Source organism: Alligator mississippiensis, chromosome 8 (assembly GCF_030867095.1).
Source record: "Alligator mississippiensis isolate rAllMis1 chromosome 8, rAllMis1, whole genome shotgun sequence".
In the NCBI taxonomy this organism is placed as follows: domain Eukaryota; kingdom Metazoa; phylum Chordata; order Crocodylia; family Alligatoridae; genus Alligator; species Alligator mississippiensis.
In genome coordinates, this window is record NC_081831.1 from 7,381,034 (window position 1) to 7,639,871 (window position 258,838).

A 258,838-nucleotide genomic window follows, 5' to 3' on the forward strand; every position below is an offset into this window, starting at 1 on the left:
ACGCAGCAGATCCGTGACGTCAGGGCAGCGGGCCCCTTTGTGACGCAGCAGCCGCCTTCCCGCGCCCACCTGCGCGCCCCGCGCCCGGCCGCCGGTGCTGGGAGCCGAGAACTGGGACTTTGTAGGCCAGTTGAACGCACGAACCTCTCACCTCGCCCGCAAAGACCCAGCCCTCAGCTCGCATGGTGCGGCCGCCCGCGCCCCGCGCCCCGTCCCGGTCCCCGTCCCCGTCCCGGTCCTACCTGCGGCGGGAGCGCCCGCGCCCCGGGGGGACGCACGGGGCCGCCTCCCGCGACGCCTCCACAGTGGCCCCCACGTGCCGTGCGCCGTGCCCGGCCCCGCCGGGGTGCCGCCGCCGCCGCCGCTCGCCGTTTAAGGACGCGCCCAGTCCCCACCCCCGCACCTCGACGGCTCCGGGCTCGGCGCTGCCCCCTGCTCCCCGGCCCGGCCCGGCTCGGCTCGGCACGGCCCGGCACGGCACTGCCCAGCCCCGGGGCGGCGAGGCGCGGCGAGGCGAGGCGAGGCGCTGCCCCCCGAGCCGTCCCGCAGCCCGCTCCCCCCGCTGCCGCCGCCGCCGCCTCCCGGGGCTGCCTCCAGCCGGCCGCCGCGGCTCCCAGCGAGGCGCAGCGGCTCCCTCTAGCGCCCGCAGCCGCCTTCGCCTGCGCCTTCCCCCGGCCGGCGCCGCTCCGCCCGGGCACCTCGCCCGGCGCGGCCGGGGCACGGCACACCAGCGGCACGACTCGCCCGTCGGGCCCGGCAGCCTCCTGCTCCGCTGCTGGCTGGAGGCGGGGGCAAGCTCCGCCCCGGCTTAGCCCCGAGGTGAGCGGGAGGGGACCCCAACCCTGGTGTCCGTGGGACCCCGCGGGGGGGACGCAGTCGGGAGAGGCTGGAGGGTGACAGGCAAACTTCAGAGGCCTGGGACGTGCGCCCCGACGGGGTCATCCGCGCCCCGCTCCTGTGCGGCAGCCCCTGCCCGCGCAACCACCGCCCTGCTCCCTGCACCTCTTTGTGTTCGCGCCTCCCAGCGAGTCCCGGGCCCTCCTGGCCCTTCTAGTGATCCCCCTGGCCAGCAAGGGGCTCTGCCCGCCAGGACCCCAGGGGACTTGTGGGGCCGTGTTCCCGTCTCCGGGCAGAGTCTGCTGGCTCCTTGGACGTGTTCGAGGGCCGGCGGGCGCTGTCTGGTGAGCTCTGCTCAGCGTCCTCTCTCGGTGCACGCATTTTAAATCCCTGACCTTCACTCCTGTCCCTGTTTAGCATTTTATTTGTCCCAAGGAATCGGTGATGCGCCTTTAAGTGACTTATTCCCGGGGCGATTATGGCCCCCTCTGTTCGACCTGCTCCACGCACAAATTAACTATCGCACCATAAAACAATCCGACTGAAAAATCAGAACTGGAAAAGAGGCAATCACTTTATAGCTAGTTTCTATCCAGCCTTAATTTGCTGTGGACCAAGGTCTTCCCCACTGCGGCTGGGAGACCCCTTAGGTGACAGGGCTCCCAGCCGCAGGGGCGCGGCAGCTGATGGGACTCACAGCCGCGAGGGTGCCCCACAGTTGCCGGGATGGAGAATCCTGCAGCTGGCGTGACTCTCGGTCCCAGTAGCTGTGGGGCACTGCTGCGGATGCAAGTCCCGTCAACTATGGGACTCAGCTGCAGGAGCTTTCTACCTGCCAGCGCAGGCATGTGCAGCATGGCAGGAGGTACAATGGTGTGCATCATGCATCAGACCCTATCACACCTTTGCTTGCACATCTAGGACAGTGGTTCTCTTTCTTTGTAGCAGGACCCATTGGTAAACATCAATGGCCAGTCCCAACCTCACTCACGACCCCACAGTGCGTGGGGCTCGAAGGGCCCCAAGCAGCCCCTCTCAGGCTGGACCTCTGCCAGCCTGCAAGGGAAAAGCCACAGTTTCCCACATTTTTCTCCTTTAAAGAGGAATCCATTTTTAAAGTTTGTTCATGGCCCCTTCATATATTCTTTTGGGCTGCAACCCACAGGTTGAGAAACGCTGATCTAGACAGGCCCTAGAAGTCACGGGCAACATTAGACTAGATGCCCTCATGGAAGGGAGAAAAAAAAAAGCTCTTGCCCTCTAACCTCATGTTAAGATGCTAAGATGGATCGGATCGAGCACCTGTAGGAATACATTGGCCAGGCGCACCCTGATGGAAACGTTGGGACCAGCTGCTCAGCTCAGCTGATGAGGGCAACCTAGACTGGCAGGTGTCAACATCCCGCTGAGTGTAGGGGCCTGGTAATGTACTGGCAAGTTCCTACACAGAGTGACCAACTGGCTGATCTGAGAGCAGGGAGGTGAACTGGGAGCAGGCCTGCACCAGCACCTTGGGGTCCCTAGAAGCATGTCCACCTCGCATGGTGCGCCCGGGTGCACGGGTCATTACAAGCCTGATCTGTAGAAGAGATGGAGTTCTAAAAACTCCAGCTGGACCTGCAGGTGCACAATATCTCTGCAAATGTGAGCATATTTTGCTGCAAAAGATAAAAAAGGGAAGTTTCCCAACTACTGAGTTTTACACCTATGTACATGTGCACATGCACACGCTCTGCTCTTCAGGACCTGCATGGCGAGGTGACCACGATTGGGTCCAATGCCATTATTCGCACACTATATCTCTTCTTAGGAGAAAAATATCAAGAGACTTGGGCGTCATTGGAGATGGCTGGTATATGCTGGATTTGAAACTGCGATGCTACATTTGTCATCTTTAATTATCTTTGCATTACAAGGGCCTGCTCCCTCCCTCAGAGAGTATAAATACCTCCCTTTGAGGTTACTGGGGGTTGCTCGTACTCAGCAGGGTCAAGAAGAGGGCCCTGGCAAGCCTGTAAACATATCAGGAAGTGAAGGGAAAGGAGAGAAGTGCCTCTATATTCATCAATTAACAGTCACTTGTAACCTGACTAGCTACTTGGGATACTGCACTGTTCTGTTGGAAAGCCAACGTCTGGCAGGAGCAGGACAGAGGAGCCCGGCACTGTAGTGATCACTGAGAGAGAACAGAGTGAAACAAATTGCTGGAGATGCTGTGATTGTGAAATGCTGGGGTTTGCCCCTCTGGGAATATTTGTTCAACGCAGGGCACGATTTTTTGTTTCTTACTGACTATTAATCTTGAAGGGAACTGCCCAAAGGATTCAAAATTGTAACTGAGCTGAACAATGCAACAAATATATTTAACACTTTGCCAGGCTCTAGGACCTCAGAGGTGGGTACCACAGTGATGGGGAAAGCCAGGAGCCTTCTCCAACTTGCCCAAGGTCATACAAGTCAATGGAATGAGAAAAAGTGGGCAGGTTTCCCGGGGGTCAAACCTGTGCCTGTCGCTGCCCCCCTGCCACAGGTGGTACTTTACACTGAAGAGATGGGCTCCTTAGTTAGAAGATGGTTGAATGGGTTAGAGCAGTGGCTTTCAACCTTTTTTTCATTTGCAGACCCCTAAAGAAGTTCGAATGGAGGTGAAGACCCCCTTGAATTGTAAGTGTGGGTATTCACAGACTTTTGATTGATCACAGTCATCTTCCGTGGATCCATTAGACATAACCTGCAGGCCCCCAGGGGTCCACAGACCACAGGCTTAGTCAGGGACTCTCTCACTTAAAATGGACGAAAGAACCCCAACATGAAAAAACCAGGGATCATGGGCTAAAAGGCTAGATTGTCGAGGGTAACTGGTATGCAAAGAATCAAGATAACACAGACAGAAGGGAAGTATTAAAAATGCTGCACTTATTGGCCATGTGTGCTACCAACAGACAGAGATCATCACTACGGAATAATGCAATGTCATGTGTGTGTGTATATATATAAATAAATACATATATACACACACACACACACACAATGTCATACGTATATGAATTTTGTATACACATATATATATAAATGATATAAATATCATACATGTATATCTCAAATTGTTATATATAAATCTTTATACAAGATTTATGTTGATTATAAATCTTGTATAAAGATTTGAGATCTATATGATTTGCCCTATTCAGGAGACTAGAGAGCTGTCCCTGGGTGAGGAGGTGGTGATGACATAGCAGTTGTTTGGCAGGAATGAGCAAAGTCTGCACCATTTGATTTAAAATGATAAGGCCATGACTAAGCTCAGAGATCACAGGGCAGCCTCTCCGGATCATTCACTATCTTGCCAGGGTGAGCTTTTTTACTGTGTGTTCTCATTCCTTTTCACCTAGCTCCTTTGCTGCATTGAATAGCTGTTTGCAGTGATGCACACCACAAAGGCTGTTGCATTTCTTGTCAAGTGCCCATAATCCAGCACTAACAATAAGTACACAAGTCAAAGAAAGCGGGGTGGGGAAGAGGGACAGATAAAGGTAAAGATAAAGGTAGTTGCTGCCTCGCATATAGATACAAGGGAAGGAAGATTTCTGCGCCCTCCCCCCCCCCAATTTAAGATGGGGGCACATCGTTTAGCTGGAGCATCCTTGGAACAATTGTTGAATTTGCTATTTTCAGCTGCCCCAGGCAGGCTGGTTCTTGTCCTGCTCTTGCTCACATTGGCCTTCACGTCAAACTTCTTTTAATTTCAATGGGGTAAAGGGAAAACGCACAGCACAGCACAAGTTCTTACATTAGGGCCCAAGCCTTTCCCCTGCCCTACAGTCTGATCCAGCTGCCATTGCAGGCGATGATAAGACATCAGTAGGAGCAGGATGAGGCCCATGGAAGCCAAAGTCCTGTAAAGCGTGGAATAAAGAACTGGACCTTTGGATTTCCCTTCCCCTTCACAAGTCCCCACTGGATGCAATCCAAGGAGCATGGCATCCGATGTGCTGCCGGGACTGGCTGCCCGGAGTGGGGTTGTAAAGAGGATTAGCGTTCCATTGAGTTCAGATGCCATCACAACCATATCAAGTTGTGACGTGACACAACTTTCACAACTCTAAAAATAAAATGTAACGCGTTTGCTAAAACTAGTTTGGCAAATGTTTTATTGTAATAATGACATGCAAGATCAACAATAGCGCAGAACAAGAGTGGAACAATGGGATTAGCTTGATACTGAAACAAGGCATGATTGGAAAGATAAGTATATTTTTACAAGCTCCAGGAACCAGATGTAGCAGCCCTTTTTAGGTCCTTCCTGAAGCAAATACTTAATACACCCCTCCACATTTAACATAGCCATTCATGAATACTCCAGATCCACCCCCACAAACCATCCCTGGCACATGCACGATTCTCTGTACGGACAAAGGCCGTACAGACCCAGACACGATTGTTTAAGCCTCTACGGTGTTCTCTCTCGCTGCTCACCTGCATCAGTACAACTCAGAAGTACTACCACTATGGTCAAGGCAGGGCATGTTACAGTGATTCAGTCTTTTCACAGCATCTGATGAAGTGAGATGGGGTCACAAAAGCTCATGTTATACATCTCTGATCGAGTTAGTCTATATGGTGCAAATCTATCCTGCCTTCTGCCTGACTCCAAAATAACAAGGCTAACTACTGTTCAGCGACATAAAGGCAGCATGAAGTGAGGCCCAGGATCCCAGACTCCAGACAGGGTTACATTTGGTGCATACAGGACTAAGCCACCCAGTTCCTTTGGCATAATGCTGGTGCTACTCTAGGGTCATCTCTTTGGGCTAGATCCTGCCACGCTTACTCAGATGGAGAGGACCTGACTCTGCTCTACTCCACTGGAATTGCAAGCATGGGACTATGCAGCATCTGTAAATGCGACGAGCAGAATCAAACCCAAATCAAAAATGCCCGGGTTGTTTCATGGGGCCAACAACTGGGATTTGAGCCAACAGATCCCTCTGAAAGTCCTAGGGGGGAAGGATTTATTATTGGAAGAGATTGAGCGCATGCTCCTTTAGGCTCACCTTTCAGGAGACTATGCTCGTGTGAGTATGCTGCGACTTATTCAGGAGGAATAACAGAGCCTAAACTCGGTATATACCCAGAATGACTAGCTACCTATTTATCTCACTCTATCCATTGCACATCCACTGATGTTCTCTACACGGAGAACTAACTCTCCGTTTCACCGACAATGTGCAAGGCGCCCAGAATCAGTCGCACAGTTCCCATTAACCTTAATGGTACAGGATCACACCCCAAGTAAAGCCAGGGACTGTCCATTAAAGCAGACATATATTTTATATTTGGGCCTTGTTTTCCACAAGCTGAATGCTCACTCCAGTTGGTCGGTGGGATCTGAGGATCCTTCCTACTTCTGCAAATAGGGACGCTTCGTTTGTGCAGCCCAAAGCCCTGCCTAGAATCATTTTGTGATAAATGTTCCCATGTAAATGAGCTTGGTGTTTAAAGCAAGCACGTGTGTGGGGGGGATGGGAAAAGGATTCAAAGGACCAGCCAGCAATGATTAAACACAGAAATAATGGCTTCCGGTTCCAAAAAGCTGCCTCTCTTCTTAGTACAACTACCTCATCTGTAACTCTAACTGTGTCTATTAAAAGATAATTACTCGGGGAGACCAATATGTGTAACCAGATGTTAAAACGGTGGAAACAACAATCCTGGGTACAGTAATGCCATGTGCAATTTAAATTATTACTGTCAGGACAAGATGCATATAAAAATAGTGCATATACACATACGGGGCACAAGCATGCAGCTGTCAGTGGGGAAATCTCCTTATCCCCCAGTAATCCTACATTGTCTGCCTGAGCCCAGGGGTCACAGACTCTCACCGATGTCCTTTACCCTGCTGCTTCCTCCCTGGGGCGCTTCAGTCCACGACATTCCTTCCCAGTCCCACTGTTTTAGTCTCAAAGTACGTTGCAAGCTTTCTATGTCTGGTAAGGCGCCAGCAAATGCTGGGGAGGCAAGGAGCGATGAGCGGGCAGGAGCAAGGGGTTGAACTTAACTCGGGTCAAACAAGAAATGGACTCGCAGTTAAAAAGGTGAGAATCTCACTGCAGAGACCTTGCTGTGGTGCCAAGGTATTGCAGTGTCTGCTGCAGCAAAGCAGGGGCTGCCTGTACCCGAACTATTGCTCTCCCGTGCTTAGGTGTCTCCATTACTGTGATAGTCGGGTGTTACTTAACCTTTAACATATTTGTCCTTGCATCACACATAGCATGTCAGACACTACTAGGGTCCTAACCTGGCTCCCAACCACAAGTCATTTCTTGCATGTCCTCTGCTACAGTTCTCCTGTCCCCAAGGAGACCTCAGTCCCATTACCGCTCAATGGGATCTTGATGGCAACTGGTTTGGAGCTGCAGCCCTCACCTATCAAACAAATCCTGAAGGCTGGTCCATAGACTGAGCTCTGCATCCATGTTGGGTGTTGTTGAGGTCTGATATACAAACTTACCTACACAGGGTAACATATAAAATCAGGACCCAGCACACGCACAAATGTCAACTTAGGCAGAGAAAAAAAACGAACGTGGGTGTTAAATATATAATATTTATGGCAACACCGATGTTCATTATATAGATATCAACTTATTATATAGCAATATCTATCTCTCTATATACATCTCCCTAGATATATATCTATATATATATATATATATATATATATAGATATATATCTCACATATATAGATAGGTAGCTATACCTATATAGAGAGGGATAGATATATCTATAGAGCTATATATGTCTAAAAAATGCAGTCTGGATATAGACACTGATACAAGAAATTGTCAGAACCAAACCACATAGGCCAGTTTCTCTGCACATTTTCCAGGTGTGCTAAGGACACAGTTTCTGTATTAGCTTCTTCCAGATTTTTCTGTCCATCAATAAAGTGAAATTAGTCCTACACATGAATTCTGCAGTTTCAAGTATTGCTCCCACAAACCAGGGACCAGGTTGTTAGTCGTGTTGGGCCGAATTCCCTGCTGATTTTGCCCTATGGAAATCATTATCGTTAGTGCAGGAATGAAATTTGGTCAAGGTTTTTATCTTCTGCTAAGTTTTTCTTTTTACTTTCAAATACTTTGAAGACAAATGAGTCTATAGTTGAGGTTCTTTTTCTACTGGAGACATGGTGTCTTGGGGTTAATTCTGACTCCTGGCTTTATTACCATAGATAGTCCTGTTAGCCTGCAGACAGTCAGAAGGCAGGGTAGAGATGAACCTATATAGATTAACTATATAAGATATACAAATAAGCACATGCTTTGTGGGCTGAAGTTCACTTTGTCAAATGCTTTGTTTTCGTAATCGTCATGTAATTTAGGGTATTATCTTGAACAGGAAACGAAGCTTCTCCATTCAGAGCTGAGCACTAAATGTGCAGAAGCTGAATGGCCAAAGTTCAGAAACAAGGGCAACTGCTCTGACCGTAAATGATTTCATTGGTGTCAGGGGAGCTATCCCTAATTTACACCAAGATTAAAATAAAAGCACCCTCACGTCCCATTTCTTCCTCCTGCCCCCCTCCAAAGGATCCAGGTCTTAAACCTGCTGTGCAGACCTCACCAGACTCATCTTCACTCATCCGTTGGTGCCTGTAGTGTTACTTGCACACTGGATAATCTTAACTCACGTAATGCTTACGGAACCGAGCCCCAAGCCTCTATTTCTTCCATTTGTTCTGTAAATAGAAATGCAAGTAAACGAAGAGGCTGAAGCTGAAGTCCTAACACTGGTGGAGTGGAGAAGAACCACGAGGATATGCAGGCCTGCTGCTGTGGAAGGCAAAGATGTTGGTGGGAGAGGACATTATAAATAGCATCGAGGATGAGGAGCGTTAAAGCACGCTGTAAAACCAAAGCTTTGTTACTCAGACCCAGTGGACTTTAAAATTGCATCTCCCTGCAGCTCACTGCAGCCGCTGCTGCCATTCGGCACAGAAAAAGACCTGAGCTTCTGCCCAAGCCTAGGCAAAGCTGAGGTCGAACTCCAGGAGCTCCCAAGGCCAAAGGATTACTGCCTGAGTCTGTGGCTTATTTTGCCCTTGCCTGCACTTGCCATTGGGGCAACAAGGAAACAATCCTGCTTCGGAGGGGGCAAAGCATTACCTCATTGCTGCTTCCAGTCATGCATGTCACTGGACCAGAGCAGCTCCCTCCTGCAGAGAAGCCTTTTTGGAAAGGAAACCCAGCAAGGTGAAGCTTGCAGCTTCCCTTGTGACATCCCAACATGTGGGAGAAACTCTTGTTGGGCTAAGGATTTGGAGGGACCCTGCCCTGTCCACACAGCGAGCGTGGCCTTCTGTGCTGCGAGCCGCGGTCTAGAAGGGACAGCGCTGGCAGGAACTGAGCTGCCCACAGGCTGACGGCCAGGATTTGGTGCCGTGCTTCAAGGTTTGTCATCGGGGCTGGCTCCATAGTCTATAGGCGCAACAGGCCTTCTTCCTACATTCTTCTCCATCACATCTTCTCCACCTCCCGGCACTGTCTGATTCCAACATCAGTGACCAGGAGCAGAAAATGAATTCCCACTGGGTTGTCCTAGGCCACTAGCTACACCAAAAACACAGAATCCAGGTCTTTATCCACTAGATCATACTGCCCCCCCTCTCCCAAAAGTGACCTGGCTTTTAGAAATATTGCAAGAGCTCCTGCAGCATCAGACCGCCCTAGCACGGCATCAGGCCATCAGCTCCAAGCCTAGATAGCCAGGCTGCTGTCTTGGGTATTTTCTGAAGTGCAGTAAAACCTATAGCTCCCGCAGTAAGAACTGGGCCCTCTGTGGTGGGTCTTGCATCCCTCCCCGTAAGTCAGTCCCCAGTCCCAGAGAGCCAAATTGTGGTCGGGACTTCCTATAGCTCCTCAGGGCCCTCCCTGGACTCAGGCAGTCAATGAACAAAGAGCTACATGCCCCAGGAATACATTATTCACCAGAAGGGTCCCTAACGTGAATTCTGATGTCCTCCATCACCGCCAATTTTTAATTTACTCATCCCTTCCTCCCCCCAGCAAGATCCAAGGCTTATTATTCACAAACACGTACCTGCACCTCCAGCGGAAAAAAATCAAGTCATTTTTTTTCTTCTGCTCAAGCCTTCAGCATGCAGAGAAAAACATTTTTTATTCATCAGTGGTAAGAAGCTCAAGCCATTTGACTTTAAACACAGACATGCTTCTGGGCTCTCTTCCAGGAAGTCTGTGTCACCCAGGTTTTAGATCGATATGTTTGTCTGCAAAGTCACCCTTTTGATCTGTAATTTTTCATTTTGACACAAAGAAATGCCTCTTGGTCAAACTTCAGTTAGTCCATTAAATTCAAAGCATAGTGGAAATGAGAATCACATTGCTGTAACCATGTGAAAATTTCCACAGTTTGGGGTTTATTTACTCTTGGGGTAATTGGCTTGACTGTATATTTAAGAGTCGGATGCTGAAAATGCTGTTTCCTTGCTTCACCTAGATCAGTTCTGCCACCAGCCCAACGCTGCTAGTTGATGGTGACTGCCTCGCACCAGCCACTCTGTTTTATTAAAATAAGAAAAAAAAAACCCCAACCCCATCCAGTGATAAGCATAATTCAACAGGAAATGTGACTGCAACTAAGCACTGCACCAGCCAGGACTGTTCTTTATTATCAAGAGAGGGTGTCCTGGGTCAGACCCTTCCTAAGTGGTCCCCCAGTAAGTCCTTATTGCAGCCCTGCTGTCTTTCAGCAGAACTGGGCAAGGTGGTGCTGGTGGACAGAAGATTTTGGAGGACTGATTCTTCAAGTGACACGCTTCTTAATAGAGACCGGCAGTGCTTAGTCTTTGGTGCTGAGGGCTGGATGAATGGAGCAGGGTTGGTCTGTGGGCCAGACGGGGCCCCGCGTGCCAAGATAGGGCCCCCTGTGCCACCTCCAGCTAGCTTGTGTGCCTGGATCCGGCCTGGCGTGCTCTCTGGCCCATGCCATGGGGCTCCCTGGCAGATCCAGAAATTTGGTAGCGAGGGAGTGGGAATCGCTGTCACTGCTTGCTCCCCCCACCCACCGAATTTTCAGCCCTGAGCGCTGGATGGCATGGCTCCACGGGCCAGGAGCCAGCGGTTGAGTGCCCCTGGTATAAACAGCTGGTGGCATTTTTCTGGAGCAAGCCGGAGGCAAGAGGGTTGGAAAGAAGGCCCAAACTTTCGGTGAGTACATAAACAACAATATGGTCACAAGGCCCCTGCATAAAATCTTGACAAAATGTCCCTACTGCAAAACTGTCAGATTTCCAGGTACTCCCATGCTCCAGCCAGGGCTTTTCACCTGCGAGGGTCTGACCCCCAGGATGGGCAACTGGAGGGGGGTGCTCATAAAACACTAGAAATATTGCTATAGTTTAAGCAGAGGAGAAAATCAAATCTCACCCTCTCATTCGCTGTGCTTTTATTCTTCAATGGCAAGCATTTGCTGTCAACTTTTCAGTGCACACAAACTATTATACAGGATGATGACTGCTGTAACTGCTACATTTTAAATCAACTTTTCCCCTCTTTTTTCTGTTGTGTTTGTTTTTAATGAATCGCAGTGGTTCCTGACTTCAAACAACAGGGTTGCCAACCTCAAGTAGTTGAGAAATGCTGCACTGACAGAAGTCCAAAGTGACTTGTCATTTTGGATACATCAATTTTTGGCTGCCTAACCAAGGCACCTTAAATTGGCAGTTCTGAACCTCTTTAGACTTGAGGCACCCCTCATTAGGCTCAAGTCTCCCTTTGGAAAGTGCCGGCTCTTAATTTTCACTCATTTTTGACAGCAAAAAATACTAGTGCAATTCTTCTGTTTGCAAAAAAATGTGAAAAGATCACAGTAGATCAGAGTATCAATGCTATGAATTCCTAGTTGGTAGCTCTGGTTTTATCTTGTGAATCATGTTTGCACACCTAAGTGGTGACACCTTGAGGCACCCTTGAAAGGATCTCAAGGCACCCCAGGGAGCCACGGCACCCCAGGGAGCCACAGCACCCTGGTTGAGAATCACTCCTTTAAAGGGACCCGACTGGTAGCGGCGAGTCAATGCCAGCAGGCAGTGCTGCAGCACCTCCAGAAAATCAGATCCTCTGAAGACAACTTAAGTTGGACACCCAAAACAGGTGACTCCTCCAAATCTTATAGCCCTCAACTCCAGCTAAGCAGAACAAAGCACGAGTGTCTTCATGAAAACATATGACATTTTAAGGCTTGATTTAGCAATTTACTCTATTTAAAGAGATGGTCAGCCTGCTTTAGATGGAAACGATTCCCCAGAGTTTAACTCAGTGAAGGTTTTGGAGAGCGGGAAGGAGGCTGGAAGGGTTGTGAAGCTGGAAAAGGACCGAGAAGCAGACAAGTCCCTGCAGCTCTAGGAGAAGACACATCGCAGCCAGGCACCAACACTAAAAAAGGAAACTGGCTAGAAACAAAAGTGAAAGCCACCAGTGCAGGGCCAGCGTGCGGACGTGAGCAACAGGGAACAGGACAGGAAACCGCGCGCTCGAGGACAAGGAAACGTGCCTCAGCAGCTCTTCCAATGCCATTAATCTTAGTGCACCAAGAAAGACTCTCTGTAGCGGTGGGCCCAGACTCTCAGCTGGTGCCACATGACACCTCTACTGACTTCAAGGAGACCATCTATTCATGCTAGTTGAGGATCTGGGCCCTGATTTAACTTTGTTGTGGACTTCCATTATCATGGACACGAATGTTGCCTTTTGGCAGGTACCGACAAGGGTACCGCTGTGTGAGCAAGTGCCAGCTGCTTGCAACTTTCATCCCCGGGAACGTTCAAGTCTCTTAAGCCGCCATTTCCCCAGCACGTCGTTATACTGCATTTCCTGGAGGCTCAGCCCAGAAGCGTGCTCCTGAGTGAGTCCTGGGCAGGACCCCTGGATTAGTCGTTAGGCAACGCTCTGCTCCTCGTAAGCAGCTTAAGCATCAAATCCATTCAGATGCAATAGATTTTTTAGTCTGAAACCTCAACTGCTCAAACCTGCCTCTGAAGTGTTTAAAGCAGAGCCCCTGGGCAATCAATCCATGGATAGGTCAAGACACTTTTGTTCAGAAGCTGCTTCGGGTTTTATTTTGTCCAGCACACGTCACAAAGTTCTGGATTTTACCGTGCCCTCCCCTCGCCCGTGGCTGTTTCCACACACTGTGAGCGGCACAGAAATAAAGGCATGTTGCCCACCTTACTGACAGGCTTGCAACGGCGCTTGATAAGAGCGGGCTGCAGGGCTCCCCACACGCCACCACCCAGGAGGCCCCTTGCCTTCACAGAGCACTGCTGCACTACAGCACGCCTGGAAATCACATGCTGGAAATAAAGCGGGGAGGCAAGCACTTCCCATCACGCAAGGTAGCAGGGCTTCTTTGCAGAGACTGATTTCCAAGGAGCAAGGTGTGGAGTGCCATGGCTTGGGCCAAGCATGGCACCAGGGCTCTCTCCATGAAGAGTGCAAGCATTTTGTCTTCCAGCCTGCTGCCCTCAGAGGTCAACAGAAAACAGCAAGCATCTACCTGTATACCCATCTAACCGCTTACAGCACTAGCAGCAGGAAAATGCCAGCGCCAAAAGCTCTGAGGTCTGTCTTAAATCACCCAGTTTGGAAGGGAAGGGGGGAATCAGATTCTCCATCAAGCACTTCTAACTGTCTTGGTTCAAAATAATAATAATAAAAATCTTGTGTTACACTACAAGACCCGATCTTGTCTTTATTAGCACAAAGTAGCACCTGCTCAGACATAACCCTGCTGAGTGCAACACGTAGGAGTGGCTCAGTCATATTCAGCAGGGCACAATCAGATTCCCAAACAAGCCTATACTGTGGGGAGAGGCTCACAAAAACCTGAAATTGGTAAAGGACTTTGAGATCTGTGGTTGCAAGACAGTACTACAGATGCTAGTAATTTGCTCCATAAATGCTAAACTAGTTTGTACTTCCCAAAGAGGCTTAACATCAATATGGTCCTGTCACAGCACCTTAAAACAGAGCGCTCCTCTGAAGGAATCCCGCTTCAGTATAACCCCTTGGGGTGGGAGAAACAGACTGAAATGTTTCTCAAGCCTCCTCTCCTGAAATTTTAAACTATATAATTTCAGGGGCTCAGCCTCTTTATGCCCATTCCTCATTAGTGCCAGGACTGGACGGAGGGCATCACCACAGCTCTGACCGCAGGCCGGGGGCTCAACACCGGTAGCCACAATGCCCGCTACAAAGGAGCCAGCAGATGCCAGGGAGCGTTTGGCCAGCAGCGTCATAATGAACACTAATAAAACTGGACCTGATTTTGCACTAATCATCCTATTCAATACTTACATAGCTCTTTGTGTCTTCAAAGTGCCAGCCAAGCCGTCCACTTCATCCCTCCTGGAAAACATCTGTGAGTTAGCGAAAAAGCAACATCCTGAAATTCATGAGAAAGTAAAAGAATCGCTTTAAAAAATCATAAAAGAAGCCAAAAAGGTTTCATTGCAAAAGCCCAAACTAGGCGCTTTGCTTCAAACAGGAGTTTTCAGCAAATCTAACAGTTTTATGAAGCATTTACATTTTGACAGAGCTGTACTTTCTGATAGAAAATGCTTCTGTGCATATTTTCTGACTGGTTCCAAAATGCTTCTCCAGGTTTTGGCAGCGTGGAGAATTAAATGGCCCTTTTTATGGCTTGGTAACAATACTCTGTATTTATAAGACATCTTTTATTCAAGATCCCACATAGCAACTCTCCAAGACCAGACGTAGGTGAGCTAGAGGCGCAGCACAATTTAACGTGCTTTGCATTTACTTATAAAACGCAGGTACGGACACATTTTCCAAGCGCCAAGCTCCTCTGAAATATCAGATCGTTAGTGACCTAGCAATCAAGATTGTGGCAAAGGCTTGAACAGCCAAATTCGGCCCCACGGCTACGGTGCAGCTCAGCAGTTGCTCCTCCGGGTTAGACCTGAATTCGGCCACCCGCTGCCACAGACAGATGTTACACCACACTGCACCGGGGTCACAGCAAGAGAAATTTGCGGTCTTCAGGCTGCCAGAGCAATCGCCCCCACCAAATGCTGCACAAGCCTTTAGCCCCACTGAACAGAACGAGGAACTGATGCAAAACCACACTCTCTCCTGCCTCCTCTTACGTGATTTTTTGGCACGCTCTTTTTTCGCAGGGCTGAAGTAGATACAGAGCGGCAGCTGTAACGTTACATTTCGAGGGGCGAGCAGGAGCAGGGCGCAGAGCTCTGCGATGCCTCCTTCGTATTTGCACATCAGTCGTGATCTGTCCCAGGGTCTGCTCCGAGTGACCGCGGCCCCACGCGGCAGAGCTGTTTATTCACTTTCCACTGGTGCATCCCACGGCTTGTGCGGATACAGTCAGGGGCCTCCTGCGTTGGATCTAGCGCAAGATGTGTATCTGGGACTTGAACCTCGGCTGTTACTATTGCTCCGGGGCTCCCGCCAGCAGGGCCGGCTGGTGGGTGACTGGGACCCGCCTGGCTCTGGGAGAGGGGCTGCACTGGGACCGGCCGGGGGGAGCAGCTTTCGGCAGGGCAGGTCTCTGCTCCGCGGGGGCTGCCACCGGCACAGGGCTCCGGAGGCCGCGCTGCTCCCCCGCCCCTGGGCCTGCCGGGGAGGGAGCAGCCTCTGCCCAGGGCCACGTGCAGCCGCAGCAGGTCCGGGCTCGGGCGGGCGGAGCTGGAGCGGGAGCTCCCAGCCGGCTCCGGGGGCCTGCGCTAAGCGCCTCCCCGGGGAGGAGCAGGAGGCCGCTGTCTACACAGCCCGGGCCCGGGCCCGCTTCGCGCAAGGCCGGATCGACGCGGCGGAGGCTTTATGAAAAGGACAAAAAGCGGCTGGTGAGGAGGAGCCGGTCCCCCGCGGCAGCCCGGTGCGGCCCGGCCGCGCCACTTCCTCTCGCAGGCACGGACGGGGTTCGAACCCGCGATCTTCGGTTTACGAGACCGACGCCTTACCACTTGGCCACCGCGCCTGACGGGCTAGCGGCAGGCGGAGGCAGCCACTGGAAGGCAGCGGCGGCCCCGGCCCGGCTTCCGCGCCCGCGTTCCATCCCCGCGGACCAGCGCTCCATCCCCCGCGCCCGCGTTCCATCCCCGCGGGCCAACGTTCCATCCCCCCGCGCCCGCGTTCCATCCCCGCGGGCCAACGTTCCATCCCCCCGCGCCCGCGTTCCATCCGCCGGCCAACGTTCCATCCCCCCGCGCCCGCGTTCCATCCCCGCGGGCCAACGTTCCATCCCCCCGCGCCCGCGTTCCATCCCCGCGGACCAGCGCTCCATCCCCCGCGCCCGCGTTCCATCCCCGCGGACCAGCGCTCCATCCGCCGGCCAACGTTCCATCCCCCCGCACCCGGGTTCCGCTCCCCGCGGGCCAGCGTTCCATCCCCGCGGGCCAGCGTTCCATCCCCGCGGGCCAACGTTGCACCCTCCGGGCGGTGCGGCCGGCGCCTGCCCCGCGCACCCGCGATCCCGGCGGGCGGCATCGCATGCACCCGCGCAGACCCGCAGGCCGCGGCGGGCGGGCTCCGGAGATGCAGAGCCGGGGAGACGCTGCGCGCCGGAGGGGTTGCGGGGAGCGCGGCGGGATGCTGCGGCGCAGCGAGCCCCTTCCTGTCCCCGCGCGGCTCCTCCCCCGGTCGCCGGTTCCCGCGGCCGCGCAGTGCCGGCGGCGGGGCGAGCAGCGAGGGGCGGGCGCCGCGCAGCCCGTTGCCCGGCGTGCGGGGCACGCACAGCGCCCGTCTCCCCGTCTCTGTCTCCTCCGCGGGAGACCCCGCAATTTAGGCCTCATTCATGCCAGGCTCGATCCTTTCCAGGGCCCGTTCCCAGGCCCAGGGGCTAGAGACTGCCTGGTTTGGAAGTGACTCAAGCTGCGATTCTCCCCCCATCGCAGCGCTCCAGGACCGGGAAGCTGAACCCCAAGATAAAATGCCCAATTGGCAGCACCGCATTTAAACCAGGCTCTACCAGGCAGGTGCTTAATACCCAACGCTCCCCATAACCACATTCATCTCTGTACCCACAAACTGCCACCCCCGGCCCTGAGTAGCCCAGCTCCCCTTGCCCCCATGGCCAGGTCGCAGCTGGGGAGAGAGTAACCAGCCTTCTCAACAGTGCACCTCGGCCTCCAGCCCCGTTTTCTCTCCTCCCAAGCACAAGGTTTTCATTTCTGCCCTGCCAGAGCGAAGGGCAGAAGAATTCCTCTGGCTGCGGGGCTCATTTCTGGTGTCAAGGGCCTTGTCTGGAGCGAGGAATTTGTCCAACTGCACTATGAGCAGCTGGACGTCTGCCTCTGCCCCTCCTGGTTAACAGCCAGAGCATTTCTAGGGGCTGCAAAAGCTGGCCCTGCTCTCCAGGCAGAACAAGCTGCAGGAAGGGCCTCAAGTGCTCGGTGACGATGACCGTCTCTGTGGGCCCTGGCCAGCAACATTGAGTGCAGCCCTGGCTGCAGGCAGCAGTGTCCTTCGCGCTCCCTCCCAACCTGGCGTTCCACTGGTGGCAGCAAGCAGCGTGCTGCCATCGGAGCACCAGGGCTGCCACCCGAGCTGGTCTGTCTCTAGACTCACGTCCCACCCAGGTCAGAAACAGTTGGAACCAATTGTTGAACTCCCAGGGTGTTCGGTGCCCTGGCAAGAGGAGTTAGTTGGAGAGCAGGAACAGCCCGCACCCCAGAGCCAGGTTGGATGTGCAAAGGGGCTGAACGCTGAAGATCCTGGCCCTGCGGCTGGGGCTTCCACGGGAGGGCTTTGCTGCCTATTCTGTTATCTGCCTCAATCGTAAGGTTGTTTCCAGAGCTGCTGCTCTGGCGTCTTTCACAAGTGCCACTAGGCCAAAGCAGCCGAGGAGCTGGGTCAGCCGAGCCGCCACTCCCCCAGCGCAGCCCTGCCCTGCAGAGCGGCGGCCAGTCCAGGCGCCAGGGCTCCAAGCAGCGAGGCTTTCCCTCCCCGCTGAGATTATCCTGCACTTCCACATCATTCTGATATCCCCCTTGAACGGTCAAGCTTGACCCGAATCCTACTACCTTTGGGCACTTAACAACAACAATTCAAACATTATACAGTGATAACATCAATCATAGAAATATTCCAGTCCCAAATGTTTCCTCCCTAGGCTTGAAAGCCACCAAATCAGAGAACCAGAGCAAGTGTGGGTGGAGGGACCTCAGGAGTTCACATCTCGCCCAGCCCCTGCCCCAAGCAGAGCCAGCCCCAAATACATCCCAGCCAAGGCTTCCTCTACTGGGGGCTTAATATTTAAGTCTTCTGTGGAGCAGTTGGTTGGTGCAGGACATGACAACCCAAAAATGAACGGGTTGTAAATTCAGCCCTGGCTCTAGTTTTTGGAGTGAGAAAGGAATTTATTGTATTAATATTATTATTATTAATTTCTGACTGCAACAGGGCACAGTTTTGCAGGCACGCCGCGCGGTCTGTAAGTGCTTGTAGCTGGAATACCCAAATCAGCCCATAATAATAAAAAACAATCTTCCTTTTGAAAATGATATATCTATCACTAAATCCGGGGGTTTTTATTCAGTGTCTTTCTGGCACCTTGCACTGGGCGGCTGTGGGGGGAGCCGCAGAGGCCTGAGGGGACCCAGCCCCATCCAGGAATGGGCATCCCTGCCATGGCCACCCTAGCCTGGGCAGCCTCACCCTGCAATAAGGCTTTCCTGTTTGCAGTCGGGTGTGGCCGCTGATGCATGGGGGCTATGTTTAGCCAGCGGCAGGTGGTGGCCTCAGTCTTTCCCACCTGTAAAATGGAGCTGCGAGGTGCAGTGGGAGGACAGAATGACTCCATGCTGCGCCAGCGAGCTGAGCCTGGCTCGGGGGGTCTTGAACCCGGCCAAGGAAGCCCAAAGAGGCCGGAGCTGCTGCAGGGGTGGAGGCAGCTGGGGGCAGCCTCAAACCTGCAGGCTCCAGGCAGCTGCCTCTGCCAAGCCTCCTGCGTGGGCTGAAGCTGCGTGGTGCGCATTGGGCTGAACCGCTTTACAGTGCAAAGAGGCCCCTGGGGAGAGGCGCCTTGCAGTGCCTCTCTTGCAGCGCCTCTTGCAGGCGCCTTGCAGTGCCTCTCTTGCAGCGCCTCTCCCCAGGGGCCGCAGGGCCTAGGAAGGGGACAGGGAGGTGCCAGGGAAAGAGACTCAGGCTTATCCCTGCCTGGCTGCTGCCCCCTTGCTGCCCAGGCCCTCTGCACGGAGGCGGTGCTGCCCTGTCCACACTGGGGCTTGAAATGGGGGGCACTCAATTCGCAGAAGTGAGGAGGATGCCTCCAGTCCGACCAGGGTGAGAACCACTGGTCCAGCACAGAGGCAGCTTACCACCCCGGTCTGAACACATGGCACATTTACACATTCATTAATGCGTTGTAGATACTGTACATTCAGTTTAGTACTTGCTTAATAAAGTACTAGCTACATGTGCAGTACCTAGAGCTCCTGCGTAGTACTGCTGGTGCGCGGTTATTTAGTGATGCTTACTGCACGTTAGCCTAATAACTGCGCAGGAGGCTATTAGCACGGTTTGTGGTGTGACATGCTACTGCACAGTGTTATTATTAGGCTAACGCACGGTAAGTGTCTTGTGTACAAAGCTTCAGACACGTGGTGGCCGCTATGGGGGAATTTTGCAGTCCTACCCATACATTAAGGAATCAAACCAGGTGCTCGTTACTTGCATGGGTCAATCAGAAATTATATTGGATTCGGATCAATGTGCTGGCTCTTGTTCCTGCCCCCAGCCCACAGCTGGAGTCCCCACTTTTTTTAAAAGAGGAGCTCTGTGTTTAATGGGATTAAAAAAGATCCCTCTCTTGAGACACTAATATTCAGTATCCTACAAGCTCCCGGAATCGCAACATAATTCATCCTTTGAGGATCCTAAAGTTAGGGCTGGTTCCAGGGCAAGAGAGCCGAATTTTGTCCTCTTGCTTTTAGTGAAGCAGTAGCAGCCTTAGGGGAGGGTAAACTGGGCAACTGTCCAGGGCCCCATGCTTTAGGGGACCCCAAAATTTTGCAACAACACTGAATATTTGTATTATCATGATCAATATTGTGTTAAGATACTTTCATTGCAGTTTCATGGATAGGGCAAAGTGAAATTGGAATAAAAAATGTCCAACTTGCCTATAGGTCATTGAAATTCAGCCTCTAAGAGGCCACAAATGGACTCTTGCCCAGGGCCCCAACAACCCTAAGGCCACCACTGAGCGAAGTATAAAGATCAGGAGCGATCAACTACGTAGGTAACAGGGATGTGTGACCACAGCAAAGAGAAAAGTGAGGTTAGTTACCCGGCTAAAGACAAGATTTTAGTCATGCAGGAGAAGCAAATCATTTATTTACACATTTGTTTGTACAACATTACAGCTACTTGTAAGGATCCACGTTAGCAATAACCTCCCCACCCCCCATAAAATATGTCACAAGAAAATACAGGGGAAGGGATCTGGTGACACACTGCAACAATATTTATATCACTTAATTGTGTCATAATTAACAGGATGATACCAAAAAAAACAGTCAGACGCAGCATTAATTGGCTGCCCGTTTGAGGCATTTCAGTAGTGAGTGGATGGGTTTCATTAGTTTTTTTTCCCACCAAGCAATCTTTCAAATTGGAAAATAAATAACATTGCCGCCCCCCTGTTTTTAAAGTATTTTTACTCTCATTCGTCAGCAAAGCAGGTGACAGGTTCATTCAAAGATTTCTGCTCGTTGGGAACTGGAAGAGTCGTGCTTTGTAAATCTTACGGTTTTGGAGCACGCTGCCGTTTGTTTGCCGCCTGTTTGTAGGAGCTGCTGATGTCCATCAGACGCAGACAAGCCACTGAAACACAGGACGCAGCGGATGGTCTGGGGCCACGGCCTTCAGACGGACATGCATCCTCCCTGCGTCTCCACACCTGAAAGGTGCAGTTCAATGATATTCATTCGCCTCCGTGAAGTGCTCAGAAAACCTTGACCTATTACTGTCATGCTCTGGTGCATTCAGTAGTTATCCCCCACCAGTGAGAGTTTGTCCATTGGCTTCTACAGGGTTTTGGATTAGGCCCTTAACCCTGCACCAGTAAAGTTAATGGGAAGGGCCGACGTGAATGAGTGTCAGACTGAGCTCTGAGAGCACGTGGCTGCCTGGGGGGTGGGCTGGGCGCAGAGGATGTCATTGTTCTCAATTGAAGGAGGCAGCAATAATTTGTGAGAGCAATGAATGGGCTGCGGGTGGCAAGTTCTTTACAGCTCTGCACAATTTCTGCACCAGTTTAAATTGTATCTCTGTAGAAATATATAGGCAAATCAATGTGACCCTGCTGGGTGGATGTAAGTTATAGCAGCATAGCTCAGTTCCACAAGCCTCCTGAAATAAGCCCCTGATATGCTCTATCCCCACCAGGAAATGGCACTGATTTCACTATATAAACAGGCAGTTACATTGGTACAAAAATCATGCCTAGGTCTTTCCTAAGGGAAGCAAACGGCTTATTCCATTCCCATGTCACAGCATCGCATTTGCTTTCCAGTTATCTCCATTCCTTTGCAGAAAGGCACATCCTAAAATCCTCTCTTAGGAAAAACTCCCGCTGAAGCGAACAAGAGTAAAGCCAAGAACACAAGATGAGCCTTTAAGCATTTTAATTTTTGTGAAGCACTATGACTTCATTTTTTATTTCAACGGATATGAGATTTCAACCGAAACCAACCCCAAATGGGCACCTTGGTTTAAGGAGATTTTGTCTGATGTTCATTTGAAGCAAAAAAGCAACTGCTTGCCTGTAAAGTGAGTAAGAACTGTAACCGTCAACTCTAGACTTAACTAAATTTAGTCAGCAGTTTAAATATTTTGAACTCACTAAAACTGACAACAAGATACAACTGGTTTTTAATGACACGACAGCAGTAGATTTGTGTGTTCGTGTGACAGTGCTTTACAAAAGAGACCATTGGACACAATGCTCCTAAAGTAAGACAGAGAACTGCTAATTATTTTAACTTTGATTTGCTAAGTATTTTAGGACATGACCTAGTGTTTCTAAAAAAACCTGTACAAAATGAGTCATTTCTTTTTTTCTTTTTTTTTTTTTACATCCAGTTGAGGCACATGAAATACAAATCTGATCTATTTTATATATACACATTTACAGTACATGAAAAAACGGATGAAGCTCAAATGAAAAAAAAAGGTACATATAAAAAGTGCCCAAAATAGCAGATAAAATGTAGGGAAAAAAAAATCTGGTACACTCACAACAGGTGAGTAAAAGGCACAAGTACTACATTGTAACCATGCAAAAACCATGAGTATAATCTGTGCAACAAAGCAAAACTAATGGCTCCCACAACAGAGTTTACAATAATTCTCAAAATATACCAGTATTTAAACATACTGTAAGTGCAACATTTACTGCCCTATAGCATACTAAAGGGTTCATATGGGGTGAAATCCCCCTGCACCGAGCTGATGGCAGGGTGTTAGACAAGGTGGTGGCTGGTGCTGGGGGTTGCCGTGCAGTCAAGTCTCTGGGTTGGAAGAGTGGTTGCAGCCCCAATACGTGGGTTGGCTTTGGTGCATTGGATCCACTGAAGTGCCAGCCTGCTCCAGCATGGCCTGGGCACAGAGGGGCGTCTGCTCACCCTGCTCTCCCTCGGTTTGCCACGTGGCATAAATGTCAGGACTTTGCCCTGCTCAGCCAGCCGGGGTGAATTTTACTCCACCGAGAATGGCGACGTGAAAACTGACAGCTCAACTGTTACATCAAGGTTGAAACGAAACGAAACATTTGTGCGCAAGTTCAAAGTACGTGTATGACACAGACCTACCAAATCCAGGTTTCTGAATACAGATTTCTACTATGCTTCAAGTTTTGCAAAAAAGTAACCTCGCTCTAATTACACAGCTAAGTAGCTATTCTTTTCGCAGTTCAAAAGCTGCAGGCTTTAGTTTACTGGCCTCGATGAAGAAAAGAAAACAGGATGTTTAGGGAACGAAATGTTACATTTTCAGCCAGCTCTGCACCATAATAAATCCCACCGCAGAAGGCTCCTAGCTACAGCAACCCATTCATATATTTGATGATCTGCATCTATCTGTGAGGTACAATATGCCTCTAAGCTTCGTAGCAAGGTTAGGCCTTGCAAACTGAGGTACTAATCAGTGACTAGGTATTAATCAGTGACTAGGACTTGTAACTAGGTTAACTGTGCGGAAATAAAGCTTACAGGAATGTCTCAGTGCAACCTCACTCCAGACTGGCTCAGGGCTCATCTACGCTGCAGATTCAAATGTCACGGGATTCAGCTGCAACATGCTTTTCATGGCATGTACATGGGACCCGACTTGTCTTTAGTAACCAGAGTAAAGCTGTGGATAGGATTAGCTCGTGAAAACACAGTTAAAATCCCAGGAATGTTTTAGTATCTAAAAAACTCAACTGACGCCAAGCAGACAAGGTTTGTTCTCTCCCACTGGTTTAACATGGTCGCACTAAGGCACGCAGGTACTATGGAGATGGATGCACACCCTCCTCTGCAGCAGTGAAGGAGGTAAGTGAAAAGCAAGTCGGCCTATAATATATATGGGTGTCTGGAAAATATGTACTATGGTGAGATTCACTTAAAAAAAAGTGACCTGCTTCTTGGAGTAACTGCCAGTGAATTCAGCGCAATGGATTTCACTAAGTCTAAGCTCCGGATTAATGGCACATTAGTTGTGGAAGACCCGACAGGGCATACACAGGCTTTAAAGGTACGTTGTCAGAACAGTCACTAACTCGTGGTCTTTTGTGTTGACCAAGCTTTACACGACAAGGTGAATATTTGTAATCTGAGCACTGCTGAACAATGCAGTCTGTGTTTAAAAGTATCAACTGCGTTGTCTGTGCAGGTCTTTTAGAACAGAGTGGTTGGCAACCCCTTAGCACCGGACCTGTACAGCCTCGACAGAGCATAGATATTGCCAGACCTCTAAAAACCCAGTCAAACACTTCAAAGACGTGTTTGCTGGTTTTTGCAAGCCAAGACATAGCAGGTATAAATTGGTGCTTGGAAGCATAACATTTCCTGGGTGCCATCTGTTTTTTTTACTCTAAGCTACAGGCCAGATACAAAGATAATAGGCGAGTGTTACATAGCTTTCTTGTGGCTGCCAGAAGTAGCTTTAATATAATTCTCAACAATGTGCTAATGCCTTATGCAATATATGTATATTCAAAAAATCATGCAATAAAAGCAACTACCGTCCGGCTCTATTAGTATGAGCATTTGATAACTAGGACAGCTATTAATGGTTGTTTCTATTAGCTCCCATAAGAGTCACCAGCTGCAGTTCTTACCCATGCAAAGCTTAAAGCACGACTCAGCTTCGCCTGAGAATGGACTCAAGAATTGCACTCTGCATAGATTTAACTCTACTTGCACATACAGACTACAGGTTTCTACCTCTTGCAACAAAAGATTTAGACCTAAGAAGCATAAAAGACAGTTCTCTCTAGGGAGTACTGGCATCATCACAAGTAATGGGGGCTAAAGTGATGATCCCTGCTATGACCTTGCTATCTTTTACGCGAGAGCATGTGCGATGGTTTGCAAGCCTATTTCATGGCAGGTGGCAATGGGTGAAATTCTCAAGCTTATGTGGCAGTTCTTGCCATCTGCAGCAGCAGATGCAACTGCTTCAGATTATATTTCTCATTACAAATACTAAACTAAATAGATAATCACCAGTTATGGAGGTCAACAGTTCTAGACCGATGCCTGTGTTAACCCAAAGTTCATTAGAAGGCTACTATCCAGAGCTGGTTGACTTCTTTTTAAATTGTCAAAACTCTACAATTTGGAAAAAATTGTGTAGAAACATTAGCAAGACCTTGGGATGTCCCTTCCCTGATCCATTTTTGGACCAGCTTATGCTAATGCTCTGTCCTTGGTCAGTGTAAATAGGGCCACTCAGCCCTTCCCTCTACTAGATTAAAATCTCCACTTGCTGATGCTCATTCTGGTTCTGCTCCACCTGCTATCACAGGAGGGGACGCAAAATAGTGGGGGTAGCTGGAGTTTCAAGCACCATATCATCTGAACTTGCCATGAGCGGGATGAGTCAAGATAGTGGTCCAAAGCCAAACATCCAGTCTCCCCAGCTGTCCCCACGTTTGCCATCACGTGCCGAGCTAAACAGTGCGGGAACTCTACAGGGGAAGCCCATCAAAAACTCCCGAAGATATAGGACCAATTGCAAAAAAAAAAAGTGCCAAATTTACAGATCTGAATGTGTGCAGAGATCAAACCACCTTCTCAGTCCCAGAGATGGTTGCTCCACATCATGGTTGAGAAACATTGGGCAGGTAGCCAAGTATTTTGAAGCACCGCTCCCCTCAAGGTTAGGGGCCAACTCTGCATTCCTTGGATATCCAGGGCTCAAAAGAATGAGATTCAAGCCATTCTAGTACTTTCCTAGAACTATAAATCCGTGCCAAAAACCTCCCCAAACAAACCACTAATAACATGCACAAACCATCACAAATTCAGCAACTCTGGGCTAAGGGCCCTTGTGCTCTCTCAACCATCTGCAAACTTCAATTTGTTCCCAGATACGTTTTGAATCAGATATGCCAGTATTTGATTTAGAAAACTGAGTGACCACAAATTATCACTTTTGTTCTTCTTTTCTGGTGGTAAAGTGGAAATAGGAGTAGGGTTGGGAGTGCAAGAAGGAGATTTTTTTTTTTTTTTAAAGTTTCTAAAGTTAAAAGGCCATTTTCCTTTAAAATATTCTGAAGGATTTTTTTTTTAACCAGCTCTAATAGGTGCAAACTAAAAATATAAACCCAACTAAATTGTGAGCCCACAAGAAAATTCAGCCACCTTCCTTGCTGGGCGCACACAGTCTTTAGTTATCTCACCAAACTGTTACATTTATAGGTGGTCCATTGAAATTACATGGTCTTATTATAAAGCAAACAAATATTTTTTAAAAATGCTCCAAAGAGCACAGATAGAACAGGAATAGTCTAGGTAAGGAATCTAGAATTCAAACCAAATGCATGCAGTAATCCATCTCAATCTCTACACATGCATGTCTTGTTTCATTAAAAAGAGAAAGAGAAAAGCAGCAGGCTTGCTGTGTGGTTCAAAAAGTGAACTGTTGTTGGGATCAAGATTTTTGTACTAAAACAAGTCTTGAAAAAGCATGCAGGACCAAAGGAGTGAAATTCTAACAACCTTCACATCCCGCTGTTTCTCCTGTGCCCTTTTGATGACTTTCCTTGAGCAAGTACAGTGATGACGATTGATACACAGATGACCGATATTACTTACACTAGAAGCTATCAAGTAACTGCTCATAGAAAGCCTGACCCGGTCCCACTGAAATCAACCCAAGTATCACCATTGACTTAACAGGAGTTTGATCACATCACCCGACTCCAACTTCCTTGACAGAACCTCTAACGTAGTAAGTTTTCCCTGCCCTTGTTCAAAAAGATAAAAAATAACCCCTAATATTCTCTGGCACTTAAAACTGAAACATCAATGTGTTCATTCATTTTAAAATTCAAATATGCCTTAATTTTACAACTGACTACTACAACTATGACTTGGAGATCATTTAACAGTGACTTGTCTTACCAATACAGTTGCCCAACTGCATCACTGTCATTACAGGGCGTAATCACTATATGTACATTAGCCTTGGTGTCCTAAATTACTAACAGGTTTACAAAACCTAAACATGATGGGCCAGTTTTTTTGCTAGCCTACATTAACACAGCTCCCATGACTTGGAAATGGAGCTACAGCATGTCAAACCGGCAGAAGATTTAGCCTTACATCTTTCATTAGCATCCTAGGTAAATTAATGAAGCTATATCGATTCTTCCATACAGATGACAGAAAAACATCAGAATTTTCCCCCCAGCTGCAGAAGAAAAGAAAAAGTGGAAAATGTGGTGGTCAAAGAACATAGGTCATTTGGTTGGAATTCATTTGACCGGTACAGATTAGGTTAGGAAAAAAACCCTGAGGGGATAAATAATAGTTTGTCAATAAATGTCAGCTCTTCTCTAAATGAGTTTCCAAACAGCGCTGGTCTTCAGCTTCATAAGTAAAAGGCAACTGAAGTGATTCCAAATGCATGAAAAGCATGCTCTTTTCACATGTCAGTACAAGACCACGAGCCAGAAATTTAGAAATCAGAGCTACGCATCAGCTGAGGACTGGCATTCCCAGCGCACGTACTGACATCAGGAAGGGCTTTGAGGATTGGCTTCAACTACTTGGAAACAAGAGGAATTTTTTCTTCTCCCGCAGTAGTCTGCTTAATATTATACTGACAATGCAACTTCTGAAAAGAAGTAGGCTGTCCTTCCCCACCCTCCTAACTATGCAAACAGGAAAAAAAACCAACCAACTTTGTAGTCAATTTAATTACGAATCACTATATTACTTCAGAGTTTCAGAACCTGAAATTAAATAACTTGCTCCTTTTAAGGAGCAAATGAATACAGATATAATATGTTGAACTGAATTTAGGTTATCAGAGTCAAGCAAAAAGCTTGTTTCCAGTGTAGGAACAGTCACTGCATTTGGGTGTTGTTAGAACATCGAGATAACATTAAAACACTGGATAAATTATTTCAAACTCCAACTGAAGTAATTAACCCAGGCAGGTAAAGCCAGATACCACTGGTAACTCTTCCATGCAGAACTCATTCCCAGACTCGCAGCAGCACCTTCACTCCGGTGACCACTCCCATTGGACTCAAATGGGAACACTCGTGCAAGTAGTTACATGTACTCAAGTGTGTAAAAGCTAAAACTGTTTGTAAAATTCAGGCCAGATCCACACACTCAGCACGAAGTCAAGCAGCAAAAAAAGGGAGCAGAAACTGCCTGCGTTTCCCTGGCTGGGACTTCTCCTGACCTGTATTCTGGTCTAGAGAGGGCAAAGCGTGCAGCAAGTCAGAGCAACAGAACTGAAACCAGTCTCCCTTCCCCCTACCTGGTCTTTCACTGTAGCTTTTGGACATAGCAGAGAATCTGCCCCTGTAATTCAAAAATCAACCTCAGATTTTCCCCATTAGGCATCATCCAAGATAACAATATAACTTTGCACCAGATACACAAAAGACTCTTTTTGTCCCCTGGCTTGCATAGCAAGACAACTTGGTTTCTTAAGGGCTACTAGCGACCGTAGATCTAATATTAGACTCAAGTCTAAAAACCCGAATCTCAGCTACAATATGTTTTTTTTGTAATCATGCTGCCTTAGAGAAGATTGCCTTTGCTTCCTTCCCAGATGAAGGCATTTAACATATTGCTCATTTTTCAACCCACATAAGGAATATGCAAACTACAAATACAAGGTGATTCCATGCCAAGGGCCTAGCGTTAGCCTCCTCGGGCAGCAGTAATATAAACTGTGTCTGAGAACAGAAATCCTGTGGGCTGAGGGACAGATTCTTTAAGTGTTCAGCAACCAACTGCTTTGATCTAAACTGCTGGAAGCTTTTGAAAAAAAAACAACTGCCCTTAAGCATGAAATTCACCCCTTCCATACTCAGCCTAAGTGCAATTTTAAGACTAAAATGAAACTTGCAGCCTACTCATCACCGATGGGGGATGTCTGCACAAAGGTGGATTTGACCCAAATTATGTAGGGCTTGATCCTGCATCCACTGAAGTCCATAGGAGCTTTGTTACTGGCTTCACTGAAAACAGGGTCAGAGCCTGAAGTGCCCCACTCAGCCCTTTTTTCCTGCACCAATCCCCCCCCAAAATCTCACATGCTTTCTACTCCCAAGAAACTATCCAGTGCCTTCAGCATCATGCTGCCCTCATAACGAGTTTTAGCATTATACTAAAAACAACTCCCTCCGTGATGAAGACAGCTTCTAGAGCTGGCTCAGGGGAACACCCACGTCTTTTCTGGACAAAGAACATAACCATTGCTCATCTGAGTCAGCAACAGGCTCATCCGCACCAACAGATTTCACAGCGTGAGAACGGGCTGGAAACAACTCGGCATTCCCTGCAGGCAAGTATGATCACGTCTCATCTTGTATCTAGGGGTTGGGGCTAATCTAAACTATAGCTCCGTGTAGGTAGACCAAGAGCAAGTGGTGGCCAGGTGGCAGGATTTGAAACAACAGTCCAGGCCTATGACAAGGGCCAAAGCCTTGGCATGGACTCAGAGGCAGCTGGGCTCTCCAACATGAACAGGCAGAGCTGCAGGTTCTCAGAGGGGAAATGTGTAGATAGCGTATAGCTAGCATAGCTATCTAGATCTTCTCTCCCCAATACCACATCTACCCTCCATGTAGGGTACATGGGGGTGCACTGTGCACTACCTGTTCCCCTCCAAATACAGACCTGGAGGAGATGATACAATTTAGCATAGCCCATAGGGTGTTTTATATTACTCCAGACTCCAGTTTGGCCTCTTGTGGGTACACAGGCAGAGGGACAGCTCCAAGTTCTTTTCTCCCCACTCTTGACTACTCACAATCTGGCCCTACAAGTTAAATGCCACAATGACATCTGTCCAGTGCAGATGGGCCCAGTAGGTGCATCCAGGGTTGCAAAAATGATTTTGTTTTCCGTGGTTACCCTTCTAGAGCACTACACCTGGCTGATAAAAGCAGTTTCCTGATGCAAAGTTGCCTTCAAGAAAGCCCATTTTCAGTGCTCCCCCCCAGCCTCCCGTTATTCCAACAAGACGTCATTGAAGGCAAGAGTACAGGGACTGCTGAAAAATATATATATATATTTACATCCATAATCCGAACACGGAAATCACGTATTCAGTTAAGGAAAAATGTATCACATACACACGCAAAAATACATACAAAGCATGGTGGGTGTGAGACATTGCCAAGAGCAAGCAATACACAGAATAGCACAATCATATCTATAGAAACATTCTTCTGAGAAGTATATTAAAATAGTTATCATGGAACCATCTCATACTTAGAGAAACCCAGATATTTGGGACTATTTCTCCATAATCAAGTTCCCTTGCTTTTGCCTGTTGCTGTGGATCAAAATAGTGTGCAATTATTTCTTTTTAAAAAAAAATACTTTTAGTGCTTGGAATAAAACTGTAACATGTAAATAAAGTACTACCAATTCCCCACCTTGATTTTGATTTTTTGATGATTTAATTTAAAAAAAGTCCAATTTCTACAGTACATGGACCCAGTTCAGGAGACCACATAAACATATGTCTAAGCCCATCTTTATTCAAGGCAAAACTCAAGCATGTGCTTAACTTTAGCTATATGTTTAGGTCCCACTGAATTCAGTGGGTGTTAAGCCCACACAAAGTTCCGCACCTGCATAAATGCTCACCTTGATCAGGATGTCTTTCAGATCTAGAGCATATGGATATGTGCATGTACATGGACAGGATGTCATCCTAGGGTGGATGACTGTGGAGTGTGAAACAGCAGTGGTGGGGGAGGGAAAGATACCCATCATAGTTAATGAAGAAGTTTTATAAACGCACCTGTTACTCTTAACCGGCCCAAGGTGATTCTATTTTATATCAAGGCTTAACTGGTCTGCATAAGATAGTGGTAGGGTGCCAGTCTCTCCCACCACAGACCACCCACAAATGCCTCATCTGATGGGTGCCACACCATATATCTGGGGAGTGGGGAAAAAACCTTAGCTAATTGCTTAGGTTAACATGTTTTTGGAAACATTAAGTGGATTGTTATAGTCACTAAAATATACATTTTCCTCTTATTTTTTAAATAAGAAACAGAATGTGCCCATAATTGAAACTTTAAAATGCAAAAGAGCAGGATCCCAGAATAAAGTTTGAAGGGCCCAGTGAACCCCCCCCCCCCCCCCCCCTGAAAATAGGGGTATATACTTCAGACAGCTTCTCAGCCTTAGCACTTCAGGGACCCTGGCATAACAAACACACATGCATGCACTCACTCTACACAACAGGCTGGCAATCATCCCAAAGGATATCCTAAAATCCAATGCATGAACTATTTTAAAAGCACTTTGTACAGACAGTGGCAAACACGTGGACAGTGAGCCTACATGGGTACTAACATTTCTGCAGTGGGCTTTTACCCTTTTCACATCATATATGTACATTCATTACTTAAAAATAAAAGGGACAGATTTTGCCAAAGGCCTGTTTCGACCTCTTGTGGTCTCAAAAGGAAGGCTCCAGCAAAATTAAATTCAACAGAGAATGGCAGAGTCAGCACCAGTCAGATATTGAACCTGGATATGTTGCATTTTTGGGGGTACCCAACTTTCTGGAAGAACGAGAGAGCAATTCTTTGTTCTTACAGGGACATCCATATGTTTCCATTGTCTTTTACCTTTACAACTAGAGGTAGAATCATTTTGTCCAGTATCTAAAACAACGTGATCCAGTCATATTGTTATTACATTAATATACAGTATCAATCTCATCACAGGTATTGAAAGTGCATGGAAATACTAATTGAGCCAATTTTGACACAGATAACAGTGTACCAAACATCATATAAACACACCCACGCACCCACACACTCACATATATATATATATATTTATAGATTAATTTACAGTATCAGAGTGATGCTTAGATCCAGTGGCATGTGCAGAAATATCAGGCAGTTGCTGCTCTTTCCTTTAATTTTTTATTTCCAAGATAGAGGGGTTGTGGTCAAGGATGGCCAGGATGATCTTGTCCATATACTGTCGCAATCTGTAGTTTATCTCCTCCTGTTCTTTAAGAGCTTCCATGAGCTGAAATACAAATTTCAAAAGCTAAGCATCTACTGCAGAAAGTCACACATATCTACAGCATTATGTAAACTACCATTCAGAGGTGGTTTAGTCCGTCTCAGACCACCTTCATGTTTAAAATTACTTGGATTCCTTTTAGTGGTAACATGTACTTTGCTTTTATCCTCCCCCAGCCTTAAAGCAATGGCACAAAAAGAGATAAACTGCTGTCTTATGGAAGGATAGGTAAATACAAAAAAAGTCTCACTGGCACTTTGCTCGAGTCAGCAGCATAGCCAGAAACAGCATTCAAGATTCCCAAACCAGAGTCCCGTGTTTTGTGCACCAAGCTATACTGGTTCCTCAAGGACTGTGTAATCCCCTTTTCCACATTTTAGACATTAAATTCATAATATTTTTTTTTAAAGCACTTGGAAATCTATTTGAAGAGGATGCTGTAATTAATTACAGGATATGGAGAGAATTCTAATGGCATGCTGTGGCCATAATTTCCCTTCCAATAAAAGACTTTTCTTTAATCAACAGTACTCTGCATTTACTCTAGATTAATCTACAGGGAATATTTAGTTCTTGTACTTTCAGCGAACCCTTTCAAATTCTTAAAATGTCTCTCTCTAGTCAAAGACAAATTGGTCTTCATACCCTATACATTTAGGTTGAGATTATGAAAGCTACCTAAGGAGATTTAGACTCTCAGTTCCCATTAAAATTAACGGGACTAGAGCACTGAGATCCCATAGGTGGTCTTTAAGCAACATTATAATTTGAGGCCGAGATTTTTATCTTTCATAGGAACTTGCCAATCGTTTGGCATCACAGGCTTTTTGTTGAAAAGGTCTGTGACATTCAATAAGTGTGGGCCAGAGAAAACCATAATGTGAAGCAGAAACAAGATGCAGCTTATTCTCTGAAAGGAACGCCAGACACAAGCCTGACAGCATCTTAGTTTGGTAGCAGCAGAAACTTTGCTTCGTTCTGAGAAAGTTTCACAGTGTGCAACCAATCTTCACACCAGATGCCCCTTAAGCCCTGGAGTGCTCCTTGGAAGTCAACAGGGCTACTCAAGTCAGGCATAGTACCTGTATTAGGATTTCCTTCTGTAAAAGTATAAAACAAAATTGCTCTGTTTAACACTTAAACCAGTTGCCTGCACTTTACCTGTAAATGCCCTGGAAGTCCACAGGCCTTGGGATTTGAAAGTACCTCTGGACTCATCTCAGCTGGTCCCCTGCCCAAGTGCAAGTGTTCCTATACAGTATCTCCCAAAGTGTTAAATCAGATTCCTGTTTGAATGCTGCTTACTTCACTGAATCTCGACAGAATGGATTTGGGTAGAGAAGCTTTAAAATAGCAGAATTAGGGAAAGCCTCAGCAGAGGGCCAGGTACTGTAAATCCACCAACTTTAATGGAGCTATACTGGTTCATACTGGGGCAGCTCAAAACCAAATCTGAGATCATGTTTTTTTTTTAAAGACCTGTAATAGGGCCAGTCACTTACTGGAAACAAAAGGGAGCCTATATCAGAAGGCAATGCACCAAGGAAACAGCATTATATAAAAGGTTAGATAGCATGATATAAATTCTTGTAAAAACTGTATTCAGATACCAAAAACTCAGTTTTATTTACAAGAAAGTGAGCTGGTTTATTCTAAATATCTAAAAAAAAAAAAAAAATGTGATTCCATGTAGCTCGTGTTACAGTGATATTCCACAGCTCCCTGAAGAGTGGAATTGTATGTTGCCAATTGGTTATCTTAAGACTGGATACCTTAGCAGCATCCCCCTCAGAGCACCTCATTACAGCTGGCATCGTTCTACCATCATTTGCATTACCTCATCTCTTGATGCAGAGTCTATTTCAGCAGCCAAGGACTGGGCTTTTGTCTGTGTTGCAAACAGATTCTTAGCTTCGTAAAGACTAAGACTTAGGATCTGTCCGTTAAGGTCATCATTCTGGTCACGAAGTTTCTGATTTTCCTATTAAAAGAAAAAAGATATTGCAACCTGTTATAAGTTTTAAAAAAAATCCTCAGGAGAAATAAGCAGCAGTTCAGGTGATGTGGGCATGCCTTATGCCTGCTGGGTGCATCACTATTCATCTTCATGAACTGTTCTTTCCAACAGTACAGCTAGTACCTGTATCCACTCTGAGAATGATCAAAACACTGAGCTGGGGACAGACATTCAAAAAGCTTGAGCCTGAATTGATTCAATCTTTGCAGGTTAGTCTGACCTTGCTAGACTGAACCGATCTGTAACTGGACAAACATTCTCTCTGGACTGATGAAATGCAGGCACATGCCTGTAGTGACTTAGGCTAGAAGCTGGGGAGAGGGGTGCTAGAGCAGTCCTCCCTCCTTCCAGTGCTGAGCTGAGGGGGTACGGCCTCCGTGCAGGACTCTAATTAGGGATGTCTGCCTGCACCATCCCAGGCTTTTCCCCACTGGCTGCTCAAGGGCTGGGAGTGTTACCAGATCCCAGCCTCCTGCTAGCACTGAGGCAAGAAGGGGGGGGGGGGGGGGTACAGTGCACCTGTTGACGATACTGAGCTTTTCAGTCTCCCTCCCTGCTTCTTTATACTCTTCCCCTTTATACTGCAGCAACTGACAGCCAAGCAAGCCAGCAGGGAGCTGATAACAGTATTCATCACTCCATTAGAAAAACAATAGCCTCTCCCCATTACTTCAAACTCTTAAGAAAACAGCTGACCTGTTGATTAGCTCCAAAAAGCCCTAACTGGTCACTGCTGTCTGCCTGTCCCAGTGAAATTGGATACACGCACACCTTTCAGCATTAGCTATCATACCACATGCCTAAGGTCTGTGGGGCTGGGGTCTGTGCTGTGCAAGAAGGGAGGATCCCTGCTTCAGCAGCAAGCAGTGGGGGGTGGAGGGAAACCAGGCAGACCCTGCTGTGCTTGCCATCTCCACCAGAGCTCCAGACAGGGAGCAGAGGGAAGGGGCCAACCCTGCTGTGGAACAGAGAGCCTGCCCAGCCCAGAGAGCATGCTGGGGGAGTCTGGTTTATCTTAAACCAGCAAGAGGTTTGGGATGGACATTGCATAAACCGGTTTGAGCCAAATCAGTTAAGACTGATGATACAGTCAACCAGGTTTATTTCAGATCGGTTTCAGCTATTTTTAAACTGGTTCATGTGCACTGAACATCTGTTCTGTTACAGGTTTAAACCAGTTTCTGATATCTTAAACCTGTTTGTGTGTAATGTCTGTCCCTAGCCTGGGTGTTCTGAGGAGGGAGGAGGGGAAAGAGGGGGAAAAAAAAAAAAAAAAAAAAAAAAAAATAAATCAGAGGACTTAAACATCTACGAAGCATATTGTAGAATACTGTAGTGTCTTGTAGAAGATGCTTACGGGTGCCAACTGTGGATTAGCTTCCATACTAAATCATTTGAAAATATCTATTTTAGTTAACAATCAAGCAGGCTCTTCACATTGTTCAGCCACTCCATTTCTCCGCTTGCAGGCTTGCCTTCAGGCTCTTCTCTTCTCTTTTTTAATTTGAATGATGCACCAAATTGTGAGCTTACAATTTTTGAGTGACTGGTTGAGAGAAGTCCTATTCTAATGACACCTGTGTTGTCTACGACAAAACCCCAGTGTTATACCTACACAAGAGGACCCCCATCTTAAGCTCTGCTATACCTTCACTATTAGTGAGGCACCATGCATGCACATGTGGCACATTTACTGTGTGCCTTGATCCTCCCTTGAATAGGTAGATCAGAGGATAACAGTCTACTATTGACATCAGTTAGTGGGAGTAATTTGTTTAGCACAAGTGACTGTGACCCGTTCTAATGGATCCAATAGGCTGAATCTTGAATCCCACTATCAGTCCTCGAGTCACTGTGCCCATGTTGACGTGTTGCACTTTATGCTGCAAGTACTGAATTCACGAACCTCTTAAGCAAAGGTAACTTGGGCAAATTACAAGATCATTTTTCCTGGTGCAATGAATGACTCCTGGGAACATGACTGAAAGTACATATAGGGCCTTTTTACAGCACCTGTAGGTGGGTACTCCTGACTCTTGTGCTCAGGGACACAGGGGTTACTAGGAAGCTCCTTGCTACTCACCTGCTTCAGCCGTTTAATTTCATGTTCCATTTCGACTTCCCTTGTCTTCGCATTGAATTCACTCACGCTAGTTGAAGAGCTTCTACCACGGCCGGGACGCTCGCACTCTAGCTTATACAGCTGTAGGTGCTCCAGTTCCTTCCGCAAGTCCTCAATAAGCTGCATGGAGATCAATACAGTTAGGCTGATTGTAGCAGGCTGTTATTAGTGGTCTGCATACCAACTGATCACCTACTTTCTAGCAGTGACCACCCACCCACCCTTGGGTTTACACTGCAACAGAGGCTACACATTATACCTCTGAGCTTGTCTATCACAGCCAACACCTCAGCTCTTATTCCTTGGAAGTGCTGATCAGATGGGTATTTACACTCTTCCCCTATATAGACTAAGAAAACAAAACTAAAAGGACCTCCTGGGTCATGGAGTGCAGTCCCTTAGTAACCCAGGCACGACGTGCAAAAGCAGATAAGTTTATTAACAGGAGTACAAACAGGAACCTTGAAGAGCACATGTGCAGTGCTATGGAGATCAGGGGACATATTTAGAAATATAAACTCTCTGGGTCAGGAGCTGTCATGTACCATGTATTTGCATAGTACCCAACACAATGGGGACCCAGGTCAAGGCCTCTAGACTCCTGCACTATAAAAAGAACGATAGACGTTCCAATGATACGGTCAGAATTACTGTGTTAATGCTACATCCCAGCCCAGCTGCTTGTACTAACCAGCCCGGTTATTTATACCGATAAAAAGATACAGAATCAGCCCCCACAGCCCTGGTGGCACTCACCTCCTGAGTAGCTTCTCTCTCCTTATTAAACTGTAATCTGTTCTGCCGTAGTTTGTCCATCATCCTTTTGTACAAATCCATCTCGTCCTTCAGCCGCAAACTGGTGTCTTCCAACCTGTCCGACATACGTTGCCGCTCCTGAGGTAAGAGAGACATTTTATGGCCACCTTGAATTACACCACGCTAGCGATTCCCCACCATCCTTTTACATCTCGACTCCATTTGTCAGTACAGATGAAGCTGTTCTAGAGCACAGTTTCTCAACCTGTGGTACGTGTACCCCTGGGTGTACACAGATATCCCAACACTCTCTCTCACCCTCTTTTCCTCTCTCTCTCGCCCCTTCCTCCTCTCAAATATAGGGCAAAAAATTTGGTGCACCATGCATTGCATGGCGCTTTAAATTCCCCAGTAATAATTTGGCGAATAATTCAGCCCTCCTAGCTTTGGCCAACATCGCCTCTATCCCAGGTACATACTTGAGTTGTGCACCCCTGGTGTAAAAGGTGGCAACCCTACCCACACTGGATCAGACATCTGTCATATCATGGCCTTATATACCCAGCCCTTCTTCCAACATATGGCACACATTAGTCTGTAAATATAAAATCCCCTGGAAAATTGAATGTTGGGGTACTTATTAAAATTTTCAGACGTTAGGGGGTACTTGCTACTTAAGAAGTTGAGAAACACTGTTCTAGAGCTATGTTGCACCCAGATGCTTAAAAGCCTAGGGTTCTTGTTTCTTCCAGCTGTCCGCATACAGAACCATATTCAGACAAAGGAGTTGAATGAACAAGCACTTCTTAGGAGGACCAAATCCTTAGTCAAATCTTAGTTTCAAAGAGCAACTGAAGTCAGAGAGCTGTCTAGAACGGTCTGAATGAACTTGGCAGAGGGAGTTAGACAAGGGGTATATTTCTGTACACTCTTGGAGGCACTCTCTCAAAAGAAAAAACTTACAAAAAAAAAAAAGTGTGCTTTTTCTTTAAGACTGAGTTAAACTTCCCTCATGCTAGTCATATCCCCTGTAAAACCTCTGGTTTGCAGAGATAATTAAGAGTTCAATTCTTTTCTTCTTTTTTAAGTGGTTAGTCCCTTAAAATCTGATCTCATTCATCATGAACAGAAATATACCCAGCCATTACAATGGTTTTTAATGTGAACTCTGAAAAAAAAACCAAAAATCCCAAAACAGTGGGTTTTGCAGTCTGGCTCTGACTGATGCTCCTTTAGATTTGATAATGATACCCAAAGTTCATCCAGCTCCATTTATTCACTTATTCTGGACGCTGAAGGTTTAAGAAAACAAAGCAAGAAGCCCCCACCCAACACACACGGACAAGCTGCAGTGTTTGGTCCTCACGAGCCCCACAGCTGAGAGACAGTCATTCACAGCACAGATGTGATCAGCGCACAGTTTAGTCACCTCATCAAGTCTCTCCGTCTGTGATTTCAGCCGCGTGACTGCACTTTTAAGTTCACCATTTTCCTCTTCAAGTTGTTGCACCCTGTACAAAGAAAACCAGCAAGTCTTAGGCTGAACAAAGCTACAGGGAGAAACTGGAATGCAGAGAAACAGGCCCCCAGAAAGACCCATTCATGTTCAATAAAATAACCAGAAGGTGTTTTGTTTTTTCACTTTGATCCTTCATGGTTTCCATCATGATCACTAACTCTTGTTTTAAAGCAGCCCCAGCTGCCACACTGGCATTTAGGTACCCAGCTGATAGGAACGAGATCGGAGCCTGAACAGAGTCCAGCAGAAAGAAATGGACCCCTAAAAAAAAAAAAAATACCCAATTCAGTTGCAATCATCTCTCTTTGGAAAGCTGTAAATCTACTTAGTTACACGGCTCAGATGGACATATGCATCATGACATGACGGCAGAGAGGGTGCTAACCCACTCCAGCATTGAAGTCGGCAGCAACATACAATTAATCTGCTACCCAATAGCAGCTTCGGCTGAAAAGCAGCATCTTGCACACACAGAAGTACAACACGTGCAATGCCTGGCTCTGCTGCATTAACAGCATTCTAATAAATTTTCTGCATGTGTTTTGCAGCTGTTGGCAACCGACTTCCCCAGGTCCTGGGCCAACAGCCTTCCAGTTCTGGCTGCAGATGGGAACACAATGGACACACCTGGGATCCATGTACAGGCAAGGTTGGAGTCCAGTTACTCTCTAGGCATTTCTCTAGGCCTACAGAGGCTTTAGCATAGAGTCTGCTCCCTCAGTGTGCGTCAGAGCCACAGCTTGGCACCCTTCACAGCATGGCACAAGGCTCTTGGCTGAATGTCTGGGTGGATGCTTTGGCGGCTCACTGCAGCTGTGGGCCTGCAACACCAGTAGCTGGAGGTTATCTAGCTTCTTCCCTGTTTGATCCTAATGATGCTAGGCACCCAGGCAGTCATTTAGGGACATGCATTCACACCACATGTTCATTATTACACCATATACATGTTCAGTCACAATGCAAGTTGTGTGGGGGACAAGTGGCAATAGAGTTCAGTTTGGAGGACAAGGTAGGTGTATCCATACCCCAAAAGGCTAAGATATATCTGCCAGCAGGGCTCTGCATGGGTATAGGGGTCTGTGCACCGCAGCCAGCTGGAAAGATTAGAGGGCAAGTTCCAGGCATGGATCCTTCCAACACAAACCACCAGGCCTGCTCTTGGGTGTTACATAACTCAGAAGTGAGTCTTCAACTCCAAGTACCTAACCCGCATACCCATCTGCACCAAAGGCGATAACCCACCATCTACGCTTGTGCAGCAAATGCAGAAGAAAACCCAACTACAAGAGTGAGGGACAGAGTCACCGTTTTCTGCGTGAATCCAGACAGCATGTATTGTTGAATGACACTAATGAAGCCAGCGTGTGCATTACCTCGTGTTCAGCAGCTCAATTTCAGTGCCCTTCTCTTTTTCGTATTTGCTATATGCTTCTCTATGCCTCTTCACCTCTTCCTCCAGGGTTTGTTCTGCTGATGTCTCCTGGTCTTTCAACAGCTCTTCTAGTTCGTGAACTCTAGGGAAGCCAACGTTATTTTGGTAACGGTTTCATAAATACTCCGACACCCTGGGATACATCAAAGCACTTTCGCCCCTCTTTTTACTGAACTCGCCACTTCCTTTGTTTCTCTCCTTTCCCAGAGTCATAAAGTTAAGCAGCATCAGTTTCTATTATTATGCTATTTGTCAATGTTGTACGAAAGGGAGTAAATTCCACTTCCAAGATCACTTTTAAGTCCTCCCCTATATCAGTTATAAAAACTCTAAAGAATCCTCTTCAAAACCACATGCCACGGTTTCATCTTTACAGACCTGGAGACAAGTCAGTCAAACCTTGCTTGGCAGCAGCACCCCACTGCATTACTAATTGTGGTCAGGAGTCTTTGCTCACTACATATTCAGCAAGACCCCAGAGTCAGAAGTGCGAGGGCGCTGGCTCAGTGACATGCAGACGATTCAAATCGGAAGTTCGTGCTTTTTTACAGTTCAGCAGCTGAGACACAATATTGGATTTTCCACTTTGCTGCTCGCCTCCTTACAGCTCTGGCCTTGGAGGTATTGCAGTCAGGTGGCACAGGGGAAGCAGGCTGCATGTTCGATTACCTGTGAACTAGCTGTGTGTTCTCCTGCTTCAATTTGCTCTTCAGGTCTCCATTTGTCATGCTGTCGTTCTCCAGTTCTGTCACCTTCTTTTCTAAATACGTTACCTAGAAAGGAAGAAGGGTTTGGGTCAATCACACACTTCCCTGTAATTTTAAGAAGGACATTTTAGCCAGGTACAAAAGGTACTCCTGCCAAGACTTCCCTGAAAGGGTATTCTAGGATTAGCCTGTCAGACAGGGGAAACAACCCAGCGGGCCAGGGCACCAGGCCAGAAGGAAAAACCTCAGCCTCTCCACTCTGCTCTGCAACTGCAAGATGCTGCAGCAAGGCAAAGTCACAGGAGCCAGCAGTGAGTGCTCTCTAGTTTTAGATGTCCAACCTGAGAAACCCGGGCCCAACTTCAGACTTGCAGGCGCTCAGCTACTTGACATTTAGTGTTATGTCAAACACCTCCCAAAATGAGGGAACTTAAATCTGCTTTGAACATTTTGGTCTTAAGCCTCTACATACTGGCTTTATAGTATGTACAATGGAGTAATGAACCCCTTCGACAAAAATGAGTAATGGTAGCTGTAAATAAGAAATTTAAGCCTTAAGAGGTCTTGCTTAATTAATTAATTAATACAAACCTGATTTATATCATTTTCTTGATGACTGAAAGACTGATATATTAATCATGCTAAAATGCACAGCATTCCCATCAGCTCCTTAGCTTCTACATTAGGTTAGGCTCTTCCGATTCTTTTGGGAAAGGAAGTGAGCATTAACTGTGGGATATTCAGAGATCCTGATAGAGATCACCAGCCACTCTAGGTGGCTCATTCAAGCAGACACATGTAACCAACAAAGGCTCTATTAAATCTATTAATCATGATAAAGGCTCCTCACCTTTTCAGTGATATCGTTATCACAAGAGTCTATGCTATCTCTGAATAGGTCTTCTGTGCTGCCGTTGCTGCTGCTGAAGTTACTGTTGTGGAAGAGTTGTCTGGAAGATAAAGGGTGGGGGGAGTATTACGATATTTTGTAGAAGTCCATGATATTTTAGAGCAGCTTAGCATGGGAGGTTCAAGGTGCAAATATCTGGACAATTTACAACTGCTTAAGGATACACACACAATTGATTTCTCAATCCTACACTGACTAACAGGTTCAAATTCTACTACTTCAGACACCACAAAAATACATTTATTCCAGATGTCAGAGTTCGTTGCTAGTAGTAGCCTTAGACGGGGTTCACACCAATATCAGTTAACATGCTTTAAAACACTGTTTATTCTTATGCAAATTAGGTGCTACAGTGTGTTCATGTTTACTATACTAATATTCATACAAGACCTACGAGATGCTTGGTGGCTGAGTTAACCTCGAAGCTTAACAATTTTGCAAGACAAGCAGCACGGTTTTCTTTAGTTGAAGAAGGAAGTGGCTGGGAAACCCACCCAAGAATACCCAGTGGTCAGCTTAGCTGGCTTATTTCTATTAAGCTCTCTTACACCCCTGAATACCCTCAAATCCCAACAACTCTTTAGCAGACAGGCTCTTCCTACCTTTCAGAACTAGACCCCCATTGCTAACAACTACATCCAACTGCAGGGTGCCTAAAAGGACTACTCATGAAGAAGTCCAGAAAGCAGGTCACTGGGTGTGTCTCTATCCAAGGGTAGTTAAATACTGGAACAGATCACCTACAGAGGTTGTGAAACCTCTCTCACTGGCAGTTTAATTGTAGGTTAGACAAACCTTTATCTGGGATGTGTTACACAGGGATGAGCCTATCTTGAGCAGGGAATTGGAATGGATGATGACCTTCAGTCTTTTCCAGCCCTATTTTGCTGTGATGCTATGTGACTGATGTCAGCCAAGTTAACCAAGTATCTCATTAAGCTTTCAGTTTATCTCCTTCCTTACCCCTTCTACTCACAAAAAAACCATAAAAGATTCCTTCCTAATTGCTAAGCAAATTGGAGGAAAAAATGCAATTCTTCTGATGTCACCATTTTCAGTACCAATCACAGAACTACTCCTCACTTCTGTTTACGCATCATATTTAGTTTCCTTAATGCTAGAGAAACACCCTACCTAAATCTGCGTCATCTACATAAACTTTCGTTAGCAGTTGATATTAAAAGGGACTAAAATAAGCCAAAAGGAGGCAGACGCAACTTCTTACCTTCCAAAAGCTGTGCTTGATATTTTTCGATTGGGGCTACATGGAGAAAGAACAAGTGACACAGTAATTATGTATTTTATTTGGTTAACATGAGAATCACTAACAATCCCACAGTTTAGTAGCCAGCTGAGTTCTGTACACCATGTAATAGTCAAATGTTGGCTTTTTATTTCTGAACAATTATTTGGTGAAGCAAACCATACAAGTTAATCACAAGCTACCCCAAGAACTAGCAACATGAAGGTGGGCATAGAGCCAGAAGTCACTGTGATCGTTAATAAAAATTAATCTGGAAATGCTGTATTTGGTACAGACAGTCCTGTTACAATTAAACAGGGTTTTATCAGCTTGTGTCAAAGCAAGAAACTGGAACACTGCAAGTACTGTGTAGTGTTAGTCACATATTTATTCCAAGTTTCCAACTTTCGGATGATTTTTGAATGGAGGCATTTCCCTCCCCAATACGTCCCTCAAAATTACCACAGACTTTAATAGAAAGTATCTCAAGATTTTTTGTTTTGTTTTAATAAATCATCCTTCTTCTTTTTACAAGCAAGGACTTCACCTGCCTCGGGAGTTTCCGAGAAGCAGCACTGTTCAGGGTCCAGATCCTCAAATTGGTATTTAGATGTTTAACACATTCCAAGAGAGGGACCTAGCCATGTAACCAGGTCAGCTGCCTGAAGTCAGATAAAAAGCAGGACAGTGTGGTGCTTTGAAGATGCACTCACTCAGAAAGGCTTATGCTTTCATAGGTGACAGCCTACTTCATCAGATGCTCTGAACGTGTCTGATAAACTAGGCTGTAGCACATGTCAGAATGACTGGCAATGCATACGCCTGTACAAGCACAGAGTTTTCTTTAATTTAAATGATCTCCTTAGAGCAGATTCCCCTTCCCAGGCAAGGCGTCACAGAGGCAGATGGTTCATTTCTTACTGAAACAGAACACCATTCTCTGAATACAGCGGCGGCAGCAGTTGCAACATCTCTTCTCATTACAAAGGTATCAAAAACCCAGCCAGTCATGCTTTGACTTTTATCAAGTTACAGGCTGTCGTAACAGCAGTTAAAACCTTTTCATGAACACACACACCCCATGCTATTGTTTTCTTATCGGGACTAGGTGCCGCACATTGTCTTTTTGTCCCTAAGAACACAGAACGAGGCAGCATTTGTATTTGGTGTCTAGGGGGAGCTACAGGTTCATGGATGAGCTGCTACAATCAGCAAAGGAATTTTGAGACTCTGGGAGCTCAAGGAAGTCTTTGTTTGGAGATGTACAAGTGGGTGGAGCACTGGGGAGTTTCAGGGCAGAGCTAGAATGTGCAGAGGCATCCAAAAAAAGTCACCGTCATGCTGGTTTTTAGCAGTTGCGCTCCTTCACCAAGTTTCCCTCGCTAGAATGCCAGCTTCAGATTCCAGGGCACAGAATCTCACCAGCTATTTTCCTGCCAGGCACGCACGCTGCAGCTGCAAGGTCAAGCCACAGAAGCTAGAGATTACGAGGCAAATCCTCAGCTAGGGCGAGCTGTCCTAGCATTGTTGATGCTCGTGTCGACAACATCAATGAGCCATGACAATACACATGCTAAAGATCTGCCCCAGACATTCATTAGGTCAGTGTGCCTGTTTGATGGATTGCTCCCCAGGCACATACCTAGACTAGTAAATCCACTGTTACTAAGGTTAGGATGCTCACCACACTTCTCTGGGGAGGCTGTTCTAACACCACCCTCAAGCAGCAGTTTGAGACCTCGCTGTTCACATATTTTAAATGAAGAGGGCATCAGTGGTCTAACACCTGAGAAATATTTCCTAGATAGTTGGGAGCAGTTCCTGTTAAGATCAGATGGGATAGCAAGGTTTAAAATTTCCAGTGCTGTTCTAGAAGAACAGCCTGGGCACCTAGTACTAGATATACTGGGTAAACATCCACAGGAAAAATGTTCGGACGTAGATTGGTTTCCCCTCTTTAGTTAGCACCATTTCTCAAAAGGACTTTCAAGAACAGAGTGCCAGCTACTTACCTGTTTGCTTTCAAGTTTTTCAGCCGGGCTTCCAAGTCATTGAGTAGGTTTATTTTTTTGCAGCACTGAGAGCAGTAGACATCCAGTAACTCACTGTTATAAATGTGCCTCATTTTCCTTGGTGTTTGGCCAGCACTGTGTATACAAAAGGTGACAGGGTAGCTGATAACATGATTCCAGTTTCACTTTCCTTACCAGAGCATCACATACACAGTCACAAGTAGCAAACGTGCGGAGAATGCAACACCATTTCTATCATAGCTATATCCATCAGGGCTAGTTGCAGAAGACACTTAAAAGGAAGTGGTCAGACATCCCAGGGCTACAATAGCTGTATTTGTCTGAGCTCCTAGGACAAGCCTACTCATCTTTACAGAGTATGGCTTTCAATAAGCCAATATTAAACATATGCAAAATTGGAGCAAAAAGGAGGTGACCAGTCACCTCTGAGCTCTCTACAAGGATAGCATGGTGCTAATCTGATTCCAGCTTTAAAAATCAGGTAGTTTCTGATAGTGACTCCAGCTACAAAATCCATCAATTAGACTATACAAAGCTACGAAGGCTTTAGTGGAACCCAATGCCATGGATACCAGAAGCAACATCTCTGCTGTGGCTTTTGGTGCGAAGAAGGCAGGGTAGGTATGCAACTTTACTAACTAGATAAGATTTTTTATAATTATGGGTTCATGAAAGCTTGTGTTCTAAGTTCATTTCATCAGATGCTGTCTTCCTTCACTGGGAAAACATCTGGCAATAGGTTTGGAGGCAGAAATGAATTTTTATTTTAAGACAACCAATCATTGCGTAGGGCACACCAAGCAGTTCCAACATGGGCCCCTGCAGAGGAAAATGAAGATATAATAAATAAAAATTAAGCAGCAACCTGGAAGACACAGATGAGCCTAAGTCAGAGTAGGCATTGGTTCTGGTCTCATCATCAGGACACGGGCTGCTGGGAGTGAAGTCCACATCATCTCCCTCCCCATAGTCTTCAAACTGTTCCTCATTGCTGATCAGGGAGGCAGTGGAGTAGGTGGAGAGGTCAGAAGCTGCAGAAGGGTTGTGAGGACTTGACCTGGAACAAGACATCAGAAGAGGTCATCTTTCTCGGTCCTCTAACATGAGGTTTCTCAACCTTTTCAGGAAGTCACAAATTTCCGTTTGCTATCATAGTAAAAAAACACCCCATGAATGAGACAATCATGTACTTGTATGTGTTCGAAAGGATGCTGGAGAACAGTGACAGTGATGCATCATCTTTGCTCTAGCCTATAATATTTTTAATGCCACCTGCCTGCCATGATATTTTTTTTCTGACCACTCTCTCTTGCCTACTGGTTGGCAAGGTCTAAGGGATCAGAAAACACTTAAAGAAAAATCGGGCTAACAAGAAACCAGGTTTGCAAAGAGGAAGAGGAGGAGATCTGACAGCGAGAGGGATTGCACAATTTACCCAAGGTCATAGCAAGTCAGCAACAGTCAGGAATGAAACTGGAGTTTCCCCAACTCCATCTCCCAGGGTTTGTCCACATGGGCATGTCAGCACACACTATGCTCAGGTGTGAATTTACTGCGTATCAGCTGTTCCACGTTGTCCTCTCTGCACAAGCACTCTTAGCACGCACTAGCTTACTCCACAGTGTGTACCAAGAAAAGCCACGTGGAGTTAACAAGGAGTAAGCATAATGCTTCTGGGGGTGGGAGGGGGGGGAGGCAGGGAAATTGTTTCACTTTAAAAGAACGCCTTCTTTTAAATTAGGCTCTGGTTTAACTAGAAAGCCAGCTTTGCTTCCCTGAGAGTGCAAATGCTTAGACACAGCACAAGTTTCCACTAAAGGACAGAAAACATTTTGGTTCAGAAGCTTTAGAATTGAGTTCCTTGAAGGAAAGCTCACAGCAGCTTGCTCCTTTCGGCTGCTCGGGAATCCAGGGGGCTGGAAAGGCATGGCAGAAACCCTGCGTCTGAAGTGGGCAGCTCAAAGGAGCTAGGCTCCCACAGCCCGCTTGGCTGCCATAAGGGAAGCTGCTCCGGATGTGGATTCTCTACAGTCTGTAGAACTGATGGTGGTGGTAGATTCAGCTTAACACGGATGCAGCAGGTGCTGAAGAGAGAAAAAGCGGAAGGAGGTGGTGGTGCACATCTCAAACACACCCTGGCACAGTGTCCCATTCCCTGCATTAGTGCTGGTCCCCCTAGATGACAACCTAGTCTCACGTGGCAGAGGACCTAGAGCTCCAAGACTCCCGGTGCCCCAAGCAGGTGTCAGTGAGATGCCACATGACAGTGTTTGCTTTTAAAAAAGCAAAACAGTAAATCACACATGCAACTACATTAAATAAATATTACAGTGGTAAAACACAAGCACTTCAAGTGAAGAAAGGCCAGAATTACAGCAGCGTGTAAGGAAATACAGAAGACACGGTAGTTAGCAACACAAATCTCTATGCAGCCCAACACCTGCATGTTTTTACCTAGATGAGACAACAGCTTTAAGGCACCCCCTTTGCTTTGTGGTGGATTCATGCTTGAATCGTGATACAAATGGTCAGGAGTAGAAAGGTAGGGCCAGGGAGGAGGAATAAAACCACCCATCTTTAATGGCTAATGCACTGAGATCATTGTAGAGGGCTGTACCAGGACTGTCGCTACAATATGCAACTCAATCCCAGCTGGAGGTGCCAGGCACACGTAGGAACCCTATTAGAGATGGGAGAATAAATCCAGAAAGAGATAAGAGCTGGAATTTTCAAAGCCATTTAAGGGAGATACAGATGGCCAAATGCCATTAATTTTAAATGGGTATTAGGAGCCTAATCTGAGATTGTTCAGACGCCCAAGTGATTTTAGACTGGTCTGAAACAAGAATGATCAGTTGACATGAGATGTGTGCCCTGGGGGGTGGAAAAAAAAGAAGTCTCCGACAGGTGAACTGCCACTCACTTGTCTCCAGGCAGGAACAGGCCTCCGAGCACGCCATCCTTCTCTTCACTTCTGCACACGTCAGATGCTTCCGAGCTCTGGGCGCTCTCAATGGCACTGTCCATGTCAGACTCATGGTGAATCTCCTGCTGTGCCAGCGTCATCGTGTCTTCATCAGGAAAGAGCTCTGCCTCACTGTATGCACTTTCACTGTCCAAATAGGCACAGTCGTGAAGTTCACTATCCTGCCAATGAAGAGGAGAGAGGGAGGGTGTCAGGAGGCATTCACATTAGGTACAGTAAATGGCAAGAGCAGCTATATTGCTACTGCAAGGATGCACTTGGGATTCTGGTTCTTCCAACTTGGGTAAGTGTCAGAACGAAGGGCTTTTCTCTCTTTTTTTTTTTCCAAGGCCAGATCCTGCAACCCCTCGGTGCAGTGTCCCAGGTGGCACAAATATTACAGCTCTCTAACCAGCAAACAGCCAACTTCAGTAATCCTCGTTACCCAACACACCTGTGACAGTGTGAACCATGGCAGAAATTAATGCAGTTCACAACAGAGCTCATTTGTCGCAGTCTCTGCTCTCTTTAATCTAAAGTACTCCTTTTCCCCCAATGTTCCCAAATTAGTTCCTGTAAAGGGCAAGTTCTTAGTGATGTTATGTAGTAAAGTAACCTCTTACACAGAAGTAACCAGGAATACTTGGTGTACTATTTGCTTAATTATTAAAAGAAAAAAGAATTTAGACTGGAAAAAATAAAAGATGGCAGAAGGAATTAAAAAACCTGATAATCTGCAGTGACAAATGCATAAAAGAAGGGGGGGAAAACCCAAAGACATCTGTTCCTGCTTTTGGGAAGCTTACGGCACCATTAAGTATTAGACTAAAATACAACACCCTTTTCTTTACTGCAAAAACATTTTGCTGTTGACACTTGCTTCTTCATGGCTTTTTACAATAGTCACCCTAAGCTGTATTTTTATTCTACTTGTTTTCTTGTCCTTGTGAGACAAAATAATTGAAAAAAAAAAAAAAGTAGCCAGAGATCCTGTTCTTTTGTCCTTTGTTCCAACACGTGGCAACAAACATTTCCAACACTTCACGCTGGCTCAGGAGTACGCAGCCAGTCTCAAACAGCATGGCTAAGGCCCCCACTGCATAGGCATCATACACATACTTAGCTTGAAGCCCCACGAGCTCTCTGTTTTAGGCCTACCCATGGCAGGTAAAATTAAGTGTGTGTTTAAGATTTCATAGTTCAGGACCTTGAAGTTATTCATTGCAGCCAATGACCAAGCAATTCACTGGAATAACTTTGCATTTGAGCCATGTGCCTCTCCTCCCTTCTCTCAGCAATCACGATGAGGCATTAACCATGCTGCACAGCAAACTCGCACCTGTACGCATTCCCCCTCTGCTGGGCTTACTCCAGCCACCCCCAACCAGTGCCTCAGAGGCAACATGCGACCTGCAAAATCTACCAGCATTGCTCACAGCCTGTTACTTGCTCAGTAGGTATTGTTGCCCATGGGCCAATGATAACTGAGGGCTCCAGATCTGAAAGTCATTGCCCGGGTCTTGTCCAGCATGCAGCAGCGTTAGCGCTGGAGTTTGCACACAGACTGCTGCAGATACTCTGTCGTATACTGGAACAAAAGAATCAGCGGAGCCCAGAGGAATATCCTCCACTTTTAAAATGAAAATACATACGCTAAATATCTGCCCCAGACACCCAGACGAAGTTGCAGGGGAGCGGGGATGTTTTATGCTGAACAAGAGCAGTTTTGTGCAACACCCTTGTCAACTTCTCAGCTGATGCAAAAGGGAAGTACCCTTATCAGAGAAAAGTTACAGCTTCTTGAAACAGCCATTAGTAACAAGTGCTGCTAGGAATTTAGGTCTTATCTAGCCTGTTGTTACCGGAAGGCTGACATCTGAGGAACTAGAAGGATTACAGTCACAGACCCCACGCAAATCTGAGTGTATGACACAGGAAACTGGTTTTATTCAGACTTTCAGAACTTGTACGAAAGACCTACTTAGCTCAAATACCCACAAACAGCTGATAGGAAAGCTCTCCATCCCTAATCAAGCCACTCGACGCACGAAGGACTGTATTCCTCCAGGTCCAAGAACAGGGAAATGGGACCAGTTATTTTATATTCTAGACACTTTAAAGAGAAAGTAGATTGCAGGTATGGACAGATGAAACCATACTCATTTAAAATGGATTGTCATATAGGGGACACTTATATGCATCAAATATACTTGTAATAAGTGAAGCTAAACCATTCAGCAACTGCCATGATCAAGGATAAACTGATTTTACCCCAATTCAGCTTCCAATTCCTGTGGGATAGAACGGACATTTGAAATGGTTGCAAGAGATCAGCAGATGTGTGCTCACAACCGATAGAAATTCGCTGTTTCCACCCACGGCTCCACATCAGATACTCTTCTCAAAAGATAAATCCCATATGCAAATCACTGCAGAGCAGCAACATCACAGCACTTTGGACTCATTTGTTGCTAGGAAGTAGCTTTGCTCCTTTAACATATACTCACCATGCACTGATATTAAATAGGAATTACACAGCTACATTAAGGACAAGTATATTTAAAGAGCATTCTAATGCAGATTCCCCTCCACATTACTTATTTTGTTGTTAGTCATATGTAAAATTAAAAGATTTTCATGTCAGCATGATGTTTTTTGAGTGCATAAGAGATTCTGAAAAATGGGATGGGGGAGCTCTTGGGTCTGCACTGGAAACAACAGTGCGGCTTAAAAGACTGAGCACTGGGTTGGGACACAGAGATGGGCTCAACTCCTGGTCCAGCTTGGATCTACCCAGCCAGGGCTCAATTTACCCTGAAAATTCCCTTTGTGCCGCTGGGGTGGGGTAAAGCACCTGGCCCCCCGAGTTCTTGCATCTCAGAAGGGTTTAATGCAATTAAGTACTGGCTGCTGGTACAGAAATATCTAGAGCTGTTAAAATTTTCTAGTCCAAAAGAAAAAGTGGCACAAAATGATTCAGCCAAGCTGTTAAAATGGAAATTAACAGATCAAGGGAGGGAGTGAGGGGGGGACCCCAACTCCCACACATCCAGGCCTCCAATTAGCCTGTCGTTTCTGGAGATCTTGCTGAAAACTTTGCTTAAGCAAGTCTTTATTGCAGACAAATCTCCCTGGGATTAAAACATTAATACGAGAAATTAAAAGGTCAATAAGAGCAAGACAGACACACAGGCCGATCCCTGTAGGTAGCAACCTACATTTGTTTTTATAAAAATAGCAACCCAGGCTCTTTGAAAGGGGTCTATTAATGAGGAAATGTGCATCCACCTCTCCAGAGCCCTAGCTGCTCATTTTCCTTCCTGATGCTCCCCCTTCCCCACTCCCTTTTTTTGGCAAGCTAACATAGCCACATTTTTAATTGGTTTTACAACATCTATTTTTAGCTTGCAGCAAGGCATACACTGTACCTGCCTGTTCTGCTTAGCACCACGTACTATTGTTTTCAGTTGTAATTATTCCTCTCCTCACCCCCTCCGAGCCAGAGCTTTGAGAAACAAACTGCCCCTGGTAGATAATTTACAGCAAAGGTGCCTACAACAACCTTTGAAACCTGCTTTACACGCGGTCAGAGAGAAGTAGCTAGCATCTTAGTCTGGAGACAGGCAGCAAGCGGAGTAGGTGAGCATCTTAACTAACTCGTTCAGAAAGGCATAAGCTTTCACAGCAAACAGCCTACTTAGATGCTATGGATGCTGTTGCCTATGAAAGCTTATGCTTTTTTGACCGAGTTCATTTCTAAAGTGCCCTCCTGCCCTGCCTTCTGCTTTACACCCTGTTGAAAATCTTGATCATAAGGCTCCCATCGACAGCTGCTTCCAGGCCCAGACTGCTGCCTCAAATGATAATTGCTGCTGCCCACAAGGAGCTCAGCACAGGTTGCACTGTTCGGCTGGCCGAATGCAAGATGCACACTAGTGCCAACGCTAACCTCAACGTTGGCTTCTCTCCCTGGTGGGTTCTGCACAACACCAGCTCTCCCAACTCAGAGGAAAGCAGGAGCTGGGAACATCATTCAAGACCATATCCTTTTTACCTGAGATCTTGGGCAAGGGTAATTGAGACAGAAAGAGCTAACACTTGGCAACTGTCACTACGGAAAACTGTTTGGGGGCCAGAAGCAGTCAAGAGAGATGGGTGGAGGGCAGATGAACTCAGTTAGGAGGGATAAACTCACTCCCCACCCCAACCCATCTTTGTGTGTGCGGGTGCAGATGTATGCAGCCATAAACCAGCTTCCTACAGCAGTCTCCCAGGCCCACCTTTCTTAGAAATACAACCCTGGCAGGGGCAACTGGGTCCCCGGCACTTTCAGTCTTGCTTTGTTCATGGCATGTTGGAGATGCGGTTAAAATGCTGAGCCCTGGTAATAGGGTTCGCCACGTTAGAGAGATGCGAGATGCTTGGGATCTAGGCGAAAGCCATGTGTAGCGCTGCAGGCTGTACACTTTCTGTGTGGTAATCATGGGCATCACAGAAAGCAACTTTTGCCTTGAAATGAGACTGGAGACAATGCTCAGAGAGCAACACCAGAATGCAAGCTGTTCCAGTGGCCAAGCGCCAAGTGCCATGGATTGAAGAATCACTGGTAGGGAACGTGTTCTTTTCCACTTATCTTTTCTCTGATATGCACATAGCTAAGGCACACCACTGAGAAACTTGTTTGCACAATGTTACAGATTTTCATGGAGTAAGTCTCAGGAAAATTTCCTTGATACGGCCTGAATAACAAGAGCAAAGAAAAAGCCTTTGAAATAGGCAGGTTAGAAACCACTACTGGGGATTAAAGCAGCAACGTAGCATTACTAAGCAATACCCACCTGTGCAATTGTCCTAACTCATTAAAACTACAGAAATATTGAAATCTTCAAGCAATTTCAGTAATCAGAATTCCTTGCAATGCTGATCCTTCCACACTGACACCTACCACAAGCAGCTTAGAAATGTACTTCTCTATAGACACCAGACTTATTCTCTCTTTTTTTTTTTGGCGAGAGCTTAAATCCCTCACAATTTATTTCAGTATAGCTTAGAAATAAAGCTTTACTTGCACAAAAGCAGGGACCAATTAGAACAGATGCTACTCAGCTTTTCTGTTAAAAGAGAACTTTGAGCCCTGTGTAGGGTTGAAGATGTAAGGAATGTTTCACCCTTGAGCCATTTATTTAAAAAAAATCCATGCTTACACCGACACTAGCAATTGAAGAAGTCAGTCTTCAATCTGAATTGTTAGGTACCCAAAGGCTTACTACACACACACACACACACACACACACACTTTACTTACTATAATCAAAAGGTTGAAACTGGCCAACTAATTATTTTGGACGGTTCTTATGGAAGAAACAGCACACTCACCTGGCAGAGAACGTATGTAAAACACTAATCACCTTGGGGCTAGAGTAAAGAAATAAGCATTTTGTACTCCAGTCAGGCGCTCATGGTATCCCTAAGTGCTTCAACAAGGCAATGGGCCAGATATTTGTGCAGCAAGGCTAAGTACAAACAATCAAAAAGCCCGAGGCTGAAGTAAGTGATTCAGTCTTTGCAGGTTAGTCTATACTGCAGAGTTTGAACCGATAAGCAAATGACCATACATTCACTTTGATTCCTACATTCACTTTAGGATTTAAGCCCCCTGGCCCCAGACCCTAGTCAGGGTTTGCCTGGTGGGGGAGGAGGGGAGCAGTGAGCCAGCCCTTGCTGCTCCAGCTAGGGAACAGAGGGGTAGGGCCAGCCTTGCTCTCTGGAGCAGGCAGCCCAGCCCAGCCCAGGGCTGCAAAGCATGCTGGGATGCTGGGGGACTCTGGTTTAACTTGAACCAGGAAGCGGTCTGGGACAGAAGTTTCATAAACTGGTTTGACCTAAAGCAGTTAAGTCTGATACTATATTCAGCCACGTTTATCTTAAACCAGTTTCAGCCATTTTGAAACTGACTTATGTGCACTGAACTTAGGCTCTGTTACAGGTTGAAACCAGTTTCTGATCACTTAAACTGGCTTATGTGAGGCTTCTGTCCCTAACCTTAAGTGTTGACTATTCAGCAATGGTTTGCTCTGTGCTAAGACCTGCTGTCCAACCATTTCAAGATACTGCACAATAAAGTAATGAATGCTTTTCCTCAAGTAGTAGTTAAAAAGCTGAAGTCATACAAGCATTTAATAGAGAGACAGAAACTAAAAGCAAGACTAGGTACTGACTTTTAGACTGTCAGGAGAACCAGAAGAGAAACCAGATAACCAGCTATTAGACCTCTCTCTTTCACTGAGCCCCAAACAGCAGCAACCATTATGGAGTTTAAGGTTTGGGTGGACACAACCAAAGAGAGCTGCAGAAGGTTACTATACTGAAGTCTCCCACATTAGCAATGGCAAACACAACTACTATTTACTATTACATATTTAGTTATCATCTGATTATTAACATTTACCTGGTAACCAAGAGACATGCCCATGTGAATACTGCATATCTTTAAGTAACACTGCGTGTTGCCTTAACTACTACCCACAAGCTCCCTGGCCTCTAGCCCTTCACCCCAAACATCTCGCTAGCAGTCCAAAGTTTATCCTTGCAAAACCTCCGAGGAGCTAGAGAAGTACAAAACAAGCAGCAGTTCAGGCTGAAATCTGCAACCCTTGGACTAGATCATCAGTTCAAGCCTGGGATTTCCCAGCATGATTGACAACAGTCTTGATCAAGCAGATCCCAGTCGGGATCCTAACAATTTAATTTGTTAAATTGGGCATTTCCCCGATCAAGACTCTGCTCTGGCATCCAGTTCTGCAAGGTGGCTTCTCCTTCAGAACCAAACTCCTGCAAGGTTCAAGTTCCCACTTCCTTCCCAGTCTACAGGCTGGGAAAGCCATCCCAACACAACGGGAGGGGAGGGGAACAGGTGCTACATAGCGATGTGCTGGGTTTGGCAGCCTCAAATCTAAATGCTGCTTAGCATTACAAGCCTCCTAGAAAAACAGGCTCTCTTGTCCCTGTTTAAAAAGGCTATTCAGTGTGAAGGCAAACATTCTCCCAACTACTTAGCATGGGGGAGGGCGCCAATAGGGAACTTCCCGCGGCTGTGTGTTTTGGGAAGTCAGGCACTTCCAGCAGTTCAGGCACTGAAACCACAATCCACATTTTAAAAGAGATATCAAGTCTCTGCTAATTGTCAGGCGGATACAAGGAGCTAGTAATTTACTCTGCAGTTGCCGGAACGAACAGGTCAGAAGGTCTAGGTCTAGAAAGACAAGCACGGGCTGAAAACACTGAGCCGAGAGGTTAATAAATTAAATGGTCCTTTTGCACTATGCTTCGCTGGGAAGTTTTATAACTTCCTCTCAGTAGGCATCTCACCCACGCAGCTGCAGTTGGTGGACAACTGTATGAAATAATAACAGGTAGGGGTGGTGGGATCCTTAGTGGATTGTAATCTCTATTTTAGCAAGGAAAGGGCGGGGGAAGGAAGGGGGAGAGTGGAAGCAAGAAATGCCAGAGCCATCTCTGGCAAAACTAATCTCTGAAAGAAAGTAAAAGAATCAGTACATGTAGGGCTACTATTTTATTAAGCTATTCAAAGCAGCAGCTATTTTAAGGCTGGAAATTACAGTTTGTTCGGTGCATGGGCTGCAAGTGACTTTGTTGCTCAAGTCTAACACGTAAAACTCAATTTTTGAAGAGAGTTTCAGAAAGGCAGCGCACGCTCCAAGCAGGGGTTTCTAGAAGATGTTGGTCCTCAGACTTGTACAGTGCTGCAAAGCATCTGGGAATGCTGGAGAGGAGCTTTCTCACTGCACAGTCAAACCATATGACCATCCTGAGGACAGGACTGAGAGTCCATATGTGCAAGATGCGGTTGCTGCTTCATACAGTGCTGCAATTCAGGGGCCATGTGTTCTGGCTGAAAGAACAAACTTCTCCTGGATCGCTCACACTGAACCACACGAGCACAAGGCAAAGCCAGAGGTTTTGAAAAGCTGCTTTGTGCTCCTTTTAGGAAGTTTAAACTGACCCGCATTTTCCAGTGCTAAAGAAAATGCTCTGCAGACTGGAGCCAGTCCAGGAACGGCAGGAGACAGGGATGTTTGTGCTACACTACCTGTCACTTCAATTGGCAGGAATAGAAGTGCCAGACCTCTTGCTATACCAGATCCTGTCTGAAGCATGCCTTTTCATCATGCGTCGTCTGGCAGTGGAGTTCTTGACAGTAAGGGACTTTCACAGAGGAAAATGGGAACTTCCAAGAGTCATCTTCTCCAAAGGGATTAAAAAGAAAAATCGGCCACTTTATGGTTATGGTACTGGCAGCATTTCCCATGCTCACTGAACTGCTATCATTTGAGTGGGACATAAGCATCAGTGCTCCAAGTCCAAGGCAGGGAGTGTCTCTGCCAGGGCTCTTGCATCTGGTGAAGGCCAGCATGCCAATGTTAGCACTGGTGGGATTCTCCCAGCACCCCATGCTTCCAAAGCACAGACAGCTGCAGAGCCCAGAAGAGAAACCCAACAGCCAATCTCCTCCTCTTCCCGACACCGAACAGTATGCCTTTCTTCTGAATTGCAAGACAATTTCCATTCTCATTTGCATCTTTTTTACTTGTTTAAAAAAGCTAAGCAGATACCGCACTCACAAACTATCAGCATCAGAGATGACACCTTTTATTAAACCAAAGGAACTAGCAGGAAAGGAATGAAAAGAAGCCTAATTAGCAATGGAGATTTTAGATATGCTGTGAAAAATCCTTGATTGAGCAAAATGGGAGTTCAGAAAAGCACAAACTTTCATAGGGGACAGCCTACTTTGTCGGATGCTACTCTGATGAAGACAGCCACCCTGCCCTGCCTTCTGCCTCTCTTCAGGCTTACCAGGACTGACTACTCTCTCCAACTACCTCTCTCCAGCTGATGTGGGTTAAACCTCATTTTTTGCTGAAGTGCTTAAACTGGGAGGCATCCCAGCCTTGTAGCCATTACTCCAAATTTGCTGGCAAGGGACAACAAGGATTCTACTTTGCTAAGAGTCAAACAGACACACCACAACTAAGAATGAGCTGAAGCTAGTTATGATAAATGGTGCCCCATCTGCACAGTGCATGTTGGCGTGACATCCCTTTGTTTATGAAGCTTGGATAAAACTCAAGATATTCAGCATACACATGGTACTTGCCTAAAATAGGATATAAGCATCCCAGAGTAAGCTTGACATAATTAACACTCATGAGAAATCTTTGCCTCAAGTCACAATCATCTCTCTCTCTTTTTAAACAACAGAAGAGCAGCAGTGGGGATGAGGAAGAGAGAGCAGCTGTCAAACTCTTACTGGGGATCACTTTCTATGACTGACTCGGATCTGTCTGTACTAGTAAACTAACCTCTCCAGCAATGCAGGGGGAAGCCATTTGGTACCAATACAACACTAGCATCTTAATAAAAGTCCTGAGCCCATTATTCCCAGGTGAACAGTACACTTATCCCTGGGTCCTGTCTAACATGACAGCTGGCCAAAGACCGCTATGTTGCAATCCCCGATTCCTTTTAGCAAACAGACACGTTCTAAAAAGAAGGTGATTTACCACCGTAGGCCAAACCCAAGACAAAACGTCATCTCTCAGCTAATATTCAAGTCAACCTGAAATTATCTAACTTTTTAAAGTGAAATGTTGCCCCACAATGAAGCACAGGGGTGTATTCTCTTTTATTTTTACCCATGTATTCAAAGAAGTCAAGCACTCAAGGAAATGGCTTCTCAGCCCCGTTTCTTCCTCGACATTAAGAACTTGCCACTTAGGACCCAGCTGAGCTTGTGCACACAAGGACTACAGCACTTTTTCCTCTCCCTTTGTCCTCTCTTCTGCCTCAAGGTCAGCAAACTGAATACATGGTAATTCAGAGAGAAGTTGGCATCGCTCTTGCCCATGGGTACACTGGATTCACTGATAAAGAACTCCTGGAGCAGTCTTATTGCAGGTCCAGGCTGTCACAGGAAAGGAAAACTAAGGCCTGAAGCAGGCACCGCATGCTCCTTTTTAGACTGCAGGAAAGCAGCTGGATCACATCCGGAGTGCATTTGTCACCAGGCGGGAAGACATTCAGTCGCTGGGTTGTCACCACCACCCTTTGACGTCACGGTAGAAAGACGGACACAGAAACTGAGCAGTGCGCACCAAAAATAAAAAGTACCTGATTGTGAAATAAGGGTTGCAAAAGACCTGGGGTGGGAGCAAGTTCACATTTAAGAGCAAGAATGAATGGCTTCAGTGTCTTGGGAAGGGAGCTTTCGCTCATTGTTGCAGCTAACTGAAGGACCAAAGAAGTACTTGAGAACAGCCCTGCATGTGAGAGATGACAGTCAAGATTCACCTCTTCACCATTTTCTCACCCACTTGCTACATTCAGGTACAATTACATCCCAGTGGCATGACTCAACATACCATTTGCTATTTATCCCAGGCTAACGTGACTGGTCTGACAAGCTGCACAAGGAGGGAAGTTCTCCCGAGAGCAGCCCCGGGAGTTTCTGTATGCAAGTACTTTCCGAAAACAAGTCCTAGCTTGGTTAGAGAGCAACTGCTGCCCTTGGGAAAGGCAGGCTCCAGGGACACCAGCTGGAACAGGAGGATGTGAGCTACTCCACAAAGTCCTTACTTACTTTGATTTCCTTCTTGAGGAAGGTGTTAATATGCCATTATTTGCATGGGGGAGTGGTTTTGCATACGAAGGAACACAACTAGAACAGAATTCTTGGGCTCAAAGAAGGATTAAATGCAACAATTATGCTACTAACAAGCCCCTCTGGGCATTTAGTCTATCGCTGATAGTTACATCTCATTTACACGCTTAAGGTTTCTGCTCATAAGAGGCACCTTTCCTGTAACACTGCAGTTTGTGTGAACAGCTGTAGGGGCTGCCTTGCTAAACAGCAGGCCAGGAAAGATTTGTTTCTCTTTTTAAAACCATGAGTAGTATCATTGTTTTATGGGCAGATGATAAAAACAGACAAGAGTCAAAGCCATCACTTCTGTACCACTCGCCTAAGAACAGGAGGGAGAGAGTTTTAAACACCCAAAGCCTAACACCGCAGAACATAACAAGCAGAAACAGGAAGACAAACTTTTACAAATAAGCTTGGCTTCAATATTACAGGCTGTTTGTTCTATGTGGATGGACCATTGCACCTGGCAGAGCCTAAGAGGCATGCAAGGATTTACAGGATTTGCCTGTGCGGATAGGCATACAGGAGTGGGAACAACCCATAGGGCTGTACCTACATTACAGTTTTACCTACCAATGATCACTACAATACAGCAGCTGCGCTACTGCAAATCTCAACAGAGCAATTCTGGTCCAGCGCAGACAACAGACCTACCACCTGCAGATGCTTCGTCAGCCTGATGAAGGGTGTTTGTGTCCGAAATCTTGCCAAGAAGAATTTTTCCAACTATGTGGTCTAATAAAAGATATCGGATTTACCCAAACAAACCTTGTCTGTCTAAGAACAGACCTACATTCAGTTAAGTGTGGGTAGACGCTCTTCAAGATAACAAGGTTTGCAGTTGTGAAACTGCTTCGCTGAACCATCAGGTTTGCCCGATGGTTGACACGCTTATTCTCAACCAGGATACCGCAGCACCCCTGGGTGCTCCGAGAGCCTTTTAAGGGTGCTGTGCAATGTTAGCACAGTTAGGTGTGCAAACATGATTCACAAGACAAACCCAGAGCTTTCAAATAAGAATCCACAGCACTAGAAACATGCTGACCTGCTTGGTCCTTCTGAGCCCTTCGCAACAGAAAAAAACTGCTCTGTTATTTTTCTGTAGTCAAAAAAAAGTGAAAATTAAGGAGCTGACATTTTCTGAGGGGTGCCTCGAGTCTAGAAAGCGTATGAACCACTAGGTTAAATGGAAAAGACTAGAATCCCATCCGCCATGGAAGCATTCTTTTTTTGATAGCGTGTGGCTGCCAACACCTGACGCACTGCAGCCCTCTCTCTCAGATTTAAAATATAATAATAAATGTAAAAACATGAATATGTATGGTACTGAGAAGCCCTGATTAGGTCTCCATATCAGAAGAAAGCCTATGGAGCTTGCAATCTGTACTAGTTGCCTATTCTGGATGGATTAGGAGACACTGCAATCACGGGGGGGGGGGGTGCAGATGGGAACCGAAATTACTTTCTGTCCCATGCAGGGAGAAACCTCCAGTCTCTACTGCACAACAAGGAAGCCTTGCGGTGGCAGCCAGTGTGGCAGGCAGCCCATGTTGGTGAGCTGGCGAGTGGAGGGCTGTGGCTTCCCTTGAGTCTGCGGTTCAGTGTTTCTAATAGCTTGCCTACATAAAGGAGCTGCCTGGCAGAAATTGTGCTGAATAATTATTTGGCTCCAGCTGCGTTTGCCAATTTCTTTGTGTAGACAAGCCCTCCGACTAATTTATCTAATGTCCAAGATCAAGCAGTCCCCAATAGGCTTTGCAGATAACACCACACCAGGGAGGGATCTAGTCTTTCAGCCGCTGGCTGAACAGTGGCAATCCCGGCAGGGCTGGGCTAGGCTCACAAGGGGTTACTAACCATACAGTACAGGATACTATTTGCCACTGGAATAACTGGCTGTGCAACTCTTCAAAGTTTAGAAACAGGTTCTGTCTGCAGCCTGATTCCCCATCCCCCACTCACTCCCTCCTGCCCACACTGGTTCTTCAGTCCCTGTCCCCTCATACTGCTCCCCCAAATACTCTTACTCGCTTGTTCTTTAAAATTACATCATCATGGTGAAAGACTAGATCAGAGATGGGTAAGAAATATTCTATGCAAGGCCTGCCTATAAAGTGTACTATCTTCAGACCATGTTGTAAAGCCCCAGCTGCACGATAAACACATGCTAAACATCAGCTATTATAAGCTCTAGAGCCACCCATGTTGGGTATACTTCTTCACTTGATTCTTTAGTTGTATTTTGATATGTGTTACAGGCACACAGCTGCAAACCTTAACACCGACCAGGAAAAGTTTTAAATTGTAGAAACAATAGTTTCTGTCTTGCCTACCCCATATTTTACAATGGCATAAATTAGATCATCAAGGACTCCAATGAAAGAGAAACACATCCAAAAGACAATACCAAGCTGAGCTAGGACACTGTATATTACAGCACAGTAATGCACCTGTCTTCAAACAGTAAGTTTTGCATAGTCCAGAAGAACTTCTAACATGCCTGTCCCCAATTTAGCACAACTATTAATCTAAATAATTATCACAAGAACCCGAGCAATTAGATTATTCGAAGAGATTTCGCCATTGAAACAGTCCTGAGTGTTTGAAGAGATTAATGTTAAAGACAATACTTTCCTTGGCAGTGATCCACGGCAAATTTTATAACCATTTACACTATTTCACTGGGACTGTACATTCGGTATTCAGAAGTCAAACCCATCAATTCAGCAAACTGCCACGTTATTGAACGGGATGACTGACAATTTAAGTGGAACTCTTGTATTCCATTTGTGATTTTTTACATGGAAGTGCTTTTTGTTTTGAAGTCTTATCATGCAGCACTACAGAGAGGGATCTTTGAACCATCCACGCTACAGGAAAAACTGAGAAACACCTGCAGCTCAAGGGGACCTCATATGTTGTATGTATAGTAATTAGCTTAGTCAACTCTGTCAGGCAGCCATCTCATAAACTTAGATTATAGGAAAAAGTTCCTGAACTGTGTGGCTGGGACCAAGAGTCCAGTACTGAGCACAGTATCTCAAACACCTCCTCCTTTGGACAGAGCTCACAAGACAGCCCTGAGTTTCGTGTCTCCTGCTGTGTTCAGTTTTGAACATTACACTGCATTTTTAAAAATAGTTGTTGATGACATTTTGGTATTTCCACCAGAAATCAGGAAGGCCAGGAACACAAGAGACATTTACACTAATATACCACTTGGTTCCTGTTGCATTTTGAAACAGTTTGCTTGTCCTTACCTAGACCAAGCCTAAACCCAAGTGAAGAGGGTTGGTTCACGTCTCACAGCTAACTAGATTCATTCAGTCAAGTCATTCATAGCATCTGACCAAGTAGGAGCCTATGAAAGCTAATGCTTCTGAATGGAGTTAGTCAATAAGGTACCACACTGCCTTGCCTTCTAGTGAACTAGGTATTACAGATGGACTATACAGATTACAGTTGGACCATGCAGCATTATCTACACAAGAGGTGTGTGTCCTGAGTATAAAGGCAAGATGGTATAACTCACACTGGGTGGAGACTGTTATAGAAGATACACAGCACATACAGAGATTATTCCTATAGACTGAAAGGAATAAGCACATTCTATCCTGCTCTAGTCAATGCTATGCTAGAACTGGAACCAGTTAGCCATTTCAAGAGAAGACTGACACCCTTAATGGAGAAGAATTAAATCAGTACAACCCCCACCCCATGTGGGGACCAGGGTTTTTTTTTTTTTTGTTTGTTTTTTGGGGGGTTTTTTGGTTTTTTTTTTTTTTTTTTTTTTTTTACAGGTGAACAGCTGCTCATGGATACCGGTCTGTTCACGTGAACAGTTTTACTGGAAGGAGTAAAGACAGCAGCTCTGGTTAGGGGAACAGGACAACAGCAGTTATATCTAATTGGAGGAAAGAGACAACAGCTGTGCACTTTTGGGGTCCAAGCCAGAGATCACTCTCTGCCACACAATGGAGGAGCACAACTGCTTTTCTCCATTTGAAGAAACAGATCCAGACTGGGAACCTCCTCAGCTGGCCCAGCCCACACCTTACCACCTTCCTGAAAACCTGCAAAGACTGCAGATCCTTCTACAGTTGTCCTCCACTTTGCTCCGTCCCATCCCATCAGACACACAAGTCAGGGTCCAATCCTTCTCTCTTGTACCAGCAGTGAAGTTTCTCCTGATCAGGACCACCCCACTGACTTCACCAGGGCTGGACACAGCTTTAACACTCTGTAGGACTGAACGTTATGAGCATCATGGCAGCAGCAAACAGGATTACAACAAATTCCTACTTGTGCACAGGATAGGGTTTCTTTAGGTGATATATATACATTTTTTTTTTTATCAGACCCAATTGCAAGGTTGGAATAAAAGTTAAACTGCAAGACAGGTCTGAAGGGGGAAGCAGCCAAGCAGGGCTTGTAAGAGAGAAGTGTGAAGGTGGAAGTGGAAGGGAAATTCCCAGGGCTAGACAAACAATTAGCAGAAAAACAGCTGATTACTTGGGAGATCAAGACCCAGCAAAAGGGTCATTAATACCTGTTGCCTGCAGGAAGAAATCCAGGAATCACTTAGTACATCAAAAACAATCACTATCACTGTTCAGGCCTGAATGTCCAGCCAGCTCATGAATCTTTATTCCTGAGCTTGCTATTTAAAGGTGGTCGGTAGCTTCCCCTTGAGCAGGAAGGCAAAGGAAGAAGAGCCCATCTTCTCCTCACCCCGAGAGCAGCAGGATTTAGGCACTGAGCAGGTGTTAGAAACAAGCAGGGAAGATCCGGACAGACCTGTACAAGCCAAGGTGCTACTAATAACAGCTCACACCAACTGCAGATGCTTCCTCAGTCTGGTGAAGGGTATTTATACCTGAAAGCTTGCCAAGAAGAATTTTTCCAACTATTTGAGTTGGTTTAATAAATATATATATCAGATTTACCCAAAGACCCTCATCTGCCTCTGTCCTTAGACCACCATGGCTACAACCTACACCTTTGTGAGATGCTACTAAACCCTTCCCACAAATGAAGGCAGGGATGCAGGGGGCAGGCAAGAACCGACATGGGGTGGGTTTTTAATACAAAGCTTTAAACCTCCGACTCGCCAACCCCTGGGACCTTTCCAAAACGACATTAGGTGCGGGGCGGAGGGGGCGATTCGTCCTCTAGCAACGACCCCCAGGCGGGCTGGGCTCACTCACCGCCCCCAGCTCCCTGGCACGGCAGCTCGCCCCGGCCCCGCGGGATGGCGTGCGACCTGCGGCGGGGCCCAGCGCCCCCCGGAGCGGGCACGGGCTGCACCTGCGCCGCCTCCCCGGAGCTCCCTGCCCGGCTGCCGGTGCTCGCCCAGCAACGGCCGAGCTGGAGCAGAGATGCCCCCACCCCTCCGCTCCGCTCCGCAAAGCCACTACAACTAAACGCCGCTGCAGAGCCGAGAAGCCCGGGGCGAGCGCGGCCGGGATCGATTCCCAGGCTGCGGCGCTGTCGCCGGGAGGGGCGGGGGCAAGCTTGCCTCTCCAGGCCCCGACACGCGCTGCCCGGCTCCGGGGAGGGGAGCTGCCAGCAGGGGAAGGCGAAGGGGAGCCGGTACCCGGACAGGCACGAGGGGGATCCCGGCAAACTTCCACCCGGGTCTCGCCCTGCGGGAAGGCGCCAGCCAGCCTGCCTGCCTGCCTGCCTCCCTCCTGGCCCCTTCCGCACCTGGTGTAGCAGCGCAAGATCCCGCCCGCAGCTCCTCGCCCGCCGCCGGCAGCTCCCGCCCGCTCGCCCCACCTTGCAACAGTTGGCAGCGCCGGGGCCCCGCCCCTGCCGGCGGTTGCTAGGAGACGCAGGGCTCCATTGTGACATCACAATGCGGGCGGGGGGCAAGATTCCGAAGGGGGCAGCGCCGCCGAGACAGGACGCGGGCCACGGACAGGCGGCCCACGCGGGGCCCGAGGCCACGACACAGGCAGGCTCAGGCTCAGGCTCCGCGCCTGCCCCGGCTGTGTCCCAGCCCGGTGCTGCAGCCCGCCGCGCTGGGGGGAGAAGATTTCTCTTCCCAGGGTTTGAAGGAAGCCGTCAAACCCTCCCATCGCATCTGCAGGAGTCCATCTCCGTCCTGGCCCCCACGCTTCACTGAAAAGAAACTGCCCGCTGTAAAAGCCCCCTGAGAATCTGAACGCGGCTTGAACCAAAAAAAAAAAAAAAGTCCAAACTCTGAACAGGACAGAAAACAAAAGAAAATGTAGCTGTCCCGACAGCATCGCTGAGAGGGGCAAGCACTGAAATCCTGTGTTGTGGTGCCCAGGTGCCTAGCACTAATGCTTGGTGGCTACTGAGATCCCCGCACATCTTCCAGTCGCTCATCAGGCCCCTGGACACACTGCAACATCTAATGGCAACCACGCTTGTTGCCTTCTTGTGGTGGAAGTAGCTGCCTTTGCCAGAAACATGCTTTACTCTTTATTTTGCTTCCTTCCTTTCTTTGCCCAAGAAAATCCTAGAACACGCCAGGGTTCAGCACCACAACACGGCTGCGTCTGGTGAAAATGGAGATCAACCGGTAAAAGGAACAGTTGTGGGTGAGAAGGAGAAAATCGCGGAAGAGCTTTTCTACAAGACAGCGAGGTGGAAGATCAGCCAGCCTTTCTCGGCTGAAGTCATGACATATTTCTAGGTAGTAGAAGGGGATCAACAGCCACTTGTCTGGAAACAATTACCATTTGAAACACTGGAGGAGAGAGGAATGTTTATAGGCAGGTCTCTGGTTTCCAGCACTGCAATCACAAATACCTGGTAAACCGAGCTGGCTGCCCAGGCCCCAGTCCTCCGAATGCACCCATGCTTTACTTCGGTTGTGTGAGTGGCCCCATCGAAGCCAAGCTGGCAGGGTCAGGGTGAGGAGTAGTGGGAATAATTCCCCTGAAATCCACTAGACTCCTTCGCTGCATGAGAAGCTCAGCTAAGAGTTCTTTTTAAAATACATTTAAGCCATAATAGGGTGAAACTAAAACCTCCCATTGCAATCAAAATTCAAAGATATTTTGTATTGTTTTTAAAAAATGCTCTGCACAATCCACAGCAAAGTCAATGCCCTCAGGGCTCTGAGCGTGCTGGGCTTTGGAGTTTCATTCCAAGTAACCCGAGCAGCAAAAGCAGCAAATGCAGAAGGGATCCAACATTAGAGATGCAGTTACCTTCAATTCACTTCAGCTCTCACAATGTTGAGTAACTTCCTTTTTTTACAACATCACCCGTTAACAAATGATGGGCAAGAAGGAAGAAATGGGAACAAAATATTTTCAAAACCACTTAAACCTCTTTCCCTGGGCTTGCATGGGGTGATTCAAGCCCAGGCAGCAGTACCAGGCAATCGTTCCCTATAAAATTACAGTCATAGGCCCAAATTCGGTACTTGGCCATGTACTACCCTCCTACTAAGTGTATTACGCTGCAGAATTTGGGCAATCCGAGGAGGGAAGCGCGACAGCCAAACCAATAACAACCAAGGTGGTGATTCTTAACCAGGTGTTACAAGATCCTTTGAAGGGTGTTGTGAGATGCATGAAGATAAGCCAGGTATGAGGAGACAAGCAGATAAACACAGGCTCCGGCTCCCCTACCTGGTTGTTCCCCCTACCCAGCCCCTCTGCAAGGAAGTAAGCACTGCCGTACAGGTTAGTTTTGGAAATGGGGTGCTGATGAATTCACACAAGTGATGGAGAGATGCCCCTGATGGGCACCTTGAGTCTACAACAGCTGAGAACCTCTGGACTAAGGGCTCGAAGGAGGAAAGACTACTCTGGTCCAACACAGTTATTTCACCAGCATCTCCTCTCTGAAACCTGTTTTTTTTTTAAATCGACTGTTAAACAATTATGAAAGGCTGCTGACATTATTGCTGAAACAGCCACCACCGTGTTTCTTCTTATAGCTGGAGAGCCCCTGACTCAGCAGAATTCTTGAAGTCTTTAGATTTATATCTACAAGTCCCATTAACTTTATTATTTGGCATTTGTACGCTACCAACATCCAGGAAACCCTAGGACCTGGACACCACAGCGCTGGGCTCTGTACACAAAACATGAGACGGCAGTGTCTTTGGAGCACACTCTCTGAATGGACAAGACAAAAGTCAGGGCAGGGAACAGAAGTACAGGGGGGAAGCACACTGGCTCTGTGTCACCCAGTAGGACCAGATCACACATCTTCAGGCCAGTGCCCTGTTCCAGCATTACACTGACCTTCTGGACAAGGAATTCGGAGTGGTTTTCACATGGAGATTCAGAAATTTCTTTCTCCCTTTCTGGCTTTCCCATCCTTCCCTTCCCAGTTATTTCCTCGATTCCTAAACTCATCCATGTTTCGCTCCTTCCACCGCCATGCCCTCCCTTTTCTGTTGTCTGCTTTCAAAGCTTGTTAAGCCCCATTCAGAGAAAAGAATGAATGGAAACCTAAAACTTCTCAGAGCTCTTGACACCCCACACACAGAGCTTACAATGAAGTATATTGCTGAAGCCAGTTTATATTGATGCCTGTTGGCCACACAAATCCATCAACTACCTTAAAGTCCCATACTCCAGATACTGCCAGAGCCTGTCCTCATTTTCATAACAGAGGATGGATGGCTCTATGATGAATAATTAAAAATTACTCTCATTCAACAAAGAAAGAAAGAAAGAAAAGAAACTTATTAGCCTCAATCCTTTTATGCAAAACCTAAACCAATTAAATGAACTAGCAGCTCCCAGGATCCTCTCCCCAGTCTAACAAAAGACTAAGGACAGAGAGTTGCTTTCTGATGAAAGGGGGTGGGGGGATGCCTCTGGTTTAATTTTAATGAAGGACAATAATAATGACAGAAGGCAAAATGCATAGGAAGTCAATATATGCTATTGCTTACCTATGCCCAAGGTCTTTGAGAGGCCTGATCCCATATGGGGAAACACGGACCAATCCCTGCTCTCAGGGAGCCTCTGGCATCATTCTTGGTGCAAGACCGGGGCTGGCATTTATCAGCCCGTGTTTCTATTGTGGAGCTGTTGACGAGTTTCTGGCACAGTATTACATCATTGTATTGTAAGTACACATCTATAAAATCACTCGATTAATCTTACTGTCGGCCACACATCCCTAGCTTACTCCAGAAATAGGTTAGGTCCAGACTGATCCTTCAGAGCTTAGGGCTATTGTGGGGCTTACCACTGATGACAGTGACCTTTGGGTAAGACCCCCACAAAAAAAGTTTAGCATAAAAGGCTCCAGAGGCCCAATTCTGCAAAACGCGTTTATGCGAATAATCACACTGATTTCAATGCACTGGGAACACTTCTGCTAACAGGCTGCCTCCTTTCAATTACAGTGGATACGTGGAACCATAATTTATCACAAGCAGTGTTTGATGTAACCTTTTCAATATGTATCAACCTACTTTTTGGGAAGTCAAATGCCTGGAGTGACAAAGACCTGTTTTTAAACACACGCTGTAGAAATATAAATCTGTGGGATGTAAGCTTTTCTTCCCCCACCCCTCCACAAGTGGCTTTTAAATGCATATGGGCCGTATCTGATCTCACATACACAGGTACAACTCAGCTGAACTGAATGGAGTGACTCCTGATAGAGAGTGGTGTAACTGGGAGCAGAAGCCTGTCCACATACCTTTTTCCATGTGTTGATGTAAAATAATGGTGGGGCACGTTTGTGAGACAGGTCTCTGAGCAGTTGCCACTCTCGTGGCTTATTAAATAGGAAACTTCAAAAAACAACTTTGCCATATAGGGCTCAGTTTAAAGGAGATGATTGTATGTCAGGGCTTCACTGAAGAATAAATAAGAGTCATAAATAAAACAACTTCCTGCACAGTATATTTTTTCAAAGTTACCCACGGATGCAAGTAGGAAATGTCTTTGTTGTTGTTATTGATCATCCAATATTACTGTAAGGTAATATTGCAATGTAAAATGTTTTCTGATATTTATTATCTAATATCGAAATACAAGTATATTCTTTAAGAACCTGCACGGAGTGTAATGTACAATTATGGTTTAACAGCCGATACAATAAAGCCAGTTGAAAAGGATATTACTTTAAGATGTTGATTCACCGGTAAGGTAATATATACCACCGTTTAATATCTGAAGTAAATTTCCTATTAAACATGGTATCCTGGGCTTCATAATTTATTACATCATAATAATTAAGAATTTATAAATGTCTTGTCAATATAAAGTGTTCCTGAACAACGTTCTTGCAACATGTGCAATTCTTAACCAATCACTGCTTGCTATGGGTTGGCCATATAAAAACTTTATTAAGCAATAAATATAATATATGCCCATCTCTCTTGCCTCATTAAAGCCAGCTCTGGTGAAGTGCTGGCTGTTACACCTTGCCTTTCAGTTCTGCTGAAATGAAAACGCCATGAACACTGTCTTCCGGAGGGGCAAGGCATCCCTGTCTAAAAGCTTTGCCAGTTGGGAGAGGTCAGCCTTCCCCTTAAAACATTTTGGAGCCTTTCCTAAATCCAGCCTGCTGTCTGGCTGCTGCGTACAACGATTTGTGTACTCTGAATCCTGTCCAATGTCAGCACTGAGAAGGGCTGTCCCTGTTAAAGAGGTCCTTTAGCTGGATCTAGGTGGGGCTTTTCATGCCATGCTGGGGAGGCATAGGGGGATTAATGCCCGGGCCAGGTAGGGAGTTGCACAAGGCCCTTCAGAAAATGGGGGCCCTGGCAGGGAGAGGCAGGCAGTGAGGGTGGCATGCATATGTGCATATGGGAGAAGGGAAGTTTTATCACCATTAGAGACAGTAAAAGAGGCACCGAGGTCCAGATCCTGTAAGGTGCCCAGCCTCCTTAAATCCTACTGGCTTTAATAAGATGAGGGGTGATCAGCGCCCATAGGAGCCACTCAGAAATTTTCAGGCTGTAGTCTTGAAAAAAACAAGGACAGTCTTTCAATGAGAGTGCCTAAAGCAAGACAGAGAAGTTGCATGTAGGCACCTAAATTGTAACCGGCTTGATCTTCGCTGGCGTGCAGCAACTAGTCCTACTGACTTCAGAACCTCCTGCCAGTAAATATTTAATCGATAAGCTAGTTGCAAAGTTCACCCTGGATGATCTCACACAAAGTTGTGCAACTGCTGTTGAGTCAACACTAGCACATCCTTTCCTACCAACCCTAGAACAGAGGCAGAACCATTTCTCTGAGACTCGCTGACTCATCACTCACAGGCTAGTTATGTTAACGATAAGAAACTGGAGCTGAAACGTGAGGAAAAGAAACTAATTAATAATGAAGATAATGAGATCATTGGGATGTATAGGCCAAAACTGTATTTTAATTATCTCCTGAAGATGGGCAACTCTCTTCATACCTCACAGGCTTTTAATCATACTCTCTCTGTCTGAATACCCATTACTGAGCACAGGCATTATAGAACAATATCTTTTTGTTGTTGTTTCTTCTGATAGATGTTGTTCAGGTCACCACTGCAGATAACAGCCCTGTTTTAAGGCAGCCTGGCATATTCTAGATGATTGGTTACAGCTTGCCCAATTCTGATCTCATGTATACCCACCTAAATCAGGTAATCATTAACTCCTTTAATGCAAACAGTATTTTAATTTATGTCAATTAATATTATTAACAATCATGCTTGTTATTACGCGTGCATGGATAGAGATATTTTCGGCTGATACTGATGGCCAATTTTTAACGAGCCATATCAGCTGATACTGATCCGATTGCAGACATGCAGCCTGGCAGCTTGGAGAGCAGCATCCAGTTGGTAAGTCTGTTGTGGGAAAAGGGGCAAGGAAGGAGGGAAGGGACATGGGGGGGCAGATCGAGGCCCCCACAGTGAGGGAGGGAGTGGGACTGGGGCAGGGGCAGGTACTGTACAGCCGGGGTGGGGTGCGGGAGGAGGGGGGGAGGCTCCCATCACTATGTACACCAAGGAAGAGCATGGGGGGCGTTTGCCCCTGGCTCTGCCCGTAGGGCAAGGGCAGGTTGCCACTGCAGGCTGAGGCCAGGGCAGTGCCAAGCTCTTCTCAGTGCAGGAGGCTGAGTGCCAAGCTCTTCTGGGTGGGAGGCTACGGGGGGCTGCAGCCACCCCAGAATTCACTGTAGTCCCAACCTCCCCTCCCAGCACCATTGCTGCTGCCCACCCAAAGCAATGCGTAGGGAGGACATGGGGGGGATGTGATTGGCCCTCGCCGGTTGGGGGGTGGGGGTGCTGAGAGAAGTACCGGCCAGTGCCTCACCTGAGATTGGTGCCGTCCAGGGAGCGGGGACGCCAAGAGAAGCGCCAGTGGCACATCCAGTTTTGCCACCAGCACTTCCGGGGCTGGCAATCAGCTGCTGGGAAACCATGCCCCCCCCCAGTCAGCAATTGGCTGCTAGTCCACCCCGAGACTCAGGAGGCACCAGTCACTCATGCACGCATGCATGGGGCATTTATTGGCTGCATCAGCCAAAAAAACCTGATTACCGATACAGTCAATTTTCCTTATATCAGTGCTGATCTGATATGGGACCAATGTATCGGTGCACCTCTACCTGTTGTAGTAGAACCAAAGCAGCTATCCAAATCCATGCATTAGAGAGTTTATATTCTAAATGGAGCAGACAGCCGCGGGGTATGGGAAGGAGTGAGACACACCAGCAGAGCGAATGATATGATGGCAGCAAATGGTATATTAGGCCCGTGGTTTTTGGGGGTGGCAATGGGAGGGTTGAGGGGGATAAGCTGAACTGGAAGAAAACTGAAGAAGAGGTATGATGGGGAAAGGTCAGAGGAGAGGAGGACAGGAGGTATGGTGTGAGACTGGGGTGAAAAGACTCATGGAAACAGTGAGGTGGAGCAAATAGCTAATCAGAACGGGGCAGAGAAAATCCGTTCCTATCTGCAGACAGGTGGGAAGGTCCCTACCTTGGTTGCTTTTGCAGCTGCTTGCGCCAGCTGGGGTCTACTGACTAGGGAGATCAGAATCAGGCCCAGGATGTTAAGTCTCCATTAGCTGTGGTTCTTACAATTCCTATGGGATTGGTGTTGCTCAGGTGATAAGGCTATTTGCTCTTCACGAGGGAAGTCAATGATATTGTGAACATCCACTCACACTGAAGGAGCTCTGGTCCAGGACTATTTAACCTCCGGGCAAGGATTATTCTTAGAGACAGGCCACAATCAGAACACTGGCCTCGCTCACTCCTCAGCATTGGGGAAGCTTGGCTCTAGAGCTAAACTTTGCCTCGTCCTTAGTTACTGCAGCTGGGATGGTTACCTGGGGGGGAGATCTGGATGCTTGAAACATGTGGCCCAGTTCATCTTTGCTTCTGATATCTGTTTCTATAGCACTCAGTTTAGGGTCTGAAATGAAGTGGGCATTACCTTTGTATCCCTGTTTTGCTTAACTGTAGCTATGGTGAGAAGTATGGTGACAAGGATGAATTTCGCCTCTGGCAGATCTATTCTGTCCTCATGCTGTGTCTAGAAGCATCACCACGACACATGCCTGTCCTCGATCTCCCGCTCCATACATGCCAAATTGAGGCAGTAAACCAGCCTTGAGCAGGGGCTGAAGGCATGTCCAAAACTGGGCTTAGGATCTCTTTCTTGGGTGTGCTTAGCACTGCTCTCAAGCAACTCCATTGCCTCACGGCATGGAAGCTCTGCAGACAGGTCCAAAGGGCCTAATCCGATGCCTATTGCAGTCAGTGGATATTCTCCTATTGACGAGGGATGGCTGCAGATCTGACCCTCAAGTACACAAAATCCTTCTCAGGGAAGTCTATGAACATGGAGGCCAGAGGCCTGGAAGTAGATTCTGCAAGGACTCGATGTGCAGATGGGAGCCCTAGGATGTTGTGTTTGGTGCCATCTGTGCTGCTAAGCAGGTGTGTTGCAGCGTTTTCTATCATGTGGAGCTTTTTCACAGCTTTCCTACCTGCTGCCTCTCCCAAGCCGAGGTTTGGAGTTCAGCTCTGACATGCGGTGAGCAGTGCTGTCAGACATGGGGACAGCTGCTGTGTAAGGCAGATTCTGCTAGTCTTTTTTTAAACAAAAAACCCCAAGTGTCTGGAGAGAGACTTATTTTAGCAAGTGAAAGAGCAATGCTCATTTCAGTTGTCACATGGTGTGGGTCTCGTCTCCCTTTGGTTTTCATTAACATTAATAAGCACAGAGTGCTTGCTTGCGTGCAGTCCTTGGGAACAGAGGAGGCAGTAGGGCAGATCAAACTGCATCTTCCAAAGACTGGGCTTTCTCTGTACCTACAAGTTCCCTGGAGGTAGGAAGGGGCATTTCCTTCAATGCTTGAGGCCTATAACAATGTTCCTAAAAGTGGATATTACCCTATTATGCCTTAAAAACTTTCCAAGGGATTCATCCCCCAACATCTCTGCAGATGGGATGCTTGCAGCTATGCTGCTGCCTGTAGGTTAAATTTTAGCTGCCTAATGAGACAGCTTTTGGAGTGATTATCTGTGTTCCTATCCAGAAACCTGGGAGTTGGGGGGAAAATCAATACATGTGATTCCGAAGGCCATATAACGGGATGAAGACCTGCAGCGCTTTGTGACAAGTTTATTGTTGTTTTCACTGCACCCACAGAGCTATATCATTATGGCTTTTTATACTGTTGTTTGAAGGAACCTCAGTAACAACTGTCAAACTAACGCACTAAGGCACCTCTTGCAAAATTATCATAAAATCATATCAGTCAGACACAAAATCTATTTTACCCACCCTTATGCCAAGCTAATAAAGACAAAAAGAGATGCCATTTTACTTGCTCATTGTGGAAAAAGAACTTGCCCCATTTGAAGTGGCCAGTAGGATTTTACAGCTTTGCGCTGGCATGAAGTATAGTAGTTGGGTTTAAGGGAAAGGATTGGTTGCTATATGCGGAAATGTAAAAGCCATTTGTGTTTGAACCCAGCTCTTTTACAGGTGTGGGAATTCGAAGTCATTCATGCTGCTTTCTGGGACCCATCCTAAGCTAATTTGATACAGAACAAGTCACACATTGCTTTTCATTAGCCTGGATAACAATATTTTCAATTCTTGCTATCTGTTCCTATTGAGGAAAGTCATTGCAGAAAAACAGGAATACTTCCCAGGTCTACACCAGTATCCCAGGACCTCTACCTCAGTTGTATCTACTGTGTTGCCCTAGCAGAGCTGTCTAGTTGTATCCGGTGAGGCTTGGAGCAGTTTGTGCACCTCCCTTGCCGGCAGAGAAGCTCCGGGGTAATTACAGCTTTGGGTCCCATACTCTAGACCCCAGGCTGGCACTCCCTAAAAATTCCTATTGGCTTCATTGTGAGCTTTCCTGGCCCACACATCCTTTGTAATACCTGTTTTAGTATGTCTTATTGTGGCTACAACACTAACACACTCGAGGAGCACAATGAGCCCTCTGGGGAAAGCTAGATCTGACCCTGAAGCTGGGAATATTTATGAGAGAAAATGCTGCGACTTGCGCATCTCAACGGAGAAGGCAAATCTGCACTGATCGTTCCACAAACCGGTAACACCCACATGCTGCTTTCTGTCGGGCAGCATTTCCCAGCTCTGACAGTTTGTGTTTTCTGGCAACTGACACCGTAGTCGGAGGGAGGAGAGATTTCGCGCCTATCACACAACCTGTTGCATGTCCCGCGTCTAGGCTGTCTCGCTGTCACGCCTCGGTGAGTACAGAGGCAGACAAGGTGCGTGAAGGCCACGGAGATGAGACACAACAGTCAGCATGGAGTGGTGCCATTGTTTCCCAGGGGATCGGGTCATTGTGGAGGCAAGCTATTATAATGGCCTGCTTGGGCTGGGTAATGCTCGTTTGTTTTAAATCAAAGATGACATGGCAGTGAAACCCCCTCCCTGCCCCCCAGTCTTCAGGGACCACTTGAAAGCATCTTCAAAGGTTTCTAGTGACTGTCTCCTAGTTAATGGCTAGGCCAGATTCATCCAGGCTGACACAGAAGTCACAGAAGCCAGCATGTACCCAAGGTAAAGAGCAAGGACCAAATTCTTCTGTGGTGTGATTCAAAGTCCTTGGAGTTGCATTGGGAATTAATTTACCCCGAAGAGATTTAGGCACTATGCTGTATAGTACAGGGGCCTGATCTGTGAGGCGTTAAGTGCCTTCTAATCCCACCCAACACATGCTCAGTGTCTTAATTTTACTCGCTGGGGTGATTAAAGGAACACAATTGATTGCATTTGCTCTAATTGCTGGACTTTATATAGTATCAAGAACATAGTAGTTCTTGTCCTCTACTGGTGATGCTGTTATGAGATTAAGTATTATAAATATGGGACAGGAGCATCATATGGTGAAAGAGATGTGTTGATCACCTTGTTTGGAGATTACAGATATGTTGTTTCCATCTATAATGTCGTTTTGTACATCCATGCTTATATATCCACACTTGGGAGGAAGTTAAATGTTCCTAGAGAGGATGGACTCATTTTCTTTCTTTTTTTTAAATGAAAGAAAGCAAATCAAAGCACTAACAAGAAACGAGAAATGCAACTTCTGTAGGTATTACTTCCATCATCAAGTTTTAAAGTATCTGGAAGGCCATGGTGTAACCCAGGGGTGGGCAAGATGCGGCCCACCAGGCCAGTCTATCTAGCCCATGCGGCCCCTAAAAAATTTTAGAAAATTAATATTTATCTGCCCCTGGCTGCCTGTCATGCGGCCCTCGATGGCTTGCCAAAACTCAGTAAGCGGCCCTCTGCCCAAAATAACTGCCCGCCCCTGGTCTAACCTTAACTCCAACTGATATCAGTGGGATTGAAGAACACTGCACCATGCTGGAAAGACTTGAGGCCTTGCAAGACAGAATCAGAAGCTGAAATAACCTATGTGAATATGAATGTTATAACCCTTGGATGATGCAACAAAATATACCTGGAAAAAAGTCATAAAAATACACATTTCCCACCTATTTTAGAACCTTCCGAGAGGTCCTGACCCTGCTGAGATCAGGGGGAGTTGTGGGTTCTCTGCATTTCTTAAGATCGGGCCCACTAAATGTGACCTATCTAGACAGCTCAGTGTTTACAAGACCACCCTGGGAAGTAAGGCTTTTGTTTTATTAGCGTGCTAAAAGCATCCCTGGATCAAACATGCAAGTGTCTTTTTACACAAGGAAAATGCCACCCAGGGGACTCTCAGGAGTCATTTCTTCAGAGGCTGATATGTCTTTGTCAGCTTTAATAAAAGGCAGCTACACAAACAAAGTGTGCCATGTGGTCTCAATAAAGCAGAGACCGGAGCAATCAATAACAGAAGCAATCTGCACTTATTTGCTTGGACAACTTGCTTTTAGCAGCAGCATCTATAAAACAAGACTTCACTGGAGACCTCCCCTCACCGCTTTATTTTTTGTGGAACAATAAGCCCACTATGCCCAAAGCACATCTGTGCATGTTATGATTTACAAACCCGATGCTTCCCCTGTGTTTAGATTGACACCTTGTCCATACAGCAGCCAAGGACAATGCATCCGTGCCTGTGGGGAGGTAGATCTAGGCTCCGCAGGCTTTGTAACCAGACCAAATACTTTCCTGTCCCAATAGCAAGCTACTTCTGAGAAAAATGTTTTTATCTGTGCATGCCATATAGACACCACCACCTCTCATACTCTTTTGGCTTTCTCCTACATGCATCCAACTGAAAGAAATTGGAAGTACTTATGATGTGCTCTGGTTTGAAAGTAGTATGCCTTGCATAGCACACATAAGTATATTTAGTCCTAAGTGCAAAAAGTATTTCTGTGATATGTACTACAAAAGTCACCATCTCTGTTAATTTTGAGGCCTGGATTTGCATTTTCAGGATCCCTAAACAATTTTTTTAAATGGTGCCCTCATCAAAATAGAAAGGAAAATGCTATGCTATTACTTGGGTCCTGATTACCTACAGTGTATGTGCATTACTGGATGAGTGACACTGGAAACTGAACTGTGGTGGGAGTTTACAGAAGGAACAAAATTAGCGTAATATGCTCATTCACTGTTCCCTCCAGAAAACAGATCCATGGCCAAAACAAATGCATCTCCTCTTTTAGTTAAATTCCCACATATGTCTCGTATAGCTGCATATCATTCAGCTCAGTTACATTACACTGCACCTCCAAGTTTTATTTCTTTGGACACCCGCAGCAGAGATATAATAAAATGTACAATATGTTCTGTAAAAGGAGTGGGTATATAAGATTACAGATCAAATAGAAAATGCATTTTACTTTTGGAGAGTTATAAATCATCTTTATCAATTATGTATATCAAGGTAAGATAAAGGCAAGGTGTCAAGTGTGTTCTGATCAATGAAACTTTTCAGCTACCCACATGACAAATCTTATATATTAAGACAGAAGATATTAATACTATATTTCCATCAGCAGTAGTAGGTCTCTATTATAGCCATAGATGTGACTGTACCTAATGCCCTTTTTGAGTGTCCTTTACTTCCAGCAGGGAGGAAAAATGGTGGCCAAGGCCCTGAACTGGGATGCTAAATGGCCCTGGGGAAGTTTTGTGTTTGTTCTGCACCCCTATTTCCTGTCCAGAGAATGGGGATGATGATGATAATAATCACATTTGCTTAACTCACAGCATTGCTATGAGGATAAATGATTGTTTGAGAGGCACCTGGTACTGGGGAGATGCTGGCCTTATGAATATTGCAGTAGAAACAAGCCCCCCACACCCAGCAGGGAGTTGTTAAAGGAGCAGCTTACCTGTGATAGGGTCCACACTACAACAGTGGTTATCAACTTGTGGTCTGTGGACACTTAGGGATCCACAGACTGTCTAAAGGGTCTGCAAAAGATGACTATGAACAATCAAAAGCATGTGAATACGCACACTTACAATTCAATGGGATTTGAACCTCCATTCAGGGGTCCGCAAATGAGTGAAAAAAGGTTGAAAACCACTGGTGTGCAGTCCTAGCCCACAGCACTTCCAAAAATCACTGTCCCTCCACACAACAACAGCTGCAAATGGCAGGCTTCTTCAGTAGCAAAATGCTACTCATCTTAACTATCATCTTTGGAGATACCTAAACATGGACAAGCTGGTTTCAACATCAGATTTCAGCAAAGATATTTTCACTAAGTTGCCTCAATAAGGGTTCTGTAAGATAAATCCAGTTTTAACCCTGAAGCAATGCGCACAAGTGGTCTGGTCCTAGAAACGCGAAGGCAGGACCGGCGCTCTGCCTGAATGCATTGTGTTGGTGTGCGGCAGGTGCGAAGTTAAGTTAGCGCCTTCTTCAGAGCAAGGCGTGACAATCTGTCTGCACGACCCATTCTGTGCAAAGTTATGAAGTTCCCGTGTGCATCTCCCAGGCTGCCACCTCTATTTTCAATGTGCAGCCTTTCACCTTCTCTGTTGCCTTTTATCTTGGAGCTGTGCTGAAACTGCAAGGGCGGGTGACAGGCAGTGCCTGGATTCCCCGTGGGTTTGGCGGCTGGAACCCCAACAGCAAACTGGTGAGTGGACAGGTCAACAGGATGTTGGGCCACACACAGCTATCTATCACTGCATCTCTTGATAAAGATGAAGCATGGCATCACTTCAATATCTGATACATTGTCTAGCTGAGGAAAATGGACTGGATCCAGCAAGGCACGAACAACCTGTTCACACACTATTCACTCCCAATGGCTTTGGTAGACACTGAGGATGCTTATGACCTTGGATGGCACACAGCACATGCCAGGGTCAGGCCTGGATGCTACACCTGGGACAGACCCAGTCAGTACAGGGCTCCTGCTTGGCTGAAATGCGGATGCACTCTGCACCACGTGACACTGCAGCAGGGACTGGAGGCATCAGACTAGCATCCTAGCCTTCCCTAGGTGTAGGAGGCTCCCCATGCCATGGCAACTGCCGTTTTGGCAGCCTTGTAGAAGCCCCATGTGCTCAGTAAGTTTGTGCGGGTGTAGAGTCAGCCCATCTCCTGTGACTTGGCACTTCTAGCATGTATTAAAGCTCTGCTGTAATCTATATGGCCACTTCTACAGGGATCTCAAGGCCTTAGTTTTTTAGAAAGAGGAACTAGGTGCTCTTGGTTCCTTCTTCCAGCAACGTATTGTTTATGATTGGGTGAGTCAGCCCATCAGTATAGGGCACTTCATTAACTGACACTAATTAAACAGGAGTGAGCTTATACACTATTTTGCTAGGGGTACGTATGCCAGTTTGAGGAATTCTGTTCGATTTAAGGATGCTGGGTCAATATGAAATGGGGCACAGGTCAAGTCCCAAAGTCCCAAATATCAGGATTGTTCTGAACGAGGGTTTTCATTCAGGGATATATCTAAAAAGCACTGGTTCTATTGACTTAAAAGTCAAGTGAAGGGGCAGAGCTCCTATGACTGAACAATACCTTGTAGATATTTCATAAGGTTTTTGTCTATGTATCAGATCAAGTGGTCTGGTACTCAACAAGTCACACAATAGACTGTAATTTAAAATTTATGCAGGTTCACTCATCACTAGGCACAAGAATAGGATTTTAACCTCAGTGATTCAACATAAGCATAAAAACAATCTTATCCATCACACACATTCCTTTACCTCTGTGACTCAGTGGATTCTCTCTCACAATTTGTATTCATATTGAAATCTGGCAAGCCAGCTATGTCCAGCAGCTTTATCCAGTGCAGTAGAAATATACAGGAAGTCAATTTTCTCCAGCTGTAGAGGGGCAGCCACAGAACGACAACTCGATATATTTTCCATGACGTTTTGTTTCGCCCAACTCTAATCTCTTGTTCAGAATTTGTTTTCATAAGCAGAGAGGAATGGCCAACAAACAATCGGATTCTTTGTGGATCAAAGATGCGCAGCAAGAAAAGGAACAGTAAAGAATAAAGAAAAACAGATGACAAATACAAGACTGCAACTCTGCTGCTGCATCAGAAAATCATCAGAAAAGGAAAGAAAAGGAGAAAAAAAGGAGAGGAGAGGAGAGGAAAGGGAAGGGGAAAGCTCTTTTGTCAGATCCTCACTGAATGGACTTCCAGTCGCATCAACCATCGAATGCTTCCTTGTGTATACCATTCTGATATCTACCTGTGTCTAGAATGAGAGCAGTGGGTAGTGAGATATGCATCACTATGTTGTTGTAAGCCAGTTGCATGAAAAGCCATATGCTAAATCAATGGTGTACCCACTGGCATCAAATATGAAAGCCAAGAAATAGAACAAGGACTTGTGGAGGAGACAACTTGGAAAGCATCTACTAAAAACTGGCTGCTATTCCTTACAGGTCCTAGACACTTTCTTAATTTGAATCTCATGCCCCAGACACCTTCACCGCACTTTTGTTAACAATCTTATGTTAAAGTGTTGGCCTGTTGGAGTTCAGATGTTTTTACTTGCTGTACTGGTTGGGCAGGTGTATGGCACAAACAGCAGCCCCAGGGACCACATATCCTCCAGCAAAGCGTCAATGGAACAGCGGTGCTTGAGAACACCATGTTTCGGCACACATGGAGAACTCCCTAGAGCTCCCAGTAGACCTTAATTAATACAAATATCTTTTAAAAAAGCCCTGTAGAGAGCAATTCTTTTCTATCCTCACCTTTCGCCTTAATAACAATGCCTTGGAGTTCTGTTCAAATGGTTACTTGGCAAGGTTTCTCATGTTAGCTTATATCCACTTGCAACAAATCAATTGTAATTTGATTGGTCTGGGATGTTGTCTTCCATGGATGCCAAGTAGAGAACTTAGCACTTGAGTTTTAAATGCTAGCTCTGTTGTGGGGAGAGCTAGCAACAGAATTTTTAAAGCTGTTAGTGCTTCAGCTGGTAGGCAACACTGATTCATCTGACAGATGTGACTGATGTAAAAAGAGGTCACTTCTTAATATATCTCTCCCCAAGACAGAGTGAACGGAGAGAAAAAGAGAAACAGCTTGCACTTGGTCGGTTGTCAGATCATCCACGGTTGTATGATGTCTCAACAGTGTGGAGCTTGCAGCTTAGGAGCTGTCTAAGGTGTAAAGAGGTAAGGGCAGTCCTTGTAAGGAAGAGGTCAATGTGAAGGAGAGATTTAGAAAAGGCAAAACATACTGGGACACTCATCAGGGATGCTAGTTAACTTAAGGTTTACATAAGAAGGCCTCGATTCAGCCCAGCCCATTTAACAGAGGGTGCAAACAGATGTTGCCTTTGTGCCTCCATAACAGTTTTCGTCGGGACACAAAAGGAAAGCAGACTGACATCCATACTATTTGTCGTGCCACAAATGCCCAAATTTGTGGCCCTGACAAAAGATGGTAATAGTTTCTGCCATGTTACTGCGGCAGATGTCTGTTAGCTTTACGGTGGAGAGCACAGGCACCCCGGAGCTGCCTGCGCTCTCCCACCTCCCCGGGCAGGTGTTCTTGGAGTTTGAGAGGCCTCAGGAATTTCTGCACAGGACAGGGCCCCTCAAGGCCTGGGGCTGGCTGCCTGGCTTTCCCCGCTGACAGAGACATGCTCCAGAGATTCCCCAGGGCACACCTCTACAAGTAGGGAATTCTAGCTTTCTCCACGTACAGAAACACGATCCAGGTGAGCCTCTGCTAACAGGGTACATGCTGCCTATTAACACAGGATCATGCAATGGGGTGGATCAGCTGTGTTGGGTCACATCACAACTCAGCTGATCTACTTCCATGTCTGCTTATACCCTATGTCCCATTCATTTTAAAGACAAGCATACTGTAGTCTTAATTGCTTTGCTTGACTGGTGCTTATGTCCCCATTTCTCTGCAGGCCCAATGTAACATTGGTAGTTCATCATGGTCTAGTGCAAAGTGAATGTCTCTGTTAAATCCTTATGTCTGAAGGAAGCACTCCTCTCACCAGGTACTATCTGATTGATAAAGGCACTTTTCAAGCAGAGTCACATGTTAATACACTAGAGACAGAGCCTGCAGGCACAAGACGAGTAGCCTGTGCTCCTAGACTAGAAAAAACAGTAAAAACATTCCCAGGCATTGACTGCTTACTCACAACAGCCTCATTATTACAACTGTCAATCAATAGAACCAGTCACTTCCATGAGCAACTACTGATACGAGATGCCATTTCTAAACTTCATTTGTAGCCTGTGACAATAGAAATGATGGTAGCTTAATATTGCAGCAGATTCTTCCGAGTGGAGTGCTTTTCTGTGAACCACCCTTTCATTATGACGAGTAAAAAGGGGCCAAATGAATTGAGAGGAGAGATATCCAATCAATCTGTGTCATGCTACAGGGGATGTGGTGACCCTGAACTCTGCATTACAAAAACAACCTCTTAAAGAAGTAATTGTTTAACCACCAGATAAATGCACTGTCATTCAGATTTATGCAGCACAATGGTGATATCCTGTGATCAGTTAGAAAAATCCAAGGGCTTTCTTACTTAATAGATTTTCTAAAGCATGCATATTGACTCACCATTCCTATTTATAAGTGCCAATCCAAAAATCGAGCAAGGATTATTAATCACTCACTTTCTATGCAACCTCTCCACAATGCGTGCAAGTTCTTGATTTATTGATAAAGGGTAAGATTCTCCTCTCAGTCACGCTGTCATCAATTTGGAACAGCTCGCTTGATCTGATCCGGATCTCATACTAGCTTTCACATTGGTGGAAATCCGCTGACTTCAGATTCACAGTAGCTAGGGTCAGGAGGGACCTGAACAGATCATCTAGCCTGACCCCCTGCCACAGGCAGGAATGAATGCTGGGTTCACAAGACCCCAGACAGGTGATCATCCAACCTCCTCTTGAATTTGCCCAAGGTAGGGGCGAGGATTCATGGTGGCTTAACAAGAAGACGACTCTGGTCCAGGATTTACTGGGGTGAACAGTTACAACATTTGAAGTCTTAAGCTTCAGAAAAATTCTGCAGTCAAATTTAAAGGACTTGTCTGTAGCATATTTACAGCTAAGGCAGAGATACTCGCAAACCTGCCAAATGCCATGAACATTCAGTACTTAAAAATTTTTATTTAAACAGATGGACCTAGACGGGTTTTTTTGCCTATTAATAAGCTCGGTGTTTTTAACGACAAGGGCAATATATTTTTAGTTTGCACTACGATATTTAGCCTCATCTAGACTATGGCTTTGTCAATTTTCCCTCTTTGATAAAAGAGAACTATAACCCAGTCATATTCATAATATCCTTTTCCATCCCCAGGATAAAACTGACATGTATTCAATCTGATGATGACCTGAAAAACTTGTTAAAAACAACTTTAGTTTGATCCATCCTGTTTTGTTCCTTATCAAGTGTTGAAGATCTTGAATTCGTTTGCCACTTCCCTTTAAAATTTCATTGGAGGAATGAAACAAAAGCTGTTTAGTTGATCTCCTGGGAGCTGTCGGTCCAGCTAATGTTTTGCAAAGAGGTGAATTAAACTGTCTAGGCATTCTGTAGGCTTCATTAAAATGAGCATGGGAGGCTCCTGCAGTGATTTCAGATTCCATATTCCACTTGGAAGGATTTGTCTCATGCGCATTGTTGGATTGTTTCAGCTGGAGAGTTACACTCAAGATTACAGTTTTCTCTGTCATAACTCAGAAGCTTCATTTATAAATAAAATCTTTGAAATCCAGCAACATTCATTATTCATGGAACATGAGAAGAGGTGCCACTAGGGTCTAACTGCTCAGACACTGATTTCAAAGGCACTCTGGGAGGACGTTGAGCATTTTACAGGTTTTTTCATCCCTCCACAAGTACAAGGGTAGATGCATTTGAGAAATAAAATCAAGACTCTTAACATCAGGGTTTGTCCACTGATTTCAGTGGAGTTACACAGGATATAAAAACTAAAATCAGATTCTGGTGTACAGCTCTGACCAGAATCAGTGGAGTTCCCCAAGATTCACCCAAGGGTAAGGGCAGAAATTAAGTCAGTCATATTCAAACAGACAAGAAACTCGGACAACTCAAACAGAATGAACCTCCTCAAGTAAGTTTACTGAGGCTAAAAAAAAATGCACCACAAAACCTAATCTCTGTACTGCAATAGGGGAACAGATTTGAGGTGTATAAGGCTATCCCATCAGGGCTGGGAAAGGGGCACTGACTGCACAGACAAAACCATATAGTTTTCTAATCTAAAAGACTCCCCAAAAAGAGCTCTAATATTAAGGGATGGGAAGGGTGATGTAGTATCCAGACAGACCTCAATTTTTCTACTACTTTTGAAAACTAAGGTTACTTCTGCACTGCAGCTGAACACATGGAGCTGCACATCTGGTTGCTTGTATCCAGCAGTGCAGATGGAGCTGCACAGACTTCAGCTGTTCCCTCTTCCAACTCAAGTAAAGTTAGCCCCAGCACACCTACAGGTGCTAAAACTACACCTACAACTGCACCGAAGACACAGCCCAAAGGCTGAGCTGACCATGCCAAGATTTGAATCTGCAGGTGCTGGGGATTGCAAGCCTGGTGCTCTTGGCCGCTCCACTGTGTACACTTCATGGTCTCCGCTGGAATCATAATCCCCAATAACACTTACTAAAAATCAACAGACTCAAAGCTGGACCTGTTTGTGTTTAATTGGGAGCAGGCAGGGTTTCATGGTCTACTGTGTACAGACCCCTTGGACATAGTAGTTTCTATATCAGGAAGGTTTCTTCTAAGACAATCTTGTTCTTTTATCCAGTACATTGACTTTGGACTCTCCTCAGGAGGAGTAGGAAACAACAGACACACAAACCTGCTAAATATCTAACGGCGCTGGGGGTCAGTTTTAAAACCTATATGCAAAATTTGCCTGGTGAGGGATTTTTTTTCCCCTCAGCTAGGATGCCTGATCAGGGGGTGGATATGTGGCTTTTAAAACAGCACTATCAATTAGACTGACTTTGAGAAGAAACATGCCTTGTAATATCAGTATGAGATGCCTCTATGCCTTTATCTCAGTACAGCTAAAGGCAAGGATTTCTCAGAGACCAACTCTGTAGCTGGGATATAGTTAGATAAGCTTCTGAATGCAAGACATTATTCCTCAGACCACATCACGCTTGCACTACACAGTATAGCAGCTAAAAACAGACACCTGGTTTAATTCTGTGCTCATGGGTTTGGGATGTGACTTGCGTCAAAAGAGACCTGCCACAATCATATTTACACATGAGGCTTACATGGCAATTAACTCAAATAAGCCACAATTGTTGAGGCAAAGTCTTAACTTGGATACTTCACAGGTGCTTAAGGTGGGACAAGAAGACATACAAAAAACTAGAACTCCTGTTTCCAAAATGATGCTTTATATCAGACCAACTGGGAAATTGCAAGAACCTTGTCCTTTTCTGCAAGCTTTTGGGATCAAAGTCCCAAAAGGTGGGACAATGGGCTTGTGCATCTGTAAGGTCTGGGGTTTGCTGGGAGACCAACACTCAGTATCAAGCTGGTTGCCTGTTTTTAGCCTGTGAGACCAACTGACATGTTTTGAAAGGCTAATGTGAGCAAAGTACGCTGACTTGAACATGTGCGGAACTGGCTGATGATGACCAGGAAGTCACTTCATCAAGAAGAGTCAGTCCCCAAGGTGTCGGATCAAAACCAAGGCAGCACTTGTCAAAGAGAGGCATTTTAATAGTACTCGTTATTCACACCTTGGTAGAAACAGCCAGTGAAGCAAACTAATTTGCTTCCCTCCCCTTTGTCTTCAGTCGCACACAACTAGGAATCACTCAGAGCAACATGAAAAGTCCCACGCATCCACTGGAGATTTGAGTTGTATCTTTAACCAGGCACAACTGCAGCACTTGATGAAGTTAGGTTACACTTTGGCTGACATGCCAGGTTTATAGTGCTTCTCTGATCGCATTTACCATTTGACTCAGCAGGCACTAGCATTCAAAGCAACTGGCAAAAGTACTAACGTAGGGCCAAAAAGGGTGGCACAGGGAATAGGGATTAAAGCAAGGTCTGTGCTGTGACCTTGGAAGAAGGCCAGCACTTTGCAGGATCAAGCAACGCACAAGTGCTTAAGGACTTGCTGAAAGGAGATGTCCAAGTGCTTGGCTGAATTATGGCCCGAGAGGCTCCGCTGTGAGAACGTGGAGGGGGCACTGAAGCCCACGAAGTACAGATAACTGTGACAGCCCAACAGGCTTGCAAATATTATTTTAGATGTGTAGAATGCGAGCGTGCCCTGCATGCCAGGCTTCCTGAAGAGCAGCCGTTACAACATCTGAACTAAAAGGCGCTCAGGTCAAAATGAGACAAGCGATTGCCTGAAGCAGTGTTTTCTTAGTGTCATGCCTGCGCAGTGAACCTGGGATTATGTCGGTCTGCAAACATCTTTGAAGAAGGCAGGGCTGCGTTTCTGCCAAGCAGTCGAGAGGACTCTGCCGCTTTCTGCCTCACTATAAAACAGACCTGGGAAGCTTGTGCTTTATATAAACCAACACCTGCCAGCTCACAGAACTGCACTTGAAAGGAGTACTACATACTACAGTCAGTTAACTGTGGGTCTTGGAAAGAGGTGTTCATAGTTGCAGGGAAAATCTGGGAGAACAGGACAGTGATGCTGTTCAGATGCTGCATTTGATACTGCTTTGCCATGAGAAGGCTCTTCTATCCAAGCGCTGCACAAACAGCACCCAGTTTAAGTTCACAACACCCTTGTGACTAAGGTAAGAACTGCTGCTGCCTTTTACAAGAGAGGCCAAGGGCCATATATTTAAAAATACTTAGATGCCTAACCCCCAGCAAAAAATCAGGCCCTAAATGACTTGCTGAAGCATACACAGGGAAGCGGCGTCTGATCTAAACTACAACCAAGATTCCCTGACTCCCACCTGGTCCTGTATTTGAGCTTCAAAGAGTGTCCTTCCCATACTGTTCTTTGCAATTTATTCATGTGACAACTGCCATCCTGAGTGGCGGACTGGGGAACGAACCCGGCACCTTCAGAGCAATAAGCAATCTGAGATACAGCTGCTAGCTACTGAGCCTGCCTAAGTAACAATCCCCTTTGCTCTAGATTGGATACAAAAGAGGTCAACAACAAAGACAGTGTGGTTAAATCCACTGAGCATCTCTCGAGCAAACCCTCCCTTTTTCACACCTTATACTGAGCACAGGTCAGGGATGAGATGGCTAGATGATACCCCCTGTGATTCTCTCCTCTGCACATCTGCGCTTTTGTTCTCAGGTGCTCAGAGCCAACGGGCAGTGATCTGGAGCCGCAGAAGTACGCTGACTCCCAGGCATGCTGCACAGCAGTTATTGCAAGGGTGGTCAACAGAAGTGGGGGGGGCTGGGGAATACCCCAAGGTCAACCGTCTTTTCCTTCCTAAGTGACCTTAGCTTCTTGCAAGTCAATCCGCCCCAGAGCTTGAGAAATGAACATCACAAAGCTGCTCAGCCGAAACCAATTTTCATTTTACCAGATGCTGCTTCCTGAAAAAGCCCCGATGCATTGGGATTCAGACAAACCTCAGAACTAAAGCAACTTGCTCACCACCTAGGTGAACCCTACTGACCAAACTGAAGAGGTTCAGCACTTCTCTCAGTACTTTTGCCTGATCAAAACACCTGCTGAAGTCGAGGAACTTGTTCCTTTGTCCGTAAAAGGCTTTGGAATATGTCCCCAGTCACTCAGTCAACTGCTCAGATTGAGCAGTAGCCTTATTCTTCAAACAGTCCCATTGATTTGACACTCAGATCACTTATCCTTTTTATGCCAATCATTGCTGATGCCCCATCTGGCAACCAGGGCTGACCTTATGAATTGCAGCACATCAGCCCTGCAGGGGTAGAGCGGAATCAGACTCTAAATTTGGTCCTGCTCAGTGAGGCTTGGTGGGTGCTTCCAGGAGGGCCCCCCAGGCTCCTTCTTCCACCCAACGGGAGGCACAGCTGGAATCGTTTCTGTCGGATGGAGCAGGTCCCCTCCCATACACACAGTTCTCTAACTGCTGCTAGCCCTCCTGGGCAGAGATGACTTTTACCAATGCAAGTGCATCTGAAGGGCATTTTCACACACTCCTAAACTGCACATAGCAGCACTTGGAGAGCCTGGTGTGGATGCCTTGGAAATCTGTACAAAAGCAGCAGTTCAGCAAGCAGTGTTTGCACAGTGAGCACAAAGGCAGAATATTGCAACTGAACAGTTTCAGGCAACTTTTTAAACCTTGCCCAAAGGCAACGCTCAGGGCAACTCCCGGTCTTCAGGAGGGTTCAGACACCAGGAAAGCCTCCCTTCATTCCACAGAGAAAGCTTCCCTGGTTTCTTTACAGGACAAGGGGAAATAAAGTTAGGCACCCCAACCCTGACTTCTATGCTGTAGTTCAATACAACCCCACTTATGCCATGGCCAGCTTTTGTGAGCTCCCACACACAATATGTCTTCCACACTTTATCACTTTTCCCACACTTTAATTACTTCTATTTCACAACTGGGTGATCAAAGCTCAAGAGAAACCAGTTAAAAGACTTTGCCAAAACAGCAGTAAAACCACAGGTGGTCACCCTTCCAGCAACCTCACTTCCTACAATTAGACAAAGAGGAAACCAAAGGAAATAATTGCAAAGCCTATGTATAGGGCAATCACTGTCAATTAGCCATGCTGACTGTAGGGTCATGTCCCCTTATGTCTCCCTGCTGCTGGCTCAGTACAGTACTTTGTGCAGATGCAGTTTCAAGTTACTAGGTGAAAAAGGAATACTTTGCTATCAGACACTAGCGTCTCTTGTTCTGGACTTCGACTCTCATCAAACCAGGGTGGGGACAGTTGTTTAATGTTTACACATACAGCTTGCATGGCAATTCACTCAAATTAGCTCCACTTGTCCCAGAAGAAGTGTTATCTAGGTTCTTCACAGACACTTAGACACTGTGGGACAATGGGTTTGTACATCCTTAGGATCCTAGAACAAAAGGCTTGAGAGAGGGAAATCTGGTATCTGTTTTTAGCATATGGATCAGAAGTCTCGCACTAGCCTGATAAACAGGAGTGAATTCCACCTCAAGTCTTTAATCCTCCCAGTGGCCCAAGCAAGGGTCTCATTAAGGCTGATAAAAAACAATGGGTCTCATTAGGGCCAGTTGAGAGGGTTTGCAACAATCGGTTGCCTGTAAAATGGCAGTTTGTCAAAACTGTTTCTGACAAAGGGTCAGTTTCCAGGAACCTCTCAAACTTCTTGGGAAAAAAGTTTCCCGAGTGTCACATTGTCCTGTTGTGAAACTGTCAAACCAGAACACTGGAGTTTGCGTGGAGAGAGAAAAAATGCCATTGATGCTGAGGGAACTCAAAGCACCAGAAAAGCTAAGAGCCTGGCTTGCCATGACTTCGAACATTCCCAGTATAAATCATATTTGCAATGAAAATCAGGTTTTCTTTCTAAATTCCAGTAAATTTATAGTGTAAAGGTTTGTTGTTGTTTTTTTAAAAGAACTAAAAGGTCAAAACTGCACCAAAACATTTTGACCGATTCAAAGTGAGATTTTTCTGCCTTTCTGGTTTCTTAAAATTTTCACTTTTGATCTACTGTCCTTCTTGAGGGCAAGAAAACCTTTAGGCTAGGGACAGACATTCAAAAAAGCTTGAGCCTAAACTGACTCAATCTTTGCAGGTTAGTCTAACCTGGCTAGGCTGAACCAGTTTGTAAGTGCACACACATTCCCCCTGGACTGAAGAAATGCAGGCACTTGCCTGCAGTGAGTCAGGCTAGAATCCATGGGAAGCTAGAGCCCCCCCCCCACCTCCCTCCCCTTCCACAATGCTGAGCTCTGATTAGGGAGGGGTGTAAACCTCCACCCTGCCTGCACCATCTCAGGCTTTTCCCCACTCGCTGCTCAAGGGGTGGGAGTGTTGCCAGGCCCCAACTGCCCAGCTACCACTCTGAGGCAAAGGGGGAGTGTGTACTGCATGCATCTGTTGATGATACTGAGCTTTCAATCTCCCTCTTCATGCTTCTTCATACTGTCTGCAAACCTGACAGACGAGGGAGGCAGCAAGGAGCTGATAACACAGTGTTTATCTGCCCATCAACAAAACAAAACCCCCCTCATTAGTTCAGACTCTTCTTAAACAGCTTTTTCCAAGGAAGAAATGGAGCGACATTACCAAGTGACCTGTTGATTAGCTCCAAAAAACCCATGGAGCTGAAGTCCATGCTGTGGGAGATGGGAGGGAGGGAAGGGGGGGGGGAATCCATGCTTCAGCAGGGAGCAGCGAGGGGAGGGGTGGGGCAGGGGGAAGCCAGGCAGACTCTTCTGTGCCTGCAGTCTCTGTCGGAGCTCCGGCCAGGGAGCAGAGGGGCAGGGCCAGCCCTGTTCTCTGGAGCAGAGAGCATAGCCCAGCTCAGGGCTGCAAAGCATCTGGGGTGCTGGGGGAATCTGGTTTAATTTAAATAAAGAAGAGGTCTGGGACAGACACTGCATAAACCGGTTTGACCCAAATCAGTTAAGTCTGATATTACATTTAACCAGGTTTACCTTAAAGCAGTTTCAGCCATTTTGAAGCTGGTTTATATGCACGGAACTTACGTTCTGTTTCAGGTTTAAACCAGTTTCTGATCACTTAAACCAGTTTATTTGTAATGTCTGACCCTAGCCCTTGTTCTCCAAAAATTGTCCCCAGGGCAAGAAAATGATTCCTGCTGAGATCCAAGGAATGTTACTATTTACCTTGGCTGTACAAGATGACACCACAAGTAAAAGATCCTCACTTTTTAGTTAGTCCTTTCTTGGGCAAACTCCTGCCAGTATAAATGGGAAATTGTGCGTGTCAAGACTTGGTAAATGAGTAATTACCAAGGCATACAGCCACAATGCAAGGCAGTGCAAACCTCAGTCTGAGGAAATCATCCAAGTACTCTTCACAGGTCAGCAAAAAGTCCATTGCTCCCTTAGATGTGAGAGGGTATTGCCGCATTTGTGGTTCTTTTCTCTGTGTTTCTCCATTGGTCTGCCATGATGTATTATCAGTCTACTGCAAAGGCAGTGCAATAAGAAAGAATGCATTATACATGGTTACGCTTCCCAGATTTGAATTTATGAAACATCACCAGGTATTACTTAGACTATAAACCCTTGGGTGCAGGGGCCATCTTTCTGGGCAATGTCTGTGCAACTGCTAGCGCAACATATTATTAATTGTAATCATATTATTATTGATTACAGTCAAAGGACTTTGCTAGATTCATACAAGGAGCCAATCAAATATCCAGTCAGCATCTCAGTCACAACCATCTCCATAAACTTACTCCTGCATCTGACTCCTCTCTTCAAAACAGATGGGCCCACCCCTTCTGGAAAAATAAGCCTTAAGTGTAACGCCAGCAGCCACATACTCTTGCTGAAAATGGGTGAGTGAGCCGAAATCAGGCCTGTTGGCTCTTTTGATTCCTGGATGCAACAGCCTTTTCTTTTGTGGGTTCCTCCTGGCCAGAGACATTGCCATCACATGGGAATACCCTGAGGCAGGCTAACAGCATATTTAAACAGACTCCTCTTAAGACAGTTATTGGATTACAACCTTTGCCTCAGTAGCTTCTTGTTAGTGTCGGGTTTGAAAGAGTCTATTTAATCAGCTGGTAATGTGATGCTTCCTTCTCCAGAGATCTGAAGCCTACTTCTCCAGCAGCACTTAACAGCAGATTGGAACCAGGCTATCTGATAAGCTGAACTGCTGAGGCTGTGCCAACTAAAAGAGTGGTTGTTGCTTCCAGCGGGACTTAACACTATGCAGAGCTGCTTAGAAAGGCAGCAGCTTGATGAGCTGCAGCGAGATGACCCCGTTCCACCCCTACAACAAAGGAGATGCGGATGTGCAGACTGACAGACAACTCCAACAGGAGTTTGGGGTGACTGAGTGAGAGGTAAGTCCCTAGAAGGGGGACAAACAACAATAAGAAATGAGCCATTATGCACCAGCTGGTATCAAACCCATGCACAGGGTGAAATCTCCCCTGGGCTGAGGCTCAGAACAACGCCTATGCACCATTGCCATTTTGAGGCCGCGTGTGGGTATAATGGGTGTGCAGACCTCAGGCCGCCTCTCGGCACAGGCTGCACAACTCCCACCTCTGACGCTGCCTCGCTCTACTTTCTGGGCCTCCTTGCATTTCTCAGGGGTTTTACTTTACTTCCAACCTACTGGCTCAGCAAGCCGCCTTACAAACTAAAATAAAAAAAAGCTAGGTAGCTCTCCAGTTTTCCAGGAGGCTTCTCAGCTTGCAGAGCTCTACAAAGGAGCCCTGGCTGTGCCTGTGATCCCTGCTTACCACACTAAGCACTTATTCCTTTGGGATTAAAGATAGGACCTAACTCATGCCCTACCCAACTTGAATGCTTTGCTACCGGGCCTTCAACTAGGATCAAATGTTATGGGTCCAGTAGAAGGCAGGGTAGAGTCGCATCTTAGACCGCCAGGTAAGAGATGTAAGAGTTTTCACGAGCTGGCTAACTACCTTTCACTCTGTTCTGCAGAATAAATCCAAACTGCTCCTTCTTACTTGTATGTAGCTGATCCAAAAAATCTGAACACCCTTTCAAAGGGAAGCTGTCAGGGACCAGACGGAGCCAGTGTCAAGTAATTCTGGAGCACGAATTTTGTGGTCTCCTGTTGCTTCATAAATCAACCTCTGTATTGATGCATGGAGGAAAATTAATTAATAACCATTGTATCAAATTGATTAATTTGGTTTCAGCGATTATACAAAGGAAAAGATTTTTTTTGATAATTTGTTACAGGCCAGAATTCTGCTGTAATGACAGGTAGGCCTGCGTGAAATTTCAGCAGCCGTTTTGTTTCGGAGGTGTTTCAGCCCGTTTTGGTGCCTGAAAAACCAAATCTGAAACAAAACGGCAAAACCATCCAAAACGTTTCAGAAATGTTTTGGATATTTCCAAATGTTTCAGAGGTGCCCCCCGGGAATAGTCTGGCACAGCCCTGTAGCCCTCCTTTTAAAGTGCCGGGAGGCTGGGGCCGGGTGGGGGATGGGGCCAGGCAGGGCAGCCATGGGGGCTTCTCCCATGGCTCCCCCTGCAAGGGCAGAGGCAGGCACAGCTGGAGGAGCTGTGGGAGAACCTGCATCTGTCTGGCTGTGCCTGCCTCTCCCCAGCTGATCCGAATTTTCGAACTGGCTGAATCAAAATGGAAAAGCGATCTGACACACCGAAATGAATCGCTGTCCTCTGAAACGGCTGAATCTGAAACCAAAACGAAACATAGCCATTTTGCACAGCCCTAATGACAGGGTGTTTATACATGTGCTCCAGGAGCTCCAAGAGCTGCTCTAATTAAAGTGCCCAGAGCGTCATGTGTATCAGCATCCCTGTGCTGAAAAATGGTGGCGGGGATGCTTTAAAGCACGTCAAACCAGATTTAGATAAATCGCCCCTACCGCCATTTTTCAGTGCAGGGACATGGATACATGTGATGGTGAAGTCTGCTGGAGCAAGCACACTCCAGCAGACTCAGTTAATCAAGCCTGCTTCGACGTGTTGTAATTACAACGCATTGGAGCAGCCTCTCTGCATGTGTATAAGGTGCCCACAGTGTCAAACTTTGCAATTAGTTCCAGTGAGAAGCATAACCTTTGATCTCCCTTAAAATTAGGTAGAGTTGGAAACTGGGAATTTCATTTTTAACTCAGACCATTAAGAGGCCAAGAATTTAATGCAATTCAAGAGAATGAGCAGATATTTATATGGAGATCAAGAATATCAGGAGTAGCCCTAATTCTTGACAAGGTTTTGGAAGAGACGTTAAACCTCATGCTCAGAGGGGTTAAGTTAATCAATACGTACTTGAGATCAGTATGACATCCAAACGCGCCTACAAGGCAAACCACCCTACATCAGCCTACTGTGGGCTTCTTACACTTTCCTATGAAGTGTCTGGTATCCGTTCCTGTCAGAGCTACGAGATGGGACTAACAACCTTGGCCTGAACTGGCTTGGTAATCTCTCTGCTCCTATTACAGAAACAGGGTCCAATCCTACCACTTTTACTCCACTAAGAACGCCATGCTCAGAGTATACAGTGGAGTAGGGCCCTACTTAACATAAGCTGAGTTTGGATCCAGATTTGCTGCAAATTAGCCCAATGTCCTGGGGCATCTGGATCCAGGGCCTCAGCATCTGACTTGTCATCTGAAGTTTGGAACATATGAACAATTTATTGCAGGGTAAAAGGGGGCTTTACCTAGCATCCGCTCCTCAGTGGTAATGGCCACATGCATGGTACTACCCTGCAGTAAGTGGCAGTTAACCCATGGAAACTTATCTCTTTTTGGTTGAGGGCCAAGCTCCCAAGATTTAGCTTATCACGGGATAAGAGCATGCATACAACCAATACCAGAGCAGCTGCTACATGACAAATTTCTTGCTCCTTTTGTTTTGTGGTAAACTAAGTCCCTATCTTGCTGCCCCTTTACTCAGACTGTATACCCCCTTATTCTGCAAGTGGCTGTGTGGTCAAAGATATCAGGACCTGGTCCATCACTGCTTGCTCCTTGGTGACGTTAAAGATGCCATGTTCAGCATCTTCCTGTGCGGAAGTGCACCAGAAGTTTAATTACAAAAACTTCCTCTCATGCAGATGCCTCGGAGAAAGCCAGGGAAGGACAGCAGCTGAAGAGCAAAATTGTCTGAGTAATGTGCTTCCCCGGGAGCTGCCTGAGAAGTCAGTAGCAGCTTGTTATGGAGCTAACGTTTCTTTTACAGCCCCGGCCACGTGAATAAGTAATATTTCAGTGTTAGCAGCAGACAGCGGGCATACAGCAGCAAAGCTACAGAAGCAGAATGAGTGGCTTGCAGTCTAGAAAGCAGCAAGTGAAAAAACGTCCTGAAAGGTTTTGAGCCTGAAACAATCCATGACCTAATTAGGTGGCACTCTCACTGCAGAATAGACGGGAAGGGGAAAAAAAAAGGGGAAAAAAAATGAAGAGGCCTAAATATTCAGCAGACCGGTCCGAGCTGGAGCTGACCAAGGGTGATGCTTTATTTAACACACATAAGCATGCTCACTGAGGCATGAGGGTAACAACAGAAAGAAAGAGGATTGCTGTGCGCCTTGTGCTCATTCTTCTCTTGGAGCACAGTTTTAAGGAGCGGGGAGACATAAAGCAAACGCCAATATGGCCCCTAGTGAGCAGAGAACTGAAGCAAATAGAGAAGCAAAAGAGGGTTTTTATTGTCTCATACTCCACGGGATAATAAATGGACTTCTTGTAGGAAACAGAGATTTTGGAGAAGTGGGCCAGGAAGGGATATGGATGGAGTCTTGTCTTCAGGGGGATTTTACATTCATTAACTCTGGGGCAATACAGGAGTGACCAATCTCTGCCAGCTATAAATAACACAGTTCACACCAACTGATCATTTGGATTAAACTTCGCTCCTTCCCAACTAGGACATGGATGAGCTGTCCTGCAGCATTCTAGCTTGGGAACTGCAATGGCTTTGAGATGTGAGGAGGCTAGATTTGATGAAGGAATGCATGGCATGTCTGGCTATTAGAGGGGCTACCCTAAGGCAAGATGACAGTGGAAGAGAGTAAACATCCAACAGGTTTATGGTACTTGAGTCTGGGTGAGAAGTGCCGGCTCTAATCCACCCTTGTGGCAGACGTCCTCTGCCGACAACACTCAGATGGGAACCTTATATTGCTGCAGGTTTTATTTTGGATGCTGATGCCAAGCAACTCAACAGGGTCTTCATGCAGAATTGTTTAGCACCCAAATTCAAAATCTAAATTATTAAAAAATCTGTGCCAGGGCCCAACCCACCAACCAGTGGTGCCAAGTGGACAGATTCCCAGTGACTTCTGTGGACTTTGGAACATGCACAGCTACGTAAGAACAGGCAAACAGTGGAAGTCTGCCCATCAGGAAAGCTACTGGAAGCATGTTAGCACCTATCAGAGACATGCAAATACATGACCAACAAAACTATGGGTAACAGAGCACAGAACTCTGGCTCCTTTCTGACTGAAGACTCGGAAAATCCCATGACTTGCAATCATTTACATTCAAGGAATTCCACCCAACTACAGGCACGTTACATTGTTCTTTCCACAAAAGAACAAAGAAAACCAACTCACACTAAACGAAGTGTCTTTAAAAGACTTCAGACTGTCTTTAAAATCAATGGGTCAGATCCTCAGTCTAGTCCTGAACCAGTCTAGTCTAGCCCAGTTCTACTGACCTCACTAATGCTAAGCTGCCTTACACCAGCTAAGGACCTGGCCCAGTATTTTCACAGCAATGTCAACAGCAGACAAACTTGATCAGTCTGTTCTTGACACCTCTTGACTAGAAAGAGGATAGATTATTCACTACAGCTTACAGCATTAGTGAAACACAGGGTACCATTCTCAAAAGGCGTTGTTAATCACAAGTCTCATTTGGCTGTGTACTAGCTGCTGTCCAGGTACTGTAGAGATCCCTTTAAACCTGGAACCAAAACCTCAAGTCTGGGCCAGTGATGCCTCTCTCCACTGTCATCAAGTAGCATTAAAACCAAAGGCACTTCTCGGGACTTGGGTGCATAAATTTCTTCAACACCCATAGGATGCTGCGCTCCACAAAAGCATGTTAAAGGACAACAGATCAAAGTGCCATCCTGCACTGACGAACCTTCTCTTTGCAATCCTGGCTATGATCTGGGGACCAGATACTCAATCTTCATTCTGTGAGTAACCCTGTTCATTTCAATGCAGTTACTTGGAGAATAAAGGACTACTCAGTTTGACAAAGGGTGGCATGAAATGGTCCCTAACACTGAAGAACTGGAATAGACTTGTCTTTCAGGCAGCTGAGGGAGTCATAATCCCATATGAAAACCACAGTCTCTTTCTGCATTGCTGCACAGCTACCCCAGCAAGGAGACACTTCTAGGCAACTGAGCCATGAAAGAACTGCAGCTCTGTACAACAGGAGCTACTCTTCTGATGCTGCTAACCGAGTCAGTGTTTAAGTAGACAAGTGTGATTAACTCGCTGGTGAAACCCAGAGGGTGCAGATATTCACTCCTTTTATGTTTTAAATCCCCAATTTTACGACAACGTGTGCTTGATAAAAGTATGCTCCTGCACAGACTGTACTATGTGTGGCCTGTGCATACGTCTTGCTAAAAATGTTTTAAGCTCTGCATTAATATATAATACAGCTATTACTAACCCTGTGGGCTTAGCATCTGAAGACATGCAGAAAAGGCTGAAGTGCTCTATGTCTTTTTTGCTTCCATCTTCAGAGGCAGGGGCAGCTCCCAGACTATTGCAGTAGTCAGCACAGTTTGGAGAGGAGGTGAGCAGCCCTCAGTGGTGAAAGAACAGGTTAGGGGCTCTGTAGATGAGGTATACCTTGATTTTAGCAAGGTTTTTCATACAGTCTCCCACAACCTTCTTGCAAGCAAGCTAAAGAAGTACAGGCTGGATGAATGGACTGTATGGTGGACAGAAAACTGGCTGGAGCACCAGGCTCAGAGAGTAGTAATCAATGGCTCAGTGTCTAGTTGGTAGCCAGTATCAAGGGGAGTGGCCCCAGGGGTCAGTCCTGGGACCCGTTTTGTTCAATGTCTTCATCAATGACCTGGAAGATGGTATAGAATGCACCCTCAGCAAGTCTGCAGATGACACCAAGCTGGGGGAGTAGCAGAGACACTGGAGGGTAGGACTAGGAGTCAGAGTGACCTAGACAAATTGGGGGATTGGGCCAAAGGGAATCTCACGAGGTTCAACAAGGACAAGTGCAAAGTCCTGCACTTAGGATGGAACAGTCCCATGCACTGGTACAGGCTGGGGCTGACTGGCTGGGCAGCAGCTCTGCAGAAAAAGGCCTGGGGGTTACAGTGACAATAAGCTGAATATGAGCCAGCAGTGTGCCCTAGTTGCAAAAAAGGTTAACGGCATCCTGGGCTGCATTGGTAGGTGTGTTGCCACAGGTCAAGCAAAGTGATTAATCCCCTCTATTCTGCACTGGTGAGGCCACATCTGGAGTCCTGCGCTCAGTTTTGGGCCCCCCACTACAGAAAGGATGTGGACAAGTTGGACAGAGTCCAGCGGAGGGCAACAAAAATTGTTCAGGGGCTGGGGGCCATGACTTGTGAGGAATGACTGAGGGAACTGAGCTTATTTAGTCTATGGAAGAGGAGACCGAGGAGACTTAATAGCAGTCTTCAACTACCTGAAGGGGAGTTTGAAAGAGGATGGAGCTAGGCTATTCTCAGTGGTGGCAGATGACATAACAAGGAGCAATGGCGTCAAGTTGCAGCAAGGAAAGTTTAGGTTAGCTATTAGGAATAATTTTCTCACTAGGAGGGTATTAAAATCCTGGAACAGGTTACCCAGAGAGGTGGTTGAAGCTCCATCCTTGGAGGTTTTCAAGACCAGCTTGACAAAGCTTTGGCTGGGATGATGTAGTTGGGGCTGGTCCTGGTTTGAGCAGGGGGTTGGACTAGATATGACCTCCTGAGGTCCCTTCCAACCCAAACTTCCTATGACTTCAACAGATCTTGCTGTACTAGGCACTGGACAAGCCCATAATAAGAGAGAGGCTGCCATCCAGTAGATCTTAAAAATCGAGAGAGACAAGACAGAAAAAAAAGTTGAAAGCTGGGAAATATTATTACATACATTTTACAAATAGGGAATGGAGCCATAAAGGGATTATGTGGCAGAGACAAGAAATTAATCTAGACCAGCTATATCCTAAACTCAATACTTGAATTACAACAGCACCTGGCCTTTCTGTTCTCTAAACATTGGCTGCAGCTAACATGAAAGCAATTACTTTTCAGTTTGTTAACAGACGCTGCTAAATCCAAAAACCCCCCATGGAAAATCTTTGAAGTAATAAGAGAACTCCACTTAGTTTTAATTTGTTTACTATCAAAAAATACAAACACATTTGCTACAAAGTAAACCCTACTCCAGCTCAGGATCTCCTACTCCAAACACACAACTTCCTTGCATGTTCCATCTCTGGCGCACGCACCGAGTGGAAACCTCTCGCTGGCTGCCACAACAATGCTAAGCCACCTTGTTGCATCAGAAGTACAAGAAGCAGATTCGCAATGAACAGATGAAGGGAATTCAAAACTTCATGCAGATTGTTCAAGTCCCAATCACACTTGTGCTGAAAGCTTTGATGTAGGTGGCACTGAATGCACAATGCGACTAGCTACATTTTCTTTGAAAAGGAAAGGCTGACAAAAGCAGGTAGGGGAGGAGGCAAGGAGCCAGGCTTTGCATTTTCATTTGTAAAAGCGCTTGTAAAAAGATTCACTTCTCCCAAATTGGATAGGTACTTAAAACACACACACACAGTTGATTTTCTTATCTTTAAATTAAGGCATGCAGCCATAATTGATGTAAACTAGTCCTCAATGACAGTACACACCATATAAACAACTTCTGCGAAGGAAGATACGCCACTTCTCAAGTTAAACCTTAAACTTTATACTTACCTAGTAAAGAATGCATGGGGTTCTTTAATGCACGGCAAATTCTCTGGGAGGTAGGGTCCTTGCACCAGGGAAGGTTTCTCCCTTGGTTTAGCACAGCTAGAATCTGAGACCAGACCCGGGACATGCTCTGCGCGTCTGTGCTGATGAGGGCTCTCAACTGTGTATTGTTGCCAAGAGACCAATGGCCGAATCGAAAGCGTTCAGATTCTTAGCACGGTCAAGGCATTCTTAATCAAATGCCCTTTTTGAACAGGAAGATTTCCAAACAGCGTCACACCGAGTTATCAATTTTCTTAGACTAACGGAAAGCTCCACTTTGGTACGCTGCTTTTGCCAGTTGGAGGCATTTTTTGGTAATGCAGCATATTCTGTCGGGAATTACAACACAAATCACCTTCACATGTGAAATGAAGGGGTTTTATCCAGCCTATTCCTGAGCCACGGTTGCTTAGAGATGGATCACAGAAAGGCTGTTGGGATCTGAACCTGCATTACGGTTAAGGGCTCAAGTTGGAGACCGAATCCCTTCTAGGCTGAGAAACAACATTTCACAAGTTGTTCTTGGGGTGTTTCTGCCATCAGGGATGGTGGAGGTGTTCAAGTCAGCCACTCTCAGAACAAAATGATGATGATAAATAGACACCCCCACAGCAAGCCACGTTGTAGTCACATTATGACAGTCACTACACAAAAACGTGGTAAGAATAGTGTCTGCCTTGAACCGTTTACAATCCAAAAGACAAGATACAGCAAATGAACAAGACCAATTGGCAACCTAGGGAAGAGAAAAACAGGGCAATAAAATAATACAAATATGTGGCAAGAATCAAACTGGACCAAAAAATTGCCACCCCTTCTGTCACAACTCTGGATTACTTTGCAGTACTTTAGGGCTGGGATTTGGATCGGCAGGATGTGAATCTGAAACCTTCTGCAGTGCAAAAGGTCACAAACCCCGGACAAAGGATGGCAACAGTATAAATTCCCTGCTGGTATACACAGCAGTAGACAAACTTCACACATGAGAACAAGAGCAGAGGCAGGACAGTAGAAGAGATTTGGTCACTTTTACCACCACGTTATCTACATCTGCTCCAAACAGGGGTTAAATGACCAATGTCTGAGCCCAGTGTCTAATGTGTCTACTGCTGGCAGAGCTGCAACAGTGGCACAATTAAGATCCATAATTCACAAAATGCTGATGTTATCTAGGAACTGCACAGAGGTCAAATGCATCCCAAAGATTAGTATTTTAAGGAAAGATCTTCATTTGATTTACTCTAGTGCTGGAGTTATTTTGAGGAAAGAGATTTTTTAAAATGAATAGCTACAACGAGGCCTAAATAAAAAGATCCGCTGCATGTCATTTGAAAGAGCAAAACCTTTCTTCCCAGCATGGGCTCTGCTCTAAAGTTTAAATAAAAGTCTGTACTTCACATTTGAAGTAAAAAAAAAAAAAAGAGAGAGAGAGAGATGCTTTCCCAGGAGCATTAGGAAAGGCCACAGGTTCAAGGACATACAGGGGAAAGCGGCAGTTCCCCAAATTTTGCCGCAATGCTCTTCACTATTCCACGTGCCGCCTGTACGATCTTTCAAGGATTAGGAGTATTTCCCCTTTCTCCTTGACTGCAGCGAGTACCTTGCACTTCACTGCACTCACAGCTGAGCCTGTTATTGATTAAACTTTAATCAGCACCATAATTTACACCAAAAATACACGAAGTATTAACGTCTCTCAAGAACATTCTTCTTTCCTTCATACTCTGCTCTCCCTCTGTAATGAAGGCCTTTACGTGGGTGCTTTTTTATTCCAGTGAGGAGCATAATTGCTTTTAGCGGGATGACTGGCAGGAAAGGTAAGCACTTGTACAAGTATGGGCAGGACTGGGCACAAGTGAATAATTAGCAATGAATTATTTGACACATTTTGTCCCTCTCTAGAGAACAACACAGAACAGATGGTGTTTTTTTGTTTTTACAAAGTTCTTCATTAATAATTTTAGACTCAACTGTCAATTATCTGTATCAAGGCTGTACTGAAAGGCTGGAGCTCTAGTGTCCAAACTTATGTACAAAGGAAATACCAAAGCTTTTCCTATTTGGGGTTTGAAAAACACACATTAAATAACTGTGTCGCTTGGTTATGCTTGACCACATCAGTCAGAAGGCATTGCTCCCTTCCCTGAATGAATGAGGAATTCTCTTACAACCCAATTCCTTGTGTGAATTCTCACAGAAACTGCATTTGACAACAGATTATTCAAGGCTGAAATTTAAAAATTTACTTTCTATGAACAACTGGATCTCCAAAGTCAGTAGGAAGAATCTGGACAGAAAGTGAGTAAAGAAAAAATCAGCAAAGTCAATGTGAAATTTAAAAAAATATTAAGAAAATATTTCAATAGATTCATAGACACTAGGGCTGGACAAGACCCCATAAGATCATCGAGTCCAGCCCCTGCCCAAAGGGTAGGAAGTCAGCTAGGATCAAAGGATCCCAGCAAAATAAGCATCCAAATGTTTCTAATTTTGAGCATTTGCCTTGCTTTGTCTCCCAGGTACAAGACCTGCTGGAATTTGTTCAAGTTTTAAAAGCAAAAATACTCCCCACCAAAACCCAGCAATAAAGAATGGGTAAGATTTCAGTAAAACCATTATGAAATTGCTTCCCCTCTTTTATTTTCCAAATAGTTACAGAGCAGCTCAAAACATGGTTGAATTTTAAAATATGAGAAGTTTAAGAATCTAAAAAAGCAATTTAGGAAAAAAAAACTGACCAAAGAGATGAATAATCCCTTCTCCCTTTTCTGATCATTTTTACTAATCGCATCTCAGTAGGAAGACTGGCAGCTTGTCTGCTGTCAGGCCACTTATTTTTGAGTATTAGTTATCCGAACAGTTAACATCATTCCCCCTTCATCCCTGATAAGTGACGCCTAGATTCGTTAAGGGTCAAGGTAAGGTGAAGTTGATTTATTGTCTGGTACCCTTCTGAAGACACCGGTAGACTTGTTGCCCTTGTGTTGATGAAACCACGTCAGCCCTCTGGACCACGTACCGCTGGCCAGTCGTCCCATCAGGACCTGGCAAAGAGCGAGGCGCTGCAGAAAGCAGATTAGCTTCAAAAACAACTTGAAGGGTTTTTTTGTTTTTTAAATAATTTCCCTTAAGCTGATGAAAGACTGTTGGCTCGAAGGATTTTTAGTTTTTCTGGTGAGTCTGGTTCCCTGAAACCTGGGGAGCTCTATGTTCTTCCCCTATGGGAGATGTCCAATAATTTATGGAGAAATGTCTCCTTTCCCTTGTGCAGGCGATTCCACTACCAGGGAACTCAGCCTCTGCAGGGAAGCTGCTAGTGCTGTTGTTCATGCTACCCCTAGCCATTTTATAACGCTGCCCGGCCCTGGCTGAGACACGCTGCTCCAGTCTGCGAGCAGTGGAAGTAAGTCCTACTACTCCACTCAGAAGACTGTGAGCATGACAGTCTCTACAGCTTAGTTTTATAACCTGATCTTGATTAAAAGTATCATTCTTTTGCCATCATTATTACTTTTCAGAAGCTCTAAATTTGAGATGGTAAATTAGCTCATCATCTTTTTTTTCTAAAGCATGCCTGAAACCTAAGAATGTGGAATAATGTCAAAATGCAGCAATCTTTTAGGCTTACGCAGGAAATTCTGCCTAACAGAATACCATGGCTTTATCAAGGTATTTCCTTCTGTTTCCTTGCTGACAAATATTTGGCCGCCACACTCCTATTTGGCCAAGGAAGAGACCTACTTTGAAATCATGTTGCTGCCTGTTGGAAAATCGCACTGTAGCTTTTATCAGGTTTTCAAAATATGCCAGGAAAAACTGAATGCAATTTAGATAACTAGCAGAGAAAGATTATTTGTAGGTGCCCTACATTATTATGCATGCATTTGTCTTTTGAATAGCAGGGCACCTAACATTTTGACTAAATACATTACAAGATATACTTGCTGTTTGCTAAACTGCTGCCCATCCCATCTCAGGGGTATCAACAGACAAGAAACAAATTTTCTATTTCCATGGGAAATTCTTTTATGATTTTTTGTTACCTTTCTGAAAATGTAAAGAAGGAATTTTGAAATGTCCAATGAAGTGAAATGACAAAGAAATTATCTCAATCAAAACTGCTGTACCACCTATAACCTTTTCATTTTTTTCTTATTTTTTTAATGTAATAATAAAAAAGTTTGAAATGAAAAAGGAAAACATTCTTTTCTGAAAATGACAAAGCTTGGCATTTCATTTTTTCCCCCTCTGAAGGAGACTGCTGACAGAGTAAACTGGGTTGAAATATTTTGGTTTTGAGAAAACAGCATTCATTTGTTTTGATGAAAATGTTCTGCCAGGCCTACTCAGGCCCGCTGGGTTTTGTGTTTGATGGAGATGCTGTTGCTTAGTTGTATAACTAAGGTTTGGAAGGTATGAGGAATGGAAATGCGAATCCTGCAACACTGTAAACTAAGCCTTAACAGGACTGCAAAGAGCCTGAAAGGAGGGTTTGGCATACAGGAGCGTTGAAGAAAGACTTTGGCAGACAAGGTTCTTTTGGTAAATGTGATACCTTTTTTTAGACCAACTAAAAGAACCCTGTCTGCCTATGTTCTTGGATCGACACGGCTACAACCTACACCCCTGTAATAAAAAATGACTTTAGTTCCTTTTGGGATAGAGAAAAAATCTGTTTCCTGCCTGCCTGTATTTCCAGGTGTATCCACCTTTGGGCAGACGGATGCATTCTTTAGGAAACCAGGCTAATCACACCCCGGGAAGAGGACACGTAGGGGATGACTCCAGGGATGCATCAAGGTTGATTTACGCCTCTACGATGTTGCTGGTTTTCTTCCAGCTGCTACAGATAGAACCGCAGGGGTACATTTTCAAATCTCACTGGTGACCTGCACCCTGTCTGGCCAGATCCTCAGACGTATGGTGGCTTTGCCAGTGCAAGGGGCCCTAAGCACAGGTGTAAATGTCATTTCATGTTAATATAAAATGAGAATGACCCCCTGTAGCTTTAACTGCTCTAGCACACAGCAGCATAGGTAGGCATTTTGTAGAGAGGGGGCAATAAGATGTTCCCTTCTCCTTTCTGTGGAGGCCTCAGATTGGTATTATGTCTTGTGGGCATGACAAATGGGGGAAGTGTTTGGCAACCCCTAAGGAAATGGTGGCCTTGGGCGCCCTCTCTGTGTGTCCCTGTCTAGCACTGCATTGGGGCTGCAGCATTGGTAATGGATGCAAAGTTGCTAACCGCCGTGCTTTCAAAACCCCAGCACCTGATGGCTTTGAGGAAATGAGAACCCCTGCTTCCATTGCTTTAAAGACAATAAATTCCTAAGCCCTCCTGGTTACAGAGAGCTGTTTAAAAATGTTAAATCTACAGGCTCAAAATCCAGAGGATGAAGAAGAACCCCCAAAACATTATTTTAAGACTTAACTCGTGATCTCTTTCTGGCTTTTTGAATGTTAGAAGTTGGCAGCATTATTGGTAAACTTGAAGAGTTGCTTATCCTTACACCATTCCCTAACATCATTTCTGTACCATACCATAGAATAGATAGATTCAAGCATTGCAACAAATCCCAAGGCACTTTGTTGCATACCACAGGCCTGCAGTGGGTGTATCTGCAATCAGCTGCTTTAGTCTAGTGGGGCTAGCTTAGTGTAATGCTCCTTTTGTCGACTTACATTGTATTGCAAAAAGACTTCAGTCTGGCTACTCAATGGCTGTCAAGAACCACTATAGCTGCATTGGAGTTGTTTCTTCTAGTGTTGCTACAAAGCCGCTGTTATTTAACAGGAGATCTTATTTCCAGGTCTTACTCCTTCCCAATCTGATATAAAAGCACAGTCAAAAAGCAATGAAATGAAACATAACAGATTCTGTTAGCGGCCTGGTAAACAGAAAGCTACCTTGATCTCTTTGCACACCTTAGTTATTCACCATATGACAGTGAGGTCTCAGTTCAGAGAGTTTTCAATTCAGGATTAAGTGTGTTGCATTGCAAATAGCTCGGAAAACCCACCGCAGCGGATTAGAGTTTATGAGTAAGGAAAAATGAAAGGCATAAAGAGGCAGGAGAGATTAAGTGCTTGCAGTGTAAATACCACTGGGACAGGAAATTCAAAGGGAAAAACATTATTTTGCAGAGAGGTTAAAAAAAACCCCCTTCAGTTTAAAAAATATATATGTATATGTATATATGTGTATCTGTGCTACGTGGTAATATGGACTGGAGGCAGGAAGGCCAACATGCCCCCAAGACTGGGTGGTTCAGGAAGGTCTGGTTCAGTTCTCATTAAAGCTCACAGTAAAGCTAGGAGTGGGCCTGCAATATCTGTACTCTGTTCAATCATAGTAGCAATCTCACTCTTCCGGCTGTTGGTAAAATCAGTAAGAGTCTCTCACTGACTTTGAGAGTGGTTGGACTGGGCCCTTAAGGTGACCTGCAGCCCAACCACACGGTTAAAGGATTTGGATAAGGCAGATATGGGCAGGGCAATTTTTTGGGGCACCTACATGAGTGCCGGACATCTGCTCCAGCCTGTGCTAATTAGCATGCGTTGGAGCAGACTAAATTAATTGAGGAGCATATTGGGATTGTCAGAGCACACTTGATTGAGTCTGCTGGAGCGCGCTAATTAGCATGCTACAGAAGCCTTCGTGTCACGTGTATAACGTGTATTCAGTGTCCCCGTGCTTCAAAATGGCGGTGGGGATGCTTTAACTAGAAGCTTGTTTGACGAGCTTTAGTTAAAACACCCCTGCCACCATTTTGAAGCGCAGGATGCTGAATGCACACGATGCTGCAGGCACTTTAATTAGAGTAGCTCTCAGAGTTTTCAGTGATGACCTGCAAACATTTCTGCTGGGGATTTTCCTGCAAATTTGAACGGTTAAAACTCAGATTTTTCTTTCCTATTTTCTTCTTGAGGGTCAATCATTATCTGCACTATGGCCATCTTACTCCTTGTGGCTTCTAGGGGAAGAATCTCATGATGCTCACTGTTGACATAGGAAATTGCAAACTCTTCTTTCTTTTGTGCTTTAAACACAAAGAAACCCCTCAGAGCGCATGCAAAGTCAACAACAGCGCTCTTCATCACTTCCACAATGGATAGAGAAAGATAAGTCAAGGGGAGTCAAATACACTCCAGCTCCTTTTACTCTTGACATGGCTGCCCTAGTCTTGGGTTGGAGTGGAGAGCTAAAGACACATGTTCGGAGACAGAATCCAGTGCGATGGGGCCCATTCTATGCAACCAGCAGCATAACTACATCAAAAGAACTAGTTAGGAATAGGATTTCCATTTAATCTATTGATACCAGCACAATCCCAACGTGTGCCTCAATACACTGCCACAACACTGTCCACATTGTGGGGAAGGGAGCATTGCTTTCACTAGACTGGTATAGGTAAATTAGGCATGGCCTTAGTCGTGCCATCTACCATCTTACTTCATGAGTAGTTCCACTGTCTGTTCAATGTGAGTGTGTGGATACATAGACAGCCTGGCTATAGGAGACTTGTGGGGGCTGTATGGATGGAAGCATGGTAAGCTTCCCAATGCACTGGGGGTTGGGGAAAGCACAAGTAAATTAACCAGAAGGAGGAATGAACGCAGACTCACACAGGGGCCAGCTGCCCTGGTACCAATAGAGAAGTAGTCATCCTTTTTCTTCATTTCTACTATTGCAGATTTCTGAGGCTACTAGCAAATCTCTCTTCTACTAGCAAAGGGAGTCTGTGCGCTCAGATACATAACCTTGACAGTTAAAAGCATCTCATATATTGATCCCAAAAGTGTAACTCAAGCTTATTAGACCTCATAATCTGCTAGGTTAATAGGAGCTCATAAGAAATCAACATATGGATGTGCTTATGAATTGCATTAACTGCTGAAATCAACCTGCTAACCCCTTCGGTTTAGCACAGGGGTGGGCAATTATTTGGGCCCAAGGGCCACATGGGAAGTTTTGATGAGCTGTTGCGGGCCGGCTCACCAGGCAGCTGGGAGCTCTAGCAAGAGCCTCGCACGCTGGGGCAGGAGCTGCCTGGCTGAAGCTGCTTGCCTGGAGAGGCGCGGCATAGCAGGGGAAAGAGGAGGAGCAGGAGCTGCTGCTGGAGGTGGGGGGAGCAGAGCAGCACCTGGGTGCAGCCACACTGCAAACAGACCTGCCGGAAGCTGGGTGTGCTGGCTGGGGCTGGGCCATGGGCACCAGTGGGAGCCCAGCCCAGTCTGCCCCGGCATGAGCGGATGGCCTTGGTCCCATGAGGAGCACTGTGGGGGCAGCCGTGGGCTGGATCCAGTCACCTGGCAGGTCTAATCTGGTCTGTGGGCCGTATTTAGCCCACCCCTGATTTAGCAGAGTTGGTTGTAGCCTTCCCTTGTAGTTGACATAACAGTAAATCAAAGCTGCCACTTGGTTCAAGGGTAATATCATGAAATGACACTAAAAGGGCCCTGGATTTACTTAATCCCAAAAGTAATTCCATGAAAGACAAAGTTAGACCAGGAATTATGGCCCACCGGTTTGTGATACATGGGCCCAAGGCTGGTCTGTAACCCTGGGCTACTAAAAGGTAATTAGGCATCTACATGAAAAATAATTATGAGATCAAGATATGATTAATTAGAATGCTGTCAAGCTAGCATTACCTCAGCATCCAGGGAATACATTGCATGTCTCTTCTGCCACTTACGAGATATCAAAGCCAAGAGCAAGCACTGCAGTCCTCAATTCCTGTATAAAGGAAATGAGCAGTGGCAATCGTTCTTCAGCGCGTCAGTGGTCACTAGTTCTAGGAACACGGGGGGAAAGCAGACAGACCGCAGACCTGCATGATGCAGGACCAGATCTGAATAGAGGAAAACAAGTAATGGAGCAGTTCAAAAAAGCCCAGCAGCCAAAGGCAAGCTGGCCTTCCCCATTCCTTGAAATGCATCTCCTGCCACTTCCAGTAAACGTCGCACTCAGAGTGTAAACACCCTCGTGTGTGAAAGGAACAACTATCTGGCCACATGCACGATGAAGCATGGGGCCAAATACCACGACCTCCAACACTGAGCCATCCCACCAAGCCTCTGCATCTGCCTCTAAGTAGCTCCTTCAGCGTAGCCTCCACTAGCATACACCTCATCCTCTGTCTACATTAGGGTAAAACCTATCCCCGTGCTGAAGATGTAGCGCCAGGAGCTCGGAGCACCCGAGTCCAACAGTGCAGTGCTTGTCTGGAATGATTCAGACTTTGCACCAGGGTTGTCAGCCAGCTGTAATGAAGGCAGAATTCAAAATTTTTGGCATCCAAAAAAAACACACTCAGAAACACTGCTCTATAAATGCTGTGCCTTCCATGAAGGCTGCATCTGTGCATGTGAGATTAGATCTGGCTCAGGATCTGGCTGAACAGTGGAGCTCCCCTGCATATTGATGACTGAATTTTCATGGAAATCCACTTTGCCTTCATCCCCTAAAATCTGATTAAAAATCTGGTTAAAATCCGATCTGAGGGGTGAGCATGGTTAGAAGAGTGACAAGGCTAAAGGCTAAAGTTAGCTAAGGGCTAGCTTAGCAGAAGTCAGTGGCAAAACTTTTGCCGACTGAATAGGAATTCTTCTATGTCCTTGTTTGTTCCATTTTAAATCCTGTTAATTTATCTTCCAAACTATTTTTTTTCTTATTGCTTTCTCTTTCAGATCTGCAGGACCAACATTATTATGGAAGAATAAGCCAGATTCTGGTAGACATATCACCAACAGAATTAACTATATTCTAGGTCCAGGCTCTATTTTCTGTGATGGCCCATGAATCCGATAACTTGCTTTGAGGGTCTGATAGGCCTTGGTTTCAACCTGGTGATTGAAACGCGCAGGTCTGTGAGAGAGCAGAGGAAGCTGGCCTCGTCGGTGATCATTGCTATTGCCATAGAGTAACACTGGGGTTCAACACCTACGTGTACTAAACTTGCACGTAGCTTGCTTGGTTAGCAGCTTTATAGTTGCTTATGGATGAATAGGAAAGAAAGTATCATTCTAAACACGCAGCACCCTTTAAAGATTCCCCTTTGATCGAGATATGCTCAGATCCTTGTTTAACTGTCTTGTGATGGAGGGAATGGCAGGACAGGAGGTATTGAGCACACATGTTATACAGCACTTGAAAAAAATCTCTTTCCAGAGCAAGAGGCAAGTATCATTAGCAGTTCTTACGCTAGATACAGACATGCAAAAAGCCCAAGGTGGAATCGATCTAAGTTATACATTTTTCTTCTGTAAGCAGCATAGGTTAGATCAGTAGCAAACAGAACACACATTCATCCTTTGGTTGCGGGGGGTGGAGGTGTGCAAATCTTAGACTGGGTTCTGCCATTTTAAACTAGTCTGTGTGTGCTGAACTTCTGTTCCGTTATGGGCATAGACCAATTTCCGATCACTTGTACCAGTAAACATGTAATGTCTGTACCTGTACACCCCAACCATCCTTTCAGCACCTGACCCTGTGAAGCACCAAGTGCCCTCCTCTGCAAAGTGCTGGGTGCTTATCATTTCTCAGGGGATTCTTTGCAGAGGCAGTGTCTAATGCACTGTGCTGAACTTTGCCTCCACAGTCACCCACTATCTAGCTGGCTCCCCAATTAGTGACTGCACCTGAAGCCAGTCTCCTGTAAGCGCTGAGAAAAAAATATAATTGGGCCAAAAGGATTATTCAGGGTGACTAATGATTACTGCACACTGGGATGAGATGAGACGTCTGGCTGGGGTTTCAAAGGTGCGTAATAATACGTCCTTATCTGACCCTCGATGCTGTTGACACTCAGCCTTGATGCCTGCTCACAGCTTCCCCATTAGGCAGAACACTTGGATGCCTGCCATTAATGATTTCAATGGAGCGGAAGATCCATCTAAAGTTTTCAGAGTTCATGTTTGGATTTCACTTTGCTCCTTGAAACTCAGGCATGCAGATGGTACTTTCAGTTATTTGGCTACTGAATGCTTCAACTTATTTCAGGGTTGTTTAAGGGGCAGGCGGCGGGGGGGGAGGGAAGTGTTATATTAGTGTTTTCTGCATTGTGGTATCATCCTGGGGCCACCCAAAGAAATCAGGGCTTCAGTATTGCTAAGTGGAGTTCAGGTACATAGCAAGAGAAAATCCCTAGGCTGGAGAACTTGCAAGCTACATAGCCAAGGCAAAGGAAGTAGTGTGGCCCCATTGTACAGATGGGGAATATGGTATGGACTAGGTGACCTGCTCAAAGTCACATGGGAAGGTTGTGATAAGAAGACATTGATTTCCATTCCCCCGATTCCCAGTCCTATGACAGGCTCACACAACCACCTGTCTGCTATGTGCACCTCTAGCTAACGGGAAAGACTATGAAAAAAACCCAGTCTAATAAGTATTCACTTGCAAGCCAGTTGTTTTCAAATTATTTTATGCTGATCTCAGACATACAGTCACATTTACGGATACTGAGCTTGGAAAAATAACTAAATCAGCAAGAGCCAATGCCCATTATAGGAATTTCATTAGCTGAGTGATATAAGCAGGCACAGTTGCAGGAAAGAGGGCTTCACTCATGCTACAACCCTGCATGAATTAGATGCTATAAAAGTATCCTTGACATTTGTAGATGTTTCCAGTAAAATCTATGGTTCAATTTAAAGGTGAATAAGATCTGGAAGAGAAGTTAGGCACTGAATGACTGGGGATCAGCCTGAACATAAGGCGAGATGGCAACTTGTCAAGGTCCAGATGTGCAAACAGAGGAATCCACATCAAGGACCCCAAAAGGAGGATGCAGAAAATAACAGCTGATGAGGACACCTGAACTGATGTGGGATCTACTTCAGCTGGTGCAGCTTTTCCAGATACTTCATTTTTGAGTTCTAGCATCACTGAAGCCACAAATCCAGAGAGCACAGCACAGCATAAAGAGATATATCCCACCAGCTTGGAGCTGGGCTCTATAATAAATAGCACACTTATTGAAGGGGTAGAGATTAGAGACATACAGATTAATAAGAACTATAATTATAAATCCTCCTACCCTTTGGTTTCCTTACAGAGGAAAGTCCTATCCATGCAGAAGGTCAGCAGAAGGCCTACTTAAGTCCTGTGCAGGCTCTTTAACTAGGCATGAATTTTATCCTTAGATATGGTCTCCCACAACATTTTCACAAGCAAGCTAAGGAAAGACGAGCTGGATGAATGGACTGTAAGGTGGATAGAAAACTGTACCACAGGCGTCAGTCCTGGGGCTGCGGCGGGGTGGGGTGGGAAGTGGTAGATATGCTGGAGGGTAGGGATAGGATTCAGAGAAACCTCAACAAATTGGAGGATTGGACAAAAAGAAAATCTCATGAGGTTCAATAAGGACAAATGCAAAGTCCTGCACTTAAGATGGAACAATCTCACACACTGCTACAGGCTGGAGACTGACTGGCTGGGCAGCAGCTCTGCAGAAAAAAATGTGGGGGTTACAGTAGACAATAAGCTGAATATGAGCCAATATATTGTGCCCTTGTTGTGAAGAAGACTATATACTGGGTGTAGGAGGTCACTGGCATGCCGCCTGGAGCTGAGTTGTCCCCCTATAGAAGGTAGTGTTTCATCTTTTGAAAAATCTTCTGCCACACCTTTGATGTTACAGGAGATGGATGTTGAAACACTCTTGGGGAAACAAAAGGGTTAGCTAGGAGCTTATGGCATCGGCCAGTCTTTGCAGGGCCCCACCATCCCCACGCCCTGCTCTAAATACTCCAGATGTTCCCAGCGCGTCGGTACTGGCCTCTGATGTTGGTACTCCAGTCTCGGTCTTAAGAACCACCGATAGGAATCTCTCTCCTCCTTCGGCTGCTTGCCCCGTTCTTCCCTGCACGGGTCCCAAGCCAGCCACCCCTTGCTTATAGTGCCACCCTTACTTTTAGGGTCGGGATGGACTCACTCGCCCTTGGGGAGTAATCTCGTCTGTGTCTTCGCTTTCTTCGAGGTTCCCAGAGTGGTTAAATTCACCCCCTGGGACGGGACTCACCGGCTCAGCAGTTTCTTCCATTCCTGCACTGCCTCTCCCATGCAGAGCAGCCTCTTTGCCGGATCCCTCCAAGTAAGTTGAGGAATAGGGGTTTCCCTTTGAGCTCCGGGATCAGTCCTCTATTTTGGTCTCCCCTGCATTCTCTCTTCGCTTTTCTTCTCTCCTGCCGCACCCAGAATGCCCTCTCAGCATCCCTTAAATTTCCCTGTTGCCCAGCTGGGTCTGCCATGGCAGCCTCCCATTCGCTGCCTGCCTGACCCAGCTGTCTTCTCTCTCTTCCTCTGGCGCAGTTTTTCTTTCCCCTTTTGCCCACACGGTTCTCCTTCTCCCAGGCTCGAGCCCCCAGCAGCTGGGTTTGCTGTGGCAGTCTTTGATCTGCTGCGGCCCCAGCTGGTTCCTTTAATTGCTCAGAGTGCAGTGTTTCTCCCGCCTGGGCTTGCCGCAATTCTCTCTGCCTCTCCAGGTAAGTTTGCATTTCTCTACCATTCCCATGACAGGGTGTTTCAGTCACCCTGTCACACTGGGCTGCACTGGTAGAAGCGTTGCTAGCAGATCGAATGAAGTGATTCTTCCCCTCTATTTGGCACTGGTGAGGCCACACCTGGAGTACTGTGTCCAGTTTTTGCCCCCCTACTACAGAAAGGATGTGGACAGTTGGAGAGAGTCCAGTGGAAGGCAACAGAAATGGTTAGAGGTCTGGGGCACATGACTTATGAGGAGAGGCTGAGAAACTGGCTTACTTAATCTGGAGAAGAGAAGACTGTGGGGGGATTTAATACCAGCCTTCAGCTACCTGAAGCGGGGTTCCAAAGAAGATGGAGCTGGACTGTTCTCAGTGGCAGCAGATGACAAAACAAGGAGCAGCGGTCTCAGGTTTCAGCAAGGGATGCTTAAGTTAGACATTAGGAAAAACTCTCTCACTAGGAAGGTAGTAAAGCACTGGAACAGTTACCCAGAGAGGTGGTAGAATCTCCATTCCTGGAGGTTTTTAAGGCCCAGCTAGACGAAGCCCTGGCTGGGATGATCTAGTTGGGGATGGTCCTGCTTTGAACAGGGGGTTGGAGTAGATGTGACCTCCTGAGGTTCCTTCCAAACCTCATTTTCTATTATTCTATGATTTTAGTGTTGCTGAAAGGAACAAGATTGATGGCCCCAGCAAGCAAAATCCTCTGTGAGTTTGCAATGCAGGTGCAGCCCTGATGAGACAATGCTGAAATGTCTTGCCAACATGCCTAAATGTATAACAGCGGGAAACTGGTTTTAGGTCCATCCCTCATTCCACAAGATGCTGGACAAAATTAAACAAGGAAGATCTACTTGTTCTCTGAAACAGCATGTAGGTAAGATAATTTCTGCACAAACTGCTTGATCTAGGTCAAGCAAAAAGCAACAGGAATATTTCTTCTTTTAAAAAAATGTCTGCTTGAGCCAGCAGATTGATTGCTTTATAAATCAATTTGTTCCCTGCATGCAAAATCTTTGATTGCTCATCCTTTGTCTTTCATTCTAATTAAAACAGTGATAGTGAGTAATCATCTGTATTGTCAGTGGTCCTGTTGCTAGTGAGATGGTTCTGAAAATACATTATTAGAAGAGAATGAAGCCAAAGAAAGATGCCTTTCACTCCCCCCTTCTCTTCCCTGCATCTGCCTCCAGTAACTGCAGAATGATTGGCAGCCACAGGTCTGAAATACTGGTAGGGAGGAGGAGACTGGAAACTACGGTGGCACTGGCTACACCCTCAAATCTTGATTGGATTAGAACTAAGGAGAGACTGGAGAAGTAAAATGGCCTGAAGAGTAACCTGGCCCATAGATCGGGGACAGTAAAGTGGAGAATATTGCTGCATTGTTCTTTTAGGGGTGGCTTCTCGAAGCCACCTAAAGGATGGATGCTCACGTTCTAAAGGGACACAGCATTAATTAAGATCTCTTGACAGCAAGAAGATATACCAGTCAACAGGTGGAAATTCACTGGCCATGAAGCAGAATGCCTATGACAGAATTTCCTTATAATAATTTCCCTTAATCTTATAACTGCTGATGCCAGTATTGCAAAGCCAATGAAAGAAATCTCAAGTGTGATTTGCAAAATACTGTTAAAATAAAACCATGTTGATTTACCTGTCTGTTCATTGACGGCCTCAGAAGCAATGCAACCACGTGAGTTTTAGATAAGCTTTATAAAACTTTTATAAGCATTGCATCATCAAGTGACTGCTATTGATTTACAATTACTTATGTGCTTGAGAGATCAGATGTACACAAATATTTCATGAAAGGCAATATATATCTATTATTCTCAGAAAATCCTGTGCTTTACTCCTCCCGTTAGGAACGATCTCAAAGACACAATGAGACACGGACTTCATTAATTATTTAAGTCTCATTCCTCCACAGACTTAATATTAACTTATGTTTCTCTTTTTGTAAAAATCTGTGAAAGCTCATTTTAAAAGGAGGTGAGAATTTAAAAGGAACAAACATCGATAGTTTGAGCAGGGATTTTCAAAGAACGTTAAGATTTAGGAATCCTAATTCCAATGGGATTTAGTTGAAGCTGAGTACCTAACTCTACTAAGCCTCTCTGGCAATCTCAGCCTTACATGCATATGCTTAAAGAAGCAGAAAGAATACAGATGAGATTCTAAAAAGCTACTTCTTAATAAGATGGCTTTTCACACTCCTAGAGATAAGCAGAAATAATCATTAGTGTATAGGAAAGGAAAGTTTTTATAGGACTAAGTTAAAAAAAAATGGATGCATGCTTCTGCAGTTATACAGCTGTATACAGACACAGGAACAGCACAAAAAATACATTAGACAAACATGTAAATGCACGATTGGAGAGAAACGGCTGAAGACACTTTGAAGGCATGGCCTATAGTTTTTCAAAACAAGGAGGTCAGTGCAGGAAGTCAAAGTTAGTATCCCCAGATTTGCAAGTTTCTACACTGCTGGTGACAACCAATTCACAAAAAGGAAGTGAATGGTCCAGGGTCACTGTGCTTCTTTCTAAATTAAAAACTAAGTCAGAATCTCAGTGTTCACTGGTGTTGAATTGCTCTTGTGAGCAGGCCCTCAACGGTAGAAAACATGCACCTATTTTCCACGTCAGCTTCTAGCCTCATATACCCCAGACCAAACTCTGAAGTTTTTGTTCAGCCTTTACTGATGAGAGATTTATCAGAGTGAAAACCGAGTGAGAATTCAGTACAGGCCCGGGGATTTGGACACAATCTACAAATTGCTTTGGGAGCCTGTGGGATCAATGGTACTGCTAGGCATTAGTATAAAATTAAACATGTGCCTGGCAAATGCGGATGCTCTCTGCAGAACACACACCCTTCTCCGTATACATCAAGGCAGGATGTACCCTAAATCCAAAGCAGATTTCTCTTAACTGCTCTTTATTTTACCTCCCATCCTCTGCTGTATCAATTTTGGTTCTACTTCCCTCCCCACTCTTTAACACTTTAGTGGCCTTAAATTTACTTTTGTTGAGGTTTCCAAGACTGTACCCCAATACTGTCTTTCCACATATGTAGTTATATGAGCTTCCACTGCAGGCTGATTTTCTTAATACTCGGGGTTCAGCTTTGAGCATGTGCTACATACAGGCACAATTACCCACTATTAAAAGACAAAAGGAAAGTAGGTCAGTTCTCAGTTTAGTCTTTGGATGCATACTCGATGTCAGCTCTCTCTGCAAGGAACTGAGACGAAGCTCAGTTAAATACTCTGCCATAATTCCTAGCCAGCAGGTCCAACAGCAGCAGAAACACAGCCCGAAAACCTGATGAAAGCTGTTGACAGTACTTTAAAGACTGTGGAAGAGAGAATCTAGTGAACGTCAGGCTGAAGTGTACAAGTTTATGGTAACAGACCTTTCTTGGAGAGCCAGGTATTGCGTTTTATTTCATTTAAAATTTATTTTCAGAGGAAATGAATTTCATGCAAGACAGGATGCTGGAAGGCTTAAAATGAGATACTGTGGGGAAAAAAACCCTGCTTACGATTCTAGAAATTTATAAGGTGGAAACAAAGTTGAAGCAGAAAAACAGGATCAGTTCCTTAATGACATGAGGCAGGCTTATACCACCTGCAGATTAGACCCATGGTTCTTAACAGCTCCTTAAAGACTTTCATCATCTGGACAGGTTCACCTCTTCCATCCATTAGACTTGTCCAAAATGCACTGGGGTCTCTTTACCATATGGTCCACCCTCCTGAAAGACTGCTCATATGCCTCAGCTACCTTGCTGAATCTTCTAATTGACATCAGCCTTCAAGGACAGAGCGGTGACCTGTGCAGCCCAGTGACAAGCAACAATAGTTTCTGAAGGAGTGCATGCCACTAATAAATAAAACATTATTACTAATAAAACTGCCTGGTAGAGGGGATATAAAAAACAATCCATATGTCCTTTCCATGAATGCTGATGGGAGCTGAAGGTGCATGGTAAATTTGACATGCAACAAGGGAAAAATTCCTCCAGGTTACTTTAAATGAGCTGTAGTCTTATTTGGAGTTAGATGAGCGGCTCCCCTCACCCCACCGAGGAAAGGAAGGCTTAGGCACATAGTACACCCTGATTTTCAACATGCCCTGATGCTCAGTATCAAAAGGTTAAGGTCTTTCTTTAGTCTGTGTTACAATTGCTATTTGAAAGCCCAGGGCTCTATCATGGAAAACCCCTTTATTGCCTCATCTAATTCTCTCCCATCAGCTATATTTGCCCTCAGAAATGAAGAAAGCATTGCTTGCATTAAAACCCCTTTACACTGCCCTGGGTGTGCAAATAGGCCTTAACATGACAGTAGTGTAATTACAATCTATAACTACCCAGCATTACATGCCTTTACACTGCCAAAGCTGCATAAAGGAAAACTGAAGAATTAAACCCCCCCCAAAAACAACACCCTCAAGTGAAAAGCCCTCACCCTGAAACCCACTCCTCCAACATACAAAAGAAACACCAGTAGGACTGTTTGCAAGAATTAGTCATGAGGAAGCTCAGCCCAGAACTGTTACTGCTGGACATTCATTCTGGATCCTCAAAGCAGCACGTCAGATCAGCAAAGCAACGCTGCCCCCAAATAACACCTTTCTAAACCCATATAGGGGCATTATGCTGTGCTAATGGACAGCTCAAACACAGCATTAGCACCCATTCCTGCTCTGCCTGGTTCAGGCGGAAGCAAAAATGCATGTAATGCTACTGGCAAGCAAAGGATTCTTCAGGGTCAGGCCTGCTGCAAGAAAGCAAGGTGCAGTTCTGTAATGAGTATATTAATGTCCAGCAATGCTTTATTGTATCCGCAGCTCGCTTGCTACACACGTACATACCATTTTATGTTTGCTCCAATCTATACCTTTGGAAGCAGAAGTGGGTTATACTAGAAGAAAAAAAAAATGTTAATCTCTTCTTACTAGCTATAATTTTAATACTAGATAATGTTTCATGTTTCGCATCAAAATCTGGCTGTGTGTGGATCAGGAACTAGAAGCAATTCGATAAAACTCGCTGCTTATTTCCTCCAACTGTTGGACCTGGAGCTTTAAAAATAATGGCAGGCATCAGAGCTTGTGCAGATTTTGGTGGTTTCTGGCACACAAGTGAGACAGGCTATAGATGCTGTTTTTGTTATGCAGAAAATATATAATATGAGAACACTTCCTTGGCATATAAAAATCAGAATAAAAGGAAACATCTGACTAGCTGTGTCAAATTAGCAGATTACTACTGGTCATGGAGATTATCAAGGAATTTCCACTTCCAGTGTATAGTTTGTGTACCTCATAACTGCTGAGTTTTTATTGGACATTAAGACAGTTTTCCCCCCATAGTTGCCTATGGGATTTGGGCACCCAGATCATTAAAATTCAGGGAAATTGTGCAGCTTTAAAATCTCAGCCTAAACATTTCTATGGGGTTGTGAGCCACTTGTCAGTGATGTCTTCTTTACAAACACAGGGATACACAGTCCTCTGTTCTTACAGGGCACCCCAGGAGAGTTGGACTCTCCCAAAGGCCTGTGCAAGAACTTAGGACCCACCTGGATCTGGAAGGGTGAGAAAAAAATTAGAGACTACAGGCCTGCTATTCCCTGCAGACAGTGAGCAGGAGCAGACATGGCTTGGACAACCCCATGCGGTAGCTGGAAGGGATCAAGCTAATGCTGTGTCTTGTATGTAAGGGACTGAAATAGCATGCTCCCTACCACAATGGATGGAGGCATTTTCAGAGCTGGGGTGTTTTCAAGGGGTGGATCTGGGACACAAGCCTTTCTTGAGGTTTCTGAGGGCTGAGACCCAAGATTTACTCTATAATGCAGTACAGTAGTTCCCTATGTGGAGGGTAGCACTGAATACAGACACAAATTACTGCTTATACTGTAAATATTACCCTAGTAGAGCCAAGCCTTTCAAAAGCTAATTCACACACACGCATGCTGGAGTCAACATCACAGGACGTTCAGAGAGTAAATGAATGAGTAGAACTGGTCTAATCTGTGCTTAACAGCAGAGAAGCCTGCGGCCAGACTAACATTATTGCGTGCAGTTTCGATAAGCTTTTTTCCAATAGAGCTGGCCAAGATGCAGTAGTTTGTTGTTCTGCTGTGGCTGCTGCTACAGTCTGCTGCAAAGAGTGGGTGGATTGTGTGAGAGGAGTGAAATGGCTCTAACGGACAAGGCGCTGGAGCAGTCAGTACTTGGGAGAAGGTCTGGTGCTTCCCCGATGGGTTGCAGAAACGGTGCATGTCACCTCACCACACTTGCTGCTCTCCTCCTATCTCGGGATTCTGGAAGCTGCCTGCCGCGGGAGCTGTTTCACTTTGAGCGGAGTCGGGGAGGATGCCAGCAGCAGGCACTATCACCATATAAAGAACCTTTTGCTCATCTTGTTTTCCATTCTGCATATCAGACCGGGCTCTGAGAGTGACCCAAGCTAAAAGGAAAAGAAACCGCATGTTCTTCTGCCCACTGAGTTTAAAACCAACTTTTCTAAAGCAGCTTTTCTTTAGCATAAAAATCCTCGAAAGTGGCAACATTTTTTCTAGTGCTTTCCCTCTCCCCACAATTAAAATAATAGCTTGCATCTCTTTTACATTTTTAATTGCAATTTCATACAATTATTTCAGTTGCTGGAAGCAAGTTGCGAAAAATCTCGCCAGATTTTTTCTTGTATCCTGGCCCATTCCTTTTTCTTCCCAGTTAGAAATTGGTCAGTTTACCCCAGATGTGTGATGGAATGGGAAAAGATTTCTCTATCATTCAAATACACCCCCCCCCCCAAAAAACAGAGTGTAAAAACCAAGTTGGATTACTCTCCATTTTACCATCTCCTAAAAGCTTCTAAACATAGAACAGCTAACTAGGGGCTGATTTACAGCTTTGTTGACTCAACTGAATATTATATTTTAATTTAAAACCAATATGTTTACTTTAATATTAGATATTATCTAATGTACAGAGAGGATTTCATCTGCAATTTCAGCATGCTTCACAATGGAAGGTGGTATTATTACCACTATTTTGAAGATGGGGAAATTGAGGCATGGGACAGTGAAATGACACCCTCAAGGAGATGCTGCTAAGTATCAGGGGTAGTGATAGAATGACTTCCAAACCGATATTTTATCCACGGACGCCACCCTCGCCCCTTACAAGGACAAAGGAAGCCTTAAACCAGAACCATCTTGGTTAACTGTATGCATCTGGAGGATCACCAAAAAGGAAATCAAAGCAGATATAGATGTGATGGGGATGGAGTCAAGCAGCTGGAAGAGAAACTATCCAGCTTTGGCTACCATCCTGGTGCTACACAGCACATGTGGGTTACAAAATTCATAATGCAACCACCTGAAGTTTGCTTTGCAGAGAGGAGGAAAAAGCAAGATGTACGTCTCCCTACTGAGAAGTGATGCCAGAACATGGTGCAAAGGGGAGCCGGGCAAATAATAGACTTAAACTCAGTGGCCAAATGAACAAAGAAAATCTCTTTTATTTGCTAAGAAATCATTTTGGTTTTATCAGCGAAAACAGAAGACATGGAAATAGTTCACTCTGGATCAATCTAATAGGTTTCGTTTGATCCATGAAACATGGGTTTCACGTTCAGGTTATTTAGCCCTTTTAAAAAGCTTGTCTTTTCCAAAATTTAGGTGGTTCTTCAACAGAAAATTCAACTTTGAAACATAATCATTGAAAATTTTTGTTCCCCCCACGTCATCTTTGGCTAGAGCCATTATCAATTCACAGTCAAACACACTTTCTCCTCATCCCTCCGCCTCCCAGCTCAAATGCCATTTTTCAATGAATTTAGCATTTCTTGAAAAATATTCATCCAGCTCTACGAAACGGACAGCAATTGGGAATGGGGGCTAGGCTCAGCAGGAGATTTATACTTTAAGGGCCCATTCTAGACTTTGAGTCCTTCTATTAAGTTTAGCAGAAGGCGTAAAAGGCATTTCAGAGATTGGGAATGAGATGTGACAAACTATGAGGGGCAAGACATACGTACAGCGACTCACAGCTGCAATAAAAACTTCTAATCAGGAAGCCAGGAGGAGGACCTGACATTACCATGTGGATAATTCGGGTGGTAACCGGGAGAGGCTCCTGAAACCACGCATGTCAACCCTAAAGCATGTCAGTTAACATTTTTTTCTGGCTGCATGACAAAACTCATCCAAGTCAGATTCTGCCGCATGTTAGAAGGAGTTCTCATGCAAGTGGGAAGTCTCCTGGCAGTATATGCAATCTTCTGTTTCCAGGAATGAGATAAGCTGCCCCAGATAAAATTTATTTCTCTGTTTGATCAGAACGGGAAAAAAAAAGGAGAAGCAGCAGCAAATCTATTTTTTGTGCAATGAGGGATTTAGAAATTTTTTAGTTAGAACATCTTTTCCTAGTTATCTTCTTTCCGTTATTTAATAACCTGAATTCTTGGCGTTATCGATTGGTTTTTGAATAGTCCGTACAAAGCTTTTTCTTCCTTTTGAAAAGATAAGCCTACTTAAACCCAGGCTTTTTTTGCTCCAGAAATACCTGTTCCACTTTTACAGATTTTCCAAAGAACACATTTAAGAAATGATGTTCTGTCATTGATAATCTCCACAAGAGCATATGGATCCCTAGAATGAATAACAAAACATGAAATAAAGAGGACAAAGAGGAAATAAAACCAAGTTTCTGTTCTACAGTCTGCATCACAAAGGAATCCTACGCTAAGGGCCACATGCATGTAAGGAAACGCACAGAAATGTACAGACCTTGCCTCCTCTTTGGCAATTTTACCATTGGTATTCTGATAACCCAGAAAGGTCGAAGTCAAAATCACCTTCAGTTCAGTTTCTCTGACTCTGTCTCATCCTGAACTCAAGATCGTATCACCTGAACTCAAGTTCCTATCATATCAGAGACCATTGTTTCTTAAATTTCTGAGGAATACCTAGAACACTGCAATGACAACACCCACTAACCTTAATATTATTATTAAATCATGTCATTTGCAGGATGCACTGGATTATAATACATCATGCATCAGTGGACACTTTCTCACAGCAAATAGATTTTATGATTAAAAAAAAAAAAAAGTACTCATCGAGGCACAAAGCTGCACTTACCGGAAGGACTACAGAATCAATACGAGGCTGCTTGCTTAATTAAAAGTGATCAGCTTTCTGTTCTCCCACATTTCAGCCTCCTTCCAAAGAGCATCCACACCACTTGGGAATGTTCTCAAGACTGAAGCAATGTTTCCTTATGGCAACACACACTTCCCAAAAAACAACTCCAAAACCAAGCACTAGTCAAAAACTCCACAGACTGACAGCACCAACGGATCTCTTCAGAAAGGAAAAATACAGATGAGTTGGAGAATCACTCTCAGAGAAAGCTTCTGTCCAAGGGAAGGACAACTGGCTTCCTTATGCTAAAGAAAAATGGGGATGTCATTGTGAAAATGTCCAAGATGCTAGCTGGGATGAAGACCAACAAAAAGGATCCAAGAGACAAGAGCCAAAGGACACTGCCGACATTTCTGGTGGTGCTTTTGCAGGATATAACAAGGAAGGTGCTAAGTGTGTACTTCAGGGTACCTACTAAGGGTGGATGAAGAGAACAGGCGGACGTTTGAGCTGGTCAAGACCAATCAGCTGAACTCAACCCCGGTATTAAGAGCTTGGCTCATGCACTTGAGACATTGCTGCTTAGACTCTGCCTTCCAGGAGAAAATTTGCATCGTGATACCAGGAGTACGTGACATCACAACAGTTGCTGGCTGATCCAGAAGCCCGTAGGGTAATCTGGCTCCATGTTTTCCGAACAGAAAGTTTTCATCCAAAAGCACCAGTTCATCAAAAGCAAATCGTCTTGTGGAACGTGGCACGCTCCAGCAAGCTTTCGGCAGCCCGCAGCCCGGCCACCTGCCTTGGAGTCAGCATCCCAAGGCTTCCAGACTTGTGCACCAGCCAGCCCCAGCTGCCTCAGGCTCCCCCACAAAAAATTCAAGCAGCTTGGAGGAACCAGGGACATTGCAGAGTCATGAATTCTGCATTCCCCTCCTTGAGCGGTAAGGGCAAGATTAAACTAGCAGCCAGCCAGGGAGAACACCCTGGTTTTGGAGCCCATGTCCACTACCAAGGAAACAGCAGAGGTCTGGTCACAACCCTGCGGTAAAGTGCTCAAGAGCCTGGCTGTAAGAAGGACTCTGGCTTTGGGATCAGGCTCTCTGGTCAACAGTAAATCCTGAAGGCAGAGTTCTTTTGGTTCCACAGATTTACGCATGTGATTCTTAATGGCAATACGTTAGTCAGAGTACTGTAAAAGCTAGAAAGGGAAAGAAGTCCAAAGCCCTGATACAGAGACCCAATGATTTCTAAGTGACATGCCAAATCCAAACCCCGATCCAGAGATACAATTAGCACTATTGCTGCAATAGATTCTCCCACCAACAGTGGTTCCATTGTACTAGGCAATATAAAAGCACCTCTGCTATGAATTGTTTAGAGGCAAAGGACAGGAGAAAGATACAATTGTTATCCTCATTTTGCAAAGAACTGAGGCTTGCCCAAGGGACTTGCCCAAGGTCAAAAGGGAGCCTATGGCAAAGTCAGCAAATGAAGCTGGATCTCCCATGTCTCAATCTCATCTCAACCACAAGGCCGACCTGCCTGCCCAGCAGGCTCCTACCTTTACACCAGGACAAGCAAGGCAGCCCAGATGGTGGGAAACCTGAATTTTCCAGTTGGTGCCCATCCTCAGATTCATATGAAACTCCTGCCCCATCAGCACAAGTGTCTTGTGTTCAGCTGCTCCAGTAAATTGGTGAAAATCAAAAGAAGTCTAGAAGTGGCATGTGCACTAATTGACTCCAGGCTGTCGGGGGGCTGGGGAGGGGGAAGAGACTTCGCATTTGTGGTTTTGATCTAATGAAAACTCTGGCTCCCATTGATCACAGCCATTCTCTTACATTATACATGGGACACTGATGAGGAAGAAATTAGATTTTTTCATCCTCATAAAATAAAAATCACATAAAAATTCAAAGGCCTCCTGGGAGCTCCTTCCAGCCCGCTCCCTCACGAGCGGGATCGTTAAAGCGAAGCTGACACTAAGTAAATTACTAATCGCTTTGCTATTTTCACAACACCCACTCCCCTAACAGCAGCCTTGCCCACAGTGCTGCTCCACTTCCTGCTAGACGGCATGGAGCTGCGCTGGGCATGGGAGATGGCACATCCCCACCTGGTGCATATATATGCTTTCTGTTCCTCCCCAGGACTCTTCCTGTCCTCTAGGCAGCGTTTCTCAATCTGTGGGTCATGACCCAAGAGCAGGCTGCAAGAATATCTGAAAAGGTGGCGAACAAACTTTAAAAATGGATTCTCCTTTAAAGGAGAAAAATGTGGGAAACCGTGGCTTTTCCCTTGCAGGCTGGCAGAGCTCCAGCCTGAGAGGGGCTGCTTGGGGCCCCCCCATGTCCCACACCCCCTGCCCCACACACTGGGGTGCTGGGGGCAGCGGGTCAGGAGTGAGGGGTACTGGGTCAGGACTGGCCATTGACATTTGTAAATGGGTCCTGGTGCAAAAAAAGGTTGAGACCCACTGCTCCAGTGGTCTGCTGCTTGCTCTGCCAATGAGTGCCCTTCTCTTGCCGGCTTAGTTTAAACCTGTCATCATTTTCTTGCCTTTGGTGGACAGTTTTAGTCTGAGCCAGCTAGTTGCTTGATTTGGGGATGGAACAATACCATTAAAGATCCCAGTCCTAGGTCCATCCTCAGCTTCAAATTTTACCCCCAAGCTCCGTGTCTGTATATTCAGAGCTAACATCTGTGATGGAGAGAAGGGTTGGCTGGAAGTCCGATGCAGATGTAAATTCAAAAGCCTGAGTCTTAGGGGATACCCAGGTTGCAGTGGTACAGTAGCATCACCTAGAAATAAACTCAAGTCTTCCTTTCCTACGCTGCACAGGTCAGCCTGTGGGAAGTAGGGGTGTCCTGGGGACTCTTCCCCATCACTGTGCTCAAGACTTGGGTTTCCAGCATGTTTGGGAGCAATGATCAGAGGATCTCCCAGGACATGCACACGGGATTGTTTTCCCTCAGTGGCCTGATTGAGCACCCTGCCTCCAACATGTAGACATCCTCTTCGTGCAGGTCTACACCGCAGAGGGCACTGTCATATAGCTATGTAGACATCCTCTTTGTGCAGGTCTAAACTGCAGACGGCAGTGTCACGTAGCTATGCCCAAGGAAGCTTTTTCTCTCCTTTTAATTTGTATCCGAGGCCAAATTAGCCAAAACTAATTCCAAATCCAAAAGTCCAGAACCAAAAGTGGCTCTACTACCAGCAAACATCCTCCACCCACACCTGGGGCTTCAGATGTTTCCAAATCCAAATTAGGGGTCTTTAAAAGGAGGCTTTAATAACTACCTAGCTGGAGTCTTATGAGCTTAACTTGGGGTCATATGAGCCCTGTATTCATTCCTGCCCAGGGCAGGGGGTAGGACTTGATGATCCGCTCAGGTCCCCTCCGACCCTACAGCTATGACTCTATGAAATCCTTTGGGGGTCATCCTACCTACTTGCCCAAGGAAGCTTTACACATACTGAGTCACAAACCAGAGGCTGACTAGCTGGCAACACAAAGTGCAGGTATAAAATCCACTGGCCCACCTTGAGCCCCCTGCATCCAGTGAGCTAAGCAGTCTGAGGGCGAATTTTCCCTCCTCTTGTGTATGTGTCCAAAAGGCTCCTCTTTTCCATCATCATCTCTCACACTTCCTTTCCCACACCTCCTCACCTCGGGCTCACCAACTCCCCACCTCCAAGCCGCAGAAAAACAGATAAGCAGAGCAGTCTTTGCTTTGCAAGGCTGGTTTCCTGGAATACCATTATCAGCGATACCAAATGTATTACAAAGTGCATGTCAAACTGCCTATTTATAGCCACTACTGATGTATCCCTTATGCCCTCTTCCTCCAATGCCTGTGCTTCTTCCCCTGAGGTCTCTTGTTGAAGGCAGTGAGCAATGCAGATTGGGAAGACCTGACACAGCAATTTGGCGTGTGACTGTTTTACTTTCACGGTGCAAGCAGCTCTCTCTCATGAACATGAGAACAATATATTTAAGGCATACGGCAACAATGCAGTGGTTAGGGACAAAAACCTTCAACAAAAGCAAATTTGCAGTAGGTGTGAGCAATGAAGGGGGTGGGGGGGGAACGCTAGTCCGAAACCTGCAAGCCCAATGATAAAACCCAACCACAATGTCAGCATTCCCTAATCAATTCTTGTATTCAGCCTGGATTAGAGATGGGTGAAAAGGAAACCTCTGCCCACATCCCTGACATAAGCCTCTTCTGACACAGACTAGACATTCACCTGCATTTGCTGGTGCTAACAAGCTGCAGGTGCAAATGGATAGAGGCAGGTTCTTACTCACTTAACTGGCAAGGCTTGTGCTCACAGTTCATCTGATGTGAGCAGTGCAGCCACAGAAGGGATGTGGCTTAGCTTTCCAAAAGAAAAATCAAGACCTAATATGCAGGGCAGGGGAAGCTTAAACCCCCACCCTCACTTTAGGATTGCTGCTGCTGTTGTGAAAGACAGGCTAGGGCTCAGTCGGATCGGGCTCAGCTCCGTGCTGGACTGTGGATGGGCTGAGTAGGGAAAAGTCTCTCCCTCTCTTTGTAATTTAGATTAAATGAATCTTTTCCCTGTCCCAGATGTGCCACAAGGGCAATATCTCAAACTTCTGCAAGTCAAAAATCCAAACACGTTTCTGATTTGGGTCCAAGTGTTTTGTTTCAAATGTGCTTTTGTGTCTGTTTGTTTTTTTACTTTGCTTTATAAATCAACACACATTTTGGAAAGAAAAGCTGCTTTACCCCCAATAGAAATCCAAAATGTCAAAATATGCTGTTTCAACAATTTCTGTTTTTTGAGAAAGAAGAATTTCCTGAAATTGCCCTCTCTCCCCCCCGCCCCTCCAATGCTTTCAGTTTGGACAAGAAAGCATGTTTTTTTGCTGAAAAATTCCTACCCAGCTTGTGTGAGGCCACAAAAACCTGTATGGAGTAGCTCCTAGTGCAAGCTTGTCTTTGTATTTATTTCAGCTGCCAGAGAGGTTGATTATTTTCCATACAGGTGTTTTATACCAAGGACACTCATTCTTGCATGTATCCACAAACATTAAAAATATAATTCAGAATATTGTCAGGTGAAAGCAGGCAATTTCCATGTAAATTAGCCCCGAATAGAGGCATGCTGAGCTCGTCACTGCTCTGGGTAATTGTTCACCAGAGGTTTCTTGGCAGTTGTACTTAATGCGCTTCTAGAAGCTTGGGAAAAACAGGGAATATGAACAGCTGAAAGAGTTGCGCTTAGCGGGTACGATAAACTTATAGCCAGGGAAGAAAGTGCACCGTCTGCCTGCGGGCACAGCCTCGCAAGATGGACGCTGCTGTAGTACGATTCTGGCTGTGACTTGCAGATAACACTCAGCCTACGAATCCCTGACTGAAGAGTCCAATAACAGCCACATCTGACATGGACCCTAGGAAGCCAGGGGCCCCACAAAACTCCCACCACAGGCAATAGAGTCTTTCTATTGCCTTTAGCAGGTAATACCAAGAGCTGGATCGTGTAAGATGGAGATCCATCCTATTAGGTGCTGAGCAGCTCTCATTAAAGTCATCAGGATGTGATGGCAAACTGCATCTTGCAGGATGAGGCCATGAACGACGCGTGCCCCCGGCGGCTGTGGGGGCACAGTGGTGGCAAGCTGGGAGCTCCCGCAGATCCCACTGGCAGTGTCGGAGCAGTGATTGCTGCCGGCAATGTCAGCGGCACGGGTGGTGAGCAGTGTCCCTCTGCAGGCGCCGCCGACAGTGTCCCCCCCTCCTTTTAATAGGGGGTGCACTGCCACACACAGGGGTTGCATGTGCACCCACATGCACCCCCTACATGCCACCAATGGATGAGGCCCTTGGGTAGATTATAGGGCTGTGCGAAATTTCGGCAGCCATTTCGTTTTGGAGGTGTTTCGGGCCATGTTGGCACCTGAAACATTGAATCTGAATTGAAACGGAAGGCTCTGAAACATTTAAAAAATGTTTAGGAGAATTTTGGAGTTTCGGAGCTGCGCTTGCAGGGAAACAAAAACTAAGGAAGGGAGGGGGAAGAGGGCGGGAAGGACTGCTCTGATATTGACACTGAGCTCCCGGTTCGATTCCCCAGCTCTCTGATCGCTTCCCCAGCTCTTCGTGGGCATGTGGGAGCCCCCGATCTGCGTGCAGGGTTTCAGCAGGCTGGGCAGTAGGGCTGCGTGAAGCTTCCCTTGCAGCCCGTTCAAAAGTGACTCAGAGGAGATTGGGCAGAGCTGAATCTCCACAACAGATTCTGATTAAATGAAACAGGACAGTGATCCAAAACGAATCACTGTCCTCCGAAACAGCTGAATCCGAAACCGAATCAAAACACAGCCATTTTGCACAGCCCTACTAGATTACTAAATTAAAATCAAGGGAATCTCCTGCCTCCCCTTGAAGTACACCATGCTACGTGGACAGGGTCTGAGCCACTGAACTTGCAGCACCTGGATCTGAACATCAGCAATGTCTGGCACATTCAGACCCCAAATTTTAGTTCTATCCGTCAGAAATAAAGTCAATGAAGAACATATCAAGACAAGTGCCTCCCTGGGCGTTTGGACGGAGGTCTGAGTTGGGTTCATCTCCAGCACGAAACGCCCGGCCTTTAAAGTTCCAAACTGACCAAAGTGTAGACGCTAGCTCCCAGGAAGCCCATTGTTCACTTCAGAACTTGCAAAACTGGTACAAAAGAAATGCATCAGCCCAGGTGGAAAAATCTGCTGGCTGGTCCTTGCTCGTGGTATTTCATTAGTCTTCTTCTCAAGGCCAATGGACTCAAATGTCCACAGTCCCGAATCCAAAGGAAGAGATTACTAGCCATTCACGGGTCACCTCAGCATGCCCTTCCTCCCCTGCTCACCCACCTAAGGCCACAGCCCTATCTAGCCTTGTGAGGTCAGCCACGGCTCAAATTCCAGCCTTGATTTCTCTACCCACCACTTGTGTGCCAGTGCAAAAGGGAAAAAGGGGGGGTGAGGTGCCCGTTGTTCCTCTGCCCTGGTGCTCTGGGCAGGTTCTGCAGAGCCCCTGCATCCCCTCCCCGCCCCAGCATATGCATAATAGTCTAATTTCACCAGGATGGTGTGGACGCTGGGACGTGTGTAGGCCTGCTGCAGTTTATTCTTTCCTTAGGAGCAGGGGACACCGGGAGATAGGTTGTCTCTTTCTGAGCTCAGTCTCTTACCTAATGCATTGCCCCAGTTACAAGCTAGATCACAAACTGACCATCGGCTCTTCTAGACTCCAGAGTACTAAGATAGACGGGACCATTGTAGGCTGGTAGGGAAAGCAATTCAGAACATGCCAAACTGCTTGCAGTCTTTGGCTAACACCAGAGGGGCCTCAGGCAAAGGAAGCCTTCAGCTGTGAGGGTTAAAACCCATACATCTGTCTGAAAACATGGTTCAAGTCAAGAATGGCAAAGGAGAGAGTGTGGGTGGTGGAGAAATGGAGGCTGATAAAGAATAGGAAAAAAAATAAGTCTTCATCTTGCTGTCTTTAACATTGCTTCTGGTCCTGTGTGATTTCCTCCCTATTATCAGTTGCCTGGGAAGATATTTCCACTTGATTGTAGAGGCAAAGCAATGAAAATGTCGAGATAGTGCGTCTGTGTCACTATATTCCAGGAAGGCAGGAGAGAACTTCCATTTCACAATAGGAGTTGGGCAACAAGGTTTAGAGCATAAACAGGTACATCGTTTTGCCTAAAAACATTGGCAGCATATTGGCCTAAGCTATGTTAGGCAAAAAGGGAAGGTCATTTCAAAATAGAGAGGAAGGCAAGAGACAGGGCCCGGTCATATGCTCACCAAAAGCACTGACTAAGAGCCTACATTTTCCATTCATCCTTTACTTGAAGTTTACTGAGCTTTGCACCAGGCTTAAAGGAAGCTAGAAAAGGGTCCTTTTGCGAGGAGGAAGGGGTCCAACACAACTTCAATCATTTGCGAGTTCAACTGCAGGGCAGATCAGTCCCAATACTAGATGTACAGCCCTGCTAAGCCAATGGTAAAGACTGGAAGGTAAAAACAGAGTAAAGAGTTAAGTCTGCAAGGTCCAGGGGATTCCATGTGAGCAATCAGTATTCAGAAGCCTGAGTCTTTTGGTCAAGATATCTGGTCAGATTCCTTGTAAAGATGGGAGTCACTGAAAATCTTCAGTACATCCCGGTTTCTGTTCAGTCTAATATTCTACAGACATTACTTTGTGCACTGGGGAACGGCTCCAACCAAAACCAAGAGGGAAAATGTCCATGAAGTAGTAAGAGATCACGGAGATTGTTTTTTTTTCAACATTTGGGTTGAGCTGTAAGTAAGATTCACAGGCTCATGAAAAAATGGGGCTGGAAGGACACAGGAGGTCACTTTGCCCAAACTACTGCTCAACGATCATCCTGTCTAAATCATTCCAGACAAAAGGATGGTATTAAAATGTCTTGGTTTGGCAGACTGTTAGACACATCCATCACTATTTTTTAATGTTTTTCACCCTTCCTGAGTTTTCTCTGAAGTAGCACTATGCTGAGTAGATTTGGATTTGTCCTAAGTTCAGGGTACTGGAATAGGTTTGGACTCATGTAAGTAAGTAGTTTGGGACAATGCCATGAAAAAAGGGAAGAATTTGGATGAAATCCACCTCTGGGCAGAGACTTTGGGTTGACCCTTTGCACTAAGTTCCATTTTCACATTTTTAAGGCATTTAATCCTGAACAGGCCTCTAGGGATGAATTCCACCCTTACTGAGTCAGATCTGCATACCATGTCTTCAAACTGTTGTAAAACACAAGCACTTTGGCTTCTAGAGCAGGTTGTGGATGACACAGGAGACTGAGCCCTCAGCATTTACCCATGAAACCTTGGATTTCAACATCTTGGCCTGCCAACAAACAGACTGGAAACAGCCCTAAGTGCAACAGTGGCTTGACATTAGCCTGTGTCTTGTTCCCTACCCAGAGGAAAGGGGCTAGAAACACCAATAGGAAGGGACACGAGAATATCCTAGCAAGGCAACCAAGATGCCAAAAGGTTGATTTTACTCTCTGTCTTGATGTTACTCTTTTTTTTAATATAAAACTATTAACAAGCTACTGGAACAAAGTGCTAGTGCGATGTGACATCCGCAGATGAAACAAGGAACTTCATTTCAAGAAAGGAAAACTCTAAGAAACTAGAGGACAAAGTGGAAGCCTGTGGACCTAGTTCAAAAGAACATCCCATCCTTTCTCAGCTAGCTTTGTGCCATAGATGGAATGAGACGACACTACCAGAAGACGATGGTGGCAATCCTTCTTGCACTGAGATCCATGCAAATGGACACTCAACCTCTTCTCATTCCAGTGATCTCTCAAATCCGCATTTTTCTACTGCCCAGCAAAAGACTTCATGTCAAGCATAATCTCATTCCAGTACTGAGGGCCCCACTTTATTCTGCGTGGTCATTTCAATTAGAGAAAAAGAAAATCAGCGGGGAACTTCTAATTGCTGCTGGAAACAGTTTCTGAGGAGCAAATCAGCAGGTAGGCTGAACTCCATCCCAGAGGCGAGCACAAGTTGTTTGTCATGTTTCAACAATTTTTCTACTGTTCATACAATATAATCAATCACTTGGCAGGCATGTGACAACACTGTGGACTGAAAAGATGGCTCATTCTTTTGACACACAACAATAAACCTATACCTTGTTAAGAGGCAGACTGATGGCCACATTTGCCAACTGGCGCAGAAAGGAAATGGCCAACAGCAACCAAAATCCAGTATTCAACAACAAAACAGATAGGCCTCCCTACACCGTCTCACTGAACATAGAAACTTTGTATTGCAGTGCCCTGCAATGATGCCCTTCCTTAGCAATGTGCGTGTGGCATTTGGATATTGTGGCTGGGTGAGATGATTGCTCTGATTTTCATATTTCGTCTGTCTCACGAAGATTTTTAGGTGTTTCTACCGATGCCAGTCATGGCATGGTAACTAGTTCCTCCTACTAGGCACTTTGGTTTATCTAGATAAAAATAGAACTTGGTGGATTTTTAATGGTAAAAATACTACCTCATATGGAAACAGACTTTGTCCAGAACTGTATATATCTGACAAAGACATGGCTTAGTTAAAATAAGGACATGAAGACTGGTTAAAAAAAATGAGTAGACCTGAATTCTTTGTTATTCTAATACCCCTTTGAACCTCTGACACCATTTTTGTATCCCTTCACACTTCCATTGCAAACAGAAAGAAATCTCCCTATGCCTGAAGAAGAGTGCCTGTGCCAGAAAGCTTGCAAAGATCAATGTTTTCCAGCTATTCAGCTGGTCTAATAAAAGATATCACATTTACCCAAATAACTTTGTCTGACAACCTTTAATGCATTTATACCGTCAGCAACCTCACAAAGTAGGGAAGTGCTACTTCGCTGCATTAGAGAGACTGGAAACTGAGGCACAGGCAGGTCAGGTATCTTGTCCAAAGTCACACCGAAAAACTATGGGGTAAGTAGGGAATTGAACCCTTGTCTCTGAGTTCCTGGAGCAGGGCCTAATCACTGGACCATCCCCCTCTCTTCCTTGGAGCATCATCATCTGTCAAGGCAATACTAGGAAAGACCTTCACCTACATAAATGTAGGATAGTTTTCTGAGGCCTCATCTTAGGTTAAGTGAAATTAATGAAATTTCCTTGATTTTTAACTCCATTTCACTCAGCTTTGAATCAAACTCTTGATGCTGTGTGCAATATCCAGAGAGAATGTCAAATAGATCCTAGCACCATCCCATGGCAGCAGATACTGGCTGAATTAAGTATGCATAGCCAAGTCCTCATGCTAACATGCCCCATCCCCAAACTCCATGCTTGGACTTGCTGGAATTCAGACTCTTCCCCAAATTTAGTTCTGTCTTTATGACAATCAAGTGCTGCTCTTTGCTAGCGATACCTACATGAGACACCTGAGCCCAGAAGATATTTCTGTTTGCATGGCATGGCACCCAACTGTCTCCCACTAGATCATAACGTGCTCACAGGATCTTTCTGTTAGCAGTTCCATGCCATGGCCCTTGGCATGGGGAACAGATGCTAAATGTAAGACTACATGCACTTCAATGTGCATTGATCTCTCCTCCTCCTCCCTGCAACATTTAAGATGTTCTAAAATTTGTGATGTTTCATTCTTGTTCACAGTCCAAAAAGTGTGTGGAGGGGGTGGGGGGGGAGCATCTATTTTTCCTTGTGCAAATGCTAAATCTTGCTGTGGTTTAGGGAAAACAGAGCATTTTGAAACATGTAAAACAGGTGTGCCCAAAGCCCTTGAGAGCTGGAGATTTTAAATACCAATTCAAACTAATTGTATCTGGTTGGCCAGGAATAAAGCCTGGGGGCATGGCAGTCCCGCGCTGTGCCGCCCCCCACTCCCCTTTTGCGACATACACGTGCACACACAGCTGTTTCATTGCAGCTCCTTGGTGCCTGCCCACACCACTCCACTTCTCCAGCTCCTCCAAGCCCTGCCTTTGCATGGGAGCAGAGCACCTGCGTGTGGAGTGGGGACATGGGAGAAAGAAGGAAAGGCAACCCCTTGGCAGAAGAGGAAACTCAGGAGATGGGGGTATTATTTTCTTTCTGCTTCCACCCACTCCCATCTAGAACACCCCAGTACCAAGAAAAAGGAGCAAGCAGAACAAATGGTAGGGTTTGCATAAGTGCAATCCCTTGAGAGGGAGGGCTAAAGGAGGCACATCCTCTCTCCAGCTTCTTTGTATTTTATTGAAGTCCCCCTCAGTGCAGCTGCAGAGCTGATATATCCTCCCGTGTTCTCCTTCCCCTCACTGCACCCCAAGGTTGGCAGTGAAAAGGGGATGTGTTAAAGCAGGATACAAAGCCATGGGAATTACCCGTAGCTGTTAACATCACCAAGACCTGGCGTTCACTAGGGAGCCTTGGAGGAGTGTCCAAAGCCAGTATCTTTTCAGCGTGTGCTTCCTCAAGGACTGCAGATGAACCTTACTGCTGCTAGTCCCCAGCCCCTGTCACCTTGCAAGTTCTCTCCCATTTCAGAGGATCTGATAACTCAAGCCATGCCTCTGCAGCCAGGCTTACATGAAGCAGTCAAGGTGTTTGCGCACAGGAGCCTTGCTTTGGTCTTAAACTGACATCTAGTGAATATTTTCAAAACTGCACCTATATGCAGTTCCCAGAGCATCAGACCAGCTTCTCATCTCCCCAGCCGGACAGGGATGGCCCAGCCTGGTCTCCTGACAAACCAGAGGCAATGGGTATCACTACATCCCCCCAGCTCCTACTGGGGGGTGGGCATGGGGAAGGGGAGCAGGTGCTTGGTACTGCTGGAAGTGAATGCAGTCCACTGCCTATGCAGAAGTTGCTTGGAACAAATCAGTAGCCAAATAGCCCAGTACTGGCAAGCATGGCTTCTCCCACAGCATTGCTAACAAGGAGCCAGTCACAGCCTCGTCGTCCCCACTTAAGCTAAGATGACTCTTGGCTGCTGTCAGCGTTAAACAGCAAACTGCTTTGATTCCAGGCCTCCTCCAGCTACTGGAGGGCAGGAATAGTATGGATTGCAACTGAGCTTAAGCACCATGATTTCCACCTGCTAGAAGCCCAAGAAACTCCTTGCCAGCGTTATCTGGAGTGAAGTGAATCTGCAGCCCTGGGGCTGATAACGCAATGCTTAAAAAAAGCACTTTGACCACCTTCAAACACAGCCCCGGCAGGCTCAGAACCCTGCTTCCCCTTTTTTAGCTGCCCTTAGAGCATCCCCCATCTTGCCCAGTTCACAAAGTCTTGCTGAAGATACCTGTTCAGGTTGCCAAGCAACAGCGCTGCAGGTATCTACTGCATCGCTTACAAAACCAAAGCTTTAGAGGCAGGAGAGAGAGAGGCAAAGGTGACCCTGCCTCCAGAGCACACAAACCGTCTTGTGATCAAGCGTAAAGAAACACCAGATGCAGACAACAACTCCAGAAACAAGGCCTGAAGGGAGAAATCGTGGCCCCTTGTGCGGGCATGAGGCCCCATGGCAGGTGTACCACGGCTGTTCCACTGCACCATGGGGCGAGGGCAGCCCTCCCTTCTCCCCATGGAGCAGCTGAGCGGTGCCACAGCTGGCCCCAGCCTGCCGAAACCTGGTGTGCTGATCTAGGGACTTGCACCCCATGGGAAGAGCTGGGGAAATGGTCAGAGAGCTGGGGAATCCCTGCTGCTAGACCTGGCTCCGCAGGAAGCAGAGATCCACTCCGCGATCTCCTCCCTGCCTGCCTGCTCCATGCAGCCCCAGATTTCTGCTCCCTGCAGAGCCGGGTCACACAGCAGGGACCAGCAGGCTTGCTCGCCACTGTGCTGCTTCCCTGCCCTGCAACCGGCGTGACAGGGATCAGAGATCCATGTGGGGGTCTTCTTGCCTGCACAGAGGGCAGTGGCCCTCCCCCTTCCCCAGACGAGTCACCCGTGGCCCTGTCCTGGTCCCTGCTGGGGTCCTGCAGCCTCTGTGCTCCAGCTACATGGGTTGGTAATCAAATCCTGCTGAGGCCCAGCAATGACAGGGTTTCCTCTTGCACAGGCAAGGCGCACAAAAGGGGTGCAACGCAGGGTTTGCTTGGCTCTGGGGCCCTACAGCATCTTTGCATTCTCTGGGCAAGGCAGCAGTCTGGGCTATTATTTGAAAGCACCAAGGGAAACCTCGTTGCAGGTCAACTCCTCCTCCCAGGTTATTAAACAGAAGAAACAAGCGCATGCCACCCTGCCTGGGGAGGTTCATTATTGCTTTAGAAAGGAAGAGTGCAGGGAACCTTCTTGGCGGAAGCAATGTGCGTTAACACCTGGGAGAGAAGCACAGAGAGCTCTGGCTTCCTGCAAACATGAGAACCGATTCAAAAACCCTACAAGCAGTGAAGAGACCCCCAGAGCGAGATTCTGAGTTGTGCTCCCAAGAGCCTCCTACTGGTTCTGGCTTTCTCCCTAAACATGGACCCCTTACCAAGCCCCAATCCTGGCAGAGGGCCTGCTGCTGGCTCCAACCTGCCTCTCAGCTGGGCTCACCAACTGGCTCCCACCCTCATGCTAGCCTACTTAAAGGCTGCACCTTTAGTCGGAGTTGGGGGAAGGGGGTGGATGCCAGTACCATCCTGCACACTAACTGCAGGCCAGAGCCACCTCCAGACCAGCCCTGATTTGAACTGCTTAATAGCTCCAGCCCGAGCCTCATCCCAGAGCCTGTTCCAGTCCCAAGCCTACCTAGAGGCAGCCTATCATCCCTACCCCTAATCCTAGTTTGGGATTGTTTAATATCTGCATCTCTTACTTTAGCCAGGGACCTGCTCCAAGCTGAACCTTCACCCAGCACTTCTGATAGCTTGCAGCCCTAACTCTTGCTCCATGCTTCCCACGGGAACAGACTCTAACCCCAACTCAGAGCGACCTACTGGTCTCTACCATGAGTATAACCCAGATTAGCCTTAATCCTAAACCCGCCAGGGGTCATCAACCAGCTGCAGTCTTCACTCTACCAGTCCTGGCCACCCTACTTCAAAAAAGAATATTGTAGAATAAGAGGGGCTTGGAGAAAGACAAGAAGAAGAATAACAGGCCTGGAAGAACTCACAAATGAAGGGCTGGGACTGTACTTGAGAAAGGAGGTAAGTAAGAGAGAATGTGACAAGTCTACATGATAACGGTACACACAAAAGGTATGCCAGGAACTTCTCTTATTCCTGTCTCAAAGCAGAAGAGCAAGGTAATGTATCCAGAAATATTCTTCCTCTGCACAGTGCACAATAAAATGAAAGAACTCATTGCCACAGGATGTTGCTGAAACTGGCCAAGTTCTTGCCTAGCCACAATATCTTCTACATGGTAAATATGGAAAAAAGAAGAGATTTCAGCACAATAAAAAAAAATCTCAGGCTGCAGGGTTTAAGTCAACTTGTATATCAGGGGACAGCATGAATATCTCCATCTGCCTACAAGGACTTACTCCTTCATCCGACATCTGGTGATGGCTGATGACAGACAGGCCTGTTTGCAACTTCAAGGGTTCACAGGTGAAAAGCCCACCAAGTGAAACTATAAGCCCCGCTCAGAAAGGAAGGCTACTGGGAAAGCGGAAACTAATTGCTCAGGACAAATGATAACAAAACAGGGAAGGAGATTGAAGGTTAAAGGTTTAAAACTAGTGTGCCAAGGGGGTAGCAGACAGAGCACACCAGACACTGGGCCTTGAATGAGTTCAAGTAGTCAGTGGACACTGTCCAGTGATACTCTGCCCAGAGATGGGATTGCACCAGGGACAGGAAAGCAGCTCCACAATCCCCAGGGGGCTGGTGACAGACAGGAGACTGAGTTAGAAGGATCTTGGGTTTGACCCTTTCTGGGAATTCAGGGCATTGCTAAATTAGGCCCCAGGGGTCAAAACGCAGAGTACAACCAATCACTTTTGTTTAAATATAACTGAGGCTTTTGCACAGTTGTATTCCAGGGTGCGTGCATGCAAGTACATTTCTGGCTTCTAATTCAGCACTGTTGCGGCTCCCAGAGGCAGAATGACAGCAGAAGCATATTAGGTCTTTGGCTTTTTACCACCTGCTCGGAGCAGGTCCCAAAGATATGGGACTAAAAACTCACTGGCTCCTTTGCACCCACAGTTGGTACCACTGGTGGATCACACTAGGAAGAGACTTCTGCCTCAAATGCAGGCTGAATGAGAACGCTGCAGTCAGAGGAGACGCAGGTAAACCAGCTGAGCCTTCTGTACCAACAGCTTCCAGTATGGCTACCCTGGACAGGCATGCAATCCTCAATGCCATCGTAGATTTGTTGCCATCTAAAATGGAATTGTCCTGTCACATGGATACAATGCAACTGTCGAACCCCAATGCAAATAAAATTTGAGGCTGAAGGTCATTTATCCTGGGGAAAGTTCCAAAATTACTGCCTCATAAAGCAGGATGGTAGGACTGTTATTAAGCTTCAAGACTTTTTATAGGTCTTCAAATCACCATTTAAATGCTGAGCAATTTATCAAGTGGGAAGAAGCCATGAGACAGGAAAGGAATAGGGTGGGGAGGAGGCAGAGGGCTCTGCGAGCGGTAACACATGCTTTTTATTGCTGCTGTGACAGGGACACTTTTGGTGGGCTTCCCAGGCCACTGCCTCAGCTTGCCCCTAAAGGTTAATTACTCTCTCCAGCTCTGACACAAATCTAGTCACTGAGGCAACTTTGCCTTCTAAATTTAATCAAAACCCAAACAGAAGCACAACCCCCCATTTTTTACCTGAACCCTTACCTGGCACAGCCCTTCCTGTAGGGTCTTCCCTACTCCTGGGCTTGGCTTCCATCCCTGTTGGGCTGCACACAGTCCCTTTGTCCCCTGTTCACGGGAGCAGCTGTTCCACCTTGCAAAATAGCAGAATAGGGAAGCCCGCAGCCACTTCTATGCGAGTCTCCAGCCCCTAAACTCTAAAACACTGGCTTCTATGCCCTTGTACCCATGCAGCCCAGTCTTTCCTTCCTGGGGCCTTATCTATGGACCCGGTCTGAGCTTCCTCACTGGTTCTTCCCTTGGCTAGGCTCCTGCTCTGTAAGAGGGCATTCACACCCTGCTTTTCTCTCCCAGAGCCGCCTCTGAAGGACCACAGACTGCCTTTATAATCTCCCATGTTCCCCCGTCGCATGGCTCTTGTGGAGACACCAGATGATATGACTAATTCTGGTAGGAGTAAGGCTGAGGTATCCATTACCGACATCAGAGTGAGGGCACCACCACATAACGACAACCTTGCTTCATCCAAAATGCAGATGCCTCTTGGCAGGACCTCAGCAGACCTTCTGTACCAGCATCGCTGCAGAACAGTTTCTCAGAAGGGAAGTGAGGCAGATGGAGGAATCGGAGAGAAAGGGTGGAACGGACTGGATTGCTTATGAAAATGCAACAGCACAAATTAGACAGTGATGCCAATATCCTGACTCATGCAAAGAGTGCCATCCACGAGTGGCCAGGACTTTACTTATGTATCTTATTTTCAAGACAACACATATTCCCTTTGATGAATTCACCATTTATTTCACGTGGCAAGTAAGAACAGCAACAGCTTTTCTTCCCGTAATGTTTGATTTGCTCACTTTATTTATCCAGAGAAGAAAGAACACCTCAGGTACAAAATATCTGGCCTATTTTTCCCCAATATTCCTAGTACCTGTAGCTTATACAGCCCTGGTGCCTTTTTCTTTGTCTCTTGCATTCAACCATCTAGCAGCACATTACATACTATGAGCAAAATTCACGAGCGCATTATACCCATTCTACATGGACATAACATGACTTCATGGGGGTCTCCAAGAGGAGGTCAGACGAGTATCTAGCTGGGGTCATCTAGACCCAGCACTCTTTCTTACTTATGCAGGGGGTCGGACTTGATGATCTATTGAGGTCCCTTCCGACCCTAACATCTATGAATCTATGACAGATGTTAGGGGAAATAGTTGTGCAAAATGGTGAGTGAGATTGTGGCAAAGCACAGCCAAAATGTGAGAGAGTTCCCAGGATGCTGCAGTTGAAAAGCTTCCTCTGCATTCAAGCATAAACAAATGAACGTGGGCCATGGGATTAAGAATAATAGTCCACGCACAAAAGCTGCAAGGCAAATTCTCATTTGCATGATTGAGGCAGAATAATGAGGGCTCAATGTAGCTCTGAGCATAAAATACCCATACTTTAAGCTATGTCACTGCCAGAGCAGTGCAAGGTAAAGGAATATCAGGCCTAGTGCACTTCAAAGCAAATATTTTCTCAGGGATAAGCAAACACTACTGAGCTGAACTGAAGGTCCCAGTAACTGCTCTCACAAACCCACCAAGGCACAAACCTGGTGACTATCTGTAACTGAAGCAGAACCAGGTATTTTCCAGCCATGAACCCACATGATCTCTACGAACTCAAGTAACTGCATCAGTGGAAGGACTTACTCTGGAAAGGGTTTGCAGAGCCGGCCACAGGACGCAAAAGGATAATAATATCTTCCTCATTGCCTCATCTTTAACACTCACCTGTCACTCTCCTGCTTGGTCCCTGGCAGGAGCTTCAACATCATTTTTTGCACATGCTGGAAATCAGAGGCGGTCCATAGAGCTAAGGATGCTCAGGACCTGTATGGTGTTACACATCCCTTTGCACCTAGGCAGTCTGGCCCTGCCAACAAACACAATGCTCCACCTGGAACACTACAAAAGCAGCCATGTCCCAAGAGCCGATAAGCCCTAGCCCAGCAGCTCCAAGAGCTTGTCTGCACACAATCTGCACTGATTTAACCAAGCGCTTTCCTAAAACTGCATGAATACCTAAGCATGCAAGAGGCTTGTATCCAGTGTCAGCTAACCTTATATACAGCGCTCTCCAGTGGCTAAAGGAGGGCGAGGCTGGAAACCCCTGTTTGACTATAAGAACAATGCTAAATGAGGTTTCAAACACTTTACTCCAAATACAGAGTTACGTTGGACATGGGCCACTAGGTCCCAAGCTTCACAAAAGTCACATGAAAAAGTCACAGCCATGAACTCCCTAAGGAAAAGGGAAGAGGGCAGGTACAGAGCGAAAGAACATGCTGTGGTCTTTCTACAACTCATTTGGTGAGTTTTCAGCCTGCCCGCATGAGATTGAGGCAGCGAATCTCCTACCTGGTAGTAGTAATCCACACACTGTGGCTCATACTGCTCAGGCCCAGGATTGTCAACCGACAGCACATCCTTCAGCAGCTCTTCACAGCCTGGTGAGAAACAAAAGCAGATGCTCAGTGTGTTACCTGTCTATCCTACTACTCCAGAGAGGCACAAACAAGCCTTGGCAGGTGAGGAGAGAGAAGGCCAGTCCACACGAAAGATGCACAGAACTTGGAGGAAGTGGTACAAGCTGCTGGGGCTCGATTTGGTGAGCCAGTCTTGTGTGCACATGGCTTGAAGGCTGCCCGCAGCTGCAGCATCTCTGTAAACCAGCAGTTTTCAAGCTTTTTGAGCTGAGCCCCACTTTGAGTTACAAATTTGTTTGTGCCTGCCCCCCCTTGCCCCAGAGGAGCAGCGCAGCCAGGCACATTATGCCCCTCATCCTAGCAGCCGCTGTGGCTCAGCTCAACTCGGTTCAGCGGGGTGGGCTCCATCTGCCACGGCGCCATCGCCTCCTGCAGCTCTGGGCTGTGCACCCACTGCATCGGGCTCCCAGAGGCGCAGCAGCCTGCTGGGGGAGCTGGCCTGGGGCTCCCCACCCCCACATGGCTGCAGCAGTGCCAGCTCCTTGCAAACTTCTTGCCCGCGCTTCTCTGTGCTGCACCCTCCCCCAGTATTCCTTCACGCCCCCACAGGTATCGTGCCCCACAGTGAAAACCACTATTGTAAATAGTTCTCTTAATAAAGAGCCAGTATCATTTTACCTTCTTGTCCTCTCACATTATTACCCAGCACATGGTACATCAAACAGGTGTTGCTTTGCCAATGTAAACCTTCAGTGTAGATGCACTGCTGCCCAAGGGTGGGTTACCAAACCTAAATATCACTAGGCTGTATGACACTTGTTCTAGATTCACTACGCCTCAGATGAAAATCCCTGGAGTTAAACTGTGGATCCCGGTCAGAAGCCTGGATATAACTGTCTGCCTATTACAGTGTAACCCCTTAATGTCAGCAGTCACCCTGAACTATACTGATGCAAAAGAAAGGGCAATGATTCAATGGTCAATACAAGGAAGTAAATTCACCTGCTTTCAGTTCAACTACTTTGCCTGTGCTGGTCCTGACACTGTTTTGTTTTTTTCTTTTCTTCCAACACTTCCCTTAAAAGATCTCTCACACTAGGGAGTAGGTGGCTTTACATGAGCAAATGCCAAGGCACTGGGCTCAGGACTCTCAACTGCTGTTGTATTTGCTCGTTTGTGGTTAGAAAAAAAAAAAATCAATGTCTGTTTCTTTCCATCCCTCTCATCTGAGAGCCTGAGACAAATGTAGAAACTTAGTAGGTGCTGCCAAATTCCTCACTTCCCATTAAATACCAATGACTGCTCTCTGTGTATTGAGCTGTGGTGGAAAAGGTAATAACAGGCCACATTATTTTAGAGCAACCAGCATGTTACAGCCTGGCTGCCTAAAACGTGTGAACCCCCCTTGGCACATGTTATACAACACAGCATTTTACTGGGAGGCTGCAATTATCCAATGGTATTTCTCTTTCAGCTGTGTCACTAATGCGATCCGGATGGCAATGACAACACACTGCTATTCACCCACAAGGCAGGTGAGCCAGAGGAAGCAAAATAATGTCACGAAGAAGTGAATCACATGGAATTATGTTGCCAGCTGATTACTCACGTGTGTTGTCAGAAAGAAAGAATTACAGGAAGAGAGACTGTCTGGTGTTGGAGGGAAAATCTCTTTACAAAAGAAACGGGTGCCCAGCCCGACACCGCCATACACAGGAGGTCTAATAGGTCATTCCCTCCACATACACATAGCCATACGATGGGATGACACAAGGCAAATAGAGCAGCTGCCAAGTGAATTTGGACTCAAAGAGCATCACAAGGACTATGGGTCCCATGACTTTGCTGCAGGAAGAGAGAACAGGAGGACAATAGGTTTTTTTTCCAAATGAAAAGTGAAATTCTCTCTTGATTGTTACACAGGATAAATCAAAGATGATTAAGAAAGAGCAAGTGCTGTTTGTGGGTCATGACTGGCAGTTCATTTTTGAAGAACAGCAAGGTCCTCACTTGCGCTAGGCACTAAAGCCTTGCATAAACTAAGTTGGCTCGCTGGAGGAAAGTCTGACAGCTGTCAGCAGCCCACACCCCAAGCTGCCGGAGCATGCAGACCTGTGCGCTTCTGCTGACGGAACATTGCAGGGTGCATTAAATGGTGTGAATTAATACATGTGCTCAACACACCTCATCGTCTGAGTGAAAGCACCACTGCTTCAGTCACTTCCAGAGCAGAACCATGCTGCACAGTACAGATTGTTTTATGCGAAACATAAGATCTGGACCAACTTCATCAGCTCCACCTGATTTCAGTCTTACCATTTATTTTTCTCTCTCATTTTAGCCTTTTGAATTGCATTAAAAGCAGCCTTCTGGAGGCTGTCTCTAAGGCAAGGCTTTTGTGGGGGAGCCTGTGTGTGCATGTGTGCACTGTTGTGTTACTCTGCAACATTTACAGTTTATTAAAAATCTTCATCAACACAAAGGAATATGGCTGTGCAAAGTCAGACCCATGACTACCTCACAGATTCAAGTTGCCTGGCACTAGCTCTCCAAAAGATGCTCTGTTTTCCAAGGCATGCAGTGTACGCGCTTTGCTTGCCTATCGAGAATACCCCCTAGTGCAGGTCGGCCTCTCTTGGATCACACCCCACCAATGTCCTTTTGTTTCTGATGACTGCAACCACAGTGTGGGCTGGTCTGTGTTTCAAGGAGGTTCTCCAAAGTCCTGTTACAGGTAATAATTTAAATTTTCCATTTGTATCTTTTGACATTAATAACAAAAGCTTATTGCTCATCAAGCTGTCTAGCGCCAATGTGCATCACGAGAGTCTTTAAAGCACAAATGAATGGCTTGCTCTGCCAAGCATTTCATGCGAGAGACTGGCCACATATTCATTACAGTGAGTTATGTGCAAAAGCGAAGTACCCTCCCCCCAGCAATGGATGCAGATTGGTGTAGGTGTGGAGATCTGCTAACGCAGCTGTAAAACTGCCCCACAGCAATATCTCCTGCCATTATTTCAACCTACCTTGTACACACGTATTAACAATTACAACCCTGAGATTGTGCTAATCATGCAGCTCCTTCACTGAAAGCTCTATAAATGTTCTGAAACATTGTTTAAGCCTAGGAGACAAGGACTGTATTTTTACTGCCCCTTCTCTTCTCCAAGGGGGAAACCAAGGCAAAAAGGCTGACATTTCCAAAGGTACATAAGTAAATTGGATGCCCAACTCAATGGTGGTGGGGAACCAGACTCTTATACCTCTTTGAAAATCCCAGCCAGAGCAGTTAACCTGTGGCAGAGCAGTAAACAGATCCCAGATCTCCTGGGTGCCAATCTAGAGCAAAACATCCTTTTTCTCTTTGCCTTTAATTTTTTGTCTGGGAACATACAGCCTTCCTCAGGCTCCTGCTTTCTGATCTGGCTCTGTACTTGACTCCCTGGCACCCAACTCCTGTTCACAATCCAAATGACAGTGCCTTAGCAGCACAAAAATATGGGAACCAGAACTCCCCCTCCCAGCATCTGCCACTGTCATGCACACAGCAGAAGAGATTCCCTAAGAGGGGGCCTCTGTCCTCCGTGTTGTACCTGCCCAACCCAGCACCCACTAAAACCCCTGGCCCCACCTGTCACTGTTTTCAACAGGAGCAAAACCAGGCACTTAATCCAATTTTCCTACCAAGCTCTGTGTATCTTTAAAAAGGAGAAGGAGCCAAATCCCAATTTATTGAGGCCAACAGCAAAACACCCATTGGTTTTCTCCATATGAGAGTTTGACCAGATTTGCAATCCAGCCTCCTCTGGTAAAGGCATTGCAATGTCTCCCCAAGTGCCAGTGGATAATGGGAGCCCTCACATCCAGCAGCCAGCACTTCCTACGGAAGGGCAGCTCTGTGATCACTGAGAGGACATAAGAATTCCTTGGCATCTTCCGAGGAAGATTTTGCATCTTATTCAAGTGACACGAATAAGGGGAGAGGATGAGGAAGTGCTGTGAGAACACTTCCCCTCTGGGGTCACTTACACACATCACTGCCATGCTGCAATCTCCCGAGCCCGAAGCCAAACTCCATCAAATGAATGGAAAGATTCCTTCGATCCAAGAGACTTTGGGGTTTGATTCCTCTGAAGAAGAGTGTTTCAGTGACAAAAGCCCCGTTGGTGACCCACCCCACTTGCCACCTTTACACATGGTCAGTTTGGCAGAGGTTGCTGTTGCTGGACCCTTTGTGAATGTAATTCCAAGCCACGTGTTTACAAGCTGAGAACTGTTTTTCTCCCCACAGGCCAGATCCCAAATCTACTAAAGCTGATAGGCATCAGTTCACTTCATTGGGCTTCAGATCAGGGTCTTTGGGACCCACGGCCAATTGCACAGAGAAAAGGCCCTGACATGTGAGCATGGAAATACACCAGGAGTTTTACTCAACATCCTTCTTCTTATCATGGGTGTTTGTACATGGACATCACGTCTTTTGCTTCTTTTATTTTAGCCTCATTTGAATTTTACAAGTGCTCTGGGAGGCCTACAAGGAGGACATGATCCAAGTGGATGAGCGTATTAACCCTTTGTGCTACAGACACGTAGACAACACATTTGTCTTCTAACTGCAGACGTACATTTTGGCTGGCAGCCCGGAAAATGCCAGCGGGCCATGTTCAAGTGCTGCAATCGAGACATAATGAAAAATCAAGGTTTATTCTGACACATCCCATTAGAGTTGGGGGGAAAACATTACTGATTTCATACAGCAGCATAGTCTGATCTGTTATGCATGGTGCAAATTGCAAGCAGAATTTACCTTGAAAAAGGGAAGAAAAAACCCCTCACTCTTGCCCATGCTTACAAAAGTGCTGCTATAGATTTTTGAAGCTGTAAGGTAATATATACCCCAGGCAAGACTCTCTCCTCAAAAAAACAGGGCAAGAGAATTAAGAAACATTTACTAGCTACTTTAAAATGCTCTTCCATTAAGATGTCTCATTACTGCTATAACTTCATTTTCCAGAAAGTAACTAAACTGAAAGTCATTTATATGGCTGACTGGAGCCATTTCATGTGGATATCTAACCATATGACAAGGCCTTGCTGTGCTAGATGTATGGAAATGGAGGTTAACTTTGATTACAATTTGTTTTTCCAAGCACGGGTAATATAACATTTCCTACTAGCTGCAAGCATCCCTCTGGTTATTGCAGTGGTTAGAAATCTGTCTACATGTTCATTATTGAACATCACTTGGCAAGCAAGACTTCTGGCATCAGAGCTGGTGGTGAAGCAGAACAGAAGAAAAGTTTTCGGCCACTGATTGTTGCAAGCACGGGGGTATCTGTATACATCCTACAACAGGCTCTTTGGCTAATGGGTTGCACATGACAAATCACTGCATCTGGATAGTCACATTAGGAACTGTGGCCAGTAGTTGAAGGAGATGCTCTTCTTTGCTCCGTCTCACAACAGATGTATATGAAACGTTTAGAAGCTCCCGAGTTTTTATTCTTGGCTTTACCACTGACTCACTAACTTACCCTGGACAAAACACTTAACTTCTCCTGTTCACGCTTAGAACCCACTTTATTCTTATCCCCATGTAAATTCACAACTCCAGTTTCCAAGCTGGTTTTGCTTTACAGCTTCAGATAGCTAAAAAAGAAAAAAAAGCAAGGGGCATGGGCTAAGCATTCCTGGTAAAGCTTTAAGACCTGTTGGATGAAGACCAACATGGAATGATCTAGTTGGGGATGGTCCTGTGTCGAGCAGGGGGTTGGACTAGATGTGACCTCCTGAGGTCCCTTCCGACCCTCATTTTCTATGATTCTGTGATTAACTGGAATCTACAAACCTAGTTGTATGCATCTTTACTCGGTCAATATGGCCATCCAGATATCAGGTCTGATCCTCTGCTGGTGTGAACTGGCAAAACTCTATTGACTTCAGCGGTGAAGCAAAGATAATATGCCGATTCACACCACCTGAGAACAGGGCCCCTCATGTGGAAGAGATTGTGCATTAGATCACTATCTTAGCTTATATTGTATTCACAAATATCACAGAAGCTTAAAATTTTGGGCTCTGACTGCATACAATTTCACACTGGTGTAAATCCACTGACTTTGGTAGATTTACTCCCAATAAACCAGTGGGAGGGGCCTGAACCTTTTTTTTTTTTTTTTTTTTTTAGCGTGAAGGCTAACACTAACTCTCAATACTGGATAGTTTTACACTACATTTGTAGAATCAAGTTGGGGGCCTTTTCAAACTTTAATGAACAAGTCCATTGCAAACCGAGGAAAACAAACACAATCAGAGCAAAGCAATTCCCTGCAAATGCTCTAAAAAGGCAATTTAACCCATACTGAGTCATGTCATTTTCATGGGCAATTAAACAAATTTAATACCACAGGAAATCTAATCTGGTTACCTAATTGGATGGAGCTGTTTCCTGGCACCATTCCTAAGAGCAGCCAGTTTGCACTCTATCTACCATGGATCTTTAATGGTGGATTCCAGCCTTTTATGGCTTAAGGCTATGTTTAGCAAAAACTTAGTTGAACTTTAAAAATACTAAAGTCATTTTAAGAACAACCAAGTTCAGTTCATTAAACAGGTGGAGAGTTGCTTCCTAGCTGAGGGTTCAACCCTTCTAAGGCTTAGTCATAAAAGTAGTCCTTACTTCAGTGCCACTGAAGTAAAAAAGACTACTCATGTGAGTAAGAGAGACTGGCAGGAGTAAGGACTTGCCAATTGCTGTAGGGTTTTGGGGGTTGTTCCATACTTTAAAATATACTCTTAGAAGCCCAAATCCATTCACCCTAAACACGTGTTCTACTTCAGTATGACTTTGTATTCCTAGATTTGAATTGCAGGACCAAGGAGGACCAGTGATCTGGAATCATGTTTCTAGTTCATTGTGATGAGAAGGACAGCAGGGGGAGCTCACTCTTTGCTTTTTCATAGATCGGGTTTTTCATTCAAGCAAAGGGGAGAAAATTTATTCTTTGAACAACTGAAATAATGATTTTGGGTTATTTAATTAGAGCTGGCTAAACAGCTTAAGGGCCTGATCACCTCTTTGAAGTCAAGACGGCCAATCACCTCTGGAAGTGCTACGGCCATTCGCAAACACCTTCAGGATAAGTTCTTGGATTTGTGCAATAAAAATCATCAGTCCTTGACCTCAGGGATCCAGCGTAAGGGGTAAAACCTAACCCCACTAAAGCCAATGGGAATTCTGTTATTGGGTGAAATCCTGGCCCCAATTCTAATAAGGTGCCTGTGAACCAAGACAATATCTGTTGGCAACTGCTCTCTTGACTGGAAAGATGGAAGAGTTGGCGTGAAGCAAACAGCTGGAGAGTACAGACGCAGAAGGAGCTAAACTTTGGTACCTTGATGTTCCTGGAAGCCTTTACCTTGGAAATTTAACCTTGGTGAGGAACCAGTCCCTACCTGCAGCAGTGTCTACCTGTGCCAGGAACAGCCCAAGCAGCAGCATCTCAGCTCCTGTGCTGAAGTAAGGTACTTTATACCATCACCCTGACTAACAAAAGGCAAGAGAAGGAACACAGGGTCCCTTACAGACAAAGCATCCCTGCCAATCCTGAATGTCAGCTGGAAGACGCAGTTTCCATTCCCTATCACTCCTATGGCAACTTGTCTGAATCTTACATCCCCAGGGCATCAGATGCATGCTGTTAATTAGGGCACTTAGCATTTCCCTCCCCGCCAGGACCTCCTGACACAAGATTGCGAGCAGCTGGAGAAGATTATGCCACAGTTCCCCCTTGCAGCAATCCAGCAGAGAGGCATAACTCATAGGTCAAGTGACGCATGGAGTTTGTCCAGCTCAGCAGTGCTGGGATGAGGGAAAGCCTTGGCCAACAGCACGATTTTCTTTCATAAAAAGCCATGGATTTTTCACATTTGGCTGTGCCTTGGGTTAAACAGATGGGAGATCAAACTGCAGCCTCCAAACCCCAAGGTTTAAAGGTGTCTGGATCTAGGGTTTTGGTGCCATATTTTATAGAATGTGGATATTTGCAAATTATGGATTTGGACTGATGGAAGCCTGGATGCAGATATCAGTCGTTAGGAGGGCTCAGGGACAGCTTTTTTTTTTTTTTTTTTAATTGTTTTTTAAATACACATCTGGTTTTGAGGGCCTCAGGTGACAGGTCCAAATGTCTAATCTCAGGGATGAGACTGCTGTAGGGATTTGGCCCAGGGCAACAGTCAGTGACCTTTTTTGGGCTGCAGGCTGGAGTGACCCAGTTCATGGCAGAGGAAGGCAGGCACTAGGACTCAGCCTTCTGCACTATTTTTCCCCGGGGCAGCACAGAGCCAGCACCCACAACTGGTACTTCTAGGACCAGTATGGGAAAGTGGTTGGTGGTAAAGTCCTCCTTCCCGCCCCCCTCTGCCAAATGCTGCCGAAGTCCCATGTCTGTGGCCTGGATCAAATGGCTCCACAGGCCACAGGTTTCAAGCTCCTTCCAAACAACATAAAAATGCAAATTCAAGACCCAGACAACTTACAAAACAGCAACTCAAATGTATCTTGCTTTTGTTAGCCTGAAAGGCATTCTTCATCACACACTATCCAGGGAAACCTCCATGAGAACTCAGCTCTGTGATGAAACCATTTAAATTGAAGTCTCATAAATAAGACATATGGCAAGGCATTACGGCAGTAAATTTTGAATGTAAGCGTGGAACTTCAAGTGATAAGCATAATGTAGATTCAGGCCCAATTATGGCAAAACCTCTGGATTTATGGTAGGATCTCATTGCAGTGTATTTATCTGATTGCTCCATACAACTGGACTAGGTATATGTGTCAAAGGGCCGTATTTATAATCTGTTGCCACCTAGATGGGTTGCTTTTGTTTGATAATGAGACTGCTGAGATTTATTCTCTCTCATTTTTCAGTGGTGTAATACCATGGCAGAGCCGTTCCGTTTTGGAAAGTGGGTATACATTTTCTCAACTTTAATAAGAGCAATTCATTTTAACAAAAAATGTCTCTGCTAGCTAAAGACCAATAAAACCTTCCTAGGGTGAGGCAAAAGATTAATCTAGTTTTTTTTATTAAGTACTGCAGTAAAAATAAAATAAAACAAAAAAACATGTATATATGTATGACACCCCATGATACTGTACATATATATACCTAATGGGGTGTCTTTAAAAAATTGCATCTAGTTCAACATTTTAAAAAGCTCTTACATTTCTACATCCTTAATACAAATCTCACAGCATAGATTCATAGAACTTAAGTTATTACTAACTGGATCTGAGGTACTGCTGGAATTCTTTGGTTTTATATATAAAATGTGTGTGTGGATATGTAGAGAGATATCGGTATGATATATAATTAGGTTCTTGCTGTGGGCCTAAGAACAGGTCTGCAGAAGAATTTGGGACTAGAAATCAAATGTCCTAACACCTCATCCTGCACATGAATCATTAAGAGGTATTTGTTTCCAATGATTTTTTTTTTAAATCCACTGCTTTTTTTGCCATGAATTAATACTGATACAAGCAAAAACTGTTGTGAATGCAGAAGCAGCATCACTTCTCACCACTGCCAAGGTGTGCGCGAAACAAAATGTTAACCCACTGGTCTTATTGTCAGAATTATGCTGATATTAGTGAACATAAACAGCAGCCATAATATAAAAGGAAGTAAACATAATGCAGTCACATCCCATAAACACACACAGATAGACTAAGATCAAATGACGTAAGGCTGATTTTTGCAGAACAGCATTTCCTACGACCGATCTCTATTTGTACAGAGAGGTAGCTGGCCAAACACAGCTCTAACAAGGCTATTTTTTATAAGACTTCAATCCTGCCAAGATTTATTCTCAAACTTAACTGCAGGGACAGTAACAGTCCTGCTGATTTCAGTTTCTACCACCTGTAAAATCAAGTGGAAATCTTTCTAAGATAAGGTCTTGTGTTTTTACTACAGCCACAGTGTCAGACTCCCACACACTCACTAAGTTTGGATCCTACCCTTCTCCACAGTCTGCCCTTCTGAAATCCATGGCATGACCTGCAGAGGAAACCTGTTCATTGCGAGGCAGCGTCTCTTCCTGGGTACAGTGCTAAACTGGAACTAAGGGGACTCGAGCTCTATTGCCAACTCTGCCATTGCCCTGCTAAAAGATCTTGAGCAAGCTGTGCTTCAGTTGCCCTATCTGTAAAATGGGGACCATGATACTGACCTCCGCTGGAGAGTGCTTTTAGATCCACCGATAGAAAATGAATAAGGGTTCAATAATAAAAGGTACTATTAAAAAGAATACAGAGGAAGTGAAGGGAGTTCATATGATACGATAAATTAATCTATCAAAGGATTAGATTCCAGTTTTTATTTCAGAGTTATTTAGATGGCTGAGTAATCGTCACCGTTACTGGAAACAGGGGTGATACTTCTGCAGTACTCAGGTTACCCAGCCCTTGATCGACTACACGGACTCACTATTGAAATGACTTTGGAATCAATGTTACACTTGTGTTATGCACAGAGGACTTGCCCCTGACTGTCAAGGGAACACATCGCACTTTATGCAAGAATATTTTGAATGGTATGCTAGGAAATGACCTCTCTCGTCAACTCCACACAGAATGACTGTGCTTAGCACAACCACTCTGCTGTCAGTGGAGTTTCCTTATTATTCAGATGAAAGGCAGCAGCTACAGCGGCGAGTGCAAGGTACCATATGTCTTCAGAGAAGAACCGACGAGATAAAACAAAAGCAATGTTTAACAGTGACATTTTGTACTGCTGGCCCTTAATGAAGGTGTGATCCTCACTGCAAACCTGGCTGGAAAATTTTTATTGCTCAAATACCTCATAGGAATAATAAAAAGGCCCAGCCAGACAACAAAACAAAGACTTGTGGTGATCCCCGACACCTATATGTGAAAGGGAATAGTTCAGGAAGACGGACTTTTCCTCTCTGCCAACTGGCTCCCCATTTGCATGCTAAAATTCATCAGCATTTTAGGCTGCTCTACTTGGCTCAGCACTGATCCACCAAACTGCAAGCAGCCCAGCACAGCAGCAGCCATCCCACAATGCTGGGACACCCACAGGAACGGAGGGTTTCAACACCAATTCACGTCGCTCTTTGTTTATATTCAAGAGAAATGCAACACTGATGCAAACCAGGGCTTCTCCCTTCTTGCATGTTTTTTGAACTCCCAGACAAGCCAAATTTTGTCAAAAAGATTTTTGTTTAAAAAATCCTTCTTTTCTTCTTTGCTCAGAAAAAACAGCTGGCTTGTAGTAATGGGCTTACTCTGAGCACTGGATTACTCACTTTTACTCATGATGAATGACAGTTCTCATACAAATACTCCAGTATGAAACTGGCATCCAAAGTTCAGCCCCCCTTCCATCTACCTGCTCAATATAGTGCTAGGAAAGTGCCATTGCCCGTTTATCTTCTCTCTGAGCCACACATGGTTTCCCATGCAGCAAATCACTGGGGAGGCAGTTTAAAATGTCCAGAGCCATATGAAAGGGTTGAATAGTTGTCCATGAAATTTTATATCAGTCTGGGTGGTGTTCAGACCAATCCACAGAGTTTCTGCAAATTCAAGATGTGTGGCATGAATATGTGCTGATATTAAACATTTCTAATGTGAAACCTTGGACTTCAGAGCCAGGGTGCAGTTAGCCTATGTCAACGATTCCCCAACCAGGGTGCCACGGGAACTGTGGGGAGATAAGCAGGTAAGGGCAGGCTCAGGCTCTCCCTACCTGGATGCTCCCCTGCCCCCAATGCAAGGAGGTAAGCACTGTAGTAAGTTAAGCGTTTTTGAAATGGGGTGCCACTCAATTCACAAAAGTTATTGAAGGGTGCCTTAAGTTGGACCAGGGGCATCTTAAGAGTAATAAAAGTTGAGAACCACTGGCCTACCTGCCTATATGGAAAATTCCTCATGACCTTAACCCAAGTCTTCTCAGGTATACTCCAAGGTTGGTATTTCTGAATGCATCCATGCTCATACCAGGATCTCTTCGCCTGTCACCACGTCCTGTCATGGTTTAAAGAATTAAGGCCCAGAACTTCCCAAATACTATTCATGTACTTAAGAAGTATGTAAGCAGTCCCACTGACTTCATTGCAACTGCTCCTGGATTTCAAGTTAAACATATGCGTAAGACCTTGCAGGGTGGGACCCTGATTCTCTGGGCTACATTAGTCAGAAGAACATGCTACAGCTTACCAGCATGTTCACTGTTCAGTAGCCTATCTACTGATGCCTCACAGGCATGCTAGAGTTAAAAGTGATTATCTTACTACAGACACACTTACCTTTAATAGCAAACACACCATGGCAGAAATCCTTAAAGTTGATTCTCCCCAGGTCATTTGGGTCCAAGTATTTAGCCAGTTTTTCCACCTAAAACAGAATAATAAATGTTTATTGTAGGATTCAGATTTTTATGTCAGTCAGTGTCAGAAATAACCAGTTTGAAACATATCTGCAGCATATATTTGAAATATAAATATTGGGTAAAAATACATATACACGTAGCCAGAACTGTGTAATTTCCTATGGCATCAAATGTAGGAGAGACTAATCTGAAAGGCACGAGAACATTAAAGAAGCAAGAAGCTTAACATGACATGAGCTTAATTTTGCTTGGTACTGTATCATTTTCTATAATCTTGGTTTCATGGTTTAACAAGTCTGATATAAGTTATTACACTCCATAAATGAGATCACAGTAGGTATAGCAAAGTGCATGTGCATTTAAAATGAGGGAGGTATTTCACATCAGGGAAAACTTGAAAGATTTTTCAGGGGGATTTGAGGAAAAAGAGGGAGGGAACTTGCTAAATGGGAAATGGCTCTGTGTCAAGGAGCTGGCATGAAAGAAGGCACAAAACTAAGAGTAGGAAAAGGACATCAAAGAAGCAAGCTGATGATGAGAGAAGCTGAAGATGGAAGCAGGAGAGTTCAGTGAGGCAGGAACTGGGGAGACCTGGGCTTTATTTCTACCCCTGCAACTACCCTGCTGAGTGAACTTGGGGAAGTCGCATCACTCCTCTGTGGCTATTTTCCCTTCTCCCCCTATCTTGATCTATATAACAGGCATGGACTGTCTCCTACTGTTTGTATGTACAGTGCCAGCAGAGTGGAGCCTTGCTCTGAATTAGGGGCTCGAGGCACTGCTGTAATAAAGCCTGTGGAAGGCATGAGGGCAGGAATATAGGGTGGTACAAAATCCCAGGAGATACAAACGTAAGCTCAAATGTGTCCGTTTGAACAGCAACAAAAACCCAGCCAGAAATATGTGCAGCAAATGAATGCTAGTGACCCAGTTTTTCAATTTTCTGGTTTCTTAACATGCTAGAAAAGGCCATCCAGCTGCATTAATGTCTGGAACTTCCTTCTCTGCAGTTATTTTTCCATCTACGTGTCATGTAACAATGCTACGTGTCCCTCCGACGCTACCTCATTTAGAACAATGAAATCTGGGCCTAATGAAGACGATGAGGAAAGCAGGAGGCAACAATGCCATGGGTTGTTCCCCTGGGTTCGGTCTTCCATCTTCCCATGGAACGTGCATCTCTGAATAGCCTGAAGACTCAATGATGCCGCACAGAGCAGCACCTCAGTGCTATCTAGCAAAACAATTAAGCGCCCACAGCTGTGTATTAAGCAGGTATTTAAGGGCTTTGCTGAATCAGGACACTGGGTAGTACCTTGAGTGGTGTTAAATATGCTGGATAGATAGACTGCACTAAACAGCAGGCAGATGAATGGGTTGGTGTTGTTTTAGACAGATTTCATTAAGAACAATGTATTAATGACAACGCATTAATGACAGCTGCGTGAAAGCTGTTCAGCCTATCATCTCTATACAAGGCAGGCATCCCCAGTTAATTGAATTTAAAAAAACAGTTCATGTTATTAAGTATATAAACATGTCTTTTGTCTGCCATTACACATCTGACAACACACACAACTATTTATAACTGCTGTGCGTTCTCTATCAAATGTTGATCCACTTCCCAATTTCACAGTGCTTAAGAAAACATTCTCTTTATTCTGCACATGGGAAAAGGAAGCACAGGGGTATCAAGTGACTTGTCTCCAGTAATACTGTAAATTAGTAGCTGGACAATGAATAGAACCCAGGAAAGGGGAAAGAGGCCCATCTAAAATGCTACAGTGATGCACACCCTGTCTATCACTGCATAACAGTATCTATCCTGTGCACCCAATAGGTAACATGGGTAAGGTAACTACTAGGCAAGTGGACCAACCATGACTGAATTTGGAAGATTGATTGCTTGCCCATTAGCATCTCTCTGCAGTGCAAAAAATGCAGGGTGCAGAATGGCAGGGGGAGAATGGAAAATTCTGAATTTTAGTGAAACTCTCTCTCTCCCTACCATCTGTTTTATTTTTAACAAAATCACCTGCCACTCCCCTTGTGCATCTGAGAAAGAGTTGTAAGATGCATTTTCATCAGGAACAAGTAAAAGTAGAAATCTTACAAAACTCTCTTATCATGAAAACCTTCAGAGATATGCCAGCAAGTACTGTCAATTTGACAGCAGAATACAGCAGCCAGCCAGAACCATGGACAGCACACAACAGGTTTCACCCAGAGCGAGTTTCTTACAGCAGCATTTCTCAACCCATGGGTTACAACCCAAAAGTCAGTTGCAAGAATATATGAAAGGGTCACAAGCAAACTTTAAAAATGGATTATCCTTTAAAGGAGAAAAATGTAGGAAACTGGCTTTTCCCTCGCAGGCTGGCAGAGGTCCAGCCTGCAAGGGACTATTTGGGGGCACCCCCCCACCAGGCTCCACACACCTGGGGGCTGGGGCTGGCCATTAATGTTTACAAATGGGTCCTGGTGCAAAAGGTTGAGAACCACTGTGTTAGAGGAATTTAATACACACGCCTATTTGACATCATGGGAAGCAGAATAGTTTTCGTGGTTATAGCAGGCGTTGAGTGTCTAGGAGTCACAGACTGTGACCTTTGTGTGTGATTCACTGTGTAACCTTTTTATGCTTCAATTTTCCCATTGTAAAATGGAACAATAATTATCTCCTCTCTCAAAGGCACAGTGTGAGTATTAACATACTGATGTACATGCGGTGCTCCGAATCTTCAAATAAAAGGTTTTATGGAAGAGCAACAGCAATGTTATTTAGAAGATAGAGCAGCAACAGGGTATATGGACATAAGTTAGATAATGCAATAGCAATACAACTGTTATGTCTGCTCACTCTTATACCAGCATAAATGGACTCACACCTATTTTGTTTAAGTCGAAAGTTACCCAGGTGTAGCACACATATCAGGACAGACAAAAAATAGATCAGAACACCTGATGCACGCTCCCCACCCTTTTAAAATGATTTAAGGGTGCATCTATTCTGTAGGACTCCAGAGACTTGGGTTCTACCCCCAGCTCTGTGGCCGATTTATTTATAAGACCTTGTACAGCTCACTTAACCTCTCTGCACTTCAGTCACTATAGCTGTAAGGAGATAATATATACACCTCAAATTCTAGAGAAGAACAACACTACAATATACCTACACAAGTGTCATTATTCAGAAAGAAAAACAACACAAATACATGAAATGCAGATCAATAAGACCGTGATGTAGTCAAATGACTGTTCATTTGAAACAAAGCCCAATAAGAAGCTTCAGGAAAACCTAAAGTAACTAGAGGTAAAACTTTCCTGGTGACCTAATTTCTCTGTGTTCCCATCGCTCATTCTAGCAAGTGATGAGGCTTGGTACCACTGCTGATAAAACAGCAAATCATCAGTTCTGTGTGGGATGGCAGGAGAGCGAGGTGAAAAACTACTTTTCCTCCAAATCTCAGCTTGACTGATTTAATTTTAGCCCAGAGGGGAGCCACAGGAAGCCCCCGATGTGCCTCTTTGATCTCTGCTTAGATACAGATTTTGGGCAGCATCAGTTCCCACCTGGAATCTCCAGGCACATGTTTTATTCGGGATCATCAGAAGACATGATTCACATTTTGCATTCAAAGGGCGGTGGGACCGTCTTTCCTTCCCCCCTCCCACCGAACATAAGCTGCCTACTCAGATTACACATTCACGCAAATCATAACCACATCTTGTGCTGCTGGTCCACACTGTACTTGTTATGGAGGGGGGAGTAGGAGGGGCAAAACGTATGAATTTGTGCATTCAGCTCACATACCAAACCTGCGTGAAATACAGCTCTCAGCATACACGAATTCACCCAGAGATCAAGCAGAATCTGTGAACAACACCATAAAAGAGAAGCCATATTTTGTTCAGACTCCTATGGCTACAGAACGTCAGGCTGGAGACGCATCTGTCTGGTGTAGCACCGTGTGCACATCCCTCTTCTAACAGGCTTCTCACAGATGAGGCAGTCGAAAGAAGCCATGTGCATTGGGCTAATGTAAATCAGATCAGGTTTATTGCCAAATGGCATGAAGCTCCCTGATGCGCAGGAATGTTATGTCCCCTGCCCAACATATTTTACAGTGTCAAAATGCCTCCTCCTTTTGAGGCATGATAAATACAGTAATATTGTTACATGTGAAAGCAGGAGTGGGGGGCCACAAGAAGGAGGCTGCATGCTTGCTGCTTGCCTTTTTACCAGGTACTTTTAGATCAATTTTACTGTCCTGAATACAGCCTGGTACAGGCATGAACACAATCACCATGCATCTAAATGCATAGGAAATAAGATATTGGGTCACAACATACCTGAGCAGCACATCCCATATGGTTCCAATTATAAGTTGATCCTGCATATAAGTTGACCCAACAATGTCAGGTTCAACTTTAGGAAATGAAACAGCCACTTCCCCTTACTGTAGTTATTCAAGACCTCCAAATGTTATTGTCCTTACAATACCACCCAGGAGAATCAAATAACCACGGACACGAATGCACTAAAATAGGACTTAAATAAGAAACTGCACTGAAAACATTTCTGACTTGGTGTTTTTACTGCAAGCATAAAAACACTGCAGGCACACAAGTCAAGACTGTAGGGGGCCTGATTTTAGTTTGACTCCATATGTAAATCAAGTGTCTTTTTATGGTCCTATTGAAGGACAAGCAGGTGAATATACAGTCAGAACAACACAATAACCAATCTAGAATTCACCGTACAATTCTCTGTGACAAAAAGACAGAGTTGCAGGTAAGCTTTTCAAGAGTACCTAAAGCCTAGTTCCTTAAAGTTATTTAGATACTGAACTGCCTTTGATTTCAGTGGGAGTGAGGTGTGTAAATATCTTTGAGCGTTTGGGACTGAATTACTTTAAAACATAAAATCTCATTTTCAAAAGAGATTTGGATGCTTTTAAATTTTCACTCTTTTCCCTCCACCTATGATGGTAAGAAGCATCTTGGACTTCCTTACCATGCTGCTCATATCAGGTCTACCAAAGCACGTGCCACTTCTCAGATCCATTTATATATAGCCTAGGCCAGACTATCACAAGTGGTAGAAATCCAGAGCACCGTGGAAGTCTGATTTTCCAACACAGTGTTCTCCAGCAAGGAATCAGATCCTCCACCCCAAATCATGAGACTAGCTTTAAAATAAATAAATAAATAAATAAATCAATCAATCAATCAAGAGATTTCATGATAATACATTCTAGAGTCTTTTCATTTGGTTCTGGGCTTTGTGCATATAGAGATCATGCCTTTGTGTTTTTATTTCCAAACATAAGGGAATACATAAATGTACATTTTTTTTTTTAAATGAAAGCTGAATTTTTCACAAAACATGACTCCAGAAGCTGAGACCTTACAGGAAAAACAAACAGCTAGTGCTGGTAACACCGGAAATCGAGAAGTCTGTCCTAATTCACAACAGCTGAGGATCTGACACCATTCACAAAATATAGCTCTTTTAACAAGACATCAATATGGCTTGTGTGAAGTACAAGGCAGGCTGAAAACAATCTTCCCGAATCCAATTAAATACAACTGCCTTCAAAACAAGAAAAAAAACATTCCTCACTTTATTGGTATCAGAGAGTGTCAAAGACATTACAAAAAGCTAATGAATCCCATCTTCAGGTCCTGTTTTTAGGTGTACCTAAATCAGTTTAATCACGCTCACTCAGCTCAGCCATGAGGGGCTTGTAGCATCAAGGTTCACAACAGATGCAAAGCTTCCTGTCTATTAAAGGACTATAAAATGAATGACTCAATCATCAGCCGACGTAAATCAGCATAAGCCATAGGCTTCCATGGCTCTACAATGATGCGTATCCTACCTACGCATCTGACACCTGCTATATACAGGAGAAATATCTAAGCAGACATAAGTCTTTCAGATTATAAGATCAGTGCCTATCCTTCTCCGACAAATGGCAACACTCCATCACTGTGATGTTAGCAAGTGCCATTTCAATTGCTCATCGGGGGAGTTACGTAAATTCCCTTTCCTTGCAGGTGTTTTGCAAAGAGGCAGGAACCTGCATTCTTAGTTTTAACTTACAAATTCCTGCAACCAGCCAGGACACTTCTGAACAATTTAATACTGTGCTTCAGCGCAATAATATGACTGTATTCCCTCACTGACACTGGCTTATTCCTGAGAGCTCCCCACTGTTCCGATGGTTTTAGCTGCCAGTCTCTTGACCACACAATTACATCCCTGAATCAGATCAAATAAAAATGCATAAGCTGAGGTGTATGGATTCTGAATGAATAAAGCAGTGCATTAGTATTTACTAGAAAGCAAAGCTTACAGGAAATGAAATTACTCGAGCAACTTGCCTCTGTCTGCAGGTTCATCTTACAAATAAGAATCTGTGAACTTAAATATAAGATCTAACTTACAAGAGGTCAGAGGTAACGTAGAAAATAAAGATATACAATGGTAGATGAGTCAAGGCAAGGAGCTACAAATAACATGATGAAATTTAAGCTACACTCACCACGCTCTCAGCTGGAGTAAATCACTACAAGTCAGCGGAGCTACTGGAGTTGAAGCTGGACACCTGAATGCATTTATAGCAGATTTCTGAGTGGAAAGGCACTCATTCTGCTTCAGCTTTTCAGAGTTCCCACTACATTAAATGTCTGCTGCATGCTTTGGATCCAACACTATGTCACTCCATTGTGACTCCACTGATTTTAATGATGTCAAACCAAACCAGCTCAGAACTGAATGTAAAAAGAGAGCATTTGTGATGCAAAGGGACTTTTTCCCTGCTCTGGCCTGTAAAACCCCATCTGTTCTTTATGGGATTTCCTCAATTGCTGAACATTAGGACATAAGGAACTTAAAGTAGTGCAATGCTCCTCCAAGGTTGTTTTGTATCACTGCAGATCCCCCCTGCCTTCACTAGCAGCTAACTGTACTTGAAAACGGTTGGTTTGACAATATAGGCAGAGTTCCTCATATGGAGGAAAATGCCCACTGGAGCCTGGTTTACAAAGCTCCTTTTTCCCTTCTCTCTACTGAGTTTCGTGTGGCTTGGTAGGCACAGCAAGTTCACATGCATTTAGGTATGGAAATTGAAAAAGAAAGGATGGGTGGTACTCAAAGGAGCAATGGTAGGGGAATGCAGGGCTGTTGGTTGTAGCTGTGTTGGTCTAAAGACATAGGTTCTTTGGGTAGATGTGATATCTTTTGAAAGCTTTCGGGCACAAACACCCTTCATCAGGCATAGGGAGACTCTGCTGGTGTTATATGTTCTCCAAGAGAGAAAAGAAGCCAATTTACAACAAGCATTTCTGAAAATGCAAATGAGTTGAAATTAGGAAGACAGTGGGTAGAGATTGCTGGGGTTACTGTGTTCTCCAAGGTAGAACCCATTGACAATCTCTACCCACTGCAGAGTAGGAGTTTTGAAGAGATGGGAGCCCAGGAAGGGTGGCTGTGCCTTAAGGAAACGATACTTTGGGCACAGAGGGAGACAATCCCGATGCGAGGAAAAAGAGGGAAAGGGGCCAGAAAGCTTCCCTGGCTGACCAGAGAAATCCAGAGCAGCCTGTGGACTAAAAGGGGAGCATATAAAAAGTGGAAACGGGGAGAGATCACCAAAGAGGAGTATACCTCCTCCGCTCACACTTGTAGGGAGGCAGTTAGACAGGCCAAAGCTACCATGGAGCTGAGGGTGGCATCCCAAGTAAAGGATAACAAGAAATTGTTTTTTAGATATATAGGGAGTAAAAGGAAGTCCCAGGGAGGAATAGGATCCCTGCTAAATGGGCAGAAGCAATTGGTGACAGACAGGGGGGACAAGGCTGAACTCCTCAATGAGTTCTTTGCCTCAGTGTTCCTAAGCGAGGGGCAAGACAAGTCTCTCACGGGGGTGGTAGAGAGGCAGCAGCAAGGTGCCAGACTTCCATGCGTAGACCCTGAGACGGTGCAGAGTCACTTGGAGGAACTGGATGCCTTTAAGTCAGAAGGCCCGGATGAGCTTCATACAAGGGTACTGAAGGCATTGGCTGATGTCATTGCACAGCCACTGGCGGGAATATTTGAACACTGATGGCGCACAGGCCAGGTCCTGGAGGACTGGAAAAGGGCCAATGTGGTCCCCATTTTCAAGAAGGGGACGAAGGAGGACCCGGGCAACTATAGGCCAGTCAGTCTCACCTCCATCCTTGGCAAAGTCTTTGAAAAAATTATCAAAGCTCACATTTGTGAGAGCCCGGCAGGACAAATTATGCTGAGGGGAAACCAGCACGGGTTCGTAGCAGGTAGATCATGCCTGACTAATCTAGTCTCTTTTTATGACCAGGTTACAAAACACCTGGACACAGGAGTAGGGGTTGACATCATATACTTAGACTTCAGGAAGGCCTTCGATACGGTATCCCACCCCATACTGGTGAACAAGTTAAGAGGCTGTGACTTGGATGACTACACAGTCCGATGGGTGGCGAATTGGCTGGAGGGTCGCACCCAGAGAGTCGTGGTGGATGGGTCGGTCTCCACCTGGAAGGGTGTGGGCAGTGGGGTCCCGCAGGGTTCGGTCCTTGGACCGATACTCTTCAATGTCTTCATCAGCGACTTGGACGAGGGAGTGAAGTGTACTCTGTCCAAGTCTGCGGATGACACAAAACTGTGGGGAGAAGAAGTGGACACGCTGGAGGGCAGGGAACAACTACAAGCAGACCTGGACAGGTTGGACAAGTGGGCGGAAAACAACAGGATGCAATTCAACAAGGAGAAATGCAAAGTGCTGCACCTAGGGAGGAAAAATGTCCAGCACACCTACAGCCTAGGGAATGACCTGCTGGGTGGCACGGAAGCGGAAAGGGATCTTGGAGTCCTAGTGGACTCCAAGATGAACATGAGCCGGCAGTGTGACGAAGCCATCAGAAAAGCCAATGGCACTTTATCGTGCGTCAGCAGATGCATGACAAACAGATCCAAGGAGGTGATACTTCCCCTCTATCGGGCGCTGGTCAGACTGCAGTTGGAGTACTGCGTGCAATTTTGGGCGCCACACTTCAAGAGGGATGTGGATAACCTGGAGAGGGTCCAGAGAAGGGCCACGCGTATGGTTAAGGGCTTGCAGACCAAGCCCTATGAGGAGAGACTGGGGCACCTGGACCTCTTCAGCCTCCGCAAGAGAAGGCTGAGAGGCGACCTTGTGGCTGCCTATAAGTTCATCACGGGGGCACAGAAGGGAATTGGTGAGGTTTTATTCACCAAGGCGCCCCCAGGGGTCACAAGAAATAATGGCCACAAGCTAGCAGACAGCAGATTTAGACTGGACATTAGGAAGAACTTCTTCACAGTTCGAGTGGCCAAGGTCTGGAACGGGCTCCCAAGGGAGGTGGTGCTCTCCCCTACCCTGGGGGTCTTCAAGAGGAGGTTAGATGAGTATCTAGCTGGGGTCATCTGAACCCAGCACTCGTTCCTGCCTATGCAGGGGGTCGGACTCGATGATCTATTGAGGTCCCTTCCGACCCTAACATCTATGAATCTATGACAAGAGCTAATCTAGAAACAAAAATGCCTGCTGCCTTCCAAAGGTGCAAGGAAACTTTGAAACCAATATAAACACCTGTGGTTTCAAAGATTGCATAAAAATTCCCTTAGTTCTAATCTCACAATGATCTAAAAGAAAAAGGGAGGACAATGTTAACCATATTTGTAATGGGCACAAAAAAATGTGGGGTAGGGAGAAGTAGCAGCATGGGCATGAAGGCTTGCTGCTCAGCCCTGACTGGGTACAGGCAAGGCCCTCTGGCTTTGGTCTGGCCCATGGGCCATATGGGGCTGACCTGACCTAGAGGCCAGAGATTGTAAAGGGATCTGTCTACCAGCAGGATAACCAGATTTGTTTTTGTGACTACTGGTTTGTTTAAAGTCCCTGCTCAGTAATACAGGTTTGTAGATACTATTTTTCAATCACAAGAGTATACAACATACACTGCGTTTTGGGCTTTGTTTAAGTGGCCTCCCCATTATCGTTAAGTACTTTTCAAACATGTTTCCGTCTTGCTCTCATGCCTCAGAAAACAGCAGGAGGCAAACATCACTTGCTGGCTCTTGCACAGCCAGTCCACGGAAACACAAAAGAATAACGTACAGTGTGTGCTGGTGAAGATGAAATGTTTTAAAGTTGTTGTAATTGAGTGCAAAATGTATGTTGGAATAATCATCCATCCATATGGGTAAGCACCTTAAATGCTAGGGGCAGAGGTTTGATTTTCTCCAATTGTTTCCCAAAGTGGAAATGATGACTTTCCTCTGTCTGAGAGCACAGGGCACCTCCTACAGAGTTTCTTAAATAAATCCTTGTCATTTCCACTGGGCTGCACTAGACTATGAAACTTGGGGCTGATTTTTTTCCCCCTTGTTTCCTTCTCTTTTTGGAACAGAGGTGCTAAACTTTGCTGGTGTAGGCTACCTGTCCTACCTGGCATATAACCACTCCCCTTCTCTGCAGCCCCGCAGCCTGTTGCAGCCTTCAGACAGCATTTGTTCTAGCTCAAACCATAGCAGCTCTTCATTTTAGCTCTGGAGACTTCCAGTGTAGTCTCTAGTGTGCAACCAACATGGCAGCTACTACAATGGCAGTTCAACATTTAATTTTGGCCTGAGCAGGGAAGCAGGTTTCTGGAGCGGGACAATTCACTCCAGTAGGCATCACAGCACACAGTGGTTTAACAAAGCCTCTCATCTTTAGCCCCAAAGTCAAGTTCAGCTGACCTAGACCCAACTGATCTACAGGCCTTCTGCACTGGGCCTGCTGTGGAATAGCAGCAAGCAGTCCCTGCTCTGCAGAAGGAGGCTGCAGCACTATTTCTCCTGCAACTGAGCTCTGCGCCTCCGAGAGGCCCTACACATATCCTCCCCAACATGCAGCTTGGACCACACACATTACTACTATCCTGAAGGGGACATATCTGCCACACAGTCCTTGTCAGGAGAGAGAGGTGGGCATGTATGTGCTAAATTCGGGGAGTGGGAGTCTCCGCTGCATCACCCTCGCTCTGGCTGCCAGAGATGTCTAGGTCCCTCCCCTCCAGGGCTCCAGCTCCACTGCCCTTCACACACTAAACCAAGGGGAAGGCAACCCCCGGCATAGGTGCCAGAGCATGGCACATGAAGGCTTTTTGCTTGGCACGTGCACCTTGGGGCAGATGGTGGGGAAGGGGCCAGGGTTGCACTGCCACAACAAGGATTGGGTCCCTTATGGTTCCCCCACCATCTGCCCCTGGCACACCAACATCTTACAAGTCAAGGCTGCGGGTATTTTTGGCACTCTGCCCAAAAACACTGCCAACCCCTGCACTAAACTCATCACTGTGCTTCAGAGCTATCTGCCAACAGTTATCTTTGCCACCTTCCCCTTCCAGTGGCCCACTGAGTGCTCTGTGGGCAGGGGATGGCATGACAGAGAAGTGGTGCTCGGCTCACAGTATGAGCAGGCTTGGAGCCCCCTCCACAGTGGATGAGAGCAGCCGACGAGGCCCCTTTCCGTGTTCTGCTTTGCCCCTGCGGCAACGAAGCCCAGACTGACTGCCAAGTCACCGTGCAGCCTGGCCTGAAGAGTCACCTCTCTCTCATCATTAACTTGCTCCTAACATCTGACATCCTGGAACTGGGGATGAATAGAAACACATGCACGCAGTACAGGGTCACATATCACAGGTGGATCTTAGGATATTCCCGAAGAGACTTCACCCCAGTCTGCTGCTCTGACTGGAGATGAGAAGTATGTGTGTGTTAGTCTTAGCTCAGTGCCCTGGGGGCCAGTTCACTTCCCTGCCTTGTTCTGCACAGCGCTGCAGTCAGGGTCAGCAGAGCTTCAAAGCTCGGGGGCGATTTATGTGGGTGGCAGGGCTTTCAAATGATCTTTTTATTAAACAACACGGGGTAAGGGATTTTTCTTCCAGGCAGGGCACTTGTTATTGATCTTCATGCACCTTAGGCCTTGAATGTCATCATCCAATACGAGTTGCTATTTTTATGCAGCTTCTTACTTCCATTGCTCCTCAGTTACTCACATGAATAGGCCCACAAAAGTCAAGGGAGCCACACAAGAAGCCACTGCTTACCCAAAGTACAGTGCCTCACCTCAAACAAAGAAATGCTGTTGTTATTTCCAACTTGCCTTGTGGTGGCACCTAGACACCAGCCGCACAACGAGCTTATGCAGACAGTAGTGCTAAGAGCCGACTGCTGCCCTGAAGAGCTTTCCACAACCTGCTCCACCGTACCATCTCGCCACGATTACACAGGCCTGGATAACCTTTGCTTTAAGTTCTTCTGAACTGCACTGAAGTGGGGAGAGTCTCAGTCCTGACCTTCGTTCCCCCATGCATTTTCCAACTACAAGATCTCTATGAAGACACATGTTCAGTCTCTCTAGATTTTTCTTCACATAGGCCTAGGGCACAGAGATATTTATGCCAACAGGGTTGCAATGGAAGAACTATTAGTATGATCACAGTCAAGTGCTGAAAACACTTGCTTGAATCTCTGGAACATGCAGGTAACAGTAGTGGGCACAATGAAATGATTATTATTAAATACCCATTTGATTTCAGTAATGCGTAGACACCCCACTCAAGGCTGCAGTGTGTTGAGTGCTATTTAAGCCGCTACTGGGAATTAACAACTTGCCAAGGTGACACACAATGTCTATCACAGAGATGGGCCTCCCGCTCAAAAATCACAGGACCATCCTTCTGGACCTGTCTTAAGCCATAATTCTTTCAGTTTTTGGGAAAAAATGATTTATTGCAGCCAGCACCAATGAGGTGGCCTGCACCAGGAGAAACCTATAGATTTTTCTGCAGATGGCAAGCTTGCTAGTAGGCTTCGATAGTGAGAGTTCCCAACAGGAAAGGAGGGAGCAGAAAGGACACAGCTTGATTTCTAGACACCAGAACTTGGCCTGGTGGCAATTAGGAGAAAAAAAAAAAATCTTTTGGAGCTTGTAAGATGGATGTTATTTCAAATGAAAGTCTTTGAGAACGTTTCCTTTTTTGAACAGTGACTTTCTGATCTTAAGTGCCCTTGACAGCCTCACTTACCCTTCAGCTAGGATGTCCCAGTGTGTGTTCAGTTCCTGCTGTTTAATGAGAATGTCACCAGTGAATGTGAGCTAGAACTGGGTGGGAAAGGTGTCCCTGCCAAATCAGGAAAACCTGATGTCCCAACTGTATTTTTCTGAACTGTCAATACAGGGGAAAAGCAGCTGCTTGTTAACTGAAATGTTTCATTTTTAGTTATCCTGTTCATTCATTCTTACTATACAGGGAACACATTTTAAAATGAAAACCAGAATGCTTCCATTTGAAAAGGGCACAGATGATTCTGCATGTTTAAAATGGAGACAGTCATTGAAACTGACCCTTCTCCCAAAAAACGTTTCCGTTTTGACGCACAGACATTTTCCAGCACTCCCAATCAGCTTGAGTACCAGCCTTTCCAACATGATAAGAGTCTATTTCAGCAATGAGTTTTTTTGACTATGGCTTCAGTCCTTCAACTGTCTCCAGGCAGAGACACTTGCAGCGCCTCGCTGATCTTAAATAATCTCCTTAACTACAGGGCAGGGAACATTTTGTTAATCAGGAGGTGGCCTGTAAGACCTATTTGTCATTGACTGGCTGCCTTCAGCGGGACTCCAGACAGCCGCAGGACTCCATCCGCAGTTGCCCGTGTGGGAGAGTCTAGCCAAAATAAACCCCTGTAACCTTGGCAGTGTCATCATCCATCGCGCAGGCATCTGCGAGTGTGTCTTGCTCCCTTAATGTTGACAGATAACGTTTATGAGCTGTGAGAAGGGAAAACAAACGTTTGCACTGAAAGGTCAAACTATCCCACAGGTGATCCCATTAATGTTTGTGCAGGGCCTCTTGCATCTGGAGTGTGCGCGACAGTTGAAAAACTTTCTGTGAAAGGAGATTAAATATGTAAACAGTGTAGGATGGAATTAGAAAGGTTCTTGCATGATTTATTAAGGAGAACTGCAGAATTATGTTCACTTCAATTTAAATAGACTGGCCCCCCCCTTCTCTTTTTGTGGCAAGCCTGTGGCTTGCCTAAAACATTAGATGTTTGAACTGCAGTACCAACTTCTGATGGAGTTGGAAGTCGGATGGAGCAAAGGCAGATAACGTGGCTGTTTAGCCATAATGTCTGTGCAGAAGTTAACTGATTAAAAATCAATGATTCTCGACCAGGGTGCCACAGCCTCATGGGGGGCCTTTCAAGGGTGCTGTGGGGGTGCCAAACCTAACAGTGCTCCCATTGTTTAACAAACAGGATTCACAAGATAGTTTCAAATAGAAATCCATAGCTGCAGTCTCTCTCAGTTCTTTGCAACAAAAAAAACTACTCTATTTTTGACTGTAGGCAAAAAAAGATGAAAAACCAAGAGCTGGCATTTTCCAAGGGGTGCCTTGAGTCTAAAGAGGTTGAGAACCATTGGATTAAGTTAAACCATCTTGCACCTTTCAGATTTTTTTCTTCTTGAAAACCCATAAGGCATGGCGATCACATGCAATGTTCCTTCTGTTGATTTGGACTTTGTGACTTAAAAATTACCTTGTTTTCACGAGTTTGTCTTGCAGTAGCTAGGGAGCTGTCAGGTCACATTCTGTACGTGGTAAGTAACTGTTGTTGGGATCCTGCATTTTCACTTGTTTTCTCTAACTGCCTCTATCCCTCTAACTTTCTCTCTCCACGCACTCAAGGCTTATTCAAGTCAATTCAGAGCCTCTGCCAAGCCACTTGGCCGCAAGACCCAACTTTCAGTGTGCAATCTCTGCTTCACTGGAAAGTCTCCGAAATCCTCCTGTGCGTCATCTTGCTGAGAAGACACAGAGGAGTGATAAAGTCTAGGTGTAAGTGAGCACAGAACTAACAGGGAAAGCATGCATCTCTGAAAAAAGAAAAAGACATGGTCTATTGGATGGAAAGTTTCCTACAGAAGGAGAAAAGTCATGATCTGCCCCAGTTAGATCCATGATACAAGGTACTGGAGAAACCAATACTAAAATATCAAATACAGTCCAGGTACCCACAATTTTTGAAAAGCTGGAGAAGGTGCAGAGAACTGGCACAAAGATGATTTGCGGGCCGTAGAAAACACCTAACAGACAGTCTTAAACAAGAGTTCAATCTGTTTAATTTAGCAAAAAAGGCTGAGAGATGATTCGGTAAGTGCCTTCCTAAAGATGAAATACTGGTAGTAGTTTCTAAAGGCCTCTTTAATCTAGTGATGGAAGGCATAAAGAACAAATGGCTAGAAGGTAATGCCACAAATTCAAATGAGAAATGAGGCGCACGGTTTTAGCAGCGAGCATGATTAACTACTGGAACAAATTACCAAGGGAAAAGGTACATTTTGTAATTGCTCAAAGTCTTCAGATGAAGACTGGACATCTTTTTGAAAGAAAGACGTCAGTCACATACTGTTACCGGGCTGGACACAGGAATAAACTGATGAAATGCTGTGGTCTGGGAGATACAGGATTGAAGACCAGATAATCTACTGACCCCTCAGGCCTTAAGATCTCTTGATTTATGCCAAGCCCCCTTCCCATGGCACCTCCGTAGGATGGGAGAAACGAGCGCTCTGGACCCATGACAAATCAACAAGTTAGAGCTCCCCTTGCCATTCCGCTTCCTTGCTGTGAATAATTCATTTTTCCCCCACTGCAAACGGCATTGTGAATTTCTGTCAGCTGCTGTCTGATCAAAAAGCAGACAAGAATAGGTCAGACATATATCATCACTGATAACTAGCAGATTGCTTTGAATATTGAATTCAAGCATCAGTATTTGTCTCTTCAGTGTTTTAGCAGCAGGCTTTGCTCTTGAAAGTTGGCTTATTTTAAAGAGCTTGCGACAGCAGAGAACTCCTGGGTTAACTTCAGCCTTCAGGGGAGGGACCGGCCGAGTATACTACTGGAAGCCAGGTCTTGGCACCGGGTTCTAGTCTGGGCACATCGTTTCCCTGTGGTTTGACCTTGGGCAAGCTCGTTGATCTGCAAGGGCCAATTCCAACATGCCAACCCCACTGGGCTTTGGGTTAGGCCCTTCATGAATTTGGCAAGAAGTGCAATGATTCCTTTCACCAAGGCTGATTCTGGCTCCCTTTGAACCTCCACTTACATAGAGAAAATACCCAAAGCTAAGAAGGCCTCTGCTGTGATTATGCTGAGCAAGTGAAACGTGCTATGAATTATGAAGGCACAGAGATAGAGAAGTGGTTTCCGAGGCACCACAGATGGCAAATGCATCTGAACGGGGGGGGATGTTGCTCATGTGTTATTGATGTGCTGGATAAATATTACCTGATCTCAGGTGGGCAACAGATGGAGAATGCAGCTGAACTGCTGAAACAAGAACCAGGAAGCACAGCAGGCTGCTGCCCAATAGGCAAAAAGGTCGGCTACCGACCGTCTGAAAGGCAGCAACAGCCACGTGCTTGCAGGATGCAGAGCTGCTCACGCCCAGTCCTGGCCTGGAGGCTGTGCAGCCCTGAACTCCTTGCACTCCAACCCTGAGCAACTGAATTGGTGGAACTTTAGACACGGTCCCCACACAAATGAAGGAGGGGAGGCCAGGTCTAGAGCTACTGAGTCCCATGTGAAAGGCTGAACAAAAATAATTGTGTTGGGGAGAGAAACTGCTCCTGTAGCTAGAGAAGGAGCAACACCCAAGGCTTAGAGCAGGCTTGTCCAACATTCGGCCCGCGGTTCTGCCCAGGCGGCTCTTGCAGCACCATGTCAACCTGGGCATGCATGCCATGCGAACCAGCACTATGTCAACCCCTGCAACTTCATTGGTGTCAAAGGTCATGTGACTTCACTTCCTGATGTGATACCACTTCCCATGACATCTTTGAATATGGCTCGCCGGCCCACTGGGCGATAGAAAGTTCGTGATCTGGCCCCACATTCAAAGAGGTTGGACACCCCTGCCTTGGAGGCAGGGACTGGGAATTGCTGTGACCTTGGGTAGATGTCTTGGATTTCTGTGTCTCAGTTTCTCCTTCTACAACATGGTTTGGTAAAGGCGTATTGTGAGGGTCTGTTAATTTTTGTTTGGGACATGCCCTGACACTGGTGAATCAGAGATGAATGTGGAACCATGTATTCTTACTGGTAGGGAAGGGAGACGGGGATTTTTGGGGGGGGTGTTTGTTTACCTACCTAGCCTATCTTCCTCTTCTAGACTAAGACGATGGCATTCATCTAGCACCGAAGCATCCATCTAGCATAGAGAAAAGAGTGCTTATGTGGCAGGCATTATTAGGAAGTGCATTGTACAGTCCTCAGCTGATCATCCCATGTAATTAGCTTGGGTGAAATTTAATAAGAATGCTCTTTCATGCAATTTGTAAATGAAGCGCTGAAGTGCAGAACTGTTCTCAGATTATTTGGGAGCCAGTTGGCTCTCCCTTACAATTTAGATGCTTTTTATTGGCACCTAGAAACAACTGCTGTAAGGAGCAGGAAATCAAGTGACCCCTGCTGTAACTCATCTAGATATTAGCATTGACTGATCAACAGTTTTCTGGGAAAAGAGATAAGAAGGAAACAAAGCAGTCCAGTTTAGCATCTCTCTGGAAGGGTCTAATATGGAAAAGTTGTGCATATTCCCTTGTATCTGCCCAGGTTCTTTAATGCATCATTTTTGGTGGAGTTACTATGAGGCTCTCACAACTCATCCACTCACTTATCCAAAGACATATACCAAATTGGCTCTTACTTTTTTAAAGAAAGGACATGTGACATTGAGTAGAACCATTGGGTTCTAGTCTCTTCTCACTCCAGTTTAACCTGGCTCTACCGATAGCTGTCAAGTTCCATCCAACTGCTCTGATGTAAGAGTGAAATCATTACATCATTTCACCCACCAGCTGCCATGCTTATCCATCAATCCAGTTTTCCACATGACTTCACTTGCCCATATCAATTCCTTGCAGCTGCCTTAGCTCTGCCTGAGCCACCCATCACTGAGCAATAGCTGCTCGCTGTTCTATGCACTGATATCATCAACATCATGTTTAGGTTTTCCTGTATTGCAACCAGCTGTTCGACCAGCTGACCTAGGAGGGGGTGGCCTACCACCGACTATGTGCACATAGCTAGCCTATGCTACCCAGCTTCGTTCTCCGGTTACAGCTCGTCCTTTAGTTTATAAACCCTGCGGGACCAAAACTATCATGGACTCTGCAACCATGAAGCACTACGCAATAGTGATCCTACCTGGTTGCAGCCTCTAGGCACAAACACAATATAATTACTAATTAAAAACAGGGATTTTAAACTTGTGTTGCATCACAAGCAAACTCTTCTCCCAAGGGGATTCTTAGCACCATTGTTTTATTAATAAAATACTATTTGCCAGGTTATCTCCCAGCAGTAAGAGATCAGCCAGATGGCACCGAGTAACAGCACAGCTTAGGGATAGATTTGTTTAAGAGAGTTCTGATGTGGCAATAGGTTATTAAGAGGATGTGGACCTCCTTTGTGAGCTTCAGTGTGCACTGCCAACAGGAAGCCAAGCAGCTCCATGAAAACAGGCACAAAGAGGAATCACTCGAGGCTTTTACTGCACATAGCACAAGTGTAGGTAGAAGCGGTGGCAAGCACAGTTCTTGACCATAGCCAGATACTCGGGTCTTGTGCTTCACCTCTCTACAGTTCGGTTTCTTAATCCAAAAGGACACCAAGCTTTAATAGACCTAGAAAAATCACTTTGCATCTCCTACTGCAAATCCTCTTTGTGTTGGGGAGGACTGACATCTTACCAGCCTGCATTCCCAGCCCATCATATACAGATTTACAAATAAAATGCATATTAATGGATCCGACTTTGACTGGATTTTGAGGAATGCCATTACCCGTCTCCTTATAAGAAGCCTGGGTGAAAACAAATTAGAATATTCTTTAAGCATTCTATAAAAGATATGAAATCTGGGACTTCTCAGAACTTCCTCGTAAGGCGGATCACAGCTTAACCAGGAGATTGTTCATGCTTACCTCCCAGCCCAATTTCTTTTGCAAATGGCTGGATCACATCCTTTCCATTTGCAATCTCAGGGCTTGATATGAAGTCCACTGAAGACAACAGGAGTTTTTCCACTGACTTCTACAGCTTTGGGTCATAAGCCCCAGTTGCATTCCTGTAATTATATCATGGCTTAAGTAATAATGGACATAGTATTTCAAACGGATTTTGCCTCTTGTGGTGTAATTTAGCAGCCAGAAGTCTCATAGCAGCATCACACGAGTAGTTAGCTCTCCTTGGACCCTCAGCTCGTCACTCCCCAGCAAATGACAATCTTGGGTCTACAGTACTTTACACAACTATAATTTGAACTGGATGCAGTTTCCCTAGCTTTGTGCTGCAAAATTAGACCTCCTTCTCCACCAGCCTAAAAATCTAAAAATCTCAGGGGGAATCCCCGCACAACACAATACTATGGGGACAGGACGCAGAGCTAAACATAAGCTAGGAGCCATCTGCTTAGAGGTTCAAGTTTGCTTCAGGAACAATGGGTTAACACTGAACTCCTTCCCTAAACCACTGACCCATTCACAAGCTACAGTAAGAAGTACAGCTACATTAACACCTTCTCCTCCACTTCCTCCAGTGCTGAAAGCCAAGGCTTTCCAAAAGAGGAGGCTGTCAGCAGCAGCTGTGACAGGCTGAAATGGAGCGCAGCTTATTATTACACTTTTCTAGCTTACTTACTAAGTAGGAATAGACATCAAATATTGCATAACGTAATAAAATACCAGGAAGCACATTAAGCAAACACCGGATATGGGGGCATCATGCTTGTTGTTTAAGCAAAGAGAAAAGCATTTGGGCAGTTCATTATAAGAAAACTATCCTACCTGCCTGCATGTTACTGTGTAGGATTATTCAGTATATGAATTGCACCTGCACACAATGAACAGTACCACAGCTTCCAAATGGGCTCTAATCCATGCAGTAATTATCAGTATTAAAAAGAGAAAGGAAGCGTGGGCACGTGTAATCAGATAATTGGTTAACACTTTCCTCACTCTTTTGCTGGCATATCTGCAATAGCACTTAAGTAGATGGTACTCTTATTTAGAAAGGATGAATGCAATGCAGCTCCTATAAATGCATGAGAACAATAATGACTGGAACGTGGCTGTCAGAGAACATGAACACTGCAAATCTGTGACAATCATTTGGGGAAACCAGCAGATATCAAGTTTGATCCAGCATTGATGATGCACCCTGATTTACACTGTCTATGTGGAAAGAGAAATGAATTATTCAGTGTTAAAGAAGGGGGCAAGTGGGAAATAGAAGTTAACCTACAGTAATTTAATCCCGTTTCATTCAGATGTGCTGCCCTGTTAAACTTCAAAACAGATATCCCAGGACAAGGGCAGGCACCAAACATTTTTTGGGAATCAGCTGCAGTGCATTTAGTCCTACCCCAACTTTTAACTTGGTGTAACTGTTTGCCTGATATTTACTTTTCAAAGAAAAAGCCCTAGTCAATGACACGGGCCAAATAAATCACCTGGGGCTTTCAGGTAACAGTGTCATGTTCAAAAATCAGAGGAGAAAATGCAGGCTCCAGCAACCAATTTCAAATGCAAAAAAGACTCAGAACAGTCCTGTTGAATGACGGCAATGTCATGTTTGGCAAATCAACACCTTGAAGGAAGTCAAGGAAAAAATAGTGAGGTTAGGATGAATCTAGCAGGTAAAGACAACTCATTTTAGCTAAGATGACAAACAGTGCACAGAAAGGTATTATTAAAAGGAGCAATCTGCTTAGCTGAGGAGACAGGTGCTTAACCTTTCAGAGAAGCATGGCTAAGAGAGAAGTCCTTCCCCAAGGAAATGAAGATAAAATGTGCTGTAACCACCACCCACTATGACAGGACAAATTGGAGGGTACGAAATGAAGCCATCAGATTTGAATGGCAACAGCTGACACAAAGGGGAGAGAGGCACAGAGGAGAAAGCCCCATCCTCCTGGTGGATGACAGCGAGCCAGGAGGGCCAGTGCTGGGAATGGATGTCAAAGCACAGACCGTGGCAACCATGGACAGTAAGGCTAAGCCCATCTGTCACACTGCCAGCAGAGACCAAGAGGCAGCAGGATATTCCAGTCAAGGATTTAACACTTGTTCCGGCTCCGTGTGCTCCACTTGCTGTGCAAACACCATCCATTCTTACAGCAGACCTCTACAGCATCATGCTCCCTGCTTTACACGCTGGCATGCAGAAGCAGATAGGCCACGTGACTTGCTCAGGGTAGCAGAGGGCATGAGTGTTGGGATTGGGAATCGGACCTCAGTGGCCTCCTCTGTGGCTCTAGTTTAGGGTACCTCTCCTTCAACAGGATGCAGGGCTTGAAACTTCCAGTAACTCAGGACATGGTAAGCACCCTGTCCCTTCCCAAGATCCTCTTCAGGTGAAGCTGAGATGGTGCACTGGCTACAAGGCACAAGGGAGACTCATTTTATGGAGCACCAGGGCCCCAATGCATAACTGCAAGCACAAGTCAATGGGGCTACTCGTAGGCACACATTTAACCGCTTTGCTGGATCAATACCTGGCCTTTGGAATGAGTGTCCACAGGGTCAAGTCACAAGTCAGACACAGAGCCGGGAAGAGACTCGCAGAGGCTGCTGGTCTGAGCAGTGAACCAAGGCTGTGGATTTACAAGTGGTAGTTATGCAGGAGGGGGAGCTCTCACTGCACCAATCCCCACAAGCTGCAGGGTGAAAGGGGAGCTCCCCTTCACTCTCCCTTGGGATGCGTCTACACTGCAGTGTAGAGGGCACCAAGTTAGTTTCTAAATACCCCTCCTCAGCTGCTTACTTGACTTCTCCTCAAGGTAAGTTAACCTCTGTGAAATCCCATCCTAGAACACCTAAGCTGCTTCTCATAGAAATCATAGGATCATAGGAAAGTAGGGCTGGAAGGGACATCAGAAGGCCTTGTAGTCCAACCCCCTCCCTCAAGGCAAACTCATCACTGTCTAAACCATCCTAGAGAAGTGCATGAGAGCTCATTTTGTGTAAGCCTGGTTTGGAAGCACACAGAGATCCCCGGACAGTATTTTAGAGCGCAAGTCTCATTGACTTGTGGTAGAATTTGCACTTCTAAATCTCTTAGGTACTTTTGGGAATGAACTGAAACAGCAGAAGCTCATTTTAAACCTAAGTGCTGTTTGCAAGTCATACATATTATTTCAAAAAAGGCACCTGCAAATACATTAAGCTTCCAGACAAATTTTCTTTCCTGTACCTTCAAAGTGATTCCAAAGATTTTTAGGCTCATCTAAAAAAAACCCCATACAGTAACTTAAGGCAGACAGACCTTGAGCTGTAAGCATTACTCATGGTATTAATGATGTCAGCAACATTAATCTTTCCTAATTCTCCTATGCCTGGTTGCAAATGTTATAGCTATGTAATGCAACAGTCCAAAAGCAAAAGACTCAAAACCTCAGGACCAATCCCACAGAAAATATCTCATTAAAATTACAAAGAAGGAAATTCCTGCTAGATAAAGTGACATGCAGACATTCACATTACCCTTTGATCTATACTGGAACAGACATTAAAAAAAAAAGAAAGATAAATCAACCAAAGTATGGGCATCAAAATGGGTAAATGAAATGCATAGCTTGAGCACACGGAAAAAGCATTCTTTGCCCAGCTCTAAGCTGAAGAAGTATGTTTAATGTATTACTGAATATGTACTGTCTTCTTATTAAAAGGGACCAGTTATCCTGAATTTTCCAAGGCAGTCAGAGATTTGGGGAACTGTGTTGCACTGTCCCCAAAATGTCCCTGAAATGGGACTTCTGTCCCAAATTTGGAAAACAGGTCCGACTCAGCAGACCTCTCCGAAGGTTCTCACAGCGCCCAGCAGACTCCTACTACCTCTGCTGAAAGGACGCAGCCTGACACCGCCAGAATACAGCCATTCTGCTTCTGCAACAGGAGGGGGAAATATGGGGTTACCCATGCAATTTAAATATATATTTCTAAAATGCACCTATTAAATTGCTGTTAGTTTTTATTTGTACTTCAGTAGCCCCTGAAGCCCACAGGGTAGGAACCAGGGCCCCATTGTTCTGAGTACTATATGACTAGAAAACCAGTCATTGGTCCAAAGGAAACTCCCTTTCATGACCCGTACCCTTTGCTCTCTTTTGGACTGAATATCCACTGCAAAATTCTATTAGATGGTTAGAGTCCTACCAAATCCCCCAGGTCTCACTGCAGGGAACATCCTCAGTGTTACCTCCCCTTAGCCAGGACCCTGAGAAACAGCCGAATCCTACTCAGTCACATGCCTACATGCAAGGGCATGGGAGCAAACATGCTTAGCAGAACACTGAAAAATGGGCAGTGGTCTTGCCCATCTCCAACATAGCCTTCTGTCTTGGTTTCTCAGGGATGTTTCAGTGTAACTGGGTTTTTACTTAAGAGGCTTAAATATTATCACTGTTGTTCACAGCATTTGTGCCATTTTATTTGTCTAGAAGATAAAAAACCAAGCAGCATTACAATGGAAAGAGCCAGCGTGTTTTTCCAGCAGCCCCAGGGTCCTGCACACATCAGAGAGCTGTGACAGTGCAGGACTGTAAGGCAGGCTGTGACCCTGGCTGTACCTGGATGCCGCATGGACCAGCCTGTTTTCATCACCAGTACTGAGACACGATGCAACCACTGGGAAGAGATGGACCGTACAACAGGTCAGTGGGGTCCTCCTAATTCTATAAAACAGAGGAGAATCAGACCTCTGGGGATTAACTTCCTGCCTGGGTGTGGAGCCTGTAGACTTTGATCTCAGCAGCCAGTTGACAGCCTTTTTCCTAAGCATCTCAGGAAGAAGGGGGCAGCAAGCCGAGATTAACCCTTTGCTACAACGACTCCGATGTTACCTGTGGCTTTGAATCTGGTCAAACTTTATTTTTGATCTGGCCATGCTACTGTAAGAATCAAGCAGGCCAACAACAGGGGCTGTTTGGCTGTTCTCTTTATGGCCGCTCCCTCTCTTCATGGTTATCAGTTTACGAGACTCTGACGTTTTATTGATCCCCTGTGAGAATCCCAAATGAGCAAAGGCCGTTTACGGCATACGTATGCATCAGACTGCCCCAAGGCAGCCTCTTGGGTATTTGGAGCTGCTGCCAATTCCCTTCTTCCTGTTACAAGCTGAGCACATATTCATCTTCCTCTACCATAAAGTTGTCTTCTGGGAGTTATTATTTCAGTCTAGAGGAGACGGAGATCATGAGAGATTTATATGCAGGGGACTGCAGATCTCCAGCTGCACCTCATAGCACCGGGCTGGTCTGGAGAAGCGTGGGCAGGAAAGAAATACCTCTCATTGCTTCTGCCCATATGAAAACAAGGATTACCCACTATGCTAATTGCCAACATGATGGTGTCTGCCATGAGCAATCTGCATGGTTCTCAAGAGGCAATTCAAAAAGAGGATGCAAGTTATTCTGCCATTACCAGCATTTTCAGGGGATTTATTCTGCTATGAAGTTACACAAATGGCAACACAACATGAGGTGACTTTGTTTGTGAAATACAGTTAATTACTCCTGTCACCAGAGGAAGATCTCTCTGATGGCTGGATTGCAATAATATCCTTGTGCACAGAGTAGTACCTTATCCCACAAGCACTACCATGGACCTCAAAGACCAGGAGTCTCCCTGGCCCTAGATGGATCTCATCTTTTAGACAGAATCCCATGACACTTCTACGAGAGTAGAAATAACAACCAGATGTGTGACATTTAATTACTATGAGGATAGGGGTCCTTACAATGCCTACACTAGTAAAGAGAAACACTTATATAACTGATGAGTCCTGGCCACTGGCTAGGCACAGGGGTCCTCTTCGTTATTTGGGTAAACTTGCTGTGAAGTCTTAAACAATCCTCCCTAGAAGTGGCTGCATTTCAGCTGCCAGTGCAGTGGGTGGGTCTACTTTACATAGTGCTTTGGGATCCTTCAGGTAACTATGGGATAGTATTGTCTTATTGTCATTACTTTTATTTTACCATTAGTGTAAATTAAAAAAAAAAAAAAAAAAAAAAAGCTCCTGCTACCTGGTTGACTTTGTTTGGCCTTCATATCTAGGTGTGAACAGGTGACTGGGTATACAGCTCTCCCACATCAAACTGAATTCCTTCCTAAAAAACACACTCTAGTTAACCCAGAAGGTAGGAATTGTGATGAAATGCAATGGACTGTGTAACACAGGAGGTCTAGCTAGGTGATCAACATACTTCCATAGCTGGTCGGGTCGGAAGGGACCTGAGCAGATCATCAAGTCCGACCCCTGCCATGGCAGGAAAGAGTACTGGGGTCAAACGACCCCGGCAAGGTGTTCATCCAGCCTCCTCTTAAAGACTCCCAGGGTAGGAGCCAGCACCACTTCTCTTGGAAGTTGGTTCCAGATCCTAGCTGCCCTGAAAGTGAAGTAGCGCCTCCTGATGTCTAGCCTGAATCTACCCTCTGCTAGCTTGTGACCGGTATTTCTTGTCACTCCTGGGAGTGCTCGGGAGAACAGGGACTCCCCCAGTGCCTGCTGGTCCCCCCCGACTAGTTTGTAACAGGCCACTAGATCTCCCTCAGCCTTCTCTTGTGGAGGCTGAACAGGTTCAGGTCCCATAGCCTCTCCTCGTTGCCCTGCTGACCCCCAATCATGTGGGTGGCCCTCCTCTGGACCCTCTCCATGCTGTCCACATCCCTCCTGAAGTGCAGCACCCAGAACTGGACGCAGTACTCCAGCTGCGGGCTGACCAGTCGCATAGAGGGGGAGGATGACCTCCTTGGACCTGCTTGAGATGCATCTGTGGATGCATGACAAGGTACAGTTAGCCTTCCTGACCATGTCCCCACACTGTCGGCCCATGTTCATTTTGGCATCAATAATGACTCCAAGATCCTTTTCTGCCTCTGCGCTGACGAGAAGGGAGTTCCCCAGCCTGTAGGTATGCTGCTGATTCTTCCTCCCCAGGTGCAGCACCTTGCTCTTGTCAGTGTTGAAACACATCCTGCTCTCATCCACCCACCCCTGTAACCTTTCTAGGTCCGATTGCAGCCTATTCCTCCCTTCTAGCATGCCCACTTTTCCCCACATCTGAGTGTCGTCTGCCAATTTGAACAGGGTGCTTTTTACCCCCTCATCCAAGTCGCTGATGAAGATGTTGAACAGCGTGGGCCCGAGGACTGAACCCTGCGGGACCCCACTGCCCACATCCCTCCAGGTCGAATAGGACCCATCCACCACCACTCTCTGGGTGCAGCCCTCCAGCCAACTAGTGACCCATTTGACTGTGCAGGCATCGATGCCACAGTCCCCTAGTTTTTTAGTGAGAATGGGGTGAGAGACAGTGTCAAAGGCCTTCCTAAAGTCCAGAAAGACTACATCCACCGCTACACCTTCTTCTAAGGTGTTTGTGACCTGGTCATGGAAGGCCACTAGGCCTTCTAATGAACCCGTGTTGGTTGCCCCTAAGCATAATCTCCCCTGCTGGCCCCTCGCAGACATGCGCTAGGATAATTCTCTCAAAAAGGTTACCCGGGATTGAGGTAAGACCGACTGGCCTATAGTTTCCTGGGTCCTCCTTCCTCCCTTTTTTGAAAATGGGGACCACATTGGCACTTTTCCAGTCCTCTGGCACCACACCAGAGCACCATGAGTGCTCGTAAAGCCGTGCCAGGGGTCCCACAATGGCCTCTGCTAATTCCCTCAGCACTCTGGGGTGGAGGTCATCAGGACCTGCTGATTTAAATATGCCCAGTCCCTCCAGAAGTGCCCTGACTAGGTCCTCACTGACCCTAGGCCTGGGTGTGCCTCCCCTGGGGCCTTTGGGGGTCACGGTGGTGGGGTGGTGGTAGGGGGGTGACCCGGTCCCTGCTTAGAAAAATGGAGGCAAAGAAATTGTTAAATAGGTTAGCTTTGCTGTCTGGAGAGACTACCAGATTTCCTAGTGTGTCCTGCAGAGGCCCCACATTACCCAGTACCTTCTTTTTACCCCCTATGTATTTAAAAAAGGACTTCTTGTTGTCCTGTACATGTACATTTTAAGGCTAAATCTGACTATTAGGTCTGTTCCACCCTAAAACCTGCTTTAGCACGGGATGTCTAGGCTTTTGGAGGGGAAAAAAAAAACCCTGACAAGCTCTTGTCTTGAGAGATGTTAGGAGGCATCATTATTATACAGCAGTTGGATAACATTTAGCCTCTTACTGGCACTGTCATTTTTTCTGAGCTTGGATGGATTATACTTTTTCACTCTCCTCTGTCATTCAGAGAAGGGCATACACTGCACTGGAGGGGAGCAGTACCTGCCTATACTTTCTATGGTACAATAGGTACTGCAGTGTCTTTGGTTTCCGATCCAGCCCTGTTAGGGCTATATTTGTCAGAGCCTGTTGATTAGACAGGACCGTTAGCTGCCTGGTACAGCACTGGAGAGCTGAGATTTAAAAGCAAATGCCTCTTCTGAATACCCCCAGGGGCTCTGGAAAGTGTTTGGCACCATCCACGTTTCAGAACTAGCACCTTTATCAGGCTTCCTAAGCACCCTGTTTATAAGAGTCATCCTACTAGATCCATTTTCTAGCTTTGTAATTTTGTTCAGCATGATGTCCCTCTGGTTTGCTATTCTCTTAGGGTCTGCTAACAGTGGGGTAGACCATCTGTCCCAGACAGCATGAGAAGGGGCCTTCTCTCTTATGAAATGGTGGTGCTTTTTCCCTGTAGTGTCATTTTTCCACTGGACCACAAAGGCCTCTCCACTGATGTGAAGCTGTGCGAAGAAAAGCCTGCAGGAAGGCAAGAAGGAGAGGAGGCCAAGGATGGACACAGCACCTGCATGTTCCCTTTGCCCTATGGTGCTTTCAAAGAAGTCACAGCTGTCCCAGGCACTTTTACTTTTCCACTAGGGCATCTGGTAGATTGGGGATCTCCTTTCAAAGGATCCCAGAGGCAGTTCCTGGCTGGGGAAGCTGCGACAGTCCAGCACCAATGAAGCCACCCAGCCAGGGTTCAGTGGACCAGGGCAACATCTGGGAAACTCAGTGCTGGCTGTGTGTGTGTGGTGGCTTGGGTCTCCTGCTGATCCTTCCAGGTTTGTGGGCTGGCCCTGCAGCCCATTCCATGGGAGAAAAGCCTGTGCACAATCAACAACGTGAGATAAGCTCCATGAAGGGGACCTTGCCAAGCATTTCTTCCCTTGCCACTTGCAGAGGCTGCTAGAGTTTCATAGACATTAGGGCTGGAAGGGACCTTGTAAGATCATCGTGTCCAGCCCCCTTCCCAAAGGGCAGGAAGTCAGCTGGGGTCAAAGGGTCCCAGCAAGATAAGGATCCAAATGTTCCATGCCAGTAATATGGAAGCAACTTAAGGTCTCGCCTTAAGACAACTTAAGAGATGGTCTAAGAGACCTCAGAGCAGAAGCACATGGGTAAGGCTGGCATCTACTGAAAAGCACACTGGGAGGTCATGGGTCAGCTCACTTGGGGTCCAGCAATGCGACTCCAATGACCATAGGAGCAGTGCGGAGGGAACAAGAAAGCCTCTTGCATGGCTCTTTCACCATCTCTCCTGGCTAGTGCTCAGTGAGACAGACTGGCAAATAAAACCAATCCCCTTGATCCAGCTTGGTTACTATTTGATTATTGACTCGTGTCTAAATTGCTGCTGGCTCCCTATACGTGTGTCACCAGTTGCTGTTTATTCACACGGCTGCATGGCAGAGAATTAGAGAAGGCTGAAATAATTGCATTACTGCTACATTTACAGATGTTGTTGGCAAGGTTACAATCTTCCAAGGGCTTCCACCTGAGCGGTTATTTTATCTGGAATATAAACAAGCCAGACTACCCCCCCAATACCAGAAACATTAATAATGCAGCCCAAGAGCAGCCTGGGGAATGGGTTTTCCTTTCTACACCAGGTGAAGGAATTTTCTTGAGGGGGGGGGGGGAATAAAGACCAGGAGAAAGAGTCAGAGAAAGGGAAGCAACCTTTAAAAGGATATTTATATCCCAAATCACACAAGTTCCGCAGAATTGGGGGAAATGAAGGGTTGACGGGAATGAAACACAGATAGTGAGCACTAACAGCTAGCGACAAGCTGAAACATTCTCATAGGAAAGGATGGAGTGGTTCCTTTCAACAAGAAAACCAGAGGCTATACAGCAGACACAGCTCAAGATAAAAATCCAAAGATCCTTGCAGGCCTGTTCAGAGAGAGACGATGGTCTTGGGGTGAAGGAACTGACCCGAAGCTCCAGTGAATGGAATCTGAATTCCAGCTTTGCTACAGGGCCACATGTGTAACTGCATCCTGGTCCTCTCAATGGGGGACCAGAATGGGGATAGGATATATAGTACAGAGCAAGAGGAACCCACAATCCAGGGTGCGGGTAATCAAGGGAGCACTTGACTCAAGGAAAGCAGAGCAGGATCTGGGTCTCTTTGGGCCTTTGTTCCCTATCCCAATATGTGGACAGCGCAACATACTTGTCTCAAGGTACTCAAAAGGGCACAGCCAGCAGCATTGGTGGTGCTTTGCTCTCTGACAGCAGTTGGAAGAAATTAGGGTTCTTTATAACCTGCTGTTGCTTTATGACCTTTGAATTGCCTCCCTACTCCGAGTGACTTTGTTTACAGTAACACGGGAGATTCCAGCCTTAGAAATGAAGGGCAGGGCATTTTCCAGCAGAATTAGGTGCCCACCAGAAGTTAGCAACTCTCCTGAGCCACTGTGATCAGCCCTGTCTCAAACTGGTTTGGTTTTGCAAAGCACAAAGCAGAGCAAGACCAGGAAGCAGAACCAGCCCAGCAATGTCTGGTCTCTCCAAAGCATCCCAACTGCCCTGCAGTCCTAAATCTAATGGCAAAACAGAACAATACCTTAAAGCACAGAGCTCTCTCAGTTGGGTGTAAAGGGTGTGTTGCCTTGATATAAGCACAGCCTGGGCTGGCAGAAAACCATGAAATATGAAAAGAGAGGTCTTCAGGAGGTGGTGGTAGAAAAAAAAAAAAAAAAAAATCAGCACAGCTCCATGTACTTTAGAGGCACTATGCTGGTGTGCATCAGCAGAGTAACTAAATTGTTTGGTCCTTAATTAAAAGAAATAGTACATACATATTTAAAATATTAACCTTTTCATCACCATTCATTCATGTGTTACGCATACACAAATGCAGCGTTCTGAATTCATTGATAATCCCTACAACAAACATTAAGAAGAACTGATATAGGCCCTGAGAGATGCAATTTGGGATCTGCACCGTCTGTATCAACATAATTGGGGCAGTGTTTTAGCCTGTGGAATTTAGAAAAGTGAGGAAGGGCTGCATCTGCCATACCCATCTCCGAGATTGTGGATTATGGTGACAATCCTTGCTTGGATGGTATTCTGAAGAGCTAAAAGCTGATCCTAAAATATCAGGGGTCATTTCCCATTTCCACTTGTGTCAGTGAGAGGGTCCAGCCCATCAGGAGTTCTGTATTGCAGTAGTGCCTACAGGCCCCCCGCCACTTCCCAATTCTCGTGCGCTAGGTACTGTACAGACATGCTCCCTAACCCCAGGAGCTCTGATGCTAGTTAAGAGCATGACAAACAATGAGCAGGGGCAGAGAAAAGTCAGTCATGCTAACTTGAGTATATCTCTGCACAGGTCCCTGGCACTCCTGATCCATAGCTCAAGGAAAAAAAATAATAAATAATAAAAATCAGTCTTTTCCTTGACCCAAATGGATTTTGGCTGCCTGTAGGATCCAGGGGTGTGATAAGTGACTCGATAATAATCTCTCCTTCCCCTCCGAGCGGCTCTTAGCAGTGTTTAGCCAGTGCCGCAGGAAAGACGTAGCCTAAGGAGGGATTTCATCAGAAGCTCCCTGGGTCTTTTCAGAGTTTGTCCCACATACAAAGAGGAACTTCTTGTCTGTCTGGGCCCTTCTTCAATGTCAAACTCCTAGAAAAATAGCCCTGCAGCACGTGTGCCTTTCTGTTGCTCTTATAGATGCCGAGCGCGCCTGTCCGCCTGACACAGATCAGTGTGACCAGCTGAGATGGGGCTGGTGTTTATGCTTTTCTGCATTAGTCTCCAAAGCCCATTTTACTTATTCACATGCTCAGCATCTTGGCATAAACTCAAGCTTTTCCCATCTTGCTTTCTAGCATTTTCCACACTTGCATTTATACAGAGGGACAAATCCTTGGCTAATTCAAAACAGGAGGAGCATTGCTGGCTTCAGTGCAGCTACCTTGCTTTATACCCACTCGGTTGTGGCCAGCAGTCTCTTGCCGCATCTCCTGCCTAGGTTGTTTTGTTTGTCTGTTTTCACATAGATGTAGCATTAATGGAAGATGAGGAATCAACAGCCCTGCAAACTGAAGCCTTTAGTTTAATCTAGACAATGATAGTGCAGGGTTGCTGACAGTGGCCTGTGCCAGCCTGAGAGAGGCTGGGAGGAAACATCCATCTCCACAGCGTGTCCTGTCCTTGGTTACTCTGCTCATGCTGATAGCACGGGAAGCCTGATGCTGCGACAGGCTCAGAACTGAGGTCTGATGCTCAGGTCTGTCTCAACCTCGGGACAATCCATCACTCCCAGAATAAATTATCTGCTTGGAAGAGAATACAAGATCCTGTCCTGCAAGAGCTATTGCTCCCCTGCTGCCCTTCCTTGTCAACATAATGCTGGCTGCTCATCTGCAGATGTTGGCAAACAGGGTTTAGGCACTCCTTGTGGCTGCTTCGTCCTTGTTAAATCATTCAGGATGCAGCAATCCCACCAGGAATACATCACAGAAAGCAACCACTGAGTGGCTTACATAATACCATCAAGCCTTGCGTACTGGAGGGAACAGAAGAGTCTCAAGACTGCAGAGCAGGGTTTCTCTAAAGGAGTGCAGAAATGCAAAGTACATCCGGATCTCATCTGTACTGGCATCAATTTGCAACAAAGCAGCATTCCTGAATCTGGGTGTTTATTTTAAAGTATCCAAGCATGTGAAATCTGTATCACCGGACTGGGAATCTCATCAGAATGGGATTTGTAGCAAGATTTCCAGCACTTCTCCTCCCAGTCCCAGCTGAAAACAACAAAAAGCTAAACAGGCAGGCTTTCAGCACTGAGCGCCTGGCTGCTGATGCTGGCTGGCACGTGGAAGGGGAGAGAATGCTATTTCCGATCCACGTGCCCATTTCATTGCTACAGGGGTGTAGGTTGTAGCCGTGTTGGTCTAAGGACATAGGCAGACAAGGTTCCTTGGGTGAATTTGCTATCTTTTATTAGACCAACCCAATTTCATTGCTACGCATTCACTTCCGAGCCGACGCATTCCACAGAAGCCTTCCCCCTCCAGCTGCGCTTGAGCAAAACTTGCAACCCAAACGCACTGCATGAACTGTGCAGCAAAAGCTGAACTACTTAATTCTTGTACGACAAGCCATGGCTTAAGCCCGCAAAGATGCCACACCATGGAGTTGGTGTTGCTACATATATGGAAATTTTGCCCGAGTAAAAAGTTCTGAGATCCGGTTCCAAGTTCTTAGCAAGAATTTGATTTGATTTTAATTTGAACAACATGGATTTCTTAAAACAGGTTACATATCAGACAAACACCTTAGGGGGAAAGGAAGGACAGGAGATAGGGGCTCAGGGGATATGGCTTCTATCCCTTGCTCTGCCACTAACTTCCTCCATGACCCTGGACGACTCACTTAGTCATCCCGTGCCTCCAGCTTCTAGTAATGGGGCCAGGCAGGTATTGCAGGATTTTCCAAATACCTTAAATCTAAGAACCACCCAAGCCCAAGGAATTGCTTCTGTTCCTGGTTCTATTTAAAAAATGAGCTGAGAATGAAAAGAATCTCATCATTAAAAAAAATATATCTTCTCACTTTAGGCAACAGAACTACATCAGGCTTTTGGCACATATCACTGACTCCCAAATATAACAGAGTGCATTATGCAGAGTTATATAAAATCCATTAGAAATGCTAAGCCGGCTGATTTGTACCTGTCTGGCATGCTCTCTGGTTACCAGCAACACTGGCAGCTATAAACTGGCAGGCAGTGATGGAGAGCTGCTAAAAATGCACAGCGCAGCCAAGGGGATTGGAGAAGAAGGTTGAGAGGAAGTTGTCCTTCAGCCTGACCAAGAGGTTGGTCAGTACCTTGGACCTGTTCAGGAGGGGTTTGGTAGCTGCCTTGCTTCATTAACAGCCCTTTCTTCCCAGGTGATTAGAGGCAGCCCATTCATTTCCATGCAAACCTTCCAAGAAGCTCTGTTCACCCTGCAAGCCCAAAAGGGATTGGTCAGTACAAGGATGGAAGAGGAAGGGTCTAAGATGGCTGCCTAGCCATTAACTAGACCTGGGCATCTCCTACATGCCCACAGATTCAAGAGGCAGTCGCACATCAGCAGCAATGTGCAGTCCACCAAATTCAATCGCATGCCATCAGTCTACAGATCCTGACTTTGGAGCCCGTTTCTGCAAATGCTTCTTTTACATGCTCCACAAGACAAACCTAAAAAAACTCAGGCATCATCCCCATCTGTTTTTCTTCTCTTTGTTTCTTCAGGGCAAACGAGTCTACTGAAGCAAACACAAAAGTCACACTCTCCCTGCGTATGTGAGTTTTCCTCTTCCCCTGATTTTGACTGGAACCATCACATACCCAAGTCTTGTTGCCAGAAGTGCCCCAAATCCAACCCCCCCTCCCAGACAGTGTAAGCGAGGTAAGGATGTTGGCAGTCCTACCTCTGGGGTTTCTCCTCCAAGCTTGTGATGTCCTGTGAAGTGCCAGTCAGCATCTCAGCATGCGATTAGCACCAGCCAGTACTTGATTTAAGGCAGTCAAAATTTAGAATCAGAAAGAACATGCGTCAGGGTAAAGCTCTGGAGGAGAAGTAAGAGTCAACCAGCCCCGAGCTGTTATGTGCAGAGAAGCTATTGATATGTTGATGAACACAGCATATTTTCACATGTGAATTTGTGTTTTATGCTGCGTGAAGCCATTACATATATATGCAATACTATTCATGCTGCTCCTTCCCTTTCATGGCACCACTTTCAGATCCTTGGATGCAGGCACTATGAGGGCAAAGTTTTAGGATAAAGCACTTGGGCTCATTAGTCACATTTTGAAGTTCAGTGCTTTCCCATCTGCTGCAGATGGGGTCACACTTAAATTACAGAACGAAGTTCCTGCGACCCCCGTACCAGAGCACTTGCACCAAAAATTCAATCTCTGATGCTTTAAAGAATCTAGTGTAGCATAGCAACAACTTCAGTCTACAGATCTATGTAGAGAGGTGGCAGAGATAAAGATTAGATGGAGCAATGCAAGATGGACTAAATTACCCAAATCCCTCCTTGCAAGACACAGGATCTTTTGTTGGTAATGCCTAGCTCTGGTTGAGAAGTTTAGGTTGTGTGGATTAGTGCATCCAGCCTCACAAACCATTCACTTGATTGGTAACCTAGAACATGACAGCCCAAATCACAACACTCAGCCCAATTATATAAAATGCAGGCGTTAGCGGGTAGGTAGTTAGGAACAGAAAGAGCAGGAAAACCAAATTTATTTCATCTCTATAATCAAAGCCTTTTGCCAAGACTCTGTGTTATTTCCCCACTAGCAGGAGCACTGTATGTGCTGCACTGGAGTAATAAGAGGCAGACAGACACACAGTAGCACTTCATATAATTATTAGCCATCATCTTATTTGAGAGACAACTCAGAAAGCCCCTGCTGAGTCTGAGGTGCAATTAAATGCTACTTGAACAAGGGGCATTGGAAGGGTGAAGTGTTTCCTTTTTATTCTGCCCAAAATACTGAAATCTCTGCTGCCATCTCATATCCACACGAGTCCTTTGTAGTCTTATTTTTGGTTTTGGTCTTAGACATAGATTTAGTCTTTGCTCCAATGCGTAGTCCCAGCTAAGTTGCCAAGTTCAAATAAATAAATAAATAAATAAATAAAATCAGGATGAATCCAGCTCTGGAGTAAGCAACTGAGGCTCCTTGCAAGCCAGTGGGAGTCGAACCCTTTTGGGTTAGCTTTAAGCGCCTGTGCAACACATCCCTTTTGACCCAACATCTGTGCTGAGTGACAGACCTGTTCTGATCTACAGGTCTCTGATCCATCTTGCTCTCAAGAAAGTATTTCAGCCCATAAGCGGCAGCCCTGGAACATGCCTCATTTGTGTTGTGACTCACAAATGTTGGCACTGCAGACAACAGATCCTATTTTGCATTGACGTGACTTGCAATAAGCCATGTGGTAACAAGGGATTGGTATGAAGCAGCCAGTGATACTACTGCTCTTATAGTGGATCACATCTGTGCTATTTTCCATCCGGCTCACAAGAGAGTCCAAGGACCTTTCTCAGTCATTGTCTTCAGGTAGGTAGGTACCTTTATGATTACACCCCATACCCAGGCATATTGGCCCAAGGGTTTGGAACAATATCTACAGAGACACTAAGCAACTGCATTTATGGGTTTTTACTGCACAGGGAAGTCATGTGGCACTGGCAGGGGGGCAGCATCGATCCAGAGTTCACCCCTAACTGCATTTAGATACGACAGACAGACACATACACAAGACATACAAACATGGGGATTATTCAGATACCTTAATGATGCAAGAGAACACAAACCGAATACTCAGCAGCTCATGCACTAGTAATAAGTGTTAGTAATTCTTTATACTCGTGTTGTATGGAGCCTTTCACCAGAGAATCTCTGAAGATAATACACCTTCTGCTCTTCCACCCAAGATGCATGCTTTCAAATGTCCCGTCACACCATTGCTGGGCTGATGTACATCTGAAGCTATTGTAGCTCGAGTGAGAGCACAGAGGTACCTCACATCACTCCTTCCCTTTGAACAGACTGAATTTACACAGGACAATTCTGCGATATGGCACTGATGAAGAAAAAAAAAAAAAAAACACTGCAAAGGTGGCTGCTTGTCTTCACACAACAATTAAATGGGTCTGGACTTTCCTTTTACTTTGTAAATACAGTGGGCCAAATTCAGGTTCTTATGGATAAAGGGAGAAAAAAAAAATACACAAGCAAAAGCAGCACATATCAAGCAACCAGTGCATCCCCAGTCTGCCAGCGGAGACAATGGATAAAGCAAGAACCATGCAAATGGCACAGCTACAGGTATAAGGCATGGGAGAAAAGACTGTGCTGGAAGAGGGTTTAGTTGGGGCAGATTAACACATAGGCAAACTAGGCACATGCCTGGGGGCCCAGTCCCTTCCCCCCTGGTAGTGGTGGTGGTGCAAATCACCCCATCTCCCTCCCTTCCCTTCCCCTCCCCTCTGTCAGCATAGGCTGCTTTCTAGGGCTGGGAGGAGGGTGGGTCTTGGCTGGCCCAGGGCCTATGATTTTCTTTGCCTAGGGCCCATTAGAGGGTTAATCTGACCCCGAGTTCAGCGAGCACTTCTGCACTGACACCAGGCTGGCATCACGCCTGTAAAACAGCCTCCTCTTAGAGAGATGACAAAGAAGAGTGCATGGGGACCTGGAGGAGCTATTTTACTCTTCACATCATGCACTATTCTGGTACATGCCAACCTACTTATAGCACATATTCTGTCCACAAGCTTCCAGTGGAGATGCTAGGAGACAGCTCTGTGTGCCATCCTGATTTAGGTTGGGAAATTCAGTGAATTCATAATCACGGAGCATGCAGAGCTTTGCAGAGTCCAGAAGAGAGGCTGGAGGAGGAAATCAGGGCTCTCCATCACAGTAAGGAGGGGAAGAGAACTGTCCCCTCACTCTTATAAATAGTGTTTTCAAAGCAGGGTCAGGATGGTCTGGTGGAGCCTGCACTGCTGCCAATCGCCTCTGTTTATGCTATAGCTGCATAGAAAACCTCACTCGGGACTGGGGCACCAATCCCCACAGCTCCCAGGGCATCTGTGTAGAGGCCTAGAGCCTTGCAAAGTCCACCCAAACCCTATAGCAAACTGGCTCCTCCGGGTTAGTCAGTTATTTGGATGGCTTATTTGAGCATCTCCCAGCCCAGCCCTCAGCTATCTAGCAATGTGCAGCTGGAGTTGAGCTGAGAAAACAGCCCAGGACATCCCTAGGTTTGTATGGAGAAGATGGCACGTAACGCAGCTCCCCCCTTGGCTCTGGCTCCTGCCATAGAGGCATGGGTCCAGGCACAGCCAGTGTGGTACTTGCTATGAGGTTTCATGCTCGATTAGGAAGCAGCCTGGGGATTGCTCCGATTTACACCAGTTGCCAATGGCTGCAACAGGGTGATTGATGCAGCCAGCTTCAGCTGCATGCCTCTTGCCTTGGACACGCTGGGGCTGAGGCAGGGATATAGCAGAGGACTCAGCTGCTGTGGATCTACATTTGCTAGGGGCTCCAGCATCGTAGCAGAATCCTTGGCAGAGGGGAAGATGCCTACTCTCTCCATCCCCTAACAAGCTGCTCTGGTGCACAGAAGGAGCCACATGCTTTACCTGGGCAGGTTCTCCGTGCAATGCCTGTTTATACAGGAGCCCCCATAAAGCAGGTTTAATAGCCGTGTAAATATGAAAGGGAACATTTATTAATCTCCTCCTCATTTCTGCTCTTACATAGCTGCTTTGGGAATAGGGCTTTGGAATCTTAAGCATCACTGGCGCAGCTCTTTCCATCTTAATGGAAACACTGCAGGCCTGATTCTAATCGCACTTCCCCTGGCGCTAATCGGCAGCGACTTCACCGAGGCAGGAATAGTTGCATCGGTGCTCTACTAACGGAAGCGAAACCACAGCCAGGCCCTTGACCGAAAAATATAAAAGGAATAAAAATCCTAAGTAAAATGTGCTCAGCTAACACCACCCACAAGGGAAACCCTTCATTTTCCACTTATTTTTCCACTGGGTCATTAAATCCCTTATTCACATTCCCACTGTTCTTCAGAATGTCAGAGCGCACAGTCAGTCCCCGTCCCCTCTCTGGAGTTGGTTTTCAGCACAACAACATTTTTTTTTTTAATTTGTTTCTTTCTAATGTGGAGGAGGGGCAGTAAAAAACTGGGGGAGAAAAGGGCTCATCAAAAAAGCTATTTAAAATCCAAGGGTGCACTTTACATGTACGCTTTAAAAGGCACATTCGCTTGTTTTAATGTGCATTAAAACATCACAAAAACATGTTCTTTAGCTAGTGCACATTAAAATAGGCTAATGCACATTTTTCTAGTACTTCACAATGAAGGTGCTGGATTTAATGCACATTACCTAAAGCGTGTTAATTGAACGTGTAGATGTGCCCCAAGCAGGGTCATGAGACCACTGAATATTTGGAGGTAATTAAGCAGCTCTCAAGACCTGACACTTCCTCATAGCACATGTCGTCACACTGAGTAGTGGCTCCTGGCAACAAGTTGCCACAACTCATGGGAAGACTGTCAGGCACAGAATGGTGTAACTCATTGTTTAATGGGTGCTACATATACCCCCCTGTGCCCACAGGATCTGAGCTTCAGCTACAGACCTTAAACTCCAATTTCCTCAGCACACATTTACCTTTAAGTTAAGGCTCTAGACTTTTAGCCCCAGGTGGACAGGATCACAATGCTTTTAGCTCTAGCAACTCCTGGTCAAGACCAACAGTGTAAACTTCATAGTAGCCTGGCTTGTTACTGGCCATAATGATTCCAGGAATAATAATTTTTAAAAAAGCAGCTAGCAAGAAAGTAAGTGTGATGGGGCAAATTCATAGAGGATGCAAACAGTCCCCAGCAATGCTCACTGCTCTTGGCCAAGTCTTCTTGGTTCAAAGGAGCGCCCTGAAACTGTCTAATCTCTTACAACTCAGATCACAATGGGAATTTCTTTGGTTGAGAGACTCTTTTTTAACATCCTATTTATTATTAACTCTTCTCCAGCCTGATTTTCATGTGAAGCACAGATGTTATTGCATTACAGCTTCTTTGGGGCACTTTCCGATCCCAGACTAAACCCATAAAATGTTAATCACATATGAAAAAAGGCTCTAATATGCTACTGCAGCATTTTTACACATGATCATTTTTATTTTAATACAACCCTTATACAATACTAGTAAAAGAGCCCCTGCAACTGCTACACAATAAAATATAGCTACGATAATGCTGTAGGAAGCTTATTGCTACTTACTCTCCTGTAATTTGTCTGTAAAGCTGCCAAAAGGGAATGGGACATACTTCTCTTTATATCTTCCATTTCTAATTTCCTAGAACAACGGGATGAAATTAAAGCAACTACTAGAGGCAGGACAGAAAACAGCAATGTAAATAGCCAGTGGAAGTGTACTTCGTCCTGGGGCAAAGAGCAAAGAGGACAGTAACGTGCAGTCCTTGCAAAGGGACTGGAGAAAAGGGGGTACCAAAGGAAAGTGCGGAGGTAAAGAGGAAATGGAAACATAACAGAAACATTACAGGAGGAGAAAGGTCAATAGCATGCTTAAGCATGTGCTTAACTTGAAGCATTTGCTCTGACTATCCTGCTCCTGTGCCTTCAAATTGTTTTTTTGCCATTGAGCAAAATATGTAACCTTAAGCATTTGGAGCTCATAACTGGAATTTTTGGATGGGGTGGGGGAAGCGATACCTTTGTTCCAACCATGCAGCTGGTCTCATAAAAGCTAGACAAGTTTTTGGATGCAGGTTGATAACATACTTAAGTACTTTGTACTTCATGGCCAGATCCAGAGCTCACTGAAATCAAATCGAGTCCCATTAACTTCAATAGGCTTGGGAATCACATCCCTTATGCAGGTGTTTCAGATGAAAGCATTACATTTTGCAAAGCAGTAACTAGCCTCACATACCTTAAATACGTGTTTAAGGGGAAAGACAGACTTCGGGCTTTTCAGACATCTGGGTGACCCATATTAAACAAACAAATTATGTCGGTGTGCTATTTCTGCCAGTTCTTCTAGAAGTCCTACAGGTGCCAATGACAGTCAAGAAGGCATCCATACACTATTGCTTGATTCTGTTTGGAGGATATGCAACATCACCACCTTCCTTCTTGTAATACTACCAAATCCGAGAACGATGCCAAAAATTCCCACCCAGAACCCTGGGGGCATTAAATTCATGCCATTTGTCCATTAATTCAACTTCCCTGGTTTCTACAAAGTTGCATTTATTCATACTAGAGCTGAATCTATTCCTGGAAGTTACATGGTTATTATCCATTATTCTCACTGGGTGAAATCTCTTTTCTACTGACACAATATGAAATTTTGCAACCAACTTGAATGGTGCTGGGATTTCACCCATTGTATCTATTAGTGCTAAAGCAAGAACTGGAATTCAAAAGAACTGCAACAATAAAGGTGCACATACTTCTAGTTAGAGCTGCTATCGCAGAGAAAAACATTTGCCTAAGAGTTCATACTTTCATAGATTTCATAGACATTAGGGCTGGAAGGGACCTCGGAAGATCATCGAGTCCAGCCCCCCGCCCAAAGGGCAGGACGTCAGCTGGGGTCATAGGATCCCAGCAAGATAAGCATCCAGTTTCATCTTGAAGGTGTTCAATGAAGGCGCTTGAACAACCTCCGGCAGCAGTCTGGGGGCTCGGACAGTAAAGAAATTCTTCCTTATGTCCAGCCTGAAACGATCTTGTAGTAGTTTGTGACCATTCGTCCTCGTCATCCCTTGGGGCGCTCTGGTGAACAAACGTTCCCCCAGATACTGGTGATCACCCCTGATAAACTTGTAGGTGGCCATCAGATCACCCCTGAGCCTGCGCTTTTCCAGGCTAAAGAGCCCCAGGGCTCTCAGCCTGTCATCGTAGGGTCTGCTTCCCTGACCCCTGATCATGCGCGTGGCTCTTCTCTGGACTCTCTCAAGCTTCTCCACATCCTTTTTGAATTGTGGAGCCCAAAACTGGACGCAGTACTCCAGCTGCGGCCTCACTAAGGCCGAGTACAGGGGGAGAATGACGTCCCGGGATTTGCTTGAGAAGCATCTATGGATGCAAGCCAGTGTTTTGGTCGCTTGATAGGCAGAGCCGTGATAGAAGACTCCAAGTACCTCTTTTGCAGATATTCATCATTTCCCTGTCTAACTTCATTAAGTCTGAAAACATCTGTGTGTAATGAATTGGTTATTAAAATATGATACCAGAGCAATGAAGCTTCATCCATATGATTCACAAGCAATTTAGAGGGCGGTAAACCTGATCCACTTTTTCTTGTGAACATTTGTAATGGCATTAAGTAGCTTATGTACATATTCATATGACACTGAAGGGCTTTTGCTGTTTTTTTTGCAGTTTGTCAATAGATCTGCTGGGACAGGTTTCATGTAAAGCTTTAAATAGACAGCAAACAACTGTATGCTACTTTCAGCATAGGTTAAATTTCTTGGTCATTTTATTACACTGATTGCAAATTGCCTTATACAAATGCAGCTCTGAAGAAATCATGCAGCACATACAAAGCTGATGTTATGTGCTGCGTACTCCAAGCTAATTATAGATCTAACAACTATAATAAATACAGAAAAAAAAAAACATCCTGCCTGTGATGGTGACATTTTAATAAATCAGATTTAATTCAAGTGCATAAATGGAAGGTATCTGTACCTCCAGTCAATTTTTTTTATTTATTTATTTTTTTTATAGCTCTTATGTTGCAGTGTGTGCAGGAGTGCTCTTTCAGTTTTTTCCAGAAGATTAAAGATGATTTTAAAGGTTTTTATTACAGCAAATAGCACTTTAATCTTTCAAGTAATCTGATGAAGATGACTAAGTAACTACCTACACTTGCATTTACTGCAAGCACCTCTTGCAGTTAGTGGTTTGGGGTCACAGCAACTAATGAAGGCTCTCTGTCAATAAGACCACTGACGACATCAAAAGTCATTGGCAAAGACCAGGTTAAGTGTGAGCAAAGAGCAAGTGTGCCATCTGAATATTTCTTGTTGATCATTTGGTGCATCTCACAATGCAGTACTGATTCAGACTCTGCTGCAAAGTTTATAGGCTAAATCATTTTAGAACACTTTGATAAAACAATTGCTTTTTCTTACCAACATCACTGCATAGTTCAAACATTTGAGGGACTTAGCACCTCTGGTCCCAACCCAGCAAAAAGCATCGGTGTGTATGACAGAGATTAGGATGATTTTCTGAATCTGGACCACTGAAGTCTATGGAATTACTCCCATGCTTAGAGACAAGTATATGCTTAAGTGTTTTCCAGGCCGCACTGACCTGAGCTTTGCAGAATCAAACCCCATACCTCTCCTTATAGCGATATGCTTCTTCATATTTTATGTTCTAGCCTGCCATATTTCTAGTCACACTCTGGCATGCCCTGAAAAGATTTCATCATCTCTCCAACATCCTTTACACACAGCATCTAAACTAGATGATTTCCTATCCTCCCTCAAAAGCTTCTTCCATTTGCTTGGCTCTTCTTACAGATGAAGAAACTGGATCAAATAATAAAAATAACCTCCTTTATGGAAAAGCATTACAGCACAACAGAAAGGACAGTTTAGGAAACACTCCACAGAATTTAATAAAGGAGCAGATTTCTGCTGCAGAGTTCTACAAATGAGGATATGTAAAGGTCCTACATATGACGTGTGCACACACACACACACACACACACACACACACACACACACACACACACACACACACGTAAAATATAAATATTTATACATTTAGATATTTAAAGGTCATCATTTTCTATTAAAATTCTGTGCATTTTGAAGTCATTGCTGTCCCAATTACATGCCAGCCCAGCAAAACAAGCATGTACCTTCTATCTGGGGAAAAAAAATCAGAAGTCCAACTACCAGCTCAACATTACACAGTCTGGGACTCTACTACCCAGGTGTCCAAAACCAGCCTATCTTGGAGTCACTCTCGATGGAACCCTCTCATTACAAAGAACACATCAGGAAGACATAAGCAAAAAGGTGAGCACTCAACACAAAATTTTATATAAAGCTCATCTACTCAAAATGAGGAGCTAGCACCTCAACCATCCAAACCATAGCTCTGGCTCTCAGCTTCTGCTGAGTATTCATGCCCTGTATAGGAGAGATTTGTACATCCTAAATGCCTTGACCCCATCCTGAATGATAGCTGCTGATGCATCACAGAATGTCTGAAGCTGACCAGCATAAACACTGTGTACTTGCTGGCTGGCACTGCTCCACCTGACATCAGAAGAGTGGTGACCAGCAGGAGAGAATGACTGAGACAAATCGAAGATGTGAGGCACCTGCTGTACAAGCATCCCTCTGCACACAAGTGACTGAACCCACGCAGTAGCTCCCTCACCAGCACCCAACCTCTCAATGCCACATCTAAGGAGACATGACTACTACAGATGTGGAACGAGAGACTGGAAAAAAGAAAAAAAAAAGATACCCAACAGTGAAAAAATGGACATTTCAGCGGTCAGGTCCTTACCACCAGGGGCTGATGAACCATGGCAAAGGTGGTGATGTCTCAAACACCTACACACCAGAGACGGATGCTCCAAAGAACCAAGGAAAAAGTGGGGCTATACCATTGTTTCGACCGCCTGCGACCAAGGCACTCGGACTATACGCTGCCTGCTGCAGTGTCTGCTGCTTGAAGACACATGTACAGTAAAAAGCAGCTAGGCAAAGTACAATAAACGAGCACAAGCATGTGTAACAAAATGGTCAAATGTGGTATAGAGACCCAAGAAGGAAAAGAGTAATTTCTGTAGAGCGCCACTCAATCATATAGGACTTTTTCATGAGGCTTAAGGAACCAGTTTAGCAAACCACTTAAATATGTTTCTCATAGGTTTTGCTGACTTGAATGAGATGTCAGTACAGGCACAAGAACTTGGCTGAACTTGGGCCTAGAGTCATTGCTTTTAAAAGTCAGGTGGACACGTTCCACTTATGACTACTAAACTATTCTTCACCATCTGGTCACACCTGTCTGCAACAGGCATGGCTCTACATGCTGCATCTGACTTCCTTGAAACTGGTTGCTATAAGTGAGTTCTTCCTCCCTTCTTTCTAGAAACTAACCTGCCACATTCTTTTTTTTATTGATTTCTGCACAAGTAACATGACTCCTTAATGTGCTCTCTGGTGCGAGGGACTCAGGAACTACAGCACTGCAGTATCGGTGAAACGTCTGAAACTTCTGTTAGCACATTCATCATCTGTTCTGCTTAGATAACAAGCAACACATTTTTCTTTTTTCCTCCCCCACACCAGGAACTGTTGACCATCAGCAGCATTCCCCAGGCCATGTATTAGGGTGCAATGACAGGCTCCATACACTTTACGGCTTGCCCATATACATTTCAGTTTATCCCTGTCACCTCTTAGACTTCATCATCAGCTGGAGCTCAGCCCCACCCCATGCAAGGCAATGAAAGGAGCTCACCATGGACAGCTCTATCTGGCCATTCCAGTCATTTTTTCCTTCAGATTTAAGGCTCTCAAAGGAATCAAGTTCTCTTTTATCCAGCTACCTTGATATCAAACCTTTGAGATGATTATCCAAGAGCTCCGACAAGGAGCCGCTTTGTTTGCTTCAAGCAATAAATACATCCCCTTCCCCCAATGCACACTGTCAGCTGCAAAATATAGTAAGAATTCTTAGTTCAAAGCACAGAACGCCTAGTTCAGGGATCTCTGAACCAGGAAAGAGTTTGGTTGAGATCCAAGCTACATTTAAGTTAAGAGCAAAACTCACCGACTTCAATAGAGCCGAATTTCGCCCTATACTTACAGAGCTCACCCAAAGTGATCATCTGAAGCCACCCAAGGTGCACCCTTTGAGATCTGTGAAGAATCTGGGTGATAAACATTTTACTGATGGGTTCCAGCAAAGTTTTTCATTCAAATTTCCATATCTAAAAACCACCACAAACACATGGCCATAATTGGGTCTTAAAGGCAACTGCTTCCACGAAAAGGGAGACTCTTTCCCACCCCGGGAAAATTAAAAACATAAGAACATACGGTACATAGCAACACCTTGCAACATGCTAATTTAACTCAGATTTATAGGAATTGTGTATTAGATTAATAATCTGACATTGCTTCTGGGCATCCCTTGTGCTCCTGTTTGTTTTCTTGAAAAAAATCGCTCTCCTTTGTTACTGTATTCCAGCAGTTCCAAGTCTCCCCAGCCATGGGGCAGGATCCCCCATAGTGTGAGATGCAGTATTGACATATAGAAAAGGCATCCCCTGCCCCAAAATGCTCACAGTTGAATTAACCAGACAGAGGAGGTCAATCTCTCTCAACCCAGGAGATGGGAGTATTCCTAGTGAGCCAGAGTTTGGGGCACCCAGCTCAATAGCTTTATTCCAGGAAGTGCTGAGTATCCATCTTAGGTCTTAGGCTGCCTATTTGCCTCATGGTCCACGTGCGATTTTCATCCCAGATTTCCCCGCTGGCTACACAATTGCAGGCTAAAAGTCTCCTTTGTTACACCTGCCCAATTTCAGTTCGAGTCTAGGGTGTGTTCCTGAGAAGAAGATCCGCCCTTCCACATTAAAAGTCAGGTTTCACCCTGCTGCACTGAAGTCAGCACTTCGGGTATCAGACACTGCTATGTTCCTGCCAGGAACATTTAAAAAATTATTATTGCCAATGCTGTCATCCCATGCCATGAGCCAGCGCTGCTGCAACATTTGCCAAGACACAGCCGGGCCTGCAGGAAGCTAAGCTGCTATTTCAGACTTCCTAGCATGCAACAGACCCTGAATATTCATTACCTCTTAAAACCTTTGGAAGTGTAAATTCACACCACGATCAAGTGCGCTCCTCTATTCTCCCAGCTGAGTCACATTAATTTACAGTCTGTGACCTAAATCTATTAGCCCAGTATCAAAAAGGCTGGTGATTTTGTTTTGTTTGGAGGAGGAATATTAATCGAATAGATCCAGCCATTTAAAAAAATAAAAATAAATCATATGTAGCTATTGCAAATAGCAGCCAACACACGGATCTGTATCATGCTAAGCCTTTTATCTTGGCTGCCTCCAAAAGGGGGTGCAAGGCTTGTTTATGGTCTCTGCTTTGCAATGGCCCATTTAACAGATTTCACAGACCTTCAAGGGGGATCATAGCTGCTCTTCCCGAAGTCTCTGATGTACTAAGTAGCAAATATGGCCTAAACCTCACCTCAGTGGAACAACAGCTCTTTCATTAATAAACAGCACAAGCCACAGACAGATAATACTAAGGGGGGGGGGGGGGCGGGGGGCAGAAACAGAGTTCTCATGTAGATCTAGGGAAACATTTTCACAAGCACCCGAGTTGCTTACGTCTAAATCCCGTTTTCAACAGTGAGGTGGCCACATAGATTCCATGGAAAGTTGGTGACCTCTAGGTTTCCAGCTGCCCAAATCACTTTGAGAATGAGATGGAGCCTCTCAAGCAGTTTAAGGTCAATTGTCTGAAGGTATTTACACACCTGTGGGGCAAATCATTGCCTAGTAAAATGTTCCAAAAGTACCCAACTCCCACAGATGTCAGTGAGATGTAGGGGATTCTGAAGATGCCATTAGGCAACTCTACAGCTTCTTGCATCCAAACACTTGTGAAAAAACCTCAGGGTGAGATATTTGGAAATTCTGTAGCAAGAAATCTTTTTGCCTGCCCCGCCCCCAGCCTCCCTTCAAATGTGAAGCTCCTTCATATGGCAAAAGCCCCTTTTGCAGTATTTACCCCCTTTTGGGGATGCTTTCTCTTTTCTACCTTTTATTCCTTCCTCTCTCTTTTTTTTTTTTTTTTTTTTTTTTTTTTATACAAGGTGTACTTGTAGTGAAAATAGAGCTTGTAGATGCTTTTACAAATGTACTTTAAGTTTAAAAGTAAGTTGTACCATGTAACAATGTTAGCAAGGGCAGGAATCTCTGTATGGAGAGGGTCCCTAAAGGTTGATTGTGTAACACAGTAGCTAGTCTGGATAAACAAGTTAACCAGCAGCAATTAACACCTACAAAACTACAGACCAAGAAGAGGAAAGACTCAATACAGAGACAGGAACTCCCTGAAACTTCACTGTTAAAAGGTACAGAAGCCCTGGTTTGAACTAATCAACACTGGAAACAGACCCCTGGGGCTGAAATACCCCTTGATCAACCACTTCCAGAGCTCTATTCATCACGGCAGCGAATCAATCAAAATTCATCAATGGACTCCCGAGACTGCACATACCTGCGGATGCAACTCCTGGGGCTGATAGCTGCCATCCAGCAGCTACCAAGAGGGATGTCCCTCGAGGTCAACGACCCCTGGACTGGGTAAGCCCGAGAACTGGGGAGTTACCAAAGTCTGCCAGAGAGGGATAAAAGGCAGCAAAGAATGACCCCCAAGGATGCCCTCTTCGACCTGACCAGCACCCTGCCAGCCAGAAGGACCAGCCAGCAACCCCTTTCTGAAGCAACATAGCACTGAAAGAAGCCTCGACTGGCCATCAACAGTGGACTCCAGTGCTTGGGGATAGGTATATCTGGACAGTGGTGTTTAGTGTTCATAGCTAGCTACTGTGAGTGGATGTGTGTGTGCACGCACATGAATGTGTGTGTGAGGGGATCAGCACCAAGGTTTATGCTCTGATTTTTGCCTCCGTCCAGTAAACTAGAATTTTATGATGATCCTGCGAGTTGGTCCTTTGTAGCCAACAACTCCACCTCTGAATCAAAGATCTTGACTTCAGCTACCCTGTGGAATGGAGATAACAATACTCCTCTTCACAACAGTACTGTGATGGTGGAGGAGGACAGGTTTGCCACTGTGCAAAATAAGTAATGATCCTAATTGGCCTCTTGGTCAGTGCATTGATTTTGACTGGGACCTGTGAGTGGTATTCTTATGTAAATGTTTTAAACCCCCCCCCCCCAAACCCAAACAAATGTAGGTGCTATAAAGTCCCTATTCTCATAGGACTACACAAGCTGTACAATTATGAATTTATTCATCTTTACCACTTCTTCACCAAAGTAACTAAATGATATTGGCAAAATCTGCAAGTTATACAGTGCAAATGCTCAAGATTTTGTTAGGGGAAATTTTGTTCATTTATTTCTGTGACTTCTGCTTGGTCTATAACATTCTGGTGTTTTTGTCTTACAGCTCTCACAACTGAAGTCCTGCAACACTGCGAAAGAACATTTTTTTTTTTCTTTTTTCAAGAAAAACTGTTTGTAGACTTTATGGCTGCAAAGAGAAATCTGGAAACCATAAAAAAGTCTGAGTACCAAGGCAGCAAATTTTTAAGAAGCCAAGAACAGAAAGTCTCATTTTTTTAAAGCCACTCTCAAAATCTGGGGGTCTGCACTAGACCTGGGACAAGAACCCATGTCTTGACTCCCATTCATAGATGTTAGGGTCGGAAGGGACCTCAACAGATCATCAAGTCCGACCCCCTGCATAGGCAGAAAAGAGTGCTGGGTTCAGATGACCCCACCTAGATACTCATCTAACCTCCTCTTGAAGACCCCCAGGATAGGGGAGAGCACCACCTCCCTTGGGAGCCCATTCCAGGCCTTGGCCACTCGAACTGTGAAGTTCTTCCTAATGTCCAGTCTAAATCTGCTCTCTGCTAGCTTGTGGCCATTATTTCTTGTAACCCCCGGGGGCGCCTTGGTGAATAAGAACTCACCAATTCCCTTCTGTGCCCCCGTGATGAACTTATAGGCAGCCACAAGGTCACCTCTCAACCTTCTCTTGCGGAGGCTGAAAAGGTCCAGGTTCTCTAGTCTCTCCTCATAGGGCTTGGTCTGCAGGCCCTTACCCATACGAGTGGCCCTTCTCTGGACCCACTCCAGGTTATCCGCATCCCTCTTGAAGTGCGGCGCAGAGAATTGTACGCAGTACTCCAGCTGCGGTCTGACCAGCGCCCGATAGAGGGGCAGTATCACCTCCTTGGATCTATTCGTCATGCATCTGCTGATGCACGATAAAGTACCATTGGCTTTTCTGATGGCTTCGTCACGCTGCCGACTCACGTTCATCTTGGAGTCCACTAGGACTCCAAGATCTCTTTCCGCTTCCGTGCCACTCAGCAGGTCATTCCCTAGGCTGTAGGTGTGCTGGACATTTCTCCTCTCTAGGTGCAGCATTCTTGTATGCTAACCCAAGAGAATCCTTCTTATCCAAGGATCCAAATCTCCAACTACATCACTGTAGGCAGGTCCCGGTAACATCACTGGGACAATGCATGAGCACGGAGTCCACCCCAGAAAGATCCCATTGCAATTTCCATTTGACCTTGGCAATTTGCTGTTGAAGGGAAGCCCTTGCAATCGAGCAAATGCATTTAAAACAATACTATATACATGCTGAAGTGCTAGCTTGTCTCATATATATATATATAATATATATATTATATATATTATATATATGTGTGTATATGTATATACACCCGATCCCCGTGCTACCTTTGAATTCAGGACTGATGACCGATATACACTGTTTGCTAAGAGAAGATTTCGATCCCTTTTACTCTCTGCCAGCAAGTTCAGCCTGAATCATTTAGGAATGTCACAACTTAGTGTTGGTGACAATGCATAATGGACGTTATTGATGGCAGCACTGCTGAAATGAATCAGGCACAATAAGCAACAGTCTGAATGTAAAAGGGAAAGAGCATCTATCGATACCAAAGATGGAAGAGAATATAGAGAAATGGAAGTTAGGTCATTATGATAAATATCTCCCATTATGAGAGTGTTTGGTACTGCAGACTGGCATCTGCATCTCGAATACTTTGATCTTTACCATAGTCCTAAGTTCAGGAAAGGGCAATGTTTTTATTTTATTTGGTAATGGGGAAACAGCGGCACAAAGTGGTTAGGGATCTAGCATTTAGAAGAACAGAGCACTCGTCACTCAGCTGACATCAGTGGAAGTTACAAGCGCTCAGCCTTGCAATAGGCCGTTTTTTACTTCATACCAATCAACAGTTATCCCAGGGTAACAGAGACATTTCAGAGCTGTCACCTGCCATGCAAGTAAATGGAAGACACTAAAAGACCTCTCCTTTTACCGCTAAAATGCAGAAAGCATGCTTTTTGAGTGGACTGATCAGTCTAAAATCCTTACCCAACACCCTCACCCACCAGACTGTAAATCCAGGGAAACCCTGCTAGGAAACACTACGGAGTCTCCTGAAAAAATGCAAACAATAGTAAGTACTAAATTAGGAGAAGTGTCATTGAACAAAACATACTGTTAAAGAGCTGATGGTGTTAATAAAAGGAATAGAAAAGCTGCAAGAATCCCACAGGTAATTTATAGCCACATTATTCTACCACTCAACTCAATCAAGCAGGCTTTCCATCTGAAATGTTGCGTAAATCATTCGTGTTTATATCCACAAACACACTCCTCCAAAGTTATATTCTCATCCTGAAAGGAGCCAATTTGCTGTATAATTACTAGAGCTAAGTGGTAGAAAGAACTGACCATGCAAGTTTAAATGAATGACAGTCGCTCACCATTACCCCTTAAAGAATAATGAGCCCAAAATAGAGCAGCAGTGGAATTAAAGACCTCTTGAGTAGGAACAGGCCAAACTGGGGGGTTGGAAATAACAGGTCACCTCTCAAAGGATGTTCAGGGACCAATGGACCATGCTGTGTAATCAGTGGCACCAGTTCTTACACAGTTATATTGCTGGGTTGTGCAGTTCTAACTAAGGAGAAGCTGCCACCCAGTATGTGTATGAGGGCCTTATGTAAACTGGTCTCTTCAGACTGACCAGTACAACTATCTAACAGCAGTAACCCAATATCCATCCTTCTCCTGACTGGGTACTGTTGTCTTCTTGATGCGATATGTTTTTTACTTAACCCCCTTCTGAGTTCAGCACCAAGTTCTTAGTGCAAGGTGGAGGTGCTGTACACATTTATCTGAAAGAGGGGATTCATATTTCACGTTCCTGTTTACATCAAATGGCCAACTTAATTCCCATCTCCCTCCCATCCTCCAGCCCAGGGATAATTCACTCTTGAGTACTATCAGTATCCTGGCTTGGTGGGGAAGCCTGAATACAGGGAGGCAGTAAGATAGCAAAAGAGGACTTCCACCCGCTGTTTTTCAGATGCAAACGCTTGGGGAAGCATATCAAGGGGTCTGAATGAGCATGGAAGGGTGAAAGAAATAAGGAAGGCATAACATAAAACAATAAATGCACAGTGATTCCCAGGCATGCAGTGAGAGCTGAGTAACATGCTCCATTGGAAGGGCTGCCCATCCAGAGCCAGGGAGCTGTTTGTGGTCAGGGACAGGGGCTGGTAGGCGAGCTGCCCCAGCTCTGTATTCATGCTTGTATGCTTAAGACAGTCATTACTTCTGATATTCAAACTGCTGCTGTTGTATAGCACCTCTCCATCATCTGTTCCCTGTAGGCAATAGGTGCATGCCAGCATGCAAAAAAAATCAAATTGAGTACCCCAAAAGTGGCTAATGTGGAAGATTGGTAAGCTAAGCACTCCAGCTGTTCCACAGTGCTAGGAGGCACTAGCACAACCATGCAAATGAACACAGTTTCTTTGCATAGACCAGGAGCTATCAGAGAGCACAAGATGTTTCTGCAAGACATGACTGGAAAGCCTCCTGGGAGGTACTGACCAAGGTTTAGAGAAATAAAATCTATATGAGACAAATGGGATGTCCTTCAGGTAATAGGAAAAATAAATAGGAAGGACACAAGTTAGGTGGACTTTATTTGGAAGGAAAGCAGGCTTGTGCCTAGCACAACAGACTGGATACTGCTCAGGAAAATTTTCAGGGAAGATAAAGTCATCTGGGTGAGGCTACTTAAATCGCTCACTTTCTTGGTGATTTATCACCCTAGTACATAACTTGTTGCAAGTCAGTCACACGTCTACCCTTTAACTCAGCCGTCACCAATGAGCCGATTTCTTAAAGGCACTGTAACACAAATGGGAACAAGGGAGGAACTTGCAGGAGGGGAGAGCCAGGGCTCACACATGGGTTTAAGATAAATGACTGCAAACTTCCATTGGGGCTATGTTAAGTTATTGTGTTACCTACCTTCTTACTCGGCTAGAAAGGACCATTTGTTTTTACTTCTTTAAATCCTTTCTTGGGAGTCTGTCCTTCGAAGGGAAACAATTATCTACATTTAACTCTCTTTAATGATTTTCCTGGCCACAGCACCTCAGCCATAAGAGGTGGTTTACTTTTCACCTCGCAGCTCCTGACAGGCATATTAGAAGAAAGATGACACTCATCCGCCTCATACACCGGCACTGGTAACAGGAAGGAATCAGGCTTAGTTCTTAAAAAAAAAAAAAATCTAATGGCTTCTGACATTGGGCTATGCTAACCGATTTCATTCTCCGAATGAGGCATGTTATACCATCCGGCTGACAGCCAAAAAACCCATCCTCCCCCTGGTAAATCTAGAGAATGGGACCATCGCTCAGACTGGATGATGAAGATGCAAGACTGAGGCAAGGAGGCAGCAGCTTTTCAAGGTGCAATTTTCCTCCAAGGAAGCTTTCAATGCTGGTAATTACTCGATGAGAACAGCAAAACTGTGTGGATTAAAAGGATTTGTCATTTTGAGTTAACAGGGAGCAAGCTGCTGGATCTCACAGTACAACCCAGCCCCCTTCAGGCCTCTCCTGACAGATCACTGCATCTCCCATTGGAATGCTCATCCTGGAGACAGGGCCATTCTGTTATGCACTGGCCACCCCAGCTGCAACACATGCACCCATTTCATTGCCGTTTGGTAACCCACACAGACATGGGTAGCTTAGGGAGCACGAGGGTCATTCCTTTTACCACACAAGAGATTTTTTTTTTTTTTTTTTGTGCTCTCAAATCACACTGACCTGGTTCCTTAAAGTCTCCTAAAAATGAATCCACTGTACCAGGGATTAGTGGAGGCCAAAACCCTACTCCTTTCAGACCCTAGAATACTTTCCTTCACCCCAAGATAGTCCGCAGAAAAATACTGCGCCCACAAAGGCAGGAAAGCCAGCTTTCCCAGGCCAAGGATCCTTCACACAAGGTCAACCCGGGGGGGGGGGGGGGGGGAGGAGATAACTCTGTAATTTCCTCCTGGGGGCACAAAGTGACTGTAGTCAAGGCTTTGCGTCTGGCCTTGCTCTCCAAAACCACCCTGGGGAGATAAACAATACTACATTACTATACTGGAGAACTCCAGCTCATCAGTCCTGTACTTAGTGTGCTCAAAAATCTCATGCACACAGACCACTTCACTTGCTTTTCTCTGGGAAACACTAGTCACACATAACAGATTCATCTACTCTGTGGGCTCTGATCTCTCCGAGATCCCCTCCCTTTCCCCCAGTGTGGAAAATTCTGAGATAGAAGAGAAAGACGACAAAGGCCAAAGTAAGGAAAAGGACTCAGAAGAACCCCATCTTCATCCCAGACAAGACCAGAACCGGCCACTTAAATAGCAGAATCCATTTTAACCCCATCCTGGGACAGTTTAGATCACCTCTGAAGTGTTACTGTGAGCCTCCAAATCAGAATATGACCAGAGAGAACATGTCACCCCCCATTTCCCAGAGATCCACCTTCTTAAAAACTTGGATCTTGCCCAACAAAAATTAAATCAATCAGTCTCCGCACTGAAGCACTGCACCGATTCATTTTTCAAGGAGGGAGCAGGGTTCAGATTTGGTACCTGCATATCATCTCCCTGCCCCAGGAAAGCTCCTTTTCAAAGTACTGGTTTCTGAAGTGGAAGTGTTGGCAGGCCCCAAGGCGGGGAGAGGGCTCTTGGATACACAATGCAATCTAGTGAAATTGATTTCAATTGAAAAGAGAGGGGTGGTAATCCACAAAAACAGGAGCAAGTTTCCTGATCTCTGAAAGATTTCAGCTCTTTTGGGCATGCCCTGAGATGGCAACTGAGACCAGTCAGATTCCCTCAGCTTGCACCACCCTCCTTCTCAGGATAAAACCCATTTAATAACCCTATGATTACTTCTTCAGAAGACAGGCTGACACCTAGAGAGGCCACACCAGCTCCAATATGCAGCCAGATAGCTCCTTTGCTTAAGACCAGAGCCTGAATTTACAGCAAGGACAACCAAAGGGAGGGAGGAAGCAGCAGCCATGACCCTGGGCTTTGAACATTATAAGCCACAGATCTTATAATAATGAGCCAAATTCTTATTTTGTCTTTAAAGTTGTTAACTCTTGCCAACTCTTTCAAAAGGGAAACTGAATTTCAAACCAAACAGAGGTATTCTCTTTCAATAGTTTTGAAATAATTTTGCTCCCCTCCCTTCCCCCCCATACAGCCAAAATTATTTCTGAATCTGATGCAAACTGCCAAGCAGCCTGGTCCTGCTGCTGAATATACAGTATGCAAAAAACAAATCTTAAAGCAATCAATAGCAATAATATATATATTTTTTAAAATCACACACCTTCAGTTTGAGATTGATTGGTATTGTAATTAGTGTCATAGTAACACCCACACCCCCCAAATGAGAGGAGGGCTTGGGGTTCTGGGCTCTGTACACATGCTGAAAGACACTGCACATCCAGAGACTTTCCCGAGTACACAGACAGAGGATAGGAGGGGACACAGAGGCTCAGTGCATGCAACAGCAATGGCTGAATCTGGAACAGAAGCCAGTCCAAGGACCTCTTGAGAGATTCACAACCAAAGAATGCTTAAAGCTTCGGACATTTAAGAAAGCTTAAGCATCAGGCATGCTGAGATGGCAAAGAGCTCTCCGATTCCCCAGCTTGCTCCTGGCCCAGGACAGGAATTGCCCCACCAGCACTCATGGATACAATAACTTTCCATCTGCATGGGGCAGTGAGTGGCCTTGGGCTCTGCCAGGCCATAGAGTCCCATACAAGCAAGTAGTGCTGTAGCACTCCAGCCCTGCTTCCTTCCCGGGACTGCCTTTGCTAACAAATGAGAAGCTCCTCTGCCTCTGTTCTGCAAAGCTCTTCAAGTTGCCGACTCCACAAACGAATATTCATTTACTGCACACCTCCAAGCATCTGTATTTACTTCAAGCTACTGTGTACACACATGAGGAGTGCTTTAAGTCCAGAATCCAGTTGTCACTACATGCACTACACACTGAATTAGAGTTGATTCTCTTGTTATCCATGGTGCTTTCTTCAGCATCACATTTGCTGAGCCCAATGCAGCTGAGCTGCCGCCTCAGAAGCACAGCTCAGCAATTATGCCGCCATTCAACAAAGGCCGCTCTCATTAATATGAGATCGGCCTAGCAAAGAAACAGGCCTTGCACAGGCCCAGTCGAGTCTGACAGGGGGGTGGCGCGGGAGGAGAATGCAGGGTTAACTGCAGGAAGCCTGATGTAGCCCAGTGCAGAAATTAAGCTGCCATGAAACAAATTTCCCACGACACAATGCTGCCTGGCTCCAGCTCCTTGCCTTCATGCTTGCATGGGCCAGCCCAGTAAAACATCCTGATGCTGCAAGAGCTGACAGGGCTGTCGGCAAGCTTCCTGCTGCATTACATCACCAGACGCATCCCTGCTTCTCTGACAGCTGCCATCTTGTCCAATACATCACTGATTAAACTAGGGACCTCCTCAGCTAAATGCCTACGCTGCTGCAGCCTGAGGGAAAGAGTCAGAGGCAGGCTGGGCTTCTTCACTCCTCTGCAGCCTGCGCACAAAGGGGGAGTGGGGTTATATGACCTGAGAGGCGAGTCATGTTTGGTCTGTTGTATTGCCTGCAGCACTGCAAAGGAACAGCAAATAATTCAATCAAAACATTAAAAAAATTAAATTGATAAATGAAGCCAGAGTTAAAAATTAACTGCAAAGAAAGTTTATTGGTAAAAGGGACCAGGAACATCATTCCTGTATTTCGGGGAAGCCTGATCTACGGGAGAATTCAGAGGGAGTAAGGACTGAACCAGCCATAGAAATGACTCCTGTACCTGCCCCAAGACAGGACAAACCAATACGGACCCGTCCTGGTCTGTCATGCCCTCTTCGAGGTGTCAAAGGCTCCCAGCCACGTGGAAGTGCCAGCTGCAATGGGGCTACCTGGCATGCACGCAGAGGAAAAGAGTGTTTATATGCCTAACTGATGGGAAAGTGGCAAAATCCTGGGATCAAACCCAGATCCCATTGAAGCATGAGAGTTTCAGAATCAATTCCAGTAGGACTAGGACTTCCTAATGGGCCAAACTGTGCCACCCTTTCTGTCATTGCTGCCACTGGCAGTCTCTGCAAGTACCAATCACAAGGCCTGCCCCTTACCATGAAACCAATTCCTTTCACAAGATGCTGTCTTCCTCACGAGTGTATTTCTTTCCACAGAAGCATGTCTTTTGCCAGCCTGAGTAGACTCCATGGTATTCAGTGTCCAGCCCGCAAGCAGGTCCTAACAAGGAAACTCTTCAACAGTAGCAGTGCAACACTCTACCACATGACAGGTCCCAACAAGGTAAGTGTTGGGAAACATAGTACTAGTGCCAGTACCATGAGATACCACCATATTTTCCAATGACAGAATACACTATTGCACTAGGAACTTAGAGGAAATGTTGATGATTAAAAGACGATGCATGTCGCTGTCTAGACACCCTCTTGCCATCATTTTCTGATAGAAAGGGACCTAAACTCACATTTGCTGCAGAGATTAGCTACTACACACTACCCATTGCCATCTGGTTTAATTAGGTAAAATATGGTCTACAATCCAGCATTTAACCACTCAACACAAACAGTGAAATCAACAATATTTGGGGATGGAGTTTCTCAAATCTATTAATAACACGCAAGCAAATTAACAAAACTGTTTGTATATGCATTTTTTTGAAATCATAACAGCAGAAGTATAATTGGGGGGAAAAAAATTCCTTGTTCCATATGCCATCTGGATTGTATCAAGTAAAGGTCATTTCACTAAGTGATGTGTGTGGAACAGCACCAGGATCTGAAAAAGAAGACGATTTGTATGCTTCCACTGGCTCATGGCAAAAACTCCCCAACAAACCAGCCATGGCTGATGCTCAGGCTGACCTGCAGGGGCTGCAGATGTGGGATCTGCACAACTGCAGAAGATGTCACAGCAACAGAAACCAAATAGTGGTGCGCTTTCACTATGTATTCTGAAATCTTCTGTTGAAATAAAAGTTCCTGAACTGTTCAAGTTGTTTCATACCATTGGATAACTAAGACTCTAAGGCATGGCTCTAGTTTCCAACAAGGTAGCAGTGGCATTTTAATTGTATAGAAATAACATGGCATGCTATTAGGGCTGCAGGGTAACGGCTATTTCGCTGGAATCCCATATAGCAGGGAATCCAAAACAGCAGCACCTGAACCATATTCTGTAAAGCATGAACAGCACACACATTTACCCTGATGCAGTGAATCTGAAATGACTTACCTGCTGCTTGAACACAGCAATGTGCCTTGCGAGGCGTACATTTTCTAGTGAAATTTTAAAGGGAAAACCTCTCTGCACCTTTGTATTGGGTGTCAGGTAGATGTCAGCAGCCCCATGGTTCTGTATATTGCTGCTGGACAGCAGCTCTGCATATGGAAGAACTGCTTTCAAGCATCAGTCATCATCAATATTTTCTTCAGATAGACATAAAATGCAGGTGCTGATTACTGACCAAAGTTCCCATGGCAGTTTCCTCCTAAGCAGAAATGTTGATTCCATGCCCTGACCACATTTCACTTCAACTTGATACACTCTAGCAACCTACGTTTTCCTGCACTTTCATTTGGATACATATATGCATGCATATATAAGCATTATATATGGAAAACAGAAATAGCTCGGGAGAGCATCTTTCGGACTCCCGATGTTCAGGGTTTTATAAAGCTGCCAGAAACTGTTGTGCCTTTTTCTCCATTCACAGAAGACAGATATAAAGAAACCATACCAGTATAAGTCTGATTGGTTCCTGATGGTTTCCAAAAGGCCAAATCCAGTTATAGCATCACTAAGGGGCTCACATACTATTTAAATGGATAATACCCTAATGCACTGCTGTGTTTTCTTTCCCATATGCCCCAAACTGTTCCATAGTCCTGCTGGGTACTGTTAAATGGATTATGCATTTCAATCCCAGAGGTGGCTGCATTTCATGCTGCCTTTCTTTCATTATGGTGGAAGAAGTGACCTCTGTACATAGTTGAACAAGTCTTTATAAGGAGCTGTGAGATTCTTTGAACGAAAAAAACCAGTAAAAATGGACAATCAGAATACTGAAGGCAGAGGGGGTTGCCTGGTCCTGAGTTAAGAAATCCAAATCCCGAATCCAGGAACAGCTTTTAGCAGCTTTCTTGCAGGCTTCCATCCCAAGGGTATGGTTTGCAGGGTTGTTAATATAACCATGACAGTCAGCACTGCACCATCTTGGCTCAGAGCTCAGAAGACTCTGCCTCTCGTCTTCTCCTGTGGGAAAGTCCCCATTATCCTAAAAGCACCTCCGAATAGATAAAAAAAAAGCAGCTTGAAAAAGAAGTGTTTATGTTACGGAGCATTCAGGCACATTAAGTAAATTAGGTAGCCTCAAATGTTTGAAACACCCAAGGTTTAGAATGACTTTCCTCTTGCTGAAATTTGTGGCGTCAGACAGAAGTTAAGCCTCTACGGGAAAGTTTCTGAGGATATTGTAGAACCAGCGCGAACTGGTGCACTCAAAACATGGAACTGGGCAATGTGACTTAGGAGCTTGACCTAAAATTGGATCCACAGTTCTCAGGATGGACAACCCGATTTGGCTGCAACACACCACTCACTCATCTGGTGCACTGAACTGCCACAAGCCAGACCCCACCCCCTCCATGTGTGTGTAGATAGATAGATGTCTACCTACCTACCTACCTTTTGAAGGGAGTTCAATTAAGAAAGTCTCCATAATGTTCATCTGCAGTACATTTGCATTCCATCGTGGGCCTATGGTGGTAATATACACGGCAAATTATCCAAAAATGGTAAATCACAAACATTTTGATGATACTAAAATATTGTGTCATTCGTTTCAGCCCAGTGCCTTCTCTCTGAAGCCCTGCTGCCTCCTAGGTATTTTGTCCACATTTACATTTAATTACTGTCACTTGTCTGCAAGCAAAAAAAATGCTCCAAAACTTAAGCTAGAATAAAGACTGAGGATGGAGCCTTCATTTCTTTTTATTTTTAATTGCATCCAAATGTGGAAAACATTTATAATCATAGGGAAACACTCTCATTCCCTCCAAGTGAGGCCCTTTAATTACATTTTGAATGGGAAGTAATTGAGATGTATTATACAGTGCTTTTATTTACAGTCACACTGCTGTTGTAAACCCATATGTTAGAGCACCAGCTATTGTGTCTGACACTTCCCGTTATCATTTATCTACTTAATCACACCCTGGATTGAGCTAACCAAGGTTCTGCACACCAGTGGCTCTTTACTCAGCAACACCTTCAGATATCCAAGCCAAAGATCATGCATCTCAGTTCTCTGGAAATTTTAAACACTTATGATTTCATGTATAGTTCTTACATCGATGAACATCTCTAAGCATGTCTTACGAAAATAGCCTACCTTTACAAAGGACTCCACCACCCCCCCACCCCGGATTATAATGTGCTCAGGAACACACAGCATTGGAGGCAGATGCCATTAACACATTTAATACAGGAATCAAATACCATTAACTCAGTATTGATGATTGCACAGAGCAAAGGGACAGCATTTTACTGAGTTGAACATGGTAAGGGAATTAAATTGTGTCCACTTTGTTATTATAAAAGGTCTGTTGCAGATTATCGCTTGGTTGTGCAAAGCTGCAGACGGCAAAGTAGCCCCGAGATCAGGTTAACCTCTGTTCACACGCATTTGTTAGGAGAACAAACAAACAAACAAAAATGAGTATCAGGAGCTGTCCTGCATCTCCAAATGCAGCAGGTTTCCTTGTAGCAATTTTGCATAACTCGCGTTTCAGGGCTTAATTACATTCCAGAGGGAGAAAATCTGCATGCACCGTAAATCTGAACGCTCTCACGATTTGCAAGAGGAAATTTCTGGAGGATACTGAGGCATGTCAGTGCTGAAGAATACCGAAGCTTCAGACCGTGTTGTTAGGTTGTAGGAGGCATGGGGAATAAGCAGAAAAAAAAAAAAAAAGAAAGAAAGAAAGAAAGAATTTACATAATAAAGTATCCAGCCCTGCTAAGCGACTGGATGTTTAACCTCTCTAATTTCATGCTCAGCCTCCCCAGCATACAAAATGGAAGCAGCATTGCATTTGATATGCAGGATCTAGATGCCGATGTTTACCTCAAGTGGCTTTTGCATAGGGGGGGCGGCGGAAATCACGGCACAGCGAGCTCTATGGAAGGTAAACTCCCAAGGCAGCACACGCGTTTCAGTTGAAATTTCAGAATAACTGCTGAAGTAATTTGTCCTTGCTTTGGCCTTTAACAAGAGCTTACTAATTCCAATCACTGGAGTGTATTTCAAAATGCAGCAGCAGCCGACTCCTACGTACGTGAACCCCGCTCTCCGGGCTTGTATCTGAGAAACGCGCACAGATCACATAACAAATTAAATGTGTGAGTGCATGGTGAGCCCACCAACATTTTTCTTCATTATGGTGTTGTAGGAAAGGTATGATTACCAAGTATTAAGCCTGCTTTATGGCAGCTGTTTGGAAATACCTGCTGGATTGTGGGATGTGTCAGCAGGTTATGTTAAAGCACACTGCAATACTGGTTTGCTTTGAATTAGAAAGGCTACAGCCACTGTACCTTGACTAATCCATAATCCATTAAGCATCCTAACCTACCATTTCCAACTGAATGTTTTTCCTACCCATTTGAAATGATATTAAATAACAGGTTATTATCAAATTATTTTAATGAGTCAAAATGTGCATCAGCCTCAATGTTTAGAAGAGAACATCCCCACACAGAACACTTTCTCTGTCCTCTTCCTGGCTGGGTGGATATTTTATTTGTTCGCTAAATAATTATTGCTATGAAAAGCAGAGCAAGAGGAAAGTGGTAATTCTTTTCCACGTCTGTCATAGAAACAATAATATTGTTTGATCACGCCCTGATACATTTCAAGTTCCATTGTTACAAGTTTGGCATCCCATTTTGGCAGGTGCTTTCTGTAAGGCTACAAGCTACTTAGAGATGCAGGACTGAAATGAGGTTTACTCCAGCGTCACTGGAAGCAGGAGTCACTCCATTTACCTCTGTGGTGTCACTCCAGATAGACACCAGCATCACTAAGGGAAGGGTCTAGGCCAAAGGGTGCCATTTACCCAGTAGAGTACAAATTATGTCAAATCACTTATGCAATAGACCTGGGTTTTTTGCAGAAGCAGTCAAACTAGGAGCCGTCACACTGGAACTTCTGCATTCACAGCATGACTTCTCTGTTCCTAAGGGTGAATGGGGGTAGGTCAGAAAGGCACAGCACGACCACTGGAAGAACGACTACGTTGATCCAGTGGCTGCACACTGTCATCTAGCACGTGTGCCAGGATTATGGCTCTAACCCTAGCCTAGACATTGGGATAATAGCCCAATTGGAGAAAATAAGCAGCTGCCTATGCCTAACCTGCAGATTGAGGGCCAGATTCTCCCATGCTCTGGAAATCTGTGCATTTCACCCCCAAAATATCTACTTGCTCCAGCTTCAGCAAGAGTTACAGACGTGAAGGTCACTTGAAGAAAGGAAATTAAAATAATAATACCCCTCACTATATTTTTCTGCTTCTTTTGGCCCATCACCCAGGTGATGCAATGGCATTTGCCATTGCTACACCCATTCTACCCTCCTCGAATACCTTTGGCTTCAGTTGGGTTACTACCAGCATATACAACTGCTATTAACCCAACAGCTTTAAGTGCTACTTTACTTCAGTCCCAACAAACATTTGCTGATCCTAACCTTTCCTACACTGCTGCGCAAGCAGGAACACCTGTATTTTTAATGCTTCCAAAAAGGTAATTACTTCTCTCCAAATAAGCTAGTTAATGCGATCAGCATGTTCCACTTGTTGCTGAAAATTGAATGTAGAGGTTTAAATGGAATCCAGCATTGTAAAACGTGAAGTGGCAATACCTTTCTGAAGTAGACACTCACATAAGCCATTGCCAGGAATCTGTACTCATTTAATATGGAATTTACAAGGCTCCCAGGTACGTCAAGCGTGACTATTTTCCAAGTACTGAAAAACCAGATGGCAAGCAACTCCTGGCTTTGTCAGCACTACAGAAAGTGCTTCCCCAAGTACTGGCTGCACGTGATCTCACCAGGGCATCTACAAACACCGCTCCGCATCCTTCCTTGCACTTCCCATTGACCCCATGTACATTTGGCAGGTTGTTAAATAAGGACTAGAAATGCCCAAGCACTCGGCAAAACAGAAATTTCAGTAGCAGCTGCACATGCAGGGTGTTTTGCTGGTGACAGCCAAAAGCTGAAAGTCACTGTTGTCTGGTGCCCAGAGCAGCCATGATGCAGACACTCTGGAGCTCTGGGCCTTGTAACCGACTGGCTCCAATACATGGGCCAAATAATTTCACCTTTCCCCACCTCTGTCCAACTGAACTGTTTGCTCTTGGGGCAAAGACTGCCTCTGACTATCTCTTTAAAAGCTTAACCGAAGCCTCTCCAAGTGACACTGCAGTATAAATACTAAGAATCCCCTACTGAACGGATGAAGCTGTTTGCATCGGTGCAGTGTTGACATGGTGCTGTTTTATAACAGCTAAGTTGACCCAACATTTCCATGCTGTAAGACCGTTTTTATAAAACCAAACCTTAGCAGAAACGTTTCTGCACTTAAAAAACATAACGAAAACAGCTGCTTTAAAACCAATAATTGTCACTCTGTGTTGTTTGATATCTCAAGGACTGCAGAGAGTGACAAGAAAGGGAAAAACTGATCATAAGCAAAAGTAAACCTGACTTTGTTGCTTTCCAGCATCTGTACCTGCAGGAAAAAAGATGAAAAAATAGTGGCAAGTTGGAATCTGAAAATGCTTGTACTTGTGATGATTTAAGAGAGGCATTTATCTCTAATTTGTACTGCTGAAAAATCTGTCCCCCTTGCTACAGGTACCACAGGAAATCAACACAGTTGTTTGTAACACATGATTTGTATTTGATAATACTGTAGTAAGGTTTAATCCTGGCAAAACTCCCACTGGCCTCAATGGGGCCAAGACTTCCCTCAGTGGATATAACAAAGAGGTGGAAGGAGCAGAGTGATTTTCTTTTTTTTTTTTTTTTGTGCTTAGAGTGAGTCTTCAACAGTGCAGTAGAAATGCATTTCTCACAACTAGGGGCAATAAAAGGCCACAAAAGAGGTCAGCCACAAATATTTTAAAGCTCCCCTTCCATGATTTGACTTTGCAGGTAAAAATAAGGCTTATTTTGCTCAAGCAGAAGAGCTGCTGCTTTGCTGCAGCATTTTGCCTTCAGGTAGTTTTCAAAAAGCTGCGGATCTTTGCAGAAGGATAAATTCTCTCGTGTGGACCAACAACAAGCAAAAAAAACGCAAAGAGGGCAAAACTGTGTGCTGCATTAATCTCACCAGCCCTGGTGGGTAACTCAGGGTCAAATGGAAGTGATGATTGATTCTGGCTACAACCAGATGAGGATGGGAGGAGAAGGAAGATTTTTCTGAACAAGGAGAGAAAAACAAGTGAGCTAAATTTTTGCTCTCTCACACTAGTGCAGCCCTTTGGACATTGGTATCCATGATATTCACCATCAGAGTCACAACAGGGCCGAGTCCACTCTTCAGTGTTAGGTACAACATGCTTGAAGTGGAAAGGATAAGGAATCTGGTGAAGCTTCCACTGAAAAGATTCCCCATGGGTTATAGGTGGAAGCCGGGTTGGTCCCCACTGGCACATGCAGACACTGAAATGGAACGTGTCAAAGGGGGCAGGGAGCTCATCAGCAGCATCTTTTCAGTCTAATTTAATCAGACACACTGCAGCAGATTTCCACCCAGAAGTTATTGGGACCCTCTGGACATGAAGCTGCAAATCGCTGCTCTATTCTGGGAAGCAGATTCTCACAGCCTGCCTGCGTCACCCACGACACAGAATTAACACAGCTCGTTTTTAACAGCCCTTCGAACAGAATGGCAAAGTCACTGTCTGCCCGCAGAGAGGTGCTCACAGTAAGACAGATGCAGCGGTCCCACGGCAAGGCTCTGGTGGTGATCCTGCGCATCAGATGTGTTCATGTGACAGCTCCAGAGATGATGTTTCCAACTGCCTATATCACACGGCCCAGCCTCTGGGTTTTCCATGCCTCTCATGTAAGCACCAGCAACACACGTGCACGTCCACCGGTGAAGCATGGGACAGACTAAAATCCAAGTCACTATTCCCCAGCAAAGCTGGTACTCAGGGATGAGTGGGAGGACTACAACATCACTGCTTGCCATAGTTGGGGCCCCAATGCGCTCTCCAATTTTGGACGGCCCTGTGCCTCCCTTCCTCCTTCTTTCCTTCCCCACATTTTCCATATGGCTCTATCACACACTTCTGTCTCTTATCTACTTGCTCACAGGTTCCCCTATGGCCACCGTCTTTCTTCTCTAGCAATTTTTCCCTACGAACTTGCCCACGCACTCATCTTATTGTCTCCAGTTACCCACGCTCCTCATCACCCTGCACTCCCTTCTGATAAACCCTCCGTCGGTGTATTAGTGCCATTCGCAATGACTTGCTTTGGGAGTGAAGGATGCTACAATTCTTTGAGGTCTCAAGTCCACTATGTCTGATGACTGCGGCCCCATGACTGCATCTGAAAAGCACCATCTTGGCACATCAAGACAAAACGCTACAATTAGACAAGAACAGACTAGGAAAACCGCACTACTGACTATACAAGGATCCCTTAAAGTTGGAATGACTTCAAAAGGGACCACAACACCGGCTTCCCTTTCCTAACTGCCTCCTTGTGAACTCGCAGATCTCCCCAGAGTTGTTCTTTCCTGCCAACATTTACAAGAATGTGACAGGATGCAGTGTTCAGACGCAGTGTTCAGATGCAGATCAGGTTTGGGCAGTAGTTCGAGACTGAATCAAAGTTTACATCTGGCTTCAGATTTAGGTGCACAGAGATCACAGAAGCTGTTCTCATGAGTTTTTAGTCACAAGTGACAATATTTAGATCCCATCAAAATGAAAGCCCTAAAAAAGCACCACCTTTCTGGGTTTGACTCTGTTGCAAAACCAAACTGTAGAGGCAGGGAATTATAATCCTGAAACACCGAGCATCCCCAAATCAAAATGGTGTGAAATGCTATGAAATGCTGAATGGTCCATGTCTAACAGCAGCGTAAAACTTACCACTGTTTCAAAGCTCATTAAAGCTCGAGGGAAGTCTTTCCAACGATTTCAATTAGCAGAGGAGCAAACTAGCTATGTAAAAGGAAAGCTGAGACAAGTTGAATTACTTAAAGCTATACAGGTAGGGCCCCCTTTCCCATCTGTGTAAATATCTTATTCAAACATTTTCAGTTACAAGTGGAGGACCCATCTCATTGCCATCCACCTGTTCAGCTGGGCCCACATCACAGCCTAAAATTCAGTCTCTTTCTTTGCATATTATTTGTTTCTTTCTCTGCTGCTTGTTCATGATCTAGGCTCCTCCCAATATTTAAAATACACCATTCACAACTGATCATTTTCACAACTACAGACCTTGAATTCACAATTTAATCTCATTCTAAAATTCAAACAACTTAAAGTTGCATATTTGCTGATTAAGATGATCACCTGCCAAGAAGAAACAGTCTACCTAACCAAATCTAACGCCACCTGAATCCTCCTTTATCTACTCATTTATGGGCCCCAGGTCCCCTCCCAACAGCCTTATACATTTGCTTAGATATTAAAGCCAAAAGGACCTTGATAGACATTTAAGTCCCACCTCCTACAAAACACAGCCCGCAGGATTTCACCAGCCTTCCTAAATGCCACGGGAGAAGGCTACCGATTTGGGTAAAAACAGAAGAGTACAAAACCGCCCACAGGAAAATGCTTCTCACCACAAGGGCTTAGAAATTCAGATCATTTGCTTGTATAGGAATATACAACTTGGAGACAAATAAAAACACAAAAACAAAAACAAAAAATCAATACTGCTCATTATGAGCACTAACTTCCCCTGCTTATCTCGGTGGCTACTGAACAACCACCGTGGTCTCCGATAGAGAAAACATTCAACATCAGATCTATGCAAGCAAAAGAGCCTCCCGAATCCCGCTCCTCTGCTTTCATTCATCCGTGCTTTGTTACCAGGGTTGAGCCAAAAAAAGAAGAGTGATTTGGTTCGACAAGCAGAGCGAATTCACCCTCCCCGGAGCGCTCCTACGATCTCGCTTCCTTTCAAAAACTGCAGGGTCATTTGTTTCGCTGCATTTTCAAGGGGTCCGAAGTTTTCCTCCTGACACCAGCTCCAGGCCGCCTCCTTCCCCCCCTGGCGCCGGAGCTGGCTGCGGAGCAGCGGACTGGAGAGACAAGCCGACCCCCACAAAACCAAACACTTCGCCACCGCCGGTTCGTTTCAGGGAACAGCACGACCTCCGTCCCGCGTACAAGCGCCTGCTGCCGTCTGCACGGACGCCCTTCCCCTCGGACTGGCTCTCGCCACCCCGAGGGAACGGCTTTCCCATGACACCGACGCCAGGGCCCCGCCACAGCTTGTGGCACAACATTGTGCTTCCATTTGTGTTGCCCGTGGGCGCGCGCCGTATTGCTGTCCACCCGTGGGCGCGCCGTATCGCTGTCCGCCCGTGGGCACGAAACAGCCTCGCCCGGGCTCAGGGCATCTCACCTGCTCAGCGCCTGACACACCCACACCACGGTGCCCCCCAGCGCGTCCCACCTGCTCCCAGGCCCCAGGGCGGCCCCGCCCCGCCCCGCTCACCTCGTCGCCCTGGCCGAAGCGCAGCCCCAGCGCCACGAAGCGCTCCACGCGCAGCAGCCCGTCCGCATCCTCGTCGCACGCGTCGAAGACCTCCCGGAGCCGCCGCCGCAGCAGCCGAGCCGGCCCGCCCGGCTCCATCGCGGCTCAACGGCCGCAACCGCGACCCCGCAGCGCCGCCGCCGCCATCCGCCGCCGCCGCCGCCTGCCGGCCGGCCGCCTCCCGCCGCGCCGTGACGTCAGCGCGGGGCGGGCCCAGCCAGGTGTGCGGAGGCCTCTGATTGGCTGCGTGGGCTCTGATTGGCAGGTCTGTGGGGGGGGCTGTGATTGGCGGGGATGCGGGGGCTTGAACGGGTGGGTGTGTGTGTTGGAGGATTTGATTGGTAGGTGTGTGTCTGTGGGGCTTTGGCAGGTGTGTGGGGGGGCTGTATTTGACAGGGGTCTGGGGGCGGGGCTGTGATTGACAGGTGTGTGAGGGTGGGGCTGTGATTGGCAGGAGTGTGGAGGGGCGAGGCTGTGATTGACAGGTGTGTAAGGGAGGGGCTGTGATTGGCAGGGGTGTGTGGGGGCGGGGCTGTGATTGACATCTGTGTGAGGGAGGGGCTGTGATTGGCAGGGGTGTGGGGAGAGGCTGTGATTGGCAAGGGGGGATGTGGGGGTCTGTGATTGGCAGGTGTGAGGGAGGGGCTGTGATTGGCAAGGGGGGATATGGGGGTCTGTGATTGGCAAGGGGGGATATGGGAGTCTGTGATTGGCAGGGGTGTGGGGGGCAGTGCTGTGATTGGCAGGTGTATGTATGGGGGTCTGTGATTGGCAGGTGCATGCAGGTGGGGCTGTGTCTGGCAGGTGTGTGCAGGGGGGTGTGATTGGAGTGCTGTGTGCACTGGGGGTGTTTGATTGGCAGGGGTGTGTGGGGGGGGCAATTTGATTGGCAGGGACATGGGGGGAGCTGGCAAGCCTGGAACGAGGTGACCTCAGGGGCAGCAGCTAAGGGCATCTGCGGGAAAGCCCTGGGGCCGAGGGGCCAGCAGTGGGCACTGAGCCACAGGTGTCCCCGGCCCGGGGGTCTTGGCACCAGGTGTCTCCTGGCGCTGTGCCTCCTTGGCGCTAAGGGAGAGCTGGCGGAAAGGCCGTGAGCGTATTGGAGCGGCAGGGAGAGGCCCGGTGCCCTGGGAGGAGGACAGATGTCTAAGGGCCTGGCGTGGACCAAGCGCCCCCCACCCTGCCGCAGTCTGGGAGAGCCTGCCTGGCACAGCCGGGCTGGTTTACAGAGGGGGAAGCTACGCCGCCGGGTGCAGACGTGGTGCTCCCACACTGACGGGTGCAGCTGCCTTGGTGTTATTTCTGCTGACGGCCGCCCACGGGCTCAACGTTAACGATGCCCTCTCGATTTGCCCCCTCTAGTCCTGCCTTTTTTCTCCCTTGGGCCACGTTAAAAGTCCACGTCTACAAGTTTTCTGGGGCGAGAGGAAGCCGCTGACCCGCAACAGATGGACCCATGTTTGTGCCCCATGGTCTGGGCCTTGTAAATCCTGCACACAGCCTTCGGGCAGGGGTTGAGGCAGACCCTCCCTCCTCGGGGGCTCGGAGTCTGGTTCATTAGACACGCTGCCATCGTTAGCGAGCACGAGAAGCCATTATTTTCATTTTATGGCTCGCGTGACTTTACGAGCAATGTTTTGCAAGTTATTGATAAGGTAGCTCATTTAAAAATACTTTATGTTAAAGATTTCAGTTACCAGCTGAAATATCCTTTATCAGTTCCTCTGTTGAGATAACCAAGGCCCAACATTGCACCAAACAGCTCTGGAAATTTCACAAGGGAAGGAAGCCCATCCAAATCCCTCCTTCCCAGGAGATATGCACTCCCTCCCCAGCAGTTTGGTTTCTTCAAACACAGGCATCATCCTAATTTTTATGTGCAGATATAATACTGTTGGAGAAGGCAGGCTTGACAGCCTGGTAAGCTGAAGTCTCCTGTTGATCCACAAAACAGTGACAGCACAAGCCATAGTAGCAATGCAGGCTTCCCACGTACCCGCCTCCACCAAAGCTCCTTAATTTAAAAGGCTGCAGAGAGGGTGAGGAGTTGCTTTGGGAGACTGTCACCGTATCATTTCCTTAATCATACCATAAAAGTTCCATAAAACACCCTGTAAATTAATCCATGTCCTGACATTTATAAAAACTTGGAGCCACATTTTTTCTGCTGATGTTTACAAGCATGGGAGAGACCGACTGCGAGTCACTGGAGTGCAAATTTTCACCTGCGCACGTGCATTTTTACCACGCGGGCGAAGTTCCTTTGTTTTTTTAAATCACAAAACGGTAACCTGGCCAGCCAGGGGAGAGACACGTCCTTTTTGACAAAAGCAGGAATACATCTGCAGACTGGATTTAACCCCAAGTATCGGAAAAACCCGAAGACCTCCATTTCTGGTCTCTTTCCAATTGTATTTTTGCCCCAAACAGAAAATTGACTAAATGTAGCTTTGAGATCTGCGGTGTGAGATTTTGAAATGGAGGTCGAGAAGGTAGAAACAGTCAACTGGGAAACACAGGTGTGGGCAGGGGAGAGGGGAGAAGACTTGAGATGGAAGATGAGCTGAGAACAGGAAAAAGGGAAGCAATGAGTTTTATGGGCTGCTACTGGAGACTGAAAGGTTATTATTATAAAAGCAGGGTTCTGAGCTTTATGGACCAAAGGCTCATGCCTTTTACCTGGGGAGAGCTGAGCTCTCACTATGTCAGATGCTCCTATTGAAATAAAGGGACTGTGTTCTCCAACAGGAGACTAGAGGTGAATTCCCATTAACTCCTACGGAAGTTACTTATACACTGCGTCGGTAGAAATAGAGTCCTTGTTGGGGAATAACACGTGACAAAGATTGCATGAAGCCTCTCTGCCTGGTGTCCATTGCAATCTTCCATTTCTTGGTAAACAGGGACTCATTTAGAGAAAAGCCCTGGGAACTGAGCTGGGACTGGGGAGCAGGGACTGAAGTCTGCGAGCTGCCGCAGGGAAGTTGAGTGCCCAGGAGATGTGTGAGAGCACCGCTATCAGAGAGCTGGGAAGTGTATAGGAGCTGTCGCAGCAGACAGCTGCGTTCTGAGCTGAGCTCTGACGGCTGGGAGCTGATCCAACGGCACACACGGGAATTGAGACGTGAGAGGTAGGCACTGGATACCAGGAGTTAAGGGCTGAGATCTGAAAGCTGGGAGTGGCCCAGATGTTCAGCTCAGCGTCCTCGCTGTACTACACTTGCTTGCCTTGTGACCATAGTAGGAAGATGTAGCATGAAAGAATGGGCTGTGGGTGTGGGAGTTCACTTTTCTTGTCAGCAACAGGGTGTGCAGTAGGGAGGAAAGCATTTTGCCTGAGATTTTCCCAAGCTGCCCAGAGGATCCAGCCTCTCAGCTCTCATCAGAAATCAACAGGGAATTGTACACTAAGTTCCAGCATGGACTTCAGAATCATACCATAAAAGCCTGTGTTACACAGTTCCTTCAGAGCTGCACAAAGCAACCAGAAGTTAAACTACCAGTGAATTTTGAACAATGAGTGGCCCTTTAAAAATCACTGCAGGATCTCAACGCAAAACGTCACTGACTTGGAATTATATACAAAAAAAAGGCAGGATATTTAACATTTCAAGGCTGCTAATACATCTAAACCTGGTTAGAAAAGAGGCTACATGTTAATATATAGTAATATCATTATGAATTATTGTATATAATGACTTCCAAAGTGGTTAGCAATATTAACGAGATGAGCATTATAACTGCATAGCGTGGAAAGAATGTATTATTTATTCCCCTTTCAGAGAGGTCAAATAACTAACCCATCATCACAAAAGAAGCCCATGAAGTGAATTCTAGATCAGGCTTCTTAAGTCAACGGACACATTACCATTGTAGACTTCAAGGTGCTTGGAGTTAAACTGTACCAAAGTGTGGCAGAGGTGCCAGATCTGCCTCCTGGGGCTGGACATTAATGTCTCTCTGTAGAGGGACATTTTCATTGTTCCTCTGTAGAGGGTGTTAAATCTGGAGCAAGGTGCTCTATCAGAAGTGAATTGCATTTAAAACACTGAGTAAGATCATCTGGAACAAATAGCAGCCTCAACTGTTTTTCATGGTGCTTATTATATTACAGAACATTTTTGTGGCAAACACACATTTCACTCTATTTCTAAAAGAAAAGTTTGCAGACAAGCTCTCATCAGAGATTTCCACAAAACATGATATATTTGTATCTTCAGGAGAGATATTTGACAGATAATTTAAATGCAATTCTGCTTTGAAAAGTGACTTGCTAAAAATGGTATGGGGGGGGGTGTACCTCGTGCATTGTCTTGTACTGACACCACATCAGATCTGCTTGGTTCACAAATGAGAAGATACTTTTTTAATTGCCTGCCCTTCCCTGCAAACATACCATGGGATTTTAAACCAAATGTAGGCTCTTTCTGCTTCATATATTGTTACCAGTAATAAAAATACTGGAAGTGGGATTTAGTCAACCAAATCAGCTGGTTATGTATGGGGGTGTCTGCATGTGCATTTAAGCACGCCTTAATTTAATGTGTATTATCTTAATGTGCATTAAGCAGGTTTAGATAGGTGTCTACACATGCAGGCATTAAAGCACATAAATGCTATGTGTTGACTGCCTTGGGACTAAGGTTAGTGCTTTAAAGATTTGCACCTAAATTTGATACCTGCAAATGCACAAATACCCTAAATTTGCCATTTTTTATGTGCATTAAGGTGTGCACATGTAGACACACACCCTTATTGTGCATTAACTTAGGCTAATGTGCATTAAAGGGCCCTGTGTAGAAACAGCCTATGCAACAAAATAAAGTCCAGCTCAGTCCCCCATAGCTGGGTGTTCACATTTAGATATGGGCTCAGTGGCAACATTTGGATTCAGATCTGGATTTTAAACACTCCTGTTCCCTGAAGCATTTGGATCTTTACCATTTTGTTTTTAGGCCCAACTTCATCTTTTATCAATGAACAGAGGAGATACAATTTGGAAACCCACTGGGAGGTAGCCTGTTGACAACAAAGATACCATATTCTACATACGACTCTAAAGTCTTTGCTATAGTCTTGGTTTGTACCAAGTCTACTGTTATGAAGTCCTTACCCACTACTGGACTATAAATAATAGTATATATTGCCTTTCTGAAGATAACTGCTCTTCAAAGAGTTTTGTCACTGGCTCAGAGCACTGAGGATTTTAATTATGGATGCGAAGGGGGGAAAAAGACTCTGCAGATAAATCAATCTGTCTGGAATATGGCAGCTGCTGAGCTTTGATCCCCTGTAGAGTCAGTTATCTTATTATTTTTCCTGTAAATTTTTTTTTTAAATCTATAAATAGTATATTCATAAAGTTACTAGACATTTTGAAAAAAGCAATACATCATCTAAAAGCAAGAAGGTTTCTAAGGACACTGGGTCTAATGCTCAATGAGGTGTGCATTTGTCCATGCTAGGCCATGTTCTCCTAAGATAAGCTAAAAAGGCCTGGGGCTGTTAAACACTTGCATGAATGATTTGCAAGTGAAGTGCACGGAGAGCAGAAGATGGTTAGGATGACTCAGTAGGTGTCATTCATGCTGGCATACAAATGTCCCAATATAGCACTGGTGCTACAGAAGCAGGGGACTTTGGGAAACTACATGAAACATAAAACTTAGGTTCCCAATCACCTACATTCCAGCACCTAACCTTCTTCTCTCCACCCCAGCTTTAATTAAGTTTTGCCCTTCTTAAAAATACTTGTATGATGCTATGGGGTAGAGGCTGCATTTCAACAGGGATCTTCCAGTTCGTACTGTGCAGGATTTATATTTCTTCTGAGTTAAAACCCCCTACCTAAGGTATCATCTGAATCATACTATGCTGCTCACGGTCAGAAGTCCCTGGATCTTAGATGTGAAGTTGTGTGGAACTCAAGTTCCAAAGGAAGCATAATAGTAAGAGTTTCAGCACCTGAAATATCATCTCTGGTAATGCTGCCATCTCTTTCCTTCTGAATGACCAGAAGTTTCCTTGAAGGCCTTGAAGGGTGTTGATGGCACTTGCAAAGTTTCATTACAATCAGCAGTTTTCCCATCAATGTCATTTCGACTTATTTAGCAGATTTAAATCCAGTGTCAGAAACTGTGCGTAGAAACTGCATCGCCAAAGGCGGATGACCTTAGCATTTGCAATTTTGGTAGCCTTCCAACATGCAATAGCAACATCTTTAGAGATAAATGTTGCTATTGGGGGCACATGTCACTCTCACTGGGAATCTTTCTTTATAACCACGAGTCTTCTAGTTTTCAGCCAATAAAAAGTGACCTTCAAGCCTGGGACATTGTAATTAATGATGATAAAGAGCTGCTATGCTAAAAGTAGGATACGAGGTCTAGGTTCTTTCAGTGGGTTTCAAGCTACTGGAGGGTGATGGGGGGTGGGAAATGGGGAAACAGGAGGAAGAAGAGAAAGGAGAACCGGGGAAAGAGACTGTGGGATGTTTTGGACCTGATGCTCAAAAATAAATAAAATAATAAGTTAAATCAAGGAACATTTTTATCACCTTTGAGAAAATTTCAGCAAGCTCTGCCCAGAAGCGAGAAGCCTTCTTGAAGCCCTCACATTAGCTGTCTTCCAATGGCCCTAAAGCCCAGTCTGACAGAGGCTTATTGCACGGGTATAACTTCATAGTTTCCGAATGGTCCCATTGACATTTCTGGCATTGCTCACAGTGCATAGAATTAGGTGGATACATAAGCCCTGGCCTGATCAGGGCTCTAGAGGGAGTTAGTTAAGATTACCCCAATTCGCACAGGGTTCCTTACACATGTCTTGCCATTACTATAGAAAATAACACAGAGGGAGGCACATACAGAGGGAGGCAACATTACCTTTTTTTTTTTAAAGGCAAAAACAGCAAGTTTTTATGGGTAGCCACTACATATGGCTTGCACTGCTGTTGATGGCTATTAGCTAGAAGCACAAATGCCCGTTCCAAAAATTCTCATTCCAAATGATGTATGGCAAAAAGCCCTCCGTTCGTTCACATCAAGCCAATTCCACAGTAAAAAAAAATAAAAATCACTGGGTTAGACAAAAGTCAAATTTCCGCATATTTGAGTATTTCTGTTGACTGAACTGGCTCCTAGCTTTGTTTGTGACACTAGTTCCCTTGGTATTTTAAAGGCTCTTTACTCCACCAAGTGGTTGATCACTTCAGTGCACTTCTTCCATCAGCTAAAGAAAGGGATACTGTACATCAAACAGACGAACATGCAAGAGGCGGTGCCCATCACAATAGCCACAAACCACCTGGAGAGCCGTACCATGGGTTCAGATAAAAAATATGCTTCTATACTCCCCACTACCCAAATCTCTTCCTGGGCCTTACCTGTAACCAAAGGCACCCAAATTGCAATTGAATGTTCTCACTGGATTTCAGGTCATCTGGAAACTGGATTAGGGCATGGGCCCCACGTACCATCTTCTGAAGAAATCTGAGCACAACCTATCCTTTCCTTTTTCCTATAGGGCTGGCTGGCCCTAGCCCATATTTCTCAAAAGCTGCAGACTGCCCTGTTACACAGCTCCGTTCTGCTAAATCTCAATTCGTGGGACATTGGTTTATACAAATAAGACTGAGATTTGGGGATGGGGAAGCCTAACTGGCACCAGGCTATATTTATTGAAACTAATTCAACCAAAATGAACATGGGATCACAGTGAGTTGGCTAGTAAATTATCTATCATTGTGGCAACACTTTAAATAAAACTGACTTTTTAATTCCATTTAGTCTTTTCCCTGTCCAAAAAAGACTAGACAATGGAGTTGATCTTTTCCATCTGTGATTTTATGATATCTGGCAGAAAGGACTGTAATTCCCACATACTCCTGAATATAACAACTAGAATTGGGACAGAATAAAATTGGAGCATGACACACCATATTGACACGAAAGCCAAATTGGAATAGCTTGTTTTGTCTCAAACAGATTGCATGAGAGAAGAGCCCAAAGTTGTCTGATTCATACAAAAGAAAAGGATCAACAATATTTATACAAGATAATTTAGAGGCAGCATCATTAAAGCTATGACTGTCGATGGACTACATGGGTTATAGGCTGAAGCACAGATGAAAACAGTATGAATGTTTCTGACAGCTACTAGCCAAATGAAATAATAGAAAATTAGGGTTGGAAGGGACCTGAGGAGATCATCTAGTCCAACCTCCTGCTCAGAGCAGGAACAGCCCCAACTACATCATCCCAGCCAAGGCTCTGGCTAGCTGGATCTTAAAAACCTCCAAGGATGGAGATTTCACAATCTCTCTAGGTAACCTGTTGCAGTACTTTACTACTCTTCTACTGAGAAAATTTTTCCTAAGCTAAACTTTCCTTCCTGCACACCTTGAGCCCAGTGCTCCTTGTTCTGTCCCCTGCCACCACTGAGAACAGTCCAGCTCCATCCTCTTTCGAACCTCCCTCCAGGTAGCTGAAGGCTGCTATAAAATCCCCCTCGGTCTTCTCTCCTCCAGACTAAATGCTTACTGAAGAGGAAATTTTAGGAGCAGAGAAAAATGATAAAAAGGAGCCCAAATAGGTTGGTCTTAGAGGCTTGTATAATCCTCTTTAAAAATGACTGTGGTTGACATTAAGTGTATTGAATGCAGCATGTAAATGGTATTATTCCAGGTGTCCTTCAGGCAGAATTGATTCATAACATTTTAAAACCTTACGCAACCTATGTCTCTATCAATTTTGGTATTAAGACTGGGAATAAATTAGGAAAGATAACAGTCCTGAGATAATACATTCGCATCCAGCAGTTTCATAAAGACTCCGGTGACAGATGTTTCTTTCTGTGTACTGTAAATGTTTTGGTCTTGATTTTCAAGTACCTTATGAATTTGGTACTTGAAATTGCCCAAGTAACAGCCCACTGACTGTTTTAGATGACTGAGTTTTATACCTGCATGCAGCAGGAGAGGCTGATATTGGGTTCAAGCTAATGTAGCGTATTTGATTGAGATATTATACAAGTAACCCACAAGTACGGTAAAAGGGCTTACTTAAGGCAGGTGCTTCAGCAAGCTGCTCAAACACATGTACAGTCCCCCTGCTGAATCGAGGCCTAATGCACGTATCTCTAGATCTTTAGGTAGGCTGTGTCCAATGCAGTTTGCATTGCCTGTTTTAAATCTGTGGAAGAATAAGTTGCTCAGGACTTCTGTCTCGCTAGGGGACACAGGTGGTAGCAGCGGCATCAAATGTTAAGTCAATGGCTTGCCCAGTACAGATGATATCCTTTATTGACTTGACTCTGCTACTGCAGTGCTTTAGCTGAAACGACACTACCACAAAAGCAAACAAAAAACCTAGATTTTAAGGAAGAAGGTTATCGGCTCAGGGATTCTAGGGGCACTTTGTGTCCTTCCAGACCAGTTTCATTGATATCCCCCCGCAGATTTCACTTGAACTTGTGGGAGACTTTGGCAAAGAAATGTCACTGAATTTCAGGGGTCATGAGGTTGACGCTAAGCATTAATTCTGTCTCTAGTATATCATCCATACACCTTTCATCTAAAGAAGACTAAAACAGACAAAGCCACCCCCAGGTTTTTCTATTGCTAAAGTACAGATGTACAGAAAAGCAAGTAGTCTAGGTTCCAGGGTCAGGGTTTTCAAAGAGTGACTGGTGATTTAGATGCTTCTGGGTGCAGGTGCCCAGCTCAAGTCACTTCAAAGGAACTTGATTTTCAGAAAGCATGCAGCACCCAGAGACTGAGTTCCTCGTAGTGGCAATTAGTCCCTCTGAAATAATCATGTATAAGTATACTGGCAACTAAGTATATTTGCAACTAAGATGGTAAACTAGTCAGACGAGACCAATTCAAATAGCCTCCATCACAAGGAACCACCAGCTAGCAATGAAACAATACCCCACTGTCCTCTCTCTCAGCTCAACACACCCTGGGTTCCCAAAAAGACTCCTTGCAGCCTGCCCTGAGGACTGATGATTTGGAGCTAGTTCCAAACTCTTCGTGAGAATGTCCTGCTGACAGCCGTATCACTTTTATATGGGTGATCTCTTGCTTGAAGAGGAACGTAGAACTCCCCCAAGACCACTGCAAACACTTTGCTAGCACCGTACACATGATCACATCACATCACAACTGTATCCAGCCAGTCAGCAGCCAAAGCTCAGCGTGCATTTATTTCGTAGTCAAGTGCACTCAGCAGGTCTGTCTTTTTAGCTGTTTTGGAATGATCTTTTAGAAATGGCTTACAGCAATGTATTAACAATGATCGCCAGTCCTGACACTCTTAAATAGAGTGTGAGGGCTCACTAACGAGGCAAAAAGGCAGTGCCCATCTCACAGAATTAGGGAAGATGGACACATGCAGTGGCCAGAACAGACAGGTCTCAATCGCAACAGTAGCACAGTTTCCATTAACTGCAAAGCACCCCATCATACTGCAGAAATCAACCATCATACACAAAGCCACCTAAGGACAAGGCATGCTCTACTTAAATTAGCCCTATTCCTTTTCTTGTCATCTCTGGTGGGTCAGGCAAATTGCTGCAGCTCTCGTGGAATCCTCCCTGGAAGCGCATAAACAGGGCGAAGAGTGGGGAACTGCTACACACAAACGACACTGCCGTATGGCACGATGTTTATAGGATAAGAGACAAAACACAAGGATGGAGACATGCAACAGGATTTCCATCTCATTTCAGGAGCACAGATGCTCTCCTGCTGCTGCAACTCTGAATCCCAATGTGAGCAGATCTACAACATTTCAAAACATTAAAAGACAGCCTGACACAGCTACCTGCTGGTTGCTAAGGTCCAGATTTTTTTAGGAAATATAGGTCCCTAGCTCCAAATGAAATCAATGATCAATGCCTCTTCAAAACTGGGCTTATGTGATTCCTCCTTCATCATCTTAATGGATCCTGCACTCCTGTGTACTGCCAGGCTCACTGTGCTGGGAATGCCTGGTATTGTGGAGGCAGCCTCTCCCTCATTACAGGTAATGTTTTTTTTGATCCAAGATGTTTGTCCAAGCCCCGATTGCTCTTTGCCAAGAAAGCCAGCACCTGTTCATTACCTGATGGACAGCTTGCATTTTTCAGCAGACACCAGGAGCACTTAGAAAGCCACAGTTAAGTCTGCTGGAGAGGAAGTGCCGCCACGTTCATCTCTCACAGTTGAATCAGTTTCTATGGAAATTACTATTATCGAATAGTAATAATTAGCCAGTAAGATATCTGATTATCCAATCCATTAAAATACATGGCATCATAAGAGAAAGCAGGATCATTGTTTGTATTTTCCTTTGAATTTTCTAGCTTTGTAGCCAAAAAAAAAGTCCTAGAGTCTCACTTAAAACCATTTATTTTTAATGCACTTTCCAAGCAGCTGCTCTTATCTGGAAGAGCTGTGCTGCATGCAATCAAAACAGGTGCAGCACACCACCGCTAATGAGGTGCCTTGCAAGGACTTGAGGCCTAATCATTTTTACCAGGTTTTCTACAGCACCTGTGAGGAAGGAAACCTACCTCCACCATCACCACAGTCAGCCAAGACCAGTGAGTCACAAAATAAAATGAAGGTGGGTTCCTCAGTGGTGTAGGATTTGCAATTTGACCGGTGTTCAGCCTATGGTTGGATACAGTTTATAAGCCCTAATGACTGCTCCACAGGCACGTACTTTTTCACCAGTATAAACAGGTACTTAGACTACACAGCCCAGCTAGTTAGACTTGGCTTGTAGCTTTTCAGAAAAAAGGGCAAGGTAGGAGTAGAGAGCGTTGTGAACAGGGAAGAACTCTAGGGACAGAAGCCAGTGAGCGATTCTCTTCCGTCATTACTAAACCACCGGCAAGTCGCTAAAGGAGAAAGTCAGTCTACTCAAGCTTCAGGTGCTGCCAAATCAGCCTGCCTTACTGACACCTATGAAGTGAGAAGGGACTGCCCACAGAGAAAGCAAGACAGACTGCCTACAAACTGTAGCCAGCTGCTCCTTTAAGTTGCTTATTCCAGGTTAATTCTTACCTCTTACCACCTACACTTCCTTCACACTGGGCCACAGGGGAAGGAACCTGCTGCTTTTAGCTACTGCTCATAAAGCACAGGAACACACAGTAATCCCCAGGCAGCATTGTTTCCTTAAAGCAGAAAGGGTTATCATCCATTCAAGGCTTTTATTGGACTTTAAAAGCCATATTAAAACCTGCCTTGAGCAGGACCCTGGCACAGCGTGGCTTCATTGCTGAGGCAGGGTTCATTGTTCAACACTGACAGCTTTATTCCCCAAAGCCAAAAATAGAGGTTCAAGCTCATAGGCAGACAATAAAACTGGATTACCCCAAAAGTGCATTTCCTGGAAAAAGCATCTCGCCATGCGTTGTTGAAGCTTACTCCAGCCTGGTTCAACTGGAGAAGCAGAAGTGAGGGCTGAATTATTAGCAGCAGTGTTCTTGCCTACGTGTTGCACAGTATTACGCTGCCATTCTGGCTAAGCCAACACTACTAAACATCTTATGAAAAAGGTTCTGGCTGCTCATGTAAAGGTGCTGCTTGCAGTTTATTTAGAAATAAACATCTGGAGGGATGTTGCTTGCTACTAAAGTATTTTTAAACAAATCTTGGGTAATGTACCATTAAAAAAAATCATCAAAAAATCAGAAAGACAGGCACAGTATAACTCCTTCCCTCTCCCCCTCCCTCCCCACTTGCCACTTGCACAGAAGCCCCCATACTGGTTCTAGGCTTAAAGTCAAGTCAGATCACAGCAGGTCTGCAACTTTAAGATAGAAAATGATGCCACCTGATGATTCAGAGGACTCAAAACCTTTAAAAAAAATCCATAGCTATAAGCAGCAGGTTTGCTAACCTAGACTGGTTCTTTAAAGCAGCAAATTAGCCTTGATATTGGCGCATAAACAGACCAAGAATATTTGAGCAATCCTAACATTTTATAAAAGATATAAAAACCCTCCGGTACAACAGGCAGCAGCTCTGAGTAAATTATTTATCAGAGAAGATCCCAATAAAAGAGTCATAATAAGCAGTACTGAGGTAAAGAATCAGTTTGCAAAGTCAAAGGCAACACTTCAGTTCATCACCACGCATTTCTTTCAATGATTTGCTTATTACCAAATTAGAAAGGCTATACTTCCAAATACTGATTGTTTGTTCTGCAGTTCATTCTGTGGCCCAAGGTCCACTAAAGCACAGGAGTTCTGCACATCAGCCAGGCCAGCTGGCCTCCATTTTCATCAGGGTTTTTGTTGCGTCACCATCCTAACCATTTTCAGTGCCATTTCCCCTTGATCAGCTGGTACCTAGCATAGAAAGACAATGCATATTAACTGCTTTGCAGAGGCAGGACTCTAGATAGTTTGTAATCATGCTACTATTTAACTTGCTTTTTTGAGGACAGCCTTTCAGCCTCTTATCCAATATGAAGGCTTGTAAATAGGTAAAGGTGGGGTAACACAGTCACAGAGACATTAAAGTGACTTGCCAAGGGTCCAACCAGGTCTGCAGCAAAGCCAGGAAGACTAAGCAGGAAAAGCAGAAAAAATATGCATACAACTGCTCTCATCATTTCCCTCTATTTTTTTTAAATGAGCATGTTACTTGCCATGTGTCCAGCCCTTAGAATCCAGTAGAAAGCCAAGTTCTCATAGGACTTGTAGAAAGCAGCCGTCTCAGTGGATTCTGGACGTACATACAGAGCCTTCCACTTCTGCTGGCTGAACTGCTCCAGCTTAGGCCATTTCAGCTTCCGGACCCATGCCTCTTGTCCTGAGACAGGAACAGAACGGAGTTATGCATATTATTTTAATCGAGGCAGCACTGGAGATGTCCCCCTGTACTCAACACTAGCATGCACAAAGCAAAGATATTAGGAAATCTAATGTAAGATATCACATCTTCCCAAAGAACCTTATCTACCTATGATCTGGAAACAAATCCAGTTTGAGAACTGAAACTAAGCATCACAGAGATGCTTAATGGGATCTTCTAGACTGAGCACTGAGTCCTATGGATAGAGTGGTTTTCTTTAATCTTTACTAATCTAGAGGAGCCCCTGGGAATCCCATAAGATTGGGCCCCTAATATAGTCCATGGCCCATTGTGACCTATTTATAAGAGGACTGGAAAAAGGCCAATGTGGTCCCCATTTTCAAACAAGGGAGGAAGGAGGACCCAGGGAACTATAGGCCTGTTAGTCTTACCTCAGTCCTGGGGAAGCTCTTTGAGAAAATTATCCAGGAGCACATCTGCGAGGGGCCAGCAGGGAGATTATGCTCAGGGGCAAACATCATAGGTTCATTAGAGGCAGGTCCTGTCAGACCAACCTGGTGGCCTTCTACGGCCACATCACAAAATCCTTGGATGCAGGTGTTGCAGTAGATGTAGTCTTTCTGGACTTTAGGAAGGCCTTTGATACTCTCTCTCACCCCATTCTCATTAAAAAATTAGGCAACTGTTGTGTCCATGCCTACACAGTCAGATGGGTCACAAATTGGCTGGAGGGCCGCACCCAGAGAGTGGTAGTGGATGGGTCATTTTCGACCTAGAGGGATGTGGGCAGTGGGGTCCCGCAGGGCTTGGTCCTCGGGCTTGCACTGTTCAACATCTTCATCAGCAACTTGGACGAGGGGGTGAAAAAGCACCTTGTACAAATTCGTGGATAACACTAAGATGTGGGGAGAAGTGGGCACGATAGAAGGGAGGGACATGCTACAACTAGATCTGGACAGGTCACAGGGGTGGGTGGATGAGAATAAGATGGGATTCAATACTGACAAGTGCAAGGTGCTGCACCTGGGGAGGAAGAACCAGCAGCATACCTACAGGCTGGGGAATTCCCTTCTTGTCAGTGCAGAGGCAGAAAAGGATCTTGGAGTCATTATTGATTCCAAGATGAACATGGGCCGCTAATGTGAGGATGTGGTCAGTAAGGCCAACCGTACCTTGTCATGCATCCACAGATGCATCACAAGCAGGTCCAAGGAGGTGATCCTCCCCCTCTATGCGACACTGGTCAGGCTGCAGTTGGAGTACTGCATCCAGTTCTGGGGTCCACACTTCAGGAGGGATGTGGCCAGCATGGAGAGGGTTCAGAGGAGGGCCACTCGCATGATCAGGGGGCAGCAGGGCAGGCCCTATGAGGAGAGGCTGAGGGACCTGAACCTGTTCAGCCTCCACAAGAGAAGGCTGAGAGGGGATCTGGTGTCCATCCATAAACTTACTGGAGGACCAGCAGAGAGCGGGAGAGTCCCTGTTACCCCGAGCACTACCAGGAGTAATTAGGAATAATGGCCACAAGTTGACCAAGAGGAGACATCAGGAGGCGCTACTTCACTGTCAGGGCGGCTAGGATCTGGAACCAACTTCCAAGGGAAGTGGTGCTTGCTTCTACCCTGGGGGTCTTCAAAAAGAGGCTAGATAATCACCTAGCTGGGGCCACATGATCCCAGCATCCATTCCTGCCATGGCAGGGGGTCAGACTTGATCTGCTCAGGTCCCTTCCCACTCTACCATCTATGAAACTATGAAACTTCTAAAAAGGTTACATGAATATAATGTCTCAAATAGTATACAATTATAAGTTATAATCCCTATTCCATGATGATATCTTTGAACTTTAAATTTATCTTAAAATTAAAACTATCTTTATACAAGTTTATTTTCTTTAAAAAAGCATCTCAACCCCCCCAAAAAATCAAAACATGACTAAATAAAGAAAAATCTGATTTCAATTAAAAAAACATTTTTATTTAAAAAAAAATGATTTTTTCTCCACCCTGCATTCAGGTCTATGCGTAAATGAAGCATGGATGTGAACCTCAGGGACATTCTGCAGTACAAGCAATTCCAGCGTATCCATGTTTCCCCTGGTATTCCTGAATCCCCACTTCCTACACCCTGCAGGATACTACCGCAAGAATACTGACATCTCCTTCAGAAACCAGAGGCAAAACATGCATCACATGACATTATTTCATGATTTCTTATAGTCATTTAACTGAGATCATCTGAGAAGGCAAAGTCTGCATAAAAGGCTGGAGAGGATTATAGTTTGAGACAGCAAAGAGAAACCAATTCTAGGACATAAAAAAGAAAAAAGCAGCTTCCACCCCACCTAATCTCTGTCTTCTGATTTCTAGAGCAATTTATACTTTAAAAAGAGCAGCAAAATTTTAGCTCAAAATATAGCAAATTGGTGTGCCATACACTGCTAATCCGTTTTGACAGCCTAAATACCTAAAGATTTTGACAGCCTAGAGACTTATTGATTGCAGGGCTGTTCACTGAAGGAACTAAGAAGAGAACTGCAGCATCTGAGCAGTTAGGGGCCGAGAGATCTAAAGGATAAAATCATCCATAATATAAGATGATAGTTTGCCCAGCCTACTGCAGGGGACTATTTGAATGAAGGAGGAAAGAAAAGAGAATGAGGCCTGGCAGACTGGCAGCAGCCTATAATATTCCAGGAACACCCAGGGTGGAGAGCAAAAAACCACTTCATTGCACAACTGGCCAAACAATGCAACACGAGCAAACTTTCTGAGCCACTGAGATGCATGCAAGCTGACACCTGCTGTCAAGAGGCAGGTGCCCTCGTCTTTCAACACATCCCCTTCGTCTTAAATATCAGGCTCATCAAGTTACTGATTTCAACTGACAGGACTGAATACCATCAGATTAGATTTTGTTCAATGAACAGTGAGATGTGGTCCCTGCCCCACAGAGATTGCTATCAAAACTCATTAGCAGAAGCAGAGCAGAAGGGAATTAAGTCACACGCACGAATTTCAAAGCTCTGTTTGTGACCTGAACATATAAATGTGCATCACCTTCCCCTGACTGCACCCCAGCCTGCACTTTGTGGAGCTTCCTATTGCTCATGATGAGAAATAGATCTGTGGTTGCTGATGTGTCGCAAGCAAGGAGCAGACTCTGAGCAGTGTCACTCGTGAGGAGTGCAGCCCAACTGGAGGATGGTATAGGAGACAAACCCATCAGGATACCTTCCTGGCCTGGCTTGGGAGCTTGCTCAGTCCACAGCAGGAGGGCCAACAGCCTCTGCAGGCTACTGGTTTATAGGCTTTCCTATGGCACTGGTCTCCAATATCTGAGCACCTCACAATACTAATTACTTTATTCTTGCTCTGCTGCAGTGCTCAGAGTAGCCTGGAGTTGCCACTGTAAAGACACAGCAAACGAGACAGTCCTTGCTTACCCTGAGACACAGGGAAGATTGGTGACCCCTGGTTTTCACATGAAGGTGTAAGGGGAGGGCATGAAAAGCTGAAGTCAAAAGGTGAAGTGATTTGACGAGTCATGCTCTTTAGCTATGGGAGGGAAGGAAAAAAATGGCACCTCAAATACCATGATTTAGCAAAAGTTGTGTCAGAATAATACTCCCAGTATGGTGGGCTTTAACCTTAAAAACTGAGAACTACTTAGGGATAATTAACCTTGCAAAGGTCTCTGTGGACTGGACAGCTTCAAGAGAAAGCTACTGAGGAGAAAAAGCCATAGCCACCTCAACTCACTTAGGCCAACAGACCCCTGCAGCACTCCTTTGTTCAAGAGACAGTAAGGGGAATATGCGTAGGGGTGGGGCAGGGATGGAAGAGAGACAGCAGCAGCTCCCACAGGTCTGTGCAGATACTCGAGTACAGGGATGCAGACACATTGGTGATGCACCTTTGCTGCTAAAAGCAGAAAGTACCATGGCCATCAGGATCCTCCACCAAGAGGGAGAGCAGAGAGGCACTGGCCTCAGAGGACTGCCTTTCCCTTGGTGTACCACAGACAGGGATCTGTAGCTTTATGAAGCCTAATACCCGATTTCTTCTGGGGCAGAGCCCATCTGAACCCCAGCTAAAAAAAGGTTCTTACCCATAGTGTCGACAATAAGATCCAGCTGCCCATTGTAGATGGTAACATTGACGTTGGCCACCAGCAGCTGGTCCACGATGTCAATAACAGGCTTCATGAAATCCCCAGCCATGTTCGTGAACACTGTTTCTGACTGCCCTAATCATTTGGACCCAGACAGAGAAAACACATTATAATCAACAGAGTTTGAAGGCTGAGGCAGAGCAGAGTCTGGCCGGGTCCCAACAAGACCCCGGGACCAGGAGCAGAACAACACACTAGTGTTTGCAACAGTACTGTGTCTCCTGATTGTTAGTTTCCAGCTCCCATTACAAGCCTAGCGGGTGCTGGCAGGCATTCAGCTTCCTCCCTCCCCTGTTCTCTCGCGGTGGATTTACACTCTCCGCCCCCACGCCCTCCCTGCACTGGTTTTCCGTGGAAGAGACTTGATGGGGGCTGTTTGGGCACCCAAGGAATGTCTCCACTACCCTGTTACCACCCCAGGAAGCACCTTAGGGAGATGTGACATGTTCACAGCACACACCAGGTGGAAGCAACATAGCTGTGTTGGCAAATATAACCCAAGAGGGCCAGGTGGGCTCCTGCTGCTCAGGTCTGAGGCAGACTATCTAGCTTGCTCCTGAGGCTATATGGCTGAGGTGAAACTCAGGGGCACCCAAACCCCAAGCCTCTGGGCTTGGGCTTGCATGTAGGATGACTGCCAAATGATTTGGAAACATCTGAAGCTCCAGGTGGGGGTGGAAGATGTTTGCTGGTAGTAAGGCCAGATATGGTTCTTGAATGACTCACAGATTTGGAACTGATTTGGCTTGGAACATGATTTTTTAAAAATTGAAAATAAGACTATCCCCCCACCAGGGTGTGCACCTGGCTAGTTCACAGTGGGCTGAAGAAGACATGGGGACTGGACCTGACAGCATGTTTGCTCCCACGGGCTTCCCAGTGCCCTGTTGTGAAACCTCTTCTAGCAGTCTGTCCTGGGGAGCCTTAGTCAGGGCCAGCTGCTTTTTGCAGACTATGATACTGCCCATTACAAGCTGCTCACGAGGTCTATGCCAGACAGCAGATGATACCTCCCCACTTGACAGAGTCTGGAATGATTTTCAGCTTCTTTCGGATGGGCCCATTCATCAGGTCACTTAACTGATCCTTGTGAAGGTGCTCAACATGGCGTTGGTAGAGCCTCACTGCAGAGAAAGAACAAGCTTTAGTCTGGCACAGACAATGCTCAATTCTGAAATGGCAGATGGGCAGACACGGGATGCAATGAATACCACAGGACAGTGCTGCAATCATCTCCTGAGGCTCACTACATTTGGATCTGATGAGCTCTTTTCTACTGAAACTGCAGCACCACAGAGGAAGCCTTGCTGACTTGGAAGAGATCAGCATTCTGACCCTGCTGTGAGCCGATTCATTTTATGGAAGAAAGAAACAGACTATTTACTTCCACTTTATGCCAAGGCAGACTGCTGCTCACAGAAGGTTTCCTGGGGCTCTGCTTTCACTATTACGCATAGACACAATTGCTTCTTTTCACCAGACCTGTTACTTTGCAGCTGCAACAACTGGTTATACTTTTGGAAATCAACAGTGCTGTTCACTTCCCTTATGAGCCTCTGAAAACCAATAGAGAGGCAGGAAGAGGTGAAAAGAAATATGTGTTAATTTTCACGTCAATATTAACAGGACCTGAAGGAGGACTGTGGAAGTCAAGTGTCTCACTTGATAATAACTGGGAGGGAGACTATTTTCATTCTGCTGCTAAAAGAGAGAAGTGTAAGTGTTTGGAAGAAGCTGTTTAGAGGTTGTGAAATGTCACAGCACTAACGTTTATTGCTCATCATGACTAATCCCAAGATCTGTTTAAACGGAAGCACAATCCATGAAATGGCTGTCCTAACATCTACGCTCCTGCCCCGTCTACATATGGAGCCCAGCAGGTCCAGGTTCTTGAGCAAGTGTGTCAGGCATCCGCGTCAAGGCCTCATTTTCAGAGTGTGATCGACAGACACTTCCTGCTCACTCTGGTCACAGGCGTGGGTTCCCTGTACCTCTGAAACTCAGGTCCTTGGAAGCTTAACTGTGTAAACTTGCTCGCCTCAACTTACTAAGATAGATGGCTTCATGTTCTGGTTCCTTGAGAGTGGGAGCCTGCTTGGTCAGGATGTTATAGAAGTTCACGCCGTCTGTGTTCTGGAAAAGCAAGAGAACAGCTTGTTTTGTGAAAGGAGGATCAGGATGGATCTTCAATTTCAGTAGTTTAAGAAAGAAAAGAAAAATGCTTCTGATACAGGAGGCTCCAGCTCTCCTCCCAGATCAGGAATTAATGCGCTCTATTTAAAAGAGAACCCTGTTGGCTCCATCTTGAGGAAGACCTTTTGTGAAATGATGTCCGGCCCCTTGTTCCTTTAATTTCTTGAGTTCTGGAAGGGGCTTTTGGCAGTTGCCAACGTTCACATCCAACTTGGGGTACTTATACACATATGTATGTGCTGGTATGTACTTGCAAATCCTGCTACAGATATTTTTTCTTGAACAATAGGGCTGCGAATCTACAAGGACAGCATTACTCCACCTATATTAGCTACAGCCAAAGACTTCAATAACACAGACCTCTGAGATTTATTCTTCTGCTAGGCCATCCCCAAAGCATGAGACTGCTCACACAATTTCCTCTTATCACAGCAGCTTTACACATTGGTAAAGCCTTGGCTGGCCTTCAGCAATACAATGCAGATGAATTACAGTGGCTGTATTAGCTTAAAAAGAAGAGTAAAAGGTTCCACAAGAGTGAGAGAGTAAGGAAGTGAAACCAGCTAGAAAAAAAAGCACAAAAAGAAGCAGTTTTAGGCCAGGTGTTTTAGGTTCAGTGACAACGTGCTACTTGCAGATGGACATGACTAACTTAAACAGCATTTGAGTCTTATAGCTGAAATTAATGGGGCTCTTTGCATGCATGAAGTTAAGGACTCATTTCAGAGCTTTACCCAATCAGAACTTTAATGCAGCCCTATCTGACATGCATTTGGGCCTCATTCTCTATTGTATCCTGTAGCCATTCAGGCCAGTGCAAAGCAAGTGCAAAAATGCTTCCAGGTTGGCATGGCAGAAACTTTATGAGAGACAGCCTCCTACCTGTTCAATTATCTCTTCAGTCTTACTCCAGAGTTGAGTGGCTAGTGCATAATCCTTTTTATTCACTGCATCCATGACTTCTTTGGCAGCAGCAGTGACTTCTGTGAGGCCCTTATCATCAAGAAGAGACTGGAATGCAAACAGGAAGAACCGCTGACTTAAAATTTATGCTATGGACAATTACATTTCCAGGTTAATTTTTTACATGGTTTTTACGCTGGTTGAATGTACATGTAGATGTCAGAGTTCACTCTTGGATTTAAATTGTATAGGCATAAGTTCTTGTGCAAAGCCTAAAACCTAGAACAGGTACTGCAAGCAGAAGAGCTTGGGTAGGTACTTACAGTGCTGTAAAGGTAAGGTCCCCAGGAGAGTACCGAATCTAGAGGAAGAAAATGGATTTCAGTCATCTCTAATTAAATTTCCTGCTAATGTAACAGGAATAATAATGACAGGAGCAGATGGAGGCAAAGATGAAGTACTCAGGAAAGAGGTACTGTCAGATAAAATTTAGCTCAAAGTTTAGGTGCTGCAGAAAAGGCTGAGTACAAAGCCAGAAGACCAATACCACCACCGCCACGATGCTAGCTAATGGAAGCTTTCTAAAGCAACAAACAGACATTGTAATCCCAAACTTTGCAGCACTGTGCTAAGGTATGAGAACTTATAGATAAAATTGGACTAGTTAGCATTCACAGTCAAGGCATATCTACTTGCAAACATTACAAGAGGAAAGAAAAAAAAGTCAGATTTTTGACAATCAATACTATAGTCATCCCTGGGTGGGATGCAATGTTTAGTGTGACCCGATAGGTCCCATGCTTCCAGCTTCCCACAGCCAAGGTGAGACAATGTCATGGGCCTGATGTACAAATCTCACTGCAGGATTGGAAGTGGAAGTCCTTTGACTTGGTCTTTCCTCTCTCCCTCTTCCTCCCCAAGGGCAAAGTCACCCCAGCTGTTCAGCTATCACCTGGTGGATTATCATTTTAATGGTAAATGGGAAACAATTGTTTGAAAAAAAGACAGGCATTGCTGAAATTTAGAAACACGGATTCTCCTGATACACATCTCCCCATCTGGAGAGGCTGGAAAGCTGGCATTTCCCCACGTGCCATTTTGTTTTTAAATGCACTTAGTTGCCAAACTCTTCAAGAATGAACAGAGCTCTAGTGCCCCGCTGCTGAGCACCAGCTGCAGTGGGAGAGGGGGCCTTCAGCCTGCGGAGAAAGTCAGAACTGAGAAGTCTCACATCGGGCATCTTAAGACAGAGAAGCTGCAAGTCAGTGGTTCTCAGATCAGCAAGAATACCAGATCACAGCAGGCAGAGGCCAGGTCTCCTCCACTGCACCATCATTTGGGAATCAGCTGTGGCCTTGTGAATCATTGTGACTTCACTTTAGCTGAAGCACTCTTGTATCAAAGAGATTTGGGGGCACCCTCTGCCATCTGCTTATGTGAACACATGCGTGTTCGTTACTACTACAGAAATGTGAAATTATGACACTTACTAAAAGACAGTCAGTTTGCATCACAGCTCCCTGGAATATCAACACAGCTTTATTAAAATCTGTTTTTCTGCAGTCATTTCAAGCAGGGACAGACCATATATACCCATAGATATATAGGAGGTCATCCAACTCTATGAACCTACCTAAGGGAGAAATCCAGGAATCCCCCAGGGCAGCACCACTGAAATTGCACTTTATGCTTCCAGCATGAATTGCCTTTAGAAACACATGAAGGAAAGAGGAATTAGTACATACACAGGTGAGTTAAGGAAAGGTGCTAAGCACCAGATCCTAAGTAGCAGAGAGAGATTTCCAAATGCAAAAATAAGCAGAAGTGCCTTGGTGTTACAAGAAACATCCTCTCCTCCCCCCCTCATTTTAACTAACTTCGAGGGACAACATCAGAAATGAAGGATGATGAAAGCTTATTTGCACCCCAGATGACTGACAGTACATCCCAGCTCCTAGGAGAGCACACTCTGCTTCTGGTTTGGCTACACTGGATATGGAGGAAGGAAAGGGAAGGAAATGCTTATATAGTAATTTGTGTTTCTGCATGCACTAATATACATAAGTGCCAGTTCAGGACACTCAGTATGTTTTACAAAGCTCGCTAAATTTTTGGATTAGTTGGAATCTGTGAGAATAATCTGACCATTTCAACAATCTCCACAGGCTTTCCTAGTGTGGTTCGAATGCACTGTCCCTTGGGAAGGGCAAGATACCTGTTTGTTAAATTATCCAATACAGGAAAGAGATTTGGGGTCACAAAATTTGCAGGACACAGTCCAAGGGTGGTGATGAAATGCTCAGCTCCCACTGACTTCCAATGGGAACTAAACACCCAGTAGCTCTTCATGCCTCTGAACTCCCCCGCCATCTCCCACAAGACTACCTGGATTCTGCATGTGCCTTGACTGCCAGGGAACCAAGTTACTTTACAGTTAATCATGTCTTAGATGGACTAAGAGCTTTCTCTCTGACAGAGAATGAAGGGGGGGAAAGGGTTCTTACAACGGCAAATCAAAGTTGCTGCTCAAAAAAAGCCAGCTCAAATCCAGCATTAGACTTTTTGTGAAATAGTGACAGTTTGGTAGACATGTGGGCAAAGTGGCATCTTACAGAGGCAAGGGTATACTTTACCTTATGCAGCTCTAAGGCAATGCCAGCTGTCATTTTGCCTCCATATGATTCTGAGAAGATGTAGAATGGAAGAGTCTGGAAGGGGAAGCCATACAGCAAGGATGTTAGGTACCAAGCACAACACACGTCCTACCCACCCTCTGCCACCCACAAAACCCAAACCTCAGGTGTTCGTCTCCCAAAGCACTGAATATCTAGAGTCATGGAATATGACTTTTGGAGGAGGTGGTTTCCATTTTTGTAACCAAGAAGGCTCTGATCTGATAAGCCTATTGGATAAGGCACGATATAAATCAAATAAACAATCAATCAATAAGTGATCTATGCCCAGAGTCCATATAGACACAGGAATCTGCCCTCCTGGATATACAGCTGGAGCCAGACAGCAACAGAAATAAATACAGCTGCAATGGCTGTCACAGACAACTAATTTCACTAATTTTTACATTTGTGGAGGGGAAGAAGGGGTCACTAATTATGCCTGCAACTCCTCCCATCACACTGTGGCAAATGCTCTCTTTCTGAAACCTGGATTGACACTGCACTCTCTGCTAATGCTATTAAACCAAAGTCAGAAGTCCCTTACCTGGAATTCTGCCTTACTCTTGAAGAATTCTTTAAGCAGCACCAGCATATCAGAAGCGACAGTGGCGAGATCTTTTGCAAATGCACTGCTGTCGTTTGCATAGCTGAATCCAGAGCCAACGGGGTTATCGACAAACAGTATGCTGGCTGCCTGCAACTACAGCACCAGAGAAAGAGGACTGTAATTCAGTCTCAGTTAGTTGTCCCCTCCCAGCAGAGCCCCAAGGGTGCTCTTAGAAATTTGCAGATGTCCAGACACAGCTTATATGTCTGTTGCATAGAGTAAAGCCATGGACTGAAATAATATCTTTCCATGTTTCCCTTAATTTTAGGCCCAAATGTTTGCAACAGATAATTCATCCAACTACATTTTCTCTACCAAAACCAATGAATATGCCTATGCTGAAGCTCTCAGTTGGGTTTTCCTGAGCAGCTGTTTTTCACGCTGCAGCATTTTAGGGGTGCAGCATTTAAAGCCAAACAAGTAAATACTGCAAACACCTGGGGAACGATAATTCAAGCAGGTTTGTGGACTCGAGCACAACTAAAAGAAAGATCCTGCTCCTAGGGATGGCTGAATTTAAGATGAACGTATTTCTTGGGGTGTTTTTGTCTTGGTCAGTTATTTGTTCAGGAAAGTCATATCTATGAGTCAATAAATAAAAAGCTCACATTATCCCAATCATAAGCTTTCCATCATACCCAGGTTGTGTTTCTTGGTTTCAGTTTGGTATTTAAGGGACCAATTTCTTCAAAGTTCCCAAATCCACAGCCTGAAGCTCCTGGACCTCCCTGTGGGATGAAAAGAACAAGGAAGTTAAAATCTGGAGAAATCAGGGTAAACTAATGGAATAAGGTCACTCAACCGGAATAGTTTCTGCACTGCATGCTAAAATACAAAGTCCCCTCTCCACCCATCTCCCTTAATTATATACACGTGCTATTTGTGCAGGGAATTCAGAAAGGGAATCAGTCACCAATTAATGAAAACACAGAGGAACCTTCTACTTTGCAGAGAGAAATCTGAGGCTTTTGTTTCCATCCAGAGAGGAAGTCGCTTCTATGCAGGATGGTGTGGAAGAGTCAGCTACCAAACTGGTGCATGGAGAATAGTTAGTTCTCAACATGCTCAGCACTCCCCACTCCATATAAAAAGTTTTCTCAGCCTCTAATCCTTTGTATCCACTGTCTCCAAACCTTACTTTCAATATAAGCTTCTCAGGGCAAAAGCCATCATTTCGTTTTGCAGTGTCTCGTACAGAAGGCAGTATCACACTACAAAACTTCCTCTGCTGCTGCGATACAATTTCGGTGAGCAGCTGAGAGCATCCCAGTCATTCACATATTTGCATAACATTTTAATTATTTTTTCCTAACCTAAAAGCCTGGATCATTAGCCAGGAACCAGACACAGAAAACTACTTGGAAAAAGCAGAATGCTACCTCTGAACTACCAGAAGGTGATGGCTGATCAGTAGATTTACGCGTGCAGAAATGAAAGTAAGATGCCTTTGAAAGCATCTTCCATAACCACTTACCTGCAGCCACATGATGAGAGGTAGTTCTGTGAAGTTTTTGGTAGGGTTGTTTGCATAGTACAACCACCAGAACATGTGTGCATTATTTCTAACTTGGACATATCCCCACGCTTCTTTGGATTCTGATTGTTTTAAAATGGCACCTAAAAGAAAAAATATTCAGCTAAGCCATACAAAACATTTGGTATGGCTTTAACCAAGACGTATTACCATGTTAATTTTAGGTGCAGTAATTACAAAAAAAAGATTTTGGCACTTAATAAAATATCTGGGGTCAGACTCTATTCAAAACAATTTTGAGATCATTAGGTCTCCATGAATTAAATGAGGCATGCGCTTACCTGTTTGATCACATAACTGCGACCTATGCCTTGTCCTATTGCTGGATTAAATGTTTCTAGTGAGGATGTGCGGTTAGCACTTCTGAAGACCAGGCTGAAATCTCAGCTCTGCTGAAGGCAATGGCACAACCCCCATTCTATTCAGCAGGGCCAGGATTTCACTCAAAAGGCGTAACAGCTTGGTCTCACTCCCTCTAACAGGACCAAATCATGTTGAGATCCCCAAATATGGCAATTTTAGGATAGATGGGCTGTAAGAAAAGCCAACTGACAACACACTAAGGACCGCGCCTGAAGCCTAATGAAACCAGTGTAAGGACTGAATTACCCATGGTGTAGAAACTGAGATTCATTCCAAGGATCAGCTCCCTAATGACATAGTGCCTTACCTTGAACACAGAAATAGGCACTGAGGAAGGCTCCCCAACTGAGAAACAGCATTAGAGAGACCATGGAGGACAGTACTTGGAAAAATACCACCTATTTTAGACCAAATAGAGATTTCTGGGGGAAGATATTTTTGTTGCAAGGAGCAGCAGGAACTGTGGCCTTGAACCAGCCTACATTCCAGTGGCAGCGTTATCTACCCAGGACGTCTGGAAAACCTTGCAAGCAGAGGAAGGGTTACTTGGAGGCAGTCTGCAGCATGTTCTTTATACACATGTTCTTATAGTTTAGCTGCGTCGTCTTCAGCTCTCACGTGGCTCACAGACATTTTTCAGGACACGGTACAGCATCAAGACTTTCCATTCCTTCTTACTGCCAAAAACAGATGTAGTTCAGTTCATCCCATGCCATGGTTGCAAAAATAAAGCTACCCCCAACATCTGCATTACGCTGTCATTGGCAGACTTTTCAGACTGACACGCTCCTGCCTCAAAAATACAGTATCTTATGCTCAGTAGAAGGCAACTACAGAATCACCGCCTTCCAGTCCAGGAGCAACCTCCAACACACACCGGTACCAGGACAGTCAGCCCAGAACCCCTGATCCAGCAACCAGATCCATAACCTTCTCCTGAAAACTGCAGGCAGGTGGGTGGGTGCAGGATCTACCTCGGGGACTTGATGTCAGTCTGCTGCACTCCAGGGGAACCTTATTGCTTAGGATCAAGGAGTTTGGGTCATGGATGCTGAAACATCCAGGAGCAACAGAGCCCAGATCAGTAGATGGTGGCAGAGTGGAAATTTAACAAGCTAAAGCACCTCCCATAAAACTATTAACCTATTCTGAGGAACGAACCCAAGTCATCTATTGGTTTTCAAGCAGAATTCTTTGCAATTAACCGTGCAGCTGCTTCAGATCAGCCTTGGTGCATCTGGAAGGTGTATTTTAGCTAATTAGCTGGACTCCTCCCCTCCACTTCTGAAAGCAGAAGTGCAGCCTGAACCCTTCATTTACACCAGCCTTCAGCTTATTCAGATGCCTCGGTGCTGGCCTGTCCCATGGCTTACAGTGACTCAGAGCAGCTGAAACAAGGCACTGCCATTTCACAGCTCGTGAGCCACCACCTCTGTGGCCCCACCGCAGACCGGGCTCGCACAGGTCACTAGTGTCGAACTCACAACAACCGTGAGACACTAAAGCTAAAGCCGCTTGTGCAAGAAGATGATAGCTGGCACGAGACAAACAACGGCGCCCCACCACTTATCTTTATCAACAGTCTCCGCAGCTCCACGAGGAGCTCACGAAGCTGAAATTGGTTCCTTGTTCCCAGTTCTTTATTGCCAGTTCCTGGTTCCTTTTTCAAAGCTGATCTTCACACAATTAAAAGATGTCGCTAATGAATTAGACAGGCTGAAGAGCTCGAATTTCATCAAAAATGTATCTTTACTAATAAACACAGAAAATAATACCACGCAGCAAGTACCTAGAGCCCTGAAGAGAGAGCCAAGAGGAGGCTGGGATCACGGGGCAAAATCCTTTTTGGGTCCCCCCCAACCACACCTCTGCAGGGCCGGGGGACACTTCCGAGTCCGTCGGCGCAGGGCACGGCCTGGCCGCTGACCGCCCCCAGACCGGCGCGAATAGCTTACCCCAAACTGAAAGAGCCGAGACCGGACCTGGGAACAAGGACCTGGGACACAGGAATACAGGCAACCCTTGACTTAAGACGTTTCGAGTTGTAACCAATGGCACTTACGACCTTTATACACTGACAGGTAACATTAATAAATTATAGATGTATAAACTGACTCGTAACATTGTTCCTGTGGGAAAATCGGTTCTGAGCGACGCTGTTTCGACGTAAGGAGCCCGTTGCGTCGTGACCCCGGCCCCGCGCATCCTGGACGGGCGCACAACACCTCGCCCCAACCTGAAGGAGCCCAGACCGGGCCCGGGTACGAGGAGCTAGGATTGAAGGACCGGGAAGAGCTGCCAGCTCTAGGATGCACTGACACGACTGAGTCGTTAGGTCAGCAAGCTGTGCATTTAAAAAACAAATCCAAACCCCACGGGACTCGTCTAGGAATCGGATTCAACATCTCATCTTTTTGCTAAATGCCCTAAAATCGACATTTGATGGTTGGGTATTGCAACGAATGGCCTCGCACTGCTCTGCAGGGTGGGTGAGGCGGGGGCGCCTACCTGAGCCCAGGGCGAGCAGCAGCAGCGGCAGCAGCAGCCGCGGCTCCATGGCGCTGGTGTGAGCGCGCGGGCGGGGCGGGGCGGGGCGAGCGCGTCCGGCGCGGTTTGTCCCTCGCGCCGCGCCGTCGCCGCCCTTCCCCAAGATGGCGGCGCCCGTCGGGGCGGGCGCGGTGCGGCTGCGGTTGCACTTCGACTTCCCGCCGCCGCGGAGCCCGGAGTGCGCGCGCTGCTGGCTGCTGCTGGAGCCCGGCCAGGCGCGCCTCGTCACCGACCTGGCCAGCCTCGTGCGCGACAAGTTCGGCTTCAGCCGCCGAGCGCGGATCAGCCTCTTCCTGGACGGGGCGCTGCTGCCGCCCACCGAGAGCGCCCGCCTCGTGCGCGACAACGACTGCCTGCGGTGCGCGCCCCCGCCGCCCCCTGGGGGAGGGGGGCGGTGTCCCCGGGCAGCACGGGGGGCACCTACTGTTCGTGGGATGCATTGAGGTGGGGGGTATTTTGTGGTGGCATTAGGGGAAGGTGGGTACCATTTCATGGTGAACTTAAGCCCCCCCCCATCTTTCGGCGCAGGGTGTTAGAGAGCAGATGCCGAAAAGGAGGGTGAACTAGGCGTGATCAGGGTTATAACGCCCGCCCCCGGTCTTGCGGCCTCCAGCATTTAAGGTCGGGTTCGGAGGCCGTGCCCCTTGGTAGCGACTGCACCTGTTCTCCAGAAATATTTCGTGGGTTTCATAGATATTAAGGCTGGAAGGGACCTTGGGAGACCATCGGGCCCAGCCGCCTGCCCCGGGGCGGGAAGTCAGTTGGGATCACAGGATCCCAGCAGGATAAACGTCCAAATATGTCTTGAAGGTGTTCAAGGCGGGCGCTTGAACCACCTCCGGCGGCCGGCTGCTCCACGCCTCGGGGCTCGGACAGTAAAGAAATTCTTCCTTACGTCCAGCCTGAAACGGTCATGGAGGAGTTTGTGACCGTTCGACCTCGTCATCCCTTGGGGCGCTCTGGTGAGCAGACGCTGCCCCGCATCCTGGTGAACACCCCTGATAAACTTATAAGTGGCCATGAGATCGCTCTTGAGCCTGCGCTTTTCCAGGCTGAAGAGCCCTATAGCTCTCGGCCTCTCTTCATAAGGCCTGTTCTCCTGCCCTCTGATCATGCGCGTGGCTCTTCTCTGCGCTCTCCCAAGCTTCTCCACGTCCTCCCTGAATTGCAGAGCCCAGACGTGGACGCAGTACTCCAGCTGCAGCCTCACCAAGGCCACGTACAGCAGGAGGATGACATCCTGAGATTTACTGGAGAAGCATCTGTGGATGCAAGCCAGCGTTTGTTTGGTTTGCTTTACCAGCTGCAACATCGCATTGGTGGCTCATGTTCATCTTGGGGTGAATCGTGACCCACAAGACTCTTTTGGCCGTGGTGCTAGCGAGCGTAGCACTGCCAAGCCTATAAGCGTGCTGCGGGTTTTTTCCACCAAGGTGGAGTACCTTGCATTTGTCAGTAATGAATATGTCCCTCCCTTCTTAAATCTCGCTGTCAGTGTCCACCACATCTGGTGGCAGTAAGGTCCCCCCTTTAATGACAGGCTGCATGAAAAAGAACCTCCTTTTGTTAGTTTTCAACTTACTAATTTTCAACTTGCTGCCTACTACTTTCATTCATTGTTTTTGTCTGGGGAGGTTGGTTTTGAAAAGTGTCTCTTTGGATCCTGGCTCAGGTCTAGAGCAGGAGCGGTCAGCTTGCAGCGTGGGTGCCACAAGTAGCACAGGGGTGTAGGTTGTAGCCGTGTTGGTCTAAGGGCATAAGCAGACAAGGTTTTTTGGGTGAATTTGGTATCTTTTATTAGACCAATTCAAATAATTGGAAAAAATCTTCTTTACAAGCTTTCAGGTATAAACTCTCTTCACCTGCAAATACTTCCTCAGCCTGATGGTGTGTACTCTGTAGGCCTTGTTACACATTCAAATTAATTGATATCAGCAATCCTTCAGTTCAGGAATGATCTGCACTATGGTTCATTGATGGGTCTTGAAGTGGCTTGAGTCCAGTCCTTGAGCTACAGATCTGTCTGCAAAATTGCAGGTCTTTTTACAGGGGAGAGCCTTTCTATAGGCTGCAGGCTGGGATTCCTCTCCTTTTCCTTTCTCCATGCCCTCTTCTTTGCTTGGAGGGCAAGATGCTTTAAATTAAGACATTCAAATTAAAGCTGGATAGAAACCAGCTATAGGGTTGTTGCACACTCTCAAACACTAATTTTATAGCTGTTTGGCTCTTTTTATAGCTGGATAGTCATTTTTATTGTGTGACAAGTACATGTGGTTGGTCTAAATTTATTGCACAATTAACCACTTAATTGTGTGATAAGTACTTTGCACTTATGGCCAGTCTTACTTTGTACGTGTGGCTGGTCTAAATGTGTTGTGTGATTCACTAGATAATTGCAGAATGTATGCAACGTGTAGCAGGGGCCAGTTTGTGGTACATGGCAGATCAGGAAGGGGACAGGCAACACAGCAGCAGCTGGATAGCGTAGGGAGTAGAAAGCAGAGCATGCAGAGGAGGAGAATTGGGGTGGTACACCTGCCAAAAGGGTTGAACCCTGCTGGCCTCAAGTTTTGGAGAAAGGCCTGGAAAAAAAAAACCAACCAGGAAAGTCTCAAGCATCTCCTCTAGGCAGGAATGGCTACAGGAAGTCTGGGAGTACAGGACAAGGAGCTCAGCTGACCCAGGCAGAGGGTGCAGCCTGTAGCCCTTGCCAGCTTCCCCTTGAGCTCCCTTCTTCTTGATATCTGTGCTGTGGTACACAGATCTCCTTTGACAGGGAGATGCTGCAGCATCAGCTGTATCGTCCCACCAGAGAGGCTGTTTCACTGCAGGTTTTGATTCCCGGTACCATGTGGTGGTTTTTTAGGTGCAACTCTCAACTGAGGTGAAAGACTTCCTTTAGTTAATGCATGAGTATCATTGCAATGAGGGGGTCATTACACATATGGTCAGTCTGAAAAAGGTATAGAAGTTTGTATGTGGTCATTATACTGAATCCTGGGTTCTCTTTGGTATAGAAGTTTGTATATAGTCATTATACTGAATCCTGGGTTCTCTTTGTCCTCTTGACAGAGTTAAATTGGAAGAGGTAACTGCAGAGGGTTATAATGAGGTCAGTAATGGCTTCGTTTATTCATCAAGGAAAGTCAGAAAGAGGCACAGGCAAAAGCTGGAGGAGGAGGGGGAGGAGGAATCAACAAGTGAAGATGACAGGCCCACAAGGAAAAAGATGACGACTAAACGGAGCTCTGAACATGCTGCTTGTAAGGATGAGAATACGGAAGATGTTGGGAATTATCCAAAGAAGTCCAAGAACCGAAAGAAAAAGAAAGAGTTGAACAGAAAAGATGGAAGAGCAGAATGCAAGGACAGCACTACCGATCAATCTAAAACTCATAAAAAGTCAGAAAGGAAGAAGGAGCTGGAGACTAAGAAGAATGCAAAGCAGAAGACAACAAAAGCCACTGCAACAAAATCTGATTTAGGACGGCTGAACCACAGCATCCCTCTGTGTCAGAGTAAAAACAGCACAGTAAAAAATGCCATGCAGTCCAGCAAAGAGAGGGAGGGGACTTCTGATTCCGACTCCTCTAGCTTGTCGTCTGACACGGACAGTGACACTGATGCAAAGCAGGATAAATTCTCACACAAGTCCACAGTGGCAACACAACACAAAGACAAATCCCAAGTTGCTGCAAGTTCTGCTGCGAAAACTGTTGCTACTAGCAAAGTTACTGCCAAGTCTAAAGAGAAAAACTCCCCTAAGATTGCAGTTAGTAAAAAAGCTAAATCCCCGTCCTCCAGTTCAGAATCTGACTCCAGTACAGAAGAGGAGCAAAGCAATAACTCAAAGAAGAAGTCGCCACCTAATAATAATTCAACCACCGTAGAAAATGATGTTGCAGAGACCCCCAAAGCAAAGACCTCTCTTGCAGAATCTAAGAGTTCAGATTCAGATACCTTTGTCATTAAAAAGCCCAATGCAATCGTTGGATTAAATAATTCCTTCAGAAAAAATGGTGCTAATTGGTCACAGATTAGCATTCAGGGACCAGCCACAAGCCCCAGCAGTTTTGGGAGGGGGCGAGGAAGAGGAGAGGATAACTACTTCTGGCGAGGGTCTCGTGGCCGTGGGTATCGTGGAGGGTTCAGGGGCCGAGGCCGTGGGAGAGGAGAAAACAGTAGTTTCTTCTATAACTACAGCAATGAAAGCCAGAAACAACAGCAGCTAAATGAAGTGGTGACGAACACTTCAGCCATTATTCAGGTGAGTTTTTGGTCTGTGTTGCATATTTAAGTTCGTATCATGTGTTTCTTGAATGATTAAAAAAACATATTAGTAACTGGAGGGCCAAGAAGACTCGGGTGTGGGATAACTGTGAACATCTGGTTTGTTCAGTGAAGTGTGGCTGATCTGCATTCTAAACAAGTATTAGAACAATATTATTTTGCAAACTTAAGCAGAGAGCTTGCACCACACATCTTGGTTCAGATGCTGGTGCGAATGCAGTAGGAATGGAAAGAAATTGGGGTGAGGGGGTGAAATTGTATCTACAGCATTGATACTGCCTGATGCTTTTGTTACTGCAGTGATTAAATCTTCGGGTTTAACATCTGTTTCACAGAATCCAGTGGAGATTCCAAAGAGGGACTATAGTGTATTACCTCTGTTAGCTGCCCCACCACAAATAGGGGAGAAAATTGCCTTCAAGGTAAGGAAGTCTTAAAACACATGATGTTACTTTTGTGCCTCAAAACTCTTTCAATTATGCCAATATAATACAGTTTTGTAGAGAAAAAGATACTGGTAGCTTAGGCTGACACCCAAAATCTTGCTTTCAAGAGTTGTATCATTTTGGGACTTTTATTCTAGAAACAGAAACACGCGTTGACTTTCTCCCTGCTATACAGATAACCTTGAGATATGTAATTTGTAAGTCTGAAAAGGATTCAGTTATCATCTTGTTTTTTTTTTTTTAGAAAGTCTTTGAGCTAGTGCATCATGGTTTATTTTAATTTAATGGGATTACAGGACAAGTAAAAACTCTTCATTGGGAATTCAATTTCAATGGGAATTCTTAGCTTAATTAGCCTAACATCGTTTTTCCCCATAGCGTCTGAGTCAGATCTCTAATAATCAAGTTGACTTGCCTGATCTTTTCCAGGATCTCTCTGTGCTGGAAAAAACAGTGTTAAGACATAAGCAAGGACTCCCAAAAGAAATGCCTCTTTTCCACCCACTCTCAGAGTCAGTGTCAGGCTAGATGCTGCAGACAATGAAAATCCTCTTACCTTTCTTTCTTGCCTGCTGTTGCTCATTCTCATGTTGTTGCCATACTTCCTGCAACAATGATGTTACTCCACTTCAAAATCAAAGTGGAGTAGTAGGGAGTTGCTGATGAGAAAGCTGAAGTCCTCCCCAGGGATCTCTCTTGGAGGCCTGAGCTGAATGCAGATACCTTGCTGCAGTCAATCATGGAAGACTACCTGGGACCAGAGGGCAGAGGTCAGGATCTGGAAGCAGGACGTACATATTTTATATAGTTCACTCCAATAGTCAGGTCTAGGTCCGTCAGGAGCGATGGATGCTACTTTTGATTTATATTTTTCTTTTAATAGTGTTTGGAATTAACTGAAAATTACACACCAGAAGTATCTGACTACAAGGTATTGTTGACTTTTTTTTTTTTTTTTAATCCACATATAGTCCTGTATTGGGTAAAACAAATCTTGGGTGAATTGTAAATACAAATTTTAAATTTCTGAGTACTTTATCTTTTCCACTAGCTTCCCTGTCTGCATGCAGCTTACTTCCAATGTATTAATAAAACGTAAAATGTAAAAAAGCCAGTCAAAATATCAAATAGCTCCCTTTTAGGAATACCAAGGCATCAGGAAGAATTTCAGGCTTCTAGGTAGAAAAAATGTATAAGCTGAAAGACAAAACAGACATGTCGTGAAGTTGTTGAGACAACTCTGCGGAATTGGAAAAAAAACCCACCTTTTGCAGCAGTTTCAAATACTTTGATTTATAGCTAACTGCTGATAAAACTTCTGGGACTGTCACAATAAGAATTTCATGGGTGATCTGTAGTACTAACTGCAGTTTGCCTTAAGTTAATTGTTAAGTATTTTTCCATGCTTTTTCATCAGTCAGAGGAATTTATCAAATTGGAAATATTTGCTGTAATTGTGTTTAAGCTTATGAGGATACTTGTGCCAGGTAAAAGCACAGCAGATTTTACCCTTTTTTTGTCTCTTTTTTTTGAAGGAAGGAAAAATAGTCAGTTGGAATGCTGAAAGCAGACAGATAGAGATTGAGATTCTTTCATCTTCATCAAACAAGTGTATGTATCTCAACCCTTGAGTATGTAAAATGTCTAAAATAGGCTTACCATAACAGTAAAACTAAGCATGACAAATATTTAAACATTTCTGGGCACATTCCTTTCTCAGCATTACTTCTAATATTCTTAGGTTGCCCACACCTTAATGTTATGTACAGAAAATTTGTGGCATTTGTGGGTTGTCTTTAGGTTGATTGTCTGCATTGCCAAGTAGATTTGGATGCTTGACAGATGTGGCCTAAATGCAAAGACCACAGAGTTGTGCAATCCAGTGAGAGAGCGTAAATTTGTGTCCTATTGGAACTGCTCTGCTGTGGTGTCTGAAAGATTTGAAGGGTTATGTGGAATAGAAGTGGGCTTGTGAACAGAGGGAATGTTAGACCCCAATCCTGTCCTTATTGAAGATAGCAGCAGTTTTGCCACCGACTTTCATTAGGTGCAGAGCTGAATCCTGGTATGGTATCAGATCATGCAGACCCCTGAAATTTTGGATGCCTGTATGGTTATTGCCATTTTAACCAGCAGTTGCAAGTTACCACACCTGAAGCCTTGAGTTCAACACACTCTCTTTCTACTTAAAATAGAGAGTTAATAGTTTTATTAGCAAATCTTGACTCCCTTGATGGATTTTATGGTACGGCCTTAGCTAACAGAACTGGGTGACTGATCTCTGATCATTAATTGCACTATTGGTGTAAACATGCTTAACATTGTAACTGAACCGTGACAAATCTGTCTCACCTCAAATAATTATAGTGTCAAAGTTCAGGGTAAGGTGGCAGTGCATGGCATTAGCATAAATAGAGTAGCATATGGGACTACTGACATGCTTAATTTAAACTATAGAGGATTAAATTAATGTTGAGTTTTTTTGTAACATGTAAAGCAGATTTAATATGGGAACTTGACCAGCTGCAGAATGCTTGTGGAAAACCGTATAAATGACTTTTTTTCTCCCCCCCTCCACCCTATCTTGCTCAAGCGGTTAAAGAGCCAGGAAAGTTTGATCTGGTGTACCAGTCTGCAGATGGAGCCGAAACAATAGAGTATGCTGTTTCTCAGGAAACAAAGGTGTGTGGATGTTCTTAAAATTGTTTAGCACTGTTCTCTGCACAAGTGAAGTCTTACTACTTTTATGGCACTGTTTGCAGCAGCTGAGAAACAAACTTGTTTACGTGAGCTTTCTGTCTGCAATACGGCTTGATTAAAACAAGGGAAACTACAAATACACTACTAACTAAAAATCAGTAGTGATGCTTGTAATAGTCAGAATAACATCAACCATTAAAATCACATTTGATAGCTACACCGGCAGAAGGTGTATATACTCAGAACATGCTCAGCAGTAAACGTTTTAAAAGGCTCAATATTCTTAGTATAATAGAATATAATGTCTAGCACATTTCAGTTGTCACAAGTTTATCTACTCGCCTGATATTCACCTCTCCCCATACATGTTGACCCTGGGCTGATGGTGGAACTCCATGGGTGTTCGCAGATGGAGCCGAGATAAACCATGCAACTCTCTGTACTGTAGCTCATGTTCTGCAGTGCTCTTGTACTAATCAGCTATGCACTCACATTTCCTTTCTACAAGTCTAGACAAAATTTAGAGAAGAAATTACCAATACCTTTGCGCACACAATCTTGTACATGTCTCTTTTAGGTCACAGAAAGCTGGGATGCACTGATTGAGCCAAGACTGATTGTTGAGTCATCTTCTACTGAACTGAGCACAGAAAAGGAAAAAAATTAAGATGTGAACTCACTTTCCCTAGGTGTATATAACAAGAGAACTGTTTTGTGAAGTACTGCGTTGGTTCTGAAGACAGCTGAATTCACTGTTGGTTTGTTTGTTTTTTTTTAATAAAGGATTTTAAAAACTGAAACCGTTTAAAATGAAGATCTTCAAATATAGTTTGCATAGGGAATTTTGAGGTATTTAAATATGGGAAAGTACATGTACACCTCTCTCTTTAAATACAATTTTAACAGTACAGCAGCTTTTCTATTACCAAGAGTCACATTTTTAGGAACTGCTGGCTTAAAGACATGAAGTATAGTCTTCCTGTAGTGGAACTAGTGCTTAAGTGGAGCTTCAGCATTTCTAACAATAATCCAAAAGTAACTTGCCCTAAGGAGGATTAAAAAGAACACAGATCTGCAGAATTCATTGCACATTCAGTTTCCAAAAAAATTCAGTTCTCAGTGTGTTCTTTGTCTCCACTGCTGCAAGGCTTGATATCAGTGCTATTACTTTGTACTTCTATAGCTCTTTTCATCTGAACACGTCCAAAACATTCATCCATGTTAAGTCTCTGCAGTTCTGAGTGATAGGCAAGTGCCTTTGTCTTCCTGCAGATGGTGAAGTTGAGGACCTTGGGGCAGAGCAAGGAATAGAACCCAGGAGTCTAGTAATTGCTCCCAGGCAATATTGCCTTCAATAGGTGTTAATTTGTATGGGCTTTAAAAGCGGTCCTCTTGCCTCTTCTGTCAATCAGCTTTGTGCTCAGAGCTCTTTTTTCTTTTTAAGATGTGACTTCACCAAGAACCTTCCTGGTAACATTGGTTACTGTCACCTTGTTCATGACTGCAGAATAACAGTTATTGTACCAAGAATGCATTTGTACTACAAATTTAAGTGTTAAAGTCTCCATTCAGTAGCTTTGTGATGCCCAGATAACATTTAAAAATGGAACATTAAAAATGCTTGGATCAAAAGGAGGATTTTTAAGACAGATCTTGACTAATTTTATTTGGCCATTAGATGGCAGTGTTACAGAATGGTTTATAATTTTTTCCCTTAAACTTAACATTTTATAGTCCACGTAAACCATCAACTAGCACAGATAAAATTAGTATGAAACTGTTTTTAGTTGGACCATATCAGTTAAGCTAATGCAAGTTTATAAGGGATTAAGTTATGGCTTTGTTTCAAACTACGCTTACATGTAGTAAACGTGTTGTTTTAAATGAGTGTTTAAAAAGTTTTAAAAATGTTCTTCTACAGCTGCAGTTTGCTTGTATCTTGTTTTCTAAATTTGATCAATAGAAGTGAAAGTAATCTGATTTTATAAAATTCTGCTACATGGAATTAGTATAATTTAAACTAATAAATAAAATCTACCATTATTCCTTGATACAAGCTTTGCTTGACTTTGCAAATGTTCTGCATCTAAATGCAAACATTACATACGATTCCCTGAGCCTTGAGGAAGACCACTTGACTCCTGAACATTGTCTGACAGCTCTCCCAGCTACACAGTTGCCCTAATAAAAATCACAAAGAATCTTTGCCTCTTATAACTCCCTTCAATTCTGTGGCGCTCAACCTTTTTAGACTCAGGGCATCCCCATCGCTTTTCTGAATTTGGTGGCACTCCGTTTCAAAGAAGGAACACATTTATTATTGTGCAGTTCTATTGCAAAGAACTCGGAAAGACTACCACAGGTCAGAATAATGTTTTTGACACTAAGGATTCCCATTTCAAATGTCTGGGTTTACCTTGTGAATCGTGTGTAGGTGTTCGTACAGCCAACAGCATGAATATTACACAGTACCCCACAGCACCCTTAAAAGGGACCTCTGAGCACTGCCAGGTGCCGAGACACCCTGGTTAAGACTCCCTGTTCTAATTGCAAAGTGAAAAGAGTTAAATACAGACTTACAGCCAGAATTGGTAGCAACGCTTACTGTTAAGGGCATCTGATGCCTTTGTTTCAGAGCTCCTATTTTCAGTTATTTACTGCTACGCCAAACTTATCCTCCTGGCTGACTTTGCCTGCGCTAGCTTTCTGCTTCACTCTGAAATTAAAGACAAGATTCAGTAAAAATATCACATTTCCAAGAAAGTATTTTGGGGAAGACCTATTTATCCACATAAAAGATTTACTAACGCTTCCTTTGAGAAAGGCAAGCACCTTTGGGCTGTGGAACAGGAACTTTAAATTTGCTAGGGTGGTGTGGGATGAAGTGCATCTTTTTTTCCATCCCTCAGAAAAGCCACCCCAATTGGGCTGACTCATCTGTGGTGGCAGGTACCAGAAATAAGAGCAGCAACGTTGACACTGGCATGCTGCCTTCGCTCCTGTTGTCCCCGAGGCTGCGTGGGAGGGGGGCTAGGAGCCAGCATTTCTGGACTGCAGAAACAGGCTGCACAAGAGATGAATTGGGGGACAGCAGTGAGGGCAAAACCAC

At 45.4% G+C, this 258,838-nt stretch overlaps 3 protein-coding genes, 1 long non-coding RNA gene and 1 other non-coding gene across 9 annotated transcripts; 2 read left to right on the forward strand and 3 right to left on the reverse strand.

Moving 5' to 3' along the window:
* Positions 1 to 15,805: 15,805 nt before the first annotated feature.
* Positions 15,806 to 15,877, reverse strand: TRNAT-CGU (transfer RNA threonine (anticodon CGU)). The gene has a single exon. It is a non-coding gene; the product is annotated as a tRNA-Thr (tRNA).
* Positions 15,878 to 20,213: 4,336 nt separating this feature from the next.
* On the reverse strand, positions 20,214 to 219,606 carry RAB11FIP4 (RAB11 family interacting protein 4). Of its 4 annotated transcripts, XM_014601976.3 has the most exons (15): positions 219,447 to 219,606; positions 152,322 to 152,409; positions 139,909 to 139,997; positions 47,303 to 47,526; positions 45,245 to 45,436; positions 44,359 to 44,493; positions 42,329 to 42,364; positions 41,044 to 41,143; positions 40,156 to 40,259; positions 39,428 to 39,568; positions 37,965 to 38,046; positions 36,536 to 36,673; positions 35,741 to 35,899; positions 33,478 to 33,621; positions 20,214 to 31,643 (listed from the first exon to the last, which is right to left on the reverse strand). In XM_014601976.3, the coding sequence occupies exons 1-15, from the start codon at positions 219,582 to 219,584 to the stop codon at positions 31,527 to 31,529; spliced, it is 1,887 nt and encodes a 628-aa protein (XP_014457462.2). In that variant the 5' UTR covers positions 219,585 to 219,606; the 3' UTR covers positions 20,214 to 31,526. The 4 variants fall into 4 exon arrangements, with proteins under 4 accessions (XP_014457462.2, XP_019349815.1, XP_006271288.1 ...); XM_019494270.2 differs by lacking the exons at positions 139,909 to 139,997; positions 152,322 to 152,409; positions 219,447 to 219,606 and adding an exon at positions 98,506 to 98,626; XM_006271226.4 differs by lacking the exons at positions 139,909 to 139,997; positions 152,322 to 152,409; positions 219,447 to 219,606 and adding an exon at positions 63,774 to 63,867.
* LOC109284810 (uncharacterized) lies at positions 36,589 to 39,429 on the forward strand. Its single transcript, XR_009463803.1, has 3 exons — positions 36,589 to 36,678; positions 38,603 to 38,703; positions 39,285 to 39,429. It is a non-coding gene; the product is annotated as an uncharacterized LOC109284810 (long non-coding RNA).
* A 12,835-nt stretch (positions 219,607 to 232,441) lies between the features above and the next one.
* SCPEP1 (serine carboxypeptidase 1) lies at positions 232,442 to 248,357 on the reverse strand. 2 transcript variants are annotated; one of them, XM_014601931.3, is made up of 13 exons: positions 248,255 to 248,357; positions 245,324 to 245,466; positions 244,488 to 244,577; positions 243,787 to 243,942; positions 243,201 to 243,275; positions 242,201 to 242,273; positions 240,891 to 240,928; positions 240,547 to 240,675; positions 239,520 to 239,604; positions 238,482 to 238,595; positions 237,409 to 237,546; positions 233,132 to 233,295; positions 232,442 to 232,829 (listed from the first exon to the last, which is right to left on the reverse strand). In XM_014601931.3, the coding sequence occupies exons 1-13, from the start codon at positions 248,301 to 248,303 to the stop codon at positions 232,764 to 232,766; spliced, it is 1,320 nt and encodes a 439-aa protein (XP_014457417.1). In that variant the 5' UTR covers positions 248,304 to 248,357; the 3' UTR covers positions 232,442 to 232,763. The 2 variants fall into 2 exon arrangements, with proteins under 2 accessions (XP_014457417.1, XP_006271289.2); XM_006271227.4 differs by lacking the exon at positions 248,255 to 248,357 and adding an exon at positions 246,054 to 246,382.
* Positions 248,358 to 248,382: 25 nt separating this feature from the next.
* On the forward strand, positions 248,383 to 256,529 carry COIL (coilin). Its single transcript, XM_006271228.4, has 7 exons — positions 248,383 to 248,651; positions 251,366 to 252,560; positions 252,919 to 253,005; positions 253,913 to 253,960; positions 254,565 to 254,640; positions 255,623 to 255,711; positions 256,307 to 256,529. The coding sequence occupies exons 1-7, from the start codon at positions 248,398 to 248,400 to the stop codon at positions 256,394 to 256,396; spliced, it is 1,839 nt and encodes a 612-aa protein (XP_006271290.2). The 5' UTR covers positions 248,383 to 248,397; the 3' UTR covers positions 256,397 to 256,529.
* The last annotated feature ends 2,309 nt before the right edge of the window (positions 256,530 to 258,838 follow it).

Excerpts from the sequence above, each read along its gene's own strand:
- RAB11FIP4 (XM_014601976.3), bottom strand. The coding sequence starts at position 219,584 with ATGGAGCCGGGCGGGCCGGCTCGGCTGCTGCGGCGGCGGCTCCGGGAG. Across the intron at positions 44,494-45,244 it reads GGCTCATCTGTGTCTTCCAG|TGCTGGCCAAACACCAAGGA; the intron begins GTTGCTGCTTAA and ends TTGTATACACAG. Across the intron at positions 42,365-44,358 it reads AAAAACTTGAAAGCAAACAG|CCCCAATCGAAAAATATCAA; the intron begins GTAAGTAGCTGG and ends TTCTCCATGTAG.
- SCPEP1 (XM_006271227.4), bottom strand. The coding sequence starts at position 246,117 with ATGGTCTCTCTAATGCTGTTTCTCAGTTGGGGAGCCTTCCTCAGTGCC. Across the intron at positions 240,676-240,890 it reads GACCTTACCTTTACAGCACT|TCTCTTCTTGATGATAAGGG; the intron begins GTAAGTACCTAC and ends TTTGCATTCCAG. Across the intron at positions 237,547-238,481 it reads AGACTCTGTCAAGTGGGGAG|GGCAGTCAGAAACAGTGTTC; the intron begins GTATCATCTGCT and ends CCAAATGATTAG.
- COIL (XM_006271228.4), top strand. The coding sequence starts at position 248,398 with ATGGCGGCGCCCGTCGGGGCGGGCGCGGTGCGGCTGCGGTTGCACTTC. Across the intron at positions 248,652-251,365 it reads CGCGACAACGACTGCCTGCG|AGTTAAATTGGAAGAGGTAA; the intron begins GTGCGCGCCCCC and ends TCCTCTTGACAG. Across the intron at positions 253,006-253,912 it reads GGGAGAAAATTGCCTTCAAG|TGTTTGGAATTAACTGAAAA; the intron begins GTAAGGAAGTCT and ends TTCTTTTAATAG.